Here is a 288,358-nt window from a genome sequence, read left to right as displayed (position 1 = left end):
AATGGAACTAGGACCGTGACCCAAGACCCGACCCCAAACCCGGACTTAAATCTAGGAACCAACTCGTGACTCGACACACGAAATGGAACCCGACCGAGACCCAAGATCAGGATCCACATCTAGACCTAGGGCTTGGACCGAACCCGTAGTCGGTGTTTGGATCTGGGACCCAGCCTCGAACTCGAACCTAGACTGGGACCCGAAACTAGACGCAAACCTCAACCCAGCCCCAAATCGCAACCTGGACCCGAACCCGTACCTTGTGAGCCAAAATTAGAACCGAAACTGGAAGTAGACTGGGACCCGGGAACAGGTTCGGAACCAGGACTTGGACTTGCACTTGGAACCGTAATCAGACCTGGACCAAAACTAGGAACCGTAACCGAACTAGGACCCAAACTCCAACCCAGACCTAGACCCGAACTAATACACGTACCTAGATCCCAACCCAAACCTACACTCAATGTCGAACCTTGACCCGAACTCAGACCCAAACATGGAACCAGACTCGGGACACAAAATTGGGGCCGGGACCTAGAACCGCACCCCAGTCCCGAACTTGATTTGGGACTCAGACCAGGACCCAAACCCGGCCCCTGACCCAAACCTAGGACCCGAGAATAGAGCCTAAACAAGAACCGTAAGACCACGACCATCGAACAAGACTAGGACCGTGACTAGGACGTGGACCCAAACCTAGAACCAAACTCACCCCTAGCCCCAAACCCAAACCGTGACCTAAAGTCGAGCCTTGACACGTCGTGTACCCAGACCAAGACTGACACCCATACCAAAACCCGGACCCAGACCAGGATCGAAACTCGGAAGCTAGATCTGTAACGAGACCCTGACCTAGACCCAGACCTGGAACCGCACCTGGGACACGAACTCGAACCTGGACCTAAACCCAGTCCCAGACCAGGATCCGGACCTAGACCCTGACTCAGACCCAAACTCAAACCAGGAATCAGACCTAAACCCAAACCCAGACCCAAATCGGAACACAGCACTCCGACCCGAACCTGGACACCGGGGCCGAACCCAAGACTCAAGAACCAGACTCAAACCTAGGACCCGAAACCCAGACCAAGACTAAGATTGGGATGCGAACTCGGACCCTAACCAAAACCACGACCTAAACTCGGACCGAACCGGAACACGAACTTGGACCCAGAACGGGACCTAGGACCTGAAAATAGATGGGGGACACAGACCTGGGAATTGGGCCCCTGAACTAGGACCAGAGATTGGTCTAAGAACTTTGATCAGGATCGAGGACCCAACCCTAGACCCAAACCTGGACATAAGACCCACGTCGGGACCTGGGATCCAGGATCAATGCTTGGACCCGACCACTACTCAGTGTCTAGATCAAGGACATAGACCAGAACCCGAACCCAAACTTGAACTCAAACTAAGACCCGAACACATACCAAGACCCAGACCCACACTCGGGAACAAAAACCGAAACATGAATTAGAACGGGACCAAGATCTTTGAACGGGACTGGGACCAGGACCTGGACCCAGACCCAGCCTCGAAGCCTACCTCAGACCGAAACCCGGAACTGAACCTTGCCTCAGACTCAAATCATGACCCGAACCCAGAGTCAGATCCAAACTCGACCAAAACCCGTAGCCCGTGACTTCAAACTGGAATCGAAACTAGAAGCCGATTAGGACCGAAGAATAAACCATGACCAAGACATGAACATAGAGCCAAAACTGTAACACGACCAAGACCCAGACTCGGTCAAAGAGCCACTCTGGGATTGGGTCCAAAATCTAAATCCAAACCCGAACCAGGACTCGAGACCCAAACAAAGACCTAAATTCAGACAAGAACATTGAACATGACTCGGGACCCAGAACTGGGATCCAAACCCAGACTGGACCCCAGTCTCGGTCTTGGACCTAGACCCAAACTAAGACCCTGACTTGGGACAAGAATTGAAACAAGACTAGGACCCGTGATTGGGATGCAGATCTTATCCCGTGATCAGAGAACCGGAGCTTGGACAAGACCCATAGTCGATGTCTTGATTAGGGACTCGGACAAGGACCAGAAGCTGGACAAGGACCTAGACCCAGGCCAAAACCTAGGACCCAAAAGCGAAACTTGAACAAGAAGGTGATCAGGACCATGGAACAGGACCGGGACCGTGACCTGGACCTTGACCCGGACCCAGAACTAGACCGAACCTAGCCCAAGAACTCGGGCTCAGACCTAGTCCTAGACCCAGAATAGGGCTGAGACTTGAACCAGAACATGAACACGAACTCGGGAGTCGAGCCCAGACCTAGACCAAGCCCCTGACCTAAATAGGAATTCAGATGTAGACATGGACACGAACTCATACACGGACCCAAATACCGACCCAAACCTAGACTGGGATTGAAACACGGGACCTAGACCAAGACGCAGACGTAGACCCAGACACGAACTAGGGACACACAACCAAGACCCGAACGTGGACCTTGACTCAGACCTGGATCCAGACCGAGATCTGAAAAACCCGTAAACCAAACTCGAACTAAGACTCGGTACCCTGACTCCAACTTGGACCCAAACACAGACCCCGAACCAAACCCGGACCAAAACCTGGACGGAGACCTTGACAAGGACTGGGACATGAGACCTAAGACTTCAACATGGACTAGGACCAGGACCGGGACCTGTACCTGACCTGGTCCTAAACGCTCACCGGATCCTGAGACTCGCAACACAGACCAGGATCCAGACCCTGACAAGGACCCGAACCTAATCCCAGACAAAGATAGGGATCCAGACCTGGACCTGAACCCGTACCGCGACCTGGACTAAAACCAAGACTCAGGACCAGACTAGGACCGTGACTAGGAAGTTGACCCAAACCTAGAACTGAACTCGGGCCTAGCCCCAGACCCAAACCCTGGCTTGAAGTTGGGCCCTGACACGTCGTGTACCCGAACCAACACTGAGACCCGGACCAAAACTCGTACCCATATCTAGACTTGGGACCCTATCCAAAACCTAAACTCGGACCTACATAGGGATCAAGATATGAACTTAAACTTGAACCGAGGCCTGGACCCAGACCAGGATCGAAACTCGGAACCTAGATTCTAAACGAGACCCTAACCCAGACCCAGACCTGGACCCCCACCCGAGACCCGAACTAGAACTTGGACCTAAACCCAGACCTAAACTGGGATCCGATCCCGGTCCCAGACTCAGACACAGACTCGGACAAGGAATCAGACCTCAACCCAGTCCTAGGCCCAAACTCGAACCCAGACACTGAATCGAAATTGAGCGGGACTATGACCCAAACCGGAACCTAGGACTCAAACTGGATGGGGTATCTGGACCTGGGCCACGGAACCCAGACCCAAATCTAAACACGGTACTCGGACCTGGATGGGGCACCTGGACCTTGGCCCCGGGTCCTCGACTCGGACCAGGACCTAGGACTCGAACTTGGATATGTGACCTGGACCCAGGACACGACCATTAGAACTTGTACCGAGACCTGGGACCCGAAGTGGAACTAGACTTGGAACCAAGACTGTGAACTAGATCTGGACCGGGGGCTTGAACCTAACTCGTAGTTTGTGTTTTGATATGGGACCCATACCCTGACTCTCCAACAAAGACCTTGACCCAGACTCTCCAACCAAGACCTTGACCCGGACTCAGACCCAGAACCTAACCAAGACCCAGACCCGTAACCCAGACCAAGGTCTGAGTCCGAGTCTTGGTTTGAGTCTTGGAACATGAATCTGACTAAGACCCAAACCCAGACCTGAACTGTGACGCAGACCCGAATTAAAACTTGAATTGGGTCTCAGGTTACGAACCCAAATCTAGATTCAAACTTGGACACAGACCTAGACCCAAGACCTGGACCGGGATTAGAGTCTCAGACCTGTACCCAGGACCCAGACCTAGATTGGGCACTCAAACTCAAAATTAAAACTAGAATCGGGACTTTAGACTAGGGTTGGGACCCAAGACACGACACAAGTCTTGGTCTTAGACCAGGACCCAGACACGGACACGGACACAGACAGAGACCCAAGATCCGAAGTGGAACGTGATCGGGACCAAAGATTGGGATCTGGCCCAACCCGTATTCGGCGTCTTAATCTTCGAATCATACCAAGATCCAAATCTAGAACAATTTCTAGATAAAGCATCCAAACCCAAACTCGGACCCGAGACCCAAAATCGGAAGAAGAATCGGAATAAGGACTATGGAACAGGAATTGACCTTGACAAAAAACTGGATCTAGACGTGGAACAAAACACGGACCCGGACCTAGACCGGGATCGATACCCGGACAAAAACCTGAACCCAGACGCAAACCTGCAACCCAGGACCCGTGACTCGGGACCTTGACCTAGAACCACACTCATACCAAAACTCAGACTCGAACCAAAGACTAGGACTCGGACTGAGATTAGGACTGGGACCCAAACCCGGACTACAACCAAGAGTTGAACCTAGACTAAAAACAGAACCCATATTGGAACTGGGACCGGGAGTGGGACCTTGGACCCGATACTCGGACCTAGGACCTGAGAATGGAACCGTGACCAAGGCCGAGACAAGGCCAAGACCCGAGACAAGGACTAGTACCAAACATGGACCCGGACCCGCACTGGGACTGGCACCCTTATCCAGACAAGGACCTAAGACCTTAACCTGAATTGGGGACCCGGACCCATGACCCAGGACCCAAGACCTAAACCTAGACCTAAACCTTGATTTGAGACCCAAACTGCGACCCAAGACATGAGCTAGATCTTGACCAGGATCTGGATTTGGACCTAGGACCCAGGACCCAAGACCAGAGGCTTGGACCGAACCCCATAGTCGGTGTTTAAATTTGGGAATTGGACCATGACCCAAACCCAGACCCAGACCAAAACTCGTACCCGTACTGTAACTAGAACTAGACTCGACATGTGGTGGGGTTTGGATTTGGGACCAAGACTCAGACCTGAACCCGAATACGATCTAGGTCTGGGACCGAGACTTAGTTGCAGTTCTGGGTCTCGATCCCAATTCTGTGTCCCCGAGTCTTGTTCCATGTTTGGGTCTGAGTTCAGGTTTGGGTTCGGGTCTCAAGTCCTAGTTCGAGTTTGGATTAAGGTTTCGAACCCAATCCCAAGGTGGGTCTGTGTCCTCGTCTGGGTCCTCGTCCGGTTACAGTTTTGGGTTCAAGTTCAGGTCCTAGTCCTAGTCCTGCTCCTGGGTCCCGATTTGCTTCTAGTTTCGGTTACAGTTTCAAGTCCCGGGGTATGGGTTCTGGTCGAGTTTGGTTTCGGGTCCTGATTTGGGTTCGAGCCGAGGTTTAGTTCTAGGTTTCAGTCTCGGTTAGGGTCTAAGGTTTTGTCTGGTTCTGGGTTCGGGTCTGGGTGCACCTCTCGGTCTCATTCCAAGATCCCAGTCCGATTCTAATTCAAGTTTCGATTTAGTTCCCGAGTGTGGGTTTGGGTCTTGGTATGCGTCCGAGTCTTGGTTTGAGTTCGAGCTTGGGTCTGGGTTTTGGTGTAAGTCCCAAATCAAGACACCGACAACAGGTTGGGTCCAAGCACCGAGTCTTGGATCTCAGGTCCTGAGGTGAGTTCTAGGTCCAGGTTTGGGTCTAGGGTCGGGTCCCGTATCCCGATCCAAGTTCTGAGGCCCAAGTCTCGGGTTCGCGTCCCCCATCTATGTTCAGGTCCTAGGTACTGGTCCTGGTCCAAGTTCGTGTTTCGGTTCGGGTTCAGGTCTTGAGTCCCGGTCTGTGTCCAGGTCCCAGTTTAGGTTTCGGTCCGAGTTCTTGTCCTAGTCCCAATGTGGGTCCAAGTTTTGGGTCCTAGGTCCGAGTCTGGTTGTTAGGTCTTAGGTCCGACCCCAGTTTTCGGGTTTGGGTCTGGGTATGGGTCCGAGTCCCGGTCTTGGTTTAGGTCGCAAGTCGCAAGTCCAGGTTCGGGTCCAAGTCCCAGTATCGCTTCTGGTCTGAGTTTGGGTTTAGGTTTGGGTGTCATTCCTTTCTCAGGTTTGGGTTCTAGTTGCAGACCTGGTCCGATTCCGATTCCAGGTCTTAGATCGCGGCTGGATCCCAGTCTGGGTCTAGGTCTAGGTCTGGGTATGGATTTGGGTTCGGGTCCTGGTGGTCTTAGTTTGGTTTTTGGTTTGGGTCCTGTTATGGTCCCATGTCTGGGTTTTAGTCCATTTCCGGGTCTGCTTCTAGTTCCGGGTCCGGGATCAGGTCGGACTTTAACATGGGAGACGATCTTAGACCTAGACTCTGACCTAAACATGGATCTGGATACTGACCTAGACTCGAACCCAAACCCATGCCCAGACCGGGATTGAAACTTGGGACCTGGATTCAGACCGAAACCTAGACCCAAACCTAGACTTGTACCCAAGACTTGGAGTTGGAGCTAGACCAAAACCCAGACCCAGACCGGGATCCGGACATGGACCGAGACCCGACCCTGGACTTGGACCAGGACTCAGACCCCGACCCAGACCAGGACCCGAACCTGAACCCAAACACGGAATCGAAATCAGAACTGGACTAGGACCCAAACCCAAACATGGACCCGGACTAAGACCTAGGACCCAAACATGGATGGGGGACCTAGACCTGGGCCTCAGAACCCAGACTCAGATTGAAACCCGAGACTCGGACCCGAACTTGGATCTGGACTCAAACTCGATACTCGAACCCATATCTAAACCCGGACCGGGATCGAAAACTCGAACCCAAACTCGGACTAGGACTTGAACCCCAACCGGGACCTAGGACTCGGACCTAGATGGGGACTTGGACCTGGTACCTGGGCTTTAGAACTGGCATCGAGACCAAAGACGTGACCCTAGACCCGGACCCTGAACTAGGACCCACCAGCACCAGGGACCCGAAGTGGAACTAGATTGGGACCCGAGACCGGGATCCTGATCTGGACCCGTGTCTTGGACCTGACCCATAGTCGATGTTTGGATCTGGGACCCATACCCGGACTTAAACCCTAAGTCGGACTCGAACCTAAACTCGGACCCAGACCTGGACCCGTACCTTGTGAACCGACACCCAAGAACAAGATCAAGGGACAAGGACTCGGTCTCGGTCCTGGAACTGCAATCTGACGAGGACCCAGACCCAGACCCAGACCGGGAGATGGACCCAAATCAAAACTCAGATCAGGACTCTGGACACGAACTCGAACCCAGACACAGACTTGGACCTAGACCCGAACGTAGATTCCAGACCGGGATTGGAGATTCAGACTTGTAGCCAAGTCCCAGACCTAGATTGGTGACCCAAACCCGAAATTAGAACTAGAATCGAGACCCAAGATTGGGACTGGGACCCAAGAACCCACCCAGGTCTCTGTCCCAGACCCAGACTTGGACACGGACACGAACTAGGACCTGGGATCTGAATCGGAACAAGATCTGGACCCAAGATTGGGATCCGGATCTTGACCCACAACCTAAAGCTTGGACACAACCCGTAGTCGGTGTCTCGATCGTTTAATCGTACCAAGACCCGAACATGGAACCATTTCTAGACGTGGACACAAACCCATACTCAAATTCAAGACCTTAAAACAGGAATTGGACCTGGACACACAACTAGATCTAGACACGGAACTGAACACGAACGTGGACCCAGATTGGGATCGATACCCGGACCAAGACCCAAACCTGAACCTAGAATTGCGCCAGGTCCTGCGACCCAGAACATGGAGCCTAGGACCCGGGACCCGGGACCTAGACTAGAACCTAGACCCGGGACCCGGGACCTAGACTAGAACCTAGACCCGTACCAGAACCCGGACCAAGACCCAGACCCAGACCAAGACCAAGACCTAGTCCCAGACCCAAACCGAAACCCGGACCCAAACCCAGACCCAGCCTCATACTAGAATTCGAACTCAAACCTAGGACTCAGACTCAAACCCGAGACTCAAACCCGGATCGAGATCAGGACTGGGACACAGACCTAGACTAGGACCGAGCCCTAAACCTAGACTGGGACTAGAACTTGGATTGGGATCGGGACCTGGGACCCTAGATCGGGACCGAGACCCAGGACCCAAGATTCAGACTTGGGACTTGGGAACCGAACTCTATGACCTAGATGGGGGACCTAGGCCCTAAACCTGAACCTAGACCCAGACTTGGACCAATGATCTAGACCTAGATGGGGGACTTGGACCCAAAACTACGCCCCAAAACTGGGGTTCGAGACCCAAAACTCGACGCCAAACTCGAGACATAGGACCCGACCTTAGACTCGAAACCCAAGACCTGACTACCGGGACACAACCCCAAACTTGAACGCAAACTCAAACTTAGGACTCGGCCCAAGACACAGGACACGAACTTGAATAAGACTGGGATCCAAGACCGAGATCTGAATTTGAACCTGAGGCTTTGACGTGACCCGTAATCAGTCTTTATATCCAAGACACGGACCTAGATTCGTACCCAGACCTAGACTCGAACCGGGATCAAGACTCGATCTTGGACCCACAATCAGAATCGAACCAGGATTGGAACGAGAACCCAGACCTTGGACGGTAACAGGACCCAAACCTAAAACCAAACTCAACCAGAACCCATACCACGATAAGGAGCCGGATCGGGACCTGTGACTTAGGACCTAAACTAAGACCGAGACCTAGACCCAGTCTAGGACCCAGACCCAAACCCAGACCCAAAAATTAGGGTCGGAACCCAGGACCCAAGAACCAAACTCGGACTTGGGACCCCAAACCTGGACCTAAACTGGGACTGGGACTAGAACTCAGACCTGAACCCTAACCGAGACCTGGACTCGGGCTGAGAACCTGAGACCTTTACCCGAACTAGAACACAAACTTGGACCCGAACTAGGACCTAGGACTCGAACATAGATGGGGGACCCGGACCCGGGAAACGGACCCCCAAACTAGGACCAGAACTGGGGCCTTAGGTCCAGGTCCAGTTACAGTTCTAGGTCCAAGTCCTAGTTCCGGTCCTAATCTTGGGTCCTGGTCTACTTCCAGTTTCGGTTCCAATTTTGGGTCACAAGGTATGGGTTTGGGTCTGGGACTGGGTTCAAGTTTGGGTCTGGGACTGGATTCAAGTCTGGGTCAGGGTTTGGGTCCGGACACTGACTACAGGTTCAGTCCATGCCTCGAGTCATGATCCGGATCCCAATCTTGAGTCCCGGTCTTGTTCCATTTCGGGTGCCGGGTCACGAGCTGGGTGCTAGGTTCAAGTCTGGGTCTAGGTTCAGGTAATAGGTCCCGGTCCTAGTTTTGTTGCCTAGGTCCTTATCCTGATTCTTGGTCCAATTGCTAGTTCTGGTTTGGGTTGGGTTCCAGGTCTAGGTTTGGGTTTGAGTCCAAGTCTTGGTTTTGGTTAGGGTCTCGGTCTGGGTTTTAATCTGGGTTCCAGTTCAAGTTTAGGTCCTAGTCCTTATTCTAGTCCTAGTCTGGTTCTAGTTCCAGTTGCGATTCCGAGTTTTAGTATGGGTTTGAGTTCGGGTCACGGTTCGAGTCCTTGTTCGAGTTTGGGTTTGGGTTCGAATTTCGGTCTAGGATTGAATCATGCTCTATGTGTTGGTTCGGGTGCTGGGTCTGGGTCCAAGTTCGGGTCGGTGTTCCAAGTTCCGATCCCGATTAGTGTCTCCAGGTTCAGTTCTGGGTCTAAGTCTTTGGTTCCGATCCCGGTCAAGGTTCAAGTTTGTGTTTGGGTCCAGGTCTAGGTTTGGGTCTGATTCTAGGTTTGGGTTTGAGTTTTGGTCCCAAGTTTGGGTGCAATTTTCGGTTCGTGTTCAAGTTCTAGGTTCCTGTCCTGGTTTGGGTTCGGGGCAGGTTTCGGGTCCGAGTCTGGGTCTGACTTCAGATTCCTGTGTCTAGGTGAGGTCCTAGTTCAGGTTTGAGTCCCTGTTCCGATTTGGGTCTTGTTTCTGGGATCTAGGTCTTCCATCCAAGTTCGATTCCTAGGTCTTGCTCTGGGTCAAGGTTCAGGTTTGTGTCCCGATTCTTGGTTTGAGTCTAGGACTCAGTCTGAGTTCGGGTCCATGTCTCGGTCCCTGTCTTGGTCCTGGTTCGGGTTTGGGCCCCTGTCAGGGTTTTGATCCTGTTTTGGGTCCCAGCAAAGGTTTAGGACCAGGTCAAGTCCAGGTCCCGGTCAAGGTTCAGGTCTTAAGTCTCAGGTCCGAGTCCTAGTCAAGGTCTCAGTCTAGGTTCTAGTCGGAGTTTGGGTTATGGTTTAGGTTAGGTTCATGTCTCAGGTTCAGGTCCTAATATTAGTTCCAGTTCTAATTCTGGGTACGAGTTTGGTTCTAGGTCAGGGTCTGGGTCTAGGTTGGGGTCGAGGTCCGAGTCTTAGTTCGAGTCCTGGTACAAGTTTTTCAGATCCTGGGCTGGGTCCAGGTCTGCATTCAGGTGCTAGGTTCGGGTTTGGGTCTACGTCTAGGTCCGAGTCTAGGTCCCGTGTTTCGATCCTGGTCCAGGTCTAGATCGGTATTCGGTTTTGGGTCTAGGTTCGTGTCCATGTCCATGTCTAAGTCTGAATCCCAGTCTCAAATACGGGCTTGGTCTGGGTCTAGGATCGAGTCCCAAGTTCGGGTTCGGGTTCGGGTTTCATTCTCAGTCCTAGTCATGGTATGGGATCAGGTCCGGGACTGGGTCTGAACTCGAGTTTTGCGGCTTGGTTATTGTTATCCCAATTTTTCCACTCTGACATGGCATCACATGATTGTGACACGTGGAATCAACTTTGAGTATCTTCTTGGAGGGTATAGTCTGAACAGGATGCCTCATAGGCATGCCTGGAACAAAGCGATCAGCAATCCGGGCAGAGCGATCAACACTTAATGAATTCAGCTTTCGTAGCGTGAGTCATGAAAGAAATCCCTTTAACTTGGGGATCAGATCATAGAGATATGGCTAGCTGTCCAAATCCCACGATCAGTGTATTCTGCATTTTTCATGCAATCTTTCAGCTTATATCCATTGTAACAAGAAGGGAAATACTTCCTCTCCAAGTTCATAGCCCTATAAATAGTGATGCATGTTCACTGGGCAAACGTCGAGAGATTTTACCCTAGAGATATTATCTAAGAATTCATATTCAGAGATATTATTGTAAGAGCTATAGGAAAAGGAACGTTTCTCCTTGTTCTTGAGTCAATACAAATAACGAGTATGAGGCTATTACCAAACTGCTCGGGGCCAAACCACTATAAAATTCTTGTGTCTTTACATTACTTTACTATATATCTTTTGCTACAAATCACTTATCGCTTACTAAATAAGACTCACTGTCGTTGGTTAAAGCGAGGTCAACATTTTGCTGCTTTCATTGAGAGATAGAATCAAGAATCGTTCTTCATTCAAAATTTAACCACAAGTACGATGGTGGTACAAACTCGTAGGGGCCTGGTTGATCCAGTCAATCCATAGACGGTGGATCCTGCATTGCAGAACCCAGGAAACGCTAGGGTTCTGCCAGATGTTAATCCTAAACAGCCGGCAAACTTGGGTCACGGTGTAACGACTCCTATAGATGAAATCGCGCCTAGTGTGAAAGAGATTGGGAATAACAGTTCAGCACCCAACCAGGGCATTTATAACACAGTCATTTCGCCTATTACCAACACTCAAACGACCATTAGAGATGACACTGAGTTACAAAACCTCCGTGCTGCTCTTGGGCTCGTTCAGGGTCATGCATATACCCTACATCACGATCAGGAAGATCTCCGCGCTGCGGTAAACCTCGTGTTTGAGGAATAAAGATATATGTTTACTGAGTGGAGAGACAGAGAGATGGAAGCGTTAAGGGCTCATCATACAGAGATTAAAAATCGTAGTCGGTAAGCTACTGTGCTGATACGAAAAGCCTACCAAACTGTGGGTCAGCAACCTCCAAGTGTCCTCCCCCTGGGTGAGATGGACGAAGATCCAACGATGAATACTTCCCAAACAATGAATGGTCAGTCGCCAAATCCCCGGTCACGAGTCCCATTTGTGGGCCGAGCGGTAGGTTGGCAGACCTTGTCTAGTAATTCATCAGGAGAGGTCATACCTGATAGTTCCAACCAGGTTATCGGTGTCATTCCACCTGCCAACCAAGCAAATCAATTGCTAAGACAACTAGGTGCTTCTGTATTCGAAAGGTTGGGGACGACACATGACCTAAGGAATGACCTGAACAGAAGGAGAGGAATAGACGATCAGATTGTCACGATGATCGTGCAGCCCGGAGCCCGTACTCAAATTCCTGCTAAGAAAGATACTGATGTGATTCAAATCGACATGAATGCTGAGTAGGTTAGCCCAACCATACAGGCACAGCTAGACGAACTGAAAAATATGTTTCAAGGCATGGCTGGATAATGAAATAATGATCTCGAGCTGGACCGAGCACGTGTAACTCCTCTCTCTCCCGAGATGAATCTTCTTGCATTGCCCCACAAGTTTAAAATGCCTACATGGAAAATGTACACAGGAAGAGAAGATCCTCTTTCTCACCTCAAGTATTTCAAAATGCAAATGGATTTGCAAGGGGTACAAGGGGACGGGTGTTGCAGAATCTTTCCTGCTACCCTGTCGGAAGCCGCCCAGCAATGGTATTTCTGTTGGAAATATTTTACCAGGATCTAGATTTACTACCACGTATGTTTTATTAACATCCTAATATGAATTCTAAAACAATGAAAATAAACACATAAGAGTTTAAGAAAACCTTACATTGGGTGCAGCGAAATATAATGACTCCTTCCATTCAGATCTCTAGCCCTTGATTCCTTTCTGTAGCAGAGCATAATCAAGATCTGAACCTGGATCTCTTTCTCTCCTTCTTTGATGCTGATTTTCCATAGTCTTACATACTATGATTGAGGTACCACTTGATGTGTGTGGGCACTACTCATTCACTCAAGGGATTTCGAAATTTAGAGAAGAAAAGAGAGAGGGAAGTGGCGCTCAGGAATTCTCTCTGAAAAGAATGAGATGCAATTGTGTGTAGTTTCCTGAAGCCATTACTTTCTATTTATAGAATGCCCTCTAGGTTTAGGTTAGAATTTTGTGTCATCAAAATAATGGAAAAATAAAAATGTAGAAGACTATGCATAGTGGGCGGCCCATATAAGGAAATTGGGCCTCACTTTGCAACTTTCCCATTTTGTTATTTTCCATTCCCATTTTCTCAAAAATGCCAATTTTCCAATTTACCCATTCAAATGCCAATTCTAATTATTTAACAACTTTAAAATAATTATTAAATAATATTTCCATTTAATGTATTTATTAATTTAGACATATAAAGTATCTTAATTAATAAATAAACCTAGAATCTCTTTTCTTTACAATTTCGCCCTTAGTGAAAATTCATAAAGTAGACATAGTCTAACTTTTAGAATTACAATTGATTAATTAAAATCAATTAACTGAGTCTTACAAGAAATATGGTCTCAACTAGTATGGCGACCATGGGTCTATATAACAGAGCTTCCAATAAGTCGAACCGAATTTACCAAGTAAATTCCCTAACTTATTAATTCCTTATTGAATCCACTCTTACAACTTCGAATTGCACTCTCAGTCATATAGAACGCTCTATATGTTCCACGATAGAGATACGTCATTAGTTATCCATTGTTATAATCCTAATTTGATCAATGATCCTCCATATAGGTGATTTACACTTGTAAAGGGAGTAAATTACCGTAACACCCTACAATGTATTTTATCCTTAAAACACTTAACCCTGTATAAATGATATATCAGCTAAGTGAAATGAGTACTCCACCATTTATTTTCTTTTGGTTAAGCTTGAAAGAAATCATCCTTCACTTTCTATTCGCCAGATAGAAGCTATAGATTCCATATTTATGTTAGCGCTCCCACTCAATTGCACTACCGTGTTCCCAAAATGTACGTATCACCCTGACCCAAAAGTAGGCTTAACTAACAAATCAAAGAACACGAATAACACTCTTGAGATTGAACCTAATCATATCAGGATTAAGATCATTTGATCTAGGATCAACAGGTGATATTAAATTGAATAGATATTACGGTAAATTATAATATCTCTAAGCAAAGTTCAATATCGGTCCCTTCCGATGTATACTCCATACATCCGATACTGGTAAACTTTGCCAATGTCCTGGAAAGGACATGACACTTTTCCAAGGTGTAACTATACCTATCGCTGATTATACCATGTCAGTCTAAATCAAGTGACAAATCAGGAAATAAACTTTCGAACATATAATTAAGATTATATTCCACTGTGCTGACAACACTATAATCATTAACAAATTCATTTTTTCTGGACTTAAATGTAATTCATACATTATATATATAATCATGAAATAAATCATGTGAACCATGCAACATAAAATGTTATTTCTGATCTTTATTAATAAGTAAATCTGATTATATTGAAATGGGTTTTATTTAGGGCACGAAACCCAACAAACTCCCACTTGCACTAATATAAAACAAAATGTGCATTTCAAATAATCTCAACACCTTGATATACAAATCAAGTGTAATACTAGTAAACTCCTTGTAATAGGATCTGACAGGTTGAATTAACCAAAACCTTTTCTCCACCATTACTCTTCCTTAATCACCAAATCCTTAATAATGTGAAATTCCTCTCTATATGTCTACTCTCTTGGGATACTGTATTGTATACTTTTGGCAACTACTTCTTGGTTATTCAGGAAGTAACACTAGTAGTTAAGGCAAGTTGGAACGGTGCCACAAATGTATAGAACTTTCCTTAGACTGAATAAGTACCTTTCCTGCAACTTTAACATTCAGTCTCTTTCTGGTAGACTAAGAGACTTCAGATAGGTTTTTACAATTCTCCAAAATCACTATTGCACCCCAGAGTATTCACCATTTTATCAGCAGACTTTCTAGCACAAAGGCAAGTCTGGAAATCTAATGTGGTGTAGTCTAAGAGTTTTAAACACACCCTTATTGACAAACATATAGTTCCTCTTCTTATTCTTAAGATTTACTTTATTGTCTTCCAATGTTCCTCTCCTGGATTAATCTGATACCTACTCATTACTCCCACTCAACAGCAGGTGTCTGGTCTATGGCATACTAAAGCATATCTGAGACCTCTCACTGTTGATTTAAGAAATTCTTTCATGGCTTTATCTTTTCTGGAATAGTTGAGACTTTTCCTTAGATAAATAAAATCTATGTCTAAGAAGTCGTGAAGCTTCTATAGATTGCCATTAAAAAGAAAATGCTTCAGCATCTTACTAAAGTAAGTTGCTTCCATTAGAGTAAGTAATTACCAGGTATACCATAAGCCATCGGTTTAGATAAACTCAAACCTATAATACTAGGAACAGGAAGTTTTGTTAAGTCCATTGAATAGACTTATTAACGAAAATTTCCTTTTATGTCCTTGTAATAGAAAACTTAAGGTTATTCCATGTGAATGGATCAAACCATAGTTCTATTGGCTTCCTTCTTAGTTTCTTATCTTGACAATCCATTACTTGTTTAAACTTACAATGAATTTTAATTACTAGTGTCTTCCAAGTCATAAGAAGGTGAGTTCCTAGAAACTCTCCCACTACGACAAGGTACCGTGGATTATGTCTAAGAAAACTAAATGGTATTGACCTCTTCGGTTGTGTCAAGACAACAGAGGCAGTGGGATTATCATATGTGAAATAAGATGATAGAATACTTTTGCAATCAAGAAAAAAATTATCTCCTTTATTTGCTAATTTATTTTCAAACTTAGTCATTTTCTTAGAAAAGTAGTATTTGTTTAAACAAACACTTTCTTATCTAATGACTATGGGATGGTCCACCCCTAATCACTTAGAATAGCTAACAAACATGCAAACCAGGGTTAGTAGTTCTATCTCTTCTTAAGATTTCGATTAGGTCATCCATGAATCTAGTAATGATTTACATGAAGTATACAACCATTGCATCATTCTGAAATTATATTACCATAGAAGGATTTAGGCAACGACTAGTAACTAATCATCAATGTGCAAAACAAAATTTCTGGGGAGGTAAGTTTGGATATAATTCAAAAATCAAATTAGTGATCTTTGAACTGCATATCTACTAACTATTTCTCCACCACTATCAGTTCGCAAGATCTTTAACCACTTACCATTGCTAGAAATTCATGAAATTTTTAAAACATTTCAAATTTCTTTTGCATAAGGTAAAATCTAGAGTGATCGTTTTAAGAATACAACGAAAACTCATATCCACCCCTGAATGTACATCCATCTGCGAATGAGATGAACTTGCTTTCAGTGGATATAGGCATATTAACTCTTTGTAGAGAATGATCTTGTCAAAACCACTATGAACAAGATACAAATGCAATAGATTTATAAAATATGGTTGTTGTCTTTTGATGACTTAGGTTTAGTTTCATCAAAGAGTTCTTAGAATAGTGCAAGTGGATTCTGGTCACAGAATACTAAACTCATACAGTTTGAATCCATTGATAGAAAATGGTTATCAAACACTTGTGAAAGTGTAACTGTATAATGAGTAATTCTTTCTTGGACCACCACTACTAATTTAACTCTAAATTGATTTTGCCATACAAGTAGGAGATTTCTAAGATTGAGGATTTATATCATTTCGGGATAGAATTTCGGGAATATAATCATATGCGTCATTTAATTTCTTAAGAGAAAATATAGAATGACATGAAATTATTTATAGACTATTCATCCAATAATATGTCATTGAGCTAATTTGAAATGAATAAGCTAAGAAGAATTAGGATAATTTCGTTTTAAATAAGAATCCAATGATGCTCCGATTAGCGAGAGTCAAAGTAATCTTATTTATACAATCCTCTTGTTTTATATTGTAAAATACTAGTCTAAGGTGTCATCAATTGATGAACACCTAGATGTTGCATATACAATATTTATCTTTCGAGATCTAACACTATTATGTTTGTCTAATGGTGAAAATCCATTAGGGATTTATCTCATTATGTTTATCTCAGTCATATAGAACGCTCTATATGTTCCACGATATAGATACACTATTAATTATCCATTGTTATAATCCTAATTTGATCAATGACCCTCTAATAGATGATCTACATTGAATAAGAACTAAATTACTGTTACACATTCAATGTATTTTATTCTTAAAACACTTAGCTCCGTATAAATGATATTTCAGCGAAGTGAAATGAGATCTCCACCATTTATCTCTGTTTAGCCAAGCTCGAAGGATATCATCGTTTCACTTCTAAATTCCTATAGAAGTTATAGACTCCATATTTATGTTAGCACTCCCACTCAGTTATACTATCATGTTCCCAAAATGTACGTATCACCCTGACTCTCAAAAGTAGGCTTAACTAACAAATTAAAGAACATGTATAATACTCTTGAGATCGAACCTAACCATATCAAGATTAAGATCATTTGATCTATGATCAACAGGTGATATTGAATTGAATAGATATTACGGTAAATTTTAATATATCTAATCAAAGTTTAAAATCAGTCCCTTCCGATGTATACTCCATACATCCGATACTGCTAAACTTTGTCAAATCCCTGGAAATGGCACAACACTTATCCAAGGTGTAAGAATACCTATCGCTGATTACCATGCCAGTCTAAATCCAGTGAACTGACAAATCAGGGAATAAACTTTCGAACATATAATTAAGATTATATTCCACTGTGCTGACAACACTATAATCATTAACAAATTCATATGTTCTAAACCTAAATAGAATTCATACATTATATGTATAATCATGAAATAAATCATGTGAACAATGCAACATAAAATGTTATTTTTGATCTTTATTAATAAGTAAATCTGATTATATTGAAATGGGTTTTATTTAGGGCACAAAACCCAACAGTCTTAGTTTGGGTCCTGGGTGTGGGTCCTGGTTTGGGTCTAGTTTAGGATCTCGGTCCGGATCCCTATCTTGGTCCGAGTTTGTGTTTGGAATTGGGTCCTAGATTTAGGTACAGGTTCGGGTCTCGTTCTCGGTTTGGGTACACGACCGTGTCCAAGGCCGAGTTTCGGTCTCGATTTGGGTCTAGGGCTAGGTCCGAGTTTGGTTTTAAGTTTGGGTCCAGGTCCTGGTCACGGTACTAGTCTTGTCCTAGGGTCCTGGTTCAGTAGTTCTTGTTCAGGTATCATTCCAAAATTTGCTAACTACTTTTAAAAAATTAAATGTTATTTTAAAAATAAAAATTAAATAAAAATTAGAAAAGATAAATGAAATATCTTTTCAGATTTTAAATTTAATTTAAATAAATAAAATAACAAAATTTAAAAGTTAGCAAAATATCTTACATCTATTTAAAATTACATGATTATAAATATCTTATTTTAAATTTAAATAAGGTCAAAATATCTAAAAAGATTTAATTTTTTAAAAAAATATCTTAAAAGATAAGATATAATTAAAAATATCTTAAAAGATAAGATATCTTAAAAATATCTTAAAAGATTTTATAAATATCTTATAAAATCTGACCTTAAATTTAAAAATAAGATAAGATATAATCAAATTTAAAAATAAGATAGATTTTTAAGCAAGAAGATAGATACTAATTCTATTCAAATTCAAATTACACTAATATCTGAATTAAATTTAAAAAATATTAAATTAATTAAAAATGATAATTAGAATTGAATTAGGAATAGTAATAGTATAAATACAAAACTATACAAAAAATTGGAAGTTAATTTCATGAAAAAGCATGAAAAATCGAAGAAAAACGAAAAAATTCGAAACTGTACGGACAGATTTGCGATCGCAGGAAAATATCAGCACAGCCCCGATTTTTTCAAATCTTCAAAAAATCATAACTAATTCAAATAAAATCCAAATTAAGTTCTGTAAAAGGCTAACTTGCGTAATTTTTTCCATACTATCTAATAAAAATAATTGCAGAGATAAAATCGCAATTATTTTTCACGAAAATTTCACAAACATTAATCAATCATCAAATAACACTCAATACAACATGATACCATCCAAAGAACATACAAACAATCGTTTTAAAGTCAAAATTTCTTACAAGTAAATCAATTACCATGGCTCTGAGGCCAGTTGTTAGAAATTATTTTACCAGGATCTTAGATCTACTCACAAGTATGTTTATTAACACCCTAAATATGAACTTTCTAAAACGATGAAATAAACACATATAAAGTTTAGGAAACCTTACATTGGGTGCAGCGGAATATAATGACTCCTTCCGTTCAGATATCTAGCCCTTGATTCCTTTACGTAGCGAGCATTATCAATATCTGAACCTGGATCTCTTTCTCTGAATCCTTGATGCTGAAACTCCTTTGCTGATGATCTTTCTTCACGATCTTCCTCACTATGATTGAGGTATTGCTTGATGTGTGTGGGCACTACTCTAATCACTAAGGATTTCGAAATTCAAAGGAAGAATAAAGAAGAAGTGGTAGCTAAAGATAGGGAGAGAGAAGACTCAGTTTTTCTGAATCAGAAGAAGTCTGAAGAAAAGTGTAAATTTCCTAAAGCCTTCACTATCTATTTATAGCATTCCACTAGGGTTAGATTTGAATTATATGGCATTAAAATAATGAAAAAATCAACTTAAAATATACATATAGGTGGCCGGCCATACATAAGTGGATTGGGCCTTGGGTTTTGCAATTTTGCAATTTTACCACCTTTTGTATCTGATTTTCTCAAAAATGCCAATTTCCTAATTCAACCATTTAAATGCCAATTCTAACTATTTAATAACTATAAATAATTATTAAATAATATTGTCATTTATCATATTTATTAATTGAACCATACAAAGTATCATAATTAACAAATATGCCCCTATAAACTCTTTCTTTACAATTTCGCCCTTACTTAGTGAAAATTTCACAAATAGACATAGTCTAATTTGAGAATCATAATTGATTAATCAAAACAAATTACATGAGTCTTACAAGCAATATTATCTCAACTAGTGGGGGGACCATGGGTCTATATAACCGAGCTTCCAATAAGTAGATCAAGAATTTATTACTAAAATTCACTAACTTATTAATTCTTCGTTGAATCCACGCATAGAACTTAGAATTGCACTCTCAGTATATAGAATGTGTCTATATGTTCCACCATATAGACACATCATTAGTTATCCATTGTTATAATCCTAATTTGATCAATGATCCTCTATATGAATGATCTACACTGTAAAGGGATTGGATTACCGTAACACCCTACAATGTATTTATTCCTTAAAACACTTGACCCCGTATAAATGATATTTCAGCTTATGTGAAATGAGTACTCCACCATTTATGTTCGTTTGGTCAAGCTCGAAGGAGATCATCCTTTGCTTACTATTCGCCAGATAGAAGCTATAGATTCCATGTTTATGATAGTGCTCCCACTCAATTGCACTATTGTGTTCCCAAAATGTACGTATCACCCTGACCTAAAAGTAGGCTTAACTAACAAATCAAAGAACACGAATAGCCTTTCAAGATTGAGCCTAATCATAACAGGATTAAGATCATTTGATCTAGGATCAACTTGGCGATATTGACTTGAATAGATATTACGGTAAGTTTAATAAATCTAAGTCAAAGTTCAATATCGGTCCCTTCCGATGCATACTCCATGCATCCAACCTGAGCTTTACTTTAACCAATGCTCTGGAAAGAACATAGCACTTCTCCGAATGCAAGTAAACTCTGTTGTAGATTATCATATCAGTAAAACCCTATGTCTGATAAATCTAGGAAACTTTATTCACATAGTCATGTTTACTTTCCAATGTGTTGACGACACAATAAACAGGATCAAGTATGTGAAAAGGGTTTCAGATGAATTTATACATTATGTACATATAATCATGAAATAAATCATGTGAACCATGCAACATTAAATGTTATTTCTGAACTATATTAATAAGCAAATCTGATTATATTGAAATGAGTTTTATTTAGGGCATAAAACCCAGCATAGTTAGAATTGGCATTTAAATGGTTGAATTAGAAAATTGGCGTTTTTGAGAAAATCAGATGCAGAAAAGATAAAACTGCAAAATTGCAAAAAGTGAGGCCCAAATCTACTTGTATAGGGCCAGCCACTTTTGTAGAAAATTTAAACTGATTTTTTTATTATTTTAATGCCAAATAATTCAAACCTAACCCTAGTGGAATGCTATAAATAGATAGTGAAGGCTTCAGGAAAATGACACACTTAAATTTTCTATTTTTCCTTCAGAGAAAAATCGAGCCTTTCTCTCTCCCTATCTTTAGCTGCCACTTCTTCTTTCTCTTCCCTCTTGAATTTCGAAATCCTTAGTGTATGAGTAGTGCCCACACACAGCAAGTGATACCTCAATCATAGTGAGGAAGATCGTGAAGAAAGACTTTCATCAAGAAGGAGTATCAGCATCAAAGATTCAGAGAAAGAGATCCAGCTTCAAATATTGATAATGCTCTGCTACAGAAAGGAATCAAGGGCTAGATATCTGAACGGAAGGAGTCATTTAATTCCGCTGCAACAAATGTAAGGTTTCCTAAACTTTATATGTGTTAATTTCATCGTTTTAGAAAGTTCATATTTAGGGTGTTAATAAACATACTTCTGAGTAGATCTAAGATACTGGTAAAATAAATTCCAACAATAAGATGGTGATTACTCTGGGGATGGAATAGTGATTTTGGAGAAGTGTAAAAAACCTATCTGAAGTCTCTAGGTCTACCAGAAAGGGACTGAATGTTAAAGTTGCAGGAAAGGTACGTATTCAGTCTAAGGAAAGTTCTATACATCTTTGGCACCATTCCAAATTGCCTTAACTACTAGTGTTACTTCCTGAATAACCAAGAAGTAGTTGCCAAAGGTATAGAATTTAGTATCCCATGAGAGTAGACATATAGAGAGGAATTTCACATTATCAATGATTTTGTGATTAAGGAAGAGTAATGGTGGAGAAAAGGTTGTGTTTAATTCAACCTTTCAGATCCTATTACGAGGAGTTTACTACTACTACACTTGATTTGTATATCAAGGTGTTGAGATTATTTGAAATGCACTTTTTGTTTTATATTAGTGCAAGTGAGAGTTTGTTGGGTTTTATGCCCTAAATAAAACTCATTTCAATATAATCAGATTTACTTATTAATATAGATCAGAAATAACATTTAATGTTGGATGGTTCACATGATTTATTTCATGATTATATGTACATAATGTATAAATTCATCTGAAACCCTTTTCACATACTTGATCCTATTTATTGTGTCGTCAACATATTGGAAAGTAAACATGACTATGTGAATAAAGTTTCCTAGATTTATCAGACATAGGGTTTTACTGATATGATCATCTACAACAGAGTTTACTTGCATTTGGAGAAATGCTATGTTCTTTCCAGAGCATTGGTTAAAGTAAAGCTCAGGTCGGGTGCATGGAGTATGCATCGGAAGGGACCGATATTGAACTTTGACTTAGATTTATTAAACTTACCATAATATCTTTCAAGTCAATATCGCCTAGTTGATCCTAGATCAAATGATCTTAATCCTGTTATGATTAGGCTCATTCTCAAGGGGCTATTGGTGTTCCTTGATTTGTTAGTTAAGCCTACTTTTGGGTCAGGGTGATACGTACATTTTGGGAACACGGTAGTGCAATTGAGTGGGAGCGCTAACATACACATGATAACATCAATCAATCATCAAACAACACTCAAAACAACATGATAACATCCAAAACATCAAACAAATTGTTTTAAGTCCAAATTTCTTGCAAGCAAATCAATTACCATGGCTCTGATACCGGTTGTTGGAAATTATTTTACGAGGATCTTAGCTCTACTTACAAGTATGTTGATTAACATCCTAAATATGAACTTCTAAAACGATTATGAAGTAAACACATATAAAGTATGAGAACTCTTACATTGCGTGCAGCGGAATAAAATGTCTCCTTCCGTTCAGATCTCTAACCCTTGTATCCTTTCTATCGCAGAGTATTATCAAGATCTGAACCCTGATCTCTTTCTCTCCTTCTTTAGTGTTGAAACTCCTTCTTGTTGAATGTCTTCTAGTGGAATTATTTATAGTTATTAAATAGTTAGAATTGGTATTTAAATGGTTGAATTAGAAAATTGGCGTCTTTGAGAAAATCAGATGCAGATTTGAGAAAACTGCAAAATCCAAGTAAGGCCCATCACACTACATGGCCGACCACTTGGAATGATTTTTTAAACTGATATTTTCATAATTTTAATGCCAAATAATTCAAACCTAACCCTAGTGGAATGCTATAAATAGATAGTGAAGGCTTCAGGAAATTTACACTAAAATTTCACACTTTTCAATCAGAAAAAATTGAGCCTCTCTCTCTCCCTATCTTTGGCCAACCACTCCCTCTATCTCTTCTTCCTAAAGATTTCAAAATTCTTAGTGTTAGAGTAGTGCCCACACACAGCAAGTGATACCTCAATCATAGTGAGGAAGATCGTGAAGAAAGACTTTCAGCAAGAAGGAGTTTCAGCACTAAAGAATACGAGAAAGAGATCCAAGTTCAGATATTGATAATCAAGGGCTAGATATCTGAACGGAAGGAGTCATATTATTCCGCTGCACCCAATGTATGGTTTATTAAACTTTATATGTGATTATTTCATTGTTTTAGAAAGTTCATATTTAGGGTGTTAATCAACATACTTGTGAGTAGATCTAAGATCCTGGTAAAATAATTTCCAACAAAATACTACTACTTGGTCTTCCTTGAGTTGGTAAACACAAGGTTCATCTTCATTCTGAAGAAAGCCGTAGGTCTTGATGATTTCATCAAACCTTTTATTCCATTAGCGAGAAGCTTGCTTAAGTCCATAGATATACCTATTTAATTTGCAAACTTTCTTTTCCTGCCCTGGAAGAACATAGCCTTCTTGTTGCTCCATATAGATGGTTTCTTCAAGTACCCCATTAAGGAAGGCAGTCTTGACATCCATTTGCCAGATTTCATAATCGAAAGCAACAACTATGGAGAGAAGAATTCGGATGTATTTGAGCATGGCAACAGGACTAAAAGTTTCCTCATAGTCCACACCTTCTCTTTAGGTATAACCCTTGGCTACAAGTCTAGCTTTAAAAGTTTTGACTTCGCCTCAAGCTCCTCTTTTCTTCTTGTAAACCCACTTACATCCGATTGGACGATAGTCATCGGGTGCGTCTACATATTCCCAAACTTTGTTCTTTTTCATGGAATCCATTTCTGAATCCATGTGCGCTGACCATCGTTTCCGTTGCGGACTAGCTATTGCCTGATTATAGGTTAATGGGTCGTCTTCAATACCGTCACCAACGACCATATTGATTTCACCATCCAAGCCATAACGAGCTGGTTTTGTTGAAACCCTCCCACTAGGACGAGGAGCGGTGATCTTCTGAACAGGAACTTTGGTAGTAGTTTTCTCAGTTGGTTCGACTGAGGGAGTGGGATTGTCCTCTTCTTGAGTGGAAGAGGACAGAACATTGGAAGGAGTTATATCTGAAAGAATTTCCTCTAAAACAACTTTACTTTTCGGTATGTTGTCTTGAATATAGTTTTCTTCAAGGAAAGTAGCATTTGTAGAAACAAACACTTTGTTATCCTTGTGACTATAAAATAGTCCACCCCTAGTCTCTTTAGAATTTCCGACAAACATGCACACTTCAGTTCGTGATTCAAGTTTGCCTTCTTTCTTTCTCAAGACATGATCAGGGCACCCTCAAATTTTGTAGTGGCGTAAACTAGATGTACGACCATTCCAAAGTTCGACGGGTGTCTTAGGGACTGCTTTAGATGGAAAAACATTTAAAATGTCATTAGCCATCTGTATAGCATATCCCCAGAAGGACGTAGACAGAGTTGAATAACTCAGCATAGACCTAACCATTTCCAAAAGAGTGCGATTTCTTCTCTCTACAACTCCATTTTGTTGTGGAGTGCCTGGGTAGTGTATTGAGATTCAATTCCAAGTTCAATTAAATGATCTTTGAACTGCATATCCATATATTCTCCACCCCTATCAGTTCGCAAGATCTTTAATGTTTTACCTAATTGGTTTTGAGCCAAAGCATGAAATTCTTGAAACTTTTCAAACGTTTCAGATTTCTTTTGCACTAGGTAAAGAAAACTATATCTAGAGTAATCGTCAATGAAAGTGACAAAATACTCATAACCACCTCGAGCTTTTACATTCAACGGTCCGGAGACATCGGAATGCACTAACCCTAGGGGTTGTTTGGCACGCTCTCCCTTTGCAGAGAAAGAACGTTTAGTCATTTTTCCTTCCAGGCAGGACTTGCATACTGGCAATTCACCTAAGACGACATTTTTCAATGGACCGTCTTTGGTTAGCCTATTGAGTCTATCAAAGCCTATGTAACCTAAATGTAAATGCCATAGATAAGGGACCCAAACCCCGAATTGGGACCCCAAACTAGGACCAAAACTTGGGCCTCAGAACTTGGATCAGGATAAAGGACCTGACCCAGGCCCAAATCATGACCTAGGACCCACCTCGGGACTTGGGATCCGGGACTCGATGCTTGGACCTGACCCGTAGTCAGTGTCTGGGAATTAGAACAGAATCCTAACCCAAACTCGAACTCAAACTAAGACCCGGACACATACCCAGACCTAGACCCACATTCGGGAACAAAAACTGAAACTTCAACTGGAACCGTACTGGGATCTTTGAAAGGGACCGAAGCTTCGACCCAGATCAGAACCGAAAATCGTACCCAACCTCATACCCTAACCGAGACCGAAATACGGACCTGAACCTCCCCCCGAACCCAAATCAAGACTCGAACCCAGACTCAGACCCAAACTCAACCCGAACTCGTACCCTGTTACTTGAAACTGGAACCGAAACCAGAAGCAGGACCCAAACCCAGACCCTGACAAATATTCAGGACCCGAAACTAGAAACTAAAAAGAACTGCAAGACTAGGACCCGGACCCAAACTTAGAACCAAACTCAGACCTAGCCCCAAACCCAAACCGAGACAAAAACTCAGGCCCAAACACATTCGTGTACCAGAACGGGACCGAGACCTGGACCTGAACCCAGACCAGGACCTAAACCTGGGACCCGATCCCAAACCCAGACTCGGACCTAGATAGGGATCTCGACCCGAACCTGGACTAAAACCCAAACAAGCCCTAGACCGAGATTGAAACTCGAGACCTTGATTCGGACCGAGACCCTAACCCAGACCAATACCAGGACCCGCACCAAGGACCCGAACTTGGACCTAACCTAAACCCACACCCAGACCGGGATCAAGAACTGGACCGAAACCCAGACCTAGACTCGGACCAGGATTCATACCCCAACCCAGACCCAGACCAAAACCCGAACCTAGGCACTGAATCGAAATTGAATCTGGGAGAAGGACCCACACCTGAATGGACCCAGATCAGGACCTAGGACCTAGACTTGGGCCTCGAAACCTAGACCGAGATCGGGACTCGGGACTCGGACCGGAGCCTGGACCGAGAATCAAACCCAGATCTGGATACATATTGAGATCAGGACCCAAACCCAGACTCGGACCAGGACTTGAACCCCGATTGGGTTCCGAACTCAGACCGGGACCTAGGACTTGGACCTTGATGGGGGACCTAGAGTCGTGACAGGGCCATAAAAATTTGGATCGAGACTCGACCTCAGATTCGGACCGTAACCTAGGACCCGGACCTGGACCTGGGACCCAAAGTCGAACTAGACTGGGACCCTGACCTCATGGCTTGGAACTGACCCATAGTCAGTCTTTGGATCTGGGACCCATACCAGGACTCAAACCCAAACCCGGACTCAGACCCTGACAAAAACCCACACCCGTACCCCAGACTTGGGTCCGAGTCGAAGACTGGGTTTGAGTCTAAGAACTAGAATATGACTAGGACCCAGAACTAGAGCCGGACGAGATGCGGACCCGAATTACAACTTGAATCAGGACTCGGGACACGAACCCAAACCCAGACATGGGCTTGGACCAAGACCCGGACCTAGGACCTGGACCTGGATTGGAGACTCAGACCTGGACCCAGGACCCAGACCTAGATTGGGGTCCCAAACTAAAAATTAGAACAAGAATCGAGACCAAGGACTGGGACAGTGACCCAAGCCCCAACCCCGGTCTCGGTCCCAAACCTGGAGCCGGACATGGACACGGACAGGGACCCAAGATCCGAATCAGACCGAATATTGTGATCCAGATCTTGACCCACGACATGGGGTTTGGACCCAACCCCTAGTGGGGGTCTAGATATGGGAATCGTACCAAGACCCGAACCTGGAAACATTTCTAGACTAGGACCCAAACCCAAACTCGGATCCGATACCTGAAATCGGAATAAGAACTGGAATAAGGACCGTGGAACAGGAATTTGACATGGGCCCAAAACCAGATCTAGCCGCAGAACCGAATAATGACTCGAACCCAAGACACCCGAACCCAAGCCCAGACTTGCGCTAGGACCTGCGACCCAGATCCTGTAACCAAAGACCCATTACCCGGGACCAGGTCCAGAACCCAAACCTATACCAGAACCCGGACCCAGACCCAAACCCAGACCAAGACCCGCACCCAGACACGGACTGAAACTTGGACCCAGACTCAGAACCAAACCCAGACTCGTACTCGTACTAGAACACGGACTCAAACCCGGGACCCGGACCTAGACCGATATCAGTTATGCGACCTAGACCCGGACTAGGACAAAGACCTGAACAAGGACTAGGACTGGAACCTAGACTTGGAAGAGGATCGAGACTCAAGAGCTCGGACCGAGATCGAGACCTGGGACCGGGACCGGGACCCGAGACCCGGGAGCCGGGACCCGATACTTAGACCTTAGACCTGGGAACCGAATTGTGACCCAAACCTAGACCAAGCAAAGACCCAAGACAAGGACCAGTACCGAACACGGACCGGGACCTGCACTCGAGCCGGGACCACAACCCGAGGCCAGGATCTTGGACCCTGACTTGAATCGGGGACCTGGACCCATGACTCACGACCCAAGACCCAAACCTAGACGCAAACCTCCACCTGACACTCGAACCATGACCAAAGACATGAGATAGAACTTGACTAGGATCTGGATTTTGGCCCGTGACCCAGGACACAAGACACGAGGCTTGGACCTGACCTATAATCGGTGTGTAAATCAGGGAATCGAACCTGGACCAAGATCCAGACCCGGACCAGAACCCAAATCCGTACCAGAACTCAAACTAGACTAAACATGAGGTGGGTGTTTGGATTTGTGACCAAGACTCGGACCTGAACCCAAACATGGACCTAGACCCAGATAAGGACTCGGACCCAGACCCACTCCCAAACCTTAAATCATACCATGTGACCCAAAATTGAAGCCGAGACTAAACCCAAAACCCTAAACACTAAACACTAAACCCAAAACCCTAAATCCTAAACCCTAACTTGGACACGGGTATAGACCCATACCCATACCGAGATTGGATCTCAGGCCCCAAACCCAGACCCAGATACAGACCCGAACCTAGACCTAAACTGAGGACCTAAACCAAGACCAGAACTTGGTCTGGGACCTAGACTTTGATTAGGACCCAGATCAGGATCTAGACCCGATATTGAAAAGGGACTAGGATTTAGGGTTTAGGGTTTAGGGTTTAGGGTTCAGGGTTCAGGGTTTAGGGTTTAGGGTTTAGGGTTTAGGGTTTAGGGTTTAGGGTTTAGGGTTAGGGTTTAGGGTTTAGGGTTTAGGGTTTAGGGTTTAGGGTTTAGGGTTTAGGGTTTAGGGTTTAGGGTTTAGGGTTTAGGGTTTAGGGTTTAGGACCTCAACTCGGACCCAAACTCGGGATCCAAACCTGAACTTAAACTTGGACATAGACCGTGACCTAGGATCCGGACCTACATGGGGGACCTAGGCCCCAAACTCAAACCTGGACCAAACTTGGACTAAGGATCTGGACCTAGATGGGGGACTTAGACCCGAAACTAGGCCCCAGAACCGGGACCGAGACCCAAAACTCGACCCCATACTCGAGACACGGGACACAACCTTGTACCCGAAGCCGAAGACCTGACTACAGGGACACAACCCAGAACCTGGACACAAACACATTGATAGGACGCAGCCCTAGACCTCAGACATAAACTGGAATAAGATCGAGATCCGAATCTAGACTTTAGGCTTCGACCTAACCCGTAGTAAGTGTTTCAATCCAAGATCCAGATCCAGACCCGGATCCGTATCCAGACCCGGACCTAGACCCAGACCGGGATCCAAACCCGATCTCATAATTAGAATAGGAATCGGACCAGGTCAAAGACTAGAACGCAGGCCTGGGAAGTAGGAGGACCCAAACCTAAACCAAAACTCAGACTAGAACCCATACCGAGACTTGGACCCGGATCGTGACCTGTTACTTAGGACCTAAACAAAGACCGCGACCTGGACCCAGACCGTGACCCAGAGCCAGACCCAGACTCAGACCCAAAAACAGGGGCTGGACCCAAGACCTAAGAACCAGACTCGGACTAGGGATCTGAAACACAGACCCACACTGGGAGTGGGACCCAAACGCAAACCAAGACCTGGACTCAGACCAGGACTCAAGACCCTAACACGAATCGAAAACACAAACTTTGACCAGGATCGACACCTAGGACCTGGACATAGATGGGGGACCCAAACCCCAAAATTGGGACCCCAAACTGGGACCAAAGCTTGGGCCTCGAAACTTGGATCAGGATCCGGGACCGGCCGAGACCCAAATCATGACCTAGGACCCACCTCGGGACTTGGGATCCGGGACTCGATGCTTGGACCTGACCCATAGTCAGTGTTTGGATTTGGGATTCAGACCAGAACCCGAACCCAAACTCGAACTCAAACCAAGACCTGGACACATACCAAGACCCAGACCCACACTCGGGAACCAAAATCGAAACTTGGACTAGAATTGGACTAGGATCTTCGAAAGACACTAGGCCTTCCACCCGGATCGGCACCCAAAACCGGACCCAACCTCAAACCCTAACCGAGACCGAAACACGGACCTAAACCTCGCCCCGAACCCAAATAAAGACTAGAACCCAAACACAGACCGAAAATCGACCCGAACTCGTACCCCGTGACTTGAACTACAACCGAAACCAGAAGGAGATCAGGACCGAGAAACAAGACTAGTACTAGGACCTGAACCCATACACAAAACTGCAACTTGACCAGGACCCGGACTCAGACACAGACCCACCCTATGATTTGGTCCCAAACTTGAATCCAAACCCGAACTGGGACTTGGGACCCAAACCCAGACCTGAACTCAAACCCAAGAATGGAACAGGACTTGGGAACCACAATTAGGATCGAGACCCAAAACTGCACCCAAGTCTCGGTCTCAGAGCTAGACCAAGACCCAGATCGGGACCTGGGACATGAACTGAAACCAGACTAGATCCCGTGAATGGGATCCAGATCTTGTCCCGGGATCTGGGGACCGGGGCTTGGACAATACCCATAGTCGGTTTCTTGATCAGGGACTCAAAGAAGGACCCGAAGCTGGAGCAGGACCTGGACCGAGACCAAAACCTGGGACCCAAAACTGAAACCTGAACCAAAACGTTATCAGGACCTTGGAACATGATCAGGATAGTGACCAGGATCTGGACCAAGACTGGGACCCAAAACTAGACCAGAACCCAGCCCCAAAACTCGTGCTAGAACTCAGTCCCGGACCGAAACTAAAATGGAGACTTCAACCTGAACTCGAACTCGAACTCGGGACTCGATCCTGGACCTAGACCAAGCCCCTAACCTCAACTGGGATTCAGACCAGGACATTGACACGAACCCAGACCCGGACCGGAATACCTACTCAGACCCAGAGCAGGATCAAAACACAGGACCTGGACCACCAGACGCTGACCCTGACCCGAGACACGAACCTCGACTGAAACCGGAATCTGAAAAACCCGTCACCCGTACTCAAACTAAGACTCATACCGCGACCACAACCTGCACCCAGACCCGGACCCAGAACCAAACCCAGACCCGGAATCAAAATTGGAACTATGACTAGAACCCATAGCTGAGAGCCGAACCGAACCCAAACCATAACCCAAATTCAGATAAGAACTTGGACAGAGACCTTGACTAGGACAGGGACCTGAGACCTCGGACCCGAACCTAGACCGGGACCTGCACTCGACCTGGTCCTAAACCCTTGCTGGAACCTGAGACCCATGACCCAGACAAGGATCCAAACCCTGACAAGGACCCAAACCTGAACCAAGACCATGATTGGGACCAAGACCTGGACTCGAACCTAGACCGGGACCTAGACTAAATCCAAGACTCGGGACCCGAACTCGAACCTAGACCCAAACGAAGACCTAGGAACCAGACACAGATGGGGGACATAGACCAGGGACCCAGGCCTCGAAACCTAAACCTAGATCTAAATTCGAGATTCGAACCCGAACCAGGACCTGACTTGGACCCAGGAATTCAAAGTCAGACCCAGACCCAAAACAAAAACCTGCCCCGGACCCAAATCATGACAAGAACCTGGACAGGAATCCATACTAGAATGGAACCCGAACCTAGACCTGAACACAAAATCAAACCCCAACCCGGGACTCGAACTCAGACCAAAACCAAAAATGAGACCCAAACCTAGACCTGCACCAAGACATATACTCGAACCCAGACCAGGATCGGAACCCAGGACCTAGACCCGGAACTAAACCCTGACTTAGATTGAGATCAAAACCTGGGACTCAGACCCGAACTTGGACCCAGACCTAGGACCCTAACCCACAGCAGTAGCCCGATCCGGACCTGAACCCAAACTCGGACCAGCACTCGAACGCCGAACCGAACTCGAACCGCGACCCAAACTCTAACCAAAACTCGAACTCAGAATCGCAACTTGAACAAGAACCAGACAAGGACAAGGACCAGGACCAGGACAAAGACCCAGACCCGAACCCAAACCTAATTAAAAACGTAGACCGAGACCCAAACCCGAATCGTGACTAGGACCCAAACCCGTACCTAGATCGGGACTAAAAACCCGACAAAAACTGGGACCTTGACCTAAAATCAGGATAGGGACTTGGGCAGCGAAACTAGGACCGGGACCCAATACCCGACACTATACCTTGACTTGAACCTAGGACCCAGCTCGTGACCCGGCACCCAAAATGGAATCAGGTCGGGACCCGAGATCGGGATCTGGATCTGGATCTGGAACCGGGGCTTGGACTGAACCTGTAGTTGGTGTCTAGATCTGGGACCAGCCTCAGACCCGAACCCAGACGCGGACTGAAACCTAGCACCATACCAAACCCTGGACCAAAACCCATACCCTGTGACCTAAAATTGGAACCGAAACTGGAAGTAGACCAGGACCTGGGAATGGGACTAGAACCAGGACTTGGATCTGGACTTGGAACCGTAACCAGACCTAGACCATGACCCGGAACTAGACTCGAACCCAGACCTAGACTCGAACTGGGAACCAGCCCCGGCTCCCCACCCAGACCTGGACTCAGGACCCAAACCTGGACCCGAACTCTGACCCAAACATTGAACCAAACTCGTGACACAAAACTTTGGACCTAGATCTTGACCGAGACCCTGACCCTAACCGAGACCTGGACCTCCACTCGGACCTAACCTGAACCTAGACCCAATCTATGATCTAGACTTGGACCCAGAGCCGAACCCAAACTCGGACCAGGACACAGACCCCAAACAAGACCCGGACCGAAAGCCAAACCCAGACACTTAATCAAAATCGAAACGTAGTCTAGTTACACTATCCTAGGTCCTGGTCTGGGTCCTAGTTCACGGTCTGTGTCCAAGGTCAGGTCTTCGGTCTCAGTGCCAGTTCCAAAGCCCGGGTCTCGGGTCCAAGTTCCCCATCCAAGTCCCAGTCCTAGGTCTCAGTCCGTGTCTAGGGCCCATTCGGGGTTCAAGTCCTAGTTCGAGTTTCGGTTCGGTTTTTGATCCCTCTCCAGGTCCAGATCTGGGTTCGAGTCCCAAGTTCGAGTCTATATCCAAGTTGGGGTCTGAGTCTTGAGTTCTGATCTGGGTCGGGGTTTCGAGGCCTGAGTCCAGGTCACCCACTATGTTTGGGTCCATGTTCGGTTTTGGGTCCTATTCCCAGTTCAAATTTCGATTCTGTGTCCGAATTCGGGTTCGGGTCTAGGTCTGGGTCGGGGTTTTGGTCCTTGTCTGAGTCTAGGGTTTGCTTTGGGTCGAAGTCCGGATCACGGCTTGGGTCTAGGTTTGGGTCCAGGTTCGAGTCCAAGTCTTGGGTACGGGTCTAGATTTTGTCTAGGTCTCAGTCAGAATCAAGGTCCCAAGTTTTGATCCCGGTGTAGGTATGGGTCCGAGTCTGGGTTTGGGATTGGTTCCGAAGTTCAAGTTCGACTTGATCTCGAACTTGAACCTGAACACGAACTTGGACTCGGACCAGGACCTAGGACCTGAACTTAGATGGGGGACCCATACCTGGACTAGGACCAGAACTTGGTCTCAGAACTTGGATGAGGATCGACGACCCGACCTAAGACCCAAACCTGGACATAGGACCCACATCGAGACCTGGGATCCGGGGCTCGATGCTTGGACCCGACCAGTACTCGGTGTTTGGATCAAGGACATAGACTAGAACCTAAACCCAAACTCGAACTCAAACTAAGACCCTTACACATATCAAGACAAAGACCCACACTCGTGAACCAAAACCGAAACATGAATTAGAACGGGACCAAGATCTTTGAATGGAACCTGGACTTGGACCCAGACCCAGCCTCGAACCCTACCTGAGATTGAAACCCGGACCTGAACCTTACCTCAGACCCAAATCATAACCCGAACCTAGACTCGGATCCAAACTCGACCGAAACCCGTATCCCGTGACTTGAAACTGGAATCGAAACTAGAAGCGGATCAGGACCCAAGAACAAGACATGACCAGGACATTAACCTAGACCCAAAACTGTAACCGGACCAAGACCCAGACTCGGTCAAAGAGCCACCCTGGGATTCGGTCCAAAATCTAAATCCAAACCCAAACCGGGACTCGGGACCTGAACCCAGACCTGAATTCAGACCAGAAAATTGAACATGACTCAGGACCCAGAACTGGGATGGAGACCCAGAACTGGACCCCAGTCTTGATCTTGGACCTAGACTTAAACCTAGACCCTGACCTGGGACATGAATGAAACAAGATTGGGACCCGTGATTGGGATGCAAATCTTGTCTCGTGATCAGAGAACCGGGGCTTGGACAAGACCCATAGTCGATGTCTTGATCAGGGACTCGGAGAAAGACCCGAAGTTGGACAAGGACCTAGACCCAGGCCCAAACGTGGGACCCAAAACTGAAACTTGAACAAGAACGTGATCAGGACCCTGGAACATGACTGGGAGTGTGACCTGGACCTCGACCCGGAACCAGAACTAGACCGAACCTAGAACAGGAACTCGGGCTCAGACCCAGTTCTAGACCTTGACTAGGACTAAGACTCGAACCAGAACCTAAACACGAACTCGGGACACGATCCCAGACCAAGACAAAGCCCCTGACCTAAAGTGTAATTCGGACCTAGATATGGACACGAACCCATACCCAGACCCAAATACCGACCCAAACCTAGACAGGGATTGAAACACGGGACCTAGACCCAAACGCAGACGTAGACCCAGCCAGACACGAACTTGGGACCCAGAACCAAGACCTGAACCTGAACCTTGACTCAGACCTGGACCCAGACCGAGATCCGAAAAACCCGTACCCAGACTCAAACTAAGACTCGGACCCTGACCCAAACCTTGACCCAGACCCAGACCCGGAACCAAACTGGGACCTGAGACCTAAGACTTGAACCTGGACTAGGACCGGCATCGGGACCTGGACCTGACCTTGTCCTAAACCCTCACGGGATCCTGACACTCGCAACCCAGACCAGGATCTAGACCCTGACAAGGACTCGAACCTAAACCCAGACAAAGATAGGGATCGAGCCCTGGACCTGAACCCAGACCGCGACCTGGACTAAAACCAAGACTCAGGACGTGAACCCGAACTTGGAACCACACTAGGATATAGGAACCGGACTTGGATGGGGCACCTAGACCAAGGACCTAGGCCCCTGAAACCTAGACCTTGATCTAAATTCGGGACTTCAACCTGAACAAGGACCTGACCTAGATCGGGGAATATGAAGTCGGACCAAGACCTGGACATGAAATCTGCCCCGGACCAAAACTATGACAGGATCCTGGACACGAACACATACCAGGACCAAACCTAAAACTGAACCAAAACTCAGACACAGACCCGAATCGGACCCAAACATAGACACGCACCGGACCCGAACTCGAACCCAGACCAGGATCAGAACCCAGGACTTAGACCAAGAACTAAACTCAGACTCAGATCGAGATCAAAACATGGGACTCGGACCAGAACCTTGACCAAGACCCAGGTCCTAACCCACTCCCGGAGCCTGATTCAGACCTAGACCGAGATCTGGACCCAAACACAAACTCAAACTAGGACTCGAACCCTGACCCAAACTCGAACCCAAACTTAAACTCGGAATCGCAACTGGAACTGGAACTGGACTAGGACTAGGACCAGGACCAAGATTAAGACACAGACCAGAGCCCAAACCCGACTGAGACTTAAGCCCGAACCTCGACTAGGACCCAAACCAAAACATAGAATGGGACCCAAATCGGGATCTGGACCCAGAATCGAGATACTGACTTGGGCAACGGAACTAGGACCGGGACCCAAGACCCAAACCCAAACCCGGACTTAATTCTAGGACCCAACTCGTGACTCGACATACGAAATGGAACCAGACCGAGACCCGAGATCGGGATCCAGATCTGGACTTGGGGCTTGGACTGAACCCGTAGTCGGTGTTTGGATCTGGGACTCAGCCCCGAACTCGAACCTAAACCAGGACCCGAAACTAGACATAGACTTGAACCCAGTCCCAAATCACAACCTTGACCCGAACACGTACCTTGTGAGCCAAAGTTAGAACCGAAACTGGAAGTAGACCGGGACCCAGAACGAGGTTAGAAACAAGGACTTGGACGTTGACCTGGACCTGGAAACGTAATCAGACCTGGACGTAGACTCAGAACCGTAACCGGACTAGGACCCGAACTCCATCCCAGACCTAGACCCAAACTGAAACCCGGACCTGGATCCCAACCCAGACATAAACTCGATGCCGAACCTGGACCTGAACTCAGACCCAAACATGGAAGCAGAATCAGGACACACAATTGGGGCCAGGACCTAGAACCGAACCCCAATCTCAGTCCGAAACTAGATTTGGGACTCAGATTAGGACCCAAACCCGACCCCTTACCCAAAACTAGAACCTGAATAAGAACCGCAACACCGGGACCCTTGAACAAGACTAGGACCGTGAGTAGGACGTGGACGCACCCTAGAACCGAACATGAACATATCTCCAGACCCAAACCGTGACCTGAAGTCGGGCCCTGACACATCGTGTACGCAAACCAAGACTGAGACCTGGACCAAAACCCGGATCCAAACAAGGATCGAAACTCGGAACCTAGATCTGGAACGCGACCCTGACCTAAACCCAGACCTGGACCCGCACCCGGGACTCAAACTTGATCCTGGACATAAACCCAGACCCAGATCGGTATCCGGACTTGGACCCAGACTCAGACTCAGACTCGGACCAGGAATCAGACCTCAACCCAGACCCAGACCCAAACTCGAACCCAGACACTGAATCGAAATTGAAACTGGGACTAGGACCCAAATCGCATCAAAGGACTCGGACCTGGATGGGGGACCTGGACCTAAGCCACGGAACCCAGACCAAAATCGGAACACGGTACTCGGACCCAAACTTGGACATCGGGGCCAAACTCAGGACCCAAGAACCAGACTGAGACTTGGGACTCGAGTCCCAAACCTAGAATGGGACTGTGACCCATACTTAGACCCTAACCCAAATCGCGACCTAAACTCGGACCGAACCTGAACTCGAACCTGAACACGAACTTGGATTCAGACCGAAACCTAGGACCTGAACATAGATTGTTAACCAAGACCTGGGAATTGGGCCGCCGAACTAGGACCAGAAATCGGTCTCAGAACTTGGATCGGGATCAAGGACTCCACCCCAGACCCAAACCTGGACATAGGACCCACCTCGGAACCTGGGATCCAGGACTCGATGCTTGGACCCGACCAGTACTCAGTGTTTGGATCAAGGATATAGACCAGAACTCGAACCCAAACTCAAACTCAAACTAAGACCTGGACACATACGAAGACCCTGACCCACACTCAGGAACAAAAATCGAAACATGAATTAGAAAGGGACCAAGATCTTTGAACGGGACCGGGACCTAGGCCCAGACCCAGCCTCGAACCCTACCTGAGACCGAAACCTTAACCTAAACCTTGCCTCATACCCAAATCACAACCCGAACCCAGACTCAGATCCAAACTCGACCAAAACCCGTACCCCGTGACTTAAAACTGGAATCGAAACTAGAAGCAGATCAGGACCCAAGAACAAGACCATTACAAGGACATGAACATAGAGCCAAAACTGTAACCGGACCTAGACCCAAACTCGGTCAAAGACACGAACCTAGACCTGAATTCAGACCAGAACATTGAACATGACTCGGGACCCAGAACTGGACCCCAGTCTCGGTCCTGGACCTAGACCCAAACCTAGACTCTGACCTAGGACATGAATTGAATCAAGACTAGGACCGATGATTGGGATGCAGATCTTGTCAAATGATTAGAGAACCGGGGCTTGGACACGACCCATAGTCGATGTCTTGATCAAGGACTCGGACAAGGACCCGAAGCTGGAAATGGACCTAGACCAAGACCTAAACCTGGGACCCAAAACCGAAACTTGAAAAAGAACGTGATCAGGACCATGGAACAGGACCGGAACCGTGACCTGGACCTTGACCCGGACTCTGAACTAGACCGAACCTAGCCCAGAACTCGGGTTCAGACCCAGTCCTAGACCCAGACAAGCACTGAGACTCGAACCAGAACCTTAACACGAACTCGGGACATGATCCCGGACCCGGACGAAGCCCTTGACCTAAATTGGAATTCGGACCTTGACATGGACACGAACCCATACCCGAACCCAAATACCGACGCAGACCTAGACTGGGATTGAAACACGGGACCTAGGCCCAGACGCAGACGCAGACCCAGACATGAACATGGGACCCAGAACCAAGACCCGAACCTGGACCTTGACTCAGATCTGGACCCAGACCGAGATTCGAAAAACTCGTACTCGGACTCGAACTAAGACTCAGACCCTGACACCAACTTGAACACAGACCCGGACCTTGAACCAAACTCGGACCTCGAATAAAAACTAGAAATTATGACTAGGACCCAGACCTAAGACGATAACCAAACCCAAACCATAACTCAAACGCAGACCAAAACCTGGACCGAGACCTTGACTAGGACTGGGACCTGAGACCTAAGACTTGAACCTGGACTAGGACCGGGACCGGGACCTGGACCTGACCTGGTCCTAAGCCCTCATCGGATCCTGACACTCGCAATCCAGACCAGGATCTAGACCCTTAAAAGGACCCAACCCTAAACCCACACAAAGATAGGGATCGAGACCTGGACCTGAACACGGACCGCGACCAGGACTAGAACCAAGACTAAACCGAAATAGGAACCAGACTAGGACCTACGAACCGGACTTGGATGGGGCACCTAGGCCCCGTAACCCAGACCATGATGTAAATTCTAGAATTGAACCTGAACCAGGACCTGACCTGGACCCGGGAATCTGAAGTCAGATCCAGACCCAGACATGAAACCTGCCCCAGACCTCAACTAGGACAGGAACCTGGACACGAACACATACCAGGACAAAACCCGAACCCGGACCAAAACTCAGACACAGACCAAGAATCAGACCCAAACATAGACCTGAACCAGGACCCAAGCTCGAACCCAGACCAGGATCAGAACACAGGACTTAGACCCAAAACTAACCTCTGACTCAGATTGAGATCAAAACCTAGGAGTCGGACCAGAACCTTGACCAAGACCAAGGACCCCAACCCACACCTAGAGCCTGATTCGGACCTAGACCGAGATCTGGACCCAAACACAAACTCGAACTAGAACTCGAACCCCGACCTGAACTCGAACCCAAACTCGAACTCCGAAACGCAATTGGAACTGGAACTGGACTAGGACTATGACCAGGACCAGGACTAAGACACAGACCCGAACCCAAACAAAAATAAAAACCCAGACCGAGACTCAAACCTGAACCTCGACTAGGACCCATGCGTGAACCTAGAATGGGACCCAAACCGGGACTTAGACCAAGAATCGAGATACGGACTTGGGTAATGGAACTAGGACCGTGACCCAAGACCCGACCCCAAACCCGGACTTAAATCTAGGAACCAACTCGTGACTCGACACACGAAATGGAACCCGACCGAGACCCAAGATCAGGATCCACATCTAGACCTAGGGCTTGGACCGAAACCGTAGTCGGTGTTTGGATCTGGGACCCAGCCTCGAACTCGAACCTAGACTGGGACCCGAAACTAGACGCAAACCTCAACCCAGCCCCAAATCGCAACCTGGACCCGAACCCGTACCTTGTGAGCCAAAATTAGAACCGAAACTGGAAGTAGACTGGGACCCGGGAACAGGTTCGGAACCAGGACTTGGACTTGGACCTGGAACCGTAATCAGACCTGGACCTAAACTAGGAACCGTAACCGAACTAGGACCCAAACTCCAACCCAGACCTAGACCCGAACTAATACCCGTACCTAGATCCCAACCCAAACCTACACTCAATGCCGAACCTTGACCCGAACTCAGACCCAAACATGGAACCAGACTCGGGACACAAAATTGGGGCCGGGACCTAGAACCGCACCCCAGTCCCGAACTTGATTTGGGACTCAGACCAGGACCCAAACCCGGCCCCTAACCCAAACCTAGGACCCGAGAATAGAGCCTAAACAAGAACCGTAAGACCACGACCATCGAACAAGACTAGGACCGTGACTAGGACGTGGACCCAAACCTAGAACCAAACTCACCCCTAGCCCCAAACCCAAACCGTGACCTAAAGTCGAGCCTTGACACGTCGTGTACCCAGACCAAGACTGACACCCATACCAAAACCCGGACCCAGACCAGGATCGAAACTCGGAAGCTAGATCTGTAACGAGACCCTGACCTAGACCCAGACCTGGAACCGCACCTGGGACACGAACTCGAACCTGGACCTAAACCCAGTCCCAGACCAGGATCCGGACCTGGACCCAGACTCAGACCCAAACTCAAACCAGGAATCAGACCTAAACCCAAACCCAGACCCAAATCGGAACACAGCACTCCGACCCGAACCTGGACACCGGGGACGAACCCAAGACTCAATAACAAGACTCAAACCTAGGACCCGAAACCCAGACCAAGACTAAGATTGGGATGTGAACTCGGACCCTAACCAAATCCACGACCTAAACTCGGACCGAACCGGAACACGAACTTGGACCCAGAACGGGACCTAGGACTTGAAAATAGATGGGGGACACAGACCTGGGAATTGGGCCCCTGAACTAGGACCAGAAATTGGTCTCAGAACTTTGATCAAGATCGAGGACCCAACCCTAGACCCAAACCTGGACATAGGACCCACGTCGGGACCTGGGATCCAGGATCAATGCTTGGACCCGACCACTACTCAGTGTCTAGATCAAGGACATAGACCAGAACCCGAACCCAAACTTGAACTCAAACTAAGACCCGAACACATACCAAGACCCAGACCCACACTCGGGAACAAAAACCGAAACATGAATTAGAACGGGACCAAGATCTTTGAACGGGACTGGGACCAGGACCTTGACCCAGACCCAGCCTCGAAGCCTACCTCAGACCGAAACCCGGAACTGAACCTTGCCTCAGACTCAAATCATGACCCGAACCCAGAGTCGGATCCAAACTCGACCAAAACCCGTAGCCCGTGACTTCAAACTGGAATCGAAACTAGAAGCCGATTAGGACCGAAGAATAAACCATGACCAAGACATGAACATAGAGCCAAAACTGTAACACGACCAAGACCCAGACTCGGTCAAAGAGCCACTCTGGGATTGGGTCCAAAATCTAAATCCAAACCCGAACCAGGACTCGAGACCCAAACAAAGACCTAAATTCAGACAAGAGCATTGAACATGACTCGGGACCCAGAACTGGGATCCAAACCCAGACTGGACCCCAGTCTCGGTCTTGGACCTAGACCCAAACTAAGACCCTGGCTTGGGACAAGAATTGAAACAAGACTAGGACCCGTGATTGGGATGCAGATCTTATCCCGTGATCAGAGAACCGGAGCTTGGACAAGACCCATAGTCGATGTCTTGATTAGGGACTCGGACAAGGACCCGAAGCTGGACAAGGACGTAGACCCAGGCCAAAACCTAGGACCCAAAACCGAAACTTGAACAAGAAGGTGATCAGGACCATGGAACAGGACCGGGACCGTGACCTGGACCTTGACCTGGACCCAGAACTAGACCGAACCTAGCCCAAGAACTCGGGCTCAGACCCAGTCCTAGACCCAGAATAGGGCTGAGACTTGAACCAGAACATGAACACGAACTCGGGAGTCGAGCCCAGACCTAGACCAAGCCCCTGACCTAAATAGGAATTCAGATGTAGACATGGACACGAACTCATACACGGACCCAAATACCGACCCAAACCTAGACCGGGATTGAAACACGGGACCTAGACCAAGACGCAGACGCAGACCCAGACACGAACTAGGGACCCACAACCAAGACCCGAACGTGGACCTTGACTCAGACCTAGATCCAGACCGAGATCTGAAAAACCCGTAAACCAAACTCGAACTAAGACTCGGTACCCTGACTCCAACTTGGACCCAAACCCAGACCCCGAACCAAACCCGGACCAAAACCTGGACGGAGACCTTGACAAGGACTGGGACATGAGACCTAAGACTTCAACATGGACTAGGACCAGGACCGGGACCTGTACCTGACCTGGTCCGAAACGCTCACCGAATCCTGAGACTCGCAACACAGACCAGGATCCAGACCCTGACAAGGACCCGAACCTAAACCCAGACAAAGATAGGGATCCAGACCTGGACCTGAACCCGTACCGCGACCTGGACTAAAACCAAGACTCAGGACCAGACTAGGACCGTGACTAGGAAGTTGACCCAAACCTAGAACTGAACTCGGGCCTAGCCCCAGACCCAAACCCTGACTTGAAGTTGGGCCCTGACCCGTCGTGTACCCGAACCAACACTGAGACCCGGACCAAAACTCGTACCCATATCTAGACTTGGGACCCTATCCAAAACCTAAACTCGGACATACATAGGGATCTAGATATGAACTTAAACTTGAACCGAGGCCTGGACCCAGACCAGGATCGAAACTCGGAACCTAGATTCTAAACGAGACCCTAACCCAGACCCAGACCTGGACCCCCACCCGAGACCCGAACTCGAACCTGGACCTAAAGCCAGACCTAAACTGGGATCCGATCCCGGTGCCAGACTCAGACACAGACTCGGACAAGGAATCAGACCTCAACCCAGTCCTAGGCCCAAACTCGAACCCAGACACTGAATCGAAATTGAAACTGGGACTATGACCCAAACCGGAACCTAGGACTCAAACCTGGATGGGGTATCTGGACCTGGGCCACGGAACCCAGACCCAAATCTAAACACGGTACTCGGACCTGGATGGGGCACCTGGACCTTGGCCCTGGGTCCTCGACTCGGACCAGGACCTAGGACTCGAACTTGGATATGTGACCTGGACCCAGGACACGACCATTAGAACTTGTACCGGGACCTGGGACCCGAAGTGGAACTAGACTTGGAACCAAGACTGTGAACTAGATCTGGACCGGGGGCTTGAACCTAACTCGTAGTTCGTGTTTTGATATGGGACCCATACCCTGACTCTCCAACCAAGACCTTGACCCAGACTCTCCAACCAAGACCTTGACCCGGACTCAGACCCAGAACCTAACCAAGACCCAGACCCGTAACCCAGACCAAGGTCTGAGTCCGAGTCTTGGTTTGAGTCTTGGAACATGAATCTGACTAAGACCCAAACCCAGACCTGAACTGTGACGCAGACCCGAATTAAAACTTGAATTGGGTCTCAGGTTACGAACCCAAATCTAGATTCAAACTTGGACACAGACCTAGACCCAAGACCTGGACCGGGATTAGAGTCTCAGACCTGTACCCAGGACCCAGACCTAGATTGGGCACTCAAACTCAAAATTAAAACTAGAATCGGGACTTTAGACTAGGGTTGGGACCCAAGACACGACACAAGTCTTGGTCTTAGACCAGGACCTGGACACGGACACGGACACGGACAGAGACCCAAGATCCGAAGTGGAACGTGATCGGGACCAAAGATTGGGATCTGGCCCAACCCATATTCGGCGTCTTGATCTTCGAATCATACCAAGATCCAAATCTAGAACAATTTCTAGACAAAGCATCCAAACCCAAACTCGGACTCGAGACCCAAAATCGGAAGAAGAATCGGAATAAGGACTATGGAACAAGAATTGACCTTGACAAAAAACTGGATCTAGACGTGGAACAAAACACGGACCCGGACCTAGACCGGGATCGATACCCGGACAAAAACCTGAACCCAGACGCAAACCTGCAACCCATGACCCGTGACTCGGGACCTTGACCTAGAACCACACTCATACCAAAACTCAGACTCGAACCAAAGACTAGGACTCGGACTGAGATTAGGACTGGGACCCAAACCCGGACTACAACCAAGAGTTGAACCTAGACTAAGAACAGAACCCATATTGGAACCAGGACCGGGAGTGGGACCTTGGACCCGATACTCGGACCTAGGACCTGAGAATGGAACCGTGACCAAGGCCGAGACAAGGCCAAGACCCGAGACAAGGACTAGTACCAAACATGGACCGGGACCCGCACTGGGACTGGGACCCTTATCCAGACAAGGACCTAAGACCTTAACCTGAATTGGGGACGCGGACCCATGACCCAGGACCCAAGACCTAAACCTAGACCTAAACCTTGATTTAAGACCCAAACTGCGACCCAAGACATGAGCTAGATCTTGACCAGGATCTGGATTTGGACCTGGGACCCAGGACCCAAGACCAGAGGCTTGGACCCAACCCCATAGTCGGTGTTTAAATTTGGGAATTGGACCATGACCCAAACCCAGACCCAGACCAAAACTCGTACCCGTACTGGAACTAGAACTAGACTCGACATGTGGTGGTGTTTGGATTTGGGACCAAGACTCAGACCTGAACCCGAATACGATCTAGGTCTGGGACCGAGACTTAGTTGCAGTTCTGGGTCTCGATCCCAATTCTGTGTCCCCGAGTCTTGTTCCATGTTTGGGTCTGAGTTCAGGTTTGGGTTCGGGTCTCAAGTCCTAGTTCGAGTTTGGATTAAGGTTTCGAACCCAATCCCAAGGTGGGTCTGTGTCCTCGTCTGGGTCCTCGTCCGGTTACAGTTTTGGGTTTGGGTTCAGGTCCTAGTCCTAGTCCTGCTCCTGGGTCCCGATTTGCTTCTAGTTTCGGTTACAGTTTCAAGTCCCGGGGTATGGGTTCTGGTCGAGTTTGGTTTCGGGTCCTGATTTGGGTTCGAGCCGAGGTTTAGTTCTAGGTTTCAGTCTCGGTTAGGGTCTAAGGTTTGGTCTGGTTCTGGGTTCGGGTCCGGGTGCACCTCTCGGTCTCATTCCAAGATCCCAGTCCGGTTCTAGTTCAAGTTTCGATTTAGTTCCCGAGTGTGGGTTTGGGTCTTGGTATGCGTCCGAGTCTTGGTTTGAGTTCGAGCTTGGGTCTGGGTTTTGGTATAAGTCCCAAATCAAGACACCGACAACAGGTTGGGTCCAAGCACCGAGTCTTCGATCTCAGGTCCTGAGGTGACTTCTAGGTCCAGGTTTGGGTCTAGGGTCGGGTCCCGTATCCCGATCCAAGTTTTGAGGCCCAAGTCCCGGGTTCGCGTCCCCCATCTATGTTCAGGTCCTAGGTACTGGTCCTGGTCCAAGTTCGTGTTTCGGTTCGGGTTCAGGTCTTGAGTCCCGGTCTGTGTCCAGGTCCCAGTTTAGGTTTCGGTCCGAGTTCTGGTCCTAGTCCCAATGTGGGTCCGAGTTTTGGGTCCTAGGTCCGAGTCTGGTTCTTAGGTCTTAGGTCCGACCCCAGTTTTCGGGTTTGGGTCTGGGTATGGGTCCGAGTCCCGGTCTTGGTTTAGGTCGCAAGTCGCAAGTCCAGGTTCGGGACCAAATCCCAGTATCGCTTCTGGTCTGAGTTTGGGTTTATGTTTGGGTATCATTCCTTTCTCAGGTTTGGGTTCTAGTTGCAGACCTGGTCCGATTCCGATTCCAGGTCTTAGATCGCGGCTGGATCCCAGTCTGGGTCTAGGTCTAGGTCTGGTATGGATTTGGGTTCGGGTCCTGGTGGTCTTAGTTTGGTTTTTGGTTTGGGTCCTGTTATGGTCCCATGTCTGGGTTTTAGTCCATTTCCGGGTCTGCTTCTAGTTCCGGGTCCGGGATCAGGTCGGACTTTAACATGGGAGACGATCTTAGACCTAGACTCTGACCTAAACATGGATCTGGATACTGACCTAGACTCGAACCCAAACCCATGCCCAGACCGGGATTGAAACTTGGGACCTGGATTCAGACCGAAACCTAGACCCAAACCTGGACTTGTACCCAAGACTTGGAGTTGGAGCTAAACCAAAACCCAGACCCAGACCGGGATCCGGACATGGACCGAGACCCGATCCTGGACTTGGACCAGGACTCAGACCCCGACCCAGACCAGGACCCGAACCCGAACCCAAACACGGAATCGAAATCAGAACTGGACTAGGACCCAAACCCAAACATGGACCCGGACTAAGACCTAGGACCCAAACATGGATGGGGGACCTAGACCTGGGCCTCAGAACCCAGACTCAGATTGAAACCCGAGACTCGGACCTGAACTTGGATCTGGACTCAAACTCGATACTCGAACCCATATCTAAACCCGGACCGGGATCGAAAACTCGAACCCAAACTCGGACTAGGACTTGAACCCCAACCGGGACCTAGGACTCGGACCTAGATGGGGACTTGGACCTGGTACCTGGGCTTTAGAACTGGCATCGAGACCAAAGACGTGACCCTAGACCCGGACCCTGAACTAGGACCCACCAGCACCTGGGACCCGAAGTGGAACTAGATTGGGACCCGAGACCGGGATCCTGATCTGGACCCGTGTCTTGGACCTGACCCATAGTCGATGTTTGGATCTGGGATCCATACCCGGACTTAAACCCTAAGTCGGACTCGAACCTAAACCCGGACCCAGACCTGGACCCGTACCTTGTGAACCGACACCCAAGAACAAGATCAAGGGACAAGGACTCGGTCTCGGTCCTGGAACTGCAATCTGACGAGGACCCAGACCCAGACCCAGACCGGGAGATGGACCCAAATCAAAACTCAGATCAGGACTCTAGACACGAACTCGAACCCAGACACAGACTTGGACCTAGACCCGAACGTAGATTCCAGACCGGGATTGGAGATTCAGACTTGTAGCCAAGTCCCAGACCTAGATTGGTGACCCAAACCCGAAATTAGAACTAGAATCGAGACCCAAGATTGGGACTGGGACCCAAGACCCCACCCCGGTCTCTGTCCCAGACCCAGACTTGGACACGGACACGAACTAGGACCTGGGATCTGAATCGGAACAAGATCTGGACCCAAGATTGGGATCCGGATCTTGACCCACAACCTAAAGCTTGGACACAACCCGTAGTCGGTGTCTCGATCTTTTAATCGTACCAAGACCCGAACATGGAACCATTTCTAGACGTGGACACAAACCCATACTCAAATTCAAGACCTTAAAACAGGAATTGGACCTGGACACATAACTAGATCTAGACACGGAACTGAACACGAATGTGGACCCAGATTGGGATTGATACCCGGACCAAGACCCAAACCTGAACCTAGAATTGCGCCAGGTCCTGCGACCCAGAACATGGAGCCTAGGACCCGGGACCCGGGACCTAGACTAGAACCTAGACCCGGGACCCGGGACCTAGACTAGAACCTAGACCCGTACCAGAACCCGGACCAAGACCCAGACCCAGACCAAGACCAAGACCTAGTCCCAGACCCAAACCGAAACCCGGACCCAAACCCAAACCCAGCCTCATACTAGAATTCGAACTCGAACCTAGGACTCAGACTCAAACCCGAGACTCAAACCCGGATCGAGATCAGGACTGGGACACAGACCTAGACTAGGACCGAGCCCTAAACCTAGACTGGGACTAGAACTTGGATTGGGATCGGGACCTGGGACCCTAGATCGGGACCGAGACCCAGGACCCAAGATTCAGACTTGGGACTTGGGAACCGAACTCTATGACCTAGATGGGGGACCTAGGCCCTAAACCTGAACCTGGACCCAGACTTGGACCAATAATCTAGACCTAGATGGGGGACTTGGACCCAAAACTACGCCCCAAAACTGGGGTTCGAGACCCAAAACTCGACGCCAAACTCGAGACATAGGACCCGACCTTAGACTCGAAACCCAAGACCTGACTACCGGGACACAACCCCAAACTTGAACGCAAACTCAAACTTAGGACTCGGCCCAAGACCTGGGACACGAACTTGAATAAGACTGGGATCCAAGACCGAGATCTGAATTTGAACCTGAGGCTTTGACGTGACCCGTAATCAGTCTTTATATCCAAGACACGGACCTAGATTCGTACCCAGACCTAGACTCGAACTGGGATCAAGACTCGATCTTGGACCCACAATCAGAATCGAACCAGGATTGGAACGAGAACCCAGACCTTGGACGGTAACAGGACCCAAACCTAAAACCAAACTCAACCAGAACCCATACCACGATAAGGACCCGGATCGAGACCTGTGACTTAGGACCTAAACTAAGACCGAGACCTAGACCCAGTCTAGGACCTAGACCCAAACCCAGACCCAAAAATTAGGGTCGGAACCCAGGACCCAAGAACCAAACTCGGACTTGGGACCCCAAACCTGGACCTAAACTGGGACTGGGACTAGAACTCAGACCTGAACCCTAACCGAGACCTGGACTCGGGCCGAGAACCTGAGACCTTTACCCGAACTAGAACACAAACTTGGACCCGAACTAGGACCTAGGACTCGAACATAGATGGGGGACCCGGACCCGGGAAACGGACCCCCAAACTAGGACCAGAACTGGGGCCTTAGGTCAAGGTCCAGTTACAGTTCTAGGTCCAAGTCCTAGTTCCGGTCCTAATCTTGGGTCCTGGTCTACTTCCAGTTTCGGTTCCAATTTTGGGTCACAAGGTATGGGTTTGGGTCTGGGACTGGGTTCAAGTTTGGGTTTGGGACTGAATTCAAGTCTGGGTCAGGGTTTTGGTCCGGACACTAACTACAGGTTCAGTCCATGCCTCGAGTCATGATCCGGATCCCAATCTTGAGTCCCGGTCTTGTTCCATTTCGGGTGTCGGGTCACGAGCTGGGTGCTAGGTTCAAGTCTAGGTCTAGGTTCAGGTAATAGGTCCCGGTCCTAGTTTTGTTGCCTAGGTCCTTATCCTGATTCTTGGTCCAATTCCTAGTTCTGGTTTGGGTTGGGTTCCAGGTCTAGGTTTGGGTTTGAGTCCAAGTCTTGGTTATGGTTAGGGTCTCGGTCTGGGTTTTAATCTGGGTTCCAGTTCAAGTTTAGGTCCTAGTCCTTATCCTAGTCCTAGTCTGGTTCTAGTTCCAGTTGCGATTCCGAGTTTTAGTATGGGTTTGAGTTCGGGTCACGGTTCGAGTCCTTGTTCGAGTTTGGGTTTGGGTTCGAATTTCGGTCTAGGATTGAATCATGCTCTATGTGTTGGTTCGGGTGCTGGGTCTGGGTCCAAGTTCGGGTCGGTGTTCCAAGTTCCGATCCCGATTAGTGTCCAGGTTCAGTTCTGGGTCTAAGTCTTTGGTTCCGATCCCGGTCAAGGTTCGAGTTTGTGTTTGGGTCCAGGTCAAGGTTTGGGTCTGATTCTAGGTTTGGGTTTGAGTTTTGGTCCCAAGTTCGGGTGCAATTTTCGGTTCGTGTTCAAGTTCGGGTTTGGTCATGGTCCGTGTCTAGGTTCCTGTCCTGGTTTGGGTTCGGGCCAGGTTTCGGGTCCGAGTCTGGGTCTGACTTCAGATTCCTGGGTCTAGGTGAGGTCCTAGTTCAGGTTTGAGTCCCTATTCCGATTTGGGTCTTGTTTCTGGGATCTAGGTCTTCCATCCAAGTTCGATTCCTAGGTCTTGCTCTGGGTCCAGGTTCAGGTTTGTGTCCTGAGTCTTGGTTTGAGTCTAGGACTCAGTCTGAGTTCGGGTCCATGTCTCGGTCCCTGTCTTGGTCCTGGTTCGGGTTTGGGCCCCTGTCAGGGTTTTGATCCTGTTTTGGGTCCCAGCAAAGGTTTAGGACCAGGTCAAGTCCAGGTCCCGGTCAAGGTTCAGGTCTTAAGTCTCAGGTCCGAGTCCTAGTCAAGGTCTCAGTCTAGGTTCTAGTCGGAGTTTGGGTTATGGTTTAGGTTAGGTTCATGTCTCAGGTTCAGGTCCTAATATTAGTTCCAGTTCTAATTCTGGGTCCGAGTTTGGTTCTAGGTCAGGGTCTGGGTCTAGGTTGGGGTCGGGGTCCGAGTCTTAGTTCGAGTCCTGGTACAAGTTTTTCAGATCCTGGGCTGGGTCCAGGTCTGCATTCAGGTGCTAGGTTCGGGTTTGGGTCTACGTCTAGGTCCGAGTCTAGGTCCCGTGTTTCGATCCTGGTCCAGGTCTAGATCGGTATTCGGTTTTGGGTCTGGGTTCGTGTCCATGTCCATGTCTAAGTCCGAATCCCAGTCTCAAATACGGGCTTGGTCTGGGTCTAGGATCGAGTCCCAAGTTCGGGTTCGGGTTCGGGATTCATTCTCAGTCCTAGTCATGGTATGGGATCAGGTCCGGGACTGGGTCTGAACTCGAGTTTTGCGGCTTGGTTATTGTTATCCCAATTTTTCCACTCTGACATGGCATCACATGATTGTGACACGTGGAATCAACTTTGAGTATCTTCTTGGAGGGTATAGTCCGTAAAGGATGCCTCATAGGCATGCCTGGAACAAAGCGATCAGCAATCCGGGCAGAGCGATCAACACTTAATGAATTCAGCTTTCGTAGCGTGAGTCATGAAAGAAATCCCTTTAACTTGGGGATCAAATCATAGAGATATGGCTAGCTGTCCAAATCCCACGATCAGTGTATTCTGCATTTTTCATGCAATCTTTCAGCTTATATCCATTGTAACAAGAAGGGAAATACTTCCTCTCCAAGTTCATAGCCCTATAAATAGTGATGCATGTTCACTGGGCAAAGGTCGAGAGATTTTACCCTAGAGATATTATCTAAGAATTCATATTCAGAGATGTTATTGTAAGAGCTATAGGAAAAGGAACGTTTCTCCTTGTTCTTGAGTCAATACAAATAACGAGTATTAGGCTATTACCAAACTGCTCGGGGCCGAACCTCTATAAAATTCTTGTGTCTTTACATTACTTTACTATATATCTTTTGCTACAAATCACTTATCGCTTACTAAATAAGACTCACTGTCGTTGGTTAAAGCGAGGTCAACATTTTGCTGCTTTCATTGAGAGATAGAATCAAGAATCGTTCTTCATTCAAAATTTAACCACAAGTACGATGGTGGTACAAACTCGTAGGGGCCTGGTTGATCCAGTCAATCCATAGACGGTGGATCCTGCATTGCAGAACCCAGGAAACGCTAGGGTTCTGCCAGATGTTAATCCTAAACAGCCGGCAAACTTGGGTCACGGTGTAACGACTCCTATAGATGAAATCGCGCCTAGTGTGAAAGAGATTGGGAATAACAGTTCAGCACCCAACCAGGGCATTTATAACACAGTCATTTCGCCTATTACCAACACTCAAACGACCATTAGAGATGACACTGAGTTACAAAACCTCCGTGCTGCGGTAAACCTCGTGTTTGAGGAATAAAGATATATGTTTACTGAGTGGAGAGACAGAGAGATGGAAGCGTTAAGGGCTCATCATACAGAGATTAAAAATCGTAGTCGGTAAGCTACTGTGCTGATACGAAAAGCCTACCAAACTGTGGGTCAGCAACCTCCAAGTGTCCTCCCCCTGGGTGAGATGGACGAAGATCCAACGATGAATACTTCCCAAACAATGAATGGTCAGTCGCCAAATCCCCGGTCACGAGTCCCATTTGTGGGCCGAGCGGTAGGTTGGCAGACCTTGTCTAGTAATTCATCAGGAGAGGTCATACCTGATAGTTCCAACCAGGTTATCGGTGTCATTCCACCTGCCAACCAAGCAAATCAATTGCTAAGACAACTAGGTGCTTCTGTATTCGAAAGGTTGGGGACGACACATGACCTAAGGAATGACCTGAACAGAAGGAGAGGAATAGACGATCAGATTGTCACGATGATCGTGCAGCCCGGAGCCCGTACTCAAATTCCTGCTAAGAAAGATACTGATGTGATTCAAATCGACATGAATGCTGAGTAGGTTAGCCCAACCATACAGGCACAGCTAGACGAACTGAAAAATATGTTTCAAGGCATGGCTGGATAATGAAATAATGATCTCGAGCTGGACCGAGCACGTGTAACTCCTCTCTCTCCCGAGATGAATCTCTTGCATTGCCCCACAAGTTTAAAATGCCTACATGGAAAATGTACACAGGAAGAGAAGATCCTCTTTCTCACCTAAAGTATTTCAAAATGCAAATGGATTTGCAAGGGGTACAAGGGGACGGGTGTTGCAGAATCTTTCCTGCTACCCTGTCGGAAGCCTTGACAATGGTATTTCTGTTGGAAATATTTTACCAGGATCTAGATTTACTACCACGTATGTTTTATTAACATCCTAATATGAATTCTAAAACAATGAAAATAAACACATAAGAGTTTAAGAAAACCTTACATTGGGTGCAGCGAAATATAATGACTCCTTCCATTCAGATCTCTAGCCCTTGATTCCTTTCTGTAGCAGAGCATAATCAAGATCTGAACCTGGATCTCTTTCTCTCCTTCTTTGATGCTGATTTTCCATAGTCTTACATACTATGATTGAGGTACCACTTGATGTGTGTGGGCACTACTCATTCACTCAAGGGATTTCGAAATTTAGAGAAGAAAAGAGAGAGGGAAGTGGCGCTCAGGAATTCTCTCTGAAAAGAATGAGATGCAATTGTGTGTAGTTTCCTGAAGCCATTACTTTCTATTTATAGAATGCCCTCTAGGTTTAGGTTAGAATTTTGTGTCATCAAAATAATGGAAAAATAAAATTGTAGAAGCCTATGCATAGTGGGCGGCCCATATAAGGAAATGGGGCCTCACTTTGCAAATTTCCCATTTTGTTATTTTCCATTCCCATTTTCTCAAAAATGCCAATTTTCCAATTTAACCATTCAAATGCCAATTCTAATTATTTAACAACTTTAAAATAATTATTAAATAATATTTCCATTTAATGTATTTATTAATTTAGACATATAAAGTATCTTAATTAATAAATAAACCTAGAATCTCTTTTCTTTACAATTTCGCCCTTAGTGAAAATTCATAAAGTAGACATAGTCTAACTTTTAGAATTACAATTGATTAATTAAAATCAATTAACTGAGTCTTACAAGAAATATGGTCTCAACTAGTATGGCGACCATGGGTCTATATAACAGAGCTTCCAATAAGTCGAACCGAATTTACCAAGTAAATTCCCTAACTTATTAATTCCTTATTGAATCCACTCTTACAACTTCGAATTGCACTCTCAGTCATATAGAACGCTCTATATGTTCCACGATATAGATACGTCATTAGTTATCCATTGTTATAATCCTAATTTGAACAATGATCCTCCATATAGGTGATTTACACTTGTAAAGGGAGTAAATTACCGTAACACCCTACAATGTATTTTATCCTTAAAACACTTAACCCTGTATAAATGATATATCAGCTAAGTGAAATGAGTACTCCACCATTTATTTTCTTTTGGTTAAGCTTGAAAGAAATCATCCTTCACTTTCTATTCGCCAGATAGAAGCTATAGATTCCATATTTATGTTAGCGCTCCCACTCAATTGCATTACCGTGTTCCCAAAATGTACGTATCACCCTGACCCAAAAGTAGGCTTAACTAACAAATCAAAGAACACGAATAACACTCTTGAGATTGAACCTAATCATATCAGGATTAAGATCATTTGATCTAGGATCAACAGGTGATATTAAATTGAATAGATATTACGGTAAATTCTAATATCTCTAAGCAAAGTTCAATATCGGTCCCTTCCGATGTATACTCCATACATCCGATACTGGTAAACTTTGCCAATGTCCTGGAAAGGACATGACACTTTTCCAAGGTGTAACTATACCTATCGCTGATTATACCATGTCAGTCTAAATCAAGTGTTCTGACAAATCAGGAAATAAACTTTCGAACATATAATTAAGATTATATTCCACTGTGCTGACAACACTATAATCATTAACAAATTCATTTTTTCTGGACTTAAATGTAATTCATACATTATATATATAATCATGAAATAAATCATGTGAACCATGCAACATAAAATGTTATTTCTGCTCTTTATTAATAAGTAAATCTGATTATATTGAAATGGGTTTTATTTAGGGCACGAAACCCAACAAACTCCCACTTGCACTAATATAAAACAAAATGTGCATTTCAAATAATCTCAACACCTTGATATACAAATCAAGTGTAATACTAGTAAACTCCTCATAATAGGATCTGACAGGTTGAATTAACCAAAACCTTTTCTCCACCATTAGTCTTCCTTAATCACCAAATCCTTAATAATGTGAAATTCCTCTCTATATGTCTACTCTCTTGGGATACTGGATTGTATACTTTTGGCAACTACTTCTTGGTTATTCAGGAAGTAACACTAGTAGTTAAGGCAAGTTGGAACGGTGCCACAAATGTATAGAACTTTCCTTAGACTGAATAAGTACCTTTCCTGCAACTTTAACATTCAGTCTCTTTCTGGTAGACTAAGAGACTTCAGATAGGTTTTTACAATTCTCCAAAATCACTATTGCACCCCAGAGTATTCACCATTTTATCAGCAGACTTTCTAGCACAAAGGCAAGTCTGGAAATCTAATGTGGTGTAGTCTAAGAGTTTTAAACACACCCTTATTGACAAACATATAGTTCCTCTTCTTATTCTTAAGATTTACTTTATTGTCTTCCAATGTTCCTCTCCTGGATTAATCTGATACCTACTCATTACTCCCACTCAACAGCAGGTGTCTGGTCTATGGCATACTAAAGCATATCTGAGACCTCTCACTGTTGATTTAAGAAATTCTTTCATGGCTTTATCTTTTCTGGAATAGTTGAGACTTTTCCTTAGATAAATAAAATCTATGTCTAAGAAGTCGTGAAGCTTCTATAGATTGCCATTAAAAAGAAAATGCTTCAGCATCTTACTAAAGTAAGTTGCTTCCATTAGAGTAAGTAATTACCAGGTATACCATAAGCCATCGGTTTAGATAAACTGAAACCTATAATACTAGGAACAGGAAGTTTTGTTAAGTCCATTGAATAGACTTATTAACGAAAATTTCCTTTTATGTCCTTGTAATAGAAAACTTAAGGTTATTCCATGTGAATGGATCAAACCATAGTTCTATTGGCTTCCTTCTTAGTTTCTTATCTTGACAATCCATTACTTGTTTAAACTTACGATGAATTTTAATCACTAGTGTCTTCCAAGTCATAAGAAGGTGAGTTCCTAGAAACTCTCCCACTACGACAAGGTACCGTGGATTATGTCTAAGAAAACTAAATGGTATTGACCTCTTCGGTTGTGTCAAGACAACAGAGGCAGTGGGATCATCATATGTGAAATAAGATGATAGAATACTTTTGCAATCAAGAAAAAAATTATCTCCTTTATTTGCTAATTTATTTTCAAACTTAGTCATTTTCTTAGAAAAGTAGTATTTGTTTAAACAAACACTTTCTTATCTATGGGATGGTCCACCCCTAATCACTTAGAATAGCTAACAAACATGCAAACCAGGGTTAGTAGTTCTATCTCTTCTTAAGATTTCGATTAGGTCATCCATGAATCTAGTAATGATTTACATGAAGTATACAACCATTGCATCATTCTGAAATTATATTACCATAGAAGGATTTAGGCAACGACTAGTAACTAATCATCAATGTGCAAAACAAAATTTCTGGGGAGGTAAGTTTGGATATAATTCAAAAATCAAATTAGTGATCTTTGAACTGCATATCTACTAACTATTTCTCCACCACTATCAGTTCGCAAGATCTTTAACCACTTACCATTGCTAGAAATTCATGAAATTTTTTAAACATTTCAAATTTCTTTTGCATAAGGTAAAATCTAGAGTGATCGTTTTAAGAATACAACGAAAACTCATATCCACCCCTGAATGTACATCCATCTGCGAATGAGATGAACTTACTTTCAGTGGATATAGGCATATTAACTCTTTGTAGAGAATGATCTTGTCAAAACCACTATGAACAAGATACAAATGCCATAGATTTATAAAATATGGTTGTTGTCTTTTGATGACTTAGGTTTAGTTTCATCAAAGAGTTCTTAGAATAGTGCAAGTGGATTCTGGTCACAGAATACTAAACTCATACAGTTTGAATCCATTGATAGAAAATGGTTATCAAACACTTGTGAAAGTGTAACTGTATAATGAGTAATTCTTTCTTGGACCACCACTACTAATTTAACTCTAAATTGATTTTGCCATACAAGTAGGAGATTTCTAAGATTGAGGATTTATATCATTTCGGGATAGAATTTCGGGAATATAATAATATGCGTCATTTAATTTCTTAAGAGAAAATATAGAATGACATGAAATTATTTATAGACTATTCATCCAATAATATGTCATTGAGCTAATTTGAAATGAATAAGCTAAGAGGAATTAGGATAATTTCGTTTTAAATAAGAATCCAATGATGCTCCGATTAGCGAGAGTCAAAGTAATCTTATTTATACAATCCTCTTGTTTTATATTGTAAAATACTAGTCTAAGGTGTCATCAATTGATGAACACCTAGATGTTGCATATACAATATTTATCTTTCGAGATCTAACACTATTATGTTTGTCTAATGGTGAAAATCCATTAGGGATTTATCTCATTATGTTTATCTCAGTCATATAGAACGCTCTATATGTTCCACGATATAGATACACTATTAATTATCCATTGTTATAATCCTAATTTGATCAATGACCCTCTAATAGATGATCTACATTGAATAAGAACTAAATTACTGTTACACATTCAATGTATTTTATTCTTAAAACACTTAGCTCCGTATAAATGATATTTCAGCGAAGTGAAATGAGATCTCCACCATTTATCTCTGTTTAGCCAAGCTCGAAGGATATCATCGTTTCACTTCTAAATTCCTATAGAAGTTATAGACTCCATATTTATGTTAGCACTCCCACTCAGTTATACTATCATGTTCCCAAAATGTACGTATCACCCTGACTCTCAAAAGTAGGCTTAACTAACAAATTAAAGAACATGTATAATACTCTTGAGATCGAACCTAACCATATCAAGATTAAGATCATTTGATCTATGATCAACAGGTGATATTGAATTGAATAGATATTACGGTAAATTTTAATATATCTAATCAAAGTTTAAAATCAGTCCCTTCTGATGTATACTCCATACATCCGATACTGCTAAACTTTGTCAAATCCCTGGAAATGGCACAACACTTATCCAAGGTGTAAGAATACCTATCGCTGATTACCATGCCAGTCTAAATCCAGTGAACTGACAAATCAGGGAATAAACTTTCGAACATATAATTAAGATTATATTCCACTGTGCTGACAACACTATAATCATTAACAAATTCATATGTTCTAAACCTAAATAGAATTCATACATTATATGTATAATCATGAAATAAATCATGTGAACAATGCAACATAAAATGTTATCTTTGATCTTTATTAATAAGTAAATCTGATTATATTGAAATGGGTTTTATTTAGGGCACAAAACCCAACAGTCTTAGTTTGGGTCCTGGGTGTGGGTTCTGGTTTGGGTCTAGTTTAGGATCTCGGTCCGGATCCCTATCTTGGTCCGAGTTTGTGTTTGGAATTGGATCCTAGATTTAGGTACAGGTTCGGGTCTCGTTCTCGGTTTGGGTACACGACCGTGTCCAAGGCCGAGTTTTGGTCTCGATTTGGGTCTAGGGCTAGGTCCGAGTTTGGTTTTAAGTTTGGGTCCAGGTCCTGGTCACGGTACTAGTCTTGTCCCAGGGTCCTGGTTCAGTAGTTCTTGTTCAGGTACCAGTTTTGGGTCTCGGGTCTAGGTTTGGGTCTTGGTTTGGGCCCTGGTCTAGGTCCGGGTCCTAGTCTGAGTCCAAGATCCAAACACCGACTACAGGTCTATTCCAAGGTCTGTTTCTCGGATCTCGACTCAAGATTAGATCCCTCTCATGGGTCCGGCCTAGTTCTGGTTCAGGTCGTGGGTCGTAGGTCCGAGTTTGGGTTCGGGATCGAAACTAGGGTCTGGTTTAAATTGCAGCCCTAGTTTTGTGTCCCGAGTCCGGTTCCATGTTTGGGTTTGAGTTCGGGTCTGGGTTCGGGTCCTGAGTCCAGGTCTGGGTTGGGATTCGAGTCTAGGTCCTAGTTCGAGTCTAGGTATGAGTTGGAGTCCAGATCCTGGTTAGGTTATAGTTCTGGGTCTAGGTCCAGGTCTGGTTACAGTTCCATGTCCAAGTCCTAGTTTCGGTCCCGTTCGCAGGTGCCGGTCTACTTGTAATTTTGGTTCTAATTTTGGGTCGCAGGGTACGGTTCTGGTCTAGGTTTGGATCTGGGACTGGGTTTAGGTCCAAGTTTGGGTTCAGGTCCTTGTCTAGGTTTGGGTTTGGGGCCCATATCCAAAGACTGACTATGGGTTCGGTCCAAGACCCCGGTCGAGATCCAGATCCCGATCTCGGGGCCTGGTCTGGTTCCATATTGGGTGTCTAGTCACGAGCTGGGTCCTAGGTTCAAGTCCAGGTTTGGGGTCGGGTACTAAGTCTCGGTCCTAGTTCCATTGCCCAGGTCCCTTTCCCAATTTTTGGTCCAGGTCTCGGTTCTTTTCTAGGTTTAAGGGCATTAGTCAAAGTAAAGCTTGGGTTGGATACATGGAGTATGCATTAGAAGGGATTGATATTGAACTTGGATTAGATATGAGAAATTTACCGTAATATCTATTCAATTTAATATCAACTAGTTTATCCTATATGAAATGATCTTAATCCTAACATGGTTAGGTTCGATATCAAGAGTATTATTTATGTTCTTTGATTTGTTAGTTAAGCCTACTATTTGTTCAGGGTGATACGTACATTTTGAGAATATGGTAGTACAATTGAGTGGGAGCGCTAATCATAGATGTGGAATCTATAGCTTCTATCTAGACAGAGAAGTGAAACGATGATTTCCTTCGAGCTTGGATAAATAGAGATAAATGGTTGGGTACTCATTTCAGAGATTATGTTAGTTCACTGAAAGATCATTTATAGGTGGCTAAGTGTTTTAAGGATAAAATACATTGAAGGGTGTAACGGTAAATTAATCCCTATGCAATGTAAATCATCTATAGAGGATCATTGATTATTGGGATTATAACAATGGAAAATTAATAGCGTATCTATATCGTGGAACATATAGAGCGTTCTATGTAACTGAGAGTGCAATTCCAAGTTCTATGGTGGATGCAATGAGGAATTAATAAGCTAGTGGATTTACTTGGTAAATTCTAGGTATGCTTATTGGAAGCTCGGATAAATAGGCCCATGGTCCCAATACTAGTTGAGATAATACTGCTTGTAAGACTTAGTTAATTGATTTTAATTAATCAATTATAATTCTAAAATTAGACTATGTATAGTTTATCAATATTCACTAAGCTAGGGCTTAATTGTGAAGAAAAGATATTCTAGGGTTTATTTGTTAATTAAGAGACTTTCTAATTAACAAATATATTAAATGGAAATTTTATTTAATAATTAATTGTAATTATTAAATAATTAGTTTTGGCATTTAAGTGGTTAAATTGGAAAAATGGAATTTTTGAGAAATAAGATGAATAGTTGGAAAAATGACAAAATTGCAAAGTGGGGCCCATATCTTTCTCTCCTTCTTTAGTGCTGAAACTCCTTCTTGTTGAATGTCTTTCTTCACGATCTTCCTCACTATGATTGAGGTATCACTTGCTGTGTGTGGGCACTACTCTAATCACTAAGTGGTTTTGAAATTTCAAGGATGAAGAAGCGTAAGAACTGGCGGCTAGGGTTTAGAAAGAGAAGGCTCAGGTTTTTCTCTCAATGAAAGTGTAATTTTCCTGAAGCCTTCACTATCTATTTATAGCATTCTACTAGGGTTAGGTTTGAATTATTTGGCATTAAAATAATAAAAATATCATACGATAAAGCCTATAAAAGTGGTCGGCCTAGGCAATGTGGATTTGGGCCTCACTTTTGCAATTTTGCAGTATTTTCATTTCTACATCTCATTTTCTCAAAAACGCCAAATTTCAAATTCAACCATTTAAATGCCAATTCTAACTATTTCATAACTATAAATAATTATTAAATAATATTGTCATTTATCATATTTATTAATTGAACCATACAAAGTATCATAAATAACAAATATGCCCTAAAAACTCTTTCTTTACAATTTCACCCTTACTTAGTGAAAAATTCACAAATAGACATAGTCTAATTTGAGAATTATAATTGATTAATCAAAACCAATTATATGAGTCTTACAAGCAATATTATCTCAACTAGTTGGGGGACCATGGGTCTATATAACCGAGCTTCCAATAAGCAGATCAAGAATTTATAACCTAAATTCAATGACTTATTAATTCTTCGTTGAATCCACGCATAGAACTTAGAATTGCACTCTCAGTATATAGAATGCTCTATATGTTCCACCATATAGACACATCATTAGTTATCCACTGTTATAATCCTAATTTGATCAATGATCCTCTATATGAATGATCTACATTGTAAAGGGATTAGATTACCGTTACACCCTACAATGTATTTTATCCTTAAAACACTTAACCCCGTATAAATGATATTGCAGCTTATGTGAAATGAGTACTCCACCATTTATTTTCGTTTGGTCAAGCTCGAAGGAGATCATCCTTTACTTACTATTCGCCAGATAGAAGCTATAGATTCCATGTTTATGTTAGCGCTCCCACTCAATTTACCTTTTAGTGTTCCCAAAATGTACGTATCACCCTAACCCAAAAGTCGGCTTAACTAACAAATCAAAGAACACGAATAACCTCTTGAGATTGAGCCTAATCATAACAGGATTAAGATCATTTGATCTAGGATCAACTAGGCAATATTGACTTGAATAGATATTACGGTAAGTTTAATAAATCTAAGTCAAAGTTCAATATCGGTCCCTTCCGATGCATACTCCATGCATCCAACCTGAGCTTTACTTTAACCAATTCTCTGGAAAGAACATAGCATTTTTTCCAAATGCAAGTAAACTCTGTTGTAAATTATCATATCAGTAAAACCCTGGGTCTTATAAATCTAGGAAACTTTATTCACATAGTCATGTTTACTTTCCAATATGTTGACAACACAATAAACAGGATCAAGTATGTGAAAAGGGTTTCAGATGAATTTGTAAATCAAATAGACAAGCAATTGATAAGATGAACCAAAACATACACAAATGAATGAAAAATACTTTTGTTTCTTTATTGATGTTGAATAAACTGGATTACATTGAAATGGAGTTTTATCTAGGGCATAAAACCCAACAAACTCCCACTTGCACTAATATAAAACTAATCAATACATATCAATTAATCCTAAATTCTGACAGTGCTTTTCAAATGCAGTCACGGCCAAGACTTTGGTGAATGGATCAGCTAAGTTGTCTTCTGTGTCCACTTTCTCAACTAGTACATCCCCTCTTGCCACATATTCTCTGATGATGTGATACTTCCTTTCTATGTGTTTTCTTCTCTTATGGCTTCGAGGTTCGTTACTGTTGGCTATTGCTCCATTATTATCACAAAGTAGGACCAGAGGCTTCTCCATTCCAGGCACGACACTGATAGTGGTGAAGAACTTTCTTAGCCAGACAAGCTCTTTAGCAGCTTCTACTGCAGCTATGTATTCAGCTTCCATCGTTGAGTCCGATATCGCGGTTTGTTTTGCACTTCTCCAAACCACTGCTCCACCCCCAAGAGTAAACACCATCCCAGATGTGGATTTCCTGTCTCCAAGACATGCCTGGAAATCTGAATCAGTATAGCCTATGGGATTTAAAGCACCACCCTTGTAGACTAACACAAGATTCCTTGTACTCTTTAAGTATTTCAGAATATACTTAACTGCATTCCAATGTTCCTGTCCTGGATTAGACTGATACTTGCTCACGATTCCAGCTGCATAGCAGATGTCAGGTCTAGTGCATAACATTGCATACATTAGACTTCCAATTGCAGAAGCATAGGGAATTTTCGCCATGTCCTCTATCTCTTGAGGATCAGTAGGAGACTGTTTCTTAGATAGACGTATACCATATCTAGAAGGCATATTCGCCCCATTGGTGTTGTTCATGGAGAATCTCTCTAAATCTTTGTCAATGTAGGTTGTTTGAGAGAGAGCAAGAGATATGTTCTTCCGGTTTCTGATAATCTGAATACCAAGAACATAGGCTGCTTCACCCAAATCTTTCATATCGAATTGAGTGTTAAGCCATTCCTTGATGTGAGTCATTTTCTTGATATTGTTTCCAATAATCAAAATGTCGTCAACATAAAGGAGCAGGAATATGTTGGGTTTTATGCCCTAAATAAAACTCATTTCAATATAATCAGATTTACTTATTAATATAGATAAGAAATAACATTTAATATTGCATGGTTCACATGATTTATTTCATGATTATATGTACATAATGTATAAATTCATCTGAGACCCTTTTCACATACTTGATCTTGTTTATTGTGTCGTCAACATATTGGAAAGTAAACATGACTATGTGAATAAAGTTTCCTAGATTTATCAGACACAGGGTTTTACTGATATGATAATCTACAACAGAATTTACTTGCATTTGGAGAAATGCTATGTTCTTTCCAGAGCATTGGTTAAAGTAAAGATCAGGTTGGATGCATGGAGTATGCATTGGAAGGGACCGATATTGAACTTTGACTTAGATTTATTAAACTTACCGTAATATCTATTCAAGTCAATATCGCCTAGTTGATCCTAGATCAAATGATCTTAATCCTGTTATGATTAGGCTCAATCTCACGAGGCTATTCGTGTTCTTTGATTTGTTAGTTAAGCCTACTTTTGGGTCAGGGTGATACGTACATTTTGGGAACACGGTAGTGCAATTGAGTGGGAGCGCTAACATAAACATGGAATCTATAGCTTCTATCTGGCGAATAGTAAGTAAAGAATGATCTCCTTCGAGCTTGACCAAACGAAAATAAATGGTGGAGATCTCATTTCACATAAGCTGAAATATCATTTATACGGGGTTAGGTGTTTTAAGGATTAAATACATTGTAGGGTGTATCGGTAATCTAATCCCTCTACAGTGTAGATCATTCATATAGAGGATCATTGATCAAATTAGGATTATAACAATGGATAACTAATGATGTGTCTATATGGTGGAGCATATAGAGCATTCTATATACTGAGAGTGCAATTCTAAGTTCTATGCGTGGATTCAACGAATAATTAATAAGTCAGTGAATTTAGGTTATAAATTCTTGATCTGCTTATTGGAAGCTCGGTTATATAGACCCATGGTCCCCCCACTAGTTGAGATAATCTTGATTGTAAGACTCATATAATTGGTTTTGATTAATCAATTATAATTCTCATATTAGACTATGTCTATTTGTCAATTTTTACTAAGTAAGGGCGAAATTGTAAAGAAAGAGTTTTAGGGGCATATTTGTTAATTATGATACTTTGTATGGTACAATTAATAAATATGATAAATGACAATATTATTTAATAATTATTTATATTTATTAAATGGTTAGAATTGGCATTTAAATGGTTGAATTAGAAAATCGTCGTTTTTGAGAAAATCAGATGCAGATTTGAGAAACTGCAAAATCTAAGTAAGGCCCATTACACTACATGGCCGGCCACTTGGAATGATTTTTTAAACTAATATTTTCATTATTTTAATGCCAAATAATTCAAACCTAACCCTAGTGGAATGCTATAAATAGATAGTGAAGGCTTCAGGAAATTTACACTAAAATTTCACACTTTTCATTCAGAAAAAACTGAGCCTCTCTCTCTCCCTATCTTTGGCCGACCACTCCCTCTCTCTCTTCTTCCTAAAGATTTCGAAATTCTTGGTGTTAGAGTAGTGCCCACACATAGCAAGTGATACCTCAATCATAGTGAGGAAGATCGTGAAGAAAGACTTTCAGCAAGAAGGAGTTTCAGCACTAAAGAATCAGAGAAAGAGATCCGGGTTCAGATATTGATAATGCTCTGCTACAAAAAGGAATCCAGGGCTAGATATCTGAACGGAAGGAGTCATATTATTCCGCTGCACCCAATGTAAGGTTTACTAAACTTTATATGTGTTTATTTCATCGTTTTAGAAAGTTCATATTTAGGGTATTAATCAACATACTCGTGAGTAGATCTAAGATCCTGGTAAAATAATTTCCAACAACTGGCCTCAGAGCCATGGTAATTTATTTGCTTGCAAGAAATTTGGACTTTAAAACGATTGTTTGATGTTTTTGGATGGTATCAAGTTGTATTGAGTGTTATTTGATGATTGATTGATGTTTGTGAATTTTCGTAAAAAAATAATTGAATATCTGTTTCTAGAATTATTTTAATTGGGTAGTATGGAAAAAAATTAAGCAATTTACTTTTTTTACAGAAATCAATTTCGATTGAATTTGAATTAGATATGATTTTTTGAAGTTTCAGAAAAAATCAAGAATCGGCCAACCACGCGCGCGCGCGGAAATCATGCAAAATCTCCCCTCCGCCGAGGTTTCACGCCCAAGCACCCTGTTGTGCGCCCATGGACAGTATGCAATGCATACTGTTCGTACAGCTCGCATTTTTTTCGTTTTTCTTCGATTTTTCATGCTTTTTCATGGATTTAACTTCCGATTTTTTTGTGTAGTTCTATATTTATACATTTACTATTCCTAATTCAATTCTAATTATCATAATTAAATTAATTAATATTTTTTAAATTTAATTCATGATATTAGTTTAATTTGTATTTGAAAATAGTAAATATCTATCTTTTTTGGCTTAATTATCTATCTTATTTTTAAATTTGATTATATCTTATCTTATTTTTAAATTTAAGGTCAAATATTAAATTGTAAAGACCGCTTAGTTTAATTTGGAAATTAGCAGTTAATCACGTTTAATTATGAAATTATTTATAGCTATTTAAATAATTATTTATACTGTTATTATTAAATTCAGAGATGCATTTTTATGTCATGTAGTAGTTTTCATAATTTTAAATTCTGGTGCCCGGTATTTTGGAACTCGATGTTTGGCTCAGTAAAATCACAACTTAGTACGTTAGTAGTTTGGGACGGTTTATTAGACGTTGGGAATGTCGGGAATGGCCGGGAATTTAGAATTTCCCAAAAATACCCCTTTAGTGTTATTTATGTTATTTTAGTGTGGAGGGGTAAAATGGTCTTTTTGCCCCAATGATATTTTGTCCTTTAGTGGGCTTTATTTAATTGAATTAAGTGTTATTTGATTTAATTGTTGGCTGAAATAAAGAGTAGGACTTTGCATGTTTTTTTCATTTTATTCAAAAATTCAAAAGTTAGAAAAATAGAATTTTCCAAAGCTCTCTCTTTTCCTCTCTCTCTCTCAGCTGGTTGTGTGTGTGCTAAGGGCTGGATTTCCTTTGATTTTCAACCTGTTTTTGGGTGATTCTAAGCTCTTGGTAAGCCTTGAAACTTGCTCTTTAGTTTTCTTAGTTTTCAAGAAAAAAATGAAAATGGTTGCATGTCCAATTTTGATGTTGTTGCTGCTGTAGTTTTAGGTTGTTTTCTGTGTTTTTCTATGCTTGAATTGAATGGAATTAAGTAGGTTTCATGCATGCTAGTTACTTGATTCAAGTTTGTGAAATTTTGTTCAAAAGCTATGATTTTCAATGAAATGTGTTCAATCTGTTAATTGCTTGTTGTAGATGATTGTTGTTGTTTTCAGAGGTTATTTTATGCTTGATTAAGTAGATTTGACCTAGTTTGGATGCATGATATCTAGGTTTAATCAAGTTTGAGTTTAGAACTCAAAGCTTGAAGCTTTAATGGTGATTTTTGATTATGTGCATTCTGGGTGGATTTGATGCTTTAGAAATGTTCTAGGGGATGTATAGAACAGGTCTAGAAGTTTTGGTTTGGTTTGGGGTTGATTTGAGCATTGTATGAATTTTTGAAGTTCTGCCTGCGAGGAACCAGAATTCTGGTTGTGCATGCGAAATTCCGGATGGGGTTCTGAAATTTCTCAGAAACTAGGAATTCGGTTAGAACTTGGCCAGGTCTCTGGGTTGGGGAAAATTCAGAAACCCTAGTTTCCTCGATTTTTTATGTTTTTGGGGTCTTGCCATGCTTTTTATCGATAGGGAAACTTTTAGGAGCCTGTAATCCGCCGCGCAGATAGTTCCAGTCAGGTTGACCGGCACACCTAAATTCAGAATCCAGGTAAGATTAGTATAACAGTATGCATATGTAGATTACATGTTTAGCGTGCATGTAGGAATAGAGTCAAAGCATCATTTATTGAATAGAGTTGTCAGCTCATCTAAAATAGAAACCATTCTAGCAACCTTTTATTCGATCAAAATAAGAATCCAACGTTGTCCCGGTAGGCGAGAGTCAAGGTTATTCTCATTTCATGAGCCTCTACCATTGTTTCATGTTTCATAAGTTTATCTCTAAGTAGTCACCGTAGGGGAGAGTCTAATAGAGACGAAAACTTACAAAACACTTATCAAATGAAATCTTACGGTGTTAAATGCGTTCAACGAATAACCATCCATAGGGGGACGAAGTCTAGCGTCTCGAGGTTATATTGAAAACATTTAACTTTTGTAAGACCAACAATGGAGATCGAATATCTTAATAATAATCAAGCTCATTATTTAAAAGGAGTTGTATTTTCTTTGATTCTCTTTATTTATTCTATTTATTTTAAATATATATATTTATTTAATTAAAATTTCCAATTTAGAATAAAAAATTGTAAATATAAATTTTAATTTAATATTTATAAATTTTACTTTGATGGGTATGAAAATAACATGAATTATTTCCATCTTAGTAATAATTTCCAATAAATATTTAGAAAAAATATTTAAGTTGTTACAAAATTAATTTAAATTAATTTACAACTCAAATTTAATTTTCTATAAATATATATTGCATTTCGAAAAATTAAAGTATTCAAGGATACAATTTTCGAAAATTCATGTTAAAATAAAAAATAAATCCTGGAAAAATTATTCTAATTTAATGTTGGCCCAAAATTAATTAATAAAATTAATTTACAACAAAAAATATAATTTTCCTATTTAATTAAATTTATAAGAAAAATTTCAAATATTTAAGTATGATGATGAAAATCAACTTAAATATTAATTTTCTATTTAATTAAATACACTAGAAAAATACTTCAAGCAAAAATATCACCTATCTAGATTTTCCTTTGACTAATTAATTCAATTTCTAATAATATACTTTAATTCAATTTATTTTAAATTAATCAATAAATGAAAAAATCATTGATTTAAGTTGATCCAAGAATTAATTAAAATAAATAATTAATTTACAACTTAATCTATTTTTCAAGTAAAATTTGAAATTCCAGCATTTAAGAAATGCAATTTCGAAATTTGATTAATAAAATAAAGAAAAAATATATTTTGAAAATTATTTAAATTTAGTTGAAAAAATAAATTTCAACTAAAAATAATTTTTTATTTAATTAAATGTCATGAAAAAGAAATATTTAAGTATGATGATAAAAATCAACTTAGATATTTAATTTTCAAATTAATTAAATGTATTAAATTCAAGAAATAAATAATTAAGTGTAGAGAACGCTTAATTATTAATCTCTAGTTTAATACTAGGAAAAATATACTTAAAATAAATTGTACCAAAATTAATTAATAAATAATTAATTTCACAATATATAATATTTCCTATTTAATATTAGAAATAATAAGTAGTCTAGAAATAACTATCTAGAAAATATCTTATTTGACTAAGTATCTTTTCCACAAAATTTGAAAAATATCTAATTTAAGTTGTATTAGAAAAAATCTAGAACTTAAATATTTTCAAATTTAAATTTAATTAAATATCAGAAATTAAGTTGTAACCACTTAATCTGAAAATATTCCATTTTAAGTTAATATTCGAAAGATGTCAACTTAAAAAATATCTAAAGAATCTTAATAACCAATGCCTAAAATTCCTCAACTTAATTTTGAAATTTGAAATTCAAAAGATATTCAGATTTAAGTTGGTTAGTTGTAGATAACTAAATTTCAACTTAAATAGGGATATTTAATGAAAAATTTAAATTAAGCTCCAGAAAGAATCTAGATAGTTATAATTCTATATTTAATTAAATACAAGAAAATACATATAGTTTAGCTTAGAATAAAAAATTCTTTAAACTATAATTTTCTTAAATTAATTTCAAAATAAATGAAATTAATTATGTTGCTAATCAATTTTATTAGGTTAAACTAGTGTAATTAACCTAGTACAGTTGTTCAAATCAGGCAAATGGGCCTTCACAATTGGGGTGGTTTGTGTGAGGGGGTGCTGGGTTCAGTATGTCGTACCCACTTCTATGGCTCCCAACTCTCACACAAGGCCCAAAAGAGAGGAATTTAACCTTAATAAGAACAACTGTTATTAATTGAATAAGCCCAATAACTAAATGGGCCTAAATAAAATCTATCAAGAACTATGATATTTTATTTAGCAACAACAACCTATATGCATCTATAATAAAATTAAACACATAGGCTCACACAGGCACACTTTGGATGGGTCCTATCATGTTGCTAGGTCATACACAGATGAAAGAAGATTGTAAATTATACCTGTTACAAATTATTATCTTGACCAAGGGAGCCATCAGATCATTAGATCTGGCAAAAAGTAACCATGGCTATTTGCAATCAAGTAATAATAGGTTTTGAAAACTTACACATAAGCTAAAACACATACTCCTGCAACAAGGTTAGTTGGATAGTTGGATGTAGGATTTATTTAATTTTAAATTAAATTTTTAATTTCGAAATAATTAATTAATTAAAAAATAATTTTTCGAAAATTTAAAAAAAAAAAATTTGAAAATTCGAAATTTAAAAAAAAAAAAAATTTAAAATTAAACCTACAATTTTGAAAAATTAGGTTTCAACCAACCTAAATATCATTTCAAAATTTGCTAACTACTTTTAAAAAATTAAATGTTATTTTAAAAATAAAAATTAAATAAAAATTAGAAAAGATAAATGAAATATCTTTTCAGATTTTAAATTTAATTTAAATAAATAAAATAACAAAATTTAAAAGTTAGCAAAATATCTTACATCTATTTAAAATTACATGATTATAAATATCTTATTTTAAATTTAAATAAGGTCAAAATATCTAAAAAGATTTAATTTTTTAAAAAAATATCTTAAAAGATAAGATATAATTAAAAATATCTTAAAAGATAAGATATCTTAAAAATATCTTAAAAGATTTTATAAATATCTTATAAAATCTGACCTTAAATTTAAAAATAAGATAAGATATAATCAAATTTAAAAATAAGATAGATTTTTAAGCAAGAAGATAGATACTAATTCTATTCAAATTCAAATTACACTAATATCTGAATTAAATTTAAAAAATATTAAATTAATTCAAAATGATAATTAGAATTGAATTAGGAATAGTAATAGTATAAATACAAAACTATACAAAAAATTGGAAGTTAATTTCATGAAAAAGCATGAAAAATCGAAGAAAAACGAAAAAATTCGAAACTGTACGGACAGATTTGCGATCGCAGGAAAATATCAGCACAACCCCGATTTTTTCAAATCTTCAAAAAATCATAACTAATTCAAATAAAATCCAAATTAAGTTCTGTAAAAGGCTAACTTGCATAATTTTTTCCATACTATCCAATAAAAATAATTGCAGAGATAAAATCGCAATTATTTTTCACGAAAATTTCACAAACATTAATCAATCATCAAATAACACTCAATACAACATGATACCATCCAAAGAACATACAAACAATCGTTTTAAAGTCAAAATTTCTTGCAAGTAAATCAATTACCATGGCTCTGAGGCCAGTTTTTAGAAATTATTTTACCAGGATCTTAGATCTACTCACAAGTATGTTTATTAACACCCTAAATATGAACTTTCTAAAACGATGAAATAAACACATATAAAGTTTAGGAAACCTTACATTGGGTGCAGCGGAATATAATGACTCCTTCCGTTCAGATATCTAGCCCTTGATTCCTTTCTGTAGCAGAGCATTATCAATATCTGAACCTGGATCTCTTTCTCTGAATCCTTGATGCTGAAACTCCTTTGCTAATGATCTTTCTTCACGATCTTCCTCACTATGATTGAGGTATTGCTTGATGTGTGTGGGCACTACTCTAATCACTAAGGATTTCGAAATTCAAAGGAAGAAGAAAGAAGAAGTGGTAGCTAAAGATAGGGAGAGAGAAGACTCAGTTTTTCTGAATCAGAAGAAGTCTGAAGAAAAGTGTAAATTTCCTAAAGCCTTCACTATCTATTTATAGCATTCCACTAGGGTTAGATTTGAATTATATGGCATTAAAATAATGAAAAAATCAACTTAAAATATACATATAGGTGGCCGGCCATACATAAGTGGATTGGGCCTTGGGTTTTGCAATTTTGCAATTTTACCACCTTTTGTATCTGATTTTCTCAAAAATGCCAATTTCCTAATTCAACCATTTAAATGCCAATTCTAACTATTTAATAACTATAAATAATTATTAAATAATATTGTCATTTATCATATTTATTAATTGAACCATACAAAGTATCATAATTAACAAATATGCCCCTATAAACTCTTTCTTTACAATTTCGCCCTTACTTAGTGAAAATTTCACAAATAGACATAGTCTAATTTGAGAATCATAATTGATTAATCAAAACAAATTACATGAGTCTTACAAGCAATATTATCTCAACTAGTGGGGGGACCATGGGTCTATATAACCGAGCTTCCAATAAGTAGATCAAGAATTTATTACTAAAATTCACTAACTTATTAATTCTTCGTTGAATCCACGCATAGAACTTAGAATTGCACTCACAGTATATAGAATGTGTCTATATGTTCCACCATATAGACACATCATTAGTTATCCATTGTTATAATCCTAATTTGATCAATGATCCTCTATATGAATGATCTACACTGTAAAGGGATTAGATTACCGTAACACCCTACAATGTATTTATTCCTTAAAACACTTGACCCCGTATAAATGATATTTCAGCTTATGTGAAATGAGTACTCCACCATTTATGTTCGTTTGGTCAAGCTCGAAGGAGATCATCCTTTGCTTACTATTCGCCAGATAGAAGCTATAGATTCCATGTTTATGATAGCGCTCCCACTCAATTGCACTATTGTGTTCCCAAAATGTACGTATCACCCTGACCTAAAAGTAGGCTTAACTAACAAATCAAAGAACACGAATAGCCTTTCAAGATTGAGCCTAATCATAACAGGATTAAGATCATTTGATCTAGGATCAACTTGGCGATATTGACTTGAATAGATATTACGGTAAGTTTAATAAATCTAAGTCAAAGTTCAATATCGGTCCCTTCCGATGCATACTCCATGCATCCAACCTGAGCTTTACTTTAACCAATGCTCTGGAAAGAACATAGCACTTCTCTGAATGCAAGTAAACTCTGTTGTAGATTATCATATCAGTAAAACCCTGTGTCTGATAAATCTAGGAAACTTTATTCACATAGTCATGTTTACTTTCCAATGTGTTGACGACACAATAAACAGGATCAAGTATGTGAAAAGGGTTTCAGATGAATTTATACATTATGTACATATAATCATGAAATAAATCATGTGAACCATGCAACATTAAATGTTATTTCTGATCTATATTAATAAGCAAATCTGATTATATTGAAATGAGTTTTATTTAGGGCATAAAACCCAACATAGTTAGAATTGGCATTTAAATGGTTGAATTAGAAAATTGGCGTTTTTGAGAAAATCAGATGCAGAAAAGATAAAACTGCAAAATTGCAAAAAGTGAGGCCCAAATCTACTTGTATAGGGCCAGCCACTTTTGTAGGAAATTTAAACTGATTTTTTTATTATTTTAATGCCAAATAATTCAAACCTAACCCTAGTGGAATGCTATAAATAGATAGTGAAGGCTTCAGGAAAATGACACACTTAAATTTTCTATTTTTCCTTCAGAGAAAAATCGAGCCTTTCTCTCTCCCTATCTTTAGCTGCCACTTCTTCTTTCTCTTCCCTCTTGAATTTCGAAATCCTTAGTGTATGAGTAGTGCCCACACACAGCAAGTGATACCTCAATCATAGTGAGGAAGATCGTGAAGAAAGACTTTCATCAAGAAGGAGTTTCAGCATCAAAGGTTCAGAGAAAGAGATCCAGCTTCAAATATTGATAATGCTCTGCTACAGAAAGGAATCAAGGGCTAGATATCTGAACGGAAGGAGTCATTTAATTCCGCTGCAACAAATGTAAGGTTTCCTAAACTTTATATGTGTTAATTTCATCGTTTTAGAAAGTTCATATTTAGGGTGTTAATAAACATACTTCTGAGTAGATCTAAGATACTGGTAAAATAAATTCCAACAATAAGATGGTGATTACTCTGGGGATGGAATAGTGATTTTGGAGAAGTGTAAAAAACCTATCTGAAGTCTCTAGGTCTACCAGAAAGGGACTGAATGTTAAAGTTGCAGGAAAGGTACGTATTCAGTCTAAGGAAAGTTCTATACATCTTTGGCACCATTCCAAATTGCCTTAACTACTAGTGTTACTTCCTGAATAACCAAGAAGTAGTTGCCAAAGGTATAGAATTTAGTATCCCATGAGAGTAGACATATAGAGAGGAATTTCACATTATCAATGATTTTGTGATTAAGGAAGAGTAATGGTGGAGAAAAGGTTGTGTTTAATTCAACCTTTCAGATCCTATTACGAGGAGTTTACTACTACTACACTTGATTTGTATATCAAGGTGTTGAGATTATTTGAAATGCACTTTTTGTTTTATATTAGTGCAAGTGAGAGTTTGTTGGGTTTTATGCCCTAAATAAAACTCATTTCAATATAATCAGATTTACTTATTAATATAGATCAGAAATAACATTTAATGTTGGATGGTTCACATGATTTATTTCATGATTATATGTACATAATGTATAAATTCATCTGAAACCCTTTTCACATACTTGATCCTATTTATTGTGTCGTCAACATATTGGAAAGTAAACATGACTATGTGAATAAAGTTTCCTAGATTTATCAGACATAGGGTTTTACTGATATGATCATCTACAACAGAGTTTACTTGCATTTGGAGAAATGCTATGTTCTTTCCAGAGCATTGGTTAAAGTAAAGCTCAGGTCGGGTGCATGGAGTATGCATCGGAAGGGACCGATATTGAACTTTGACTTAGATTTATTAAACTTACCGTAATATCTTTCAAGTCAATATCGCCTAGTTGATCCTAGATCAAATGATCCTAATCCTGTTATGATTAGGCTCAATCTCAAGAGGCTATTGGTGTTCCTTGATTTGTTAGTTAAGCCTACTTTTGGGTCAGGGTGATACGTACATTTTGGGAACACGGTAGTGCAATTGAGTGGGAGCGCTAACATACACATGATAACATCAATCAATCATCAAACAACACTCAAAACAACATGATAACATCCAAAACATCAAACAAATTGTTTTAAGTCCAAATTTCTTTCAAGCAAATCAATTACCATGGCTCTGATACCAGTTGTTGGAAATTATTTTACGAGGATCTTAGCTCTACTTACAAGTATGTTGATTAACATCCTAAATATGAACTTCTAAAACGATTATGAAATAAACACATATAAAGTATGAGAACTCTTACATTGCGTGCAGCGAAATAAAATGTCTCCTTCCGTTCAGATCTCTCACCCTTGTATCCTTTCTATCGCAGAGTATTATCAAGATCTGAACCTGGATCTCTTTCTCTCCTTCTTTAGTGTTGAAACTCCTTCTTGTTGAATGTCTTCTAGTGGAATTATTTATAGTTATTAAATAGTTAGAATTGGTATTTAAATGGTTGAATTAGAAAATTGGCGTTTTTGAGAAAATCAGATGCAGATTTGAGAAAACTGCAAAATCCAAGTAAGGCCCATCACACTACATGGCCGACCACTTGGAATGATTTTTTAAACTGATATTTTCATAATTTTAATGCCAAATAATTCAAACCTAACCCTAGTGGAATGCTATAAATAGATAGTGAAGGCTTCAGGAAATTTACACTAAAATTTCACACTTTTCATTCAGAAAAAATTGAGCCTCTCTCTCTCCCTATCTTTGGCCAACCACTCCCTCTATCTCTTCTTCCTAAAGATTTCAAAATTCTTAGTGTTAGAGTAGTGCCCACACACAGCAAGTGATACCTCAATCATAGTGAGGAAGATCGTGAAGAAAGACTTTCAGCAAGAAGGAGTTTCAGCACTAAAGAATCAGAGAAAGAGATCCAGGTTCAGATATTGATAATCAAGGGCTAGATATCTGAACGGAAGGAGTCATATTATTCCGCTGCACCCAATGTATGGTTTATTAAACTTTATATGTGATTATTTCATTGTTTTAGAAAGTTCATATTTAGGGTGTTAATCAACATACTTGTGAGTAGATCTAAGATCCTGGTAAAATAATTTCCAACAAAATACTACTACTTGGTCTTCCTTGAGTTGGTAAACACAAGGTTCATCTTCATTCTAAAGAAAGCCGTAGGTCTTGATGATTTCATCAAACCTTTTATTCCATTAGCGAGAAGCTTGCTTAAGTCCATAGATATACCTATTTAATTTGCAAACTTTCTTTTCCTGCCCTGGAAGAACATAGCCTTCTTGTTGCTCCATATAGATGGTTTCTTCAAGTACCCCATTAAGGAAGGCAGTCTTGACATCCATTTGCCAGATTTCATAATCGAAAGCAACAACTATGGAGAGAAGAATTCGGATGTATTTGAGCATGGCAACAGGACTAAAAGTTTCCTCATAGTCCACACCTTCTCTTTAGGTATAACCCTTGGCTACAAGTCTAGCTTTAAAAGTTTTGACTTCGCCTCCAGCTCCTCTTTTCTTCTTGTGAACCCACTTACATCCGATTGGACGATAGTCATCGGGTGCGTCTACATATTCCCAAACTTTGTTCTTTTTCATGGAATCCATTTCTGAATCCATGTGCGCTGACCATCGTTTCCGTTGCGGACTAGCTATTGCCTGATTATAGGTTAATGGGTCGTCTTCAATACCGTCACCAACGACCATATTGATTTCACCATCCAAGACATAACGAGCTGGTTTTGTTGAAACCCTCCCACTAGGACGAGGAGCGGTGATCTTCTGAACAGGAACTTTGGTAGTAGTTTTCTCAGTTGGTTCGACTGAGGGAGTGGGATTGTCCTCTTCTTGAGTGGAAGAGGACAGAACATTGGAAGGAGTTATATCTGAAAGAATTTCCTCTAAAACAACTTTACTTTTCGGTATGTTGTCTTGAATATAGTTTTCTTCAAGGAAAGTAGCATTTGTAGAAACAAACACTTTGTTATCCTTGTGACTATAAAATAGTCCACCCCTAGTCTCTTTAAAATTTCCGACAAACATGCACACTTCAGTTCGTGATTCAAGTTTGCCTTCTTTCTTTCTCAAGACATGATCAGGGCACCCTCAAATTTTGTAGTGGCGTAAACTAGATGTACGACCATTCCAAAGTTCGACGGGTGTCTTAGGGACTGCTTTAGATGGAAAAACATTTAAAATGTCATTAGCCATCTGTATAGCATATCCCCAGAAGGAAGTAGACAGAGTTGAATAACTCAGCATAGACCTAACCATTTCCAAAAGAGTGCGATTTCTTATCTCTACAACTCCATTTTGTTGTGGAGTGCCTGGGTAGTGTATTGAGATTCAATTCCAAGTTCAATTAAATGATCTTTGAACTGCATATCCATATATTCTCCACCCCTATCAGTTCGCAAGATCTTTAATGTTTTACCTAATTGGTTTTGAGCCAAAGCATGAAATTCTTGAAACTTTTCAAACGTTTCAGATTTCTTTTGCACTAGGTAAAGAAAACTATATCTAGAGTAATCGTCAATGAAAGTGACAAAATACTCATAACCACCTCGAGCTTTTACATTCAACGGTCCGGAGACATCGGAATGCACTAACCCTAGGGGTTGTTTGGCATGCTCTCCCTTTGCAGAGAAAGAACGTTTAGTCATTTTTCCTTCCAGGCAGGACTTGCATACTGGCAATTCACCTAAGACGACATTTTTCAATGGACCGTCTTTGGTTAGCCTATTGAGTCTATCAAAGCTTATGTAACCTAAACGTAAATGCCATAGATAAGTTTGATCATCATTATTAATCTCTTTTCTTTTGAGGTTTCTAGGTTTAGCTACATTGAAAAGTTCACTGTTTAGTGAGATTTGTGTATTTGATCTTAAAACATAAAGCCCTTGTTCCATGGAAGCAACACATATTTGAAATCCATTACGAGAAATTGTACAATAAGAACTCAAAAAATTCAATATATAAGATTGTGTTTGCAAACATGAGACACTAATCAAGTTTCTACTAAAGTTTGGAATAAATAAAACATTTTCTAAAATTAAAAATATTTGTTGAAACTTGATGCGGGCTTTTCCTCTAGCTTTGACCAACACTAACTCGCCATTACCAACTTTAAGCTTTAATTCTTCTGGAAGCAGATTTTCCCAAGTTTCAAGCAGCTGTAGTGAAGAACATACATGGTTAGTAGACCCAGAATCAACAATCCAAGTGGATTTGTCGTTCTCTAAAACACATGATTCAAAGACAAAAGCATTACCTTCGTTTGAATTGTTTAGAAGCCGGGGACATCGTTCTTCTTGATGTCCCTTTTCATTACAATTCGAACATAGAAGATTATGTCTGATAATTGTACTTGAAGAAGCAGCTTTGCTAGAGCCTTCATGCTTAATCCTTTTCCTCTGATTATGATTTGCAAACCCAGGAGGACCCATTGCAATCAGATTCCGTTCATGGGCTCGTAATTCTGCTTCGAGCTTGTCCATGTCGGAGGAGTTGAAATTGTTGATCATGTAAGAAACAACAAATTCATTATACTTAGAAGGAAGACTATTAAGAATGAATTGGACCCATTGTTCTCTTGATAAATCAATTTCTAGTAGATTTGCCTTTTGGAACTTCAGATTCGTCATCAACAGGGGCAAGTTTATGCAACTACCAGGATGCATTTTCACATTATAGAGTTCTTTTGCTAAGATATTAATTACTAGGAGAGGATCGGGTGAGGGTTATTCATATTGGCACTACAACACATCAATAAAACACAAGTAAGGTTTTGGTTCATAAATTCATACACATGTTCAGAAAATAACCAATAATCACATATGTTATAAGAAATACTAAATCTAACATAGTTTATTTTCCAAGGTTTTCAACAAACTGATACAGTGTCCCGTTTAGGCGAGAGTCAAAGCATCATCCATTGAATAAAGTTGTCAACTCATCTAAAATGATAATCATTCTAGCAACCTTTTATTCGATCAAGATTGGAATTCAGCGTTGTCCCGTTTAGGCGAGAGTCAAGGCAATTCTATCTTATGAGCTTCCACCATTGTTTCATATTTTGTAAGTCAAATATGGTCGCCACCATTAGGGTGATCCATACCCTATAAACACTTACAAAGCTACTTATCTTTCGAGATTAAACGGTGCGAACTTGCTAATGAACGTTCCTCCATTAGGGAGGATTACTCACTAAAACAAACGCTATGTAAAACCAACAATGGAGATCGAATGTCTCTTGATTATAGCTCATTATTTTAAAATATGTATTTTATTTAATCATTTATTCCGTATTATAATAATGAAAAATTACAAATTAAAGTTGGTTTAAATAAAAAATCAACTTTAATTAAATTCCAATTATTATTAAAATTCAAAAAATAATTTCAAAATTTAAAATAGAATAAATTTGAAAAAATATCTTGTTTAAGTTGTTTTAGAAGAATCTAAAAAATCAACTTAAATATCTTTCAAATTAGATTTAATTAAATTTAAAATTAAGTTATAACCACTTAATTTGAAAATATTCCATTTTAGGTTAATATTTGAAAAAAATATCAACTTAAAAAATATCTAAAGAATCTTAATAACCAATTCCTAAAATTCCTCAACTTAATTTTAAAATTTTAAATCCAAAAGATATTCAGATTTAAGCTGATTAGTTATAGATAACTAAATATCAACTTAAAAAGGAATATTTAATGAAAAGTTTAAATTAAGCTTCAGAAAGAATCTAGATGGTTGTAATTCTATATTTAATTACATACAAGAAAATACATATAGTTTAGCTTAGAATAAAATTCTTTAAACTATGGTTTTCTTAAATTAATTTCAAAATAAATGAAATTAATTATGTTGCTAATCAATTTTATTAGGTTAAACTAATTTAATTAACCTAGTACAGTTATTCAAATCAGGCAAATGGGCCTTCACAATTGGGGTAGTTCATGTGAGGGCGGGCTGAGTTCAGTATGTCGTACCCACTACTATGGCTCCCAACTCTCACACAAGGCCCAAAAGAGAGGAATTCAACCTTAAAATGAACAACTGTTACTAATTGAATAGGCCCAAAAACTAAATGGGCCTGAATAAAATCTATCAAAAACTATGATATTTTATTTAGCAACAACAACCTATATGCATCTATAATAAAATTAAACATATAGGCTCATACAGGCACACATTTGGATGGATCCTATCATGTTGCTAGGTCATACACAAATGAAAGAAGATTGTAAATATACCTGTTACAAATTATTTACTTGACCAAGGGAGCCATGAGTTAAAATCAGATCATTGGATCTGTCAACAAGTTAACCATGGCTATTTGCAATAAAGCAATAATAGGTTTTAAAAACTTACAAACAAGCTAAAAACACATACTCCTGCAACAAGGTTAGCTGGATAGTTGGATGTAGGATTTATTTAATTTTAAATAAATAATTTCAGAAAATAATTCCAGAAACAGATATTCAATTATTTTTCACAAAAATTTACAAACATAAATCAATCATCAAACAACACTCAAAACAACATGATAACATCCAAAACATCAAACAAATCGTTTTAAGTCCAAATTTCTTGCAAGCAAATCAATTACCATTGCTCTGATACCAGTTGTTGGAAATTATTTTACCAGGATCTTAGATCTACTTACAAGTATGTTGATTAACATCCTAAATATGAACTTCTAAAACGATTATGAAATAAACACATATAAAGTATGAGATATCTTACATTGGGTGCAGCGGAATAAAATGTCTCCTTCCATTCAAATCTCTAACCCTTGTATCCTTTCTGTCGCAGAGTATTATCAAGATCTGAACCTGGATCTCTTTCTCTCCTTCTTCAGTGCTAAAACTCCTTCTTGTTGAATGTCTTTCTTCACGATCTTCCTCACTATGATTGAGGTATCACTTGCTGTGTGTGGGCACTACTCTAATCACTAAGTGGTTTCGAAATTTCAAGGAAGAAGAAGAGTAAGAACTGGCAGCTAGGGTTTAGAAAGAGAAGGCTCAGGTTTTTCTCTGAATGAAAGTGTAATTTTCTTGAAGCCTTCACTATCTATTTATAGCATTCAACTAGGGTTAGGTTTGAATTATTTGGCATTAAAATAATGAAAATATCAGATGATAAAGCCTATAAAAGTGGCCGGCCTAGGAAATGTGGATTGGGCCCAACTTTTGTAATTTTGCAGTTTTATCATTTCTGCTTCTCATTTTCTCAAAAACGCCAATTTTCAAATTCAACCATTTAAATGCCAATTCTAACTATTTAATTACTATAAATTATTATTAAATAATATTGTCATTTATCATATTTATTAATTGAACCATACAAAGAATCATAATTAACAAATATGCCCTAAAAACTCTTTCTTTACAATTTCGCCCTTACTTAGTGAAAAATTCACAAATAGACATAGTCTAATTTGAGAATTATAATTGATTAATCAAAACCATTTATATGAGTCTTATAAGCAATATTATCTCAACTAGTGGGGGGACCATGGGTCTATATAACCGAGCTTCCAATAAGCACATCAAGATTTTATAACCTAAATTCACTGACTTATTAATTTTTCGTTGAATCCACGCATAGAACTTAGAATTGCACTCTCAGTATATAGAATGCTCTATATGTTCCACCATATAGACACATCATTAGTTATCCATTGTTATAATCCTAATTTGATCAATGATCCTCTATATGAATGATCTACACTGTAAAGGGATTAGATTACCGTTACACCCTACAATGTATTTTATCCTTAAAACACTTAACCCCGTATAAATGATATTTCAGCTTATGTGAAATGAGTACTCCACCATTTATTTTCGTTTGGTCAAGCTCGATGGAGATCATCCTTTACTGACTATTCGCCAGATAGAAGCTATAGATTCCATGTTTATGTTAGCGCTCCCACTCAATTGCACTACCATGTTCCCAATATGTACGTATCACCCTGACCCAAAAGTAGGCTTAACTAACAAATCAAAGAACACGAATAACCTCTTGAGATTGAGCCTAATCATAACAGGATTAATATCATTTGATCTAGGATCAACTAGGCAATATTGACTTGAATAGATATTACGGTAAGTTTAATAAATCTAAGTCAAAGTTCAATATCGGTCCCTTCCGATGCATACTCCATGCATCCAACCTGAGCTTTACTTAACCAATGCTCTCGAAAGAACATAGCATTTCTCCAAATGCAAGTAAACTCTGTTGTAAATTATCATATCAGTAAAACCCTGTGTCTGATAAATCTAGGAAACTTTATTCACATAGTCATGTTTACTTTCCAATATGTTGACAATACAATAAACAGGATCAAGTATGTGAAAAGGGTTTCAGATGAATTTAAAACTCAAATAGACAAGCAATTGATAAGATGAACCAAAACATACACAAATGAATGAAAAATACTTCTGTTTCTTTATTGATGTTGAATAAACTGGATTACATTGAAATGGAGTTTTATCTAGGGCATAAAACCCAACAGCATGGTGGGCCACTTTATCAGAGATTTTCCTCAGGCCAAGAAAGAGGATCCAAAAAAGAATACTACTCTACGAGCAAAAATATGTTAAGACCAATCAAAATCAAAGGGTCGCTCAGACAGATAATAATCAAGATTTACTGCCCCCACCAATAGATGGGCATATACAAGTAAGAAGTTGTCCTGGAGATTCAGGCAAAGCCCGGCAGAGGTATGCCCGAACACTACAACACGAACAAGAGGAAGATGTCTTGGTCATCGAAGAAAGGAAGCCAAAAATACCACGGGCATGGGAGCCCCCCATAATGTTTAATGATGAAGATGCTGTCAAGATTAATTTCCCATACAACGATCCGTTCCAAATAGCCAACAAAATGGTGGCCCGAACTATGATAGATAATGGAGCCTATGCAAATATCTTGTTTTAAACACCATATGAAAAGATGGGGCTCCAACACAAAGACTTAACCCCCTATCTTCAGCCCATGTATGGTTTCTCCGGCCAGAGTGCTGCACCTCTAGGGCAAATTCGCCTACCCCTCACTATTGGGCAAGCTCCGAAGAGCATAACTATAATGGCACAATATTTGATATGGGACGTTCCATCAGCCTTTAATGTCATGTTGGGTCGACCAGCCTTATATGACCTAAAATTTGTCACGTCGATATTTCATTCGTGGCTTAAGTTTCCAACAAAAAATGGGGTTGGGTGCATGAGAGGAAATCAACAGGTTGGCGGGAATGTTACAACCTTGCCCTAACCAAGGCTAAAAAGGAATTATCCTCTAGTTTGAGTTCGGACAAGGGAAAAGACATTGCCAAATAGAGAACCGCCCAAGGCGGGGATGAAGATGCGTATCCCCAACTTGGGGAACCAAATACCAATGTTGGTCAAATGGAAGAATTCGAAGAAATCAGAATCCACCCAAATGTTCCGCCTAGGACACTCAAAATTGGAAAAGGTCTGTTGCTCAAAGTAAAATCAACATTGACAAAATTTCTAGGAGCAAACCTAGACATTTTTGCATGGTCACATAAGGACATGGTCATAATCTACCCTTCTATAATTTCACACGTCCTAAATATTGATCCTAATTTTTGGCCTGTTCAACAAAAAAGAAGATTGTTGAACAAGGAGCGAGCCCTAGCGCTAAAAGAAGTGGTAGAAAAGCTGTGCAAAAATAATTTCATAATCGAAGCTTTCTACCTGGCCTGGGTGGCCAATCCCTTACTAGTGCACCGGGGACAAGGCCGTGAGCAAAATTGGAAATTTTGTTGACGAATATTATATGGTCGAAGGCATGGGCACCATCTATACTCGGTTTCAGCAGATCCCTATATATTACCGTCCACCTTCACACTAGCTCTTAGGGACAGAGCTCAAAGGATTGTTCAGCTGGCGGACGATGCTTAGAATATCACCTTGTTGACCTCATAGGCCAACTTTGTGGAGTATGGGCTTTATCCAGCAGATTTCATTCCTCATCTGTGAAGGAGAAGAAGAGGAAGTCTAGTGCTTTCCGGGCTGAGGGAGCTCATTAAGATAATGAACTCATTCAACTAAAGCGTGAGGCTAAGTTGAAGGGAAGAGCCGGGCCGAATAACATGCTCAAGAATATTCTGAGTAGGAGGGCCAGAGTGCAGGGTACTCGATCTTGTTTTTAATCTTCTCAATTATCATGCCTTCATATTTCTCATGCTTTTTTCTAACCATGTTACTCTCATTTCGTGTAGACATGTCTCAGAAAATGCTTGAGGCTCTGAAAAAGAGAGTGGGAGGAAGTTTAGGCATATCTCCTCTTGCAAAGAGGTCCAAAGGCGGTGAGACAACCCCGTCCAGGGAGAAGACACCAGCTGAAGCGGTCATTGATCTTTCCGAGGAACAAACTGTTGTAGAACCTCCTGTCTCAAAAATGACTAAGTCCAAGGATTCTCGAGGAGGTTGCTCAGATAGGCCAGAGCAATCGAAGGGCGAATTTGAGCTGATCAAGGAACCTACCCCACCTCCGGTAATACACCCCAAGACCAAAAGAGGCAAAGAAATGCTCATTCACTATGTGACTCGGTCGGTCCCTGAGGCGAACAAGCAGCTGGCTGGGGCAGACAATGACCTTTCCCTGGAGTTGGTGATGGGAGGAGCTCTGAAGGAGTTTGCAAGGGTAAGTCTTTCCTGACAGTTTCCTTTTGTCCTTCTTCACTTAGTTCAAATTTTAACATTCTTTCTCTGTACAGACTAGTCTGAAGATAGCTTACGCCTATTCTCGGGCTAAATCAGCTGCCTCTAAGAATGTCGCCATTTCCAACACTATTCGGGCGAAAGTGGACTTGGTCAGGAAGGACGCCAAGGACGCCAGGGTTTAGCTTGGGGCTGTCCGGATAGAGCTGGGGGAGATTAATAAGAAACTTCTTGCTACTGAGAAGAAGGTAGCCGAACTGACCAAAGATCTACAAACCTCCGATTAGCTTGAAACTGCCATTGCCTCCTTGTCCAAAGAAGTGACCAGCCTTCAAGAGGAAAGGGAGGTTCTTCGTGCTGTATACCAAAGGTTGGAAGAAGAGAAGAAGACCCAGGAGGAGGAACTTAGAGCTAAGGTTGAGAAGTATAAGTTAGAGGCCGGGTAGTAGAGATCTGAAGTGGAGAGGCTCGAAGGGAAGGTGAATGCCTTACAGACAGCTGGTCTCGAGATTTTCTATGACCTCTAGAAGGCTAATCCCCAAGAGAATTTTTATTACTTAGGCAATACCAAAGACATGTTTCTCAAGTATTGCACTTCTCAAGTGGCCTATGGAAAGCCCGAGGCGACCGCTTCCACCTCCCCAGCTGACCAAAACATTTCAGTGCCCTCCGTTTAGACAAACAATCCTCCAGCTCTAACTGACCTAGAAGACCCATACAAAGAGCCTGGGCCTCCAGCTGTTTGAATGCTTTCTTTTTCTATCCTTTTCTTATCTTTTCCGGCCATAAGGCCTTTTTTAAGACAAAGTGACCGACCAAGCGGTCTTTAAACTTGGAATTTATTTTTCATTTTACACACAACTAGCTGACCGGGCAGCTTTTAATCGCAGGTTTGCATTCTTTTGTTATCTTTAATGAATTTCATTCTCTGTTAATAATCATCGTGCAATAGTGTTTGTTTTATTTTTTACCAAATGCTTTGTACAGGTATAGGTGCCCCCCAAGTGACCGAGCAGACTAATGACTCTTTGTCACTTCTTATACTTTTTTACAAGTATACGTTCTTGTTTGTTCGGGGTTTGGGGCTCGACCAAACCTTTTGTACGCACTTGATGGTAAATTGATAACATGGTAATAGATTCAACTCAATTTGAATTTTGAAATAAATATCTTTATTCATTTATTGATCGGAATTGTGTCTGATACCGTAGTAACTTACATCAAAGTTATTATACTGATCTAATCTGATCTTTGGCTTAACATGAAATAAAACAAATTTCATAAATTATAAATCGTATTTTCAATGGTGGTGATTCGACCTGAGTACTTGAAGATTTTATCTGAAACTTTTGGCGTGGTCCGCCCAAATGGCCATTCACTTAAGAGTAAATGTTCCTTTGTACTTGATATGGTCATCTGACTAGGTACTTCTATTGGTAGTATTTTCTTAAATTTTCCCCATTCCAATACCTTGGTACCAGAACGAGTTGCACTTTTTCATCATACTTACCTAGTTTGTATGCCCCTAATTCTAAAACTTCGACCACTTGATATGGTCCTTCCAAGTTAGGTCCGAGCACACTTGTCGTACTGTCTTTGGTGTTTAAAAATACTCTTCTTAGGACCATATCCCCCACCAAGAATTTCCGAGCCTTCACTTGTTTGTTGAAATACCGAGCTACTTTTTGCTGATGGGCCATCAATTTTAAGTTTGTTGTGGTTCTCTTCTCTTCAATTTCATCGAGTGATTCGACAAGGAGTACATGATTGGCCTCTTGACTATATGTCAACCTTCTGTCATATGGTGGTTCGAGTTCTACGAGCAGCATAGCTTCATATCCATATGCCATGGCAAATGTAGTCTGTCCAATTGCCATTTTCTCAGTTGTTCGGTGCGACCATAGAACTTCAGGAAGTTCCTCCGGCCTGTTTCCTTTAGCATCCTCAAGTCTTTTCTTTAGTTTATCCTTCAATGTCTTGTTGACTGCCTCAACTTGACCGTTTGCTTAGGGATGTGCCACTGCAGAGAAACAGTTGATAATACCATGGTTTGCACAAAAATCAGTGAAGGACTGGCTGTCAAACTATTTTCCATTGTCCAAAACTATTTTGTACGGCAATCCAAACCGGTAGATTATGTTCTTCACAACAAAGTCTTGCACTTTTTTTGGATGTGATGGTTGTTAATGGCTCATCCACTTGGTGAAGTAATCAACTGCGACCACTGCATATTGCACGCCACCTTTGCCATTGGTAGCTATCCGATCAGGTTAATTCCCCAAATGGCGAAAGGCAAAGGACTTTTCATCTGAGTTAACTCGTTAGGTGGTGCTCGAGGTATCTTCGGATATGTCTGGCATTTGTTATATTTTTTAACGTAGGCCTTGGAATCTTCGATCATTGTTGGCCTGAATTAACCTTGCCTTAGAATTTTCTTAGATAAACTTTGCCCGGCAGCGTGGTTTCTGCAAAATCCATCATGTACCTTAAACATAAGTCGTGTAGCTTCTTCTAGGGTAACACATCTGAGTAAGGCATGGAGAATCCTTGTCTATACATAATTCCCTCTACTATGATGTACCGTGCAGCCTTCCTTCTCATCTTCTGAGCCTCATTTCGATTATTTGGGAGTTCCCCAGTGATAAGGTAGGTTGCGATTGGAGTCATCCAATTTGGGGATGTATCAATCATTTCAATCTCCTCCGTGCCAGTGATGCTAGGTTCTTCGAGAAACTGAATAGGAACCAGATTCGGTTTATCACTTACATTACTACTCGCAAGCCGGGCTCATGCGTCAGCAGTCATGTTTTCTTCCCTTGGAATTTGCCTGAGAGCATAGCTTTTGAACTGTGTGAGCGGGTCGTGTATTTTTCTCACATACGCTATCATCATTTCCCCCCGAGCTTCATATTCTCCAGATACATGATTTACCACCAGTTTTGAATCATTGTAGATCTCAATATGTTCGGCTTTCATTTCCCGGGCTAGCTTTTGACCCGGGATCAAAGCTTCGTATTCAGTCTCATTGAGTCTTTTACAGATGTAATAGACCGGATGTTGTATGTTGTTTTCCTCTCTGATCAGTACGTCACTTACAGCATGCTCCGCGATAGCCAAGTATATCCCAAGTTCTTCTCCGTCCAGAGGTTTTGAGAGTATAGGAGGTTTTACGAGTTGCATTTTTAGCTCTTGAAAAGCTTTTTCACATTCCTCCGTCCACTCAAACTGTTTATGTCCTCGCAGGATGTTGAAGAACAGAACACACTTGTCTATTGATTTTGAAACAAATCTGCTGAGTGCGGCAATCCGACCAGTCAAACTTTGAACTTCCTTGGTTCTTGTTGGCGATTTCATATCCAGGAGGGCTTGATCTTCTCGGATTGGCTTTAATTCCTCGAGTGTTGACGATAAAGCCTAGAAACTTACCCGAGCTGAGTCCAAAGGAGCACTTTAAGGGATTGAGTTTCATGTTGTACTTCCTAAGGACTTTAAAGCATTCTTCCGGGTCATCTATGTGCTGTTGGGTTTTATGCCCTATATAAAACTCATTTCAATATAATCAGATTTACTTATTAATATAGATCACAAATAACATTTAATGTTGCATGGTTCACATGATTTATTTCATGATTATATGTATATAATGTATGAATTCATCTGAAACCCTTTTCACATACTTGATCCTATTTATTGTGTTGTCAACACATTTGAAGGTAAACATGACTATGTGAATAAAGATTCCTAGATTTATCAGACATAGGGTTTTACTGATATGATAATCTACAACAGAGTTTACTTGCATTTGGATAAATGCTATGTTCTTTCCAGAGCATTGGTTAAAGTAAAGCTCAGGTTGGGTGCATGGCATATGCATCGGAAGGGACCGATATTGAACTTTGACTTAGATTTATTAAACTTACCGTAATATCTATTCAAGTCAATATCGCCTAGTTGATCCTAGATCAAATGATCTTAATCCTGTTATGATTAGGCTCAATCTCGAGAGGCTATTCGTGTTCTTTGATTTGTTAGTTAAGCCTACTTTTGGGTCAGGGTGATACGTACATTTTTGGAACACGATAGTGCAATTGAGTGGGAGCGCTAACATAAACATGGAATCTATAGCTTCTATCTGGCGAATAGTAAGTAAAGGATGATCTCCTTCAAGCTTGACCAAACAAAAATAAATGGTGGAGATCTCAGATAAGCTGAAATATCATTTATACGGGGTTAAGTGTTTTTAGGATTAAATACATTGTAGGGTGTAACGGTAATCTAATCCCTTTACAGTGTAGATCATTCATATAGAGGATCATTAATCAAATTAGGATTATAACAATGGATAACTAATGATGTGTCTATATGGTGGAACATATAGAGCATTCTATATACTGAGAGTGCAATTCTAAGTTCTATGCGTGGGTTCAACGAAGAATTAATAAGTTAGTGAATTTAAGCAATAAATTCTTGATCTACTTATTGGAAGCTCGGTTATATAGACCCATGGTCTCACCACTAGTTGAGATAATATTGCTTTGTAAGACTCATATAATTGGTTTTGATTAATCAATTATAATTTTCAAATTAGACTATGTCTATTTGTGAATTTTTTCACAAAGTAAGGGCGAAATTGTAAAGAAAGAGTTTTAGGGGCATATTTGTTAATTATGATACTTTGTATGGTTCAATTAATAAATATGATAAATGAAAATATTATTTAATAATTATTTATAGTTATTAAATAGTTAGAATTGGCTTTTAAGTTGTTGAATTAGAAAATTTGCGTTTTTTGAGAAAATCAGATGCAGAATTGAGAAAACTGCAAAATTCAAGTAAGGCCCATTACTCTACATGGCCGGCCACTTGGAATGATTTTTCAAACTGATATTTTCATTATTTTAATGCCAAATAATTCAAACCTAACCCTAGTGGAATGCTATAAATAGATAGTGAAGGCTTCAGGAAATTTAAACACTAAATTTTCTACTTTTTCCTTCAGAGAAAAACGTTAGCCTTCTCTCTCTATACCTAGCCGCCACCTTCTTCTCTTTCTTCCCTCTTCAGTTACGAAATACTCAGTGATTAGAGTAGTGCCCACACACAGCAAGTGATACCTCAATCATAGTGAGGAAGATCGTGAAGAAAGACTTTCAGCAAGAAGGAGTTTCAGCACTAAAGAATCAGAGAAAGAGATCCAGGTTCAGATATTGATAATGCTCTGCTACAGAGAGGAATCAAGGGCTAGATATCTGAACGGAAGGAGTCATTATATTCCGCTGCACCCAATGTAAGGTTTATTAAAGTTTATATGTGTTTATTTCATCGTTTTAGAAAGTTCATATTTAGGGTGTTAATCAACATACTTGTGAGTAGATCTAAGATCCTGGTAAAATAATTTCCAACAACTTGCCTCAGAGCCATGGTAATTGATTTGCTTGCAAGAAATTTGGACTTTAGAACGATTGTTTGATGTTTTAGATGGTATCATGTTGTATTGAGTGTTATATGATGATTGATTGATGTTTGTGAATTTTCGTGAAAAATAATTGAATATCTGTTTCTTGAATTATTTTTATTGGATAGTATGGAAAAAATTAAGCAAGTTACTTTATTACAGAATTCAATTTCGATTTAATTTGAATTAGTTATGATTTTTTGAAGTTTCGAAAATATCGGGGTGGTGTCGCTGCACCACGCGCGCGCGCGGAAATCATGCAACCTCCCCCTGCGTCGAGTTTTCACGCCCAAACAACCCCCATGCGCGCGTGGACATGTATGCTCAGCATACCGTCCGTACAACTCGCATTTTTTTCGTTTTTCTTCGATTTTTCATGCTTTTTCATAGATTTAACTTCCGATTTTTTGTGTAGTTCTGTATTTATACATTTACTATTCCTAATTCAATTCTAATTATCATAATTAAATTAATTAATATTTTTTAAATTTAATTCATAATATTAGTGTAATTTGAATTTGAAAATAGTAAATATCTATCTTTTTGGCTTAATAATCTATCTTATTTTTAAATTTGATTATATCTTATCTTATTTTTAAATTTAAGGTCAGATATTAAATTTTTTAAATTAATTTTTTTTTACATAATTTGACCTTATTTAAATTTAAAATAAGATAACTATAATCATGTAATTTTAAATAGATGTAAGATATTTTGCTAACTTTTAAATTTTGTTATTTTATTTATTTAAATTAAATTTAATTTATCTTTTTTAATTTTTTATTTAATTTTTATTTATAAAATAACATTAAATTTTTAAAAGTAGTTAGCAAATTTTGAAATAATATTTAGGTTGGTTGAAACCTAATTTTTCAAAATTGTAGGTTTAATTTTAAATATTTTTTTTATTAATTTCGAAATTTTTTTAAAATTTTATTTTATTTTATTATTTTTGAAAATAAATTTTTTTTATTTAATTAATTTTTTGAAATTATTTATTTAAAATTAAATAAATCCTACATCCAACTATCCAGCTAACCTTGTTGTAGGAGTATGTGTTTTAGCTTGTTTGTAAGTTTTTAAAACCTATTATTGCTTGATTGCAAATAGCCATGGTTAACTTGTTGACAGATCCAATGATCTGATTTTAACTCATGGCTCCTTTGGTCAAGTAAATAATTTGTAACAGGTATATTTACAATCTTCTTTCATCTGTGTATGACTTAGCAACATGATAGGATCCATCCAAATTGTGTGACTGTGTGAGCCTATGTGTTTAATTTCATTATAGATGCATATAGGTTGTTGTTGCTAAATAAAATATCATAGTTCTTGTTAGATTTTATTTAGGCCCATTTAGTTTTTGGGCCTCTTTAATTAATAACAGTTGTTCATTTTAAGGTTAAATTCCTCTCTTTTGGGCCTTGTGTGAGAGTTGGGAGCCATAGAAGTGGGTACGACATACTGAACCCAACACCCCCTCACATGAACCACCCCAATTGTGAAGGCCCATTTGCCTGATTTGAATAACTGTACTAGGTTAATTTAATTAGTTTAACCTAATAAAATTGATTAGCAACATAATTAATTTCATTTATTTTGAAATTAATTTAAGAAAACCATATTTTAAAGAATTTTATATTCTAAGCTAAACTATATGTATTTTCTTGTATTTAATTAAATATAGAATTATAACCATCTAGATTCTTTCTGAAGCTTAATTTAAAGTTTTCATTAAATATTCCTATTTAAGTTGAAAATTAGTTATCACTAACTAATCAACTTAAATTTGAATATCTTTTGAATTTCAAATTTCAAAATTAAGTTGAGGAATGTTAGGAATTGGTTATTAAGATTCTTTAGATATTTTTTTAAGTTGATATCTTTTCGAATATTAACTTAAAATGGAATATTTTAAAATTAAGTGGTTACAACTTAATTTTTGATATTTAATTAAATTTAAATTTGAAAATATTTAAGCTCTAGATTTTTTCTAATACAACTTAAATTAGATATTTTTTTTTTTTCAAATTTTGTGGAAAAGATACTTAGTCAAATAAGATATTTTCTAGATAGTTATTTCTAGACTACTTATTATTTCTAATATTAAATAGGAAAATATTATACATTGCGAAATTATTTATTTAAATAATTAATTTTGGTACAATTTGTTTTAAGTATATTTTTTTCTAGTATTAAACTAGAGATCAATAATTAAGCCTTCTCTACACTTAATTATTTATTTCTTGAATTTAATACATTTAATTAAATTGAAAATTAAATATCTAAGTTGATTGTCATCATGATACTTAAATATTTCTTTTTCATGACATTTAATAAAATAGAAAATTATTTTAAGTTGAAATTTAATTTTTCAACTTAAATTTAAATAATTTTCAAAATATATATTTTTTTATTTTATTAATCAAATTTCGAAATTGCATTTCTTAAATGATGGAATTTTGAATTTTATTTGAAAAATATATTAAAGTTGTAAATTATTTATTTTAATTTTGGACCAACTTAAATCAATGATTTTTTCATTTAATGATTAATTAAAATAAATAAAGTAAAATATATTTTATTAGAAATTTAATTAATTAGTCAAAGGAAAATCTTGATAGGTGATATTTTTACTTGAAGTATTTTTCTAGTGTATTTAATTAAATAGAAAATTAATATTTAAGTTGATTTTCGTCATCATACTTAAATATTTGAAATTTTTCTTATATATATTTAATTAAATAGGAAAATTATATTTTTTGTTGTAAATTAATTTTATTAATTAATTTTGGGCCAACATTAAATTAGAATAATTTTTCCAGGATTTATTTTTTATTTTAACATGCATTTTTGAAAATTGTATCCTTGAATACTTTAATTTTTCGAAATGCAATATATATTTATAGAAAATTAAAATTTGAGTTGTAAATTAATTTAAATTAATTTCGTAACAACTTAAATTGAATATTTTTCTAAATATTTATTGGAAATTATTACTAAGATGGAAATAATTCATGTTATTTTCATATCCATTTAAGTAAAATTTATAAATATTAAATTAAAATTTATATTTAGAATTTTTCATTCTAAATTGAAAATTTTAATTAAATAAATATATATATTTAAAATAAATAGATTAAATAAAGAGAATCAAAGAAAATACAACTCTCTTTAAATAATGAGCTTTATTATTAAGATATTCGATCTCCATTGTGTGTTTTACATCGCGTTTGTTTTAGTGAGTATTCCTCCCTAATGGAGGAACGTTCATTAGCAATTTTGCACCGTTTAATCTCGAAAGATAAGTAGTTTGTAAGTGTTTTATATGGTATGGATCACCCTAATGGTGGCGACCATATTTGACTTGCAAATTATGAAACAATGGTGGAAGCTCATAAGATAGAATTGCCTTGACTCTCGCCTAAACAGGACAACGCTGATTTCCAATCTTGATCGATAAAAGGTTGCTAGAATGTTTAACATTATAGATGAGCTGACAACTCTATTCAATGGATGGTAGCTTGACTCTCGCCTAAACGGGACACTGATATCAGTTTGTTGAAAACCTTGGAAATTATTTAGGATTGTATGTTTTAGTATTTTCACTTGTCATTCCTACTTGCTATATGTTTAATAATTTCTGAATTGTGTATGAATTTATATTGAACCATGTTATTTTCTGTTATTAAATTGTAGTTTAATTTCGAATCTTCATTGTTGGTCTAACTAGGTTTGTTTATCTAATGAGATAAATCCCTAATGGATTTTCACCATTAGACATACGTAATAGTGTTAGATCTCGAAATGATAAATATTGTATATGCAACATCTAGTTGTTCATCAATTGATGACACCTTAGATTAGTATTTTTACAATATGAAACAAGAAGATTTTATAAATAAGATTACTTTGACTCTCGCTAATCGAAGCATCGTTGGATTCTTATTTATAAACGAAATTATCCTAATTCCTCTTAGCTTATTCATTTCGAATTAGCTCAATAACATATCATTGGATGAATGGTCTATATATCATTTAATGTCATTATATTTTCTCTTAAGAAATTAAATTACGCATATGATTATAATCTCGAAATTCTATTCCCAATTGATATAAATCCTCAATCTTAGAAATCTCCTACTTGTATGGGCAAATCAGACTTAGAGTTAAATTAGTAGTGGTGGTCCAAGATAGAATTACTCATTATATTTGGTATAAATTTAAGTCTTTGACTTTAATTTTAGATTCCAAACAGAAATTTTCTTATATTTCTAATTCCAAAATACAATACAGTTACACTTTTACAAGTGTTTAATAACCATTTTCTATCATTGGTTTCATACTGTATGGAATATGAGTTTAGTATTCTGTGACCAGGATCCACTTGCACTATTCTAAGAACTCTTTGATGTAACTAAACCTAAGTAGTCAAAAAGACACAACCATATTTTTATTAATCTATGGCATTTGTATCTTGTTCATAGTATTTTTGACAAGATCAATCTCTGCAAAGAGTTAATATGCCTATATCCACTGAAAGTAGTTCATCTCATTCGCAGATGGATGTACATTCAGGGGTGGATATGAGTTTTTTCGTTGTATTCTTAAAACGATAGCTCTAGATTATACCTTATGCAAAGAAATTTGAAATGTTTAAAAATTTCATTAATTTCTAGCAATGGTTAAAACAATTAAGGTAAGTGGTTAAAGATCTTGCGAACTGATAGGGGTGGAGAAATAGTTAGTAGATATGCAGTTCAAAGATCATTAAATTGATTTTTGAATTATATCCAAACTTACCTCCCCAGAATTTTCGATTTGCATATTGATGATTAGTTACTAGTCGTTGCCTAAATCCTTCAATGGTAATACAATTTCAGAATGATGTAATGGTTGTATACTTAATGTAAATCATTACTAGATTCATGGATGATCTAATCAAAATCTTAAGAAAATCTTGAACTGTTAACCATGTTTTGTTAGCTATTCTAAGTGATTAGGGGTGGACCATCCCATAGTCAATAGATAAGAAAGTGTTTGTTCAAACAAATACTACTTTTCTAAGATAATGACTAAGTCTGAAAATAAAGTAGCAAATAAAGGAGATATTTATTTCTTGATTCCAAAAGTGTTCTATCATCTTATATGACATATGATGATCCCACCGGCTCTGTTTTCTTGTCACAACCGAAGAGGTTAATACCATTTAGTTTTCTTAGACATAATTCACGGTACCTTGTCGTAATGGGAGAGTTTCTAGGAACTCACATTCTTATGACTTGGGAGACACTAGTGATTTAAAATCCATTGTGAGTTTAAACAAGTAATGGATTGTCAAGATAAGAAACTAAGAAGAAAAGCCAATAGAGCTATGGTTTAATCCATTCACATGGAGTAACCTAAACTTTCTATTACAAGGACATAAAAGGAAATTTTCTTTAATAAGTCTATTCAATGGACTTAACAAGATTGCTTGTTCCTAGTATTATAGGTTTGAGTTTATCTAAACCTATGGCTTGTGTTATACCTGGTAATAACTTACTCTAATGCAAGCAACTTACTTTAGTAAGATGCTGAAGCATTTTCTTTCTAATGGCAATCTATAGAAGCTTCTCGACTTCTACGCATAGATTTTATTTATCTAAGGAAAAGTCTCAACTATTCCAAAAAAGATAAAGCCATGAAAGAATTTCTTAAATCAACAGTGAGAGGTCTTAGATATGCTTTTGTATGCCTTAGACCAGACACCTGTTGTTGAGTGGGAGTAATGAGTAGGTATCAGATTAATCCAGGACATGGACATAGATGGGGGACCCAAACCCCGAAATTGGGACCCCAAACTAGGACCAAAACTTGGGCCTCAGAACTTGGATCAGGATCAAGGACCCGACCCAGGCCCAAATCATGACCTAGGACCCACCTCGGGACTTGGGATCCGGGACTCGATGCTTGGACCTAACCCGTAGTCAGTGTTTGGATCTGGGAATTAGAACAGAATCCTAACCCAAACTCGAACTCAAACTAAGACCCGGACACATACCCAGACCTAGACCCACATTCGGGAACCAAAACTGAAACTTGAACTGGAACCGTACTGGGATCTTTGAAAGGGACCGGGGCTTCGACCCAGATCAGAACCGAAAACCGTACCCAACCTCATACCCTAACCGAGACCGAAATACGGACCTGAATCTCTCCCCGAACCCAAATCAAGACTCGAACCCAGACTCAGACCCAAACTCGACCCGAACTCGTACCCTGTGACTTGAAACTGGAACCGAAACCAGAAGCAGGACCCAAACCCAGACCCTGACAAATATTCGGGACCCGAAACTAGAAACTGAAAAAGAACTGCAAGACGAAGACCCGGACCCAAACCTAGAACCAAACCTAGACCTAGCCCCAGACCCAAACCGAGACCAAAACTCGGGCCCAAACACATTGTGTACCAGAACGGGACCGAGACCTGGATCCGAACCCAGACCAGGACCTAAACCTGGGACCCGATCCCAAACCCAGACTCGGACCTAGATAGGGATCTGGACACGAACCTGGACTCAAACCCAAACAAGCCCTAGACCGAGATTGAAACTCGAGACCTTGATTCAGACCGAGACCCTAACCCAGACCAAGACCTGGACCCGCACCCAGGACCCGAACTTGGACCTAACCTGAACCCACACCCAGACTGGGATCTAGAACTGGACCCAAACCCACACCTAGACTCGGACCAGGATTCATACCCCAACCCAAACCCAGACCGAAACCCGAACCTAGACACTGAATCGAAATTGAATCTGGGAGAAGGACCCACACCTGAATGGACCCAGGTCAGGACCTAGGATCTGGACCTACATTTGGGACCTAGACGTGGGCCTCGAAACCTAGACCCAGATCGGAACTCGAGACTCGGACCCGAGCCTCGACCGAGAATCAAACCCAGATCTGGATACATATTGAGATCAGAACCCAAACCCAGACTCGGACCAGGACTTGAACCCAGACTGGGTCCCGAACTCAGACCGGGACCTAGGAATTGGACCTGGATGGGGGACCTAGAGCCGTGACACGGGCATAAAAATTGGGACCGAGACCCGACCTCAGATTCGGACCGTAACCTAGGACCCGGACCAGGACCTGGGACCCAAAGTCGAACTAGACTAAGACCCTTACCTCATGGCTTAGAACTGACTCGTAGTCAGTCTTTGGATCTGGGACCCATACCCGGAATCAAACCCAGACCCGGACTCAGACCCTAACCAAAACCTACACCCGTACCCCAGACTTGGGTCCGAGTCCAACACTGGGTTTGAGTCTAGGAACTAGAATCTGACTAGGACCCAGAACTAGAGCCGGACGAGATGCGGACCCGAATTACAACTTGAATCAGGACTCGGGACACGAACCCAAACCCAGACATGGGCTTGGACCAAGACCCGGACCCAGGACCTGGACCTGGATTGGAGACTCAGACCTGGACCCAGGACCCAGACCTAGATTGGGGTCCCAAACTAAAAATTAGAACAAGAATCGAGACCCAGGACTGGGACAGTGACCCAAGCCCCAACCCCGGTCTCGGTCCCAAACCTAGACCCGAACATGGACACGGACAGGGACCCAAGACATGGGATCCAGATCTTGACCCACGACATGGGGCTTGGACCCAACCCCTAGTGGGGGTCTAGATATGGGAATCGTACCAAGACCCGAACCTGGAAAACATTTCTAGACTAGGACCCAAACCCAAACTCGGATCCGAGACCCGAAATCGGAATAAGAACTGGAATAAGGACCGTGGAACAAGAATTGGACATGGGCCAAAAACCAGATCTAGGTGCAGAACCGAATAGTGACTCGAACCCAAAACACCTGAACCCAAGCCCAGACTTGCGCTAGGACCTGCGACCCAAATCCTGTAACCCAGGACCCATTACCCGAGACCAGGTCCAGAACCCAAACCTATACCAGAACCCGGACCCAGACCCAAACCCTGACCAAGACCCGGACCCAGACACGGACTGAAACTTGGACCCAGACTCAGACCCAAACCCAGACTCGTACTCGTACTAGAACACGGACTCGAACCCGGGACCCGGACCTAGACCGATATCAGGTATGGTGCCTAGACCCGGAATAGGACAAAGACCTGAACAAGGACTAGGACTAGAACCTAGACTAGGAAGAGGATCGAGACTCAAGAGCTGGGACCGAGATCGAGAACTGGGACCGGGACCGGGACCGGGACCCGAGACCAGGGAGCCGGGACGCGATACTTAGACCTTAGACCTGAGAACCGAATTGTGACCCAAACCTAGACCAAGCCAAGACCCAAGACAAGGACCAGTACCTAACACGGACCGGGACCTGCACTCAGACTGGGACCCTAACCCAGACTGGGATCTTGGACCCTGACTTGAATCGGGGACCTGGACCCATGACTCACGACACAAGACCCAAACCTAGACGCAAACCTCCACCTGACACTCGAACCATGACCAAAGACATGAGCTAGAACTTGACTAGGATCTGGATTTTGGCCCGTGACCCGGGACACAAGACACGAGGCTTGGACCTGACCCATAATCGGTGTGTAAATCAGGGAATCGAACCTGGACCAAGATCCAGACCCGGACCAGAACCCAAATCCGTACCAGAACTCAAACTAGACTAAACATGAGGTGGGTGTTTGGATTTGTGACCAAGACTCGGACCTGAACCCAAACACAGACCTAGACCCAGATAAGGACTCGGACCCAGACCCACTCCCAAACCTTAAATCATACAATGTGACCCGAAATTGAAGCCGAGACTAAACCCAAAACCCTAAATCCCTAAACACTAAACACAAAACCCTAAATCCTAAACACTAACCTGGACACGGGTATAGACCCATACCCATACCGAGATTGGATCCCACAGGCCCGAAACCCAGACCCAGATACAGACCCAAACCTAGACCTAGACTGAGGACCTAAACCCAGACCAGAACCTGGTCTGGAACCTAGACTTTGATTAGGACCCAGATCAGGATCTAGACCCGATATTGAAAAGGGACTAGGACTCAGACCGGGACCCGGACCCACACTAAAACCTGAACCCATACTAGGACCTCGACTCGGACCCAAACTCGAGATCCAAACCCAAACTTAAACTTGGACATAGACTGTGACCTAGGATCCGGACCTACATGGGGGACCTAGGCCCCAAAGTCAAACCTGGAACCAAACTTGGACTAAGGATGTGGACCTAGATGGGGGACTTAGACCCGAAACTAGGCCCCAGAACTGGGACTGAGACCCAAAACTCGACCCCAGACTCGAGACACGGGACACAACCTTGTACCCGAAGCCCAAGACCTGACTACAGGGACACAACCCCGAACCTGGACACAAACGACCTGGGACATAAACTGGAATAAGATCGAGATCCGAATCTAGACTTGAGGCTTCGACCTAACCCGTAGTAAGTGTTTGAATCCAAGATCCGGACCCGGATCCGTATCCAGACCCCGACCTAGACCCAGACCGGGATCCAAACCCGATCTTAGAATCAGAATAGGAATCGAACCAGGTCAAGGACTAGAACGCAGACATGGGAAGTAGCAGGACCCAAACCTAAACCAAAACTCAGACTAGAACCCATACCGAGACTTGGACCCGGATCAGGACCTGTTACTAGGGACCTAAACAAAGACCAGGACCTGGACCCAGACCGGGACCTGGACCCAAACCGGGACACAGAGCCAGACCCAGACCCAGACCCAAAAATTGGGGCTGGACCCAGGACCTAAGAACCAGACTCGGACCAGGGATCTGAAACTCAGACCCACACTGGGAGTGGGACCCAAACGCAAACCAAGACCTAGACTCAGACCAGGACTCAAGACCCGAACACGAATCGAAACACAAACTTTGACCAGGATCGACACCTAGGACCTGGACATAGATGGGGGACCCAAACCCCGAAATTGGGACCCCAAACTAGGACAAAAACTTGGGCCTCGAAACTTGGATCAGGATCCGTGACCCGGCCGAGACCCAAATCATGACCTAGGACCCACCTCGGGACTTGGGATCCGAGACTCGATGCTTGGACCTGACCCATAGTCAGTGTTTGGATTTGGGAATCAGACCAGAACCCGAACCCAAACTCGAACTCAAACCAAGACCTGGACACATACCCAGACCCAGACCCACACTCGGGAACCAAAATCGAAACTTGGACTAGAACTGGATTAGGATTTTAGAAAGAGACTAGGCCTTCCACCCAGATCGGCATCCAAAACCGGACCCAACCTCAAACCCTAACCGAGACCGAAACACGGACCTAAACCTCGCCCCGAACCCAAATCAAGACTAGAACCCAAACACAGACCCAAAATCGACCCGAACTCGTACCCCGTGACTTGAACTACAACCGAAACCAGAAGGAGATCGGGACTGAGAAACAAGACTAGTACTAGGACCTGAACCCATACACAAAACTGCAACCAGACCAGGACCCGGACTCGGACATAGACCCACCCTATGATTGGGTCCCAAACTTGAATCCAAACCCGAACTGGGACTTGGGACCCAAACCCAGACCTGAACTCAAACCCAAGAATGGAACAGGACTTGGGAACAACAATTAGGATCGAGACCCAAAACTGCACCCAAGTCTCGTGTCTCAGAGCTAGACCAAGACCCAGATCGGGACCTGGGACATGAACTGAAACCAGACTGGATCCCGTGAATGGGATCCAGATCTTGTCCCGGGATCTGGGAACCGGGGCTTGGACAATACCCATAGTCGGTTTCTTGATCGGGGACTCAAAGAAGGACCCGAAGCTGGAGCAGGACCTGGACCCAGACCCAAACCTGGGACCCGAAACCGAAACCTGAACCAAAATGTTATCAGGACCTTGGAACATGATTGGGATCGTGACCAGGATCTTGACCAAGACTTGGACCCAAAACTAGACCAGAACCCAGCCCCAAAACTCGTGCTCGAACTCAGTCCCACGCCCAAACTAAGATTGAGACTTCAACCTGAACTCGAACTCGAACTCGGGACTCGATCCTAGACCTAGACCAAGCCCCTAACCTCAACTGGGATTCAGACCAGGACATTGAAACGAACCCAGACCCGGACGGGAATACCGACTCAGACCCAGACCAGGATCAAAACACAGGACCTGGACCACCAGACGCAGACCTTTACCCGAGACACGAACCTCGACTGAAACCGGAATCTGAAAAACCCGTCACCCGTACTCAAAATAAGACTCAGACCGCGACCACAACCTGGACCCAGACCCGGACCCAGAACCAAACCCAGACCCGGAATCAGAATTGGAACTATGACTAGAACCCATAGCTGAGAGCAGAACCGAACCCAAACCATAACCCAAATTCAGATAAGAACTTGGACAGAGACCTTGACTAGGACAGGGACCTGAGACCTGGGACCCGAACCTAGACCGGGACCTGGACTCGACCTGGTCCTAAACACTTGCTGGAACCTGATACCCATGATCCAGACAAGGATCCAAACCCTGACAAGGACCCAAACCTGAACCCACACCATGATTGGGACCAAGACCTGGACTCGAACCTACACCGGGACCTAGACTAAAACCAAGACTCGGGACCCGAACTCGAACCTAGACCCAAACCAAGACCTAGGAACCAGACACAGATGGGGAACATAGACCAGGGACCCAGGTCTCGAAACCCAAACCTAGATCTAAATTCGAGATTCGAACCCGAACCAGGACCTGATTTGGACCCAGGAATTCAAAGTCAGACCCAGACCCACAACAAAAACCTGCCCTGGACCCAAATCATGAGAAGAACCTGGACAGGAATCCATACTAGAATCGAACCCAAACCTAGACCTGAACACAAAATCAAACCCGAACCCGGGACTCGAACTCAGACCCAAACCCAAAATGAGACCCAAACCTAGACCTGCACCAAGACATATACTCGAACCCAGACCAGGATCGGAACCCAGGACCTAGACCCGGAACTAACCCTGACTTAGATCGAGATCAAAACCTGGGACTCGGACCCGAACTTGGACCCAGACCTAGGACCCTAACCAACAGCCGTAGCCGGATCCGGACCTGAACCCAAACACGGACCAGCACTCGAACGCCGAACCGAACTCGAACCGCGACCTGAACTCTAACCCAAACTCGAACTCGGAATCGCACCTAGAACTAGAACCAGACAAAGACTAGGACCAGGACAGGGACAAAGACCCAGACCCGAACCCAAACCTAATTAAAAACGTAGACCGAGACCCAAACCCAAATCGTGACTAGGACCCAAACCCATACCTAGATCGCGACCAAAAACCCGACAAAAACTGGGACCTTGACCTAAAATCAGGATAGGGACTTGGGCAGCGAAACTAGGACCGGGACCCAATACCCGACCCTAGACCTTGACTTGAACCTAGGACCCAGCTCGTGACCCGGCACCCAAAATGGAATCAGGTCGGGACGCGAGATCAGGATTTGGATCTGGATTTGGAACCGGGGCTTGGACCGAACCCGTAGTTGGTGTCTAGATCTGGGACCAGCCTCAGTTCCAAACCCAAACGCGGACCGAAACCTAGCACCATACCAAACCCTGGACCCAAACCCGTACCCTGTGACCTAAAATTGGAACCGAAACTGGAAGTAGACCAGGACCTGGGAATGGGACTAGAACCAGGACTTGGATCTGGACTTGGAACCGTAACCAGACGTAGACCATGACCAGGAACCGTAGTCGGACAATGACCAAGACTCCAACCTAGACCTAGACTCGAACTGGGAACCAGCCCCGGCTCCCCACCCAGACCTGGACTCAGGACCCAAACCTGGACCCGAACTCTGGCCCAAACATTGAACCAAACTCGGGACACAAAACTTGGGTCGGGACCTAGAACCGCACCCCAATCTCGTTCCCGAAACCAAACTTGGACTTGGGAGCCAAGACCTGAACCAGAACAAGATCGGGACACGTGACAGGGATCTAGATCTGGGACTCAGACCAGGACTCGAACCCAGGCCAAGACCCAAACCTGGACCCTGACCTAGACCCGTGACCCAAAATTGGAACCTGAACAAGAACCGCCAGACGAGGATCCTCGAAAAAGACTAAGACCATGACAAGGACCTAGACCCAGACCTAGAACCGAACTCGGACCTAGCCCCTGGACCTAGACCAGGATCAAAACTCGGGACCTAGATCCAGACCGAGACCCTGACCCTAACCGAGACCTGGACCTGCACTCGGACCTAACCTGAACCTAGACCCAAACTATGATCTAGACTTGGACCCAGAGCCGAACCCCAACTTGGACCAGGACACAGACCCCAAACAAGACCCGGACCCAAACCCAAACCCAGACACGGAATCAAAATCGAAACCTAGTCTAGTTACACTATCCTAGGTCCTGGTCTGGGTCCTAGTTCACGGTCTGGGTCCAAGGTCAGGTCTTCGGTCTCAGTGCCAGTTCCAAAGCCCGGGTCTCGGGTCCAAGTTCCCCATTAAAGTCCCAGTCCTAGGTCTCAGTCCGTGTCTAGGGCCTATTCGGGGTTCAAGTTCTAGTTCGAGTTTCGGTTCGGTTTTTAATCCCTCTCCAGGTTCAGATCTGGGTTCGAGTCCCAAGTTCGAGTCTATATCCAAGTTGGGGTCTGAGTCTTGAGTTCTGATCTGGGTCTGGGTTTTGAGGCCTGAGTCCAGGTCACCCACTATGTTTGGGTCAATGTTTGGTTTCGGGTCGTATTCCCAGTTCAAATTTCGATTCTGTGTCCGAATTCGGGTTCGGGTCTAGGTCTGGGTCGCGGTTTGGGTCCTTGTCTGAGTCTAGGGTTTGCTTTGGGTCGAAGTCCGGATCACGGCTTGGGTCTCGGTTTGGGTCTAGGTTCGAGTCCAAGTCTTGGGTACGGGTCCAGATTTTGTCTAGGTCTCAGTCCAGTTCAAGGTCCCAAGTTTTGATCCCGGTGTAGGTATGGGTCCGAGTCTGGGTTTGGGATCGGTTCCGAAGTTCAAGTTCGACCTGATCCCGAACTCGAACCTGAACACGAACTTGGACTCGGACCAGGACCTAGGACCTGAACTTAGATGGGGGACCCAGACCTGGACTAGGACAAGAACTTGGTCTCAGAACTTGGATGAGGATCGAGGACCCGACCCAAGACCCAAACCTGGAGATAGGACCCACATCGAGACCTGGGATCCAGGACTCGATGCTTGGACCCGACCAGTACTCGGTGTTTGGATCAAGGACATAGACTAGAACCTAAACCCAAACTCGAACTCAAACTAAGACCCTGACACATACCAAGACCAAGACCCACACTCGTGAACCAAAACCGAAACATGAATTAGAACGGGACCAAGATCTTTGAATGGAACCTGGACCTGGACCCAGACCAAGCCTCGAACCCTACCTGAGATTGAAACCCGGACCTGAACCTTGCCTCAGACCCAAATCATGACCCGAACCTAGACTCGGATCCAAACTCGACCCAAACCCGTATCCCGTGACTTGAAACATGAATAAAAAATAGAAGCGGATCAGGACCCAAGAACAAGACATGACAAGGACATTAACCTAGACCCAAAACTGTAACCGGACCAAGACCCAGACTCGGTCAAAGAGCCACCCTGGGATTCGGTCCAAAATCTAAATCCAAACCCGAATCGGGACTCGGGACCTGAACCCAGACCTGAATTCAGACCAAAAAATTGAACATGACTCAGGACCCAGAACTGGGATCGAGACCCAGAACTGGACCCCAATCTTGATCCTGGACCTAGACTTAAACCTAGACCCTGACCTGGGACATGAATGAAACAAGACTGGGACCCGTGATTGGGATGCAAATCTTGTCCCGTGATCAGAGAACCGGGGCTTGGACAAGACCCATAGTCGATGTCTTGATCAGGGACTCGGAGAAAGACCCGAAGTTGGACAAGGACCTAGACCCAGGCCCAAACGTGGGACCCAAAACTGAAACTTGAACAAGAACGTGATCAGGACACTGAAACATGACCGGGAGTGTGACCTGGACTTCGATCCGGACCCAGAACTAGACCGAACCTAGAACCGGAACTCGGGCTCAGACCAAGTCCTAGACCTAAACTAGGACTAAGACTTGAACCAGAACCTGAACACGAACTCGGGACTCGATCCCAGACCAAGACCAAGCCCCTGACCTAAAGTGGAATTCGGACCTAGATATGGACACGAACCCATACCCAGACCCAAACACCGACCCAAGCCTAGACAGGGATTGAAACACGGGACCTAGACCCAGACGTAGACGTAGACCCAGCCAGACACGAACTTGGGACCCAGAACCAAGACCTGAACTGAACCTTGACTCAGACCTGGACCCAGACCGAGATCCGAAAAACCCGTACCCAGACTCAAACTAAGACTCGGACCCTGACCCAAACCTTGACCCAGACCCAGACCCGGAACCAAACTGGGACCTGAGACCTAAGACTTGAACCTGGACTAGGAACGTCATCGGGACCTGGACCTGACCTTGTCCTAAACCCTCACCAGATCCTGACACTCGCAACCTAGACCAGGATGTAGACCCTGACAAGGACTCGAACCTAAACCCAGACAAAGATAGGGAACGAGCCCTGGACCTGAACCCAGACCGCGACCTGGACTAAAACCAAGACTCAGGACCTGAACCCGAACTTGGAACCAGACTAGGACCTAGGAACCGAACTTGGATGGGGCACCTTGACCAAGGACTTAGGCCCCAAAACCCAGACCTTGATCTAAATTTGGGACTTCAACCTGAAGAAGGACCTGACCTGGATCGGGGAATATGAAGCCGGACCAAGACCTGGACATGAAATTTGCCCCGGACCCAAACTAGGACAGGAACCTCGACACGAACACATACCAGGACCAAACCCAAAACTGAACCAAAACTCAGACGGAGACCCAGAATCAGACCCAAACATAGACCTGTACCAGGACCCTAACTCGAACCCAGACCAGGATCAGAACCCAGGACTTAGACCAAGAACTAAACTCAGACTCAAATCGAGATCAAAACCTGGGACTCGGACCAGAACCTTGACCAAGACCCAGGACCCTAACCCACTCCCGGAGCCTGATTCAGACCTGGACCGAGATCTGGACCCAAACACAAACTCAAACTAGGACTCGAACCCTAACCCAAACTCGAACCCAAACTTAAACTCGGAATCGCAACTGGAACTGGAATTGGACTATGACTAGGACCAGGACCAAGATTAAGACACAGACCAGAGCCCAAACCCGACCGAGACTTAAGCCCGAACCTCGACTAGGACCCAAACCCGAACATAGAATAGGACCCAAATCGGGACCTGGACCGAGAATCGAGATACGGACTTGGGCAACAGAACTAGGACCGGGACCCAAGACCCAAACCCAAACCAGGACTTAATTCTAGGACCCAACTCGTGACTCGACATACGAAATGGAACCAGACCGAGACCCGAGATTGGGATCCAGATCTGGACTTGGGGCTTGGACTGAACCCGTAGTCGGTGTTTGGATCTGGGACTCAGCCCCAAACTCGAACCTAGACCAGGACCCGAAACTAGACCCAGACTTGAACCCAGTCCCAAATCGCAACCTTGACCCGAACACGTACCTTGTGAGCCGAAGTTAGAACCGAAACTGGAAGTAGACCGGGACCCGGAACGAGGTTAGAAACCAGGACTTGGACGTGGACCTGGACCTGGAAACGTAATCAGACCTGGACCTAGACTCGAAACCGTAACCGGACTAGGACCCGAACTCCCACCCAGACCTAGACCTGAACCGAAACCCGGACCTGGATCCCAACCCAGACATAAACTCGACGCCGAACCTGGACCTCAACTCAGACCGAAACATTGAAGCAGAATCGGGACTTACAATTAGGGCCGGGACCTAGAACCGAACCCCAATCTCGGTCCGAAACTAGATTTGGGACTCAGACTAGGACCCAAACCCGACCCCTTACCCAAAACTAGAACCTGAACAAGAACCGCAACACCGGGACCCTCGAACAGGACTAGGACCGTGAGTAGGATGTGGACCCACCCTAGAACAGAACTCGAACATATCCCCAGACCCAAACCGTGACCTGAAGTCGGGCCCTGACACATCGTGTACCCAGAACAAGACTGAGACCTGGACCAAAACCCGGATCCAGACCAGGATCGAAACTCGGAACCTAGATCTGGAACGAGACCCTGACCTAGACCCAGACCTTGACCCGCACCCGGGACCCAAACTTGAACCTGGACCTAAACCCAGACCCAGATTGGGATCCGGACCTGGACCAAGACTCAGACCCAGACTCGGACCAGGAATCAGACCTTAGCCCAGACCCAGACCCAAACTCGAACCCAGACACTGAATCGAAATTGAAACTGGGACTAGGACCCAAACCGGATCATAGGACTCGGACCTTGATGGGGGACCTGGACCTAAGCCACGGAACCCAGACCAAAATCGGAACAGGGTACTCGGACCCAAACTTGGACATTGGGGCCAAACTCAGGACCCAAGAACTAGACTGAGACTTGGGACTCGAGGCCCAGACCTAGAATGGGACTGTGACCCATACTCGGACCCTAACCCAAAATCGCGACCTAAACTCGAACCGAACCCGAACCCGAACCTGAACACGAACTTGGATTCAGACCGAAACCTAGGACCTGAACATAGATGGTGGACCAAGACCTGAGAATTGGGCCCCTGAACTACGACCAGAAATTGGTCTCAGAACTTGGATCGGGATCAAGGACTCGACCCCAGACCCAAACCTGGACATAGGACCCACCTCGGAACCTGGGCTCCGGGACTCGATGCTTGGACCCGACCAGTACTCAGTGTCTGGATCAAGGATATAGACTAGAACTCGAACCCAAACTCAAACTCAAACTAAGACCTAGACACATACGAAGACCCTGAGCCACACTCAGGAACAAAAATCAAAACATGAATTAGAAAGGGACCAAGATCTTTGAACGGGACCGAGACCTAGGCCCAGCCCCAGCCTCGAACCCTACCTGAGACCGAAACCTTAACCTAAACCTTGCCTCATACCCAAACCACGACCCGAACCCTGACTCAGATCCAAACTCGACCAAAACTCGACCAAATCAAAACTAGAAGCAGATCAGGACCGAAGAACAAGACCATTACAAGGACATGAACATAGAGCCAAAACTGTAACCGGTCCTGGACCCAGACTCGGTCAAAGACCGACTATGGGATTGGGTCCAAAATCTAAATCCAAACCCGAACTGGGACTCAAGACACAAACCTAGATCTGAATTAAGATCAGAACATTGAACATGACTCGGGACCAAGAACTGGGATCGAAACCCAGACTGGACCCCAGTCTCGGTCCTGGACCTAGACCCAAACCTAGACCCTGACCTAGGACATGAATTGAAACAAGACAAGGACCCGTGATTGGGATGCAGATCTTGTCAAATGATTAGAGAACTGGGGCTTGGACACGACCCATAGTCGATCTCTTGATCAGGGACTCAGACAAGGACCCGAAGCTGGAAAAGGACCTAGACCCAGACCCAAACCTGGGACCCAAAACCGAAACTTGAAAAAGAACGTGATCAGGACCATGGAACAGGACCAGAACCGTGACCTGGATCTTGACCCGAACTTAGAACTAGACCGAACCTAGCCCAGAACTCGGGTTCAGACCCAGTCCTGGACCCAGACTAGCACTGAGACTCGAACCAGAACCTGAACATGAACTCGGGACACGATCCCAGACCCGGACGAAGCCCTTGACCTAAATTGGAATTCAGACCTTGACATGGACACGAACCCATACCCGAACCCAAATACCGACGCAGATCTAGACAGGGATTGAAACACGGGACCTAGGCCCAGACGCAGACGCAGACCCAGACACGAACATGGGACCCAAAACCAAGACCCGAACCTGGACCTTGACTCAGATCTGGACCCACACCGAGATTCGAAAAACTCGTACTCGGACTCGAATTAAGACTCAGACCCTGACAACAACTTGGACACAGACCCGGACCCTAAACCAAACTCAAACCTAGAATAAAAACTTGAAATTATGACTAGGACCCAGACCTAAGACGATAACCAAACCCAAACCATAACTCAAACTCAGACCAAAACCTTGACCGAGACCTTGACTAGGACTGGGCCCTGAGACCTAAGACTTGAACCTGGACTAGGACCGGGACCGGGACCTGGACCTGACCTGGTCCTAAGCCCTCACCGGATCCTGACACTCGCAACCCAGACCAGGATCTAGACCCTTGAAAGGACCCAAACCTAAACCCAGACAAAGATAGGGATCGAGCCCTGGACCTGAACACGGACCGCGACCAGAACTAAAACCAAGACTCAGGACCTGAACCCGAAATTGGAACCAGACTAGGACGTAGGAACCTGACTTGGATGGGGCACCTAGGCCCCGTAACCCAGACCATGATGTAAATTCTAGACTTGAACCTGAACCAGGACCTGACCTGGACCTGGGAATTTGAAGTCAGATCCAGACCCAGACATGAAACCTGCCCCAGGCCTCAACTAGGACAGGAACCTGGACCTGAACACATACCAGGACAAAACCCGAACCCGGATCAAAACTCAGACACAGACCAAGAATCAGACCCAAACATAGACCTGAACCAGGACCCAAACTCGAACCCAGACCAGGATCAGAACACAGGACTTAGACCCAGAACTAACCTCAGACTCAGATTGAGATCAAAACCTAGGACTCAGACCACAACCTTGACCCAGACCAAGGACCCCAACCCACACCCAGAGCCTGATTCGAACTCCGAAACGCAATTGGAACTGGAACTGGACTAGGACTAAGACCAGGACCAAGACTAAGACACAGACCCAAACCCAAACCCAAATAAAAACCCAGACCGAGACTCAAACCTGAATCTCGACTAGGACCCATGCCTGAACCTAGAATGGGACCCAAACCGGGACTTAAACCAAGAATCGAGATACGGACTTGGGCAATGGAACTAGGACCGTGACCCAAGACCCGACCCCAAACCCGGACTTAAATCTAGGAACCAACTCGTGACTCGACACACGAAATGGAACCCGACCGAGACCCGAGATCAGGATCCACATCTAGACCTAGGGCTTGGACCGAACCCGTAGTCGGTGTTTGGATCTGGGACCCAGCCTCGAACTCGAACGTAGACTGGGACCCGAAACTAGACGCAAACCTCAACCCAGCCCCAAATCGCAACCTGGACCCGAACCCGTACCTTGTGAGCCAAAATTAGAACTGAAACTGGAAGTAGACTGGGACCCGGGAACAGGTTCGGAACCAGGACTTGGACTTGGACCTGGAACCGTAATCAGACCTGGACCTAAACTTGGAACCGTAACCGAACTAGGACCCAAACTCCAACCCAGACCTAGACCTGAACAGAAACCCGTACCTAGATCCCAACCCAAACCTACACTCGATGCCGAACCTTGACCCGAACTCAGACCCAAACATGGAACCAGACTCGGGACACAAAATTTGGGCTGGGACCTAGAACCGCACCCCAGTCCCGAACTTGATTTGGGACTCAGACCAGGACCCAAACTCGGCCCCTGACCCAAAACTAGGACCCGAGAATAGAGCCTAAACAAGAACCGTAAGACCAAGACCATCGAACAAGACTAGGACCGTGACTAGGACGTGGACCCAAACCTAGAACCAAACTCAGACCTAGCCCCAAACCCAAACCGTGACCTAAAGTCGGGCCTTGACACGTCGTGTACCCAGACCAAGATTGACACCCGGACCAAAACCCGGACCCAGACAAGGATCGAAACTCAGAAGCTAGATCTGTAACGAGACCCTGACCTAGACCCAGACCTGGAACCGCACCTTGGACCCGAACTCGAACCTGGACCTAAACCCAGACCCAGACGAGGATCCGGACCTGGACCCAGACTCAGACCCAGACTCAGACCAGGAATCAGACCTAAACCCATACCCAGACCCAAATCGGAACACAACACTCCGACCCGAACGTGGACACCGGGGCCGAACCCAAGACTCAAGAACCAGACTCAAACCTGGGACCCAAAACTCTGACCAAGACTATGATTGGGATGCGAACTCGAACCCTAACCAAAACCACGACCTAAACTCGGACCGAACCCGAACACGAACTTGGACCCAGAACGGGACCTAGGATCTGAACATAGATGGGGGACACAGACCTGGGAATTGGGCCCCTGAACTAGTACCAGAAATTGGTCTCAGAACTTTGATCGGGATCGAGGACCCAACCCTAGACCCAAACCTGGACATAGGACCCACTCGGGACCTGGGATCCGGGATCGATGCTTGGACCCGACCACTACTCAGTGTCTAGATCAATGACATAGACCAGAACCCAAACCCAAACTCGAACTCAAACTAAGACCCGAACACATACCAAGACCCAGACCCACACTCGGGAACAAAAACCTAAACATGAATTAGAACGGGACCAAGATCTTTGAACGGGACTGGGACCAGGACTTGGACCCAGACCCAGCCTCGAAGCCTACCTCAGACCGAAACCCAGAACTGAACCTTTCCTCAGACTCAAATCATGACCCGAACCCAGAGTCGGCTCAAAACTCGACCAAAACCCGTAGCCCGTGACTTGAAACTGGAATCGAAACTAGAAGCGGATTAGGACTGAAAAATAAACCATGACCAAGACATGAACATAGAGCCAAAACTGTAACCGGACCAAGACCCAGACTCGGTCAAAGAGCCACTCTGGGATTGGGTCCAAAATCTAAATCCAAACCCGAACCAGGACTCGAGACCCGAACAAAGACCTAAATTTAGACCAGAACATTGAACATGACTCGCGACCCAGAACTGGGATCGAAACCCAGACTGGACCCCAGTCTCGGTCTTGGACCTAGACCCAAACCAAGACCCTGACTTGGGATAAGAATTGAAACAAGACTAGGACCCGTGATTGGGATGCAGATCTTATCCCGTGATCAGAGAACCGGAGCTTGGACAAGACCCATAGTCGATGTCTTGATTAGGGACTTGGACAAGGACCCGAAGCTGGACAAGGACCTAGACCCAGGCCAAAACCTAGGACCCAAAACCGAAACTTGAACAAGAAGGTGATCAGCACCATGGAACAGGACCGGGACCGTGACCTGGACCTTGACCCGGACCCAGAACTAGACCGAACCTAGCCCCAGAACTCGGGCTCAGACTCAGTCCCAGACCCAGACTAGGACTGAGACTTGAACCAGAACCTGAACACGAACTCGGGAGTCGAGCCCAGACCCAGACCAAGCCCCTGACCTAAATTGGAATTCAGATGTAGACATGGACACGAACTCATACACGGACCCAAATACCGACCCAAACCTAGACCGGGATTGAAACACGGGACCTAGACCCAGACGCAGACGCAGACGCAGACCCAGACACGAACTAGGGACCCACAACCAAGACCCGAACGTGGACCTTGACTCAGACTTGGATCCAGAGTGAGATCTAAAAAACCCGTAAGCAAACTCGAACTAAGACTCGGTACCCTGAGTCCAACTTGGACCCAGACCCAGACCTTGAACCAAACCCGGACCAAATCCTGGACGGAGACCTTGACTAGGACTGGGACATGAGACCTAAGACTTGAACATGGACTAGGACCAGGACCGGGACCTGTACCTGACCTGATCCTAAAGGCTCACCGGATCCTGAGACTCGCACCACAGACCAGGATCCAGACCCTGACAAGGACCCGAACCTAAACCCAGACAAAGATAGGGATCGAGACCTGGACCTGAACCCGTACCGCGACCTGGACTAAAACCAAGACTCAGGACCAGACTAGGACCGTGACTAGGAAGTTGACCCAAACCTAGAACTGAACTCGGGCCTAGCCCCAGACCCAAACCGTGACTTGAAGTTGGGCCCTGACACGTCGTGTACCCAGACCAACACTGAGACCCGGACCAAAACTCGGACCCATACCTAGACTTGGGACCCTATCCAAAACCTAAACTCGGACCTAGATAGGGATCTAGATATGAACTTAAACTTGAACCGAGGCCTGGACCCAGACCAGGATCGAAACTCGGAACATAGATTCTAAACTAGACCCTGACCCAGACCCAGACCTAGACCCGCACCCGGTCCCAGACTCAGACACAGACTCGGACAAGGAATCAGACCTCAACCCAGACCTAGGCCCAAACTCGAACCCAGACACTGAATCGAAATCGAAACTGGGACTAGGACCCAAACCGGAACCTAGGACTCAAACCTGGATGGGGTATTTGGACCTGGGCCACGGAACCCAGACCCAAATCTAAACAAGGTACTCGGACCTAGATGGGGCACCTGGACATTGGCCCCGGGTCCTGGACTCGGACCGGGACCTAGGACTCGAACTTGGATATGGGACCTGGACCCAGGCCACGACCATTAGAACTGGGATTGAAAACTAGGATCCGACCCAGGACCCGGACCCTGACCTAGAATTTGTACCGGGACCTGGGACCCGAAGTGGAACTAGACTTGGACCCAAGACTGTGAACTAGATGTGGACCGGGGGCTTGAACCTAAATCGTAGTTCGTGTTTTGATATGGGACCCATACCCGGACTCTCCAACCAAGACCTTGACCCAGACTCTCCAACCAAGACCTTGACCCGGACTCAGACCCAGAGCCTACCCAAGACCCAGACCCGTAACCCAGACCTGGGTCTGAGTCCGAGTCTTGGTTTGAGTCTTGGAACATGAATCTGACTAAGACCCAAACCCAGACCTGAACTGTGACGCAGACCCGAATCAAAACTTGGATTGGGTCTCAGGTTACGAACCCAAACCCAGATACAAACTTGGACACAGACCTAGACCCAAGACCTGGACCGGGATTAGAGTCTCAGACCTGTACCCAGGACCCAAACCTAGATTGGGCACTCAAACTCAAAATTAAAACTAGAATCAGGACTTTAGATTGGGGTTGGGACCCAAGACCCGACACAAGTCTTGGTCTTAGACCAGGACCCGGACACGGACACGGACCGAGACCCAAGATCCGAAGTTGAACGTGATCGGGACAAAAGATTGGGATCTGGATCTTGACCCATGACCCGAGGCTTGGACCCAACCCGTATTCGGCGTCTGGATCTTCGAATCATACCAAGACCCATATCTAGAAAATTTCTAGACAAAGCATCCAAACCAAAACTCGGACCCGAGACCCAAAATCAGAAGAAGAATCGGAATAAGGACTATGGAACAGGAATTTACCTTGATAAAAAACTTGATCTAGACGTGGAACAGATCATGGACCCGGACCTAGACCGGGATCGATACCCGGACCAAAACCCGAACCCAGATGCAAACTTGCACCAGGACCTACGACCCAGAACCTGGAACCTAGGACCCGTGACTCATGACCTGGACCTAGAACAACACTTATACCAAAACTTTGACTCGAACCAAAGACTAGGACTCGGACTGAGATTAGGACTGGGACCCAAACCCGGACTACAACCGAGAGCTGAACCTAGACTAAGAACAGAACCCATATTGGAACCGGGACAGGGAGTGGGACCTTGGACCCGATACTCGGACCTAGGACCTGAGAATGGAACCGTGACCAAGGCCGAGACCAGGCCAAGACCCGAGACAAGGACCAGTACCAAACATGGACCGGGACCTGCACTGGGACAGGGACCCTTATCCAGACAAGGACCTAAGACCTTAACCTGAATTGGGGACCCGGACCCATGACCCAGGACCCAAGACCTAAACCTAGACCTAAACCTTGATTTGAGACCCGAACTGCGACCCAAGACATGAGCTAGATCTTGACCAGGATCTGGATTTGGACCTGGGACCCAGGACCCAAGACCAGAGGCTTGGACCCGACCCCATAGTCGGTGTTTAAATTTGGGAATTGGACCTTGAACCAAACCCAGACCCAGACCAAAACTCGTACCCGTACTGGAACTCGAACTAGACTCGACATGTCGTGGTGTTTGGATTTGGGACCAAGACTCAGACCTGAACCCAAATACGGACCTAGACCCAGACAAGGAGTCAAACCCAGACCCACACCTGAACCTTAAATCGTACCCTGTGACCCGAAATTGGAATTGGAACTGGAAGCGAACCCTTAAACCGTAAACCCTAAACCTTAAACCTTAACTCCTAAACTCTTTACACTTACCCCTAAACCCTAAGCCCTAAATCCATAAATACTAAACCCAAATCCCTAAACCCTAACCTAGACACGGGCCTAGACTCATACCCATACCGAGATCAGAACCTAGAAGCCAGACCGAGACCCGAATTGAGACCCGAACCTAGACCCAAACTCAGGACCTGAACCCGGACCCAAACCCAGACCAGAACCTGGTCTTGGACCTAGACCTTAACTAGGACCCGGATCGGGACCCCGACTCGAACCCGAATAGGGACCTGGACTTCGACCAACACCCGGACCAAGACTCAAACCCGAACTCGTACTAGGACCTAGACTCGCACCAAAACTCGAGATCCAAACCCGAATCTAAATTTGGACCTAGACCGAGACCAAGGATCCGAACCTAGATGGGGGACCTGGGCCCCAGACCTGAACCTGGACCCAGACTTGTACTAAGGATCCAGAGCCAGATGAGGGACTTGGACCCAAAACTGAGCCCCGGAACTGGGACCGAGACCTAAAACTCAACCAGAGTCTCGAGACACGAGACCCGACACTATACCTAGAACCCAGGACCTGACTACTGGGACACAACCACAAACTCGGACCTAAATCCAAACTTAGGACGCGGCCCAAGACCCGGGACCTGAACTGGACCCAGACCCAGACCGGGACCTGGACCTAGACCGGGACCCGAACCGAAACCCAAACCCTGACCCAAAAACTAGGCTCGGCCCCACGACATAAGAACCAGACTTAGACCTGGGACCCGAAACTCAGGCCCACACTGGGACATGGACCCAAACTCGGACCTAAGCCCAAACTGTAACTAGGACTCACACTAAGACTCGAGACGCGAACCTGAACAGGAAAAAAAATTTTGACCCAGACAGGGACCTAAGACCTGAACATAGATGGGGGACCCAACCCCGGGAATTGGGCCCCCAAACTGGGAGCAAAACTTGGGCCTCAAAACTTAAATCGGGAATCGAGACTAGACCCCAGACAAAAACTTGGACCTAGGACCCACCCCAGGACTTGGGATCTGGGACTCGATGCTTGGACCCAACCCGTAGTCGGTATCAGGATTTGGGACATAGACTAGAACCCGAACCCAAACTCGAAATCAAACCAGGACTCGGACACCTACCCAGACCCTAACCCACACTCGCCAACTAAAACCAAAACTTGAATTGGAACCAGACTAGGATCTTGGAATGGGACTGGGACCTTGACCCAGACCCGAACTTGGAAACAGACCAAACCTAGGACCCTCACCGAGATCGAAACCCACCTCCCTCGAAACCCAAATTAAGACCTGAACCCAAACTCAGACTGAAACTCGACCCGAACCCGTACCCCGTGACTTGAAACTAGAATCGAAACCAGAAGCAGATCAGGACTCAGGAGCAGGACCAGGACAAGGACCAGGACCTGGACCCAGACCCAAAATTGTAACCGGACTAGTACCCGGACTCGGACACAGACCCACCCACGGATTGGGTCCCATAATTGAATAAAAACCTGAACTAGGACTCGAGACACGAACCCAGACTTGAACTCAGACCCGAACATGGAACAAGACTAGGGACTCAGAATTGGGATTGAGACCCGGAATTGCACCCAAGTCTTAGTCCCGGAACTAGACCGAGACCTAGACCGGGACCTGAAACATGAACCGAAACTAGATTGGGACCCGTGATTGGGATCCAGATCTTGTCTCGGGATCTAAAAATTGGGGCTTGGACAAGACCCATAGTCGGTGTCTTGATCTAGGACTCAGAGAAGGACCCGAAGCAGGACTAGGACCTGGACCAAGACCCAGACCTAGGTCACGAAACAGAAACTTGTACTAGAACGTGGCCAAGACCCTAATAGGACTGGGGTCGTGGCCAAGACCTAGACCTAGACCGGGACCTGAAACTAGACCAGAACCCAGCCCCGAAACTCAGGCTCGGACCTAGACCCAGACCTATACCTAGACCCGGTCCCGAACCCAGACTAGGATTGGGACTCTAACTTGAACCCGAACCCAAACTCAAGACTTGATCCCAGACGCAAAAAAATCCCCTAACCTAAATTTTGATTCATACCATGACATGGACACGAACCTAGACTTGGACCGAAATACCGACCCAGACCCAGATCCTGATCGGGATCGAAACACGGGACCTGGACCCTGTCCTAGCCGCAGATCCAGACCTGAACCTAGGACCTAGACCCGAACCTGGGACCCAGACCCAGGACCCGAACCTGGACCCAGATCGGGATTCGAAAAACCCATACCCAGACTCAGACTAAGACTCGGACCCCAACCGCAACCTCGACCAAGACCCAGACCTAGAACCAAACCGAAACCCGGAATTAGAACTGGAACTGTGACTAGGACCCATACCTGAGACCAACCGAACCCAAACCATAACCCAAACTCATACCAGAACCTTGGTCGAGACCTTGACTACGACTGGGACTTGAGACTTGGGACACAAACCTAGACTAGCACCCGAACCGTGACCTTGACCTGACATGGTCGTAAACCCGCACTGAGACCTTAGACCCGCGACCCAGACCAGGATCCAGACCCTGACAAGGACCCAAACCTTAAAACGAACCAAGACTAGGACCGAGACCTGGACGGGAACCCAGACTGGGATCTGGACTAAAACCAAGACTCAGTAACCGAACCCGAACCTAGGCCCAGACTAGGACCTACGAACTCGACTTGGATGGGGGACCTAGACCAGGGACCTAGGCCCTAGAACCCAGACCCAGATCTAAATCTGGGACTCGAACCATAACCATGACCTAACCTAGACCCGAAATCTGAAGTTGGACCCAACCCCGTACCCGAAACCTGCACAGGATCCAGACCAGGACAGGAACCTAGAAGCGAACCCATAAAAAGACAAAATCAAAACCCAGACCCGAACCTGGGACCCAGACCCAGGACCCGAACTTGGACCCAGATTGGGATTCGAAAAACCCATACCCAGACTCAGACTAAGAACCGCAACCTGGACCCAGACCCAAACCTAGAACCAAACCAAAACACAGAATTAGAACTGGAACTGTGACTAGGACCCATACCTGAGACCAACCGAACCCAAACCATAACCCAAACTCATACCAGAACCTTGGTCGAGACCTTGACTACGACTGGGACTTGACACTTGGGACACGAACCTAGACTAGCACCCGAACCGTGACCTTGACCTGACATGGTCCTAAACTCGCACTGAGACCTTAGACCTGCGACCCAGACCAGGATCCAGACCCTGACAAGGATCCAAACCTGAACCCGAACCAAGACTAGGACTGAGACCTGGACCGGAACCCAGACTGGGATCTGGACTAAAACCAAGACTCAATAACCGAACCCGAAGCTAGGCCCAGACTAGGACCTACGAACCCGACTTGGATGGGGGACTTAGACCAGGGACCTAGGCCCTAGAACCCAGACCCAGATCTAAATCTGGGACTCGAACCATAACCAGGACCTAACCTAGACCCGAAATCTGAAGTTGGACCCAACCCCGTACCCGAAACCTGCACAGGATCCAGACCAGGACAGGAACCTAGAAACGAACCCATACCAAGACAAAACCAAAACCCAGACCAAAACACGGGGCCCAAACTAAGACCCAGACCCAGAATAAGACCCAAACCTAGTCCTGCACCAAGACCCAAACTCGAACACAGACCGGGATCAGAATCAGGACTTAGACTCGAAACTAAACCCGAACTCAAATCGAGATAAAAACCTGGGACTCAGATCTGAACCTGGACCCAGACCCAGCCCCCTAACCAACACCCAGAGCTCGATCCGGACCTAGACCGAGATTCGGACCCGAACCCAAACTCGGACCAAGACTCCAACACTGACCTAACATCGAACCCAAACTCGAACTCGAAATCAGAATTGGAACTGGAACCGGAATAAGAATAGGACAACGACAACGACAAGGACCCAAACCTGAACCCAAACCCAAATGAAAACCCAGACAGAGACCCAAACTCGAACCGCAACGAGGACCCAAATCGTAACCTAGACTTGGACCCAAACCCAAACCAGAACTGGGAGCTAGATCCAAAATCAGGATAGGGACCTCGGCAACGGAACTAGGACCGGGACCCAAGACCCGACACAAGACTCGGACATGAACCTAGGTACCAACTCGTGACTCGGCACCCAAAATGGAACCAGATCGGGACCCGAGATCAGGATCTGAATTTGAACCCGAGGCTTGGACCGAACCCGCAGTCGGTGTCTGAATTTGAGACCCAGCCCCAGACCTTACCCAAACTTGGAACCGAACCCGTACCCTATGACCCGAAATTGGAAACGAAACCGGACGTAGATCGGGACCAAGGAACAGGACCGAACCAGGACTTGGACCGGGACCTGGAAGCGTAACCAGACCTCGACCTAGACCTAGAACCATAACCTGACTAGGACTCGGACTCAAACCCTGACCTAGACCGGAACTGGGACCCAGACCCAGATCCCAACCCAGACCTATACTCGAGACCCAAACCTAGACCCGAACTCAGACCCAAAAATGGAACCAGACTCGAGACACAGAACTGGGGCCGCGACCCAAAACCGCACCCTAGTCTCGGTCTCGAACCCAACTCGGACCTGGGACACGAGACGTTAACAATAGACTGAGACACGTGAAAGGGATCCAAATCTGGGACTTAAACCAGGATCCGAACACAGACCAGGACCTAAACCGAGACCTTGACCCAAATTCGGGACCCAAAACTGGAAATTGAAAAAGAACTGCCAGACCAGGACCCGGACCCAAACCTAGAACCAAACTCAGACCTAGCCCCAGACCCAAACCGAAACCAAAACTCAGGCCAAAACACGTTCGTATACCCAGACAGCCACCGAGACCAGGACCCGAACCCAGAGAAGGACCTAGATCTGGGAACCGATCCATGACCCAGACTCAGACCTAGATAGGGATTCGGATACGAAGTTGGAGTCAAACCCAAACTAGACCTAGACCGAGATTGAAACTTGAGACCTAGATTCAGACCGAGACCCTGACCCAGACCCAGACCTAGACCCGCACCCAGGACCTCAACTCGAACCGAACCCGAACCCAAACCTAGACCAGGATCTGGAATTGGACCCAAACCCAGACCTAGACTCAGACCAGGATTCAGACCCCGACCCAGACCCAGACCCAAACCCGAACAAAAAAACTGAATTGAAATTTTAAATTGGGACAAGGACCCAAACCTGAATGTACCCAGATCGGGACCTAGGACCTGGACCTACATTGGGGACCTAGACTTGGGCCTCGAAACCTAGACCCAGATCGGAACTGGGTACACGGACCCGAGCCTGGACCTAGACTCGAACCCAAATTTGGACCCAAACCGAGATCGGAACCCAAACCCAAACTCGGACTAGGACTTGACCCACGACCGGGTACTGGACTTGGACTGGGACCTAGGACTCGGGCTTGGATGAGGGACCTAGACCCGGGACATGGCCATAAAAATTAGGACCGAGACCCGACCTCAAACTCGGACCATAACCTAGGACCCAGACAAGGACCGGGTACCCAAAGTGGAACTAGACTAGGACCCTGACCCCTGACTCATTGCTTGGAACTAACCCGTAGTCAGTGTTTGGATCTAGGACGCATACCCGGACCCAAACCCAGACCCGGACTTGGACCCTGACAAAAACCCACACCCGTACCCCAGACTTGGGTCCGAGTCCGACACTGGGTTTGAGTCTAGGAACTAGAATCTGACTAAGACCCAGAACTAGACCCCTACCGGGATGCAGACCTGAATTAAAACTCGAATTGGGACTCGTGACACGAGCCCAAACCCAAACATGGACTTTGACCAGGACCCGAACCCAGGACCTGGCTCGGGATTGGAGACTCAGACCTTGACTCAAGACCCAGACCTAGATTGGGGTCCCAAACTAAAAATTAGAACCAGAATCGGGACCCAGGACTGGGACTGTGACCCAAGCCCCGACCCCGGTCTCGATCCCAAACCTGGACCCGGACACGGACTGGGACCCAAGATCCGAATCGGAACGAGACTGGGACCTAAGATTGGATAAGGATCTTGACCCACGACCCAGGGCTTGGACCGAACCCCTAGTGGGCGTCTAGATCTTGGAATCGTACCAAGACCCGAACTTGGAACCACTTCCAAACTAGGACCCAAACCCAAACTTGGATCCGAGAATCGAAATAAGAATAAGAACTGGAATAAGGATCGTGGAACTGGAATAAGACCTGGACCCAAACCAGACCTAGACGCAGAACCAAACAATAAGCCGGACCCAAGCTGGGATCAATACCCAGACCCAGACCCGAACCCAAACCCAGACTTGCGCCAGGACCTGCGACCCAGATTCCGTAACCCAAGACCCTTGACCCAGGACTGGGGCCAGAATCGAGACCTGTACCAAAACCCAAATGCAGAGCCAAACCTAGACCCAGACTAAGACCCGGACCCAGACACGGACTGAAACTTGGACCCAGACCCAGACTCGGACTCGTACAAGAACTCAGACTCGAACCCGGGACGGAGACCTAGACCGATATCAAGTATGGGACCTAAACCCGAACTAGGACCAAGACATGAACCAGGACTAGGACTAGAACCCGGATTGGGAATGGGATTGAGACTCGGGACCTGGGAACAAGATAGAGACCTGGGACAGAGACTGAGACCGGGACATGGGACCGGGATGGCGACCCGGGACCCGATACTCGAACCTAGGACGTTAGAACTGAACCATGACCCAAACCTAGACAAACCCAAGACCCAAGACAAGGACCAGTACTGAACACGGACCGGGACCTAAGATCCTGCCCTAAATTTGGGACCTGGATCCATGACTCAGGACCCAAGACCCAAACCTAGACGTAAACATCCACCTGACACCCAAACCATGACCCAAGACATGAGCTAGAACTAGACAAGGATCTGCATTTGGAGTTGGGACCCAGGACCCAAGACCCGAGGCTTAGACCCAACCCATAATTGGTGTCTAAATCAAGGAATCGGACCTGGACCAAGACCCAGACCCAGACCAGAACCCGAATCCATACAAGAAGTAAAACTAGACTAAACATGAGGTTGGAGTTTGGATTTGTGACCAAGACTCGTACCTGAACCCAAACACGGACCTAGACCCAGATAAGTACTTGGACCAGACCAACACCCAAACCTTAAATCATACCATGTGACCCGAAATTGAAGCCGAGACTTGAACCGGTCCCTTAAACCCTAAACCCTAAACCTTAAACCCTAAATCCTTAAATTTTTACACATACCCCTAAATCCCTAAACACTAAACCCAAAACCCTAAATCCTAAACCCTAACCTTGACACGGGTACAAAAAAATACCCATAACGAGATTGGATCCCAGGCCCAAAACCCAGACCCGGATACAGACCCGAACCTACACCTAGACTCAGGACCTAAACTCGGACCGGAACCCGTACCAGAACCTCCTCTGGGACCTAGAATTTGATTAGAACCCAGAGCACAATCCAGACTCAAACTCGAGAAGGGACTCGGACTCAGACCAGGAGCTGGAACCAGACTAAAACCTGAACCCATACAGTGACCTAGACTTGGACCCAAACTCGGGATCCAAACCCAAACCTAAACTTGGACGTAGACCGGGACCTAGGATCTGAACATAGAAGGGGGACCTAGGCCCCAAACTCGATCCTGGAACCAAACTTGGACTAAGGATCCGGACCTAGATGGGGGACTTTAACCCGAAACTGTGCCTCAAAACCGGGATCGAGATCCAAAACTCGACCCCAGACTCGAGACACAGGACACAACCTTGGACCCGAAACGCAAGACCTAAGTACCGGGACACAACCCCAAACCTGGACCTAAATACTTTCATATGACGCGGCCCAAGACCTTGGACCTAAACTGGAATAGGACCGAGATCCGAATCTAGACTTGAGGTTTCGGCCTAACCCATAGTAAGTGTTTGAATCCAAGACCCAGACCCAGATCTGTACCCAGACCCGGACCTGGACCCAGACTGGCATCCAAACACGATCTCGAACCCGGAATAGGAATCACACCAGGTTTAGGACTAGAACCCAGACCTAGGAAGTTGCAGGACCCAAACCTAAACCCAAACTCAGACTAGAACCCATACCGAGACTAGGACTTGGATCGGGACCTGTGACTTTGGACCTAAACAAAGACCGGGACCCGGAGCGAGACTCAGACCCAGACCAAAAAACTGAGGCTGGACGCAGGACCTAAGAACTTGACTCGGACCTGGGGTCTGAAACTCGGACCCACACTAGGAGTGGGACCCAAACGCAAACTGGGACCTTAACTCAGACCACGACTCAAGACCATAACCCGAACCGAAATACAAACTTGGACCCGGATCGGGACCTAGGACCTGGACATAGATGGGGGACCCAAACCCAAAATTGGGACCCCAAACTGGGACCAAAACTTGGGCCTCAGAACTTGGATAAGGATTAAGGACCCGACCCAGGCCCAAATCATGACCTAGGACCCACCTCGGGACTTGGGATCCGGGACTCGATGCTTGGACTTGACCCGTAGTCAGTGTTTGGATCTGGGAATTATAACAGAACCCGAACCCAAACTCGAACTCAAACCAAGACCCGGACACATACCCAGACCCAGACCTACACTCGGGAACCAAAACTGAAACTTGAACTGGAACCGGACTGGGATCTTTCAAAGGGATCGGGGCTTCGACCCAGATCAGAACCGAATACCGTACCCAACCTTAGACCCTAACCGAGACCGAGATACGGACCTGAACCTCCCCCCGAACCCAAATCAAGACTTGAACCCAGACTCAGACCCAAACTCGAACCGAACTCGTACCCTGTGACTTGAAACTGGAACCGAACTAGAAGCAGGACCCAAAGCCAGACCCTGAGCAAAATTCGGGACCCGAAACTAGAAACTGAAAAGAACTGCAAGACCAGGACCCGGACCCAAACCTAGAATAAAACTCAGACCTAGCCCCAGACCCAAACCGAGACCAAAACTCGGGCCCAAATACATTCGTGTCCCAGAACGGGACCGCGACCTGGACCAGAACCCAGACCAGGACCTAAACCTGGGACCCGATCCCAAACCCAGACTCGGACCTAGATAGGGATCTGGACACGAACCTGGACTCAAACCCAAACAAGCCCTAGACCGAGATTGAAACTCGAGACCTTGATTCGGACGGAGACCCTGACCCAGACCAAAATTTCATATCTTAACAAAATCAAGTAATCACCAGCCCTATCATGCTTTAATCAACATTTTAAATAATAAATAAACCTCTGATATCAACATCAAAACACAGCAGCAAGAACAACTCAAACTAAGCATGCAAACTATTTCTTTTTCATCAAAAATCAAGAAACTTAAAGAAAAGAAGCTAGAATAAGGAGTACCTCTACTAGAATTACTATGAACTTGCTGAAAATCACATGAATCAAACAAAGAAACCCAGCCCTAGCAGCTCCCAAGCTTGGCTGAAAAGAGAGAGAGAGAGAAAGAGCTCTTGAAAATTCTATTTTTTTCTAACTTTTTTACTTTCAATGAAAAATGAGAGAACATGCAAAATAAACCTTTTGTTTCAGCCAAAATAAATCAAATAACATTTAAATTATATAATTTCATCACAAAATGTCCACTAAAGGACAAAACATGAATGGGGCAAAATGACCATTTTGCCCCTTCACACTAAAATAGCATAAAGAGCACTGAAGGGGTATATTTGGGAAATTCTAAATTCCCGGCCAATCCCGACATTCCAATGTCTAAGTAACCGTCCCAAAATACTAACGTACTAAGTTGTGATTGTACTGAGCCAAACACCGAGATCCATGTTACCGGGCACCGGAAATGCAAAATTATGAAAATCACTAAATGACATAAAATGCATTTCAGAATTCAACAATAACAGCATAAATAATTATTTAAATATCTATAAATAATTTTCCATAATTAAACATAATTAACTGCTAATTTCCAAATTAAACTAAGCGGTCTTTACAATACCTATCGCTGATTATCATGCCTGTCAAAATCCAGTGAACTGAAAAATCAAGGAATTAAACTTTTTGAACATAAAATAGAATTTATAATCATGAAATAAATCATGTGAACCATGCAACATAAAATGTGATTTCTGATCTTTATTAATTAGTAAATATTATTATATTGAAATGGGTTTTATTTAGGGCACAAAGGACAAAATTGTTCTCGTGTCCTCGTCTACTTCTGGTTTTAGTTCAAATTTTAAGTCACAATGTACGGGTTTGGGTCCAAGTTCTGGTTTGGAACTGGGTTCGAGTTTGGGTCTGGGTTCGAGTCCGGGTTTGGGTTCAGGTCCTAGTTTGGGTTTGGGTCTGGGGCTGGGTCCCATATCCAAACACTGACTACGGGTTCGGTCCAAGCACAAAATCCAGATCCAGATCCTGATCTCGGGTCCTTGTTTTGTTCCATTTCGGGTGCTGGGTCACGAGCTGGGTACTAGGTTCAAGTTTGGGACAAGGTCGGGTCTTAGGTCCCAGTCCTAGTTCCGTTGCACACGTCCCTATCCCATTTCTGGGTCCAGGTCCTAGGTCTGGTTTGGTTTTGGGTCCCAGTCTTTGTTTTGGTTTTTGTCCTAGTCACGGTTTGGGTTTTGGTCGTGGTCTGGGTTTTTATTTGGGTTTGGGTTCAGGTCTTGGTCTTGGTTCTTGTCCTAGTCCTAGTCCTAGTCTTAATTTGGGTTCGGGTCTGAATCTAAGTCTAGCTCCGGATCTTGCTCCGGGTGTGGGTTAGGGTCTTGGGTCTGGGTCCGGGTTAAGGTCCGAGTCCCAAGTTTCGATCTCGATCTAAGTCTGCGTTTAGTTTCAAGTCTATGTCCTGGGTTCCATCCCATTCTGGGTTCGAGTTTGGGTCCGGGTGCAGCTCTAGGTTTGGGTCTGATTCTGGGCTTGGGTCTGAGTTCGGGTCCAGGTTCAGGTTTGGTCCTAGTATGGGTTCGTGTCTAGGTTCCTGTGTTGGTTTGGGTCTGGGGAAAGTTTTGGGTCTGGGTCTGGGTCCGACATTTGATTCACGAGTCCAGTTCAGGTCCTAGTTTGGATTCGACTCCTGGATTTAGACCTTGCTCTAGGTTCCGGGGACTAGGTCCCTGGTCTAGGTCCCCCATCCATGTCCCGTTCTTAGGTCCTGCTCTGGGTCCATGTCCGGGTTTGGGTCCCGAGTCTTCGTTTTAGTCCAGCTCTCGGTCTGGATTTAGGTCCAGGTTTTAGTCCCTATTTTGGTCTGGGTTCAGGTTTGGGTCCTTGTCAAGGTCTGGATCCTGGTCTGAGTCGCGGGTCTCAGGTCCCAGCGAGGGTTTAGGACCAAGTCACGTCCAAATCCTGGTCTAGGTTTGGGTCCAAGGTCTCAAGTCCCAGTCTTTATCAAGGTCTCAGTCCAGGTTCTGGTCCGAGTTTGGGTTATGGTTTTGGTTCGGTTCTGGTCTCAGGTCCGAGTGCTAGTCATAGTTCCAGTTCTGATCTAGGTCTTGGTTTTGTTCTGGGTCTGGGTTGGGTTCCAAGTCCAAGTCCTGGTTGAAGACCCATTCTCGGATCCCAGTCTACTTCCTGTTTCGGTTGTAATTTCAGGTCATAGGGTACTAGTTTTGGTATAGGTTTGGGTCTTAGACTGGGTTCGGGTTTGGGTCTGGGGCAAAGTCCCAAATCCACACACCAACTACGAGTTCGGTCCAAGCCTCAAGTCTAGATCTGGATTCCGGTCTTGGGTCCCGGTCTGGTTCTATTTGAGGTGACTTGTCACGAGTTGGGTCCTAGGTTCAAGTATGGGTCAGGGTTGCTTCTTGGGTCCCGGTCTTAGTTCCGTTGCCTAGGTCCCTATCCCGATTCTGGGTTCAGGTCTCAGTTCTGGCCTAGGTTTGGGTCCCGGTCTAGGTTCGGGTTTAGGGTTTGGGTCTAAATCCTAGTCCTAGTCATAGTCCGGTTCCAGTTCTAGTTGTGATTCCAAGTTTGAGTTTGGGTTCGAGTTCGGGTCGGGGTTTGAGTCCTAGTCCGAGTTTGGGTTTGGGTCTGGATCGCGGTCTAGTTTGGATCGGGCTCCAGGTGTTTGTTCGAGTGCCGGTTTTAGATCTGGTTCTGGGTTCCGCGGCCTAGGTCTCTGGTCTAGGTCCCCCATCCAAGTCCGGTTCCTAGGTCCAGTCTGGGTTCGGTTCTAGGTCTCGGTCCCTTTCTTGGTCTAGGTTCAGGTTCGGGTCCTGGTCAAGGTCTAGATCCTGGTCTAGGTCGCGTGTCTCAGGTCCCGGCAAGGGTTTAAGACCAGGTTTGGTCCAGGTCCCAGTCCTGGTCGTGGTCCAGGTTCGGGACCTAGGTCTCAAGTTCGAGTCCTTGTTAAGGTTCTGGTCTGCGTTTGGGTTCAGTTCTAGTCTCAAGTCTAGGTCCTAGTCAAAGTTTCAGTTCTGATTCTATGTATGGGTTGGTTCCAAGTTCGGGTCTGGGTCCACGTTGGGGTTGGGGTCGGGGTCATAGTCTAGGTACAGGTTTTTTAGATCCCGTTCTAGTCCAGGTCTGAGTCTGGGTCCAAGTTCGAGTCTTAGGTCTGGGTCCCAAGTTCGGGTCTTGGTCTGCGCCTGGGTTTGGGTCAAGGTCCCGTGTTTCGATCCCGACCTGGGCCTAGGTAAGTATTCAGGTTCGGGTCTAGGTTCGTGTCAATGTCCATGTCCAAGTCTAAATCCCAGTTTGGTGAGGTGCTTGGTCTGGGTCTGAGATTGAGTCCCGAGTTCATGTTTGGGTTCAGGTTTGAGTCTCAGTCTTAGTCTTGGTTTGGGACCGGGTTCGAGACTAGGTCTGAGCTAAAGTGTCGGGGCTAGGTTCTTCTCTAGTTCGAGGTCCCAATCTAGGTCCAGGTCCTGGTCAGGGTCACGGTCGTGGTCCTATTCCAGGGTCTTGGTCACGTCTTGGTTCAAGTTTCCATTTTGGGTCCCAGGTCTGGGTCTTGTTCCAGGTCCTAGTCCATCTTCGGGTCCTTCTCTCAGTCCCAGATTAAGACATTAACTATGGGTCTTTTCTAAGCCCGGTTCCTAGATCCCGATACAAGATCTGGATCCCAATCATGGATCCTGGTGTGGCTTCGGTTCATGTCCCAAGTTTCGGTCTAGGTCTGGGACCGAGACTTAGTTGCAGTTCTGGGTCTCGATCCCAATTCTGTGTCCCCGAGTCTTGTTCCATGTTTGGGTCTGAGTTCAGGTTTGGGTTCGGGTCTCAAGTCCTCGTTCGGGTTTGGATTAAGGTTTCGAACGCAATCCCAAGGTGGGTCTGTGTCCTCGTCCGGTTACAGTTTTGGGTCTGGGTTCAGGTCCTAGTCCTAGTCCTGCTCCTGGGTCCAGATTTGCTTCTAGTTTCGGTTACAGTTTCAAGTCCCGGGGTATGGGTTCTGGTCGAGTTTGGGTTCGGGTCCTTATTTGGGTCCGAGCCGAGGTTTATTTCTAGGTTTTAGTCTCGGTTAGGGTCTAAGGTTTGGTCTGGTTCTGAGTTCGGGTCCGGGTGCACCTCTCGGTCTCGTTCCAAGATCCCAGTCCGGTTCTAGTTCAAGTTTCGATTTAGTTCCCGAGTGTGGGTCTGGGTCTTGGTATGTGTCCGAGTCTTGGTTTGAGTTCGAGCTTGCGTCAGGGTTTTGGTGTAAGTCCCAAATCAAGACACCGACAACAGGTTGGGTCAGGGTCTTGGATCTCAGGTCCTGAGGTGACTTCTAGGTCCAGGTTTGGGTCTGGGGTCAGGTCCCGTATCCCGATCCAAGTTCTGAGGCCCAAGTCCCGGGTTTGGGTCCCCCATCTATGTTCAGGTCCTAGGTATTGGTCCCGGTCCAAGTTCGTGTTTCGGTTCGGGTTCAGGTCTTGAGTCCCGGTCTGAGTCCAGGTCCCAGTTTAGGTTTAGGTCCGAGTTCTGGTCCTAGTCCCAATGTGGGTCCGAGTTTCAGGTCCTAGGTCCGAGTCTGGTTCTTAGGTCTTAGGTCCGAACCCAGTTTTTGGGTTTGGGTCTATGTCTGGGTCCGAGTCCCGGTCTTGGTTTAGGTCGCAAGTCACAAGTCCAGGTTCGGGTCGAAGTCCCAGTATCGCTTCTGGTCTGAGTTTGGGTTTAGGTTTGGGTGTTATTCCTTTCTCAGGTCTGGGTTCTAGTTGCAGACCTTGTCCGATTCCGATTCCTGGTCTTAGATCGCGTCTGGATCCCAGTTTGGCTCTAGGTCTAGGTCTGGGTACGGATTTGGGTTCGGGTCCTGGTGGTCTTAGTTTGGTTTTTGGTTTGGGTCCTGTTATGGTCCCATGTCTGGGTTCTAGTCCATGTCTGGATCTGATTCTAGTTCCGGGTCCGGGATCAGGTCGGACTTTAACATGGGAGACGAGCTTAGACCCAGACTCTGACCTAGACGTGGATCTGGATACTGACCTAGACTCGAACCCAAACCCATGCCAGACCGGGATTGAAACTTGGGACCTGGATTCAGACCGAAACCTAGACCCAAACCTTGACTTGTACCCAAGACTTGGACTTGGAGCTAGACCAAAACCCAGACCCAGACCGGGATCCAGACTTGGACAGAGACCTGACCCTTGACTTGGACCAGGACTCAGACCCCGACCTCGACCAGGACCCGAACCCGAACCCAAACACGGAATCGAAATAAGAACTGGACTAGGACCCAAACCCAAACATGGACCCGGACTAAGACCTAGGACCCAAACTTGGATGGGGGACCTGGACTTGGGCCTCAGAACCCAGACCCGGATCGAAACACGAGACTCTGACCCGAACTTGGATCTGGACTCAAACTCGTACTCGAACCCAGATCTGGACCCGGACCGGGATCGAAAACTCGAACCCAAACTCGGACTAGGACTTGAACCCCAACCGTGACCTAGGACTCAGACTTAGATGGGGACTTGGACCTGGGACCTGGGCTTTAGAACTGGCATCGAGACCAAAGACGTGACCCTAGACCCAGACCCTGAACTAGGACCCGCACCAGCACCTCGGACACGAAGTGGAACTAGATTGGGACCCGAGACCGGGATCCTGATCTTGACTCGTGTCTTGGACCTGACCCATAGTTGATGTTTGGATCTGGGACCCATACCCGGACTTAAACCCTAACTCGGACTCGAAACTAAACCCGGACCCAGACCTGGACCCGTACTTTGTGAACCGACACCCAAGAACAAGATCAGGGGACAAGGACTCGGTCTCGGTCCTGAGCCCTGGAATCTGACGAGGACCCAGACCCAAACCCAGACCGGGAGATGGACCCAAATCAAAACTCAGATCAGGACTCTGGACACGAACTCGAACCCAGACACAGACTTGGAGCTAGACGCGAACGTAGATTCCAGACCGGGATTGGAGATTCAGACTTGTACCCAAGTCCCACACCTAGATTGGTGACCCAAACCCGAAATTAGAACTAGAATCGAGACCCAAGATTTGGACTGGGACCCAAGACCCGACCCCCGTCTCGGTCCCAGACCCAGACTTGGACACGGACACGAACTAGGACCTAGGATCTGAATCGGAACAAGATCTGGACCCAAGATTGGGATGCGGATCTTGACCCACAACCTAAAGCTTGGACACAACCCGTAGTCGGTGTCTCGATCTTTTAATCGTACCAAGACCCGAACATGGAACCATTTCTAGACGTGGACCCAAACCCATGCTCAAATTCAGGACCTTAAAACAGGAATTGGACCTGGACACATAACTAGATCTAGACATGGAACCGAACACGAACGTGGACCCAGATTGGGATCGATACCCGGACCAAGACCCAAACCTGAACCTAGAATTGCGCTAGGACCTGCGACCCTGAACATGGAGCCTAGGACCCGGGACTCGGGACCTAGACTACAACCTAGACCCGTACCAAAACCCGGACCCAGACCCAGACCCAGACCAAGACCAAGACCTAGTCCAAGACCAAAACCAAAACCCGGACCCAAACCCAAACCCAGACTCACACTAGAATTCGAACTCAAACCTAGGACTTAGACTCAAACCCGAGACTCAGACCCGGATCGAGATCAGGGCTGGGACACAGACCTAGACTAGGACCGAGCCCTAAACCTAGACTGGGACTAGAACTTGGATTGGGATCGGGACCGAGACCCAGGACCCAAGATTCAGACTTGGGACCTGGGAACCGAACTCTATGACCTAGATGGGGGAGCTAGGCCCTAAACATGAACCTGGACCCAGACTTGGACCAATGATCTGGACCTAGATGGGGGACTTGGACCCAAAACTACGCCCAAAACTGGGGTTCGAGACCCAAAACTCGACGCCAAACTCGAGACATAGGACCCGACCTTAGACCTGAAACCCAAGACCTGACTACCGGGACACAACCCAAAACTCGATCCCAAACTCAAACTTAGGACTCGGCCCAAGACCTGGGACACGAACTTGAATAATACTGGGATCCAAGACCGAGATCTGAATTTGAACCTGAGGCTTTGACTTGACCCGTAATCAGTCTTTAAATCGAAGACACAGACCTAGATTCGTACCCAGACCTAGACTCGAACCGGGATCAAGACTCGATCTTGGACCCACAATCAGAATCGAACTAGGATTGGAACGAGAACCCAGACCTGGGACTGTAACAGGACCCAAACCTAAACCCAAACTCAACCAGAACCCATACCGCGACAAGGACCCGGATTGGGACCTGTGACTTAGGACCTAAACTAAGACCGAGACCTAGACCCAGTCTTGGACCCGGACCCAAACCCAGACCAAAAAATTAGGGCCGGAACCCAGGACCCAAGAACCAAACTCGGACTTGGGACCCAAAACCTGGACCTAAACTGGGACTGGGACTAGAACTCAGACCTAAACCCTAACCGAGACCTAGACTCGGGCCGAGAACCCGAGACCTTTACCCGAACTAGAACACAAACTTGGACCCGAACTAGGACCTTGGACTCGAACATAGATGGGGGACCCAGACCCGGGAAACGGGCCCCCAAACTAGGACCAGAACTGGGGCCTTAGGTCCAGGTCCAGTTACAGTTCTAGGTCCAAGTCCTAGTTCCGGTCCTAATCTTGGGTCCCGGTCTACTTCCAGTTTCGGTTCCAATTTTGGGTCACAAGGTATGGGTTTGGGTCTGGGATTGGGTTCATGTTTGGGTCTGGGACTGGATTCAAGTTTGGGTCTGGGTTTGGGTCCGGAGCTGTGTCCTAGATCCAGACACTGACTACAGGTTCAGTCCATGCATCGAGTCTAGATCCGGATCCCAATCTTGATTCCCGGTCTTGTTCCATTTCGGGTGCCGGGTCACGAGCTGGGTGCTAGGTTCAAGTCTGGGTCTAGGTTCAGGTTGTAGTTCTGATTCTGGGTCCAGGTTTGGTTCCAGGTTAGGGTCTTGGTCAAAGTTGGGGTCGGGGTTCGAGTCTTAGTTTGAGTTTGGGTACGGGTTTTTTAGATCCATGGCTGGGTCCAGGTCTGAGTTCAGGTCCCAGGTTCAGGTCTTCGTCTGCATCTGGGTCTGAGTCTAGGTCTCGTGTTTCGTTCTTGCATTAGGTCTAGCTCGGTATTTTGTTTTTGGTCTGGGTTCGTATCCATCTCTAGAACTGAATCCCAGTCTCGGTCAGGGGCTTTGTTTGAGTCTTCGATCGAGTCCAGAGCTCGGGTTTGGGTTAGGGTTCGAGTCTCAGTCCTAGTCTGGATACAAGTCCGAGTTTGGGACTGGGTCCGACCTCGAGTTTTGCAGATTGGTTATGGTCTAGTTCTAGGTGCCAGTCTAGGTCCAGGTCCTGTTCTAGGGTGCTGGTGACGTTCTGGTTCAAGTTTAAGTTTCGGGTCCCATGTTTGGGTCTGGGTCTAGGTCCTGGTCTTGCTTTGGGTACTTGTCCTAGTCCTAGATCAACACACCAACTATGGGTCTTGTCCAAGCCCTAGTTCCCGAATCCCAAGACAAGATTTGGATCCCAATCACGGTTCCCAGTCTTGTTTCAGTTCATGTCCCAACTCCCGGTTAGGGTCTCAGTCTAGGTCTGAGATCGAGACTAGGGTACAGTTCTAGGTCTCGATCCCAATTCTAGGTCTCGAGTCCTGTTCCATGTTTGGGTCTAAGTTGCGGTCTAGGTTTGGGTCTTGACTCCCGGTTCAGGTTTGGATTTAGGTTTGGGACCCAATCCGAGGGTGGATCTGTGTCCGAGTCCAGATCCGAGTTTGGGTTCGGGTCCTGATTTGGGTCCGGGGGTGAGGTTCAGGTCCAGGTTTCGATCTCGATTAGGCTATGAGGTTGGGTCCAGGTCCTGGTCTCGGGTTTGGGTCCAGGTCTAGGTCTCGGTCACATTTCAAGTTCGGGATCAGGTCTCGAGTCTCGATTTGAGTCTACGTCTCGATTTTTGTTCGTGTCTGAGTTCCGGTCCCATTCCCTGTCCCAGTGTGGGTCCAAGTTTTGAATTTCAGGTCTGAGTATGGTTTAGGTCCCAAGTCACAGGTCCTGGTCCGTGTCTAAGTCCCGGTATGGGTTCTGGTCTGAGTTTGGGTTTACGTTTGGGTCCTGTTACTGTCCCAAGTGTGGGTTCTTGTCCCTATCTTAGTTTGATTTCGATTCTGGGTCCGGGATCGGGTTTGAGTCCAAGTCTGGGTCTGGGTACAGATCCGAGTCTGGGTCCTGGATTAAAACACTGACTACGGGTCAGGTCAAATCCTCAGGTCTAGATTCGGATCTCGGTCTTGGATCTCTGTCTTGTTCCAGTTTGGGTCCCGGCTCTTGGGCCGTGTCCTATGTTTGGGTTTGGGTTCGGGTTCAAAGTTGTGTCCCAGTAGTCAGGTCCTGGGTTGCGGGTCAGGGTCGGGTCCCGTGTCTCATGTTTGGGGTCGATTTTTGGGTCTCGTTCCCGGTTTTAGGGCCCTGTTTCGGGTCTAAGTCCCCCATCTAGGTCTGGATCCTTCGTCCAGGACTAGGTGTTGGTTTGGGTTTGGGGCCCAGGTCCCCAATCTAGGTCTGAATCCTAGGTCCCAGTCTGGGTCCCGGTGCCGGTCTGAGTCCAGGTCCCTGCTTGAGTCTGGGTCGGGGTCTCGATCCGAGTCCCAGTAATCGCCTAGGTTCGCGACCAAGTTTTGGTCTAGGTTTTTGTCTGAGTTAAAGTCTTAAGTTTGGGTCAAGGTTCGGGTCTGGATTCGGGTCCGGGTCTGGGTCCTGGGTTCCGATGTTTGTATTAGTATGGGTCCAGGCCCGTGTCTAGGTTAGGGTTTAGGGTTTTGTGTTTAGTGTTAAGAGATTTAGGGTTTAGGGTTTAGTGGTAAGTGTAAAGAGTTTAGGATTTAGGATTTAGGGTTTAAGGGTCTGCTTCCAGTTTCGGTTCCAATTTTGGGTCATAAGGTACAAGTTAAGGTTCGGCTATGGGTTTGGGTGCGAGTCCTGGTCTGGGTTTCGGTTTTTGTTTGGGTTCAGGTCTGAGTCTTGGTCCCAAATCAAAACACCAACCACATGTCGACTCTAGTTCAAGTTCCTAGTACGGGTTCAGGTTCTTGTCTGGGTCTGGGTCAGGGTCGAGGTCCAATTCCAAAATTTGGACACCTACTGTGTGTGGGGTCCAAGGCTCGAGTCTTGGGTCCTGGGTCCCGGGTCCAAATCCAGATCCTAGTGGAATTCTAGCTCATCTCTTGGGTCCAGGTTCGGGTCTTAGGTCCAAGTTTTTGTCTAGGTTTGGGTCTTGGGTTCTAAGTCATGGGTCCGGAACACCAATTTAGGTCAAGGTCCTAGGTCTGGGTCTGGGTTAGGGTCCCAGTCCGAGTGTAGGTCTCGATCTGTGTTTGGTACTGGTCCTTGTCTCGGGTCTTGGCCTGGTCTATCTCTAGGTCATAAATCAGTTCTCAGGTCCAGGGTTTGAGCATCGGGTCCCGGGTCTCGGTCGCGGTCCCAGTCCTAGTCTATTTTCTAGTCCCAGTCCTGGTTTTGGTCTCGGTCGTAGTTTGGGTCTGGGTCATAGTTTTGATCTTAATCCGAGTTCGAGTCCCGGGTTCGAGTTCGAGTTCTGGTATGAGTCCAAGTCTGGGACCGGGTCTTCGTCTAGGTCTGGGTATAGGTCTGGGTTTCAGTCCATGTGTAGGTTTGGGTCTTCGTCTGGATTTGGGTCTGGGTGTGGGTCCGGGTTCTGGTACGGGTCTTGGTTCTGGTCCATGTCCCGAGTCACGGGTCATTGGTTCCGAGTTTTTGGTCGCATGTCCTGGCGCAAGTTAAGGTCTGGGTTCAGGTCTGGATCTACGTATCGATCTCGCTCTGGGTTCGAGTCTGTGTTCGGTTCTGCATCTAGATATTGTTTTGGGTCCTTGTCCGATTCAAGTTCTAGGGTCCTGATTCCGGTTCTCGTTCTAATTTTGGGTCTCGAGTCTAAGTCTGGGTTTGGGTCCTGGTCTAGAAATTGTTCCAGGTTCATGTTTTGGTACCATTCCAAGATCTAAACGCCGACTACGGGTTGGGTCGAAGCCCCGAGTTGTGGGTAAAGATCCGGCTCCCAATATGGGGTCATAGTCTCATTCCAATTAGGATCCGGGGTTCCAGTCCGTGTCCGTGTCTGGGTCCGGGTCTGGGACCGAGACCGAGGTTGGGTCTTTGCTCCAGTCCCATTCATGGCTCCAAATTCTGGTTTTAATTTTTTTTTGGGTCCCCAATCTATGTCTGGGTCCTAGGTCCAGGTTTGAGTCTCCAATCCCAGTACGAGTCCTTGGTCCGGGTCTTGCCTCAAGTCTGTGTCTGGGTTGTGTGTTTAGTCCCAAGTTCAGTTTTTATTTGGGTTCGTGTCCCGGTCTGGGTCTGGGTGTTGGTCCTAGTTAGATTCCAGTTCCCGGACTCAAATCCAAACTCAGACTCGGACCTAGGTTTGGGTACGAGTCTAGGTCTGGGTCAGGGTATGGGTCCGACTCTGGGTCTGGGTTCGTGTCCGCGTATGGGTCCCAAATCAAAACACTGGCTACGGGTCAGGTCCAAGCCCCGTGTCCAGATTTTATAACGGTCTCGGGTCGCAGTCTTGTTCCACTTCGGGTCCCAAGTCCCAGTCCGGGTCCTAGGTGAGGGTCAGTGTTTGGGTCTGGGACCTGGTCCGAGTCTAGGACACGGTCGGGGTTCAAGTCCTAGTTTGAGTTTTGGTTTGGGTTTCAATCTCGGTCAGGCTCTGAATCTGGGATCGAGTCTAAGTCCAGGTTTAGGTCCGAGTCTCGAGTTCCGATATGCGTCAGGGTTAGAGGCCCAAGTCTGGGTCCCCAATCTGGGTCTGAGTTCTAGGTCCCAATCTTGGTCCTAGTCCCAGTTTCTATTTCGATTCATTGTTTGGGTTTGGGTCCGGGTCTTGTTCGGGTTCGATCCTAGTATGGATTCGTGTCCAGGTTCTTGTCATGATTTGGGTCCAGGGCAGGTTTTTGTTCTGGGTCTGGGTCTGACTTTGAATTCTTGGGTCCAAGTCAGGTCCTCGTTCGGGTTCGAATCTCGGATTTAGATCTAGGTTTGGGTTTCGAGGCCTGGTCCCTAGTCTATGTCCCCCATCTATGTCTGGTTCCTAGGTCTTGGTTTTGGTCTAGGTTCGAGTTCGGGTCCCGAGTCTTGGTTTTTGTGTAGGTCCCGGTCTGGGTTCGAGTCTAGGTCTTGGTCCCAATCATGGTCTGGGTTCAGGTTCGGGTCCTTGTCAGGGTTTGGATCCTGGTCTCGGTCGTGGGTCTCAGGTTCCAGCGAGGGTTTAGAACCAGGTCGAGTCCAGGTCCCGGTCTAGGTTCGGGTCCCAGGTCTCAGGTCCCTGTCCTAGTCAAGGTCTCTGTCCAAGTTCTTATCTGAATTTGGGTTATGGTTTGGGTTCGGTTCTGCTCTCAGCTATGGGTTCTGGGTCTGGATTTGGTTCTGGGTCCGGGTCTAGGTCCAGGTTGTTGTCGCGGTGTGAGTCTTAGTTTGAGTCCGTGTGACCGGTTTTTCAGATTTAGGTTTCGGTCGAGGTTCGTGTCTCGAGTCAGGGTCTGCGTCTGGTGGTCCAGGTCCTGTGTTTTGATCCTTGTGTAGGTCTGAGTCGGTATTCCGGTCCGGGTCGAGGTTCGTGTCAATTTCCTTGTTTCAATCCCAGTTGAGGTTAGGGGCTTGGTCTAGGTGCAGGATCGAGTCCCGAGTTCGAGTTCGAGTTCAAGTTCAAGTCTCAATCATAGTCTGGGTCCGGGACTGAGTTCGAGCATGTGTTTCGGGGCTGGGTTTTGGTGTAGTTTTGGGTCCCTGTCTTGGTCCAGATCCTTGTCCCGATCATGTTCCAAGGTCTTGATAACGTTTTGGTTCAGGTTTCGGTTTTGGGTCCTAGGTTTGGGTCTGGGTCCAGGTCATGCTTGAGCTTTGGGTCCTTCTTTAAGTCCCCGATCAAGATACCGACTATGGGTATTGTCCAAGCCCCGGTTCCCAGATCGCGAGACAAGATCTGGATCCCATTCACGGGATCCAGTTTGGTTTCGGTTCATGTCCCAGGTCCCGATCTGGGTCTTGGTCTAGCTCTGAGACCGAGACTTTGGTGCAGTTTTGGGTCTCGATCCCAATTGTGGTTCCCAAGTCCTGTTCCATGCTTGGGTTTGAGTTCAGGTCTGGGTTTGGGTCCCAAGTCCCAGTTCGGGTTTGGATTCAAGTTTGGGACCCAATCATAGTGTGGGTTTGTGTCCGAGTCCGGGTCCTGGTCTGGTTACAGTTTTGTGTATGCGTTCAGGTCCTAGTACTAGTCCTGTTTCTCGGTCCCGATCTCCTTTTTGTTTCGGTTGTAGTTTCAAGTCACGGGGTACGAGTTCGGGTCGAGTTTGGGTCTATGTTTGGGTTCTAGTCTTGATTTGGGTTCGGGGCGAGGTTTAGGTCCGTGTTTCGGTCTCAGTTAGGGTTTGAGGTTGGGTCCGGTTTTGGGTGCCGATCCAGGTGGAAGACCCAGTCTCTTTCTAAGATCCTAGTCCAGTTCTAGTTCAAGTTTCAGTTTTGGTTCCCGAGTGTGGGTCCGGGTCTGGGTATGTGTCCAGGTCTTGGTTTGAGTTCGAGTTTGGGTTCGGGTTCTGGTCTGATTCCCAAATCCAAACACTGACTATGGCTCAGGTCCAAGCATCGAGTCCCGGATCCCAAGTCCCGAGGTGGGTCCTAGGTCATGATTTGGGTCTCGACCGGGTGCCGGATCCTGATCCAAGTTTCGAGGCCCAAATTTTGGTCCCAGTTTGGGGTTTCAATTTCGGGGTTTGGGTCCCCCATCTATGTCCAGGTCCTAGGTGTCGATCCGGGTTCAAGTTTGTGTTTTGATTCGTGTTCGGATCTTGAGTCCTGGTCTGAGTCCAAGTCTTGGTTTGCGTTTGGGTCCCACTCCCAGTGTGGGTCTGAGTCTCAGATCCCAGGTCCGAGTTTGGTTCTTAGGTCCTGGGTCCAGCCATAGTTTTTGGGTCTGGGACTGGGTTTGGCTCTCGGTCCCGGTCTGGGTCCAGGTCGTGATCTTTGTTTAGGTCCCATGTCACAGGTCCCAATCCGGGTCCAAGTCTCGGTATGGGTTCTAGTTTGAGTTTTGGTTTAGGTTTGGGTCCTGCTACTTCCAAGGTCTGCATTCTAGTCCTTGACCTTGTCCGCTTCCTATTCTGATTCTGAGATCGGGTTTGGATCCCGGTCTGGGTCTAGGTCCGGGTCTGGGTATGGATCCGAGTCCGGATCGTGGATTCAAACACTTACTACAGGTAAGGTCGAAGCCTCAAGTCTAGATTCGGATCTCGATCTTATTCCAGTTTATGTCCAAGGACTTGGGCTGCGTCCTATGAATGTGTTTGGGTCCAGGTTCGGGGTTGTGTCCCTGTAGTCAGGTCTTGGGCTTCGAGTACAAGGTTGTGTCCCGTGTCTCGAGTCTGGGGTCGAGTTTTTGGTCTCGGTCCCGGTTCTGGGGCCCAGTTTCGGGTCTAAGTCCCCCATCTAGGTCCAGATCCTTAGTCCAAGTTTGGTTCCAGGTTCGAGTTTGGGGCCTAGGTCCCCCATGTATGTCCGGATCCTAGGTCACAGTCTATGTCCAAGTTTAAGTTCGGGTTTGGATCTCGAGTTTGGGTCCGAGTCGAGGTCCTAGTATGGGTTCAGGTTTTAGTCTGGGTCCGGGTCCCGGTCTGAGTCCTAGTCCCTTTTCAATATCGAGTCTGGATCCTGATCTAGGTCCTAATCAAAGTCTAGGTCCCAGACCAGGTTCTGGTCTAGGTTTAGGTCCTTCTTCTAGGTCTAGGTTCGGGTCTGTATCTGGGTCTGGGTTTGGGGCCTGGAATCCAATCTCGGAATGAGTATGGGTCTATACCCGTGTCTAGGTTAGGGTGTAGGATTTAGGGTTTTGGGTTTAGTGTTTAGGGATTTAGGGTTTAGGGTTTAGGGGTACATGTAAAAATTTTAGGATTTAGGGTTTACGATTTAGGGTTTAGGTTTTAAGGGACTGCTTCAAGTCTCGGCTTCAATTTCGGGTCACATGATATGATTTCAGGCTTGGGAGTGGGTCTGGGTCCGAGTCCTTATCTGGGTCTAGGTCCGTGTTTGGGTTCAGGTCTGAGTCCTGGTCACAAATCCAAAAACCCACCTCATGTTTAGTCTAGTTTGAGTTCTGGTATGGATTTGGGTTTTCGTCCGGGTTTGGGTCTTGGTCCAGGTTCGATTCCCTGATTTAGACACCTATTAAGGGTCAGGTCCAAGCCTCGTTTCTTGCGTCCTGGGTCACTGGCAAAAATCAAGATCCTAGTCCATTTCTAGCTCATGTCTTGGGTCATGGTTCGAGTGTCAGGTGGAGGTTTGCGTCTAGGTTTGGGTCTTGTGTCGTGAGTCATGGGTCCAGGTCCCCGATTCAAGTCAGGGTCCAAGGTCCCAGTCTGGGTTAGGGTCCCAGTCTGAGTGCAGGTTCCGGTTCGTGTTCGGTACTAGTCCTTGTCTTGGGTCTTGGCTTGGTCTAGGTTTGGGTCACAATTAGGTTGTCAGGTCTAATGTCTAAGTATCGGGTCCTGGGTCCCGGATCCCGGTCCCGGTCTCGGTCCTTGTCCCGGTCCCAGGTCCCGGTCTCGGTCTCGGTCCCGGTCCCAGGTCTCGATCTCGGTCCCAGCTCTTGAGTCTCGATCCTATTCCTAGTCCAGTTTCTAGTCCTAGTTCTGGTTCAGGTCTTTGTCCTAGTCCGGGTCTAGGTCCCATACCTGATATCGGTCTAGGTTCGGGTTTGGGGTTGAGTCCCAGTTCTAGTACGAGTACGAGTCTGGGTTTGGGTCTAATTCTGGGTCCAAGTTTCAGTCCGTGTCTGGGTCCGGGTCTTGGTCTGGGTTTGGGTCTGGGTCCGGGTTCTGGTATAGGTCTAGGTTCAGGACCTGGTCCCGGGTAATGGGTCCTGGGTTACGGGATCTGGGTCGCAGGTCCTGGCGCAAGTCTGGGCTTGGGTTCGGGTCTCTTGGGTTCGAGTCATTATTCGGTTCTGCGCCTAGATCTGGTTTTGGGGCCATGTCCAATTCCTGTTCCACGGTCCTTATTCCAGTTCTTATTCCGATTTTGGGTCTCGGATCTGAGTTTGGGTTTGGGTCCTAGTCTAGAAATGTTTCCAGGTTCGGGTCTTGGTACGATTCCCATATCTAGACCCCCACTAGGGGTTGGGTCCAAGCCCCATGTCGTGGGTCAAGATCTGGATCCCAATATTCGGTCCGATTCGGATCTTGGGTCCCTGTCCGTGTCCATTTCCTGGTCAAGGTTTGGGACCGAGAACGGGGTTGGGGCTTGGGTCACTCTCCCAGTCCTAGGTCTCGATTCTTGTTCTAATTTTTAGTTTAGGACCCCAATCTAGGTCTGGGTCCTGGGTCCAGGTCTGGGTCTCCAATCCATGTCCAGGTCCTGGGTCCAGGTCTTGGTCCAAGCCCATGTCTGGGTTTGGGTTCGTGTCCCGACTCCTAATTCAAGTTGTAATTCGGGTCCGCATCTCGTCCGGCTCTAGTTCTGGGTCCTAGTTAGATTCTAGTTCCTAGAATCAAACCAAGTCTTGGACTCGGAGCCAAGTCTGGGGTACGGGTGTGGGTTTTGGTCAGGGTCTGAGTCCGGGTCTTGGTTTGAGTCCGGGTATGGGTCCCAAATCCAAAGACTTACTACAAGTCAGTTCCAAGCCATGAGGTCAAGGTCTCAGTCTAGTTTGACTTTGGGTCCCACGTCCTGGTCCGGGTCCTAGGTTAGAGTCCGAATCTGAGGTCGGGTCTCGGTCCCAATTTTTATGCCCGGTCCCCCATCCAGGTCCGAGTCCTACGTCCCGGTTCGAGTTCGGGATCGAGTCGGGGTTCAAGTCCTGGTTCCAGTCTTGGTTTGGGTTCCGATCTCGGTATGTATCCAGATCTGGGTTTGATTCTCGGTATAGGCTCGGGTCTGAGTCCCAAGTTCTGATTTGGGTCTAGGTTTCGAGGCCCAAGTCTAGGTCCCAAATGTAGGTCCAGGTCCTAGGTCCTGATCTGGGGCCATTCAGGTGTGGGTCCTTCTCCCAGTTCCAATTTCGATTCAGTGTCTAGGTTCGGGTTTCGGTCTGGGTCTGAGTTGGGGTATGAATCCTTGTCCAAGTCTAGGTCTAGGTTTGGGTCCAGTTCTAGATCTCGGTCTAGGTCTTGGTTCAGGTTAGGTCCAAGTTGAGGTCCTGGGTGCGGGTCTAGGTCTTGGTCTGGGTCAGGATCTCGGTCCGAATCAAGGTCTCGAGTTTTAATCTCGGTCTAGGGCTTGTTTGGGTTTGAGTGCAGGTTCGTGTCCAGATCCCTATCTAGGTCCGAGTCTGGGTTTGGGATCGGGTCCCAGGTTTAGGTCCTGGTGTTGGTTTGGGTCTAGGTCTCGGTCCCGTTCTGGGTACACGAATGTGTTTGGGCCCGATTTCGGTCTCGGTTTGGGTCTGGGGCTACGTCTGAGTTTGGTTCTAGGTTTGGGTCTGGGTCTTGGTCTTGCAGTTCTTTTTCAGTTTCTAGTTTCGGGTCTCGAATTTCGGTCATGGTCTGGGTGTGGGTCCTGCTTCTGGTTTCGGTTCCAGTTTCAAGTCACAGGGTACGAGTTCGGGTCGATTTTGGGTCTGAGTTTGGGTTCGAGTCTTGATTTGGGTTCGGGGGAGGCTAAGGTCTGTATTTCGGTCTCATTTAGAGTCTGAGGTTGGGTATGTGTCTGAGTCTTGGTTTGAGTTCGAGTTATGGTTCGGGTTCTGTTCTAATTCCCAGATCGAAACACTGACTACGGGTCAGGTCCAAGCATTGAGTCCCAGATCCCAAGTCCTGAGGTGGGTCCTAGGTCATGATTTGGGCCTGGGTCGGGTCCTTGATCCTGATCCAAGTTCTGAGGCCCAAGTTTTGGTCCCAGTTTGGGGTCCCAATTTCGGGGTTTGGGTCCCCCATCTATGTCCAGGTCCTAGGTCCCGATCCGAGTCCAAGTTTGTGTTTCGGTTCGAGTTATGGTCTTGAGTCCTGGTTTGAGTTCAGGTCCCAGTTTTCGTTTGGGTCCCACTCCTAGTGTGGGTCCGAGTTTCAGATCCCAAGTCCGAGTCTAGTTCTTAGGTCCTGCGTCCAGCCCCAGTTTTTGGGTCTGGGTCTGAGTCTCGCTTCGGGTCCGGGTCTTTGTTTAGGTCAAAAGTCACAGGTGTCGATCCAAGTCCTAGTCTCGGTATGGGTTCTAGTCTGAGTTTGGGTTTAGGTTTGGGTCCTGCTACTTCCCAGGTGTGGGTTCTAGTCCTAGACCTTGTTTGATTCCTATTCCGGGTCCCAGATCGTGTTTGGATCCCAATCTGGGTCCAGGTCTGGGTCTGGGTACAGATCCGGGTTCGGGTTTTGGATTCAAACACTTACTACGGGTTAGGCTGAAACCTCAAGTCTAGATTCAGATCTCGGTCTTTTTCTAGTTTAGGTCCAAGGTGTTGGGCCCCGTCATATGAATGTATTTAGGTCCAGGTTTGGGGTTGTGTCCTGGTACTTAGGTCTTGCGTTTCGGGTCCAAGGTTGTGTCCCGTGTCTCGAGTCTGGGGTCGAGTTTTGGATCTCGGTCCCGGTTTTGGGGCCCAGTTTCGGGTCAAAGTCCCCCATCTAGGTCCGGATCCTTAGTCCAAGTTTGGGGCCTAGGTCCCCCTTCTAGGTTCGGATCCTAGTTCCCGGTCTAGGTCCAAGTTTAGGTTCGGGGTTGGATCGCGAGTTTGGGTCCAAGTCTAGGTCACTGTATGGGTTCAGGTTTTAGTCTGGTTCCAGGTCCTGGTCTGAGTCCTCGTCCCTTCTCGAGTTCGAGTTTGGATTGTGCTCTGGGTTCTAATCAAATTCTAGGTCCCAGAGGAGGTTCTGGTGTGGGTTCCGGTCCGAGTTTAGGTCCTGAGTCTAGGTCTAGGTTAGGGTCTGTATCCGGGTCTGTGTTTGGGGACTGTGATCCAATCTCGTTATGGGTATTTTTTTGTACCCGTGTTATGGTTAGGGTTTAGGATTTAGGGTTTTGGGTTTAGTGTTTAGGGATTTAGGGGTATGTGTAAAAATTTTAGGATTTAAGGTTTAAGGTTTCGGGTTTAGGGTTTAAGGGACCGCTTCAAGTCTCGGCTTCAATTTCGGGTCACATGGTATGATTTAAGGTTTGGGTGTTGGTCTGGTCGAGTCCTTGTCTGGGTCTAGGTCCGTGTTTGGGTTCAGGTCCGAGTCTTGGTCACAAATCCAAACTCCAACCTCATGTTTAGTCTAGTTCGACTACTTGTATGGATTCGGGTTCTGGTCTGGGTCAGGGTATTGGTCCAGGTCCGATTCCTTGATTTAGACACCGATTATGGGTTGGGTCTAAGCCTCGGGTCTTGGGTCCTGGGTCCCAGGTCCAAATCCAGATCCTTGTCTAGTTCTAGCTCATGTCTTGGGTCATGGTTCGGGTGTCAGGTGGATGTTTGCATCTAGGTTTGGGTCTTCGGTCCTGAGTCATGGGTCCAGCTCCAAGATTTAGGGCAGGATCCTAGGTCCCGGTCTGTGTTCGGTCTTGGTCTAGGTTTCGGTCATGGTTCAGTTCTAAGGTCCTAGGTTCGAGGTATCGGGTCCCGGGTCGGAGTCCCGGTCCCATGTCCCGGTCCCGGTCTCGGTCTCGGTCACAGGTCTCGATCTTTGTCCCAGGTCCCGAGTCTCAATCCCATTCCAAATTAGGGTTCTAGACCTAGTCCTGGTTCAGGTCTTGGTCCTAGTTCAGGTCTAGGTCCCATACCTGATATCGGTCTAGGTCCACGTCCCGGGTTCGAGTCTGAGTTCTTGTACGAGTTCGAGTTCTTGTACGAGTCTGAGTCTGGGTCTGGGTCCAAGTTTCAGTCTGTGTTTGGGTCCGGGTCTTACTCTGGGTCTAGGTTTGGGTCTGCGTCTGAGTTCTGGTACAGGTCTCGGTTCTAGACCTAGTCCTGGGTCACGGGTCTTTGGTTACGGGATCTGGGTCGCAGGTCCTGGCGCAATTCTGGGTTTGGGTTCGGGTCTGGGTCTGGGTATTGATCCCACTTTGGGTCGGGCTCATTGTTCAGTTCTGGGTCTAGATCTAGTTTGGGTCCAGATCTAATTCCGGTTCCACGATCCTTATTCCAGTTCTTATTCTTATTTCGATTCTCGGATCCAAGTTTGGGTTTGGGTCCTAGTTTGGAAGTGGTTCCAAGTTCGGGTCTTGGTACGATTCCAAGATCTAGACGCCCACTAGGGGTTGGGTCCAAGCCCTGGGTCGTGGGTCAAGATCCGTATCCCAATCTCAGGTCCCGGTCTCGTTCCGATTCGGATCTTGGGTCCCAGTCCGTGTCTGGGTCCAGGTCTGGGACCGAGACCGAGGTCGGGGCTTGGGTCACATACCCAGTCCTAGGTCCCGATTCTGGTTCTAATTTTTAGTTTGGGACCCTAATCTTGGTCTAGGTCTTGAGTCAAGGTCTGAGTCTCCAATCCCGAGCCAGGTTCTGGGTCCGGGTCTTGGTCCAAGTCCATGTTTGGGTTTGGGCTCGTGTCCCGAGTCCCGATTCGAGTTTTAATTCGGGTTTGCATCCTGGTAGGGGTCTAGTTCTTGGTCTTAGTCAGATTCTAGTTCCTAGACTCAAACCCAGTGTCGAACTCGGACCCAAGTCTGTGGTACGGGTGTGGGTTTTTGTCAGGGTCCGAGTCCGGGTCTGGGTTTGAGTCCGGGTATGGGTCCCAGATCCAAACACTGACTACGGGTCAGTTCCAAGCAATGAGTCAGGGGTCAAGGTCCTAGTCTAGTTCCACTTTGGGTCCCCGGTCCTTGCCTGGGTCCTAGGTTAGGGTCCGGGTTTGAGGTCGGGTCTCGGTCCTAATTTTTATGGCCATGTCCCGGGTCTAGGTCCCTCATCCAAGTCTGAGTCCTAGGTCCCAGTCCAAGTCCAGGACCCGGTCGTGGGTCAAGTCCTAGTCCGAGTTTGGGTTTTGGTTCCGATCTCGGTTTGGGTCCAAATTTGGGTTCGATTCTAGGTCCAGGCTCGGGTCCTTGTCCCGAGTTCCAATCTGGGTCTAGGTTCCAGGGCCCAAGTCTAGGTCCCCAATGTAGGTCCAGGTCCTAAGTCCCGATCTGGGTCAATTTAGGTTTGGGTCCTTGTCCCAGTTTATATTTTGATTCAGTTTTTGGGTTCGGGTTTGGGTCTGGGTCTTGGTCGGGGTCTGAATCCTGGTCCAAGTCTAGGTCTGGGTTTGGGTCCAGTTCCAGATCCTGGTTTGGGTTTTGGTTCGGGTTCGGTCCGAGTTCAGGTCTTGGGTGCGGGTCTAGGTTTGGGTCTGGGTCAGGGTCTCAGTCTAAATCTAGCTCTCAAGTTTCAATCTCGGTCTAGGTGTAGTTTGGGTTTGACTCCAAGTTCGTATTCGAATCCCTATCTAGGTCTGAGTCTTGGTCTGGGATCGGGTCCCAGATCTATGTCCTTCTCCGGGTTCGGGTCTAGGTCTCGGTCACGGTCTGGGTATACGAACGTGTTTGGGCCTGAGTTTTGGTTTCGGTTTGGGTCTGGGGCTAGGTCCGAGTTTGGTTCTAGGTTTGGGTCCAGGTCCTACTCTGGCAGTTCTAGTTCAGTTTCTAGTTTTGGGTCCCGAATTTGGGTCAAGGTCTCGGTTTGGGTACTGGTCTGGGTTCGGATCCTGGTTTGAGTCCCAGATTTGGATCCCTTTCACGTGTCTCAGTCTAGTGTTAACGTCTCGTGTCCCAGGTTCGAGTTGGGTACGAGACCGAGACGAGGGTGCGATTTTGGGTCCCGGTCCCAATTCTTTATCTCGAGTCTGGTTCCATTTTTGGGTCTGAGTTCGGGTCTAGGTTTGGATCTCGAGTCTAGGTCTTGGTTTGGATCTGGGTCTGGGTCCCAGTTTGGGTCTAGGTCAGGGTTTGAGTTCGAGTCCTAGTCAGGTTACGGTTCTTGGTCTAGGTCGAGGTCTGCTTACGCTTCCAGTTCTAGGTCCAAGTCCTGGTTCGGTCCTGTTCCTGGGTCCCGATCTACGTCTGGTTTCGGTTCCAATTTCGGGTCATAGGGTACGGGTTCGGTTCCAAGTTTGGGTTAGGGACTAGGTTCGGTCCTGGTCTGGGTTCGGGTCAGGGTCCTGGTCTAGGTTCAGGTCTGGGGCTGGGTCTCAAATCCAAATACCGACTGCGGGTTCGGTCCAAGCCTCGGGTTCAAATTCGGATCCTGATCTCGGGTCCCGATCTGGTTCCATTTTGGGTGCCGAATCACGAGCTGGTACCTAGGTTCATGTCCGAGTCTTGTATTGGGTCTTGGGTCCCGGTCCTAGTTCCGTTGCCGATCATGGTCCGACTACGGTTCCGAGTCATGGTCCAGGTCTGGTTACGGTTCCAAGTCCAGATCCAAGTCCTGGTTCTAGTCCCATTCCCAGGTCCTTGTCTACTTCCAGTTTCGGTTCTAATTTTAGGTCAGAGGGTACGGGTTTGTGTCCAGGTTTTGGTATGGTGCTGGGTTTCGGTCCGCATCTGGGTTCGGGTCCGAGGCTGGTCCCAGATCTAGACACCAACTACGGGTTCGGTCCAAGCCCCTGTTGCAGATCTAGATCCCGATCTCGGGTCCCGACCTGATTCCATTTTGGCTGCCGGGTCACGAGCTGGTCCTAGGTTCAAGTCAAGGTCTAGGGTCGGGTATTGGGTCCCGGTCCTAGTTTCGCTGCCCAAGTCCCTATCCTTATTTAAGGTCAAGGTCCCAGTTTTTGTCGGGTTTTTGGTCCCGATCTAGGTGCGGGTTTGGGTCCTAGTCAATATTCGGGTTTGGGTCTCGGTCTATGTTTTTAATTAGGTTTGGGTTCAGGTCCGGGTCTTTGTCCTTGTCCTGCTCCTAGTCCTTGTCCGGTTCTAGTTCTAGTTGCGATTCCAAGTTCAAGTTTGGGTTAGAGTTTGGGTCGTGGTTCAAGTTCGGGTCAGCGTTCGAGTGCTGGTCCAAGTTTGGGTTCAGGTTCGAATCGGGCTACGGCTGTGGGTTAGGGTCCTAGGTCTGGGTCCAAGTTCGGGTCCGAGTCCCAGGTTTTGATCTCGATCTAAGTCAGGGTTCAGTTCCGGGTCTAGGTCCTGGGTTCCGATCCCGGTCTGGGTTCGAGTATAGGTCTTGGTGCAGGTCTAGGTTTGGGTCTAATTTTGGGTTTGGGTCTGAGTTCGAGTCCCGGGTTCGGGTTTGATTTTGTGTTCAGGTCTAGGTTCGGGTTTGATCCTAGTATGGATTCGTGTCCAGGTTCTTGTCATGATTTGGGTCCAGGGCAGGTTTTTGTTCTAGGTCTGGGTGTGACTTTGAATTCCTGGGTCCAAGTCAGGTCCTGGTTCGGGTTCGAATCTCGGATTTAGATCTAGGTTTGAGTTTCGAGGCCTGGGTCCCTGGTCTATGTCCCCCATCTATGTCTGGTTCCTAGGTCTTGGTTTGGGTCTGGGTTCGAGTCCAGGTCTTGGTCCCAATCATGGTCTGGGTTCAGGTTCAAGTCCTTGTCAGGGTTTGGATCCTGGTCTGGGTCGTGGGTCTCAGGTTCCAGCGAGGGTTTAGGGCCAGGTCGAGTCTAGGTCCCGGTCTAGCTTCGGGTCCCAAGTCTCAGGTCCCTGTCCTATTCAAGGTCTCTTTCCAAGTTCTTATCTGAATATGGGTTATGGTTTGGGTTCGGTTCTGCTCTCAACTATGGGTTCTAGTCATAGTTCCAATTCAGTTTCCGGGTCTGGGTTTGGTTCTGGGTCCGTGTCTGGGTCGAGGTTGTGGTCGCGGTCTGAGTCTTAGTTTGAGTCCGGGTGACGGGTTTTTCAGATTCCGATTTCGGTCGAGGTTCGTCTCTCTGGTCAGGGTCTGCGTCTGGTGGACCAGGTCCTGTGTTTTGATCCTGGTTTGGGTCTGAGTCGGTACTTCGGTCCGGGTCTGGGTTCGTGTCAATGTCCTGGTCTGAATCCCAATTGAGGTTAGGGGCTTGGTCTAGGTCCAGGATCGAGTCCCGAGTTCGAGTTCGAGTTCATGTTCAAGTCTCAATCTTAGTCTGGGTCAGGGACTGAGTTCGAGCACGAGTTTCGGGGCTGGGTTTTTGTCTAGTTTTGGTTCCCAGTCTTGGTCCAGATCCTGGTCAATATCTCGATCATGTTGCAAGGTCCTGATAACGTTTTGGTTCAGTTTTCGGTTTTGGGTCCCAGGTTAGGGTTTGGGTCCAGGTCCTGCTCCAGCTTCGGGTCCTTCTTTGAGTCCCCGATCAAGACACCGACTATGGGTATTGTCCAAGCCCCGGTTCCCAGATCCCAGGACAAGATCTGGATCCCATTCACGAGATCCAGTCTGGTTTCGGTTCATGTCCCAGGTCCCGATCTGGGTCTTGGTCTAGCTCTGAGACCGAGACTTGGGTGCAGTTTTGGGTCTCGATCCTAATTGTGGTTCCCAAGTCCTGTTCCATGCTTGGGTTTGAGTTAAGGTCTAGGTTTGGGTCCCAAGTCCCAGTTCGGGTTTGGATTCAAGTTTGGGACCCAATCATACGATGGGTCTGTGTCCGAGTCCGGGTCCTGGTCTGGTTACAGTTTTGTGTATGGGTTCAGGTCCTAGTACTAGTCCTGTTTCTCGGTCCCGATCTCCTTCTGGTTTCGGTTGTAGTTTCAAGTCACGGGGTACGAGTTCGGGTCGAGTTTGGGTCTATGTTTGGGTTCTAGTCTTGATTTGGGTTCGGGGCGAGGTTTAGGTCCGTGTTTCGGTCTCGGTTAGGGTTTGAGGTTGGGTCCGGTTTTGGGTGCCGATCCGGGTGGAAGACCCAGTCTCTTTCTAAGATCCTAGTCCAGTTCTAGTTCAAGTTTTGGTTTTGGTTCCCGAGTGTGGGTTTGGGTCTGGGTATGTGTCCAGGTCTTGGTTTGAGTTCGAGTTTGGGTTCGGGTTCTGGTCTGATTCCCAAATCTAAACAATGACTATGGGTCAGGTCCAAGCATCGAGTCCCGGATCCCAAGTCCCGAGGTGGGTCCTAGGTCATGATTTGGGTCTCGGCCGGGCCCCGGATCCTGATCCAAGTTTCGAGGCCCAAGTTTAGGTCACAGTTCGGGGTCCCAATTTCGGGGTTTGGGTCCGCCATCTATGTCCAGGTCCTAGGTGTCGATCCGGGTCCAAGTTTGTGTTTTGATTCGTGTTCGGGTCTTGAGTCCTGGTCTGAGTCCTAGTGTGGGTTTGAGTTTCAGATCCCATGTCCAAGTCTGGTTCTTAGGTCCGGGGTCCAGCCCCAGTTTTTGGGTCTGGGTCTGGGTCTGGCTCTGGGTCCCGGTCTTTGTTTAGGTCCCAAGTCACAGGTCCCGATCCGGGTCCAAGTCTCGGTATGGGTTCTAGTCTGAGTTTTGGTTTAGGTTTGGGTCCTGCTACTTCCCAGGTCTGCGTTCTAGTCCTTGACATGGTCTGATTCTTATTCTGATTCTGAGATCGGGTTTGGATCCCGGTCTGGGTCTAGGTCCGTGTCTGGGTACGGATCCGGGTCCGGATCCTGGATTCAAACACTTACTACGGGTTAGGTCGAAGCATCAAGTCTAGATTCGGATCTCGATCTTATTCCAGTTTATGTCCCAGGTCTTGGGCTGCGTCCTATGAATGTGTTTGGGTCCAGGTTCGGGGTTGTGTCCCTATAGTCATGTCTTGGGCTTCGAGTACAAGGTTGTGTCCCGTGTCTCGAGTCTTGGGTCGAGTTTTGGGTCTCGGTCCCGGTTCTGGGGCGCAGTTTCGGGTCTAAGTCCCCCATCTAGGTCCAGATCCTTAGTCCAAGTTTGGTTCCAGTTTCGAGTTTGGGGCCTAGGTCCCCCATGTAGGTCCGGATCCTAGGTCACGGTCTATGTCCAAATTTAAGTTCGGGTTTGGATCCCGAGTTTGGGTCCGAGTCAAGGTCCTAGTATGGGTTCAGATTCTAGTCTGGGTCCGGGTCCCGGTCTGAGTCCTAGTCCCTTTTCAATATCGGGTCTAGATCCTGATCTTGGTCCTAATCAAAGTGTAGGTCCTAGACCAAGTTCTGTTCTGGGTTTAGGTCCTGAGTCTAGGTCTAGGTTCGGGTCTGTATCTGGGTCTGGGTTTGGGGCCTGGGATCCAATCTCAGTATGGGTATGGGTCTACACCCGTGTCCGGGTTAGGGTTTAGGATTTAGGGTTTTGGGTTTAGTGTCTAGGGAATTTAGGGTTTAGGTTTTAGGGGTACGTGTAAAATTTTAGGATTCAGGGTTTAAGGTTTAGGGTTTAGGGTTTAAGGGACCGCTTCAAGTCTCAGCTTCAATTTCGGGTCACATGGTATAATTTAAGGTTTGGGAGTGGGTCTGGGTCCGAGTCCTTATCTGGGTCTAGGTCCGTGTTTGGGTTCAGGTCCGAGTCTTGGTCACAAATCAAAACACCCACCTCATGTTTAGTCTAGTTTGAGTTCTGGTACGGATTTGGGTTCTAGTCCGTGTCTGGGTCTTGGTCCAGGTTCGATTCCCTAATTTAGACACCGATTATGGGTCAGGTCCAAGCCTCGTGTCTTGGGTCCTGGGTGACGGGCCAAAATCCAGATCCTTGTCCAGTTCTAGCTCATGTCTTGGGTCATGGTTCGAATGTCAGGTGGAGGTTTGCGTCTAGGTTTGGGTCTTGGGTCGTGAGTCATGGGTCAAGGTCCCCGATTCAAGTCAGGGTCCAAGGTCCCAGTTTGGGTTAGGGTCCCAGTCTGAGTGCAGGTCTGTTAGGTTTTATGCCCTAAATAAAACTCCATTTCAATGTAATCTATTTTATTCAACATCAATAAAGAAACAGAAGTATTTTTCATTCATTTGTGTATGTTTTGGCTCACTTTATCAATTGCTTGTCTAATTGATTTATAAATTCATCTCAAACCCTTTTCACATACTTGATCATGTTTATTGTGCTGTCATCACATTGGAAAGTAAACATGAGTATGTGAATAAAGTTTCCTAGATTTATCAGACACAGGGTTTTACTGATATGATAATCTACAACAAGAGTTCACTTGTATTTGGAGAAATACTATGTTCTTTCCAGAACATTGGTTAAAGTAAAGCTCAGGTTGGATGCATGGAGTATGCATCGGAAGGGACCGATATTGAACTTTGACTTAGATTTAATTAAACTTACCGTAAAATCTATTCAAGTCAATATCGCCAAGTTGATCCTAGATCAAATGATCTTAATCCTGTTATGATTAGGCTCAATCTTGAAAGGCTATTCGTGTTCCTTTGAATTGTTAGTTAAGCCTACTTTTAGGTCAGGGTGATACATACTTTTTGGGAACACGGTAGTGCAATTGAGTGGGAGCGCTAGCATAAACATGGAATCTATAGCTTCTATCTGGCAAATAGTAAGCAAAGGATGATTTCCTTCGAGCTTGACCAAACGAAAATAAATGGTGGAGATCTCATTTCACATAAGCTGAAATATCATTTATACGGGGTCAAGTGTTTTAAGGATAAAATACATAGTAGGGTGTTACGGTAATTTAATCCCTTTACTGTGTAGATCATTCATATAGAGGATCATTGATCACATTAGGATTATAACAATGGATAACTAATGATGTGTCTATATGGTGGAACATATGAACATTCTATATACTGAGAGTGCAATTCTAAGTTCTATGCGTGGATTCAACGAAGAATTAATAAGTTAGTGAATTTTAGTGCTAAATTCTAGATCTACTTATTGGAAGCTCGGTTATATAGACCCATGGTCCCCCCACTAGTTGAGATAATATTGCTTGTAAGACTCATGTAATTAGTTTTGATTCATCAATTATAATTCACGAATTAGACTATGTCTATTTGTGAAATTTTCACTAAGTAAGGGCGAAATTGTAAAGAAAGAGTTAACAGGGGCATATTTGTTAATTATGATACTTTGTATGGTTCAATTAATAAATATGATAAATGACAATATTATTTAATAATTATTTATAGTTATTAAATAGTTAGAATTGGCATTTAAATGATTGAATTAGGAAATTGGCATTTTTGAGAAAATCAGATACAAAAGGTGTTAAAATTGCAAAATTGCAAAAATCAAGGCCCAGTCCACCTAGCCAGGGCTGGCCACCTATTTTATCTTTTTTAAATGATTTTTTCATTATTTTAATGCCATATAATTCAAATCTAACCCTAGTGGAATGCTATAAATAGATAGTGAAGGCTTCAGGAAAATTACATTTTCTGAATCAGAAAAACCTGAGCCTCCACTCTCTTCTTTAGCCGCCACTCTCTCTCTCTATTCTTCCTTTATATTTCGAACCTCTCTTAGTGATTAGAGTAGTGCCCACACACATCAAGCAATACCTCAATCATAGTGAGGAAGATCGTGAAGAAAGATCATCAGCAAAGGAGATTTAGCATCAAGGATTCAGAGAAGAAGATCCAGGTTCAGATCTTGATAATACTCTGCTACAGAAAGGAATCAAGGGTTAGAGATCTGAACGGAAGGAGTCATTATAATTCCGCTGCACCCAATGTAAGGTTTCTTAAACTTTATATGTGTTTAATTTATCGTTTTAGAAAGTTCATATTTAGGATGTTAATAAACATACTTGTGAGTAGATCTAAGATCCTGGTAAAATAATATCCAACAACTGGCCTCAGAGCCAGGTTAATTGATTTACTTACATGAAATTTGGACTTTAAAACGATTGTTTGTATGTTCTTTGGATGGTATCATGTTGTATTGAGTGTTATTTGATGAATGATTGATGTTTGTGAAATTTTCGTGAAAAATAATTGTGATTTCGATTCTGGAATTATTTTTATTGGATAGTATGGAAAAAATTAAGCAAGTTAGCCTTTTACAGAACTCAATTTGGATTTTATTTGAATAAGTTATGATTTTTTGAAGATTTGACAAAATCGGGGCTGTGCTGATATTTTTCTGCCATCGCAGAACTGTCCGTACAGTTTCGGATTTTTTGCTTTTTCTTCAATTTTTCATACCTTTTCATGGAATTAACTTCCAATTTTTTGTATGGTTTTGTATATATACTATTACTATTCCTAATTCAATTCTAATTATCATTTTGAATTAATTTAATTTTTTTTAAATTAATTCAAGATATTAGTGTAATTTGAATTTGAATAGAATTAGTATTTATCTTTTTGCTTAAAAATCTATCTTATTTTTAAATTTGATTATATTTTTTTTAAATTTAAGGTCAGATTTTTTAGATATTTATAATATCTTTTAAGATATTTTAAAAATATCTCTTAAGATATTTATAAAATCTTTTAAGATATTTTAAAATATCTTATCTTTTAAGATATTTAAAAATATCTTATCTTTTAAGATTTTTTTTTAAAAATCTTTTTTTAGATATTTTGACCTTATTTAAATTTAAAATAAGATATTTATAATCATGTAATTTTAAATAGATATAAGATAAAAGTAGGTTTAATTTTAATTTTTTTTTATTTTTCGAAATTTAAATTATTTTTCGAATATTAAAATATTTTTTATTTAATTATTTATTCGAAATTATTTATTTAAAATTAAATAAATCCTACTTCCAACTATCCACCTAACCCTGTTGCAGGAGTATGTGTTTTAACTTATGTGTAAGTTTTCAAAACGTATTATTACTTGATTGCAAATAGCCATGGTTACCTTTTGCCAGATCTAATGATCTGATGGCTCCCTTGGTCAAGATAATAATTTGTAACAGGTATAATTTACAATCTTCTTTCATCTGTGTATGACCTAGCAACATGATAGGACCCATCCAAAGTGTGCCTGTGTGAGTCTATGTGTTTAATTTTATTATAGATGCATATAGGTTAATGTTGCTAAAATAAATTATCATAGTTCTTGATAGGATTTATTTAGGCCCATTTAGTTTTTGGGCCTATTCAATTAATAACAGTTGTTCTTATTAAGGTTAAATTCCTCTCTTTTGGGCCTTGTGTGAGAGTTGGGAGCCATAGAAGTGGGTACGACATACTGAACCCAGCACCCCCTCACACAAACTACCCCAATTGTGAAGGCCCATTTGCCTGATTTGAATGACTGTACTAGGTTAATTACACTAGTTTAACCTAATTAAAATTGAATTAGCAACATAATTAATTTCATTTATTTTTGAAATTAATTTAGAAAATCATAGTTTAAAGAATTTATATTCTAAGCTAAACTATATGTATTTTCTTGTATTTAATTAAATATAGAATTATAACCATCTAGATTCTTTCTGGAACTTATTTTAAATTTTTCATTAAATATTCCTATTTAAGTTGATATTTAGTTATCCATAACTAACCAACTTAAATCTAAATATCTTTTGAATTTAAAATTTCAAAATAAAGTTGAGGAATTTTAGGAATTGGTTATTAGATTCTTTAGATATTTTTTTTAAGTTGATAATTTTCAAATATTAACTTAAAATGGAATATCTTAGATATTTTTAGGTTAATATCTTTTTTGAATATTAACTTAAAATATCTATAAAATTAAGTGGTTACAACTTTATTTTGAATTTAATTAAATCTGATTTGAAAGATATTTAAGTTGATTTTTTAGATTCTTTCTAAAACAACTTAGACAAGATATTTTCAAATTTGTTCCATTTAAAATTCAAATTTTATTTTTTGAATTTAATTAATAATTGAAAATTAATTAAAGTCGATTTTTTATTTAAATCAATTTTGATTTTTAATTTTTCATTATTATATTATGGAACTTATTCGATATTTATTTGAATTTATTTTTCAAATTTAAATAATAATTGAAAATTAATTAAAGTTGATTTTATTTAAACCAACTTTAGTTTGTAATTTTTCATTATTATAATATCGAATTTAAATGATTATACAAAATACATATATTATTTAAATAATGAGCTTTTAATCAAGAGACATTCGATCTCCATTGTGGGTTTTACACCGCGTTTGTTTTAGTGAGTAATCCTCCCTAATGGAGGAACGTTCATTAGCAATTTCGCACCGTTTAACCTGGCATGATAAGTAGTTTGTAAGTGTTTTGTATGGTATAGATCACCCTAATGGTGGCGACCATACTTGACTTGCAAGTTATGAAACAATGGTGGAAGCTCATAAGATAGAATTGCCTTGACTCTCGCCTAAACGGGACAACGCTGAATTCCAATCTTGATCGAATAAAAGGTTGCTAGAATGTTTATCATTTTAGATGAGCTGACAACTCTATTCAATGAATGATGCTTTCACTCTCGCCTAAACGGGACACTGTAATAGTTTGTTGAAATACCTTGGAAAATAAACTATGTTAGATTTAGTATTTCTATAACATATGTCATTACTTGTTATTTTCTAAATTGTTTATGAATTTATGAGCCAAAACCTTACTTCTGTTTTATTGTGTGTTGTAGTGTCATTATGAATAACCCACCCCCCGATCCTCTCTTAGTTACTATCTTAGCAAAAGAACTCTATAGTGTGAAAATGCATCCTGGTAGTTGCATTGACTCGCACCTGTTGATGATGAATCTGAAGTTCCAAAAGGCAAATCTACTGGGAATTGATTTATTAAGAGAACAATGGGTCCAACTTATCCTCAATAGTCTTCCTCCGGAGTATAATGAATTTGTTATCTCTTACATGATCAACAATTCTAACTCCTCCGACATGGACAAGCTCGAAACAGAATTACGAGCCCATGAACGAAACTTGATTGCAATGGGTCCCCCTGGGTTTGCAATCAATAATCGAAGGAAAAGGACTAGGTATGAAGGATCTAGCAAAACTGCTTCTTCAAGTACAATTATCAGACATAATCTTCTATGTTCGAATGGTAATGGAAAGGGTCATCATGAAGAACGATGTCCCAAGCTTCTAAACAATTCAAACGAAGGTAATGCTTTTGTCTTTGAATCATGTGTTTTAGAGAACGACAAATCCATCTGGATTGTTGATTCTGGGTCTACTAACCATGTATGTTCTTCGCTGCAGTTGCTTGAAACTTGGGAAAATCTGCTTCCAGGAGAGTTACAGCTTAAAGTTGGCAATGGCGAATTAGTATCAGTCAAAGCTAGAGGAAAAGCCCGCATCAAGTTTCAACAAAGATTTTTAATTTTAGAAAATGTTTTATTTATTCCAAACTTTAGTAGAAACTTGATTAGTCTCTCATGTTTGCAAACACAATCTTATATATTGAATTTTTCGAGTACAAATTGTTCAATTTCTCGTAATAGATTTCAAATATGTGTTGCTATAATGGAACAAGGGCTTTATGTTTTAAGACCGAGTACTCAAATCTCACTAAATAGTGAACTTTTCAGTGTAGCTAGACCTAGAAACCTAAAAAGAAAAGAGATTGATAATGATGATCAAACTTATCTATGGCATTTACGTTTAGGTCATATAGGCTTTGATAGACTCAATAGGCTCACCAAAGACGGTCCATTGAAAAATGTCGTCCTAGGTGAACTGCCAGTATGCGAGTCCTGCCTAGAAGGAAAAATGACTAAACGTTCTTTCTCTGCAAAGGGAGAGCGTGCCAAAATCCCTCAGGGTTAGTGCATTAGATGTCTGCGGACCTTTGAATGTCAAAGCCCGAGGTGGTTATGAGTATTTTGTCACTTTCATTGACGATTTCTCTAGATATAGTTTTCTTTACCTAATGCAAAAGAAATCTGAAACGTTTGAAAAGTTTCAAGAATTTCATGCTTTGGCCCAAAACCAATTAGGTAAATCATTAAAGATCTTGCGAACTGATAGGGGTGGAGAATATATGGATATGCAGTTCAAAGATCATTTAATTGAACTTGGAATTGAATCCCAATACACTGCCCCAGGAACTCCACAACAAAATGGAGTTGCAGAAAGAAGAAATCGCACTCTTTTGGAAATGGTTAGGTCTATGCTGAGTTATTCAACTCTGTCTACGTCCTTCTGGGGATATGCTATACAGATGGCAAATGACATTCTAAATGTTGTTCCATCTAAAGCAGTCCCTAAGACACCCGTCGAACTTTGGAATGGTCGAACACCTAGTTTACGCCATTACAGAATTTGGGGGTGCCCTGCTCATGTCTTAAGAAAGAAAGAAGGCAAACTTGAATCACGTACCGAAGTATGCATGTTTGTTGGAAATTCTAAAGAGACTAGGGGTGGACTATTTTATAGTCACAAGGATAATAAAGTGTTTGTTTCTACAAATGCTACTTTCCTTGAAGAGAACTATATTAAAGACTACAAACCGAAAAGTAAAGTTGTTCTAGAGGAATTGCTATCAGAAATAAGTCCTTCCAATGTTCCGTCCTCTTCCACTCGTGAAGAAGACGATCCCACTCCCTCGCCTGAACAAACCGAGAAATCTACTACTAAAGTTTACGTTCGAAGACAACCGTACCTCGTCGTAGTGGGAGGGTTTCAACAAAACCTGCTCGTTATGGCTTGGATGGTGAAATCAATATGGTCGTAGGTGACGGTATTGATGACGATCCATTAACCTGTAAACAGGCAATGGCTAGTCCGCAACGGAAACGATGGTCGGCGGCATGGATTCGAAATGGATTCCATGAAAAAGAACAAAGTCTGGGTATATGTAGACGCACCTGACGACTATCACCCGATAGGATGCAAGTGGGTTTACAAGAAGAAAAGAGGAGCTGGAGGCGAAGTCGAAACTTTTAAAGCTAGACTTGTAGCCAAGGGTGATACCCAAAGAGAAGGCGTGGACTATGAGGAAACTTTTAGTCCTGTTGCCATGCTCAAATCCATCCGAATTCTTCTCTCCATAACTGCTGCTTTCGATTATGAAATCTGGCAAATGGATGTCAAGACTGCCTTCCTTAATGGGGTACTTGAAGAAACCATCTATATGGAGAAACCAGAAGGTTATGTTCTTCCTGGGCAAGAAAAGAAAGTTTGCAAGTTAAACAGGTCTATTTATGGACTTAAGCAAGCTTCTCGCTCATGGAACAAAAGGTTTGATGAAATCATCAAGACCTACGGCTTTCTTCAGAATGAAGATGAACCTTGTGTTTACAAACTCAAGGAAGACCAAATAGTAGTATTCCTGGTCCTTTATGTTGATGACATTTTGATCATTGGAAACAATATCAAGAAAATGACTCACATTAAGGAATGGCTCAACACTCAATTCGAAATGAAAGATTTGGGTGAAGCAGCCTATGTTCTTGGTATTCAGATTATCAGAAACCGGAAGAACAGATCTCTTGCTCTCTCTCAAACAGCCTACATAGACAAAGTCTTAGAGAGATTCTTCATGAACAATGCCAATGGGGCAAACATGCCCTCTAGATTTGGTATTCGTCTATCTAAGGAACGATCACCGACCGATCCTCGAGATAGAGGACATGGCAAATATTCCCTATGCCTCTGCAGTTGGAAGTCTAATGTATGCAATGTTGTGCACTAGACACGACATACGTTATGCCGTTGGAATTGTGAGCGAGGTATCGGTCTAATCCGGGACTAGAACATTGGAATGCGATTAAGTATATTACGAAATACTTAAAGAGTACAAGGAATTTTGTGTTAGTCTACAAGGGTGGTGCTTTAAATCCCATAGGCTACACTGATTCAGATTTCCAGGCAAGTCTTGAAGACAGGAAATCAACATCTGGGATGGTGTTTACTCTTGGGGGTGGAGCGGTGGAAGCTGAATACATAGCAGCAGCCGAAGCTGCTAAAGAACTTGTCTGGCTAAGAAAGTTCTTCACCAGCATAGGAGTTGTTCCTGGAATGGAAAAGCCTCTGGTACTACTCTGTGATAACAATGGAGCAATAGCAAACAGCAAAGAACCTCGAAGCCACAAGAGAAGCAAACACATTGAAAGGAAGTATCACATTATCAGAGAATACGTGGCAAGAGGGGATGTACTAGTTGAGAAAGTCGACACAGAGGACAACCTGGCTGATCCATTTACCAAAGTCTTGGCCGTGACAGCCTTTGAAAAGCACCGTCAGAATTTAGGATTAATTGATATGTACTAATTAGTTTTATATTAGTGCAAGTGGGACTTTGTTAGGTTTTATGCCCTAAATAAAACTCCATTTCAATGTAATCTATTTTATTCAACATCAATAAAGAAACAGAAGTATTTTTCATTAATTTGTGTATGTTTTGGCTCACTTTATCAATTGCTTGTCTAATTGATTTATAAATTCATCTTAAACCCTTTTCACATACTTGATCATGTTTATTGTGCTGTCATCACATTGGAAAGTAAACATGACTATGTGAATAAAGTTTCCTAGATTTATCAGACACAGGGTTTTACTGATATGATAATCTACAACAAGAGTTTACTTGTATTTGGAGAAATACTATGTTCTTTCCAGAACATTGGTTAAAGTAAAGCTCAGGTTGGATGCATGGAGTATGCATCGGAAGGGACCGATATTGAACTTTGACTTAGATTTAATTAAACTTACCGTAAAATCTATTCAAGTCAATATCGCCAAGTTGATCCTAGATCAAATGATCTTAATCCTGTTATGATTAGGCTCAATCTTGAAAGGCTATTCATGTTCCTTTGAATTGTTAGTTAAGCCTACTTTTAGGTCAGGGTGATACATACTTTTTGGGAACACAGTAGTGCAATTAAGTGGGAGCGCTAGCATAAACATGGAATCTATAGCTTCTATCTGGAAAATAGTAAGCAAAGGATGATTTCCTTCGAGCTTGACCAAACGAAAAAAAATTGTGGAGATCTCATTTCACATAAGCTGAAATATCATTTATACGGGGTCAAGTGTTTTAAGGATAAAATACATAGTAGGGTGTTACGATAATTTAATCCCTTTACTGTGTAGATCATTCATATAGAGGATCATTGATCACATTAGGATTATAACAATGGATAACTAATGATGTGTCTATATGGTGGAACATATAGAACATTCTATATACTGAGAGTGCTATTCTAAGTTCTATGCGTGTATTCAACGAAGAATTAATAAGTTAGTGAATTTTAGTGCTAAATTCTAGATCTACTTATTGGAAGCTCGGTTAAATAGACCCATGGTCCCCCCACTAGTTGAGATAATATTGCTTGTAAGACTCATGTAATTGGTTTTGATTAATCAATTATAATTCATGAATTAGACTATGTCTATTTGTGAAATTTTCACTAAGTAAGGGTGAAATTGTAAAGAAAGATTTAACAGGGGCATATTTGTTAATTATGATACTTTGTATGGTTCAATTAATAAATATGATAAATGACAATATTATTTAATAATAATTTATAGTTATTAAATAGTTAGAATTGGCATTTAAATGATTGAATTAGGAAATTGGCATTTTTGAGAAAATCAGATACAAAAGGTGTTAAAATTGCAAAATTGCAAAAATTAAGGCCCAGTCCACCTAGCCAGGGCCAGCCACCTATTTTATCTTTTTTAAATGATTTTTTCATTATTTTAATGCCATATAATTCAAATCTAACCCTAGTGGAATGCTATAAATAGATAGTGAAGGCTTCAGGAAAATTACATTTTCTGAATCAGAAAAACCTGAGCCTCCACTCTCTTCTCTAGCCGCCACTCTCTCTCTCTATTCTTCCTTTATATTTCGAACCTCTCTTAGTGATTAGAGTAGTGCCCACACACATCAAGTAATACCTCAATCATAGTGAGGAAGATCGTGAAGAAAGATCATCAGCAAAGGAGATTCAGCATCAAGGATTCAGAGAAGAAGATCCAGGTTCAGATCTTGATAATACTCTGCTACAGAAAGGAATCAAGGGTTAGAGATCTGAACGGAAGGAGTCATTATAATTCCGCTGCACCCAATGTAAGGTTTCTTAAACTTTATATGTGTTTAATTTATCGTTTTAGAAAGTTCATATTTAGGATGTTAATAAACATCTTGTGAGTAGATCTAAGATCCTGGTAAAATAATATCCAACAAGGTCCCGGTCCATGTTCGGTATTGGTCCTTGTCTTGGGTCTTGGCGTGGTCTAGGTTTGGGTCACAATTCGGTTCTAAGGTCTAAGGTCTAAGTATCGGGTCCCAGGTCCCGGGTCCCGGTCCCGGTCTCGGTCCCGGTCCCGGTCCCGGTCTCGATCCCGGTCCCAGTCCCAGCTCCCGGTCCCGGTCTCGGTCCCGGTCCAAGGTCTCGATCTCGGTCCCAGCTCTTGAGTCTCGATCCTATTCCTAGTCAAGTTTTTAGTCCTAGTCGGGGTTCAGGTCTTTGTCCTAGTCCGGGTCTATGTCCCATACCTGATATCGGTCTAGGTCCGGGTCCTGGGTTCGAGTCTGAGTTCTAGACAAGTACGAGTCTGGGTTTGGGTCTGAGTCTGGGTCCAAGTTTCAGTCCGTGTCTGGGTCTGGGTCTTGGTCTGGGTTTGGGTCTGGGTCCGAGTTCTGGTATAGGTCTGGGTTAAGGACCTGGTCTCGGGTAATGGGTCCTGGGTTACGCGATCTGGGTCGCAGGTCCTGGTGCAAGTCTGGGCTTGGGTTCGCGTCTCTTGGGTTCGAGTCATTATTCGGTTCTAGGCCTAGATCTGGTTTTCGGCCCATGTCCAATTCCTGTTCCACTGTCCTTATTCCAGTTCTTATTCCGATTTCGGATCTCGGTTTCAAGTTTTGGTTTGGGTCATAGTCTAGAAATGTTTCCAGGTTCGGGTCTTTGTACGATTCCCATATCTAGACCCCCACTAGGGGTTGGGTCCAAGCCCCATGTCGTGGGTCAAGATCTGGATCCCAATATTCGGTCTGATTCGGATCTAGGGTCCCTGTCCGTGTCCATGTCCGGGTCCAGGTTTGGGACCGAGGCCGGGGTTGGGGCTTTGGTCACTGTCCCAGTCCTGGGTCTCGATTCTTGCTCTAATTTTTAGTTTGGGACCCCAATCTAGGTCTGGGTCATGGGTCCAGGTTTGAGTCTCCAATCCAGGTTCAGGTCCTGGGTCCGGGTCTTGGTCCAAGCCCATGTCTAGGTTTGGGTTCGTGTCCCGAGTCCTGATTCAAGTTGTAATTCAGATCCGCATCTCGTCCGGCTCTAGTTCTGGGTCCTAGTCAAATTCTAGTTCCTAGACTCAAACCCAGTCTTCGACTCGGACCCAGGTCTCTGGTACGGGTGTGGGTTTTGGTCAGGGTGTGCGTCCGGGTCTGGGTTTGAGTCCGGGTATGGGTCCCAGATCCAAAGACTGACTACGGGTGAGTTCCAAGCCATGAGGTCAGGGTCCCAGTCTAGTTCGACTTTGGGTCCCAGGTCCTGGTGCGGGTCCTAGGTTAGGGTCCGAATCTGAGGTCGGGTCTCGCTCCCAATTTTTATGCCCGTGTCACAGGTCTAGGTCCCCCATCCAGGTCCGAGTCCTAGGTTCCGGTCCGAGTTTGGGACCCAGTCGAGGTTCAAGTCCTAGTCCGAGTCTGGGTTTGGGTTCCGATCTCAGTATGTATCCAGATCTGGGTTTGATTCTCAGTCCAGGCTCGGGTCTGAGTCCCGAGTTCCGATCTGGGTCTAGGTTTCGAGGCCCAAGTCTAGGTCCCAAATGTAGGTCCAGGTCCTAGGTCCTGATCTGGGTCCATTCAGGTGTGGTTCCTTCTCCCAGTTTCAATTTCGATTCAGTATCTAGGTTCGGGTTTCGGTCTGGGTCTGGGTTGGGGTATGAATCCTGGTCCGAGTCTAGGTCTGGGTTTGGGTCTAGTTCTAGATCCCGGTCTGGGTCTGGGTTCAGGTTAGGTCCAAGTTCGGGTCTTGGGTGCGAGTCCAGGTCTTCGTCTGCGTCAGGGTCTCGGTCCGAATCAAGGTCTCAAGTTTCAATCTCGGTCTAGGGCTTGTTTGGGTTTGAGTCCAGGTTCGTGTCCAGATCCCTATCTAGGTCCGAGTATGGGTTTGGGATCGGGTCCCAGGTTTAGGTCCTGGTCTGGGTTCGGGTCTAGGTCTCGGTCCGGTTCTAGGTACACGAATGTGTTTGGGCCCGAGTTTTGGTCTGGGTTTGGGTCTGGGGCTAGGTCTGAGTTTTGTTCTAGGTTTGGGTCCGGGTCCTGGTCTTGCAGTTCTTTTTCAGTTTCTAGTTTCGGGTCCCGATTTTTGGTCAGGGTCTGGGTTTGGGTCCTGCTTCTAGTTCAGTTCCAGTTTCAAGTCACAGGGTACAAGTTCGGTTCGAGTTTGGGTCTAATTCTGGGTTCGAGTCTTGATTTGGGTTCGGGGGGAGGTTCAGGTCCGTATTTCACTCTCGGTTAGGGTCTGAGGTTGGGTACGGTTTTCGATTCTGATCTGGGTCGAAGCCCCGGTCCCTTTCAAAGATCCCAGTCCGGTTCTAGTTCAAGTTTCAATTTTGGTTCCCGAGTGTGGGTCTGGGTCTGGGTATGTGTTCGGGTCTTGGTTTGAGTTCGAGTTTGGGTTCGGGTTCTGTTCTAATTCCCAGATCCAAACACTGACTACGGGTCAGGTCCAATCATCGAGTCTTGGATCCCAAGTCCTCAGGTGGGTCCTAGGTCATGATTTGGGCCTGGGTCAGGTTCTTGATCCTGATCCAAGTTTTGAGGCCCAAGTTTTGGTCCCAGTTTGGGGTCCCAATTTCGGGTTTGGGTCCCCCATGTATGTCCAGGTCCTAGGTCCCGATCCGGGTCCAAGTTTGTGTTTCGGTTCGGGTTATGGTCTTGAGTCTTGGTCTGAGTTCAGGTCCTAGTTTGCGTTTGGGTCCCACTCCTAGTGTGGGTCCGAGTTTCAGATCCCAAGTCCGAGTCTAGTTCTTAGGTCCTGCGTCCAGCCCCAATTTTTGGGTCTGGGTCAGAGTCTCGCTCCAGGTCCCAGTCTTTGTTTAGGTCCAAAGTCACAGGTCCCGATCCAAGTCCTAGTCTCAGTATGGGTTCTAGTCTGAGTTTGGGTTTAGGTTTGGGTCCTGCTACTTCCCAGGTCTGGGTTCTAGTCCTAGACCTTATCTGATTCCTATTCCAGGTCCGAGATCGTGTTTGGATGCCAGTCTCGGTCCAGGTCCGTGTCTGGGTACAGACCTGGGTTCGGGTCTTGGATTCAAACACTTACTACGGGTTAGGCCGAAACCTCAAGTCTAGATTCGGATCTCGGTGTTATTCAAGTTTAGGTCCAAGGTCTTGGGCCGCGTCATATGAATGTATTTAGGTCCAGGTTTGGGGTTGTGTCCCGGTAGTTAGGTCTTGCGTTTCGGGTCCAAGGTTATGTCCCGTGTCTCGAGTCTGGGGTCAAGTTTTGGATCTCGGTCTTGGTTTTGGGGCCCAGTTTCTGCTGAAAGTCCCCCATCTAGGTCCGGATCCTTAGTCCAAGTTTGGTTCCAGGATCGAGTTTGGGGCCTAGGTCCCCCTTCTAGGTTCGGATCCTAGGTCCCGGTCTAGGTCCAAGTTTAGGTTCGGGTTTGGATCCCGAGTTTGGGTCCAAGTCTAGGTCACAGTATGGGTTCAGGTTTTAGTCTGGTTTCAGGTCCTGGTCTGAGTCCTAGTCCCTTTTCGAGTTCGAGTCTGGATCGTGATTTGGGTTCTAATCAAATTCTGAGTCCCAGACGAGGTTCTGGTGTGGGTTCTAATCTGAGTTTAGGTCTTGAGTCTAGGTCTAGGTTCGAGTCTTTATCCGAGTCTGGGTTTGGGGCCTGGGATCCAATCTCGTTGTGGGTATTTGTTTGTACCCGTGTCAAGGTTAGGGTTTAGGATTTAGGGTTTTGGGTTTAGTGTTTAGGGATTTAGGGGTATGTGTAAAAATTTTAGGGTTTAGGGTTTAAGGGACCGCTTCAAGTCTCGGCTTCAATTTTGGGTCACATGGTATGATTTAAGGTTTGGGTGTTGGTCTGGTCCGAGTCCTTGTCTGGGTCTAGGTCCGTGTTTGGGTTCAGGTCCGAGTCTGGGTCACAAATCCAAACTCCAACCTCAAGTTTAGTCTAGTTCGACTTCTTGTATGGATTCGGGTTCTGGTCCGGGTCAGGGTCTTGGTCCAGGTCCAAGTTCTTGTACGAGTCCGAGTGTGGGTCTGGGTCCAAGTTTCAGTCTGTGTCTAAGTCTGGGTCTTAGTCTGGGTCTGCGTTTGGGTTCTAGTACAGGTCTCGATTCTGGACACAGTCCTGGGTCACGGGTCTTGGGTTACGGGATCTGGATCGCAGGTCCTAGCGCAAGTCTGGGTTTGGGTTCGGGTCTGGGTCTGTGTATTGATCCCAGCTTGGGTCCGGCTCATTGTTCGGTTCGTGGGTGGGGTCTTGGTATTGATCCGAGTGTGGGTCTGGGTCCAAGCCCTGGGTCGTGGGTAAGGATCTGTATCCAATCTTAGGTCCCGATCTTGTTCCGATTCGGATCTTGGGTCCTAGTCCGTGTCTGGGTCCAGGTCTTGGACCGAGACCGGGGTCGGGGCTTGGGTCACATTCCCAGTCCTAGGTCCCGATTCTGGTTCTAATTTTTAGTTTGGGACCCCAATCTAGGTCTGGGTCTTGAGTCAAGGTCTGAGTCTCCAATCCCGAGCCAGGTCCTAGGTCTGGGTCTTGGTCCAAGTCCATGTTTTGGTTTGGGCTCGTGTCCCGAGTCCCGATTCGAGTTTTAATTCGGGTCTGCATCCCGGTAGGGGTCTAGTTCTGGGTCTTAGTCAGATTCTAGTTCCTACACTCAAACCCAGTGTCGGACTCGGACCCAAGTCTGGGGTACGGGTGTGGGTTTTTGTCAGGGTCCGGGTCCGGGTCTGGGTTTGGGTCCGGGTATGGGTCCCAGATCCAAATACTGACTACGGGACAGTTCCAAGCAATGAGTCAGGGGTCAGGGTCCTAGTCTAGTTCCACTTTGGGTCCCTGGTCCTGGTCTGGGTCCTAGGTTACGGTCAGGGTTGAGGTCGGGTCTCAGTCCTAATTTTTATGGCCATGTCCCGGATCTAGGTCCCTCATCCAAGCCCGAGTCCTAGGTCCGAGTCCAAGTCCAAGACCCGGTCGTGGGTAAAGTCCTAGTCCGAGTCTGGGTTTTGGTTCCGATCTCGGTTTGGGTCCAAATTTGGGTTTGAGTCTAGATCCAGGCTCGGGTCCGTGTCCCGAGTTCCGATCTGGGTCTAGGTTCCGGGGCCCAAGTCTAGGTCCCCAATATAGGTCCAGGTCCTAGGTCCTGATATGGGTCCATTTAGGTTTGGGTCCTTGTCCCAGTTTAAATTTCGATTCAGTTTTTGGGTTCGGGTTTGGGTCTGGATCTGGGTCGGGGTCTGAATCTTTGTCCGAGTCTAGGTCTGGGTTTGGGTCCAATTCCAGATCCTTGTATGGGTTTGGGTTCGGGTTCGGTCCGAGTTCAGGTCCTGGGTGCGGGTCTATGTCTGGGTCTGGGTCAGGGTCTCGGTCTGAATCTAGTTCTCAAGTTTCAATCTCGGTCTAGGTCTAGTTTGGGTTTGACTCCAAGTTCGTATCCGAATCCCTATCTAGGTCTGAGTCTGGGTCGTTAATCGGGTCCCAGATCTAGGTCCTTCTCCGGGTTCGGGTCCAGGTCTCGGTGACGGTCTGGGTATACGAACGTGTTTGGGCCAGAGTTTTGGTTTCGGTTTGGGTCTGGGGCTAGGTCCGAGTTTGGTTCTAGGTTTGGGTCTGGCAGTTCTTGTTCAATTTCTAGTTTTGGGTCCCGAATTTGGGTCAAGGTCTCGGTTTGGGTCCTGGTCTGGGTTCGGATCCTTCTTTGAGTCCCATATTTGGATCTCTTTCACGTGTCTCAGTCTAGTGTTAACGTCTCGTGTCCGAGGTCCGAGTTGGGTTCGACACCGAGACTAGGGTGCGGTTTTGGGTCGCGGCCCCAGTTCTGTGTCTCGAGTCTAGTTCCATTTTTGGGTCTGAGTTCGGGTCTAGGTTTGGGTCTCGAGTCTAGGTCTGGGTTGGGATTTGGGTTTGGGTCCCAGTTCGAGTCTAGGTCAGGGTTTGAGTCCGAGTCCTAGTCAGGTTATGGTTCTAGGTCTAGGTCGAGGTCTGGTTATGCTTCTAGGTCCAGGTCCAAGTCCTAGTTCGGTCCTGTTCCTGGTGCCGATCTACGTCCGGTTTCGGTTCCAATTTCGGGTCATAGGGTACGTGTTCGGTTCCAAGTTTGGGTCAGGGACTAGGTTCGGTCCTGGTCTGTGTTCTAGACAGGGTCCTTGTCTAGGTTCAGGTCTGGGGAAGGGTCTCAAATTCAGACACCGACTGCGGGTTCGGTCCAAGCCTCGGGTTCAAATTCGGATCCTGATCTCGGGTCCCGATCTGGTTCCATTTTGGGTGCCGAGTCACGAGCTGGTACCTAGGTTCATGTCCGAGTCTTGTATCGTGTCTTGGGTCCCGGTCCTAGTTCCGTTGCCGAAGTTCCTATCCTGATTTTGGGTCCAGCTCCCAGTTCTGGTTTGGGTTTGGGTCCCAGTCTAGGTTTCGGTTTGGGTCCTCGTTGCGGTTCGAGTTTGGGTCTCTGTCTGGGTTTTCATTTGGGTTTGGGTTCAGGTTTGGGTCCTTGTCGGGGTCGTTGTCCTATTCTTAGTCCGGTTCCAGTTCCAATTGCGATTTCCAGTTCGAGTTTGGGTTCGATGTTTGGTCTGGGTTGGAGTCTTGGTCCGAGTTTGGGTTCGGGTCCGAATCTGGATCTAGGTCCGGATCGAGCTCTGGGTGTTGGTTTGGGGGCTGGGTCTGGGTCCAGGTTCGGGTCCGAGTCCCAGGTTTTTATCTCGATTTGAGTTCGGGTTTAGTTTCGGGTCTAAGTCTTGATTCTGATCCCGGTCTGTGTTCGAGTTTTGGTCTTGGTGCAGCACTAGGTTTTGGTCTTATTCTAGGTCCTGGTTATGGTTCGAGTCCCGTATTTAGATCTGGGTCTGGGTTCTAGGACCTAGGTCCCTGGTCTAGGTCCCTCATCCATGTCGGGTTCGTAGGTCCTAGTCTGGGCCTAGGTTCGGGTTCGGTTATTGAGTCTTGGTTTTAGTCCAGATCCCAGTCTGGGTTCCGGTCCAGGTCTCGGTCCTAGTCTTGGTTCGGGTTCAGGTTTGGGTCCTTGTCAGGGTCTGGATCCTGGTCTGGGTCGTGGGTCTAAGGTCTCAGTGCGGGTTTAGGACCATGTCAGGTCAAGGTCACGGTTCGGGTGCTAGTCTAGGTTCGTGTCCCAAGTCTCAAGTCCTAGTCGTAGTCAAGGTCTCGGCCAAGGTTCTTGTATGAGTTTGGGTTATGGTTTGGGTTCGGTTGGTCTGAGGTATGGGTCCTAGTCACAGTTCCAGTTCTAATTCCGGGTTTTGGTTTGGTTCTAGGTCTAGGTCTTGGTCCAGGTTGCGGTTGGGGTCTGAGTCTTAGTCTGAGTCTGGGTATGGGTTTTTCGAATCCCGATCTGGGTCCAAGTTCGGGTCCTGGGTCTGGGTCCCAGGTTCGGGTCTGGGTTTTAATTTTGTCTTGGTATGGGTTCGTTTCTAGGTTCCTGTCCTTGTCTGGATCCTGTGCAGTTTTCGGGTACGGGGTTGGGTCCAACTTCAGATTTCGGGTCTAGGTTAGGTCATGGTTATGGTTCGAGTCCCGGATTTAGATCTGGGTCTGGGTTCTAAGGCCTAGGTCCCTGGTCTAGGTCCCCCATCCAAGTCGGGTTCGTAGGTCCTAGTCTGGGCCTAGGTTCGGGTTCGGTTATTGAGTCTTGGTTTTAGTCCAGATCCCAGTCTGGGTTTCGGTCCAGGTCTCGGTCCTAGTATTGGTTTGGGTTCAGGTTTGGGTCCTTCTCAGGGTCTGGATCCTGGTCTGGGTCGCGGGTCTAAGGTCTCAGTGCGGGTTTAGGACCATGTCAGGTCAAGGTCACGGTTCGGGTGCTAGTCTAGGTTCGTGTCCCAAGTCTCAAGTCCTAGTCGTAGTCAAGGTCTCGGCCAAGGTTCTTGTATGAGTTTGGGTTATGGTTTGGGTTCGGTTGGTCTGAGGTATGGGTCCTAGTCACAGTTCCAGTTCTAATTCTGGGTTTTGGTTTGGTTTTGGGTCTGGGTCTGGGTCCAGGTTGCGGTTGGGGTCCGAGTCTTAGTCTGAGTATGGGTATGGGTTTTTCGAATCCCGATATGGGTCCAGGTTCGGGTCCTGGGTCTGGGTCCTAGGTTCGGGTCTGGGTCCTAGGTTTTGGTCTGGATCTGCGGCTGGGACAGGGTCTAGGTCCCGTGTTTCGATCCCGGTCTGGATCTGGGTCTGGGTCGGTATTGGGGTCCAAGTCTAGGTTCGTGTCCATGTCATGGTCTGAATCAAAATTTAGGTTAGGGGATTTTTTTGGGTCTGGGATCAAGTCTCGAGTTCGGGTTCGGGTTCAAGTTCGAGTCGCAATCCTAGTCTGGTTTCGGGACCGGGTCTAGGTATAGGTCTGGGTCTGGGTCCGATCCCGAGTTTCGGGGCTGGGTTCTAGTCTAGTTTCAGGTCCCGATCTAGGTCTAGGTCTTTGCCACGACCCCAGTCCTATTAGGGTCTTTGCCACGTTCTAGTACAAGTTTCGATTTCGTGTCCTAGGTCAGGGTCTGGGTCAAGGTCCTAGTCCTGCTTCGGGTCCTTCTCTGAGTCCTAGATCAAGACACTGACTATTGGTTTTGTCCAAGCCCCAATTTCCAGATCCCGAGACAAGATCTGGATCCCAATCACGGGTCCCAATCTGGTTTCGGTTCATGTTCCAGGTCCCGATCTAGGTCTCGGTCTAGTTCCGGGACTGAGACTTGGGTGCAATTCCAGGTCTCAATCCCAATTCTGGGTCCCTAGTCTTGTTCCATGTTCGGGTCTAAGTTCAAGTCTGGGTTCGTGTCTCGAGCCCTACTTCAGGTTTTTATTCAATTTTGGGAGCCAATATGTGGGTGGGTCTGTGTCTGAGTCTGGGTACTAGTCCGGTTACAATTTTGGGTGTGGGTCCAGGTCCTGCTCCTGCTCTTGAGTCCCAACCGCTTCTGGTTTTGATTCTAGTTTCAAGTCACGGGGTACGGGTTCGGGTCGAGTTTCAGTCCGAGTTTGGGTTCAGGTCTTGATTTGGGTTTCGAGGGTGGTGGGTTTCGGTCTCGGTGAGGGTCCTAGGTTTGGTCTGTTTCCAGGTTTGGGTCCGGGTCAAGGTCCCAGTCCCATTCCAAGATCCTAGTCTTGTTCCAATTCAAGTTTTGGTTTTAGTTGGCGAGTGTGGGTCAGGGTCTGGGTATGTGTCCGAGTCCTGGTTTGATTTCGAGTTTGGGTTTGAGTTCTAGTCTATGTCCCAAATCCTGACACCGACTACGGGTTGGATCCAAGCATCGAGTCCCGGATCCCAGGTCCTGAGGTGGGTTCTAGTCTCGATTCCCGATTTAAGTTTTGAGGCCCAAGTTTTGCTCCCAGTTTGGGGGCCCAATTCCCGGGTCTGGGTCCCCCATCGATGTTCAGGTCTTAGGTCCCTGTCTGGGTCAAAATTTGTTTTCCTGTTCGGGTTCCGTCTCGAGTCCTAGTCTGAGGCCTGGTTCTAGTTTGGGCTTAGGTCTGATTTCGGGTCCATGTCCCAGTGTTGGCCTGAGTTTCGGGTCCCAGGTCTGAGTCTGGTTCTTATGTCGTGGGGCCGGGCCTAGTTTTTGGGTCAGGGTTTGGGTTTCGGTTCGGGTCCCGGTCTGGGTCCAGGTCCCGGTCTTTGTTTAGGTCCCAAGTCATAGGTCCCGATCTGGGTCCAATTCCCAGTATGGGTTCTAGTTTGAGTTTGGGTTTTGGTTTGGATCCTGTTACTGTCCCAGGTCTGGTCCGATTCAGATTTTGGGTCCCGTCCTAGATTCAAACACTGACTACGGGTCAAGTCCAAGCCTCAGGTCAAGATTCAGATATCGGTCTAGGATCTCGTTCTTGTTCCAGTTCCGCTCTCGGGTCTTGGGCCGCGTCCTAAGTTTTGATTTAGGTCCGAGTTTGGGGTTGTGTCCCAGTAGTCAGGTCCTAGGTTCTAGGTATAGGGTCGGGTCTCGTGTCTCAAGACTGTGGTCGAGTTTTAGATCTCGGTCCCAGTTCCAGGGCTCAGTTTCGGGTCCAACTCCCTCATCTAGCTCTGGATCCTTTGTACAAGTCTGGGTCAAGGTTCAAGTCTGGGGCCCAGGTCCCCCATCTAGGTTCGGATCCTTGGTCTCGGTCTAGGTCCAAATTTAGATTCGGGTTTGGATCTCGAGTTTTGGTGCAAGTCTAGGTCCTTGTACGAGTTCGGGTTTGAGTCTGGGTCCGGGTGTTGGTCGAAGTCCAGGTCCTTGTTCGGGTCCGGGTCGGGGTCCCGATTCGGTTCCTATTCAAGGTCTAGGTCCAAGACCAGGTTCTGGTCTGGGATTGGGTCCGGGTTCAGGTCCTGAGTTTTGGTCTAGGTTCGGGTCTCTATTCGGGTCTTGGTCTGGCTTCTCAGTTCTGATCTCGGTATGGTTAGGGTTTAGGGATTTGGGTTTAGTGTTTATGGATTTAGGGCTTAGGGTTTAGGGGTAAGTGTAAAGAGTTTAGGATTTAAGGTTTAAGGTTTAGGGTTTAGGGTTTAAGGGTTCGCTTCCAGTTCCGATTCCGATTTCGGGTCACAGGGTATGATTTAAGGTTCAGGTGTGGGTCTGGGTTTGAGTCCTGGTCTGGGTCTCGGTCCGTATTCGGGTTCAGGCCTGAGTCTTTGTCCCAAATCCACCACATGTCGAGTCTAGTTCTAGTTCTAGTACAGGTACGAGTTTGGTCTGGGTCTGGGTTTGGGTCAAGGTCCAATTCCCAAATTTAAACACCGACTATGGGGTCAGGTCCAAGCCTTTGGTCTTGGGTACTGGGTCCAAGGTCCAAATCCAGATCCTGGTCAAGATCTAGCTAATGTCTTGGGTCCTAGTTTGGGTCTCAAATCAAGGTTTAGGTCTAGGTTTAGGTCTTGGGTCCTGGGTCATGGGTCCCGGTCCATGTTTGGTACTGGTCCTTGTCTCGGGTCTTGGCCTTGTCTCGGCCTTGGTCACGGTTCCATTCTTAGGTCCTAGGTCCGAGTATCGGGTCCAATGTCCCACTCCCGGTCCCGATTCCAATATGGGTTTGGGGCGCGGTTCGAGGTCCCGGCCCCAATTTTGTGTCCCAAGTCTGGTTCCATGTTTGGGTCTGAGTTCGGGTCCAGGTTCGTCATCGAGTGTAGGTCTGGGTTGGGATCTAGGTACGGGTTTCGGTTCGGGTCTAGGTCTGGGTTGGAGTTTGGTTCCTAGTTCGGTTACGGTTCCAAGTCTAGGTCCAGGTCTGATTACGGTTCCAGGTCCAAGTCCAAGTCCTCGTTTCGAACCTGTTCTTGGGTCCCAGTCTACTTCCAGTTTCGGTTCTAATTTGGCTCACAGGGTACGGGTTCAGGTCCAGGTTGCGATTTGGGGCTAGGTTGAGGTTTGCGTCTAGTTTCGGGTCCCAGTCTAGGTTCGAGTTCGAGGCTGGGTCCCAGATCCAAACACCGACTACGGGTTCGTTCCAAGCCCTAAGTCTAGATCGGGATCCTAATCTCGGGTCTCGGTCGGGTTCCATTTCGTGTGTCGAGTCACGAGTTGGTTCGTAGATTTAAGTCCGGGTTTGGGGTCGGGTCTTGGGCCCCTGTCCTAGTTCCGTTGCCCAAGTCCGTATCTTGATTCTTGGTCTAAGTCCCGGTTTGGGTCCCATTCTAGGTTCAGGCATGGGTCCTAGTCGAGGTTCAGGTTTGAGTCTCGGTCTGGGTTTTTATTTGGGTTTGGGTTCGGGTCTGTGTCTTAGTCCTTGTCCTGGTCCTAGTCCTAGTCCAGTTCCAATTGCAATTGCGTTTCGGAGTTCGAGTTTGGGTTCGAGTTCGGGTCGGGGTTTGAGTTCTAGTTCGAGTTTGTGTTTGGGTCCAGATCTCGGTCTAGGTCCGAATCAGGCTCTGGGTGTGGGTTGGGATCCTTGGTCTGGGTCAAGGTTCTGGTCCGAGTCCTAGGTTTTTATCTCAATCTGAGTCTGAGGTTAGTTCTGGGTCTAAGTCCTGGGTTCTGATCCTGGTCTGGGTTCGAGTTTGGGTCCTGGTTCAGGTCTATTTTTGGGTCTCATTCTTGGTCTGTGTCTGAGTTTTGGTCTGGGTTCGGGTTTTGTCCTGGTATGTGTTCGTGTCCAGGTTCCTGTCCTAGTTGAGGTCTGGGGCAGGTTTCATGTCTGGGTCTGGGTCTGACTTCAGATTCCCGGGTCCAGGTCAGGTCCTGGTTCAGGTTCAAGTCTAGAATTTACATCATGGTCTGGGTTCCGGGGCCTAGGTCCCCGGTCGAGGTGCCCCATCCAAGTCCGGTTCCTATGCCCTAGTCTGGTTCAAAGTTCGGGTTCACGTCCTGAATCTTGGTTTTAGTCCAGGTCGAGGTCTGGGTTTAGGTCCAGGTCTCGATCCCTATCTTTGTCTGGGTTTAGGTTCGGGTCCTTTTAAGGGTCTAGATCCTTGTCTGGGTTGCGAGTGTCAGTATCTGGTGAGGGCTTAGGACCAGGTCAGGTCCAGGTCCCGGTCCCGGTCCTCGTCCAGGTTCAAGTCTTAGGTCTCACGTCCCAGTCCTAGTCAAGGTCTCGGTCCAGGTTTTGGTCTGAGTTTGATTTTATGGTTTGGGTTTGGTTATCGTCATAGGTCTGGGTCCTAGTCATAATTTCCAATTTTTATTCTGGGTCCGAGTTTGGTTCCGGGTCCGGGTCTGTGTCCAAGTTGGTGTCAGGGTCTGAGTCTTAGTTCGAGTCCGAGTACGGGTTTTTCGAATCTCGGCCTGGGTCCAGATCTGAGTCAAGGTCCAGGTTCAGGTCTTGGTTCTGGGTCCCATGTTCGTGTCTGGGTCTGTGTCTGCATCTGGGCCTAGGTCCCGTGTTTCAATCCCGATCTAGGTTTGCGTCGGTATTTGGGTTCGGGTATGGGTTCGTGTCCATGTCAAGGTCTGAATTCCAATTTACGTAACGGGCTTCGTCCGGGTCTGGGATCGTGTACCGACTTCGTGTTCAGGTTCTGGTTCGAGTCTGAGTGCTAGTCTGGGTCCAGGACTGGGTCTGAACCCGAGTTCTGGGCTAGGTTCGGTCTAGTTCTGAGTCCGGGTCAAGGTCCACGTTACGGTCCCGGTCCTGTTCCATGGTCCTGATCACGTTCTTTTTCAAGTTTAGGTTTTGGGTCCTAGGTTTGGGTCTGGGTCTAGGTCCTTTTCCAGCTTTGGGTCCTTGTTTGAGTCCATGATCAACACATCGACTATGGGTCGTGTCCAAGCCCCGGTTCTCTAATCATTGGACAAGATCTGCATCCCAATCACGGGTCCTAGTCTTATTTCAATTCATGTCCTAGGTCAGGGTCTAGGTTTGGGTCTAGCTCCAGGATCGAGACTGGGGTCCAGTTCTGGGTCCCGAGTCATGTTCAATGTTTTGGTCTGAATTCAAGTCTAGGTTCGTGTCTTGAGTCCCAGTTTGGGTTTGGATTTAGATTTTGGACCCAATCCCAGAGTCGGTCTTTGACCGAGTCTGAGTCCAGGTCCGGTTACAGTTTTGGCTCTATGTTCATGTCCTTGTCATGGTCTTGTTCTTGGGTCCTGATCTGCTTCTAGTTTCGATTCCAGTTTTAAGTCACGGTGTACGGGTTTTTGTCGAGTTTGGATCTGAGTTTGGGTTCGGGTCGTGATTTGGGTCTGAGGCAAGGTTTAGGTTAAGGTTTCGGTCTCAGGTAGGGTTCGAGGCTGGGTCTGCGCCCAGGTCCCGGTCTCGTTCAAAGATCTTGGTCCCTTTCTCATTCATGTTTCAATTTTTGTTCCTGAGTGTGGGTCAGGGTCTTCGTATGTGTCCTGGTCTTAGTTTGAGTTTGAGTTTGGGTTCGAGTTCTAGTCTATATCCTTGATCCATACACTGAGGACTGGTCGGGTCTAAGCATCGAGTCCTGGATCCCAGGTTCCGAGGTGGGTCCTATGTCCAGGTTTGGGTCTGGGGTCGAGTCCTTGATCCCGATACAAGTTCTTGGACCAATTTCTGGTCCTAGTTTTGGGGCCCAATTCCCAGGTCTGGGTCCCCCATCTATGTTCAGGTCCTAGGTTTCCGTCCGAATCCAAGTTCAGGTTCGGGTTCGGTCCGAGTTTAGGTCACGATTTGGGTTAGGGTCCGAGTATGGGTCACAGTCCCATTCTTGGTCTAGGCTCCGAGTCCCAAGTATCAGTCTGGTTCTTGGGTCCTTAGTTTGGCCCCGTTGTCCAGGTTCGGGTCCGAGTACCGTGTTCCGATTTTGGTCTGGGTTCCGTGGCTTAAGTCCAGGTCCCCCATCCAGGTTTGAGTCCTAGGATCCGGTTTGGGTCCTAGTCCCAGTTTCAATTTCGATTCAGTGTCTGGGTTCGAGTTTGGGTCTGGGTCAGGGTTGAGGTCTGATTCCTGGTCCGAGTCTGAGTCTAAGTCTGGGTCCAGGTTCGGATCTCGATCTGGGTCTGGGTTTAGGTCCAGGTTCATGTCCGGGTCCCGGGTGCGGGTGTAGGTCTGGGTCTAGGTCAGGGTCTCGTTCCAGATCTACGTTCCGAGTTTCGATCCATGTCTGGATCCGGGTTTTGGTCCAGGTCTCAGTCTTGGTCTGGGTACACGATGTGTCAAGGCCCGACTTCAGGTCACGGTTTGGGTCTGGGGATATGTTCGAGTTCGGTTCTAGGGTGGGTCAACGTCCTACTCACGATCCTAGTCTTGTTCGAGGGTCCCTGTGTTGCGGTTCTTATTCCGGTTCTAGTTTTGGGTCAGGGGTCGGGTTTGGGTCATGGTTTGAGTCCCAAATCTAGTTCCGGACCGAGATTGGGGTTCGGTTCTAGGTCTCGGCCCCAATTGTGTGTCCCGATTCTGCTTCCATGTTTGGGTCTGAGTTCGGGTCCAGGTTCGGCATCGAGTCTATGTCTGGGTTGGGATCCAGGTTTGGGTTTCGGTTTGGGTCTAGGTCTAGGTTGGAGTTCGGGTCGTAGTCCGGTTACGGTTCCAAGTCTAGGTCCAGGTCTGATTACGTTTCCAGGTCCAGGTCCACGTCCAAGTCCTGGTTTCTAACCTCGTTCTGGGTCCCGGTCTACTTCCAGTTTCGGTTCTAATTTCGGCTCACAAGGTACGTGTTCGGGTCTTGGTTACGATTTGGGACTGGGTTCAAGTCTGGGTCTAGTTTCGGGTCCTGGTCTAGGTTCGAGTTCGGGGCTAGGCCCCAAATCCAAACACCGACTACGGATTATGTCCAAGCCCCCAGTCGAGATCTGGATCCCGATCTCGGGTCTCGGTCTGGTTCCATTTTGTATGTCGAGTAACGAGTTGGGTCCTAGAATTAAGTCTGGGTTTGGGTTCGGGTCTTGGGTCTCGGTCCTAGTTCCGTTGCCCAAGTCCGTATCTCGATTCTGGGTCCAGGTCCCGATTTGGGTCCCATTCTATGTTCGGGTTTGGGTCCTAGTCGAGGTTTGGGCTTAAGTCTCGGTCGGGTTTGGGCTCTGGTTTGTGTCTTAATCTTGGTCCTGGTCCTAGTCCTAGTCCAGTTCCAGTTCTAGTTGCGATTCCGAGTTTGAGTTTGGGTTCGAGTTTGGGTCAGTGTTCGAGTCCTAGTTTGAGTTTGTGTTTCGGTCCAGATCTCGGTCTATGTCTGAATCAGGCTCCGGGAGTGGGTTAGGGTCATGGGTCTGGGTCAAGGTTCTGGTCCGAGTCCTAGGTTTTGATCTCGATCTGAATCTGAGTTTAGTTCTTGGTCTATGTCCTGGGTCCTGATCCTGGTCTGGGTTCGAGTTCGGGTCCTGGTGCAGGTCTATGTTTGGGTCTGATTCTGGGTCTGTGTCTGAGTTTTGGTTCGGTTTCGGGTTTGGTCCTGGTATGCGTTCGTGTCTAGGTTCCTGTCCTAGTTTGGGTCCGGGGCAGATTTCATGTCCAGGTCTTGGTCCGACTTCATATTCCCCGGTCCAGGTGAGGTCCCAGTTGAGGTTGAAGTCCCGAATTTAGATCAAGGTCTGGGTTTCGAGGCCTAGGTCCTTGGTCTAGGTGCCCCATCCAAGTCCGGTTCCTATGCCCTAGTCTGGTTCGAAGTTCGGGTTCACGTCCTGAATCTTGGTTTTAGTCCAGGTCGAGGTCTGGGTTTAGGTCCAGGGCTCGATCCATATCTTTGTCTGGGTTTAGGTTCGGGTCCTTGTCAGGGTCTAGATCCTGGTCTGGGTTGCGAGTGTCAGGATTCAGTGAGGGTTTAGGACAAGGTCAGGTCCAGGTCCCGATGCCGGTACTAGTTCAGGTTCAAGTCTTAGGTCTCAGGTCCCAGTTTGGTTCCGGATCTGGGTCTGGGTCAAGGTTTGGGTCAGGGTCCGAGTCTTAGTTTGAGTCTGGGTACGAGTTTTTTCGGAACTCGGTCTGGGTCCAGGTCTGAGTCAAGGTTCAGGTTCAGGTCTTGGTTCTGGGTCCCAAGTTCGTGTCTGGCTGGGTCTACGTCTGCGTCTGGGTCTAGGTCCCGTGTTTCAATCCCTGTCTAGGTTTGGGTCGGTATTTGGGTCTTGGTATGGGTTCGTGTCCATGTCTAGGTCCGAATTCCACTTTAGGTCAGGGGCTTGGTCTTGGTCTGGGATCGAGTCCCGAGTTTGTGTTCAAGTTCTGGTTCGAGTCTTAGTCCTAGTCTAGGTCTAGGACTTGGTCTGAGCCCGAGTTCCGGTTCTAGGTTCGGTCTAGTTCTGGGTCCGGGTCGAGGTCCAGGTCACACTCCCGATCATGTTCCAGGGTCCTGATCACCTTCTTGTTCAAGTTTTTGTTTTTGGTCCCACGTTTGGTCCTGGGTCTAGGTCCTTGTCCAACTTCGGGTCCTTCTCCGAGTCCCTGATCAAGACATCGACTATGGGTCTTGTCCAAGCCCCGGTTCTCTGATCACGGGACAAGATTTGAATCCCAATCACGGGTCCCAGTCTTGTTTCAATTCATGTCCGAGGTCAGGGTCTAGGTTTAGGTCTAGGTCCAGGATCAAGATTGGGGTCCAGTTCTGGGTCTCGATCCCAGTTCTGGGTCTCGAGTCATGTTCAATTTTCTGGTCTGAATTCAGGTCTAGGTTAAGGTCCCGAGTCCCGGTTCGAGTTTGGATTTAGATTTTTGACCGAATCCCAGGGTGGGTCTTTGACCGAGTCTGGGTCTTCGTCCGGTTACAGTTTTAGGTCTAGGTTAATGTCCTGGTCGTCTTGTTCTTGGGTCCTGATCTGCTTCTAGTTTCGATTTCAGTTTCAAGTCACGGGATACGGGTTTGGGTCGAGTTAGGATCTGAGTCTGGGTTCGGGTCATGATTTGGGTCTGAAGCAAGGTTCAGGTCCGGGTTTTAGTCTCAGGTAGGGTTCGAGGCTGGGTCTGGGTCCAGGTCCCTGTCCCATTCAAAGATCTTGGTCCCGTTCTAATTCATGTTTCGGTTTTTGTTCACGAGTGTGGGTCTTGGTCTTGGTATGTGTCATGGTCTTAGTTTGAGTTCGAGTTTGGGTGTTTACGTTCTAGTCTATGTCCTTGATCCAAACACCGAGTACTGGTTGGGTCGAAGCATCGTGTCCCGGATCCAAGTTCTCGATGTGGGTCCTATGTCCAGGTTTGGGTCTTGGGTCGGGTCCTCGATCCTCATCCAAGTTCTGAGACCAAGTTCTGGTCCTAGTCAAGGTCTGGGTCCCCCATCTAAGTTCAGGTCCTAGGTCCTGGTCCGGGTCCAAGTTCGTGTTCAGGTTCGAGTTCGGGATCAGGTCGAACTTGAACTTTGGAACCGATCCCAAACCCAGACTTGGACCCATACCTACACCGGGATCAAAACTTGGGACCTTGATCTGGACTGAGACCTAGACAAAATCTGGACCCGTACCCAAGACTTGGACTCGAACCTGGACCCAAACCAAGACCGAAGCCGTTATCTGGACTTTGACCAAAAGCCAACCCTAGACTCAGACCAGGACCCAAACCCCGACCCAGACCTAGACCCGAACCCGAATTCGAACACATAATCAAAATTTGAACTGGGAATAGGACCCGAAACCGAAGATGGTCCTGAACATAGTAATTGACCTGGACTCAGGCCTCGGAACCCAGACCCAGATCAGAACTCAAGACTCAGACTCCAACTTGGATATAGACTCGAACTTGGGACTCAAACCCAGATCTGGACCTGGAGAGGGATCAAAAACTGAACCTATACTCGAACTAGGACTTGAACCCCGAATGGGCCCTAGACACGGACTGAGACCTAGGACTGGGACTTGGATGGGGAACTTGGACCCGAGACCCCGGCTTTGGAACTGGCACTGAGACCCTAGACCTGACCTTGGACCCAGACCGTGAACTAGGACCCAAACCAGGACCTAGGATAGTGTAACTAGACTAGGTTTCGATTTTGATTCAGTGGCTGGGTTTGGGTTTGGGTCCGGGTCTTGTTTGAGGTCTGTGTCCTGGTCCGAGTTTGGGTTCGGCTCTGGGTCCAAGTCTAGATCCCAGTTTGGGTCTAGGTTCAGGTTAGGTCTGAGTGCAGGTCCAGGTCTCTGTTAGGGTTAGGGTCTCGGTCTGGATCTAGGTCCCGAGTTTTGATCCCGGTCTAGGTCCAGGGGCTAGGTTCGAGTTCGGTTCTAGGTCTGGGTCTAGGTCCTTGTCATGGTCTTAGTCTTTTTCGAGGATCCTCGTCTGGCGGTTCTTGTTCAGGTTCCAATTTTGGGTCACGGGTCTAGGTCAGGGTCCAGGTTTGGGTCCTGGCCTCGGTTCGAATCCTGGTCTGAGTCCCAGATCTAGATCCCTGTAACGTGTCCTGGTCTGAGTCCCAGATCTAGATCCCTGTAACGTGTCCTGATCTTGTTTTGGCTCAGGTCTTTGTTCCCAAGTCAAAGTTTGGTTTCGGGACCGAGATTTGGGTGCGGTTCTATGTCCCGACCCAAGTTTTGTGTCCCGAGTTTGGTTCAATGTTTGGGTCAGAGTTCGGGTCCAGGTTTGGGTCCTGAGTCTATGTTTGGGTGGGGAGCCGGGGCTGGTTCCTAGTTCGAGTCTAGGTCTGGGTTGGATTCTTGGTCATGGTCCGACTACGGTTCCGGGTCATGGTCCAAGTCTGGTTACGGTTCCAAGTCCAGATCCAAGTCCTGGTTCTAGTCCCATTCCCAGGTCCTGGTCTACTTCAAGTTTCGGTTCCAATTTTAGGTCACAGGGTACGGGTTTGGGTCCAGGTTTTGGTATGGTGCTGGGTTTCGGTCCGCGTCTGGGTTCGGGTCCGAGGTTGGTCCCAAATCTAGACACCAACTACGCGTTAGGTCCAAGGCCCAGTCCCAGATCCAGATCCCGATCTCGGGTCCTGACCTGATTCCATTTTCGGTGCCGGGTCACGAGCTGGATCCTAGGTTCAAGTCAAGGTCTAGGGTTGGGTATTGGGTCCCGGTCCAAGTTTCGCTACCCAAGTCCCTATCCTGATTTTAGGTCAAGGTCCCAGTTTTTGTCAGGTTTTTTGTCCCGATCTAGGAGCGGGTTTGGGTCCTAGTCACGATTCGGGTTTGGGTCTCGGTCTACATTTTTAATTAGGTTTGGGTTCGGGTCTGGGTCTTTGTCCTGGTCCTGGTACTAGTCCTTGTCTGGTTCTAGTTCTAGTTGCGATTCCGAGTTCGAGTTTGGGTTAGAGTTTGGTTCGTGGTTCGAGTTCGGTTCGGCGTTCGAGTGCTGGTCCGAGTTTGGGTTCAGGTCCGGATCGGGCTACAGCTGTGGGTTAGGGTCCTAGGTTTGGGTCCAAGTTCGGGTCCGAGTCGCAAGTTTTGATCTCGATCTAAGTCAGGGTTTAGTTCCCGGTCTAGGTCCTGGGTTTCGATCCCGGTCTGGGTTTGAGTATAGGTCTTGGTGCAGGTCTAGGTTTGGGTCTCATTTTGGGTTTGGGTCTGAGTTCGAGTCCCGGGTTTGGGTTTGATTTTGTGTTCAGGTCTAGGTTCGGGTTCGATCCTAGTATGGATTCGTGTCCAGGTTCTTGTCATGATTTGGGTCCAGGGCAGGTTTTTGTTTTGGGTCTGGGTCTGACTTTGAATTCCTGGGTCCAAGCCAGGTCTTGGTTCGGGTTCGAATCTCGGATTTAGATCTAGGTTTGGGTTTCGAGGCCTGGGTCCCTGGTCTATGTCCCCCATCTGTGTGTGATTCCTAGGTCTTGGTTTGGGTCTAGGTTCGAGTTCGGTTCTCGAGTCTTGGTTTTAGTCTAGGTTCGGGTTCAGGTTTGGGTCCTTTTCAGGGTTTGGATCTTTGTCTGGGTCATGGGTCTCAGGTTCCAGCAAGGGTTTAGGACCAGGTCGAGTCCAGGTCCCGGTCTAGGTTCGGGTCCCAAGTCTCAGGTCCGTGTCCTAGTGAAGGTCTCTGTCCAAGTTCTTATCTGAATTTGGGTTATGGTTTGGGTTCGGTTCTGCTCTGAGCTATGGGTTCTAGTCATAGTTCCAATTCTAATTCTGGGTCTGGGTTTGGTTCTGGGTCCGGGTTTGGGTCCAGGTTGTGGTCGCGGTCTGAGTCTTAGTTTTAGTCCGGGTGACGGGTTTTTCAGATTCCGGTTTTGGTCGAGGTTCGTGTCTCGGGTCAGGGTTTGCGTCTGGTGGTCCAGGTCCTGTGTTTTGATCCTGGTCTGGGTTTGAGTTGGTATTCCGGTCCGGGTCTGGGTTCGTGTCAATGTCCTGGTCTGAATCCCTGTTGAGGTTAGGGGCTTGGTCTAGGTCCAGGATCGAGTCCCGAGTTCGAGTTCGAGTTCAGGTTCAAGTCTCAATCTTAGTCTGGGTCCGGACTGAGTTGGAGCACGAGTTTTGGGGCTGGGTTTGTTGGGTTTTATGCCCTAAATAAAACTCATTTCATATAATCAGATTTACTTATTAATAAAGATCAGAAATAACATTTTATGTTGCATAGTTCACATGATTTATTTCATGATTATATGTATATAATGTATGAATTCTTTTTAAGTCCAGAACATATGAGTTGGTTAAAGATTATAGTGTTGTCAGCACAGTGGAAGATAATCTTTATTATATGTTCAAAAGTTTATTCCCTGATTTGTCAGAACACTGGATTTAGACTGACATGGTATAATCAGCGATAGGTATTCTAACACCTTGGAAAAGTGTTATGTCCTTTCCAGGACATTGGCAAAGTTTACCAGTATCGGATGCATGGAGTATGCATTGGAATGGACCGATATTGAACTTTGAATTAGATTTTGAAACTTACCGTAAACATCTATTCAATTCAATATCATAAGTTGATCCTAGATCACATGATCGAAATCCTGATATGGTTAGGCTCAATTTCAAGAGTATTATTCGTGTTCTTTGATTTGTTAGTTAAGCCTAATCTTTAGTCTGGGCAATACGTACATTTTGGGAACACGGTAGTGCAATTGAGTGGGGGAGCGCTAACATAAATATGGAATCTATAGCTTCTATTTGGCAAATAGAAGTAAAGGATGATTTCCTTCGAGCTTAACCAAACGAAGATAAATGGTGGAGATCTCATTTCACTTAGGTGAAATATCATTTATACAGGGTTAAGTGTTTTAAGGATAAAATACATTGTAGGGTGTTACGGTAATTTAATCCCTGTACAGTGTAAATCATCTATATAGAGGATCATTGATCACATTAGGGTTATAAGAATGGACAACTAATGACGTGTCTATATCGTGGAACATATAGAGCGTTTCTATATGACTGAGAGTGCAATTCCAAGTTCTAAGTGTGGATTCAATGAGGAATTAATAAGTTATGGAATTTACTTGGTAAATTCGGTTCGACTTATTGGAAGCTCGGTTATATAGACCCATGATCCCCATACTAGTTGAGGCCATACTGCTTGTAAGACTCAGTTAATTGATTTTAATTAATCAATTATAATTCTAAAAGTTAGACTATGTCTACTTTATGAATTCTCACAGTTTAAGGATGAAATCGTAAATAAAAGGGTTTCTAGGTTTAATTATTAATTAAGAGACTTTGTATGTCTAATTAATAATTATTTTAAATGACAATATTATTTAATAATCTATTTTAGTTATTAAATAATTAGTTTTGCCATTTAAATGATTAGAATTGGAAAAATGGCATTTTTGGAGAAATTGAAATAAAATTGAGGAAACTGCAAAATCCAAGTGAGGCCCATATTCCCTCTATGGCCGAGCACTCCCTTTGTGTTTCCCAATTATTATTTTATTTTTTAATTGTCATGTAATTGCTAATCAAAGCCTAGCTATAATAGGAAAGTGGTGGATCACACTAAATAAGGCAGTTAATCAATTACACAGTAAAAGAGGAAACTGTTTTATTTGGAAAGTTGTGCTGTCCCTTCTCCCTATATAAAGCAACCTTTGTGTCTCTTCTCTTGCATGCTATCAGCCACGAAATTAAGAGAGAAAAGAGAGAGAATTTTCGAAATCCTTGTGAGATGAGTAGTGCCCACACACATCAAGTGGTATCTCAATCATTGTATGGAAGACTATGGAATTTCTGCATCAAAGAAGGAGAAAAGAAGATCTAGGTTCAGATCTTGGTGATGCTCTGCTACAGAAAGGAATCAAGGGCTAGAGATCTGAACGGAAGGAGTCATATTATTCCGCTGCACCCACTGTAAGGTTTTCTAACTTTATATGTGTTTATTTTCATTGTTTTAGAATTCATATTAGGTTGTTAATCCAACATACTTGTTAGTAAATCTAGATCCTGGTAAAATAATTTCCAACAACTGGCACCAGAGCCATGGTAATGATTTACTTTCATGTAATATGAATTAAAACGATGATTGATATGTTCTGTGTTGATTTGGATGGTTTCATGTGGTTTATGTGTTAGTTGATGAATGTATATGTTGTACAGTTTCGTTTTCCATGAAATATATTTTTTCAATTTTTGAAAATATTTTATTTGGATTCCTTGTGAAAAATTAAGCAATTTTATTTTTTGCGGAACTCGATTCCGATAAAAATTAAAAAAGTTATGAATTTTGGAAAATCGGGATTTCGGTTATGCATGGATGCTCAATCGCATGCATCACACGCGCGCGAGCGCCCTTCTGTCTACCCGTGAAAATCCTGCCAGCGCCCATGTTTCACGCACAAGCACCCTGCAACGCCGAGAAACCTCGGCTGGGTGCATCACCTCCGCGCGCGTAGGAGGCTCCGTGCAGCCTTCCTGGGCTGCACGTGCAGCCTCCTGGGCAGTTTCCCAAAAAGTTGTGATTTTTGGGGTTTTTCCCCAAAAATCTAATTTTTTCATGGGATTGTTTCCCAAAATTCATTTTTCTAATTTTAAATATTTCTAAATTGAAATGTTTCCAATTTTAAATATTTTCAATTTGGAATTTTTCCAATTTTAAATATTTCTATTTTGGATTGTTTCCAATTTTTAAATATTTCCTATTATGGTCAGATTTAAAAATTTGTTAAGTTCTTTAATATTTATTTATTATTTAATTATAAGATTAGATATTTTGATATTTAAGATATTTTAAATTAAAAGATAACTTTGTCTTTTTATTTAAAATATTATATTAAAATTATCTGATATGGCAAATTAAATAATTAATAAATTTAAAATTAACATAGATATTATTATAGCTATACTTACCATAATGTTTTTCAAATTCAAAAATTTGTTATTTTGTTAAATATTTAATTATTTATAAATTATAAGTATAAAAATGATATTTTTTTCTATATATATCATTTTTTCCTTATTAGAAATTTATAAATCATATCTTAAATATTTAAATAACATAGATATTTTTGTAGAGATTTGAATATTGCTTAATTTGAGATATTTTGACATATAATTATGGTAATTATTATTTAACCAAATCTATTTTAAAATTGGTTTATTTTATTAAATTATAAGATCTGAAAGTGATATTGGAGATTCTTTCCTTTCAAATCATTGATCTTATTAGATATTTAATTTAATTTGATTCAAATAAACCTAGATATTTTAAAATTAGTTTCCTTTATTTGGTTAGTTTAAGAATAATAATTTAATTATATTAATATCTTGATTCACATCTGTTACATGGACAATGTTTGTTTATTTATATTGTTTATTCAAAACTTTTTAACAAACCTATTATTTATCTGATCTAAATTGCTATGATTAACTTGTTGACAGATCATGATCCAATGATCTGATTTTAATCATAGTCCAATTGACGATAGATCTTATAAATAATTTGTAACAGGTAAATTTTGTACTTCTTTCATCTGTGTAAACCTAGTGACATGATAGGGCCCATCCAAATCATTTGACCTGTGTGAGCCTATATGTTTGCTTTTGGGCTTAGATACATATAGGGAGCCCATCTAAGTTTTTACTAAGTAAATGGACTAGGTTGCTAAAATAAATTTTGACATAAGGAAATTTATTTAGGCCCAATTAGATTTGGGCTTATTCAATGAATAACAATTGTTTATTTTAAGGTTAAATTCCTCTCTTTTGGGCCTTGTGTGAGAGTTGGGGGCCATAGAAGTGGGTACGACATACTGAACCCAGCTCCCCCTCACATGAACTACCCCAATTGTGAAGGCCCATTTGCCTTATTTAAATAATTGTATTAGGTTAATTATATTAGTCTAACCTAATTAAAATTGAATTAGCAACATAATTAACTTTTAAAATATATGAAATTTATTTTTCATTGTAATATTTTAAAGTTAATTTTAGAAAAACACTTAGTCAATGATATATTCTAGATAGTTATTTCTAGTACTAGTTATTATTTCTAATATTAAATAGGAAAATATCATTGATTGTGAAATTAATTGTCTCTTAATTAATTTTGGTACAATCTAAGTTTAGTATATTTTCCTAGTATTAAACTAGAATTAATAATTAAGTTTCCTCTTTACTTAATTATTTATTTCTTGAATTTAATACATTTAATTAAATTGAAAATTTCCATATCTAAGTTGATTTTCATCATGATACTTAAATATTGTTATTTTCATGTTATTTAATTAAAGTTGAAAATTATTTTAAGTTTGGAATCTTATTTCAGAATAACTTAAGTTTGAATAATTTTCAGAATATATTTTATTTTATTTTATTAATCCATTCCCAAAATTTCGAAATTACATTTCTTTAATGTAGAAATTTCGAATTTTATTTGAAAAATAGATTAAAGTTGAAAATTATTTATTTAATTTTGGACCAACTTAAATCAGTGACTTTTTCATTTGATGGTTAATTAAAATAAATGAACTAAAATATATTATAATTAGAAATTGGATTAATTAGTCTATGAAAGTCTAGATAGATATTATCTGTTTTGCTTGAAGTATTTTTCTAGTGTATTTAATTAAATAGAAAATTAATATTTAAGTTGATTTTTTAATCATGATACTTAAATATTTGAAATTTTTCTTAGATATTTAATTAAATAGGGAAATTATATTTTTGTTGAAAATTAATTTTTATTAATTCTGGGCCAACATAAAATTAAGGTAATTTTCCAGGATTTATTTTTATTTTATTTTAAAGCATTTTTGAAATGCAATATATATTTATAGAAAATTAAATTTGAGTTGTAAATTAATTTAAATTAATTTTGAAACAACTTAAATTGAATAATTTTCTAAATATTTATGGAAATTATTACTATGATGGAAATAATTCACGTTATTCATATCCATCTAAGTATAATTTATAAATATTAAATTAAAATTTATATTTAGAATTTTTCATTCTAAATTGAAAATTTTAATTAAATAAATATATATTTAAAATAAATGGATTAAAATAAATATTAGAAGAAAATACAACCCTTCATTAAATAATGAGCTTTATTATAAGGATATTCGATCTCCATTGTTGGTTTTACATAGCTATTGTTTTAGTGAGTAATCCTCCCTAATGGAGGAACGTTCATTAGCAAGTTAGCACCGTTTAATCTCGAAAGATAAGTAATCTTGTAAGTTTTTTTATATAGTTTATGATCACCCTAATGGTGGCGACTATATAAGACTTGCAAGAATATGAAATAATGGTAGAAGCTCATAAGATAGAATAGCCTTGACTCTCGCCTAAACGGGACAACGCGGATTCACATCTTGATTGAATAAAAGGTTGCTAGAATGTTTGACATTTTAGATGAGCTGACAACTCTATTCAATGGATGATAGCTTTGACTCTCGCCTAAACGGGACACTGATATCAGTTTGTTGAAAACCTTGGAAATTATTTAGGATTGTATGTTTTAGTATTTTCACTTGTCATTCCTACTTGCTATGTGCTTTATAATTTCAGAATTGTGTATGAATTTGTATTGAACCATTTTATTTTCTGTTATTAAATTGTAGTTTAATTTCGAATCTTCATTGTTGGTCTAACTTGATATGTTTTTCTAATGAGATAAATCCCTAATGGATTTTCACCATTAGACTAACATAATAATGTTAGATCTCAAAAGATAAATATTGTATATGCAACATCTAGCTGTTCATCAATTGATGACACCTGTAAAGCCCGCTTAGTTAATTTGGAAATTATCAGTTGTTTATGATTGATTATGAGATTATTTATAGCTATTTAAATAATTTATTATACTGTTATTTATGTTATTCAGTATCTTGCATATTTTGCATTTCCGGTGTCCGGTATTTTGGAACTCGGCGTTTGGCTCAGTAGAAATCACAACTTAGTATGTTAGTAGTTTGGGGACGGGTTTTAGACATTGGGAATGTCGGGAATGGCCGGGAATTTAGAATGTCCCAAAAATACCCCTTTAGTATGATTTATGTGATTTTATGGTGGAGGGGCAAAATGGTCTTTTTGCCCCATTAGTGTTTTGTCTTATGTGAATTTGTTAAATGAAAATTAAATATTTATTTATGTTTACTTGGCTGAAATGAAATATGATAAGTAGGTTTATATTATTTCTTTCATTTTTGCAAAAAACACTTAGAAAAGAAAATAGAATTTTCCAAAAACTCTCTCTTTTCCTCTCCATTTTCGGCTGGGTATTTGGGGTGCAAAGGCTGGGTTTTTCTCCAATTTTCAAAGCTAGATTCAACCTAATTGTGAACTCTTGGTTGTGGTATGTAATCTCTAACTTTCTCTCTTTAATTTATTGGAAAAAAATGATGAAAAGGGTGATGCATGCATGATTTTTGGTTGCTGTGGCTGCTGTGATTTTGTTGTTAAATTATGTGGTTTAAAGCATGTTAATTGAAGTTAAATGAGCTGTTTTGAAAGCATGTTAGTTAGGTTGTTCAAAGCTTTGAATTTTCTATGCAAATATGTGATTTTTTGAGAGAAAAGGTTCTATTTTATTGCTGTGATGTTGAGGATGTTTGCTTGAGTTTCCAGAGGTTATTTTGAGCTTGATTATGTAGAATTAAGTTGGTTTGATTGCTTGTTAGGTGGATTTGCTCAAGTTTGAGTTTAGAACTCAAAGCTTGAGCTCCAATGGTGATTTTTGATTCTGTGGTTTCTGGGTTAGTTTGAGGCCTTAGAAATGTTCTAGGGAAGGTATAGAACAGGTCTGGAAAGTTTGGAACCATTTGGGGTTGAATTGGTCGAGTTATGAAAAATTTGGTTTGCTGCCTGCGAGGAACCGGAATTCCGGTTGTGCATCCGGAATTCCGGATGAGGGTTCTGAATTTTCCAGAACCGGAATTCCGGTTGGGCAACCGGTCTACCGGTTGGGGAAAATTCAGGGACCCTAGTTTTCCTCGTTTTTATGTTTTAGGGGGTATTGCCATGCTTTTTATCGATAGGGAAACTTTTAGTTCCTAGTTTTAGTCCCCGGGAAGTGATTTAGCGTGTCACTTATAGCGTTGTGATTTTTATGGTTTAGGAGCCGATGCAATCCGCCGCTCGGCTTCGGTTCCGGTCGGGTTGACCGGCACACGTGAAATCGAATCCGTGTAAGATTAGTATAACGGTATGCATATGTAGATTACATGTTTAGCGAGCATGTAGGAAGCCTATTAGATTACATTAATTGTATGTTGGCTTCGAACCATCCAACCCCGTCACGTCGGTACGAGTGCCGGAGTATGACCAAGCCGGAGTATGACCGGTTTGACCGATCAGCCGACACTTGGTTGGTGGTTCCGTGCTATTGACGTATCCCGTCGGTACAGGCCGGAGTATGACCAGCAATCGGAGTATGACCGGTTCGACCGATCGGAGGATATAGTAACACGTCGGTACAGGCCGGAGTATGACCGGCGGCGGAGTATGACCGGTTCGACCGATCGGGTTGTTACGTGTCAATAGTACCGTCCCTATGAACGTTCGTAACTCGGCACCATGTTGGACATGGCAGTAGTGGCTCAGTACCATGTTGGACATGGCAGTAGCGGGACTCAGTATCGTGTTGGACACGGCAGTTAGAATTATGTATGATATTATTATGCTTTTCTTACTGGGTCTGTCGACTCACGCTTATGTTCATGTGTAGGTAAAGGCAAGGCTATAGCTGATGGACCGTGAGCGAGCTTATGAGATTGTACATGTCGGGGCGGTTAGGCCTGGAGCGTACGATCCTCGGGACAGCAAGGCTGAATTTTTGTAACTGGTCGTTAGACGACTTTTATTTTTATGTAATGATTAAACAGTTAAACCTTTTTGTAAATGATTTTATAATCGGGATCCCGAGTCTTTTGTAATATGGTTTATAAGTTTAATTAAAAAGCAAAATTTTAATTAATCACGTTTTTCCATAAACCTCGTTGATTAGCAACGAGCTGCACAGTACGTTTGAAAATCACGTAATACGCCTAAGTTAGTTAGGGTGTTACAATTTGGTATCAGAGCCGCCAGGTTGTCTTCCGAAGATCGTCACGACATGTACAATCATCATCAGCAGTTAGCTCGGTTCACGGTTCAGTAAGCCTTTATTGCTTTAGTAGTTTATTTTATTCAGTTTGAAAAAAAAAAAGAAGAAAAGCCTGTTAGGAAGCATGTTAGTAGCCTGATAGTAGAATAGGCGCATGTTTCGTTTTTAATTTCCAAATTAAGCGGCATTAGTAAGCTCTCCTTGAATACGACCTGATATGCCAACTCTTGGTTTCCCAGGCGGTTCTAACTAGATGGACGCCAGGCGAACTACCAGGAGTCAGGGCAACTCCGTAGGGTCGAATCAAGGACAGGGAGCTCAGTTTCCCCCACCTGCTAGGGGCCGAGGTAGAGGTCCCCGAGGCAGGGCTCGTGGCCGGGGTGATGAGAACCCGCCACAGGCTGCCCAGGCTCCCCCAGCCGATCAGGGAGCCCCGAATTGGGAGTTGCGGTTTGCGGAGATGCAAGCCCGGATCGAAGAGAAAGACCTCGAGATTCAGAGGTTGAGACAGCAGGGTGCTCCTGCAGTTCCAGTGCCTGTAGTTCCAGTGGCACCTGCCCCTGCTGCCCAGGCCGAGATAGTGGTGGCGGCCCATAGATTGGAACCATTGTATGAGCGGTTCCGGAAGCAAGCACCTCCGGTTTTCCTGGGAGGTCCGGACGTGATGAAAGCCGAACAGTGGCTGACGGTGATCACCAAGATACTGAATTTTATGGGTGTCACCGGTAACGACAGAGTGGTGTGCGCCACGTTTCAGTTCCAGGAGGACGCCCTGGTATGGTGGGACATGGTGTCTCAGATTCATGATGTCACCACCATGACCTGGGAAAGGTTCCAGGAACTCTTTAATGCGAAATACTACAACGAGGAGGTTAGAAGCGCCAAGAGGAAAGAGTTCGTTCACCTGACCCAGCGGGAGAACATGAGCGTCACTGAGTATACTACTCAGTTTGATCGGTTGGCGAGGTTAGCCTCGGGAATTGTGTCGACCGACTTGAGCAAGAAGGAGAAGTACCTGGACGGGTTGAATCCCAAGATCAGGCATGATCTGATGATTACCACAGACGACAGCACAACCTATGCTCAGATGGTGGAGAAGGCACTGCGAGCTGAGGGCGCAGTGGGGTGTATGTCAGAATCAGCCAGTACTCCGGTTGGTGGCGGGGCTCCTACCCCTCCTGCATCAGGCTATAGCAGGGGGAGTAGTGGTTCGGCCATTGATCAGAGGAAGAGAGCACCCACTGCTTCCGGTGGCTCGAGTCAGAACAAGAGGTTCCGGGGGAACCAGAACAGAGGGAGTCGTCCTGGTGGTACTGAGACCCGATTCTCCTATCCCGAGTGCCCTAGCTGCAAGAGGCACCATCGGGGTGAGTGCAAAGGTCAGGGATGCTTTCATTGTGGCATGCCCGGACACTTCAAGAGGGATTGTCCCCAGCTCCGACCAGAGGCACCGAGAGCTCCAGCGATACCCACTCCAGCTAGGGTGTTCGCTATCACGCAGTGCCGATGCGGATGCCGGCCCATCGCAGTCACAGGTCAGCTTTCTATTAACAACTCGCTATATTCAGTGCTGTTTGATTCTGGGGCTACACATTCTTATGTGGCGGCCAGAGTCTTTAGTAAATTGGGTAGACCCTTTGATAGATATGAATCAGGGTTTGGAACCCTGTTACCTGGCGGAGAATTGGTTATCTCCAATAGGTGGATTAGGTCTATGCCGATCAGGATAGATGGTAGAGAGTTAAGCGCTGATCTGATAGAGATGAGTTTAGTCGAATTCGATATTATTTTAGGAATGGATTTCCTATCTAAATATTCGGCGAGCATTGATTGTAAAAGGAAGATGGTGGTCTTCCAACCGGAAAGTGAAGAACCATTTGTATTTGTTGGTTCAGTTCAGGGATCTCGGATCCCGGTGATCTCGGCTATGTCAGCGAGAGAATTGTTGCACGGCGGGTGCTTAGGGTTTCTGGCCGTGGTGGTGGACACCACTCGGCCAGACACCATTCGGCCAGAGGACATCAGGGTGGTTCGGGAATTTTTGGACGTTTTTCCCGAAGAACTTCCAGGGTTACCACCTCAGCGGGAGATTGATTTCGTGATTGACTTGGCACCAGGGGTGCAACCGGTTTCCAAAGCCCCGTATAGAATGGCTCCAGCTGAACTTAAGGAATTAAAGATTCAGCTCCAAGGGTTGCTTGACATAGGGTTTATTCGGCCCAGTGTGTCACCCTGGCAAGCCCCGGTTTTGTTCGTCAAGAAGAAGGATGGATCTATGAGGATGTGCATCGACTACAGGGAGTTAAACAAGCTGACAGTGAAGAATAGATATCCATTACCTAGGATCGATGACTTGTTCGATCAGCTTCAGGGAAAGACGGTCTTTTCTAAGATTGATCTCCGTTCGGGTTATCATCAGTTGAGAATCCGAGAGGAGGACATTCCAAAGACGGCTTTCCGCACTAGGTATGGACATTACGAGTTTCTGGTTATGTCATTCGGACTAACCAATGCTCCTGCAGCATTCATGGACCTGATGAATAGAGTATTCAAGGATTTCCTCGATATCTGTGTGATTGTGTTTATCGACGACATCCTCGTGTACTCTCAATCAGAAGAGGAACATGAGTTACATCTTCAGATGGTACTGCAACGACTTCGAGAACATAAGCTTTACGCCAAGTTCAAGAAATGTGAGTTCTGGTTGTCCCAGGTGTCCTTCCTAGGGCACATTGTGAGTAAAGATGGGATCAAGGTGGATCCCGGGAAGATTGAATCCGTCAGGGATTGGCCGAGACCGAAGACAGTGACAGAGATCAGAAGCTTCTTAGGTTTAGCTGGGTACTACCGTAGGTTCGTGGAGGGGTTCTCCAAAATCTCAATGCCCCTAACCGAGCTTACAAAGAAGAATCAGCGGTTTATTTGGTCAGATAAGTGCGAAGCTAGCTTTCAGGAGCTGAAGCAGAGGTTGATTACTGCTCCGGTGCTAGCTTTGCCTTCGGACAAGGAAAAGTTCGTAGTCTATTGTGACGCATCCAAACAGGGTTTGGGGTGTGTATTGATGCAAGCCGAACGGGTCATCGCTTATGTCTCCCGTCAGTTAAAGGATTATGAACAGCGATACCCGACTCATGATCTAGAATTGGCCGCAGTGGTTTTTGCACTGAAGATTTGACGGCATTACCTTTACGGGGAGAAGTGTGAGATCTATACCGACCATAAAAGTCTCAAGTATTTCTTTACTCAGAAAGATTTGAACATGAGACAAAGGCGTTGGTTGGAATTAGTGAAGGATTACGATTGTGAGATCCTCTATCATCCCGGAAAAGCCAATGTAGTGGCCGATGCCCTGAGCAGGAAGGGTCCCGGGCAAGTAGCTAGTATGGTTCAGATCTCACCTCAGCTAGCAGAGGATATGGTTAGATCCAGCATTGAGTTTGTGGTAGGTCAGCTTCACAACTTGACGGTGCAATCTGATCTGTTGGAAAGAATAAAAGTCGCTCAGATGACAGATCCGGAGTTAATAAAGATCCGAGATGAGGTATTGGCTGGTCAAGCCAAGGACTTTTCAGTGTCAGATAATGGGATGCTTTTGTATAAAGCCAGGGTTTGTGTACCGAACAGTGTGGAACTTAGAAATGAGATCTTTGAGGAGGCTCATTCTACCCCATATTCTCTGCATCCCAGCACCACCAAGATGTACCAAGATTTGAAACCGTACTTCTGGTGGAGCGGTATGAAGAAGAATTTTGTAGAATTCGTATCGAGATGCCTCACGTGTCAGCAGATTAAGGCTGAACATCAGAGACCAGCAGGGTTGTTGCAGCCTCTAACCCTACCAGAATGAAATGGGAGGATATTACGATGGATTTTGTGGTCGGGTTACCTAGGACCACGGGTTTATTTGATTCCATCTGGGTAGTGGTGGATCGATTTACGAAATCTGCTCATTTTCTGCCGGTTAGAACAACATTTACAGTGGATCAGTTGGCAGAGTTATATGTCAGAGAGGTAGTGAGACTTCACGGGGTACCGAAGTCAATAGTTTCGGACAGGGATCCGAAGTTTACCTCCAAATTTTGGCAAAGTTTGCAACGGGCAATGGGTACAAAGCTAAAATTCAGTACAGCATTCCATCCTCAGACAGATGGTCAGTCCGAAAGGACAATTCAGATATTGGAGGACATGTTGAGAGCCTGTGTTATGGACTTTGAAGGCTCATGGAGTAAATATCTACCGTTGATAGAATTTTCGTACAACAATAGTTATCAGAGTACGATAGGGATGGCTCCCTATGAACTGTTGTATGGTAGGAAATGTAGATCCCCTATCCACTGGGATGAGACAGGGGAGAGGAAATACCTAGGTCCAGAGTCAGTACAGCGGACCAATGAGGCAATAGAGAAGATAAAAGCTAGAATGCTTGCCTCACAGAGCAGACAGAAGAGTTACGCAGATCCGAAACGTAGAGATGTTGAGTTCTGAGTAGGGGACCATGTGTTTTTACGAGTATCTCCGATGAAGGGGATTAAACGTTTCGGGAAAAGAGGCAAGTTATGCCCTAGATTTACTGGACCTTTCGAGATTCTCGAGAAGATAGGTCAAGTGGCATATCGGTTAGCATTGCCTCCAGCCTTATCAGCAGTTCATAACGTATTCCATGTCTCGATGTTGAGAAAATACGTTTCAGACCCCTCTCATATACTCAGTTATGAGAGCCTTCAGCTACAGCCAGACATGACTTATGAGGAACAGCCAGTGCAGATCCTGGATAGAAAGGATAAAGTCCTTCGGAATAAGACCATAACATTGGTCAAGGTTCTCTGGAGAAACAGTAAGGTGGAAGAAGCCACCTGGGAGCTAGAGTCAGATATGAGAGCTCAATATCCAGAGTTATTCAGGTTAGATTTCGGGGACGAAATCCTTTTAAGGGGGGGATAGTTGTAAAGCCCGCTTAGTTAATTTGGAAATTATCAGTTGTTTATGATTGATTATGAGATTATTTATAGCTATTTAAATAATTTATTATACTGTTATTTATGTTATTCAGTATCTTGCATATTTTGCATTTCCGGTGTCCGGTATTTTGGAACTCGGCGTTTGGCTCAGTAGAAATCACAACTTAGTATGTTAGTAGTTTGGGGACGGGTTTTAGACATTGGGAATGTCGGGAATGGCCGGGAATTTAGAATGTCCCAAAAATACCCCTTTAGTATGATTTATGTGATTTTATGGTGGAGGGGCAAAATGGTCTTTTTGCCCCATTAGTGTTTTGTCTTATGTGAATTTGTTAAATGAAAATTAAATATTTATTTATGTTTTCTTGGCTGAAATGAAATATGATAAGTGGGTTTATTTTATTATTATTATTTCTTTCATTTTTACAAAAAAACACTTAGAAAAGAAAATAGAACTTTCCAAAAACTCTCTCTTTTCCTCTCCATTTTTCAGCTGGGTATTTGGGGTGCAAAGGCTGGGTTTTTCTCCAATTTTTAAAGCTAGATTCAACCTAATTGTGAACTCTTGGTTGTGGTATGTAATCTCTAACTTTCTCTCTTTAATTTATTGGAAAAAAATGATGAAAAGGGTGATGCATGCATGATTTTTGGTTGCTGTGGCTGCTGTGATTTTGTTGTTAAATTATGTGGTTTAAAGCATGTTAATTGAAGTTAAATGAGATGTTTTGAAAGCATGTTAGTTAGGTTGTTCAAAGCTTTGAATTTTCTATGCAAATATGTGATTTTTTGAGAGAAAAGGTTCTATTTTATTACTATGATGTTGAGGATGTTTGCTTGAGTTTCCAGAGGTTATTTTGAGCTTGATTATGTAGAATTAAGTTGGTTTGATTGCTTGTTAGGTGGATTTGGTCAAGTTTGAGTTTAGAACTCAAAGCTTGAGCTCCAATGGTGATTTTTGATTCTGTGGTTTCTGGGTTAGTTTGAGGCCTTAGAAATGTTCTAGGGAAGGTATAGAACAGGTCTGGAAAGTTTGGAACCATTTGGGGTTGAATTGGTCGAGTTATGAAAAATTTGGTTTGCGCTCGCGAGGAACCGGAATTCCGGTTGTGCATCCGGAATTCCGGATGAGGGTTCTGAATTTTCCAGAACCGGAATTCCGGTTGGGCAACCGGTCTACCGGTTGGGGAAAATTCAGGGACCCTAGTTTTCCTCGTTTTTATGTTTTAGGGGGTATTGCCATGCTTTTTATCGATAGGGAAACTTTTAGTTCCTAGTTTTAGTCCCCGGGAAGTGATTTAGCGTGTCACTTATAGCGTTGTGATTTTTATGGTTTAGGAGCCAGTAATCCGCCGCTCAGCTTCAGTTCCAGTGAGGTTGACCGGCACACCTGAAATCGGACTCCAGGTAAGATTAGTATAACAGTATGCATATGTAGATTACATGTTTAGCGAGCATGTAGGAAGCCTATTAGATTACATTAGTTGTATGTTGGCTTCGAACCATCCAACCCTGTCACGTCGGTACAGGCTGGAGTATGACCAGCAGCCGGAGTATGACCGGTTTGACCGATCAGGCTGACACTTGGTTGGTGGTTCCGTGCTATTGACGTATCCCGTCGGTACAGGCTGGAGTATGACCAGCAGCCGGAGTATGACCGGTTCGACCGATCAGGAGGATATAGTAACACGTCGGTACAGGCTGGAGTATGACCAGCAGCCGGAGTATGACCGGTTCGACCGATCAGGTTGTTACGTGTCAATAGTACCGTCCCTATGAACGTTCAGAACTCAGTACCATGTTGGACATGGCAGTAGTGGCTCAGTACCATGTTGGACATGGCAGTAGCGGGACTCAGTATCGTGTTGGACACGGCAGTTAGAATTATGTATGATATTATTATGCTTTTCTTACTGAGTCTGTCGACTCACAGTTTATGTTCATGTGTAGGTAAAGGCAAGGCTATAGCTGATGGACCGTGAGCGAGCTTATGAGATTGTACATGTCGGGGCGGTTAGGCCTGGAGCGTACGATCCTCGGGACAGCAAGGCTGAATTTTTGTAACTGGTCGTTAGACGACTTTTATTTTTATGTAATGATTAAACAGTTAAACCTTTTTGTAAATGATTTTATAATCGGGATCCCGAGTCTTTTGTAATATGGTTTATAAGTTTAATTAAAAAGCAAAATTTTAATTAATCACGTTTTTCCATAAACCTCGTTGATTAGCAACGAGCTGCACAGTACGTTTGAAAATCACGTAATATGCCTAAGTTAGTTAGGGTGTTACAACACCTTAGACTAGTGTTTTACAAAATGAAACAAGAAGATTATATAAATAAGATTACTTTGACTCTCGCTAATCGGAGCATCGTTGGATTCTTATTTAAAACGAAATTATCCTTATTCCTCTTAGCTTATTCATTTCGAATTAGCTTAAAGATATATCATTGGATGAATGGTCTATAAATCATATAAAGTCTTAATTTCTCTTAAGAAATTACATGACGCATATGATTATATTCCCGGAATTCTATCCCAAAATGATATAAATCCTCAATCTTAGATATCTCCTACTTGTATAGGCAAATCATAGAGTTAGATTAGTAGTGGTGATCCAAGAAAGAGTTACTAATTATACAGTTACACTTTCACAAGTGTTTCATAACCATTTTCTTTCAATGGATTTAAACTGTATGAGTTTAGTATTCTGTGACCAGAATCCACTTGCACTATTCTAAGAACTCTTTGATGTAACTAACCTAAGTCATCAAAAGATACAACCACATATTTTATAAATCTAAGGCATTTGTATTTTGTTCATAGTGGTTTTGACAAGATCATTCTCTGCAAAGAGTTAATATGCCTATATCCACTGAAAGTAATTTCATCGCATTCGCAGATGGATGTACATTCAGGGGTGGATATGAGTTTTCGTTGTATTCTTAAAACGATCACTCTAGATTTTACCTTACGCAAAAGAAATTTGAAATGTTTGAAAAATTTCATGAATTTCTAGCAATGATAAGTGGTTAAAGATCTTGCGAACTGATAGGGGTGGAGAAAAAGGTAGTAGATATGCAGTTCAAAGATCATTAATTTGATTTTGGAATTATATCCAAACTTACCTCCCCAGAAATTCGAGTTGCATATTGATGATTAGTTACTAGTCGTTGCCTAAATCCTTCTATGGTAATAAAATTTCAGAATGATGCAATGGTTGTATACTTAATGTAAATCATTACTAGATTCATGGATGACCTAATCGAAACTTAAGAAAAGCTAGAACTGCTAACCTTGGTTTGCATGTTTGTTAGCTATTCTAAGTGATTAGGGGTGGAGCATCCCATAGTCATTAGATAAGAAAGTGTTTGTTTAAACAAATACTGCTTTTCTAAGAAAATGACTAAGTCTGAAAATAAAGTAGCAAATAAAGGAGATATTTTTTCTTGATTCCATAAGGGTTCTATCATCCTATTCATTACATATGATGATCCCACTGCCTCTGTTGTCTTGTCACAACCGAAGAGGTCAATACCATTTAGTTTTGGTTGTAGTTCAAGTCACGGGGTACGAGTTCGGTTCGATTTTGGGTCTGTGTTTGGGTTCTAGTCTTGATTTGGGTTCGGGGCGAGGTTTAGGTCCGTGTTTCGGTCTCGGTTAGGGTTTGAGGTTTGGTCCGGTTTTGGGTGCCGATCCGGGTTGAAGGCCCAGTCTCTTTCTAAGATCCTAGTCCAATTCTAGTTCAAGTTTTGATTTTGGTTCCCGAGTGTGGGTTTGGGTTTGGGTATGTGTCCAGGTCTTGGTTTGAGTTTGAGTTTGGGTTCAGGTTCTGGTCTGATTCCCAAATCCAAACACTGACTATGGGTCAGGTCCAAGCATCGAGTCCCGGATCCCATGTCCCGAGGTGGGTCCTAGGTCATGATTTGGGTCTCGCCCGGGTCCCGGATCCTGATCCAAGTTTCGAGGCCCAAGTTTTGGTCCCAGTTTGGGGTCCCAATTTTGGGGTTTGGGTCCCCCATCTATGTCCAGGTCCTAGGTGTCGATCCGGGTCCAAGTTTGTGTTTCGATTCGCGTTCGGTTCTTGAGTCCTGGTCTGAGTCCAGGTCTTGGTTTGCGTTTGGGTCCCACTCCCAGTGTGGGTCTGAGTTTCAGATCCCTGATCCGAGTCTGGTTCTTAGGTCCTGGGTCCAGCCCCAGTTTCGGGGTCTGGGTCTGGCTCTTGCTCTGGGTCCCGGTCTTTGTTTAGGTCCCAAGTCACAGGTCCCGATCCGTGTCCAAGTCTCGGTATGGATTCTAGTCTGAGTTTTTGTTTAGGTTTGGGTGCTGCTACTTCCCAGGTCTGCGTTCTAGTCCTTGACCTGGTCCGATTCCTATTCTGTTTCTGAGATCGGGTTTGGATCCCGGTCTGGGTCTAGGTCCGGGTCTGGATATGGATCCGGGTCCGGATCCTGGATTCAAACACTTACTACGGGTTAGGTCGAAGCCTCAAGTCTAGATTCGGATCTCGATCTTATTCCAGTTTATGTCCCAGGTCTTGGGCTGCGTCCTATGAATGTGTTTGTGTCTAGGTTCAGGATTGTGTCCCTGTAGTCAGGTCTTGGGCTTCAGGTACAAGGTTGTGTCCCGTGTCTCGAGTATGGGTTCGAGTTTTGGGTCTCGGTCCCGGTTCTGGGGCCCAATTTCTGGTCTTAGTCCCCCATCTAGGTCCAGATCCTTAGTCCGAGTTTTGTTCCAAGTTCGAGTTTGGGGCCTAGGTCCCCCATGTAGGTCTGGATCCTAGTTCACGGTCTATGTCCAAGTTTAAGTTCGGGTTTGGATCCCGAGTTTGGGTCCGAGTCGAGGTCCTAGTATGGGTTCAGGTTTTAGTAAGGGTCCGGGTCCCGGTCTGATGAGTCCTAGTCCGTTTTCAATATCAGGTCTAGATCCTGATCTTGGTCCTAATCAAAGTCTAGGTCCCAGACCAGGTTCTAATCTGGGTTTAGGTCCTCAGTCTAGGTCTAGGTTCGGGTCTGTATCTGGGTCTGGGTTTGGGGCCTGGGATCCAATCTCAGTAACATTAAATGTAGCACTAACATTATATTCACCTGGCAAATCAAGTTTGTAGGCATTGTCATTGATCCGTTCAAATACTTGAAATGGACCATCTCCGCGAGGCAGCAATTTAGAACGCCTTTTTGTTGGAAATCTCTCTTTCCTCATGATTAACCATACCCAATCACCTCGTTCAAAAACATGCTTGTGACGACCCTTGTTAGCCTGCTTAAGGTATTGTTCAGTCCTCCTTTCTATGTTGAGTCGGGCCCTCTCATGGAATTTCTTCACAAATTCTGCCTTCTTCTCGCCATCTAAATTCAAATGCTCAGAAACAGGTAAAGGTGATAAATCCAAAGGAGTTAGAGGATTAAAACCATACACAATTTCAAATGGTGAAAATTTAGTAGCAGAATGCATTGCACAATTATAGGGAAACTCAACATGTGGCAAACAATCTTCCCAAGTCTTAATGTTTTTACTTATGATTGCCCTTAACAAGGTGGATAGGGTCCTATTAACTGTTTGAGGGTGACAAGTAGTAGAAAATAACAATTTTGTCCCAAGTTTTCCCCACAATGTTTTCCAAAAATAACTTAGGAACTTAGCATCCCTATCTGATACAATTGTTCTAGGCATACCATGTAATCTCACAATTTCCCTAAAGAACAAATTTGCAACATTAGATGCATCATCAGTTTTATGACAAGGGATAAAATGAGCCATTTTAGAAAATCGGTCTACTACCACAAAGATTGAATCCCTCCCACGCTTACTTCTTGGTAGACCTAACACAAAATCCATAGAAATGTCAACCCATGGTGAACTAGGGATAGGTAGGGGTGTGTAAAGGCCATTTGGCTGCACTCTTGATTTAGCTTGCCTACAAGTGACACACCTACCACAAATTCGCTCAACGTCCCGTTTCATATGGGGCAAAAAGAAATGCTCTTGCAACATAGCTAGAGTTTTAGCAACACCAAAATGTCTCATCAACCCTCCCCCGTGGACTCTCTAACAAGCAAATCTCTCACAGAACAATTAGGCACACACAATCTATGTTCCCTAAATAGAAAATCCTCATGCCTATAAAACTTTCCTTCAGCAGTCTTTTCACAAAGAGAATAAATTTCCCCAAAATCATGGTCAGCAGAATACAACTCTTTTATATGTTCAAACCCAAGCAATTTAGCATCAAGAGTAGAGATTAGAGCATACCTGCGAGAAAGGGCATCAGCAACCACATTTTCCTTACCTTGTTTATACCGAATGACATAAGGAAAGGTCTCAATGAACTCAACCCATCGTGCATGTCTCTTGTTGAGTTTGTGTTGGCTTTTCAAATGTTTCAAGGATTCATGATCCGTGCGAATCACAAACTCCTTTGGCCACAAATAGTGCTGCCATGTTTCTAAGGCACGCACTAGTGCATACAATTCTTTGTCATAAGTGGGGTAATTGAGGGCAGCCCCACTTAGCTTTTCACTAAAGTATGCAAGCGGTCTCCCATCCTGCATAAGAACAGCGCCACTACAAAGCCCAGAAGCATCACATTCAATTTCAAAAGTGTTAGAAAAGTTAGGCAAAGCAAGTAAAGGAGCATGCGTAAGCTTGTATTTCAGCAGCTGAAATGCCTCCTCTTGAGCTTCACCCCATTTGAATGAGACATTTTTTTTTATTACTTCTGTAAGTGGAGCGGCAATTGTGCTAAAATTTTGCACAAACCTCCTGTAGAAGCTAGCAAGTCCATGAAAACTTCTAACATTACCTATCGATGTAGGGGTCGGCCACTCTTGGATGGCTTTGATCTTTTCCTCATCCACCTGAATACCTGTAGCACTTACAACAAAACCTAGGAATACAAGCCTATCGGTGCAGAATGTACACTTGCTAAGGTTAGCGTATAAACTTTGTTTCCTAAGGACTTCCAAAACAGATTGCAAATGCAACACATGGTCATGCAAATTCTTACTGTAAATAAGAATATCATCAAAATACACAACCACAAATTTGCCAATGAAAGCACGCAATACATGATTCATTAAGCGCATGAAAGTACTAGGTGCATTAGTTAATCCAAAAGGCATGACTAACCACTCATACAAACCATGTTTAGTTTTAAAAGCAGTTTTCCATTCATCCCCTTCTTTCATACGTATCTGATGATACCCACTTTTGAGATCAATTTTTGAAAACACACAAGAACCATGCAATTCATCTAGCATGTCATCTAAACGAGGAATGGGATGTCGATACTTTACCGTTATATTGTTGATGGCTCGACAGTCAACACACATCCTCCATGTTCCATCCTTCTTTGGAACTAGAATCACTGGAATAGCGCAAGGACTCATGCTTTCTCTCACATGTCCTTTCTCCATCAATTCTTCAATTTGCCTTTGCAATTCCTTTGTTTCATCAGGATTGCTTCTGTAGGCTGGTCGGTTTGGGATGGAAGCACCTGGAACAAAATCTATTTGATGTTCTATTCCTCTAATAGGTGGTAACCCATGTGGTACCTGCTCAGGAAATACATCATCGATTTCCTGCAAAAGAGACACAATGGTACTTGGCAGCGAAGAATCAAGTTGGTTAGCATTTAAAAGAGCCTCCTTATACACTAGTAAAATCATGGGCTGTTTTGTGCACAATGCTCTCTTAATCTCACTTTTGTTTGCATAAAAGTGTTGTTTTCTCTCACTTGATTCCACACTTTTCTCTCTTTTTCTCTCATTCTGTTTCCTCTCACTCATCTTTCCACTCTCTTTTTTCTCACTCAGTTTCTTTTTGTCACTAAATTTTTGCAACCTCGCTTGATCTTCATACACTTGTTTTGGTGTCAAAGGCGCTAGAGTGATTGCCCGCTGACGGAAAGTAAATGAGTACTTGTTGCTGAAGCCATCATGTTGTACTCGTCGATCAAATTGCCAAGGCCTTCCTAGAAGGAGGTGTCCAGCTTGCATTGGAACGACGTCACACAAAACCTCATCTTCATACTTGCCAATGCGAAATGAAACAACTACTTGTTTTGTAACCTTCACTTCACCACTATCATTCAACCATTGCAACTTGTATGGACAAGGATGCTTAAGCGTTGTAAGCCCAAGCTTGTCAACCATAGAAGCACTTGCAACGTTAGCACAACTACCTCCATCAATAATGACACTACATAACTTGTCCCTCACATGACATCGAGTGTGAAAGATGTTCTCCCGCTGCACTTCTTCTGCCTCTTCTTTTGCTTGCAAATTCAGGACTCGCCTTGTAACTAGTGCAAGCATCTCTCCAGATTCTGGGCCATATTCATTGTCAGAAGCATCTTCCAATGGTGGCATGTCAGCAAGATCATCTTCATCTTCTGAATCTATTTCTCCACTTTCCCGAATCACCATAACTCTTTGGTTTGGACACTGGCTGGCTATATGTCCCCGCCCCTGGCATTTGAAACACCTTATCTCACTAGAATGAGACTTAGTTTGAGTTGTTTTACCTTGAGGTGGCGTGGTTGTAGTGGATGGTTTTGGTGTAGATGATGAACTGGGTTTGTCATCCTTCTTTGGATAGTTCGGCCTCCAAGGTGTTGTACTTGGCTTGTGTGTGCTCGGCCTTGATCTCGAACTTGAACTACCCTTCTTGAGCTGTCTCTCAACTTGGATTGCCATGTGAACCAAATCGTCTAACTCCACATAATGGTGTAGCTCGATTGGGTCAGCAATCTCTCGGTTCAACCCATTTAAAAACCTCGCCATTGTTGCCTCCCGATCCTCTTCAACATTGGCTCTAATCATAGCCATCTCCATCTCCTTGTGATACTCATCAACACTTCTGTAGCCTTGACGAAGGCCTTGCAACTTAAGATAGAGATCACGATAATAATGAGGTGGTACAAACCGTCGCCTCATTACCCTCTTCATTGCCTCCCATGTTTCAATAGGGCGATCTCCACTCCGTCTCCTGTTAGTGCACAACTGATCCCACCAAACAATAGCATAATCAGTAAACTCAATGGCAGCAAGTTTTACCTTCTTCATGTCTGAATAGCTTTGACAATCAAAGACTAACTCCATTTTCTTCTCCCACTCTAGGTATGCTTCAGGATCACTCTTCCCTTGAAAGGCTGGGATTCTCATCTTTATATTCCCCAAATAATTGTCTACTTGGTTCCTATCTGCTCTATTCCCACCATACCTCCTATTGGTACCCGTCGACATCCTATCAACCTCTTCATCAGAAACTACTCCTTCGAAATCTCCTTCATTTTCATTCCCCCTTTGGTGTACTCTTCTCCCCCTTGGTCTCCGTTGTGCTCCTTCTTCCACCCTATCCAACCGCTCATGTATTTGCTCACACTCCTCCCTCAACAATCTCCTCATCTACCCCATAATGGCTTGAAGTTATAGATTTGGATCTGTAGGTTGTGGATTGTTATCACCCGTGTTTTGTGACATGATTAAAAAAATTCTGCAAAACAATAAAGTTAGACAAGTATAGAAAGGACCTCACTACACTCCCTCACGTGTTCCACTCAAAGAAAAGTGGTCACTCAAAGTCACTCGTGTTTCACTCAATGATGGCTTTTACCCTCAAATAAGCTCACACCTCTTCCTTTTTCCACTCTTTATCTTCTTTAAGCTCTTTGAAAACTAGTGAAATGGAGGTTCAAGCAGTCAATTCTACCCAATAAAGCAAACGAAAACCGATGAAAAAGTGGCGAAAAGTGGTGATTTTTTTTTGGTGATTTTGGAACACTAGAGTGGGGGCAAAAGGGCCTTTAGACTATAAGGAACAAGAATATAACAAAAAAAAATTTAAGATGGGTTTCCTGACTCTTGGAACCCTTTCCTCTTCCTTCCTTTTTCCTTTACCTTTCCTTTGATTTTTTTTTTTTTGAATACCAAAAGCCAACCTGAATTCAAGTACGAATTAATACCAAAACGCTTCAATAACAATGCTTCCAAAACTCTTTGACACTAGAGTAAACAATGGGAACAAGGGAAAACAAATGAGTTGAAATGAAGACAGATTAGGACTTAGCAATATCAAACATATTCGAATTTCAAGGAATTTCACAAGGACAAGAAAAAGAAATAAGGAAAAGATTGAACAAGGAAACGAGTGTGACAAAGAAATTAACAACAATGGTTACGGATTTTAAGAAAGAGAACAAGAACAAGACTAACAACAAAAAAAATAATAAAGAACACGAATAGAGTTTTTTTTTTGGAAATATGAAGACACTAAAAGAATAAAAAGGATAAGCCAAACCGGATGAATCTTTGCTCTGATACCAACTGATACGAACCACACCAACTTGTGATGAAACCCGACACCAAATATGGAACAGCCACCAAGAACAAACGATGTTGGAATGGAACCTCGACCCAATGCTTAGCGAAGCATGAACCTTGGTATAAGGAAGACGCCACAAACGGGGATGGAAATCCGTTTGATAAGTCAAGTTGAACGCCACAAGGATACCTCCTTGATAAGTTCACAAGTTTCTTCAAGAACTCTAGAAGATAAAAACTCACAATTTGCATATATCATAATCTGATTTTTACAATGGAAAGGTAGTCCCTTTTATAGGACGAAAATGATACCTACAAGACCTTTGGACTTCAACATTAACACACCTAAGACCTTTGGTCGTTCCAATAAAAGCATACTAAATAAGACTCTTGGTCTTCATAATGAAAGCTCCATAATGAAGACCTTTTGACTCCACTCTTGTAACTCCCACACAAAAGAACTTGACACATATAAATGTGACAACTACGACCATATGATAAAAACGTGACACATAAAATTAAATAAAACGTGACACATATAATGAAGCTTCAAAATTCAGTCCACTTTGATGAGTATGACTAATCTTTGTTCTCCTTCCGTGTTGACAACGGTCTCTTCTTGATTTAAGACTTTGTGTACTAGGCTGTTAAGCTCTTCCTTGAATCTCTTAGCTCGTGCCCTAGTCACTGGACCCACTGGAATTGGACTTGATACTTGGTCCTTGATGTCCTCATCAGAATTTCAACTAAGTACCCGTAGCTCGATGTAGACTCTCCTAGAATCTTGATGTGAATTTCGGATCTCTTTCTGAAACAATGGACTTTGGGACTCCAAGAAGACGAACAATTTCTCTAACATATAACTCAGCATACTAATCAATGGAGAAGTTCATCCGAACAGGTAAAAAGTGCACTAATTTTGTAAACCTTTCAACTATGACCCACATAGAGTCATATTGTCCCGTGATCCTAGGCAATCCAACCACAAAGTCCATGGCAATATCTTCCCATTTCCACTCCGGGATATTCAGTGGCTATAGTAACCCTGCAGGCCTCTAATATTCAGCCTTCACTTGCTGATAAATAAGACACTTAGCAACATACTCAGCAATATCATTCTTCATGCCCGGCCACTAGAACATGGCCTTGAGGCCTTGATACATTTTTGTTGACCCAGAACTGAATAAGGATTTGTATGAGACTCATTCATGATCTCTCTTTTAATGTCATCGTACATAGGCACACAAACATGATTCATAAATTGTAGCATTCCCATATCATCTACTGTAAAGTCACTTATCTTCCCAGCTGAAACCCTATCTCGGGTTTTCACTAATTTTGGATCTTACAACTGTGCTTCATTGATTCACTCCAAAAGAGTAGATTACAGGGTAATATTAGCCAATTGCCCCACAACAAACTCAATTCCAGCTCGGGTCATTTCATGTGCTAACTGTTGGGAGATTTGCTTCACTGTTATTTATCAGACTCTAACCTTTTCTACTCAGGGCATCGACAACAACGTTTGCCTTCCCAGGGTGATAATGGATTTCACAATTATAATCATTCACCGACTCTAGCCAACGTCTCTGTCTCATGTTTAGGTCTCTCTGGGTGAAGAAGTATTTCATACTTTTATGAACAGTGTATATCTCACATTTCACGCCATATAAGTAATGCTGCCAAATCTTTAGTGCAAATACTAGTGCTGCGAGTTCTAAGTCGTGAGTAGGAAACCTTTACTTATCTGACGGAAGAGTGAACAATGGAGCGGTAATGAGGCGCTGCTTTAACTGTAGACAACTTTTCTCACACCGATCAGTCCAAACAAATTTTAGGTTCTTTCGGGTCAGCTCCGTTAAGGGTACTACAATCTTTGAGATACCCTCAATGAACTGACGATAATACCCAGCTAAACCTAAAAAGCTTCAAACTTCAGTAGCTAATTTTGGTGTTTGCCAATCCCAAACAGGTTCAATCTTGGTCGGATCAACCATGATCCCATCTTTTCTACTATGTGCCCTAAGAAAGAGACACAAGATAACCAGAGTTCACACTTTTTGAACTTAGTGTACAGCTTGTGATCTCTTAACCGTTGCAATACTGATCTGAATTGCAACTCATATTCCTCTTCTGATTCAGAATCAACCAAGATGTCATCAATAAACACAATTACACACCTATCCAGGTAATCTTTGAACACCCGATTCATAAGATACATGAATACCGCCAATGCATTGGTGAGTCCAAAAGACATCACAAGAAATTCATAATGTCCATAACGAGTACGGAATGCAGTTTTCGGGATATCTTCCTCTCGAATTCTCAGTTGATGATAGCCTGAGCGAAGATCGATCTTGGAGAAGATTGTCTTCCCCTTCAGTTGATCAAAAAGATCATCAATTTGAGGTAAAGATATTTGTTCTTGATGGTAAGCTTGTTCAACTCCCGGTAATCAATACACATTCGCAGTGACCCGTCTTTCTTCATTACAAACTGTTGACCTCGGTTTTAGCCAACGACAATGAGTCTTAATTGTAAGCGATAAGTGATATAATATAGGTGTAATATAAATAATGGAGACAGAGTTTTTAAAGAGGTTTGGCCTCGAGCAGTTCGGTAATAGCCTACTCCCCTTGATTTGTATTGACTTAAGAACGAAGAATGCAGTGATTCTTCTCTTAAAGCTTTTACAATGGTATCTCTGATAATACTCTCTTAGATTATTCTTTGGACCCTTTGCCCAATGAAAATAGATAACTATTTATGGGGCTATAAGCTTGAGGGAAAGTTTCCCTTCTGTTTACAATGTTTATAATTGGTAAGATTATACATTAAATACAGAATACATGATGAAGGGATTTGGACAGCTTGCCATATCTCTGTCATATGATCCCAGAGTTATAGGGTTGCTTCTGTGATTCACGATGCAAGTGTTGAAATTTTTAAGTGTTGGCATCTTGTTTGGCCTGTCCACTGCTCAGCTAGGAAAGCTTCCTCCACGCAGATATGTGTGGTGTTCTGTTCGGCATATCTCTTTCGAGCAGATATGTGAAGTCAATTCCACGTGTCACCACCATGCGATGCCACGTTAGAGTGCTCAAATTGGGATAACATTTTCCCCCCAAGTCTGTACGGGACTTCTAAAGTTGCGTGTAGACTGCATCCGAGCTGCCTTTGCATTTGAATGGGTGACACGTGTTAGGCACGTCTATTCGTGATTTGATGTGAGGCTGACCAGGCATCTCTTCGGTTTTCGGCTAATTAATGCTCTACTTAATTAGTGCCTCGAAACCCAGTTTTCTCCTCACGCTTTGACTGTTACACTTGATTAGTTTTGATTTCCCAATATTTGCTTTGTGGGAGGAAATTGAAGCGTTTGAGGAATTTCGAAATGATTACCCCTTTTCACCAAATTGCCTATAAATAAGGCTAGCATTTCCTCATACTTTACTTTTACTGATTTCTCTACTAAACAAACTCAGAGCAAAAAATGATTTTTACTTCAAGTCTGTCATGAGATTCCCACAAAAGGTATCCGAACAACTTCGTCTGTACTTCATGTAGGCTTCAAGCAGTGAGTAAGTTTTTAATCTCCTCCTCTTTTAACTCTGCAAGTTTAATTTCAGGGTTTCCATTGTAGAAAATGTATGCATTCTTGACTTGTTGTAGAAGATAGAGAAAAAATCTAGGTTCGAAGCTTTGTGGTTGTCTCTGTAATAGTCCGTACGACTTCATAGTTTATGGCATTTGCCTTTAATCTCACATTGTTTGTCTTTCACCTCGTTCCTTCTAAGCTTCGTGAAATTTAACCCTAAACCCAAAAATTTTAAACTTCTGGGGTTTGACATGATTGTTGTACATTTTTCATCCTTTTAATCTGTTGAGTAATATTGGTCGCCATATTTTCCTATTTATTGTTCAATATCCCAGCCAACCACTCATCTCGTGGTTGTCTTTTGTAGATGAACCCTGGTGAGTTTTGGGGGAGGCGAACACCGATTTGACCAAGACTTGCTTCAACTTCTGTACAAGGGATCAGCCTAGTCTTCACGCCAGCCCGTCCTCTTCGAGTGACGAACTTTCTAACTCGAGCTTTGAAGATTGGGAGGTGAGTAGTGATCGTTCTTCTACCCCAAAACCCGTAGTGCAGCACCATTATTACTCTGAGCAGATCGCTTGAGAGGGGTACAACCGCTTCATTTGGGAAGTGAAAAAAGGTTGGAGGCGCTATCTTCCGTCCAACTGCACATACATCGTTCGGCCAGGTGTTGTTGATACTCTTCCTGTTGGTCGTCTAAGTTAGGGTCACTTTGGCATCCCAATTGATCTCCCTACTGTTACGGTTGCACGCCATACACATATACATCCGTCCAGGAGGAGGATGATGGCCCCCACAAAGCCGACAATGCAGAAGGTCAACGCATCTGATCCTCATGTGGCCCAGCTCGCCACATTGCCAAGTCCCGAACAAGATCTGCCTGCAATGGAGAAGGGAGATCATGAGGGGGACATTGAAGTCCAGGAGATTGAGGAGCAGGACGACGTCCGTCCTGCCAGCCCTTCCGAGGCTGAGGAGGAAGGAGTGGCTGGGCCTCCAAACTTTGGAGGGTATAATGAGGTCAAGAAGTCGGTGTCTGCGGAGGGTGAAGTCTTGGTCGAAGGGGAGGGCTACGTCACTGAGGAGCTTATTGAAACAGTTCCTCACAAGAGGCAAGGTGCCTTAGGTGCCATATGGGTGAGCACTCCTCCGTCCAAAATAAGTGAGGCACGCATGAAGGCCTTGGATAAGGCTGGATATTTGGGCAGACTAGAGTGTTACATTCCTTCCCCGAATCACCGGGCAACGAACCCGTAGAAAGGGATGTGTGCTTGGTCGGGTGCTCACACTATGCAAGGGGCAATGGTGCCTTTGCACCCGTACTTCAAGAGGATGGCAGACTATTTCTGCCTTTGTCCGACCTAGTTCACTCCCAAGGGCATTAAGTACCTGTCTGCCCTCTTTGTCCCCTACGACATTCAAGGATGGGGTGTGTCGTCTCCACACGAGGTCAATTTGTTCTTTGACTTGAAGTCTACCCCCAAGCAAAGCAAGTCAGGGTACTTCTACTTCTCTCAGCCAGACTTCAAGTGGCTAACGGGCACCGTGGACAGGGATGTTAGTAAGATTAGGGGTTTGGTTGACGTGTACTATTTTGTGGAAGGCATGGATTCCACTTATACTCAGTTTCAACAGACCGCGATATATTACCGTCCACCCCTCACATTGGCACTTAGAGACAGGGCTCAAAGGATTGTCCATCTACTGGATGGTGCTCGGAATATCACTTTGTTTACATCGGAGGCCAACTCTGTACAAACTTTATCCGACAGACTTTATACTCGAGCCTATGAAGGGGAGAGAGAAGAAGTCCAGTGCTTGCCTAGATGACGGAGCTGAGCAAGAGAAGGAGCTCATTCAACTTAATTGTGAGGCTAAGTTGAAGGGTGATGCATGAGCCAAGCAGTATGCTGAGGAATATTCTAAGCATGGGAAGGAGGCTCAGGAATATTTAGAGCAAGAGAGGCCGCTCGGGAAGAAGGAAACCCTCCCGACCAAGCAGAGGCCCATTGAACATACTATCCGAATCAGAGAGCCTGATCTACCTGCTCGGCCATCCACCCCTGTAGAAGGAAAGGGGAAATCCATCCTGGAAGAGCAAGAAGATTCTTCGGATGATGATGCTTCGTCCGTGCTTGTTCGGGCAAATGCTCTTGCCAGCGTGCAGAGTACTACATCTTGCATTTCTTGATTTTAATGCCTTCATATATTTTATACTTTCTTCTGACTATATTGTTTTTATTCTGTGCATAAATGTCTCAGAAAATGATTGAGGCTTTGAGAAAGAGAGTGGAGGGAAGCTCGAACTTGTCCCCTCCGGCGAAGAAATCCAAAGGCGGTGAGACTCCGTAAAAAGAGAAGGCACCAACTAGAGAGGTCATTGATCTTTTTGAGGAACGACCTGTCGTGGACCTTCCTATCCCGAAAATTACTATATCTAAAGGTTCTTGAGGAGGGAGTTCGGAGAATTTGAGCAAGCAAAGGGAGGATCCGAGCTGATCAGAAGTGGGTCTAAACAAGTTAAGGCTCCTACCCCACCTCTAATATTGCCCCAGGAGACGAAAAGAGGCAGAGATATGATCACCCACTATGTGAGTTGGTCGGTCCCTAAGGTGAACGAACAGTTGGCTGGGGCGGACAATGACTTGTCCTTTGAGCTGGTCATGGGAGGAGTTTTGAAAGAGCTTTCACGGGTAAGTCTTTTCTAACATTTCCTTTTCACTTCTCTCTAACTAGTTTGGATTGTAATGTCTTCTTTTTGCACAGACTGGTTAGAAGATGGCTTATGCCTATTCCCAAGCTAAGTCGGTTGCTACTAAGAACCTTGCCATTTCCAACACAATGCGAACGAAAGTGGACTTGGCCAAGAAGGATGCCAAGGATGCCCGGGTTCAACATGGAGCTGTGCGGATAGAGCTGGGAGAAGTCAACTAGAAACTCCTAGCAGCTGAGATCAAAGTTGTCGAGATGACCAAGGAGCTGTAGGATATGCCATCAACCAAACAGCTTGAGGCTAATATTGCTTCTTTATCTCAGGAAGTGACCAGTCTCCAAGACGAAAGAGAGGATCTCCGGACCCTTCTTCGCAGGCTGGAGGTTGAAAAGAAGGCCATGGAGGAGGAACTCAAAGCTGAGGTTAATAACCAGAAGTCCGAGGTGGTAAGGCTTGGGGAGAAGGTGAATGCGTTAGAGACAGCTGGTCTCGAGATATTTTATGACTTTTGGAAGGCCAATCCCAAAGCAAACTTTGACTATCTGGGCGCTTCCAAAGACATGTTTCTCGACTACTGCGCTGCTCAGGCGGCCTATGGGGAGCACGAGGCATGCACTTCCACTTCTCCTACCGATCAGAATGTTGAGGCTCCTTCCACTTAGAATGATGATCCCCTAGCTCCTTCAAATCCAGCTGACCCGTACAAGGAGCCTAGGACTCCTACTGTTTAAGGGCCTTCTTTTATATCTATTCGGCCAATAGGCCTTCTTTTAAGACAAGGTCACTGGCCAAGCGGTCTTTAAACTTGGAATATATTTTGCATTTTTTGAACAACTGGTTGGCAAGGCAGCCTTTAATCCCAGACCTGAATGCTTTGTAATTAAATGAATTTTGTTCCTTGTTTATAATTATCGCACAATTGTGTTTGTTTTGTTTTTTTACCTAATCCTTTGTACACGTATAGGTGCCCCCCAAGTGACTGAGCAGACTTATGACTCTTGGTCACTTTTTTTTTACAAGTATGCTTTTTTTGTCTGTTCGGGGTTTTGGGTACGACCAAACCTTTTGTACGCATTGGATGGTAAATTAATAACATGCTGATGAACTCGACTCAATTTGAATTTAAATAAACATCTTTATTCATTTGTTGGTTGGAAATATGTCTCTTATCGTAGTAACTTACATCAAAGCTATTATGCTGATCTGATACGATCTTTAGTTAACGTAAACAAAACAAATTGCAGAAAAAAAAAATTGTACTTTCAAAGGTGGTTATCCGACTTGAGTACTTGAAAATTTTATCCGAACCTTTGGGTGTGGTCTGCCTAGAAGGCCATTAATGTGACACTCAGTAGTCCCATGATCCGTAAGGGGAAATACCGGGTAAGCTGTCCAATCCCATATCGCCTGGAAAAGGTCAAGTGGGTTGATTCTGAGACTGTGTAAGTATGGGACTACACAATTGAAGAGGGCTTTAATGGATTGATTGGTACTACCTATATCAACAAGGTGCACCTTGTTTTTTGGTAGCCAATCTCGAAATAACTCCACAATTAAGCGTGCTTGGCCTGAAGCAATTTTAGGATGGGGGACCTCCTGGGAAGTTTTCCAAAGAAGCGTGCAAGTGAGGACAAAGCATGCTGGAAACACTCCTGTTTGTCTGTAGGGCCAGTCGTAAGTCCATGAAGCAGCCAGAGTGACGTACTCTTGTATAAGAGCCATTATTCCGTGGGTGTAAAGGCCCAATGGAGGCTTGAAGCGGGGACGTTACAATTCACTTAAGAGCAAATGTTCTTTTATTACCTGAAAAAGCTCTTTCGCATTCCTCCGTCCATTAAAATTGCTTATTTCCTCGCAAGATGTTTAAGAATGGGACCCACTTGTCTATTGATTTGGAAACAAATTTGCTGAGTGCGGTAATCCGACTAGTCAAACTTTGAACTTCCTTAGTTTTTGTTGGCGATTTCATATCCTGGAGGGCTTGAATCTTCTTTGGATTGGCTTCAATTCCTCGGGCATTGACGATAAAGCCTAGATACTTACCAGAGCTGACTCTAAAGGAGCACTTTAGGGGATTGAGTTTCATGTTGTATTTCTTGAGGACTTTGAAGCACTCGTCCAAGTAACCTATATGCCCCCCAACCTTCTTGGATTTGACGAGCATGTCATCCACGTACACTTCCATATTTTGTTCGATCTGGTCTTTGAACATCTTGTTTACTAATCTTTGGTATGTAGCTTCGTCATTCTTGAGGCCAAATGGCATAACCTTATAGTAGTACAAACCCATATCTGTTCGGAAACTTGTATGTTCTTGGTCCGGTGGATGCATCTTGATTTTATTATACACCAAATAGGCATCCATGAAGCTTAATATTTCGCGTCCTGCCGTTGTGTCCACAAGTTGATCTATTCATGGAAGTGGAAAGCAGTCTTTTTGGCACGCCTTTTTGAGGTCGATGAAGTTAATACATACTCGCCATTTTTCTTCAGCTTGGGCACTAGTAAGGGATTGGCCACCCAGGCCAGGTAGAAAGCTTCGATTATGAAGTTATTTTTGCGCAGCTTTTCTACCACTTCTTTTAGCGCTAGGGCTCGCTCCTTGTACAACAATCTTCTTTTTTGTTGAACAGGCTGAAAATTAGGATCAATATTTAGGACGTGTGAAATTATAGAAGGGTAGATTATGACCATGCAAAAATGTCTAGGTTTGCTCCTAGAAATTTTGTCAATGCTGATTTTACTTTGAGCAGCAGACCTTTTCCAATTTTGAGTTTCCTAGGCAGAACATTTGGGTGGATTCCAATTTCTTTGAATTCTTCCATTTGACCAACATTGGTATTTGGTTCCCCAAGTTGGGGATACACATCTTCATCCCCTCCTTGGGCGGTTCTCTATTTGGCAATGTCTTTTCCCTTATCTGAACTCTAACTAGAGGATACTTCCTTTTTAGCCTTGTTTAGGGCAAGGTTGTAACATTCCCGTCAACCTATTGATTTCGTCTCATGCACCCAACCCCATTTTTTGTTGGAAACTTAAGCCAAGAATGAAATATCGACGTGACAAATTTTAGGTCATATAAGGCTGGTCGACCCAACATGACATTAAAGGCTGATGGAACGTCCCATATCAAATATTGTGCCATTATAGTTATGCGCTTCGGAGCTTGCCCAATAGTGAGGGGTAGGTGAATTTGCCCTAGAGGTGCAGCACTCTGGCCGGAGAAACCATACATGGGCTGAAGACAAGGGTTAAGTCTTTGATTTGGAGCCCCATCTTTTCATATGGTGTTTAAAACAAGATATTTGCATAGGCTCCATTATCTATCATAGTTCGGGCCACCATTTTGTTGGCTATTTGGAACAGATCGTTGTATGGGAAATTAATCTTGACAGCATCTTCATCATTAAACATTATGGGGGGCTCCCATTCCTGTGGTATTTTATGCTTCCTTTCTTCGATGACCAAGACATCTTCCTCTTGCTCGTGCTGTAGTGTTCGGGCATACCTCTCCCGGGCTTTGCCTGAATCTCCAGGACAACTTCTTACTTGTACATGCCCATCCACCGGTGGCGGCAGTAAATCTTGATTATTATCTGTCTGAGCGACCCTCTGATTTTGATTGGTCTTAACATATTTTTGCACGTGTGCGTTATTCTTTCTAATTAAAAATTCGATTTCCTGCTTCAAATTGTTGCATTTGTTGGTGTCATGGCCATAATCTCCATGAAAACGACAAAACTTTGTCATGTCTCTCTTACTTACGTCCTTTTCATGGGAGCGGGTTTCTTGTACGGAGCTAATGACTGAGTAGCCATGTAAATGGTTTCCAAATCCTCAGTTAAGATAGAGAAAGTAGTGAACTTGGAAAAATTGTCTCTAGGCGCTTGTTCGGTTTTGCTAACAAACTTTCCCTTTTTCCCATTACCTTGTCTATTGTTGTTGTTAGACTGTTTACCGCTCGAGCTTGAATTGCTTGGGTACTAAGGGAGCTAGACAGATGTTCCACCAGAGGGAGCTTTCAGATGGCCAGACTTAAGCTCAACTTCTGCTCGCTCAATGGCCTCTTCAAGCTTGATGAAGTGATCTGCACGATCAAGGAAGTCACTCATGGAATATACTGGTCTGTCTCTTTTGATATCCTTCCAAGTTCTCCGAGAACTTCAATGCCCTCCAGTATCACGGTCAATTTCCCTTCTTCAGTCAACCATACAACCTTCGTTGCCTCTATCATGAATCTGCTGATATAAGCTTGGAGAGGTTCTCCTGGCCTTTGCTTCACTTCGACCAGGTCTTCCAAATGCAATGGGAGTTTGCAAGAATAAGAGAATTGCGCATGAAATTCTGAGGAGAAAGCCTTCCAAGAGTTGAATCTTCCAGGTGTCAACTTGAAATACTATTGTTGGGCGGGTTCTGAGATGGTGGCAAGAAAAACTCTGTCACATACATCTCCTCATACTCGTTGTAGGTCCATTTGCATTTCAAAATACTTAACATGTGATAAGGGATCTTCCTTCCCAGTATACATCTTCCAGGTTGGCATCATGAACTTGTGAGGCAACTCTAGGACATTGATCTCTGGGGAGAAAGGGGTTCCACGTGCTCGGTCCAACTCGAGGTCATTGTTCTTCTGACTGGCCAGACCTTGGAACATATTTTTTAGTTCATCCAACTGTGCCTGCACAGATGGATTTACTTCTTCAGTCTCTTGGCCGACCAGAGTCACGTCAGAATCTCTTTGAGCGGGATTTTGAACACGAGCCCTAGGTGTAGTGGCTGGTGCGACATACTGCTCGTCTAACCCTCTCCTTCTGTTCAGATCGTCTCAGAGATCATGAGCTGTTCCCAATCTACTAAATATAAATACTCACGGTTGTCTCAGTGACTTGTTGGTTTGACTGATCACCTGGCCAAAACCATTAACCTCGGTGGAGTTATTAGGTATAACCTCTCCTGACGAATTACTAGATAAGGTCTGGCCGCCTACCACTGGGCCCACAGGTGGAACTTGTGACTGGGGATTGGACGCTGACCATTTAGAGTATGAGAGGTGTTCCCAGCTCGATCTTTATCTGACTCGCCCAGCAGGATAATGGTTGTAGGTTACTGATTGGTAGCCTGATAGGCTCTTCATATTAGCACGGTGGCCTGTCTTGTTCGGTTGTCAATGGCTGCATGTTGAGCCCTCAACGTTTCCACCTCTTTATCCCTCCATTCAGCGAACAGATGCCTTTGCTCTTCAAATGCAAGGTTCACCGCAGCACGGAGCTTCTCCTGGTCATGATGCAAGGTATTACTATGACCTTGCATGAGTCCAAGAGCTGCACGGAGGTTCTAGATCTCGGTTTCATCTCCCACGGTTGTTCGAACATTTATTGTTGGCGAAACTCTAGTATTGGGAATACCCTGATTGGCTGCTGAACTGGTATTTCCAGTCTCTTGCACACTAGGTGCGATTTCACTCAAAGGAGTCGTCACACCTTAACCTACGGTTGGCAGTTGTTTAGGATTTCTGGCTAGTGGAACCCTTGCATTTTTCTGGATTCTACAGTGCGGGATCCACTGCCAGTGGATTTGTTGGATCGACCACACCTCTACGAGTCGGTACCACCATTGTGTTTATGACTAAATTTGAAGTAAAGAGCCAGTTTGCGACCCTTACTCTCAATGAAAGTACCAAAATGTTGACCTCACTATTAGCCAACGACAATGAGTCTTAATTGTAAGCGATAAGTGATATAATAAATGTGTAATATCGTAAAATAAATAAAGGACATAGAGTTTTGAAAGAGGTTCGGCCTCGAGCAGTTCAGTAATAGCCTACTCCCCTTCATTTGTATTGACTTAAGAACAAAGAATGCAGTGATTCTTCTCTTAAAGCTTTTACAATGGTGTCTATGAGAATACTCTCTTAGATTATTCTTTCGACCCTTTGCCCAGTAAGAATAGATAACTATTTATAAGGCTATAAGCTTGAGGGAAAGTTTCCCTTCTGTTTACAATGTCTATAATTGGTAAGATTACACATTAAATACAGAATACACTGATTAAGGGATTTGGATAGCTTGCCATATCTCTGTGATATGATCCTAGAGTTATAGGGATTGCTTCTGTGATTCATGATGGAAGTGTTGAAATTGCTAAGTGTTGGCATCTTGTTTGGGTTGTCCACTACTCAACTAGGAAAGCTTCCTCTGTGTAGATATGTGCGGTATTCTATTTGGCATATCTCTTTGTGAAGTTGATTCCACGTGTCACCAGCATGCGATGCCACGTCAGAGTGCCAAAATTGGGATAACACAAATAATACTAGAGCACCCCAAGGAGAGTAGCTCGGTCTAATGAATCCCACATTCAGTAACTCTTGCAACTGGATCTTTAATTCCTTCAATTCTACAGTAGCCATTTGATATGGTGCTTTTGATACTGGTTCCGCTCCCGGAACTAACTCAATAATAAATTTAATCCCTCGGGTAAGTGGGAATCTCGATATATCTTCTAGAAAGACGTCAAAGAACTCGCATACCAATCTTGTACTCTCAGGTCCAGATGTCACAGGTTGGCTGGTATCCACTGCAGTAACTATGAATCCCAAACAACCTCTTCTCACCAAATCTTTTGTTTTCAGAAGTGTTATTCTTGGTATGCGTGTCCCCGAACTTTACCCACAAACACTACCGGGTTGGCACTATCGGGCTCAAACACCACCATCTTCTACTTGCAGTCGATCGTTGCCTGATACTTAGACAGAAAATCCATTCCCATGATTAAATCAAAATAAGACAGTTGAAGCTCTATTAGATTGGAAGTTAATTCACAACTGTCAATCCAAAAAGACGAAGATCGAATCCACCTTGTGGATACTATAACGTCTCCTAAAGATAACAGGGTACCAAACCCCGAAGCATATCCATCACATGGATTATGAAAATTTCAATTCTCCTAATGGACATGTAGGAATGAGTAGCTCCCGAGTCAAACAATACAGTATAAGAACAACCATTTATAGATAATTGACCTGTCACCACTGATGGACTAGCATCAGCGTCAACCAGAGTCATGGTAAAAAGTCGCCCCGGGTTCTGAGTAGTATTCTTTTTTGTATCATCTTTCTTGGCCTGAGGAAAATCTCTGATAAAGTGGCCCACCATGCTGTTGGGTTTTATGCCCTAGATAAAACTCCATTTCAATGTAATCTAGTTTATTCAACATCAATAAAGAAACAGAAGTATTTTTCATTCATTTGTGTATGTTTTGGTTCATCTTATCAATTGCTTGTCTATTTGATTTATAAATTCATCTGAAACCCTTTTCACATACTTGATCCTGTTTATTGTGTTGTCAACATATTGGAAAGTAAACATGACTATGTGAATAAAGTTTCCTAGATTTATCAGACACAGGGTTTTACTGATATGATAATCTACAACAGAGTTTACTTGCATTTGGAGAAATGCTATGTTCTTTCCAGAGCATTGGTTAAAGTAAAGCTCAGGTTGGATGCATGGAGTATGCATCGGAAGGGATCGATATTGAACTTTGACTTAGATTTATTAAACTTACCGTAATATCTATTCAAGTCAATATCGCCTAGTTGATCCTAGATCAAATGATCTTAATCCTGTTATGATTAGGCTCAATCTCAAGAGGTTATTCGTGTTCTTTGATTTGTTAGTTAAGCCTACTTTTGGGTCAGGGTGATACTTACATTTTGGGAACACGGTAGTGCAATTGAGTGGCAGCGCTAACATAAACATGGAATCTATAGCTTCTATCTGGCGAATAGTAAGTAAAGGATGATCTCCTTCGAGCTTGACCAAACGAAAATTAATGGTGGAGTACTCATTTCACATAAGCTGAAATATCATTCATATAGAGGATCATTGATCAAATTAGGATTATAACAATGGATAACTAATGATGTGTCTATATGGTGGAACATATAGAGCATTCTATATACTGAGAGTGCAATTCTAAGTTCTATGCGTGGATTCAACGAAGAATTAATAAGTTTGTGAATTTAGGTTATAAATTCTTGATATGCTTATTGGAAGCTCGGTTATATAGACCCATGCTCCCCCCACTAGTTGAGATAATATTGCTTGTAAGACTCATATAATTGGTTTTGATTAATCAATTATAATTCTCAAATTAGACTATGTCTATTTGTGAATTTTTCACTAAGTAAGGGCGAAATTGTACAAAAAGAGTTTTTAGGGCATATTTGTTAATTATGATACTTTGTATGGTTCAATTAATAAATATGATAAATGACAATATTATTTAATAATTATTTATAGTAATTAAATAGTTAGAATTGGCATTTAAGTGATTGAATTTAAAAATTGGCGTTTTTGAGAAAATGAGATGCAGAAATGATAAAACTGCAAAATTGCAAAAGTGAGGCCCAAATCCACATCTGCTAGGCCGGCCACTTTTATAGGCTTTATTATCTGATATTTTCATCATTTTAATGTCAAATAATTCAAACCTAACCCTAGTGGAATGCTATAAATAGATAGTGAAGGCTTCAGGAAAATTACACTTTCATTCAGAGAAAAACCTGAGCCTTCTCTTTCTAAACCCTAGCTGCCAGTTCTTACTCTTCTTCTTCCTTGAAATTTCGAGACCACTTAGTTATTAGAGTAGTGCCCACACACAGCAAGTGATACCTCAATCTTAGTGAGGAAGATCGTGAAGAAAGACATTCAACAAGAAGGAGTTTCAGCACTAAAGAAGGAGAGAAAGAGATCCAGTTCAGATCTTGATAATACTCTGCGACAGAAACGATACAAGGGTTAGAGATCTGAACGGAATGAGACATTTTATTCCGCTGCACCCAATGTAAGATTTCTCATACTTTATATGTGTTTATTTCATAATCGTTTTAGAAGTTCATATTTAGGATGTTAATCAACATACTTGTAAGTAGATCTAAGATCCTGGTGAAATAATTTCCAACAACTGGTATCAGAGCCATGGTAATTGATTTGCTTGCAAGAAATTTGGACTTAAAACAATTTGTTTGATGTTTTGGATGTTATCATGTTGTTTTGAGTGTTGTTTGATGATTGATTGATGTTTGTAAATTTTCGTCAAAAATAATTTAATATCTGTTTTTGGAATTATTTTTCGAAATTATTTATTTAAAATTAAATAAATCCTACATCCAACTATCTAGCTAACCTTGTTGGAGGAGTATGTGTTTTTAGCTTGTTTGTAAGTTTTTAAAACCTATTATTGCTTGATTGCAAATAGCCATGGTTAACTTGTTGACAGATCCAATGATCTGATTTTAACTCATGGCGCCCTTGGTCAAGTAAATAATTTGTAACAGGTATATTTACAATCTTCTTTCATCTGTGTATGACCTAGCCACATGATAGGATCCATCCAAATGTGTGCCTGTATGAGCCTATATGTTTAATTTTATTATAGATGCATATAGGTTGTTGTTGCTAAATAAAATATCATAGTTTTTGATAGATTTTATTCAGGCCCATTTAGTTTTTGGGTCTATTCAATTAATAACAGTTGTTCATTTTAAGGTTAAATTCCTCTCTTTTGGGCCTTGTGTGAGAGTTGGGAGCCATAGTAGTGGGTATGACATACTGAACTCAGGCCCCCTCACATGAACTACCCAAATTATGAAGGCCCATTTGCCTGATTTGAATAACTGTACTAGGTTAATTAAATTAGTTTAACCTAATAAAATTGATTAGAAACATAATTAATTTCATTTATTTTGAAATTAATTTAAGAAAACCATAGTTTAAAGAATTTTATTATAAGCTAAACTATATGTATTTTCTTGTATTTAATTAAATATAGAATTATAACCATCTACATTCTTTCTGAAGCTTAATTTAAATTATTCATTAAATATTCCTTTTTAAGTTGGTATTTAGTTATCTATAACTAATCAGCTTAAATCTGAATATCTTTTGGATTTAAAATTTTAAAATTATGGCGAGGAATTTTAGGAATTGGTTATTAAGATTCTTTAGATATTTTTTAAGTTCATATTTTTCAAATATTAACTTAAAATGGAATATTTTCAAATTAAGTGGTTATAAGTTAATTTTAAATTTAATTAAATCTAATTTGAAAGATATTTAAGTTGATTTTTTAGATTCTTCTAAAACAACTTAAACAAGATATTTTTTCAAATTTATTCTATTTTAAATTTCGAATTTTAATAATAATTGAAATTTAATTAAAGTTGATTTTTTATTTAAACCAACTTTAATTTGTAATTTTTCATTATTATAATACGGAATAAATGATTAAATAAAATACATATTTTAAAATAATGAGCTTTAATCAAGAGACATTCGATCTCGATTAATGGTTTTACATAGCGTTTGTTTTAGTGAGTAATCCTCCCTAATGGAGGAACGTTCATTAGCAAGTTCGCAACGTTTAATCTCGAAAGATAAGTAGCTTTGTAAATGTTTTATATGGTATAGATCACCCTAAAGGTGGCGACCATATTTGACTTACAAAATATGAAACAATGGTGGAAGCTCATAAGATAGAATTGCCTTGACTCTCGCCTAAACGGGACAACGCTGAATTCCAATCTTGATCGAATAAAAGGTTGCTAGAATGATTATCATTTTAGATGAGTTGACAACTTTATTCAATGGATGATGCTTTGACTCTCGCCTAAACGGGACACTGTATCAGTTTGTTGAAAACCTTGGAAAATAAACTATGTTAGATTTAGTATTTTTATAACATATGGGATTATTTGTTATTTTCTGAACATGTGTATGAATTTATGAACCAAAACCTTACTTCTGTTTTATTGATGTGTTGTAGTCCCATTATGAATAACCCTCACCCCGATCCTCTCTTAGTAATTAATATCTTAGCAAAAGAACTCTAGAGTGTGAAAATGCATCCTGGTAGTTGCATAAACTCGCACCTGTTGATGATGAATCTGAAGTTCCAAAAGGCAAATCTATTAGGAATTGATTTATCAAGAGAACAATGGGTCCAATTCATTCTTAATAGTCTTCCTCCGGAGTATAATGAATTTGTTGTTTCTTACATGATGAACAATTTCAACTCCTCTGACATGGACAAGCTCGAAGCAGACTTACGAGCCCATGAACGGAATCTGATTGCAATGGGTCCTACTGGGTTTGCAAATCTTAATCAGAGGAAAATGATTAAGCATGAAGGCTCTAGCAAAGCTGCTTCTTCAAGTACAATTATTAGACATAATCTTCTATGTTCGAATTGTAATGAAAAGGGACATCAAGAAGAACGATGTCCCCGACTTCTAAACAATTCAAACGAAGGTAATGCTTTTGTCTTTGAATCATGTGTTTTAGAGAACGACAAATCCACTTGGATTGTTGATTCTGGGTCTACTAACCATGTATGTTCTTCACTGCAGCTGCTTGAAACTTGGGAAAATCTGCTTCCAGAAGAGTTAAAGCTTAAAGTTGGTAATGGCGAGTTAGTGTCAGTCAAAGCTAGAGGAAAAGCCCGCATCAAGTTTCAACAAAGATTTTTAATTTTAGAAAATGTTTTATTTATTCCAAACTTTAGTAGAAACTTGATTAGTGTCTCATGTTTGAAAACACAATCTTATATATTGAATTTTTTGAGTTCTTATTGTACAATTTCTCGTAATGGATTTCAAATATGTGTTGCTTCCATGGAACAAGGGCTTTATGTTTTAAGATCAAATACACAAATCTCACTAAACAGTGAACTTTTCAATGTAGCTAAACCTATAAACCTCAAAAGAAAAGAGATTGATAATGATGATCAAACTTATCTATGGCATTTACGTTTAGGTCATATAGGCTTTGATAGACTCAATAGGCTAACCAAAGACGGTCCATTGAAAGATTTCGTCTTAGGTGAATTGCCAGTATGCAAGTCCTGCCTGGAAGGAAAAATGACTAAACGTTCTTGTTGACCGAGATTTTCGGCAACTAATAAAATATTATAAAATTATTGAGCTGTAAGAAAGTGAGAGAAGGATTTTTACGTGGTTGGGGCGTTAATGAGCCTTAGTCCACGAGTCTTTGTTATTTATGGATGTATTTAATACAGAGATTATACTTGGGAGAATTTCACCCTTATAAATACATAGAATGTTCTTGGTGAGTATTTACTCTACTTGCTCATATGCAGCCCAAGATTCTCGATCCCATTTAATGAGCTTTGAAGGGGTATTTATAGTGTTTTTGGTGGGGTAATCCCTAGAATTGTCCTTACAAGTGAATCTGTAAGTATCCATAAAGTTGGGTATTCCCAATGAATATACCATGGGTAATGCATGGTCAAATCCCTAGGTGTTGTAGGGGTTTTATGTGGAATGTCCTTATTGCCTTTTGATTGACGTGACTCTTCACAGTGTAGCCGTCGCTAGACTTAAATGATCATTACTGTGGCGCTGCTGGTTGGAGGTTGTGCCGTGAGACTTTATTGCGTGTAGCAGTCCCAACACGCTTCCCCTCCCATGCGGCATTTAATGCGACTTGATTGCTCAGGAGAAACCTGACACCTCACGGAGACGCCTTAGCGTTATATGAGCTTCTGGGAGCATGTTGAGTTCCACATGCCTTCTCCGGGACCTACGTCCGGGACGTTACATTATGGCATAAAGACTTAGAAAATATTGTGAATTGCTTGATCCACGTGTCTCTGTCTGATTGGTCCACGTATATTGGCCAAAATTAGGGGCAACATTTACCCCCCAAGCCTTGTTTATTTGAAAAATGAAACAAGGCTTGTTCAAGTGCCTCCGGTTGACTCCTCGGTTTCCTGGCACGAGCTTTGAGCGCGTGAGAGTGTATTTAATGATGGCTTTTAATGCAGCGATTCACTTTTTGCAGGGGTCGATTCGTTTCACGCCCATTGATTGATACGGTGCATTAATGGTGTCAGACGGATACTCAAGCGTTTCCACCGCCTTTATTGTAAATCAATCTGGTCAGTTGATCTTTGAGCATTTGAATCGTGCGCTTCCCTCACCGTTAGATTGGTAGGTGAGGACGCCTGCTCCTCATGCATTTTTGCCTATAAAAGCCACCACCTTTTCTTCATTTCGGTTACTTCCCATTTCTTGCCAACTTTGCTCAAATTTCCTAGAGAGAAAATTCTCAGACCTAGAACAAGGCCTTCAAACACTTTGCGATTTTCCCAGTTCTTCTTCGCTCGTTGCTACCAGTCCTTCTTGTCTTTACTCGACTTGCAGCAGGACTGCCAGTTCAACACTTCATCGTAAGTTTTTTGCATCCTTTGCTTTATTATTGAATGGCATGCTATTACTTATCTGTTTGTTCTTTTCTATGTTTGCATTCGAAATTTCAGGGCACGCAAGTGTTTAAATCCTTCATGTAGTCTGTTTGAATTTACCGCTCTAGTGATAGGATTGCCATTGTCACGCCTCTGTTGCTATTGTGTATTTTCTTTGTAGAAAGCCATACGTTCTTCGTATAATGGTTGCTTAGGGCATAGGACAGACTCTTTTCTTTCTGTTTTCTTTATCACGTAAAGCCGTCTTCTGTGAATTTACTGCACCCGACACTTGTCCAGGGAATCCTTCTAGGGTTTCCTGTGTGACACGTGTCTGGAGGGGGCCTCTTTCCAGCGGTTAGGGGACCCTCATTCACTTTTTCTTATTTTAGGGTTTTGTATGGGGCCTAACTGCTGGAATCTTACTCTTTTTACAGAATAGCGAAATGTCTGCTTCTGCCTCAAAGTCATCAAAGAAAAGTGGTAAGCGCATGGCTACCCTTGAAGAGGTCTCCCTGGGACCCGTTGCCCAGGAGGGGTATAAGTCCCGGGCGACCGGATGGCAAGCGGCTGAGCTTTATTCCACCTTGACCTGTCCCCACCAATTGGAGAACATTGTGGAGGTCGCTGGAATCAAGCCTTCCACCTCAGGAACCTACCATCGGCCACCTTGCGACGCGGAGACGCCCAACCACAACTACGGCGGCTTCGGGGCCTGGAGCCAGACGCAACTGATGGCTGGGGCCATGCTTCCTCTTCAGGATTACTTTGTTAATTTTCTAGTTTTTGTCGACCTTGCGCCATACCAACTTATTCCCCAAGCATACCGCCTGCTTTCAGACTTATTTTTTTTTTACGCCGCCCGAGGATGGGGATCTCCCCGCCCGGCGGAAATTTTGTATTTTTATGAACTTGTTTCCGTCCCCAAGAAGGGGGACAAACTTAAGGACGGTTTTTATGGGTTCCGGGCCCACCCTGCTAACGAAGGGGTGGTCCCGTATAACAGGCAGACTCACGTTAAGGAGTATCGCCATCGCTTTTTCTTCTCCTCCGGATTTAGGGCAGTGGACCATCCGGAGCTCCTTACTGAGTGGGTGAGGATCCCTCCATATGAACGGACTGCACCTACTCAGGCCTTTCTTCGGAGAGCCCAGGCCTTTGCCTCTTACGACCGGGCCGATCTTGACGTCGGGGGTCTGGTCACTACGGAGAACTGCAGGAAGGCCAAACTTATCCTCCCGCATCAATCCGTGGAGGACTCAAACCTTTCCCGGGTCATCTGTCCCAATGTGAGGGCGCCGGTCGCGGAGAAGACCTTCCGGGACGAGATCATCGCCACGGCAGAGAAGAAATACCAGGAGTATCTCTACCGGAAGGCCCAGGAGAAGGCGTACTCTAAGGCCCAGGCGGCTTCCGGGAGGACGCTCCGTGTGGGGAGCCCGGTGGAGAGAAGGAGTCAGGCGATTGCCGGGAAGCCCCTTCACATTGGGGATTCAACGGAGAGAAGGGCTCCCAGGCCACAGCCTTTGGTTCCAGAGCCGAACACTGGGGCTCCTGGTGCCAGCACTTCCGGCGCCGGCGGTAAGTCTCCTTTGGTAATTCATTATGTTCCTTCTGTTGGCGAGTATGCCAGTCGTAGGCCCGTAGGGTTCGACGAGTGTCTGTATAGGTTTAGGATGCCCTCGACCCGGTGGGGAGATCATTTGAAGGAATTTTATTTTTCAAACTTAGGAGATTTCCTAGGTCGGTCCCGGATGGGTTCTGGTCCTCCGGAGCCCGTTCCCTTAGGTCCTTCAGCTTACATTACATCCAGCTGGTTCCGGCCTTCGGACAGCTATCTCGGAGATGATGCAGCCAGCATAAAAATTCGGAACTTCCCTAGGGACGAATTAGGAAGTCCGGGTAGGACTAGCTTATTTGCCATATCTTGTGTTGGTGGTTTCCCACGGATGTTCTAACACTTGCTTACTTTTGTTGTAGCAGGTATCTCCATGGACGCCATCTTGGATCAGCTTGCTGGGGTTCACACTCCTGAGGCTCCTCCTGCCTTTACTTCTTCCCCAATGGCCCCTGCTCTAAAGATTTCTTCCAGCGCTCCCCCCGACACTATTGATTTAGTGGATGACGAGGAGGTGCTGCCGGGAGAAGGTCAAGAAAAGCAATGGGGCTTTTCTGAGGAAGTTGAAGAAGGTGCAGGAGGGCTCCGGGCTCTTCCTGAGGAAGTTGAAAAAAGTGAAGAAGAGCAAGAAATTGCTCTGATTCGCAAGCGTAAGGGCAAAATGATTGCCCAGGAAGAGCCCAAGCGGCCTCGGAGAGCTGACACTCCGGCCCACGGTCTTGATGGTGGGGTCTCTCCCATGGAAGAGCATACTGCCCCTCCCAACATTGTGCTGACTCCGGTTCCTGGAGACGAGGCGAGGCAGGAGCTCCGGATAGCCAAGCATAACTATGCCATGGATGAATACTCCCGGGGGTTTGCCGAGGTGGAAGCCCTTAGGAGGGTTCTGCGGGTTGAGGTGCAAGAAACCATCAACAACCCGGACTACCAAGACCCGTGGGACCTAAACTTGGACCCCCTATCGGACTGGTTCTGTCGCTTCCTTGGGCCCACCTTGGCTCCCTTCGCCGCGGAGATGACTGGCGAGTTTGCGTCTCAACTTACCCGGTGCGCGCCTAAGCGGTTCGCTACTTGTGCCTCCCTGAACTCCATCTTCCAGGTCCAGGACCTCAGCCACTCCCTCACTGTGGTAAGTGCTTTGTAATTTTGCTTTTCCCCTTATTTTTCTTTTTTGGAGATTCTTTCTTACACTTGCATTGTTGTTTAGCTTGCTGCTGAAGCTGGCCGCCTCTCCAAGAACATAATCAACCATGGCTTTGTTATGTCTGACTTTGGGGACATCAACGAAGTCAGGAAGGTCCTTCAAGATCTTACTGTGGAGAGGCAGCTTTATCAGGAGGCTGCTGAGCGCCGGGAGGCTGCTGCCAAGGCCAATGAGGAGGAGGCCAAGCGGAGGGAAGCCCAGGCGGAGGCCATGATCCGGGATGAGGCCCAGCGGAGGGACAGGCTGGAGGCCAAGCACCAAGAGGAGCTGAGGGCGGAAGGTGAGGCCGCTGCAAAGGCCAAGCGGGAGCTCCGGGAGGCCAGGGAAGCCTTGGACGAGATGGTTGCCAAGGTGAGATCCTTAGAGGAAACTCACCAAGCAAACTTAGAGTCCAGGGCCGCTCTAGCCGCGGAGCTGAAGGAGCTCAGGGACTTCAAGGAACAAGCCTCCAAGAAGGCAAAAAGAGCAGAGCTTCTGTCTCCTGTTTCCTGCGGCAGGTGCCCTAAGCGCTTCGATGAGGAGTCTTCATGGCTTGGTCTACCAACAACCAAAATATCAAGCTTACCTTCTACCCCAAACCTGAGGAAATGATTGCCAAATTTCGGGAGAAGAAGAAGAAGCTTGATGCCATGGTAGAGGCGCGTATCGGACCTCGCCTTCCTCCGCGCATTGACTGAGCCGCTCGAGATTAGCCCAGTACAACCAGGATTCCACCCACTTCTTTTATATATTTTTTCTTTTTATATATATGTATTTACATACAGCTACTTTTAGACAATACATTTATGTAGCTGTTTTTTATTTAAAGGGGAGACAATTTTTAAGGCCTGTCCTCGGGCCATTTGTATATATTTTGACCTGCCCTTTAGGCTAGGATGTTTATATGTGATCTCTTTTGCCACACATATTTCTCTTTTTTGACCTGTCCTTTGGATCGGGATTTTTATACTTATGCCTTTTATTTTTGTGCATACTTTTTTTTCACCTGCCCTTTGGGTCAGGATATTTTACTTAGTTTGTTTTCTGTCTGTCCGTGCGATATACCCTAGTACCCCCCTGAGTGGCATAGAAACTTTGTTTTTAAGGCACTCAGTTTTTTTTAAACATGTGGAGGAGGTATACATTTGGACGGTACAAACTCTTTAAACAAAGTCTAAGTTACACTTTTGGCTACCGGGACCATCGCTTCACAACCGTACGCCATTGAAAAAGGCGAGTGACCGGTCGTGGTTCTGGGGGTCGTCCGTAGGCCCATAACACTCTTGGCAACTCTTCAGGCCATTTGTTTTTGCAGGCCAGTAGCTTTTTCTTCAAGGTGACCTTTAGGATTTTATTGACTGCTTCCGCTTGACCGTTTGTTTGTGGTCTGGCCACCGCGGAGAAGCTTTTCACTACTCCCTGTTGGTTGCAGAAGTCAGTAAATTCCTCACAATCGAATTGCTTTCCATTGTCAGAGACTATTTTGTGAGGCAAGCCATATCGACACACTATGTTTTTAATAACAAAGTCCAGTGCTTTTTTAGCAGTTATCGTCTTCATAGGCTCAGCCTCCGTCCATTTGGTGAATGCTACTATTGCATACTTTAATCCTCCTTTTCCTGTTGGCAGGGACCCAATAAGATCTATTCCCCATACCGCGAAGGGCCAGGGACTAGTCATCAGGGTGATTTCATTTGGAGGAGCTCTTGGTATGTTCGCGTACCTTTGGCACGAATCACACTTTTGGACATAGTCTATGCAATCTTTTTTCATTGTTGGCCAGAAGTACCCTTGTCTCAATATTTTCTTTGAGAGACTGGGTCCTCCCGTATGATCTCCACAGAACCCTTCATGGACCTCTAGCATGATTTGTCTAGCCTCAGGGTCCGATACACACATTAAATAAGGCATGCTGAGTCCTCTTCGGTAGAGAATTTGATCCATCATTACATAACGATGAGCCTGATACTGAATCTTCCGAGACAGTGCCCTTTCTTGTGGCAACTCACCTTTTGTTATGCATTTTATGATGGGGACCATCCAGCTGGGTTCTTGCCCAACCGTTAGCGTGGTCTCTTTTATTTTGATGCTTGGCCCTGCCAAGCGTTCCACTGGTACTACCCCCAGCTCTTCGATTTCGCTATCCGAGGCTAACTTAGCCAGACAGTCCGCGTGAGCATTCTTTTCCCAGGGGATTCTTTCTATTTTGTAGTCCGTGAACTCGTGGAGCAGCTCTCGGACTATTGTTACGTACGTGGCCATTCGCTCGCCGCGTGTTTGATATTCTCTGGATACCTGGTTTACGACCAGTTGGGAATCACTATAGACTTCCACTCTTTCAGCCCTGCTATGAGGGCTTCATATTCGGCCTCATTGTTTGAAGCTGCGAAGTCAAACTGTAGGGCCGCCTGGAGTCGTAGTCCGGTTGGTGATATCATAGCCACTCCGGCTCCAGAACCGTTTTCATTAGAGGCTCCGTCTACAAATACTCTCCATGTGGGGATTGGCGGTACCGGCGTATTCGCGGTTGCCTCGGCTTCGTTGCATTCAGTAATGAAGTCCGCCAAGGCTTGGCCTTTTATAGAAATTCGGGGCATGTAGGGCAAGTCGAATTGACTTAGCTCCATTGCCCACTGAGGAGTCTTCCGGACGCTTCAGGTTTTTGGAGGACTTGTCGGAGCGGGTGATTGGTCAGAATTTTGATCGGATGTGCTTGGAAGTATGGCCTCAACTTCCTTGACGCCATCAGGAGGCAAAACACCAGTTTTTCAATGACTAGGTATCTTGTTTCGGCCCCTATCATGCGCTTGCTGACATAGTACACGTGATGCTGAGTTTTCTCTTCTTCCCAGACTAGGGCAGCGATGACCGCGTGTTCGGAGACAGCCAAATAAAGAAATAGGTCTTCTCCGAGGACGGGTTTTGATAAGATAGGAGGCTTGGCCATGTGCTCTTTTAGCTTTTTGAATGCCTCCTCGCACTCGTCCGACCATTCGAACTTTTGGCGCTTCTTTAGCACGTTGAAGAAGGGTATGCACTTGTCCGTGGACCGTGAGATGAAGCGGCTTAAAGCAGCTACCTTTCCGGTCAGGCTCTGCACATCTTTATGTTTTTTGGGGGATGGCATGCTCAGGAGAGCCTGGATTTTTTCTGGATTTGCCTCAATCCCCCTTTGACTGACGATGAAGCCCAGGAACTTTCCTGATTTGACCCCAAAGGTGCATTTCTTTGGGTTGAGCTTCATACCGTATCTCCGGACCACTTCGAAGCATTCTTCTAAGTCGCTTGCATGGCTGTTGCATGCTTTGGATTTGACGAGCATGTCGTCTACGTAAACCTCAATGTTTCGCCCCACGAGGCCTTTAAACATTCGGTTAACCATTCTTTGATAGGTTGCTCTGGCATTTTTCAGTCTGAAGGGCATAACTAAGTAACAGTATACCCCCTTATCGGTCCTGAAGCTAGTGCACTCCTGGTCTGTCGTATGCATTTTTATTTGACTGTACCCAGCATAGGCGTCCATGAAGGATAGCAGTTTGAATCCAGAAGTGGCATCTACCATCTGGTCGATCCTGGGCAGCGGGAAGCAGTCCTTTGGACAAGCTTTGTTTAGATCAGTGAAATCTATACAAACTCGCCAAGTTCTTTTCGGCTTGGGCACCAGGACCGGATTGGCCAGCCACTCCGGATAGTATACGTCGCGGATCATGCCGTTAGTCAAAAGTTTTTCCACCTCTTTCTCTAGAGCTTCGGCTTTCACCAAGTCGAGCGGGCGTCGCTTTTGCTGGACGGGGGGCATGTTCGGATTGAGGTGTAGTACGTGGGTGATGACATGAGGGCTTATGCCAGTCATGTCATCTTGGCGCCATGCAAAGATGTCGATTGCACCCTTCAGTGTTTTTATTATTTTTTCTTTTTCCTCGAGATCTAGGTTCTTCCCTAGCCGGAGTACTTTGGTGGAGTCGAGGTCGCACACTGATACTTCCTCGATGTCCTCCATTGGTTCCACAATTCTTTCAGACCCCACACGGGGGTCCAACTCATCCTCTTCAGCCACTTCTGGCTCAGCTGACTCCCGGACCATCAGCATGGCCAGGTGGGTTGCGACATTGTAACATTGTCTTGCTTCCCCCTGGTTTCCCCTCACAGTTCCGATTCCGGCCTCCCGGGTTGGGAACTTTAGGCACAGGTGCTGAATCGATGTGACTGCGCCAAAGTCCACCAAGGCCGGTCGGCCGAGGATCGCGTTGTAGGCTGTCAGACAGTCCACCACTACGAAGGTGCACTATTTGAATGTGCTCTGGGGGGTGTCCGGGCACAAGGTGACTGGGAGCCTTACTTATCCCATTGGGATAAGTGTCGTCCCGTTAAACCCTGTGAGCTGGGACCCACTGGGTGAGAGGTCCCGGTCCGTCAAGCCTATCGCGGTGAAGGCTTCTTTTAAGAGTAGGTTCACGGAACTCCCGTCGTCAATTAAGACTCTGGCCACCACTTTATTCGCGATGGGGGTCTCTATGACCAATGGGTCATGATGAGGGAAGCGCACCGTCTTGGCATCTTCTTTCGTGAACGTGATGGGTTGGTCCATCAACAGGGGCCTTTGAGCTGGGAGTTGAGTAACTTCCGACACCTCATTGTGTTTCGCGGCCCCTGCGTATCGCTTAAGCTCCTTGCGAGTAGTTCCTCCGATATGGGGACCTCCGGAGATCATGGCTACCCTCCCATTAGGCCGGGGCGGCAGACCGGGGATATGCTGGGCGTCGCCCGTGGGAGCAGCTGGAGCCAATGACCCTGCTCTACCCCCCAGTGTTCCCTGAGGCATACCCACAGTCGCCTGACCCGGATTGAGGTGGGGCAACCTATTTTTGATCCACTCGTAGAGGTGGCCTAATCGGATTAGATTTTCGATCTCGTCCTTGAGATTCTTACATTCATTGGTGCTATGACCGATGTCGTTGTGGTACTCGCATCTCTTGCTCGGATCTCTCCGGGAGCTATCTTTGTACAACGGTTGTGGTCTCCAGTAGTGTGTATTTTGCCTCGTAGCAAAGTACACACGCTCTTGGGAGTCCGACAACTCTGTGTATTGAGTATACTGGGGGGTGCACCCCCTTTTTTGGCGCTTTTCTCCCGTCCAGGTGCTGCCCTTGGAGGATCTTTTACTCCTCGAACCCTGGGAAGGGCCTGCCAGGCTAGCAGCCGGAGCAGAGTGTGAAGGAGCTTGTCCATTCACTCCGGACGGGTTGCCAAAATGGGATGATGCTGGTGCCAAGGCTTGGCCCTGGCTATATCCGGGGGTAGTAGAGAATTGTATGCCACTTGCTTGTGGAGTTGCGATCGGGGTAGTACCCGAGGGCGATACTCCGGGCATGTACCCTGTTATTCCGGTGGGATAGTATCCTCCGTAAGCCACGATTTGGGCTTCTTCGAGGTTGATATATTTTTGGACTCTCTTTTGGAAGTCCTGAAGGCTAGCAGCTCCTTCTTGCTGCAGTTCGTTCCAGAAAGGAGTCCCAGTACGGATGCCTGCTTGGAGAAGTGCAAGTTGTTGTCCGTCGTCAACTTTCTTGGTTTTCGAGGCTTCCTCTCGGAACCTCTTTATATAATTCTTCAAGGTCTCGGTGGGGAGTTGCTTGATATTAGTCAAGGCACTGACCTCCAGATTCACCTTTCTTGCGGCGACAAACTGTCTCTGGAAGTTGGTCTGTAGTTTGTTCCAACAGCCCACGGATCCTGGTTCCAGTTTTTTGAACCATTCCTCCGCGGACCCACTTAGGGTAAGTGGGAAGCACAGACATTTGGCGTCATTGCTGACCCTCATGACCGTCATGACACGGTTGAACCGCGACAAATGGTCGCTAGGGTCGGAGTTCCCGGTATAAGCTGCCATTTCGGGCATCTTGAAGTTCTTAGGGAGCTCCGCCTCTAAGATGTGCTTAGCACAGGGCTCTCGATCCTCGCTGTCTGAGTCGGAGTCATCTCCTTTCTGTCTCTGGGAGACTCGGGCAATGTCTTTTCGAAGTATGGCGAGTTCCGCCATAATTCCTTCATTTAACGTACCCGTGGAGACCACGGGTCCGTATCTTTTTTGGTCAAGGTGATCTCCGAGATCACCTTGGTTCCCATTGATTTGATTTCTCAGATCAACGGGAGGACACTTCTGTCCTCTTCTCCCTCTACCCCCGGGTTCTTGGTGCACGAAAACGCTTTTTCGGTCCCCTCGATCCTGAGGGCCAAAGCTCCCTTTTTGGGGCTTGCCCCTCTGCGGACCTTTCCCTTTAGGGAAATCTGAGCGGACCTTTCGCGGATCCTGCGCCTTTTTCTTTCGCCCTGGTGTAGAAGTAGGGTTCTTTGTTTGATTCCCTTCAGCAGGGTATCTTATAGGGCTAGGCTCCCTAGATTTCTACTGTTGGGAACTAGGCGAAGACGTCGCTGGCTCCTTGTCAAGTCCAGCAGTCATTGCCTTGGGGTGCACGTGAATGCTAGCTGCCTCCATGGCTTTTTGCATGGCCAGCATCACTTCTTGCATTTTCTGGTTTTGCGCTTTCTAAGCTTCGATCTCGGCTTCGTGATCGACAGCTTTTTGTCTGAGAAGCACCAGTTCTGAGTAACTACCTTCGTCATAGGCCTACTCGTCGAGGTTTCCCTCGTAGTCATCATCGGGGATTGTTTCTTCTTCCTCAGACTCCTGTGCTGCTCTTGAGGCTACATCTTCCTCATTCGGGTCTTGAGCGTCTTCAAGAGGGTGAGGCTGACGAGTACTTCTAGTCTCCACCATGTTTGTGAAGTCAAGTGTTTGTTTACAGTGGCTTTCTTCAGCTCTCACTGAAAGCACCAAAATGTTGACCGAGATTTTCGGCAACTAATAAAATATTATAAAATTATTGAGCTGTAAGAAAGTGAGAGAAGGATTTTTACGTGGTTGGGGCGTTAATGAGCCTTAGTCCACGACTCTTTGTGATTTATGGATGTATTTAATACAGAGATTATACTTGGGAGAATTTCACCCTTATAAATACAGAGAATGTTCTTGGGGAGTATTTACTCTACTTGCTCATATGCAGCCCAAGATTCTCGATCCCATTTAATGAGCTTTGAAGGGGTATTTATAGTGTTTTTGGTGGGGTAATCCCTAGAATTGTCCTTACAAGTGTATCTGTAAGTATCCATAAAGTTGGGTATTCCCAATGAATATACCATGGGTAATGCATGGTCAAATCCCTAGGTGCTGTAGGGTTTTTATGTGGAATGTCCTTATTGCCTTTTGATTGACGTGACTCTTCACAGTGTAGCCGTCGCTAGACTTAAATGATCATTACTGTGGCGCTGCAGGTTGGAGGTTGTGCCGTCAGACTTTATTGCGTGTAGCAGTCCCAACACGCTTCCTCCCATGCGGCATTTAATGCGACTTGATTGCTCAGGAGAAACCTGACACCTCGCGGAGACGCCTTAGCGTTATATGAGCTTCCGGGAGCATGTTGAGTTCCACATGCCTTCTCCGGGACCTACGTCCGGGACGTTACATTATGGCATAAAGACTTAGCAAATATTGTGAATTGCTTGATCCACGTGTCTTTGTCTGATTGGTCCACGTATATTGGGCAAAATTAGGGGCAACAGTTCTTTCTCTGCAAAGGGAGAGCGTGCCAAACAACCCCTAGGGTTAGTGCATTCCGATGTCTGCGGACCTTTGAATGTAAAAGCCCGAGGTGGTTATGAGTATTTTGTCACTTTCATTGACGATTACTCTAGATATAGTTTTCTTTACCTAATGCAAAAGAAATCTGAAACGTTTGAAAAGTTTCAAGAATTTCATGCTTTGGCTCAAAACCAATTAGGTAAAACATTAAAGATCTTGCGAACTGATAGGGGTGGAGAATATATGGATATGCAGTTCAAAGATCATTTAATTGAACTTGGAATTGAATCCCAATACACTGCCCAGGCACTCCACAACAAAATTGGAGTTGTAGAAAGAAGAAATCGCACTCTTTTGGAAATGGTTAGGTCTATGCTGAGTTATTCAACTTTGTCTACTTCCTTCTAGGGATATGCTATACAGATGGCTAATGACGTTTTAAATTTTTTTCCATGTAAAGCACTCCCTAAGACACCCGTCGAACTTTGGAATGGTCGTACACCTAGTTTACGCCACTACAGAATTTGGGGGTGCCCTGCTCATGTCTTGAGAAAGAAAGAAGGCAAACTTGAATCATGAACTGAAGTGTGCATGTTTGTCGGAAATTCTAAAGAGACTAGGGGTGGACTATTTTATAGTCACAAGGATAACAAAGTGTTTGTTTCTACAAATGCTACTTTCCTTTAAGAAAACTATATTAAAGACAACAAACCGAAAAGTAAAGTTGTTTTAGAGGAAATGCTTTCAAATATAACTCCTTCCAATGTTCCGTCCTCTTCCACTCAAGAAGAGGACAATCCCACTCCCTCAGTCGAACCAACTGAGAAAACTACTACCAAAGTTCCTGTTCAGAAGATCACCGCTCCTCGTCGTAGTGGGACGGTTTCAACAAAACCAGCTCGTTATGGCTTGGATGGTGAAATCAATATGGTCGTTGGTGACGGTATTGAAGACGACCCATTAACCTATAAACAGGCAATGGCTAGTCCGCAACGGAAATGATGGTCAGCCGGCATGGATTCCGAAATGGATTCCATGAAAAAGAACAAAGTCTGGGAATATGTAGACGCACCCGATGACTATCGTCCAATCGGATGTAAGTGGGTTTACAAGAAGAAAAGAGGAGCTGGAGGCGAAGTCGAAACTTTTAAAGCTAGACTTGTAGCCAAGGGTTATATCCAAAGAGAAGGTGTGTACTATGAGGAAACTTTTAGTCCTGTTGCCATGCTCAAATCCATCTGAATTCTTCTCTCCATAGCTGCTGCTTTCGATTATGAAATCTGGCAAATGGATGTCAAGACTGCCTTCCTTAATGGGGTACTTGAAGAAACCATCTATATGGAGCAACCAGAAGGCTATGTTCTTCCAGGGCAAGAAAAGAAAGTTTGCAAATTAAATAGGTCTATCTATGGACTTAAGCAAGCTTCTCGCTCATTGAATAAAAGGTTTGATGAAATCATCAAGACCTACAGCTTTCTTCAGAATGAAGATGAACCTTGTGTTTACCAACTCAAGGAAGACCAAGTAGTAGTATTTTGTTGGAAATTATTTTACCAGGATCTTAGATCTACTCACAAGTATGTTGATTAACACCCTAAATATGAACTTTCTAAAACGATGAAATAAACACATATAAAGTTTAGTAAACCTTAAATTGGGCGCAGCGGAATAATATGACTCCTTCCGTTCAGATATCTAGCCCTTGATTCCTTTCTGTAGAAGAGCATTATCAATATCTGAACCTGGATCTCTTTCTCTGATTCTTTAGTGCTGAAACTCCTTCTTGCTGAAAGTCTTTCTTCACGATCTTCCTCACTATGATTGAGGTATCACTTGCTGTGTGTGGGCACTACTCTAAGACTAAGAATTTCGAAATATTTAGGAAGAAGAGGGAGAGGGAGTGGTCGGCCAAAGATAGGGAGAGAGAGTGGCTCAGTTTTTTCTGAATGAAAAGTGTGAAATTTTAGTGTAATGAAAATATCAGTTTAAAATAATGAATTATTTGGCATTAAAATAATGAAAATATCAGTTTAAAAAATCATTCCAAGTGGCCGGCCATGTAGTGTAATGGGCCTTACTTGGATTTTGCAGTTTTCTCAAATCTGCATCTGATTTTCTCAAAAACGCCAATTTTTTAATTCAACCATTTAAATGCCAATTCTAACTATTTAATAACTATAAATAATTATTAAATAATATTGTCACTTATCATATTTATTAATTGAACCATACAAAGTATCATAATTAACAAATATGCCCCTAAAACTCTTTCTTTACAATTTCGCCCTTACTTAGTGAAAAATTCACAAATAGACATAGTCTAATTTGAGAATTATAATTGATTAATATAAACCAATTATATGTGTTTTACAAGCAATATTCTCTCAACTAGTGGGGGGACCATGGGTCTATATAACCGAGCTTCCAATAAGCAGATCAAGAATTTACAACCTAAATTCACTGACTTATTAATTCTTCGTTGAATCCAGGCATAGAACGTAGAATTGTACTCTCAGTATATAGAATGCTCTATATGTTCCACCATATAGACACATCATTAGTTATCCATTGTTATAATCCTTATTTGATCAATGATCCTCTATATGAATGATCTACACTGTAAAGGGATTAGATTACCATTACACCCTACAATGTTAAATGAGATCTCCAGCATTTATTTTCGTTTGGTCAAGCTCGAAGGAGATCATCCTTTACTTACTATTTGTTAGATAGAAGCTATAGATTCCATGTTTATGTTAGCGCTCCCACTCAATTGCACTACTGTGTTCCAAAAATGTATGTATCACACTGACCCAAAAGTAGGCTTAACTAACAAATCAAAGAAAAGGAATAGCCTCTTGAGATTGAGCCTAATCATAACAGGATTAAGATCATTTGATCTAGGATCAACTAGGCGATATTGACTTGAATAGATATTACGGTAAGTTTAATAAATCTAAGTCAAAGTTCAATATTGGTCCCTTCCGATGCATACTCCATGCATCCAACCTGAGCTTTACTGTAACCAATGCTCTAGAAAGAACATAGCATTTCTCCAATTGCAAGTAAACTCTGTTGTAGATTATCATATCAGTAAAACCCTGTGTCTGATAAATCTAGGAAACTTTATTCACATAGTCATGTTTACTTTCCAATATGTTGACGACACAATAAACAGGATCAAGTATGTGAAAAGGGTTTCAGATGAATTTATACATTATGTACATATAATCATGAAATAAATCATGTGAACTGTAACGCCCTGTCCAACAGGGACGCCACGTGTGTGCACTTTATTTAAAATACCAATAATTATATAAGATGTAATTATACTAAAAGTGTGGGTAATTAAATTTTTGATAGTTAAAACTCAACCTTTAAATTGTTTAACAAAAGATAAGTAACATGATTTATGGGGTCCCCCTGTTTTCAAAATATTTACAAACTGGTTTCAAAGTATTTTACAACATAAGCTTTATATTTTCCAAAATACAATCAAAATAGAGCATCCTGTAAACTGGGCTGCCTACGGCTGGTATGTACATTGCTGCTGCGACCATAAAGTCATGGTTGCTCGACTTTAGCCTTTCCTTTACCTGCACCATAAAGCACCAGTGAGTCACAGAGACTCAGCAAGAAAGTGATCAAAACAATAATTGAAAGAAAATGATTATCAACTTAAACTCATGCCATTATGCTTACTCACTATTTGATAATAATAAACATTCCCTTAAACATCTCACATTCCTGGTACTTAATAAAGTACCACTTTTTACCACTCGTTACATACGAGCTGAATATGTCACTATCGTTGCCCGATAAAGCAAACGATAAGTAAGAAACCTAACCGCGGTTTCAAGAGTAATTACTCATAACGGTAATAACCGTTTCCAACCCTAGGTCATAACCTAGGCTTAATAAGCTTTAATCAACATCATGATAATAATTAAGGTCACCTCCATTCATTCATTGATTTTTAACCACATACGGTGCTTACCACTTTTCTTACCTTAATTCAGGAGTCAAGAATATGGCCGACCTGGGTGGAAAAACAAGCTAGGCAATCCCGGTCCTATGTCACGACAATTGAAACACAATAAATACCTTAACATAATATTCCGGATTAAAACCCTAATTTAAAACCGATTAGACTAAGCCTTCACCATCTATATAATAATTCAAATAACTCAAAATTATTCAAAGGCAGGTACTAGGTTCAACCCCGAGCTAAACACGGTTCAGAGAAAACCCGAGAAATTTTTCCCCTGCTGTAACCGGTCGACCGGTTCTGATACAGCAGAACCAACCGGTCGACCGGTTCTCGCCGAACCAGAAAAATACTGGTTTTTCTCCTCCAGCTCGAACCAAAACCATTTAAGACCTAATTTGCACTTCCAGAACAGTTCAATATACCAAATACAACATATCCAACACATCATTCAATCTCAGTTCACCACTTAACTCAAAATCACCATCTCACATGAAATTCAAGCTCAAATTACTTAATCAATTGCATTCAAACTAAACAGCCATTAAAATCACATGATACTAACTTCAACACACCCAAAAAGAGACCTAAAAACACCATCACAACCCAGACTAAACATACAGCCACGAAATCCTACAACCCTCATCCAAAACCAACCTAAATTAGTGAAATCTTCAATCCTCAAGGAAAAGAACTTACCTTCAAAGCTTCTAGGATGATCTTGGGTATCCAACTTGCTCAAAAGCTGAGAGAAATCCAAATGAATCCCCTGGTTTTGGCTAGCTCTAGGTCACGAAAGAGAGAAGAGAAGGAGAAGGAGAAGGAGTGAAGCTTCCTTGCCTTGGAAGGTTTCTTTCTAACTTAAGTGAAGTGTTTGTTTTTTTTTTTAAAATTTCCTTCCTTAAATAAACAATAGGCAGCAGAAAATAAAAGAAGAAAAGTCAAAAAAAATTCCTTTGAATTTCCTAATTTACCCCTCTCACAATATATTTTTTTTAAAAAAAAACCCTAGGGGCATTTTGGTAATTTTACTAATTCCCAAATCCGACATTCTACTAAAATTCTAATTTAATCCGGGATATTCTCAAAATAATTCTTTCATTTAATGTCGTGACATTGCTAACCAAATAGCTAAATTTCCACAATTACCGGGCCCAAAATAACGTATTTCATTAATTAATTGCTCAACAATTACCTAAGTAAGATCATAATCCTACTTCATTTCCCAAGTAATTACATATTTAATAAAATATGTCCATTTAAATATTATTTATTTTCTGGGATATTACAACTATCCCCCACTTATAGGAATTTCGTCCTCGAAATTTACCTGAAAAGCTCGGGATATAGCTCCCGCATCTGCGACTCTAATTCCCAAGTCGCTTCTTCAACTTTGCTGTTCCGCCACAACACTTTGACTAGTGGAATAGTCTTGTTTCGCAACACCTTTTCTTTCCTGTCTAAGATCTGTACTGGTTGTTCTTCATACGACAGGTCGGTTTGAAGCTCAATGTCTTCATAACTTAAGATATGAGTTGTATCAGATACATATTTCCGAAGCATCGAGACATGAAACACGTTATGAACTCCAGATAAAGCAGGAGGTAGAGCCAACCGATAAGCTACCTGACCTACTTTCTCAAGAATCTCAAATGGACCAATAAATCTGGGACTCAACTTTCCCTTCTTCCCGAACCTTCGAATTCCCTTCATTGGGGACACCCGAAGAAAAACAAAATCCCCAACTTGGAATTCAACATCTCTACGCTTTGGATCTGCGTAGCTTTTCTGTCTACTTTGGGAAGCAAGCATACGAGCTCGAATCTTTTCAATAGCCTCGCTCGTTCTTTGGACAGCTTCTGGTCCAAGATATCTACGTTCACCAGCCTCATCCCAGTGAATAGGTGATCGACATTTCCTTCCATAAAGTATCTCATACGGAGCCATGCCAATGGTACTCTAATAACTATTGTTATAAGAAAACTCAATCAGAGGTAGGTACTTGTTCCAAGAACCTTCAAAGTCCATTACACATGCTCTCAACATATCCTCAAGTATCTGGATAGTCCTTTCAGATTGACCATCGGTTTGAGGATGAAAAGCTGTACTGAATTTCAACTTAGTACCCATTGCTTGCTGTAAACTTTCCCAGAATTTGGATGTAAATTTTGGATCTCGATCTGAAACTATCGACTTTGGGGCACCATGAAGTCGAACTATCTCCTTAATATACAAATCAGCATATTGATCCACTGTATACGTTGTCCTCACCGGGAGAAAGTGAGCAGACTTCGTATATCGATCCACTATCACCCAAATAGAATCATAATACCCTACTGTTCTGGGCAATCCTACCACAAAATCCATGGTGATGTCTTCCCATTTCCATTCAGGAATCTTTAGAGGTTGCAGTAAACCTGCCGGCCTTTGGTGTTCTGCTTTAATTTGTTGACAGGTTAAGCATTTTGACACATATTCAACAATATCCCTCTTCATACCCGGCCACCAGTATAAAGCTTTCACATCATGATACATCTTGGTTGTTCCCGGGTGTAAGGAGTACGGTGTAGTATGAGATTCATCAAGAATCTCTTGTCTGATTTCTTTATCAACCGGTACACAGATTCTGTTTTTGTATCGCAACAACCCATCAGATAAGCACGAAAAGTCTCTTGCCAATCTAGCCTCTAACTTCTCCTTATGTCCCTGTAGCTCAAGGTCACCTTGTTGGGCTACTCTAATTCTTTCCAATAGGTTAGACTGTATGGTGATATTAGCAAGTTTTCCAATTACAAATTCAATTCCCGCTCTCGTCATATCCTCAGCCAACTTTGCTGAGATTTCCTTTAGTTCACAAACTTGCCCTGGTCCTTTCCGACTTAGAGCATCCGCTACCACATTTGCTTTACCAGGGTGGTAGAGAATCTCGCAGTCATAATCTTTGACCAGTTCTAACCATCGTCGTTGCCTCATATTTAAATCCTTCTGAGTGAAAAAGTACTTGAGGCTTTTGTGATCTGTATAAATTTCACACTTCTCACCGTATAGATAGTGACGCCAAACTTTTAGTGCAAAGACAACCGCTGCTAATTCAATATCATGGGTAGGATATCGTTGTTCATACTCCTTCAATTGTCTGGATGCATAAGCAATCACTTTCCCTGACTGCATAAGAACACAACCTAACCCTTGTTTGGATGCATCACAATAAATCACAAACTTTTCATCACCTTTTGGTAAGGTTAGCACCGGAGCGGTAATCAACCTTTGCTTCAATTCCTGGAAACTACCTTCACACTTGTCAGTCAAACAAACTTACAATTCTTTCGGGTCAACTCGCTTAAAGGCGTAGAAATCTTTGCAAAGCCCTCAACAAATCTTCGGTAATACCACCCGCTAACCCCGAAACTTCTAACTTCGATTCCGACTTAGGTCGAGGCTACCACGCACTGCTTCAATCTTTACTGGATCCACTAAAATACCATCTTTACTCACCACATGCCCCAAGAAACTCACCTGAGGTAACCAGAATTCACATTTCTTAAACTTGGCATACAACTTATGCTCCCTCAGACGTTGTAATACCATTCGAAGATGTCTTTCGTGAGTCTCTTCCGAGTCTGAATAAATTAGAATATCATCGATAAAGACAATAACAAAATCATCCAGAAAATCTTTGAACACTCGGTTCATCAAGTCCATAAATCTTTGTAGGGGCATTTGTTAATCCGAAGGACATTACCAGGAATTCATAATGACCATACAGGGTCCGAAAAGCTGTCTTGGGAATATCCTCCTCTCGAATCCTCAGTTGGTGATAACCAGATCGAAGATCAATTTTAGAAAAGACAGTTTTACCTTGCAACTGATCAAATAAATCATCTATTCTTGGCAGAGGGTACTTGTTCTTCACTGTTAATTTGTTTAACTCCCGATAATCTATACACATTCTTAATGTTCCATCTTTCTTTTTCACAAACAAAACCGGTGCACCCCAAGGTGAAGTACTAGGTCTAGTAAATTTTAAATCCATCATCCCCTGTAATTGAACTTTTAACTCTTTCGGCTACGCAGTGCCATCTGTAGGGAGCTTTCGATAACGGCTCGGCTCCCCGGTATTAAATCAATCTCAAAATCAATTTCACGTTTTGGTGGCAACCCTGGTAACTCTTCTGGGAACACATCCAGAAATTCTCGAACCACTAGGACATGCTCCGGTCCCGCTAGTGGTTCCCTGGAAATATCCACAACACTTGCCAAGAAACCAATGCACCTCTCACACAACAAATCCCTTGCCTTGAGGGCTGAAATTAAGGGAATCCGAGATCCTTGCATCTTACCCACAAATACAAAGGGGTCCTCGCCCTCAGGCTGAAAAGTTACCATCTTTCGTTTACAATCAATGGTGGCGTTGTATTTAGCAAGCCAATCCATCCCCAAAATAACATCAAAATCCTCCAGATTTAATTCTATCAGATCAACTGATAACTCTCTTCCTTCCACAAACACTGGAAGGGATCGAACCCACCTGCTGGAGATAACCAACTCCCCAGTAGGCAACAAGGTTCCAAAACCTCTAGAAAGCACATCACTAGGTTTATTCGGTACTCAATTATTCTACTTGAAATATAAGAATGGGTCGCACCGAATCAATTAACACAATCAATAAAGTACCAAAGAACGTAAAGCCGACCGATCACGGTAGAAGGACCAGCATCAGCCTCAGCTTGAGTCAGGGCAAACACTCGGGCAGGAGCGGGTGTATCATCCTTCTTTTGCTCTAACCGTAGCAATTGTGGGCAATTTCTCTTCATATGACCCACCATTCCACAGTGGAAACAGGCCCTAGCCTGACACTCGTCCAGGTGATGCTTTTTACACCTCGGACATTCAGGAAAAGTCCGCCAGTTTTCATTCCCACTACGACGGAAACCTTGGTTACCCTGGAATCTTTTGTTTGGGCCTGCCGCTGATGATTCACTAGGTCTTTTCCTGCGGTCACCAAAATCAGTACCTCTACCCGAACCAGCACCTGCTGTTTGCTTCCATGAATCTCTTCTGGCAATATTTTTCTTTCGTATCTGAGCCTCTGCACCCTCAGAAACTAAAGCCAACTCAACTATCTGAGCATAAGTTCGGGCAACCCCGGTTGTTTAGAAGCAACAATCACATCCCGGGTGATGTGTTCATCCAGCCGAATAAACTTTGCTTTTCTAGCAGCTTCAGTAGCCACCTCATCTGAGGCAAACTTTGCCAGTCGATCAAACTTAGTAGCATACTCTGTCACGGTCATACTACCCTGAGTTAACCGTATAAACTCTTACTGCCTTTCTTTGCCTTAATAGACTCATTATAATACTTCTCATAAAATAAGGCCCGAAAAGTTTCCCAGGTCATATTATTCAGATCATGGCCCTGAGATACAATCTCCCACCAAATACGGGCATCATCTCGTAGCATATAGGTAGCACACCTGACCCGGTCATTATCTTCAACTCGCATAAAATCGAAAATGGATGTTATCATACTCATCCATTGCTCCGCTTTGAGTGGATCAGCACCACCCTCAAACACTGGCGGATTCTGCTTCCTGAACCGTTCATACAATGGTTCCAAACGATTCCCTGCATCCGGTGGCACTACAAGAGGTGCGGAGGATCGGGATTAAGATTTAGAGCGGTGAGCTCGCTGCTCTCTTAATTCTCTGATTTGCTCACCCTGCTGCCGAATAGTTTCTTGCATAGCAGCATATAACTGTTCCCAATTAGGTGGTGGTAAAGGGTTCTCACCCTCACCGGCAGCCCCGAGCCCAGCTAGCTCGCGGGTACCCCTACCAGTCCGCCTTGGGTGCATAACTATACACCTGCGATCACATTCCAAGTAATAACAATGCTGATAAGTATTTCCATATATTATAATTCTTTCCACAACATTCTAATATCCAAATAATTCAAATAATCAGGTAATCAGAAAATTAACAAGCTATCTTTTAACTTAAAGCTTACTAAACCATGAGTCAATCAGGTCCTTGCAGCCAATGTACATATCAAACCAGTCTTCAGGATCTAAAAACCTTGGCGCTCTGATACCATGTTGTAACGCCCTGTCCAACAGGGACGCCACGTGTGTGCACTTTATTTAAAATACCAATAATTATATAAGATGTAATTATACTAAAAGTGTGGGTAATTAAATTTTTGATAGTTAAAACTCAACCTTTAAATTGTTTAACAAAAGATAAGTAACATGATTTATGGGGTCCCCCTGTTTTCAAAATATTTACAAACTGGTTTCAAAGTATTTTACAACATAAGCTTTATATTTTCCAAAATACAATCAAAATAGAGCATCTTGTAAATCGGGCTGCCTACGGTGGTATGTACATTCTTCTTTGCGACCATAAACTCATGGTTGCTCGACTTTAGCCTTTCCTTTACCTGCACCATAAAGCACCAGTGAGTCACAGAGACTCAGCAAGAAAGTGATCAAAACAATAATTGAAAGAAAATGATTATCAACTTAATTTCATGCCATTATGTTTACTCACTATTTGATAATAATAAACATTCCCTTAAACATCTCACATTCCTGGTACTTAATAAAGTACCACTTTTTACCACTCGTTACATACGAAATTTGAATATGTCACTATCGTTGCCCGATAAAGCAAACGATAAGTAAGAAACCTAACCGCGGTTTCAAGAGTAATTACTCATAACGGTAATAACCGTTTCCAACCCTAGGTCATAACCTAGGCTTAATAAGCTTTAATCAACATCATGATAATAATTAAGGTCACCTCCATTCATTCATTGATTTTTAACCACATACGGTGCTTACCACTTTTCTTACCTTAATTCAGGAGTCAAGAATATGGCCGACCTGGGTGGAAAAACAAGCTAGGCAATCCCGGTCCTATGTCACGACAATTGAAACACAATAAATACCTTAACATAATATTCCGGATTAAAACCCTAATTTAAAACCGATTAGACTAAGCCTTCACCATCTATATAATAATTCAAATAACTCAAAATTATTCAAAGGCAGGTACTAGGTTCAACCCCGAGCTAAACACGGTTCAGAGAAAACCCGAGAAATTTTTCCCCTGCTGTAACCGGTCGACCGGTTCTGATACAGCAGAACCAACCGGTCGACCGGTTGCTGCAGAAAAATTCTGGTTTTTCTCCTCCAAACTCGAACCAAAACCATTTCGTACCTAATTTGCACTTCCGAAGCAGTTCAATATACCAAATACAACATATCCAACACATCATTCAATCTCAATTCACCACTTACCTCAAAATCACCATCTCACATGAAAATCAAGCTCAAATTACTTAATCAATTGCATTCAAACTAAACAGCCATTAAAATCACATGATACTAACTTCAACACACCCAAAAAGAGACCTAAAAAAACCAAAACAACCCAGACTAAACATACAGCCACGAAATCCTACAACCCTCATCCAAAACCAACCTAAATTAGTGAAATCTTCAATCCTCAAGGAAAAGAACTTACCTTCAAAGCTTCTAGGATGATCTTGGGTATCCAACTTGCTCAAAAGCTGAGAGAAATCCAAATGAATCCCCTGGTTTTGGCTAGCTCTAGGTCACGAAAGAGAGAAGAGAAGGAGAAGGAGAAGGAGTGAAGCTTCTTTGCCTTGGAAGGTTTCTTTCTAACTTAAGTGAAGTGTTTGTTTTTTTTTTTTTAAAATTTCCTTCCTTAAATAAACAATAGGCAGCAGAAAATAAAAGAAGAAAAGTCAAAAAAAATTCCTTTGAATTTCCTAATTTACCCCTCTCACAATATATTTTTTTTTAAAAAAAAAACCCTAGGGGCATTTTGGTAATTTTACTAATTCCCCAATCCGACATTCTACTAAAATTCTAACTTAATCCGGGATATTCTCAAAATAATTCTTTCATTTAATGTCGTGACATTGCTAACCACATAGCTAAATTTCCACAATTACCGGGCCCAAAATAACGTATTTCATTAATTAATTGCTCAACAATTACCTAAGTAAGATCATAATCCTACTTCATTTCCCAAGTAATTACATATTTAATAAAATATGTCCATTTAAATATTATTTATTTTCTGGGATATTACAACTATCCCCCACTTATAGGAATTTCGTCCTCGAAATTTACCTGAAAAGCTCGGGATATAGCTCCCGCATCTGCGACTCTAATTTCCAAGTCGCTTCTTCAACTTTGCTGTTCCGCCACAACACTTTGACTAGTGGAATTGTCTTGTTTCGCAACACCTTTTCTTTCCTGTCTAAGATCTGTACTGGTTGTTCTTCATACGACAGGTCGGTTTGAAGCTCAATGTCTTCATAACTTAAGATATGAGTTGTATCAGATACATATTTCCGAAGCATCGAGACATGAAACACGTTATGAACTCCAGATAAAGCAGGAGGTAGAGCCAACCGATAAGCTACCTGACCTACTTTCTCAAGAATCTCAAATGGACCAATAAATCTGGGACTCAACTTTCCCTTCTTCCCGAACCTTCGAATTCCCTTCATTGGGGACACCCGAAGAAAAACAAAATCCCCAACTTGGAATTCAACATCTCTACGCTTTGGATCTGCGTAGCTTTTCTGTCTACTTTGGGAAGCAAGCATACGAGCTCGAATCTTTTCAATAGCCTCGCTCGTTCTTTGGATAGCTTCTGGTCCAAGATATCTACGTTCACCAGCCTCATCCCAGTGAATAGGTGATCGACATTTCCTTCCATAAAGCATCTCATACGGAGCCATGCCAATGGTACTCTGATAACTATTGTTATAAGAAAACTCAATAAGAGGTAGGTACTTGTTCCAAGAACCTTCAAAGTCCATTACACATGCTCTCAACATATCCTCAAGTATCTGGATAGTCCTTTCAGATTGACCATCGGTTTGAGGATGAAAAGCTGTACTGAATTTCAACTTAGTACCCATTGCTTGCTGTAAACTTTCCCAGAATTTGGATGTAAATTTTGGATCTCGATCTGAAACTATCGACTTTGGGGCACCATGAAGTCGAACTATCTCCTTAATATACAAATCAGCATATTGATCCACTGTATACGTTGTCCTCACCGGGAGAAAGTGAGCAGACTTCGTATATCGATCCACTATCACCCAAATAGAATCATAATACCCTACTGTTCTGGGCAATCCTACCACAAAATCCATGGTGATGTCTTCCCATTTCCATTCAGGAATCGTTAGAGGTTGCAGTAAACCTGCCAGCCTTTGGTGTTCTGCTTTAATTTGTTGACAGGTTAAGCATTTTGACACATATTCAACAATATCCCTCTTCATACCCGGACACCAGTATAAAGCTTTCACATCATGATACATCTTGGTTGTTCCCGGGTGTAAGGAGTACGGTGTAGTATGAGATTCATCAAGAATCTCTTGTCTGATTTCTTTATCAACCTAGCATACGTATTCGTTTTTGTATCGCAACAACCCATCAGATAAGCACGAAAAGTCTCTTGCCAATCCAGCCTCTAACTTCTCCTTATGTCCCTGTAGCTCAAGGTCACCTTGTTGGGCTACTCTAATTCTTTCCAATAGGTTAGACTGTATGGTGATATTAGCAAGTTTTCCAATTACAAATTCAATTCCCGCTCTCGTCATATCCTCAGCCAACTTTGCTGAGATTTCCTTTAGTTCACAAACTTGCCCTGGTCCTTTCCGACTTAGAGCATCCGCTACCACATTTGCTTTACCAGGGTGGTAGAGAATCTCGCAGTCATAATCTTTGACCAGTTCTAACCATCGTCGTTGCCTCATATTTAAATCCTTCTGAGTGAAAAAGTACTTGAGGCTTTTGTGATCTGTATAAATTTCACACTTCTCACCGTATAGATAGTGACGCCAAACTTTTAGTGCAAAGACAACAGCTGCTAATTCAATATCATGGGTAGGATATCGTTGTTCATACTCCTTCAATTGCCTGGATGCATAAGCAATCACTTTCCCTGACTGCATAAGAACACAACCTAACCCTTGTTTGGATGCATCACAATAAATCACAAACTTTTCATCACCTTTTGGTAAGGTTAGCACCGAAGCGGTAATCAACCTTTGCTTCAATTCCTGAAAACTACCTTCACACTTGTCAGTCCAAACAAACTTACAATTCTTTCGGGTCAACTCAGTTAAAGGCGTAGAAATCTTTGCAAAGCCCTCAACAAATCTTCGGTAATACCCTGCTAACCCCAGGAAACTTCTAACTTCAGTTGCTGACTTAGGTCGAGGCCAGTCACGCAGTGCTTCAATCTTTACTGGATCCACTAAAATACCATCTTTACTCACCACATGCCCCAAGAAACTCACCTGAGGTAACCAGAATTCACATTTCTTAAACTTGGCATACAACTTATGCTCCCTCAGACGTTGTAATACCATTCGAAGATGTCTTTCGTGAGTCTCTTCCGAGTCTGAATAAATTAGAATATCATCGATAAAGACAATAACAAAATCATCCAGAAAATCTTTGAACACTCGGTTCATCAAGTCCATAAATGCTGCCGGGGCATTTGTTAATCCGAAGGACATTACCAGGAATTCATAATGACCATACCGGGTCCGAAAAGCTGTCTTGGGAATATCCTCCTCTCGAATCCTCAGTTGGTGATAACCAGATCGAAGATCAATTTTAGAAAAGACAGTTTTACCCTGCAACTGATCAAATAAATCATCTATTCTTGGCAGAGGGTACTTGTTCTTCACTGTTAATTTGTTTAACTCCCGATAATCTATACACATTCTTAATGTTCCATCTTTCTTTTTCACAAACAAAACCGGTGCACCCCAAGGTGAAGTACTAGGTCTAGTAAATTTTAAATCCATCATCCCCTGTAATTGAACTTTTAACTCTTTCAGCTCTGCAGGTGCCATCCTGTAGGGAGCTTTCGATACCGGCTCAGCTCCTGGTATTAAATCAATCTCAAAATCAATTTCACGTTTTGGTGGCAACCCTGGTAACTCTTCTGGGAACACATCCAGAAATTCTCGAACCACTGGGACATGCTCCGGTCCCGCTAGTGGTTCCCTGGAAATATCCACAACACTTCTCACACAACAAATCCCTTGCCTTGAGGGCTGAAATTAAGGGAATACGAGATCCTTGCATCTTACCCACAAATACAAAGGGGTCCTCGCCCTCAGGCTGAAAAGTTACCATCTTTCGTTTACAGTCAATGGTGGCGTTGTATTTAGCAAGCCAATCCATCCCCAAAATAACATCAAAATCCTCCAGATTTAATTCTATCAGATCAACTGATAACTCTCTTCCTTCCACAAACACTGGAAGGGATCGAACCCACCTGCTGGAGATAACCAACTCCCCAGTAGGCAACAAGGTTCCAAAACCTCTAGAAAGCACATCACTAGGTTTATTCAGCTGCTCAATTATTCTACTTGAAATATAAGAATGCGTCGCACCAGAATCAATTAACACAGTCAATAAAGTACCAGCAACAGAAAGCTGACCTGTCACAGTAGAAGGACCAGCATCAGCCTCAGCTTGAGTCAGGGTAAACACTCGGGCAGGAGCGGGTGTATCATCCTTCTTTTGCTCTAACCGTAGCAATTGTGGGCAATTTCTCTTCATATGACCCACCATTCCACAGTGGAAACAGGCCCTAGCCTGACACTCGTCCAGGTGATGCTTTTTACACCTCGGACATTCAGGAAAAGTCCGCCAGTTTTCATTCCCACTACGACGGAAACCTTGGTTACCCTGGAATCTTTTGTTTGGGCCTGCTGCTGATGATTCACTAGGTCTTTTCCTGCGGTCACCAAAATCAGTACCTCTACCCGAACCAGCACCTGCTGTTTGCTTCCATGAATCTCTTCTGGCAATATTTTTCTTTCGTATCTGAGCCTCTGCACCCTCAGAAACTAAAGCCAACTCAACTATCTGAGCATAAGTTCGGGCAACCCCCGGTTGTTTAGAAGCAACAATCACATCCCGGGCGATGTGTTCATCCAGCCCCCGAATAAACTTTGCTTTTCTAGCAGCTTCAGTAGCCACCTCATCTGAGGCAAACTTTGCCAGTCGATCAAACTTAGTAGCATACTCTGTCACAGTCATACTACCCTGAGTTAACCGTATAAACTCTTCTGCCTTTGCTGCCTTAATAGACTCATTATAATACTTCTCATAAAATAAGGCCCGAAAAGTTTCCCAGGTCATATTATTCAGATCATGGCCCTGAGATACAATCTCCCACCAAATACGGGCATCATCTCGTAGCATATAGGTAGCACACCTGACCCGGTCATTATCTTCAACTCGCATAAAATCGAAAATGGATGTTATCATACTCATCCATTGCTCCGCTTTGAGTGGATCAGCACCACCCTCAAACACTGGCGGATTCTGCTTCCTGAACCGTTCATACAATGGTTCCAAACGATTCCCTGCATCCGGTGGCACTACAAGAGGTGCCGGAGGATCAGGATTAAGATTTAGAGCAGGCTGAGCTCGCTGCTCTCTTAATTCTCTGATTTGCTCACCTTGCTGCCGAATAGTTTCTTGCATAGCAGCATATAACTGTTCCCAATTAGGTGGTGGTAAAGGGTTCTCACCCTCACCGGCAGCCCCGAGCCCAGCTAGCTCGCGGGTACCCCTACCAGTCCGCCTTGGGTGCATAACTATACACCTGCGATCACATTCCAAGTAATAACAATGCTGATAAGTATTTCCATATATTATAATTCTTTCCACAACATTCTAATATCCACATAATTCAAATAATCAGGTAATCAGAAAATTAACAAGCTATCTTTTAACTTAAAGCTTACTAAACCATGAGTCAATCAGGTCCTTGCAGCCAATGTACATATCAAACCAGTCTTCAGGATCTAAAAACCTTGGCGCTCTGATACCATGTTGTAACGCCCTGTCCAACAGGGACGCCACGTGTGTGCACTTTATTTAAAATACCAATAATTATATAAGATGTAATTATACTAAAAGTGTGGGTAATTAAATTTTTGATAGTTAAAACTCAACCTTTAAATTGTTTAACAAAAGATAAGTAACATGATTTATGGGGTCCCCCTGTTTTCAAAATATTTACAAACTGGTTTCAAAGTATTTTACAACATAAGCTTTATATTTTCCAAAATACAATCAAAATAGAGCATCCTGTAAACTGGGCTGCCTACGGCTGGTATGTACATTGCTGCTGCGACCATAAACTCATGGTTGCTCGACTTTAGCCTTTCCTTTACTGCACCATAAAGCACCGGTGAGTCACGGAGACTCGAAGAAAGTGATCAAAACAATAATTGAAAGAAAATGATTATCAACTTAATTTCATGCCATTATGCTTACTCACTATTTGATAATAATAAACATTCCCTTAAACATCTCACATTCCTGGTACTTAATAAAGTACCACTTTTTACCACTCGTTACATACGAGCTGAATATGTCACTATTGTTGCCCGATAAAGCAAACGATAAGTAAGAAACCTAACCGCGGTTTCAAGAGTAATTACTCATAACGGTAATAACCGTTTCCAACCCTAGGTCATAACCTAGGCTTAATAAGCTTTAATCAACATCATGATAATAATTAAGGTCACCTCCATTCATTCATTGATTTTTAACCACATACGGTGCTTACCACTTTTCTTACCTTAATTCAGGAGTCAAGAATATGGCCGACCTGGGTGGAAAAACAAGCTAGGCAATCCCGGTCCTATGTCACGACAATTGAAACACAATAAATACCTTAACATAATATTCCGATTAAAACCCTAATTTAAAACCGATTAGACTAAGCCTTCACCATCTATATAATAATTCAAATAACTCAAAATTATTCAAAGGCAGGTACTAGGTTCAACCCCGAGCTAAACACGGTTCAGAGAAAACCCGAGAAATTTTTCCCCGTCAGAATCGGTCGACCGGTTCTGATACAGCAGAACCAACCGGTCGACCAGTTGCTGCCAGACCAGAAAAATTCTGGTTTTTCTCCTCCAGCTCGAACCAAAACCATTTCAGACCTAATTTGCACTTCCAGAACAGTTCAATATACCAAATACAACATATCCAACACATCATTCAATCTCAATTCACCACTTACCTCAAAATCACCATCTCACATGAAAATCAAGCTCAAATTACTTAATCAATTGCATTCAAACTAAACAGCCATTAAAATCACATGATACTAACTTCAACACACCCAAAAAGAGACCTAAAAACACCATCACAACCCAGACTAAACATACAGCCACGAAATCCTACAACCCTCATCCAAAACCAACCTAAATTAGTGAAATCTTCAATCCTCAAGGAAAAGAACTTACCTTCAAAGCTTCTAGGATGATCTTGGGTATCCAACTTGCTCAAAAGCTGAGAGAAATCCAAATGAATCCCCTGGTTTTGGCTAGCTCTAGGTCACGAAAGAGAGAAGAGAAGGAGAAGGAGAAGGAGTGAAGCTTCTTTGCCTTGGAAGGTTTCTTTCTAACTTAAGTGAAGTGTTTGTTTTTTTTTTTTTAAAATTTCCTTCCTTAAATAAACAATAGGCAGCAGAAAATAAAAGAAGAAAAGTCAAAAAAAATTCCTTTGAATTTCCTAAATTACCCCTCTCACAATATATTTTTTTTTAAAAAAAAAACCCTAGGGGCATTTTGGTAATTTTACTAATTCCCCAATCCGACATTCTACTAAAATTCTAACTTAATCCGGGATATTCTCAAAATAATTCTTTCATTTAATGTCGTGACATTGCTAACCACATAGCTAAATTTCCACAATTACCGGGCCCAAAATAACGTATTTCATTAATTAATTGCTCAACAATTACCTAAGTAAGATCATAATCCTACTTCATTTCCCAAGTAATTACATATTTAATAAAATATGTCCATTTAAATATTATTTATTTTCTGGGATATTACAACTATCCCCCACTTATAGGAATTTTGTCCTCGAAATTTACCTGAAAAGCTCGGGATATAGCTCCCGCATCTGCGACTCTAATTCCCAAGTCGCTTCTTCAACTTTGCTGTTCCGCCACAACACTTTGACTAGTGGAATAGTCTTGTTTCGCAACACCTTTTCTTTCCTGTCTAAGATCTGTACTGGTTGTTCTTCATACGACAGGTCGGTTTGAAGCTCAATCTCTTCATAACTTAAGATATGAGTTGTATCAGATACATATTTCCGAAGCATCGAGACATGAAACACGTTATGAACTCCAGATAAAGCAGGAGGTAGAGCCAACCGATAAGCTACCTGACCTACTTTCTCAAGAATCTCAAATGGACCAATAAATCTAGGACTCAACTTTCCCTTCTTCCCGAACATTCGAATTCCCTTCATTGGGGACACCCGAAGAAAAACAAAATCCCCAACTTGGAATTCAACATCTCTACGCTTTGGATCTGCGTAGCTTTTCTGTCTACTTTGGGAAGCAAGCATACGAGCTCGAATCTTTTCAATAGCCTCGCTCGTTCTTTGGACAGCTTCTGGTCCAAGATATCTACGTTCACCAGCCTCATCCCAGTGAATAGGTGATCGACATTTCCTCCCATAAAGCATCTCATACGGAGCCATGCCAATGGTACTCTGATAACTATTGTTATAAGAAAACTCAATCAGAGGTAGGTACTTGTTCCAAGAACCTTCAAAGTCCATTACACATGCTCTCAACATATCCTCAAGTATCTGGATAGTCCTTTTAGATTGACCATCGGTTTGAGGATGAAAAGCTGTACTGAATTTCAACTTAGTACCCATTGCTTGCTGTAAACTTTCCCAGAATTTGGATGTAAATTTTGGATCTCGATCTGAAACTATCGACTTTGGGGCACCATGAAGTCGAACTATCTCCTTAATATACAAATCAGCATATTGATCCACTATATACGTTGTCCTCACCGGGAGAAAGTGAGCAGACTTCGTATATCGATCCACTATCACCCAAATAGAATCATAATACCCTACTGTTCTGGGCAATCCTACCACAAAATCCATGGTGATGTCTTCCCATTTCCATTCAGGAATCTTTAGAGGTTGCAGTAAACCTGCCGGCCTTTGGTGTTCTGCTTTAATTTGTTGACAGGTTAAGCATTTTGACACATATTCATCAATATCCCTCTTCATACCCGCCACCAATTATAAAGCTTTCACATCATGATACATCTTGGTTGTTCCCGGGTGTAAGGAGTACGGTGTAGTATGAGATTCATCAAGAATCTCTTGTACCGATTTCTTTATCAACCTAAGTATTACGTATTCGTTTTTGTATCGCAACAACCCATCAGATAAGCACGAAAAGTCTCTTGCCAATCCAGCCTCTAACTTCTCCTTATGTCCCTGTAGCTCAAGGTCACCTTGTTGGGCTACTCTAATTCTTTCCAATAGGTTAGACTGTATGGTGATATTAGCAAGTTTTCCAATTACAAATTCAATTCCCGCTCTCGTCATATCCTCAGCAAACTTTGCTGAGATTTCCTTTAGTTCACAAACTTGCCCTAGTCCTTTCCGACTTAGAGCATCCGCTACCACATTTGCTTTACCAGGGTGGTAGAGAATCTCGCAGTCATAATCTTTGACCAGTTCTAACCATCGTCGTTGCCTCATATTTAAATCCTTCTGAGTGAAAAAGTACTTGAGGCTTTTGTGATCTGTATAAATTTCAAACTTCTCACCGTATAGATAGTGACGCCAAACTTTTAGTGCAAAGACAACCGCTGCTAATTCAATATCATGGGTAGGATATCGTTGTTCATACTCCTTCAATTTCCTGGATGCATAAGCAATCACTTTCCCTGACTGCATAAGAACACAACCTAACCCTTGTTTGGATGCATCACAATAAATCACAAACTTTTCATCACCTTTTGGTAAGGTTAGCACCGGAGAGGTAATCAACCTTTGCTTCAATTCCTGAAAACTACCTTCACACTTAACAGTCCAAACAAACTTACAATTCTTTCGGGTCAACTCAGTTAAAGGCGTAGAAATCTTTGCAAAGCCCTCAACAAATCTTCGGTAATACCCTGCTAACCCCAGGAAACTTCTAACTTCAGTTGCTGACTTAGGTCGAGGCCAGTCACGCAGTGCTTCAATCTTTACTGGATCCACTAAAATACCATCTTTACTCACCACATGCCCCAAGAAACTCACCTGAGGTAACCAGAATTCACATTTCTTAAACTTGGCATACAACTTATGCTCCCTCAGACGTTGTAATACCATTCGAAGATGTCTTTCGTGAGTCTCTTCCGAGTCTGAATAAATTAGAATATCATCGATAAAGACAATAACAAAATCATCCAGAAAATCTTTGAACACTCGGTTCATCAAGTCCGTAAATGCTGCCGGGGCATTTGTTAATCCGAAGGACATTACCAGGAATTCATAATGACCATACCGGGTCCGAAAAGCTGTCTTGGGAATATCCTCCTCTCGAATCCTCAGTTGGTGATAACCAGATCGAAGATCAATTTTAGAAAAGACAGTTTTACCTTGCAACTGATCAAATAAATCATCTATTCTTGGCAGAGGGTACTTGTTCTTCACTGTTAATTTGTTTAACTCCCGATAATCTATACACATTCTTAATGTTCCATCTTTCTTTTTCACAAACAAAACCGGTGCACCCCAAGGTGAAGTACTAGGTCTAGTAAATTTTAAATCCATCATCCCCTGTAATTGAACTTTTAACTCTTTCAGCTCTGCAGGTGCCATCCTGTAGGGAGCTTTCGATACCGGCTCAGCTCCTGGTATTAAATCAATCTCAAAATCAATTTCACGTTTTGGTGGCAACCCTGGTAACTCTTCTGGGAACACATCCAGAAATTCTCGAACCACTGGGACATGCTCCGGTCCCGCTAGTGGTTCCCTGGAAATATCCACAACACTTGCCAAGAAACCAATGCACCTCTCACACAACAAATCCCTTGCCTTGAGGGCTGAAATTAAGGGAATCCGAGATCCTTGCATCTTACCCACAAATACAAAGGGGTCCTCGCCCTCAGGCTGAAAAGTTACCATCTTTCGTTTACAGTCAATGGTGGCGTTGTATTTAGCAAGCCAATCCATCCCCAAAATAACATCAAAATCCTCCAGATTTAATTCTATCAGATCAACTGATAACTCTCTTCCTTCCACAAACACTGGAAGGGATCGAACCCACCTGCTGGAGATAACCAACTCCCCAGTAGGCAACAAGGTTCCAAAACCTCTAGAAAGCACATCACTAGGTTTATTCAGCTGCTCAATTATTCTACTTGAAATATAAGAATGGGTCGCACCAGAATCAATTAACACAGTCAATAAAGTACCAGCAACAGAAAGCTGACCTGTCACAGTAGAAGGACCAGCATCAGCCTCAGCTTGAGTCAGGGCAAACACTCGGGCAGGAGCGGGTGTATCATCCTTCTTTTGCTCTAACCGTAGCAATTGTGGGCAATTTCTCTTCATATGACCCACCATTCCACAGTGGAAACAGGCCCTAGCCTGACACTCGCCTGTGTGTTGCTTTTTACACCTCGGACATTTAGGAAAAGTCCGCAAGTTTTCATTCCCACTACGCCGGAAACCTTGGTTACCCTGGAATCTTTTGTTTGGGCCTCGCCGCCGATGATTCACTAGGTCTTTTCCCCGCGGTCACCAAAATCGGTACCTCTACCCGAACCAAGACTCGCCGTTTGCTTCCATGAATCTCTTCTGGCAATATTTTTCTTTCGTATCTGAGCCTCTGCACCCTCAGAAACTAAAGCCAACTCAACTATCTGAGCATAAGTTCGGGCAACCCCCGGTTGTTTAGAAGCAACAATCACATCCCGGGCGATGTGTTCATCCAGCCCCCGAATGAACTTTGCTTTTCTAGCAGCTTCAGTAGCCACCTCATCTGAGGCAAACTTTGCCAGTCGATCAAACTTAGTAGCATACTCTGTCACAGTCATACTACCCTGAGTTAACCGTATAAACTCTTCTGCCTTTGCTGCCTTAATAGACTCATTATAATACTTCTCATAAAATAAGGCCCGAAAAGTTTCCCAGGTCATATTATTCAGATCATGGCCCTGAGATACAATCTCCCACCAAATACGGGCATCATCTCGTAGCATATAGGTAGCACACCTGACCCGGTCATTATCTTCAACTCGCATAAAATCGAAAATGGATGTTATCATACTCATCCATTGCTCCGCTTTGAGTGGATCAGCACCACCCTCAAACAACGGCGGATTCGCTTCCGAACCGTTCATACAATGGTTCCAAACGATTCCTCGCATCCGGTGGCACTACAAGAGGTGCGGAGGATCGGGATTAAGATTTAGAGCGAGGCCGAGCTCGTCGCTCTCTTAATTCTCTCGATTTGCTCACCCCCGCTGCCGAATAGTTTCTTGCATAGCAGCATATAACTGTTCCCAATTAGGTGGTGGTAAAGGGTTCTCACCCTCACCGGCAGCCCCGAGCCCAGCTAGCTCGCGGGTACCCCTACCAGTCCGCCTTGGGTGCATAACTATACACCTGCGATCACATTCCAAGTAATAACAATGCTGATAAGTATTTCCATATATTATAATTCTTTCCACAACATTCTGATATCCACATAATTCAAATAATCAGGTAATCAGAAAATTAACAAGCTATCTTTTAACTTAAAGCTTACTAAACCATGAGTCGATCGAGTCCTTGCGGCCAATGTACATATCAAACCGCCTTCGGGATCTAAAAACCTTGGCGCTCTGATACCATGTTGTAACGCCCTGTCCAACAGGGACGCCACGTGTGTGCACTTTATTTAAAATACCAATAATTATATAAGATGTAATTATACTAAAAGTGTGGGTAATTAAATTTTTGATGGTTAAAACTCAACCTTTAAATTGTTTAACAAAAGATAAGTAACATGATTTATGGGGTCCCCCTGTTTTCAAAATATTTACAAACTGGTTTCAAAGTATTTTACAACATAAGCTTTATATTTTCCAAAATACAATCAAAATAGAGCATCCCGTAAACTCGTCGCCTACGGCTGGTATGTACATTGCTGCTGCGACCATAAACTCATGGTTGCTCGACTTTAGCCTTTCCTTTACCTGCACCATAAAGCACCAGTGAGTCACAGAGACTCAGCAAGAAAGTGATCAAAACAATAATTGAAAGAAAATGATTATCAACTTAATTTCATGCCATTATGCTTACTCACTATTTGATAATAATAAACATTCCCTTAAACATCTCACATTCCTGGTACTTAATAAAGTACCACTTTTTACCACTCGTTACATACGAGCTGAATATGTCACTATCGTTGCCCGATAAAGCAAACGATAAGTAAGAAACCTAACCGCGGTTTCAAGAGTAATTACTCATAACGGTAATAACCGTTTCCAACCCTAGGTCATAACCTAGGCTTAATAAGCTTTAATCAACATCATGATAATAATTAAGGTCACCTCCATTCATTCATTGATTTTTAACCACATACGGTGCTTACCACTTTTCTTACCTTAATTCAGGAGTCAAGAATATGGCCGACCTGGGTGGAAAAACAAGCTAGGCAATCCCGGTCCTATGTCACGACAATTGAAACACAATAAATACCTTAACATAATATTCCGGATTAAAACCCTAATTTAAAACCGATTAGACTAAGCCTTCACCATCTATATAATAATTCAAATAACTCAAAATTATTCAAAGGCAGGTACTAGGTTCAACCCCGAGCTAAACACGGTTCAGAGAAAACCCGAGAAATTTTTCCCCTGCTGTAACCGGTCGACCGGTTCTGATACAGCAGAACCAACCGGTCGACCGGTTGCTGCCAGACCAGAAAAATTCTGGTTTTTCTCCTCCAGCTCGAACCAAAACCATTTCAGACCTAATTTGCACTTCCAGAACAGTTCAATATACCAAATACAACATATCCAACACATCATTCAATCTCAATTCACCACTTACCTCAAAATCACCATCTCACATGAAAATCAAGCTCAAATTACTTAATCAATTGCATTCAAACTAAACAGCCATTAAAATCACATGATACTAACTTCAACACACCCAAAAAGAGACCTAAAAACACCATCACAACCCAGACTAAACATACAGCCACGAAATCCTACAACCCTCATCCAAAACCAACCTAAATTAGTGAAATCTTCAATCCTCAAGGAAAAGAACTTACCTTCAAAGCTTCTAGGATGATCTTGGGTATCCAACTTGCTCAAAAGCTGAGAGAAATCCAAATGAATCCCCTGGTTTTGGCTAGCTCTAGGTCACGAAAGAGAGAAGAGAAGGAGAAGGAGAAGGAGTGAAGCTTCTTTGCCTTGGAAGGTTTCTTTCTAACTTAAGTGAAGTGTTTGTTTTTTTTTTTTTAAAATTTCCTTCCTTAAATAAACAATAGGCAGCAGAAAATAAAAGAAGAAAAGTCAAAAAAAATTCCTTTGAATTTCCTAAATTACCCCTCTCACAATATATTTTTTTAAAAAAAAAAAACCCTAGGGGCATTTTGGTAATTTTACTAATTCCCCAATCCGACATTCTACTAAAATTCTAACTTAATCCGGGATATTCTCAAAATAATTCTTTCATTTAATGTCGTGACATTGCTAACCACATAGCTAAATTTCCACAATTACCGGGCCCAAAATAACGTATTTCATTAATTAATTGCTCAACAATTACCTAAGTAAGATCATAATCCTACTTCATTTCCCAAGTAATTACATATTTAATAAAATATGTCCATTTAAATATTATTTATTTTCTGGGATATTACAACTATCCCCCACTTATAGGAATTTTGTCCTCGAAATTTACCTGAAAAGCTCGGGATATAGCTCCCGCATCTGCGACTCTAATTCCCAAGTCGCTTCTTCAACTTTGCTGTTCCGCCACAACACTTTGACTAGTGGAATAGTCTTGTTTCGCAACACCTTTTCTTTCCTGTCTAAGATCTGTACTGGTTGTTCTTCATACGACAGGTCGGTTTGAAGCTCAATGTCTTCATAACTTAAGATATGAGTTGTATCAGATACATATTTCCGAAGCATCGAGACATGAAACACGTTATGAACTCCAGATAAAGCAGGAGGTAGAGCCAACCGATAAGCTACCTGACCTACTTTCTCAAGAATCTCAAATGGACCAATAAATCTAGGACTCAACTTTCCCTTCTTCCCGAACATTCGAATTCCCTTCATTGGGGACACCCGAAGAAAAACAAAATCCCCAACTTGGAATTCAACATCTCTACGCTTTGGATCTGCGTAGCTTTTCTGTCTACTTTGGGAAGCAAGCATACGAGCTCGAATCTTTTCAATAGCCTCGCTCGTTCTTTGGACAGCTTCTGGTCCAAGATATCTACGTTCACCAGCCTCATCCCAGTGAATAGGTGATCGACATTTCCTCCCATAAAGCATCTCATACGGAGCCATGCCAATGGTACTCTGATAACTATTGTTATAAGAAAACTCAATCAGAGGTAGGTACTTGTTCCAAGAACCTTGAAAGTCCATTACACATGCTCTCAACATATCCTCAAGTATCTGGATAGTCCTTTTAGATTGACCATCGGTTTGAGGATGAAAAGCTGTACTGAATTTCAACTTAGTACCCATTGCTTGCTGTAAACTTTCCCAGAATTTGGATGTAAATTTTGGATCTCGATCTGAAACTATCGACTTTGGGGCACCATGAAGTCGAACTATCTCCTTAATATACAAATCAGCATATTGATCCACTGTATACGTTGTCCTCACCGGGAGAAAGTGAGCAGACTTAGTATATCGATCCACTATCACCCAAATAGAATCATAATACCCTACTGTTCTGGGCAATCCTACCACAAAATCCATGGTGATGTCTTCCCATTTCCATTCAGGAATCTTTAGAGGTTGCAGTAAACCTGCCGGCCTTTGGTGTTCTGCTTTAATTTGTTGACAGGTTAAGCATTTTGACACATATTCATCAATATCCCTCTTCATACCCGGCCACCAGTATAAAGCTTTCACATCATGATACATCTTGGTTGTTCCCGGGTGTAAGGAGTACGGTGTAGTATGAGATTCATCAAGAATCTCTTGTCTGATTTCTTTATCAACCTGCATACGTATTCTGTTTTTGTATCGCAACAACCCATCAGATAAGCACGAAAAGTCTCTTGCCAATCCAGCCTCTAACTTCTCCTTATGTCCCTGTAGCTCAAGGTCACCTTGTTGGGCTACTCTAATTCTTTCCAATAGGTTAGACTGTATGGTGATATTAGCAAGTTTTCCAATTACAAATTCAATTCCCGCTCTCGTCATATCCTCAGCCAACTTTGCTGAGATTTCCTTTAGTTCACAAACTTGCCCTAGTCCTTTCCGACTTAGAGCATCCGCTACCACATTTGCTTTACCAGGGTGGTAGAGAATCTCGCAGTCATAATCTTTGACCAGTTCTAACCATCGTCGTTGCCTCATATTTAAATCCTTCTGAGTGAAAAAGTACTTGAGGCTTTTGTGATTTGTATAAATTTCAAACTTCTCACCGTATAGATAGTGACGCCAAACTTTTAGTGCAAAGACAACCGCTGCTAATTGAAAATCATGGGTAGGATATCGTTGTTCATACTCCTTCAATTTCCTGGATGCATAAGCAATCACTTTCCCTGACTGCATAAGAACACAACCTAACCCTTGTTTGGATGCATCACAATAAATCACAAACTTTTCATCACCTTTTGGTAAGGTTAGCACCGGAGCGGTAATCAACCTTTGCTTCAATTCCTGAAAACTACCTTCACACTTGTCAGTCCAAACAAACTTACAATTCTTTCGGGTCAACTCAGTTAAAGGCGTAGAAATCTTTGCAAAGCCCTCAACAAATCTTCGGTAATACCCTGCTAACCCCAGGAAACTTCTAACTTCAGTTGCTGACTTAGGTCGAGGCCAGTCACGCAGTGCTTCAATCTTTACTGGATCCACTAAAATACCATCTTTACTCACCACATGCCCCAAGAAACTCACCTGAGGTAACCAGAATTCACATTTCTTAAACTTGGCATACAACTTATGCTCCCTCAGACGTTGTAATACCATTCGAAGATGTCTTTCGTGAGTCTCTTCCGAGTCTGAATAAATTAGAATATCATCGATAAAGACAATAACAAAATCATCCAGAAAATCTTTGAACACTCGGTTCATCAAGTCCATAAATGCCTGGGCATTTGTTAATCCGAAGGACATTACCAGGAATTCATAATGACCATACCGGGTCCGAAAAGCTGTCTTGGGAATATCCTCCTCTCGAATCCTCAGTTGGTGATAACCAGATCGAAGATCAATTTTAGAAAAGACAGTTTTACCTTGCAACTGATCAAATAAATCATCTATTCTTGGCAGAGGGTACTTGTTCTTCACTGTTAATTTGTTTAACTCCCGATAATCTATACACATTCTTAATGTTCCATCTTTCTTTTTCACAAACAAAACCGGTGCACCCCAAGGTGAAGTACTAGGTCTAGTAAATTTTAAATCCATCATCCCCTGTAATTGAACTTTTAACTCTTTCGGCCTCCGCAGTGCCATCCCGTAGGAGCTTTCGATACCGGCTCGCCTCCCGGTATTAAATCAATCTCAAAATCAATTTCACGTTTTGGTGGCAACCCTGGTAACTCTTCTGGGAACACATCCAGAAATTCTCGAACCACTAGGACATGCTCCGGTCCCGCTAGTGGTTCCCTGGAAATATCCACAACACTTGCCAAGAAACCAATGCACCTCTCACACAACAAATCCCTTGCCTTGAGGGCTGAAATTAAGGGAATCCGAGATCCTTGCATCTTACCCACAAATACAAAGGGGTCCTCGCCCTCAGGCTGAAAAGTTACCATCTTTCGTTTACAGTCAATGGTGGCGTTGTATTTAGCAAGCCAATCCATCCCCAAAATAACATCAAAATCCTCCAGATTTAATTCTATCAGATCAACTGATAACTCTCTTCCTTCCACAAACACTGGAAGGGATCGAACCCACCTGCTGGAGATAACCAACTCCCCAAAGAGGGCAACAAGGTTCCAAAACCTCTAGAAAGCACATCACTAGGTTTATTCACCGCTCAATTATTCTACTTGAAATATAAGAATGGGTCGCACCGTAATCAATTAACACAGTCAATAAAGTACCGGCAACGTAAAGCCGACTCCGTCACAAGAGAAGGACCGGCATCGGCCTCGCCTTGAGTCGTGGCAACAATGGGCAGAGCGGGTGTATCATCCTTCTTTTGCTCTAACCGTAGCAATTGTGGGCAATTTCTCTTCATATGACCCACCATTCCAAAGTGGAAACAGGCCCTAGCCTGACACTCGCCCAGGTGTTGCTTTTTACACCTCGGACATTTAGGAAAAGTCCGCAAGTTTTCATTCCCACTACGACGGAAACCTTGGTTACCCTGGAATCTTTTGTTTGGGCCTGCTGCTGATGATTCACTAGGTCTTTTCCTGCGGTCACCAAAATCAGTACCTCTACCCGAACCAGCACCTGCTGTTTGCTTCCATGAATCTCTTCTGGCAATATTTTTCTTTCGTATCTGAGCCTCTGCACCCTCAGAAACTAAAGCCAACTCAACTATCTGAGCATAAGTTCGGGCAACCCCCGATTGTTTAGAAGCAACAATCACATCCCGGGCGATGTGTTCATCCAGCCCCCGAATGAACTTTGCTTTTCTAGCAGCTTCAGTAGCCACCTCATCTGAGGCAAACTTTGCCAGTCGATCAAACTTAGTAGCATACTCTGTCACAGTCATACTACCCTGAGTTAACCGTATAAACTCTTCTGCCTTTGCTGCCTTAATAGACTCATTATAATACTTCTCATAAAATAAGGCCCGAAAAGTTTCCCAGGTCATATTATTCAGATCATGGCCCTGAGATACAATCTCCCACCAAATACGGGCATCATCTCGTAGCATATAGGTAGCACACCTGACCCGGTCATTATCTTCAACTCGCATAAAATCGAAAATGGATGTTATCATACTCATCCATTGCTCCGCTTTGAGTGGATCAGCACCACCCTCAAACACTGGCGGATTCTGCTTCCTGAACCGTTCATACAATGGTTCCAAACGATTCCCTGCATCCGGTGGCACTACAAGAGGTGCCGGAGGATCAGGATTAAGATTTAGAGCAGGCTGAGCTCGCTGCTCTCTTAATTCTCTGATTTGCTCACCCTGCTGCCGAATAGTTTCTTGCATAGCAGCATATAACTGTTCCCAATTAGGTGGTGGTAAAGGGTTCTCACCCTCACCGGCAGCCCCGAGCCCAGCTAGCTCGCGGGTACCCCTACCAGTCCGCCTTGGGTGCATAACTATACACCTGCGATCACATTCCAAGTAATAACAATGCTGATAAGTATTTCCATATATTATAATTCTTTCCACAACATTCTGATATCCACATAATTCAAATAATCAGGTAATCAGAAAATTAACAAGCTATCTTTTAACTTAAAGCTTACTAAACCATGAGTCAATCAGGTCCTTGCAGCCAATGTACATATCAAACCAGTCTTCAGGATCTAAAAACCTTGGCGCTCTGATACCATGTTGTAACGCCCTGTCCAACAGGGACGCCACGTGTGTGCACTTTATTTAAAATACCAATAATTATATAAGATGTAATTATACTAAAAGTGTGGGTAATTAAATTTTTGATAGTTAAAACTCAACCTTTAAATTGTTTAACAAAAGATAAGTAACATGATTTATGGGGTCCCCCTGTTTTCAAAATATTTACAAACTGGTTTCAAAGTATTTTACAACATAAGCTTTATATTTTCCAAAATACAATCAAAATAGAGCATCCTGTAAACTGGGCTGCCTACGGCTGGTATGTACATTGCTGCTGCGACCATAAACTCATGGTTGCTCGACTTTAGCCTTTCCTTTACCTGCACCATAAAGCACCAGTGAGTCACAGAGACTCAGCAAGAAAGTGATCAAAACAATAATTGAAAGAAAATGATTATCAACTTAATTTCATGCCATTATGCTTACTCACTATTTGATAATAATAAACATTCCCTTAAACATCTCACATTCCTGGTACTTAATAAAGTACCACTTTTTACCACTCGTTACATACGAGCTGAATATGTCACTATCGTTGCCCGATAAAGCAAACGATAAGTAAGAAACCTAACCGCGGTTTCAAGAGTAATTACTCATAACGGTAATAACCGTTTCCAACCCTAGGTCATAACCTAGGCTTAATAAGCTTTAATCAACATCATGATAATAATTAAGGTCACCTCCATTCATTCATTGATTTTTAACCACATACGGTGCTTACCACTTTTCTTACCTTAATTCAGGAGTCAAGAATATGGCCGACCTGGGTGGAAAAACAAGCTAGGCAATCCCGGTCCTATGTCACGACAATTGAAACACAATAAATACCTTAACATAATATTCCGGATTAAAACCCTAATTTAAAACCGATTAGACTAAGCCTTCACCATCTATATAATAATTCAAATAACTCAAAATTATTCAAAGGCAGGTACTAGGTTCAACCCCGAGCTAAACACGGTTCAGAGAAAACCCGAGAAATTTTTCCCCTGCTGTAACCGGTCGACCGGTTCTGATACAGCAGAACCAACCGGTCGACCGGTTGCTGCCAGACCAGAAAAATTCTGGTTTTTCTCCTCCAGCTCGAACCAAAACCATTTCAGACCTAATTTGCACTTCCAGAACAGTTCAATATACCAAATACAACATATCCAACACATCATTCAATCTCAATTCACCACTTACCTCAAAATCACCATCTCACATGAAAATCAAGCTCAAATTACTTAATCAATTGCATTCAAACTAAACAGCCATTAAAATCACATGATACTAACTTCAACACACCCAAAAAGAGACCTAAAAACACCATCACAACCCAGACTAAACATACAGCCACGAAATCCTACAACCCTCATCCAAAACCAACCTAAATTAGTGAAATCTTCAATCCTCAAGGAAAAGAACTTACCTTCAAAGCTTCTAGGATGATCTTGGGTATCCAACTTGCTCAAAAGCTGAGAGAAATCCAAATGAATCCCCTGGTTTTGGCTAGCTCTAGGTCACGAAAGAGAGAAGAGAAGGAGAAGGAGAAGGAGTGAAGCTTCCTTGCCTTGGAAGGTTTCTTTCTAACTTAAGTGAAGTGTTTGTTTTTTTTTTTTTAAAATTTCCTTCCTTAAATAAACAATAGGCAGCAGAAAATAAAAGAAGAAAAGTCAAAAAAAATTCCTTTGAATTTCCTAATTTACCCCTCTCACAATATATTTTTTTTTTAAAAAAAACCCTAGGGGCATTTTGGTAATTTTACTAATTCCCCAATCCGACATTCTACTAAAATTCTAACTTAATCCGGGATATTCTCAAAATAATTCTTTCATTTAATGTCGTGACATTGCTAACCACATAGCTAAATTTCCACAATTACCGGGCCCAAAATAACGTATTTCATTAATTAATTGCTCAACAATTACCTAAGTAAGATCATAATCCTACTTCATTTCCCAAGTAATTACATATTTAATAAAATATGTCCATTTAAATATTATTTATTTTCTAGGATATTACAACTGAACCATTCAACATTAAATGTTATTTATGATCTATATTAATAAGTAAATCTAATTATATTGAAATGAGTTTTATTTAGGGCATAAAACCCAACATATTCCTGGTCCTTTATGTTGACGACATTTTGATTATTGGAAACAATATCAAGAAAATGACTCACATCAAGGAATGGCTTAACACTCAATTCGATATGAAAGATTTGGGTGAAGCAGCCTATGTTCTTGGTATTCAGATTATCAGAAACCGGAGGAACAGATCTCTTGCTCTCTCTCAAACAACCTACATTGATAAAGTTTTAGAGAGATTCTCCATGAACAACACCAATGGGGCGAATATGCCTTCTAGATATGGTATCCGTCTATCTAAGGAATAGTCTCCTACTGATCCTCAAGAGATAGAGGACATGGCGAAAATTCCCTATGCTTCTGCAATTGGAAGACTAATGTATGCAATGTTATGCACTAGACCTGACATCTGCTATGCAGCTGGAATCGTGAGCAGGTATCAGTCTAATCCAGGACAGGAACATTGGAATGCAGTTAAGTATATTCTGAAATACTTAAAGAGTACAAGGAATCTTGTGTTAGTCTACAAGGGTGGTGCTTTAAATCCCATAGGCTATACTGATTCAGATTTCCAGGCATGTCTTGAAGACAAGAAATCTACATCTGGGATGGTGTTTACTCTTTGGGGTGGAGCAGTGGTTTGGAGAAGTGCAAAACAAACCGCGATATCGGACTCAACGATGGAAGCTGAATACATAGCTGCAGCAGAAGCTGCTAAAGAGCTTGTGTGGCTAAGAAAGTTCTTCACCAGTATCGGTGTCGTGCCTGGAATGGAAAAGCCTGTGGTCCTACTTTGTGATAATAATGGAGCAATAGCCAACAGTAAGGAACCTCGAAGCCACAAGAGAAGCAAACACATAGAAAGGAAGTATCACATCATCAGAGAATATGTGGCAAGAGGGGATGTACTAGTTGAGAAAGTGGACACAGAAGACAACTTAGCTGATCCATTCACCAAAGTCTTGGCCGTGACTGCATTTGAAAAGCACTGTCAGAATTTAGGATTAATTGATATGTACTGATTAGTTTTATACTAGTGCAAGTTGGAGTTTGTTGGGTTTTATGCCCTAGATAAAACTCCATTTCAATGTAATCCAGTTTATTCAACATCAATAAAGAAACAGAAGTATTTTTCATTTATTTGTGTATGTTTTGGTTCATCTTATCAATTGCTTGTCTATATGATTTATAAATTCATCTGAAACCCTTTTCACATACTTGATCCTGTTTATTGTGTTGTCAACATATTGGAAAGTAAACATGACTATGTGAATAAAGTTTCTAGATTTATCAGACACAGGGTTTTACTGATATGATAATCTACAACAGAGTTTACTTGTATTTGGAGAAATGCTATGTTCTTTCCAGAGCATTGGTTAAAGTAAAGCTCAGGTTGGATGCATGGAGTATGCATCGGAACGGACCGATATTGAACTTTGACTTAGATTTATTAAACTTACCGTAATATCTATTCAAGTCAATATCGCCTAGTTGATACTAGATAAAATGATCTTAATCCTGTTATGATTAGGCTCAATCTCAAGAGGTTATTCGTGTTCTTTGATTTGTTAGTTAAGCCTACTTTTGGGTCAGGGTGATACGTACATTTTGGGAACACGGTAGTGCAATTGAGTGGGAGCGCTAACATAAACATGGAATCTATATCTTCTATCTGGCGAATAGTAAGTGAAGGATAATCTCCTTCGAGCTTGACCAAACGAAAATAAATGGTGGAGTACAAATTTCACATAAGCTGAAATATCATTTATACCAGGTTAAGTGTTTTAAGGATAAAATACATTGTAGGGTGTAACAGTAATCTAATCCCTTTACAGTGTAGATCATTCATATAGAGGATCATTGATCAAATTAGGATTATAACAATGGATAACTAATGATGTGTCTATATGGGGGAACATATAGAGCATTCTATATACTAAGAGTGCAATTCTAAGTTCTATGCGTGGATTCAACGAAGAATTAATAAGTCAGTGAATTTAGGTTATAAATTTTTGTTCTGCTTATTGGAAGCTCGATTATATAGACCCATGGTCCCCCACTAGTTGGGATAAGATTGCTTGTAAGACTCATATATTTGGTTTTGATTAACCAATTATAACTCTCAAATTAGACTATGTCTATTTGTGAATTTTTCACTAAGTAAGGGCGAAATTGTAAAGAAAGAGTTTTTAGGGCATATTTGTTAATTATGATACTTTGTATGGTTCAATTAATAAATATGATAAATGACAATATTATTTAATAATTATTTATAGTGATTAAATAGTTAGAATTCGCATTTAAATGGTTGAATTTGAAAATTGGCGTTTTTGAGAAAATGAGATGCAGAAATGATGAAACTGCAAAATTGCAAAAGTAAGGCCCAAATCCACATTGCCTAGGCTGGCCACTTTTATAGGCTTTATCATCTGATATTTTCATTATTTTAATGCCAAGTAATTCAAACCTAACCCTAGTTGAATGCTATAAAAAGATAGAGAAAGCTTCAGGAAAATTACACTTTCATTCAGAGAAAAACCTGAGCCTTCTCTTTCTAAACCCTAGCTGCCAGTTCTTACTCTTCTTCTTCCTTGAAGTTTCGAAACCACTTAGTGATTAGAGTAGTGCCCACACACAGCAAGTGATACCTCAATCATAGTGAGGTAGATCGTGAAGAAAGACATTCAACAAGAAGCAGTTTCAGCACTAAAGAAGGAGAGAAAGAGATCCAGGTTCAGATCTTGATAATACTCTGCGACAGAAAGGATAGAAGGGTTAAAGATCTGAACGGAAGGAGACATTTTATTCTGCTGCACCCAATGTAAGATTTCTCATACTTTATATGTGTTTATTTCATAATCGTTTTAGAAGTTCATATTTAGGATGTTATTCAACATACATGTAAGTAGATCTAAGATCCTGGTAAAAAAATTTCCAACACATGCCACACTGGAAACAAGTCTTGGCCTGACATACACCCTGATGGTGTTTCTTACATTTTGGACACTCAGGATAAGATCGGAATGAAGATCCGCGGCCTTGACGGCCACCTCTGTTTCCCCAAAACTTTCTATTATTCCCTGATATTCTGGAAGCATTAGCCTTCCCTTTGTGATCATGGTTACCACCATTGGTCCCCTTATTGATATTACCACTAGCAGGAGGATTTGATGTCGTGGTGCATCCTTTGCTATCTACTCCTTTGTTACATGCTGCTTAGCCTCCTTGGCAATTAAGGCTAGCTCTACCACTTTCTTATACAAAGTGTCATGAGTAGTGGTAATCTTCAAGTCCTAACTGATTGTGGCATTAAGTCCTCTAACATATTTCTTTTTTTTTTTGGTGAAATCTGTAGCCACCAGATCACCAGCAAATTTGGACAGCCGATCAAACTCCAGAGTGTATTCGGCCACAGACATTTTCCCTTGAGTCAATTTCACAAAGTCCTCCCTATGTGCAGTCCTCACAGCGATGTTATAAGGTTTTCCTCAAACAAACTCTTGAACTCTTCCCAAGTCATCACACTAACATCACGAGTCTGCCCCACTATATCCCACCAGATGCGTACATGATCTTGTAACATGAAAGTTGCACAATTTACTCTCTCTATTCTCGTCACCCGCATATTATCAAAGATACGGGTGATTGTACTCATCCACTACTCAACATTAATTAAGTCAGTACCTCCCAGAAAAGTTGGAGGTTGCAGCTTCACAAACCACTCAAACACCGAGTCTCTATGCGGCAACATAAACCCCTAGTTACCTACCACAGGCATAGGTGCTGGTGGTAACACTTGCTCAACAAGGGCAACTGGCACTGATTTCCTTAACTGATGAAACTATTCCTCTTGACGAAGTATGATACCTCGCATTTCTTGAAACATCTGTTGCCAGTCAACAGGCAGATTATCATTGCCGACCCCCGCATTATCCCCTGAATTCTACGGAGGTGCAAGCGGTGCCGGTGGATTGGTCTGGTTTCCACCAGGCTCTACACGCTCACCATGTGGTCTAGATGAATACAGAGGGTCCATTTTTACAAATAACCCTGTAATCAACAACCCCGACAACTTAAGCACCAATAACACACTTATGCACTCATTGCCTTAAACCCTAACTCAACTATTCATTCCAATTAAATTAACATTTATCATATAACATTCAAAGCATGGCATCATAAATCACATAATACTCTAGATGCTGGCATACTGCCTAAAATGGAAAGCTGTAAATAAATGATCATACAAGCAGTAAAGCATTTACTCTCAGCACTTACTGCACAATGGGTTGAGCTTGTCTCTGACGATCATTGTACATGTTCGATCGGTCTATAAGAAGTTTAAAAACCTTGGCGCTCTGATACCATACTGTAGGGCTGAGCATCAGTCGGTTTGTTCAGTTTTTTTACAAATAAAAATTCAAATTTCAGTTTTCAGTTCGGATTGGTTCAATCCGAAAACCAACTGACCAATCCAAAAACATCTTTAAAACCGACCAATGTGAATCGCGGTTTGGTCGGTTAAAATCGACAAAACTTTTTTTTTTGTAAAATATAATAAAATTTATTTTATAAGCACATTAATACAAACTCTAAACACAGCATTCTACATTTTATAAGTCCAACCATACAAATTATAATGTCTAGTTAAAAGTCCAAACTCTAAAACACAACATAATACAACACAAATCAAATATAATTTATAAGTCCAAAAAAATATTATTCCAAAACCACACAAGCATTAAAACAATATAGAAATTGGAGTCCAAATCCCTCAAGCAACCATGATCCCAATTCGCATCTCCCACTAGCTCATTCATTGCACTGTATCACACAAAACAAAACAAAAAGTATATTGAGGATATCACTTATCAATATCACTATGCAATATTCTATCTAATGAATAAAGTTCACTTGAAGTAGTAGATACTATTATTTTTAAACTACGTAAAAAGTAACATTTAATTAAGCAACTAAATATAAGAATAGGACAATTCTAGAAAATGCTTATAGGTGGAACTATAAACCTAGTGGAATATTATTTGATATATGTGTCATTACGTATGCAAGGCACCACACCATATTAGTTAGTCATTGAGCGCGTATTGAACATTCGCCTGCCTTTATCAAAACTTTTATATGGACTACTTCCTACGGCAGCGGATTGATTTTGGTGGACACTTAGATTTATATATTTTATTTTTCATGGAGCTTATTAAAGTTGTTAGATAGATACCCCCCGCCCCATTAATTAAGCAACTAAATTTACATAATGCCAAAATTTACTAATAAAGTTCTCCTCAATTTTCAAACCCTTCCCATTGCAATTCCAGCCAAACAAATATTTAATTCATATCATATAAGAATACTTACAATAGCATTGTATTTTTTATCCAAACAAAATATAAAACTTATACAAGCATTAAAATATGATATATAAAGCTTTGAAAATAAAACTTGAAAGTAAGAATTCAATTTTTTGTTAATTACCTTGAGATTTTAGTTGATTTTTTCTGTCCCACTTCCACTTCCAGAAGCATTGTCAAGATTCTCAACATTAGTAATACATGATCCATCACCTAAAAAAATTTTAACATAAAATTTAACATCTATAAAATAATTTCAATTAATAATTAATATATAATGGTTGAGTAATTTGTTACCTAGAATAACTTGGTCACATGTCTCTAAACCTTAAATTTCATCCATGTATTATCGAAGTACAATAGGTTCCTCATACTGACAAGTATACCAACTCTTAGAACAAATCAAAGCCTCCACCATCCTCGGAGATAAAGAACTCTTAAATGCATCTAGGATTCTTCCACATGTAGAAAAGGCTGATTCAGATGCTACTGTAGACATTTGAACAGTCAAGACTTCCTTTGCCATACGAGCAACAACTGGATATTTGAATCCATTCTGCTTCCACCACTGGAGAATATCAAATGTATTGTGGAACTTTGTTTGAACTTTGAAGCCTTAAACTATGGCTATGGCAGAAAGAAAGTGAGAAGAAGGTGAGTGTGGTCAGAGATTGAGTCACGAGAGAAATAAAGATTTCGGAGAGAGAGAGAGAGTCAAGTCAATCACTTTATTAAAGGTATACTTTGAAATTTTAATATTTATATAATAATAATATATTATATATTATCATTTATCACTTATCAATATACATAAGTAAACATTTAAAAATTTATATATGTGTAAGGTGTTTTGGTCGGTTTTGGTTTTATTGGTCGGTTTACGATCCAAAAAAAAACTGACCGACTATTGGCGGTTTAAACCGTTGGCAATTATTCCGGTTTTTGGTTCCAGCGGTTTTGGTTCCAGCGGTGTTTGGTAGGTCGGTTTGAACAGTTTTTTCGGTTCTCTAGATTTTATGCTCAGCCCTATCATACTCTAATGTCCTAACAAATAGGCACACTACCAAAGGTGATTAAGAATCCCTAATCTCCTAAATAGGATTACTAGAAACATAAGCTCAGGCAAAATTAGAGTTTCAAAAGTTCATCACTGGTAGACCCCAACCCGCTTGGTCTAGTGTGACCCGAACATCTACATACATCGCCCAACTCTCACACTCATGGTTGATCAGAGACAGATTTACCCTTTCCTGCACAATAGAGCACCCGTGAGCCAAGCCCAGCAAGACAGTATAAAGTATAAATAATCATAATTATCACATCACATAAACATCAATCCCATTTAACATTTGTCTGTATGACACAGACCCGCGTGGTACGCTCACACGCCTATTTATGTCTATGTGGCATAGACCTACGTGTTACGCTCACACGTCTAAATACAAAAGGCCTTAGAACAGTTCATATCTATTTTATTCATCGAGTCCAGCCTCATTATGCCTTAAACACATCACCCTAAATCTCAATATACACTTACATATAACATGGCATAGCACATTCACATTAATAATGACTAGGGTAAAAACCCTAGACCATTAACCGCTCATGTTAGGGTGATAACCCTAGTCTTTGTTCCCAAATACTCACATATATAATTTTCCATATAAGCCCCACCACGCATACTCTATGTACTAACTACTATTTTACCTAATGTCCCGCAAACGTGGAGATTCCAAATCCTCGGGTGCTCCTGACCAAGTGTCGGTAATCTTAGTCACAATTTTTGGGATTCACAAGTAAAGGGTTAATCACTAAATCCAATTTCACATAATATAAAATTGGCATTCAAAATATAGATAAACATATGAAGCTCGAAATGAGCTTTCGAACGATATGAAGAACGTCCCAAACGGAGTCCCGAGTCAAAAGTTATGAACAAAACAAGTTCAACATGCAATTTGTCCACGCAAGCAAGCCGCGTCACCCAAAAGCTGGGTTGCGACGCCTGGGTTCAAAACTCAGAGACTCCATTCCAACAGCTCGAAAAATGCATCAAAACTCACCAAAACTCACCCCAAACTCACCCAAAACATGCATATATCTCAAAATCATTTCCCACACAATATAATTAACATAACAGAGAGCTAATACACACATTTAAAGCTCAAAATCAAAGCACACATGCATCAAAATAAGATTTAAACAATATACAATATAGGCTCAAAACTTGAGCAAAATATCAACAAATTCAAGCTCAAACTAACTACGGGTCAGGTCAAAGCCTCAGGTCTAGATTCGGATCTCGGTCTTGGATCCCGATCTTATTCTAGTTTGGGTCCTGGGTCTCGGGCTGAGTCCTAACTTTGGGTTTGGGTCCGGGTTCAGGGTTGTGTCCCTATAGTCAGGTCCTAGGTTCTGGGTTGAAGGTCAGTCATGAGTCTCGAGTTTGGGGTCGAGTTTATGTTCTCGGTCCCGGTTTTGGGGCCCAGTTTTGGGTCCAAGTCCCCCATCTAGGTCTGGATCCTTGGTCCATGTTTGCGTACAGGTTCGGGTTTGGGGACTAGGTCCCCCATCTAGGTCACGGTTCAGTTTTCAGGTCCTTGGTCCGAGTCTCAGGTCCCGGGTCCCGATCCCAGTCTCGGATCCCAGTCCAAATCCGAGTTCTACTCCTAGTCCAGGTTCAAGGCTCGGTCCTTGTCTGGGTTTGGATCCTAGTCCTGATCTCAGTCCAATCCGAGTCCTAAGTTTAAGTCTGAGTCTTCGGTTCGTGTCTGAGTTCTAGTAAGAGTCTAGCTCTAGGTTTCGGTCTTGGTCTGGGTTTGGGTTTCGATCCGCGTATGGGTCCAGGTCTTGGTCTAGGTCTGGGTCTGGGTCAGTGTTTGAGTCTGAATTCTAGTACGGGTATGGATTCTAGTGCAGGCCACGGGTCATGGGTCCTGGGCTCCAGGTTCTAGGTCGCAGGTCCTGGCGCAAGGCTGGGTCCGGGTATCGATCCCAGTCTGGGTCTGAGTCCGTGTACGGTTCTGCGTCTAGATTTGGTTCTGGGTCCAGGTCCAATTCCTATTCCAAGTACATGATTCCGATTCTTGTTCTGATTTTGGGTCCCGGGTCCGAGTCTGGGTTTTGGTCCTGGTATGGAAATTATTCTAGTTTTGGGTCTTGGGCAAGTTTTTGAGCTCTATCCCTAAGAGCAAGAGTGAGGGGAGGACGGTGAGATGTTGGAATCGGCTGAAACTGAGTTCGGGTGATGCTCAGATCCTTCACCATGAAGTACTCATCAACAAAATGCCCTATTTTGCTGATGGCCTTGTCATCCGTGCCGCTCAACCACTTGAAGCCCTTCTGAGAGAAGTAGAAGTACCCCGACCTGCCTTTCTTGGGGGTAGACTTTAGGTCGAAGAACCAGGCGACCTCGTGGGGGCAAGGAGCATCCTATCCTTGGGAAGCGTAGAGGACGAAGAGAGCGGACAAATACTTAATGCCCTTTGGAGTAATTTGGGCTGGACAGAGACCAACGAAGTCTGCCACATCGCTGAAGTACTTGTGCAAGGGCATCAGCACCCCTTGCTTGCCATGAGCCCCCGACCAGGCGCACATTCCCTTATCAGTATTTGTGATTGTCGTGGGCTGGAATATAGCAGTCCAGCTCGCTTAGGTACCCGTCCTGGTCAAGAGTTCGAAGGTGTGCTTCCGAAATCTTTGACGGGGGACTTACCCACCTGGCACCCAAGGCACCCTGCCTCTTGTGAGGAACCGCCTCAGTAAGCTCCTCACTAATGTAGTCCATGCCCTCAACAAGGTTGTCTCCGTCAACATCGACTGGCTGCCCAGCCTCGTTGTACTCCCCAAAGTTAGGGGGTTCAACCTCTTCCTCTCCCTCCGCCTCGGAAGGACTGCCCGGATGCACCTCGTCCAGCTCCTCAACCTCCTGGACCTCAGCGTCCCCCTCACGGTCCTCCTCTATCAGGACGGCCAAATCCTGTTCCGTGTCGGGCAGAGTGGCAAGCCGAGCCACTTGATTATCAGAAGCATCGCCCAGATGCGTGGTTTTCTTTGTACGAGCCATTATCTTATGGCTAGGTACAAGATCAGAAGAGTTTCCTTCGCTAGAAGGAGGACTAGCACGAAGACGAGGATGAACCTCGTGCAGAAGTTGAAGCAAATCCTAGTCGATCGGATGCCCGAGTTCCCAAGACTCACCTGGGTTCATCTACAAAAGACAACACACAAGATGAGTGTTGGACAGAGTATCAAACAAGAAACAAGCAACTATGCCGACCAGGAGTACTCAATAGATTAAAGAACGACTATGTCTAAAGAAAAAACTCAAGAACTCAGAAAGTTTTCTTGAGTTAGGGAAAAAAAGTTCATGAAGCTTAGAATAAGCAAGATGGACGACAGACACAATGCGGTTCAAAAACAAGCTCTACGACTGTAAGCTAACATGAAGACATGGTAAAGAAGAGTCGCAGAAGTTTCTAACCCTAGGGTTTCCTAAGCATTCTTTCTACACCATAGTTGAATTCAAAGTGTAAACATGCAAAGAAAAGCATAAAGGGAATAGAAACTTACTCAAAGATTCAAATGTCTGAGTTCAAGCAAGCCAGCAATCGTCTGAAGGCACTTCGGCAACTTTGAAGCCAGAAAACTCTCTTTTCGCTCTGGAGTTTACTTAACAACGAAGGGTGATAAAATGGGTTATGTGCCAATGCTATGGGTATTGATAGGCAAAAGGGTAACTGTATCAAAAAGAACCTCGGACGCCTCGGCTTCCCGCCTCAAAAGCGAATATGGGAAATCAAAAGTAATCGAGTGCAACCGTCAGCCGTGGAGAGACAAAATCTGATTTCAAAATATTAATTGTCAAAGCATTAATTAGCTGAAAACTGAAGGGACGCCCAATCAGCTTCACATCGAGTCTCGAACGGTCATGCTCGACACGTGTCCCCATTCAAAGGCAGAGCCAGCTCAGAATAAGTCTACACACAACCTCAGAGGTCCCGTACAGACTTGCTGGGCAAATGTTATCCCAAAGTTTGCACTCTGACGTGGCATCACAAGAATGGTGACACGTGGAGTCCACTTGGAGTATCTGCTTGGAATGATAGACCGAGCAGGACGCCTCGCTGACACATCCAGAATGAGATATTCAACGAGCCATGCAGGGCAATCAACACTTAGCAAATTTAGCTTTCACACCATGATGTCATCAGCGCAATCCCTACAACTCAGGGATTAACTTACGTGGATATGGCATACACACGATCCCACTATCAGTGTATTCAGCCTCAATCCCACGGTCCTTGCATTCAACATTGATCACACGATTTTTCTGTTTACGTGCATTGTAACGAGAGAGGAAACTCTTCCTCCTCAAGTTTCCCACCCTTATAAATATTGAGGAATGTTCACTGGGCAAAGGACCGAGAAATGATAAGCCGATACGCAGCTAAGCTAAGGCTATACTAATATCTAAGAATTATATATTCAGAGATACTGTTGTAAGAGCTATAAGAAAATGAATCTTCTTCCTTGTTCTTAAGTCAATACAAATAACGAGGATTAGGCTATTACTGGATTGCTCGCGGCTGAACCTCTATAAAATTCCTGTGTCTTATTATTGCTTTCATATATATTCTCATTATGACATATCGTTTATCGCTTATAAAAAAGACTCATTGTCGTTGGCTGAAAGCGAAGTCAACATGATGGATGGCTAGTTTGATCACATGGGTAAGTTAAGAACCTTATTTCTTAGTGGGAATATTTTAGAGAAAATAAAATATCGAGATTAAGCGGGGTTATGGAATTTGACCATTTTACCCCTAGCTTTAGAAGTACCCTAATGTTAAGTCAAAGGACAATTTAGTCACTTTGTAAAGTGGGGGTTGAGGTGGCTGCCTAGTCTTGTCACACCTAGCAAAATAAGTTTCAGCCAAGGTTTAAATGAATAAACCTTTATTTCATTTAGAAAGAAAAACAAAAAATAAGCTAAAAATCAAAAGATTGAAGGAAACCTCTCTTCCCTTCCTCTCTCTCTTCGAACAAGCCAAAGCAAAGGGAATTGGTTGCTGATTATTAGTGCTTTCAGCAAGGAATTCAAGGGGAAATCAAGCCAAGGTAAGCCCTAGCATCTCTTTACCTTAGTTCTTGAATTTAAGTTTAGGTTGAGTTTATGATTTTAGGGATTAGGAGCTGTTAGGGATTAACTTTTGTGTAATTCGAATTATAGGGTTCATTTGAGTTGGTATTAGCTTTTTGTAGCTGGTTTAGATGGTTGGATTAGGTTTTTTGCAAGTTTGAGCTTTGAGTTCAATGGTTTGATCTGTAATGGCATAATTTGTTTCATTGAGTTATTCTGTGAATTACTGGCTGGAATATGTTGTTTATGCATTGATTAGGTACTCTGGAAAGTTTGGTGGCATTTGGTGGAAAATTGAGCAAAGAATGAAATGTTTGGGGTGGACTGGTGCAAACCGGTTATTCCGTTTTACCAGACCCCTAAAACCGGCGGGCAGGATCCCCAAACACTTCATTTTCTCAATTTTTGTCCATTTTAGTGTCGTGGTTGGGTGTTTCCCTAATTCCAGAGTTTAAGTAACCTCTAGGGAGTATAACAAAACCTAGGGTTATGGATTTGGGTTTCCCGGGATTAGGGTTTTGATAGTATAACTTACCCAGTTTCATAATGTGATTAGGACATCCACCTAGCATGAGACTTTCCGTTCAAGTCGGCCAGCACACTTGAATCTAGAAAGAAGGTAAGAACTGTATATAATGTATGATATCAATATCTGAGTGTATGTATACGTTATGTGTATATGCATGCTTAAAGTGTTAGTTGCACTACCAACACTTGTACACTTAAAGTATAAAGTGTATTGGTATAGTGAATGTTAGTTGAGAGTACATTGCAGTGATACCAGCACAAGTACGGGAAGTACTGGGTGTGTGTGGTATATCAGTCAGTGGTACTCAGGGTATGAAACAAACCCTACCAACACTTGTAGAGTGAGGTACGTAGTGTATGTGGTATAGTGGCTAGATACCCTTGTATGAAACGTTCTTACTCATTTGTTGAGCCTTGTAAATAGGTGTATGGGTGCCTAAATACAAGTCGAATATTATATGATATGTTATATGCTTTTCTTACTGAGTCTGTTGACTCACAGTTCTGCTTCCATGTGTCGGTAAAGGAAAGGCGAGAGCTAAACAGGAGTGAACCTGATCTTGGATGAGGTTGTACATGTCGAAGCAGCGCGACCTGGAGTTTTTGGTCTCGGGACATCTCGAGTTGTATTTTATAGTCGTTGTGCGACATGAATATTATGTATTTTGAAGTATTATGTTAAAAAGTTTGAAAACGGGATCGCGGAACTTGTAAATTGTTTTGTATATTATAAAGTTATCTAAATAATATAAAAGTTTTAATTTGACACGTTGTTCAAGAAAATTCTTTACTTAGCAAAGACAACTCTATAATTGAAAAAGCACTATAGCGTGCCTTAACATTAGGGCGCTACAATTTTGGTATCAGAGCCGCCAGGTTTGTCTACTGAAGCTTGCTAAGACATTTACAATCTTCATCAGAGAAAGCTCGGTTCACGGTTCAGTAAGCCCGTACTTGTTTAGTATTTTAAATGAATATTAACGTATGATAGGAAGCATATTAGATTATAATTATTTATTTTAAGTGTGCTGCCTTTAAGTCCATAAGAGCGGTATTAAGTTTTATGATCGCTGTCTCACCTGCCTGGCTTATGGGTTCGCAGGCTAAGTCCTATAAAATGGACGCCCAGCAAAATACAAGAAGTTAGGGTAACATGGTTGAGACCGAAGGCGGTCAGGGAAATCAAAATCCCTAGAATCCCTGTGGAAGCGGCCGTGGTCGTGGTAGACCTCAAGGTGGTCGTCCTGTAAATCCACCACAAGCTCCTCCAGATTGGGAGTAGAGGTTTGCAGAAATGCAAGATCGAATCCGCAAGCAGGATGAAGAAATTCAGAAGTTAAGGCAGCAGGGTCCTCCTGTCGTGCTCCTCAGCGAGTTGCTCAGGTCGTTGCAGTTCCAGTGGTGCCAGCAGAACAACCTGTTGCTGGCAACCGTATGGAGCCATTGTACGTAAGGTTCCGTAAGCAGGCCTCCGTGTTTCTGGGAGGTCCCAATGTGGTGAAGGCTGAGCAGTGGCTCAAGTGATTGAACGAATTCTAAATTTTATGCGAGTGGTTGGTAGTGATCGGGTCACCTGCGCCACTTTCCAGTTCCATGAAGATGCTCTCGTGTGGTGGGAGTTGATAAACCTCACTCGGGACGTCACAGTTATGACCTGGGAAGATTTTAGGGAGCTGTTTAACTCCAAATATTATAATGAAGTCGTCCGCAATGCTAAGCGGAAAGAGTTCATTGAGGTTGTGCAAACCGAGGGGATGTCGTTATTGAGTATACTACAAAGTTTGACCATCTGGCAAAGCTCGCCGTGGATATCGTGCCCACTAACTTTAGCAAGAAAGAGAAGTATTTGGCCAGTATGAATGTGAAGATTAGGCATTATCTAGTGATCACTACTAATGAAGCAACCACATATGCTGAAATGGTTAAGAAAGCCCTACGGGCTGAGGGTGTTGTGAAATTCCTTCAGGAGCCCCAAGTGACCCCGAATGTTGGTGGAACCCCCACTTTTCCTACTCCTATTTATGGTAGGGATGGTGGTGACTCCTCCACTGATCAGAAAAGGAAGGTTACCTCGACATCTGGTGGTTCGTGGCAAAGCAAGCGGTTCCAAGGGAACCAAGGTAGTGCCCATGTTTGCAAGAAACATCATCCGGGAGAGTGTAACTGGAAGACATGCTTTCTGTCTGGCATGGTGGGGCATTTTAAGAAAGATTGCCCTCAGGAAAAGAAGGAAGAACCGAAAGCAGAGGTAAAACCTGTTCCTGCTCGGGTGTTTGCTATCACCCAAGCTGATGTTGCAGCCAGTCCTTCTGTCATGACAGGTCAGCTTCCCGTCAAAAATGCCTTATTTATAGTATTATTTGATTCGGGAGCTACACGCTCATATGTGGCTAAGCGAATAATTGATCTTTTGGGTAGGCCTTGTGCTATCCTAGAAAGAGGGTTTGGAACCCTAATGCCTAGAGAGGAGTTGGTTATCTCTAATAGGCGCATTAGGTCGATGCCAGTTAGGATCGAGGATAGGGAGTTGAGTGCTGACCTTATAGAATTGGAATTAACTGAGTATGACATCATACTTGGGATGGATTTTCTGTCCAAGTTTTCGGCCAGTATAGACTATAAGCGGAAAATAGTGACTTTTCAGCCAGAAGGTGAGGATCCATTTGTTTATGGTTGATCAGTTCAGGGGTCTCAGATCCCGGTTATTTCTGTATTAAGGGCTAGGGATCTACTACACAGTGGATGTGTAGGAAACTCCAGCAAACCTGAAACATTTTGGCCTGAGGGAGTCAGGGTGGTTAAAGAATTTCTCGACGTGTTTCTCGAGGAGTTCCTGGGATTACCGCCGCAATGAGAAATTGACTTTGTGATTGATCTAGCACCTGGAGCCGAACCTGTTTGTGAAGCTCCATATAGAATGGCTCCAGCAGAACTCAAGGAGCTTAAGTTACAACTTCACGGGATGCTTGATATTGGGTTTACCCAACCCAGTGTATCGCCCTGGGGAGCTCTAGTTCTGTTTGTGAAAAGAAAGATGGTTCCCTCAGAATGTGTATTGATTATCGAGAGCTAAACAAGTTGACAATTAAGAACAAGTACCCGTTACCCAGAACCGATGATTTGTTCGATCAACTTCAGGGAAAGACAGTGTTTTCGAAGATTGATCTACGATCTAGATATCATCAACTCAGAATTCGGGAAGAGGACATACCAAAGACTGCTTTTCGAATCAGATATGGGCACTACGAGTTTCTGGTAATGTCATTCAAATTGACTAATACTCCTGGAACCTTAATGGATCTCATGAATTGGGTATTCAAGGATTTGCTCGATAACTGCGTTATAGTGTTTATCGATGACATCCTTGTATACTCTCAATGAGAAAGAAGCATGAGCATCATCTTCGAATGGTATTGCAGCGACTTAGAGATCATAAGTTGTATGCAAAGTTTAAAAAGTGCAAATTCTAGTTGTCTGAGGTATCTTTTCTCAGGCATATTGTTGGGAAGAATGGGATTATGGTTGATCCAAGTAAGATTGAGTCAGTGAAGAATTGGCCGAGGCCAAAATATTCGGAACAAGACCATTGCTTTGGTAAAAGTGCTTTGGAGGAACAGTATGGTGGAAGAAGCCACCTGGGAGTTAAAGTTTGACATGAGGATTCAGCATCCAGAGCCATTCAGGATAGATTTCGAGGACGAAATCCTTTTAACGGGGGGATAATTGTAATGACCGCTTTAGTAATTGGGATTAGTAAAGGCAATTAGCACTAATTTCTGTTATTTTTATAATTATTTATGAATTTTATTATTTTTGGACCCCAATATTAGAAATGGGTACTAGAGTTATAATTTCTCAATTCCGGAGATTTTATTAAACTCTAGGGTTATTATTTGACTTATATGTGAAATACGTTATTTTTGTAATTTTTGCTCGGCGACAACGGAAAATGCGATGGATGGCTAGTTTGATCACATGGGTAAGTTTAGAACCTTATTTCTTAGTGGGAAATATTTTAGAGAAAATAAAATATTTAGAGAAAATATTTTAGAATTACCATAATTTTAACTCAAAGGGAAATTTAGTCATTTTGTAAAGTGGGGGTTGAGGTGGCTGCCTAGTCTTGTGACACCTAGCAAAATAATTTTTAGCAAAGGTTTAATTGAATAATCCTTTATTTCATTTAGAAAGAAAAAGAGAAAATCTAAAAATCAAAAGATTGAAGGAAACCTCTCTTCCCTTCTTCTCTCTCTTCGAACCAGCCAAAGCAAGGGGAATTAGTTGCTGATTCTTAGTGTTTTCAGCAAGGAATTCAAGGGAAAATCAAGCCAAGGTAAGCCCTAGCATCTCTTTCCCTTAGTTCTTGAATTTATGTTTAGGTTGAGTTTATGATTTCAGGGATTAGGGGCTGTTATGGTTTAACTTTTGTGTAATTCGAATTATAGGGTTCATTTGAGTTGGTATTAGCTTTTTGTAGCTTGTTTTGATGGTTGGATTAGGTTTTGTGCAAGTTTGAGCTTTGAGTTCAAAGCTTTGATCTCTAATGGCATAATTTGTTTCATTGAGTTTTTCTGTGAATTACTGGCTGGAATATGTTGTTTATGCATTGATTACGTACTCTGGAAAGTTTGGTGGCATTTGGTGCAAAATTGAGAAAAGAATGAAATATTTGGGGTGGGCTGGTGCAAACTTGCTAATCCGTTTTACCAAACCCTTGGCAGGATCCCCATACACTTTATTTTCTCAATTTTTTGTCCATTTCAATGCGGTGGTTGGGTATTTCCCTAATTCAAAAGTTTGAGTAACCTCTACGGAGTATAACAAAACCTAGGGTTATGGATTCGGGTTTCCCAGGATTAGGGTTTTGATCGTGTAACTTACCGAGTTTCATAATGTTATTAGGGCATCCATCTAGCTTGAGACTTTCCGTTCAGGTCGACCAGCACACTTGAATCTGGAAAGAAGGTAAGAACTACATATAATGTATGATATCAATATCTGAGTGTATGTATACGTTATGTGTATATGCATGCTTAAAGTGTTAGTTGCACTACCAACACTTGTACATTTAAAGTATAGAGTGTATCTGTATAGTGAATGTTAGTTGAGAGTACATTACAGTGATACCAGCATAAGTAAAGGAAGTACTGGGTGTGTGTGGTATATCACTCAGTGGTACTTAGGATATGAAACAAACCCAACCAACACTCGTACAGTGAGGTACGTAGTGTATGTGGTATAGTGGCTATACCCTAGTATGAAACGTTCTTACTCATCTGTTGAGCCTTGTAAATAGGTGTATGGGTGCCTAAATACAAGTCGAATATTATATGATATGTTATATGGTTTTCTTACTGAGTGTGTCAAGTCACAGTTCTGCTTCCATGTGTCGGTAAAGGAAAGGCGAGAGCTAAACAGGAGTGAACCTGATCTTGGATGAGGTTGTACATGTCGAAGCAGCGCGACCTAGAGTTTTTGGTCTCGGGACATCTCGAGTTGTATTTTATAGTCGTTGTGCGACATGAATATTATGTATTTTGAAGTATTATGTTAAAAAGTTTGAAAACGGGATCCCGGAACTTGTAAATGGTTTGGTATATTATAAAGTTTATTAAATAATATAAAAGTTTTAATTTGACACGTTTCTCAAGAAAATTCTTTGATTAGCAAAGACATCACCTTAATTCAAAAAGCATTGTAGCGTGCCTTAGCATTTACACCCAAACTCGTACCCAGACCCTGACCAAGACCAAGACTAGTAACCAAGATCTATGTCCGTGTTCGAGTCTAGGTTTGAGTCTAGGAATTGGAATCTGACTAGGACCCAGACCCATACCCGGACCAGCACGCGCACCCGAATCAAAACTCGGATCGAGAATCGGGACATGAAAACAAAACTAGACACGGACTTGGACCCAGACTCGAATGTAGCACCTAGACCGGGATTGAAGACTCAGACCTAGACCCTGGTGCTAGACCTTGATTCGGGACACAAACTCAAAATAAGAACCAGAATTGGGATCCAGGAATGGGACTGGAACCCAAGACTCGACCCCGGTCTCGGTCCCAAACTCAGACTAGAACCCGAACCCGTACCCGATCCTGAACCCGAACCCGTACCAGACCAGGACTCGGACGCAGACCAACACCCGAACCTTAAATCGTACCCTGTGACCCAAAATTTGGACTAGAACTTGAAGCGGACCCTTAAACCCTAAACCCTAAACATTAAACCCTAAATCGTAAGTTCTATACACGTACCCCTAAACCCTAAGCCCTAAACCCTAAACCCTCAATCCCTAAACACTAAACCCAAAACCCTAAACCCTAAACACTAACATGGACACGAGCCCAGACCCATACCCATACCGAGATCGAAACCCAAGACCTAGACCCGGACCCTGATCCAGACCCAAACGTAGACCCAAACCTAGGACCTGAACCCGGACCCAAACCCAAACCAAAAACTGGTCCGGGTCCTAGACTTTGACTGGGACCCAAATCGGAACCCCAACTTAGACTCGAACGGGGACTTGGACTCAAACTGGCACCTGGAGGAAGACTCAAACATTAACCAGTCTTGGGACCTAGACTTGGACCCAAACTCGGGATCCAAACCCCAAACCTAAACTTCGACCTAGACCGGGACCTAGGATTCGGATCTATCGAACCCAGATCTGGACCCAGACCGAGATAAGAACATGATTTCAGAACGAACTAGGACTTGAACCCCGACTAGGTCCTAGACTCGGACTAGGACCTAGGACTCGGACCAGGATGGGGAACCTTGACCCTAGACATGGGCATCAGAACTAGGACCGAGACCCAGGACCCGACCACAGACCGAGAGCCTGGCCTAGGACCCTGATCAGGACTTCAGACCCAAAGCGGAACTAGACTGGGACTCGATACCATGATCCAAATCAGGACACGTGGCTTGGACCTGTCCTGTAGTCAGTGTTTCGATGTTGGACCCATACCCGGACACAAACCCAGACCCGGACTCAGACTCAGACCCGTACCCAAGATCTGGGTCTAAGTCCGAGTATGGGTTAGAGTTCGGGAATTGGAATTTGACTAGGACCTAGACCTAGACCCTGATTGGGACGCGAACCCGAACCAAAACTCGGATTGGGACTCAGGGCACGAAATCGAACCCAAACACAGACATGGACCCATACCCGGACCCAAGACTAGGACCAGGATTGGAGACTCAGACCTGGACCCAGGACCCAAACCTAGATTCGCGACCCAAATTCAAAATTAGAACCAGAATTGTGATCCAGGAATGGAACTGGGACCCAAGACACGACCCCGGTCTCGGTCCCAAACCCAGACCCGAACAAGCATACAGACTGGAACCTAGGATCTGAATCAGAACGAGACCGGGACCAAAGATTGGGATCCGATTGTTGACCCACGACCCGAGGCTTGGACATAACCCGCAGTCGGTCTCTAGATCTTTGAATCGTACCAAGACCGGAACTTGGAACGATTTCCAGACCAGGACCCAATCCCAGACTCGAACCCTCGGCCGTAAATCGGTACAAGAACTGGAATCAAGACCCTGGAACATGAATTGGACCTGGACCCAAAACTGGATCTAGACGAAGAACCGAACACGGACCTAGACCCAGACCCAGATCGGGATCGATACCCGGACCCAGACCCGTACCTAGACCCGGACTTGCGCCAGAACCTACGACCTAGAACCTTTAACTCAGGATCCGTGACCCGAGACCTATACTAGAATCCAAACCCATACAAAAACCCGTACCAAGACCCAGACCCAAACCAAGACCCAAACCCAGACACGGACCCAAACCCAGACTCGTACCAAAACTCGAACTCGAACCAGGGACTCGGACTCAGACCAAGATCAGGACATGGACCCAGACCTAGACTAGGATCGAGACCGGAACCTTGATAGGGACTAGAACTAGGACTGGGACAGAGACTGGGACCCAAGATCGGGATTGGGACCCTGGACCCGATACTTGGACCTAGGACCTGAGAATCGAACCGTGACCCAGACCCAGACATGGCCAAGACCCAAGAGAAGGACCAGTACCGAACATGGACCGTGACCTGCACTCAGACTGGGACCCTAACCCACACCGGGACCTAGGACCCTAACCTGAATCGAGGACCGGGACCAATGACTCAGGACCCAAGACCCGAACCTATACCCAAACTTGGACCAGAGACCTGAACCAAGACCCAAGGCATGATCTAGAACTAGACCAGGATCTAGATTTGGACCCGGGATCCAGGACCCAAGACTCGAGGCTTGGGCCCGAACCATAGTCGGTGTTTAAATTTGGGAATTGGACTTGGACCCGGACCCAGACCCGGACAAAAAACCAAACCTGTATAAGAACTTTAACTTGACTCAATATGTTGTTGGTGTTTTGATTTGGGACCAAGAGATAAACTTAAATCCAAACACAGACCTAGACCTAGATAAGGACTCGGACCCAAAACCAAACCCGAACCTTAAATCGTACCTACCCTGTGACCCAAAATTTGAACCGGAATTGGAAGCGAACCCTTAAACCCTAAACCCTAAATATTAAACTCTTTACACTTACCCCTAAACCCTAAGCCCTAAACCCTAAACCCTAAATCCCTAAACACTAAACCCAAAACCCTAAACCCTAACTTGGACACGAGCCCAGACCCATACCCATACCGAGATCGGAACCCAAGACCCAGACCCGGACCCTGATCCAGACCCGAACCTAGACCCAAACTCAGGACCTGAACTCAGACCCAAATCTAAACAAAAAACTTGTCTGGGACCTAGACCTTGATTGGGACCGAGATCAGAACCCTGACCTAGACTCGAATAGGGACTTGGACTTAGACTGGGACCTGGACCAAGACACAAAAATTAACCAGTATTGGGACCTAGACTCGGACCCAAACTCGAGATCCAAACCCAAACCTGAACTTGGACCTAGACCGGGACCTAAGATTCGTATCTATCGGACACAGATCTTTGACCCAAACCGAGATAAGAACACGAACTCGGACTCGAACTAGGACTTGAACCCCGACTAGGTCCTAGACTTAGACTGGAACCTAGGACTCAGACCTGGATGGGGAACCTAGACCAGGGACATGGGCATCAGAACTTGGACTGAGACCTAGGACCCGACCACGGACCCTGACTTAGGACCCAGATCGGGACTTGGGACCCAACGTGGAACTAGACTGGGACCCAATACCGTGATCCAGATCTAGACACATCGCTTGAACGTAACCCGTAGTCAGTGTTTGGATGTTGAACCCATACCCGGACACTAACCCAAACCCTGACCCAGACCTAGACCCGTAACCCTGACCTGGGTCCGAGTCCGAGTCTGGGTTTGAGTTCCGGAATTTGAATTTGACAATTAGCTACACCTAGACCCTGACCAGGACCCGAATCAAAACTCAAATTGGGACTTGGGACAGGAACTTGAACCCAAACATGGACATGGACCCATACCCTGACCCAGGACTAGGATCGGGATTGGAGACTCAGACCTAGTCCTAGGACCCAGACCTAGATTCGGGACCCAAACTCAAAATTAGAACTAGAATTGTGATCCAGGAATGGGACTGGGATCCAAGACACGACCCCGATCTCGGTCCCAAACACAGACCCAGATAAGGATACGGACTGGAACTTAAGATTT

The 288,358-nt window shown here is 43.7% G+C and overlaps 2 protein-coding genes and 1 pseudogene across 2 annotated transcripts; all 3 read right to left on the bottom strand.

Moving 5' to 3' along the window:
* Positions 1–83,536: 83,536 nt before the first annotated feature.
* Positions 83,537–203,034, bottom strand: LOC133033403 (uncharacterized; annotated as a pseudogene).
* A 10,520-nt stretch (positions 203,035–213,554) lies between these two features.
* LOC133033402 (uncharacterized) lies at positions 213,555–214,375 on the bottom strand. The gene is made up of 2 exons (XM_061108116.1): positions 214,273–214,375; positions 213,555–214,069 (listed from the first exon to the last, which is right to left on the bottom strand). Exons 1-2 carry the CDS (start codon positions 214,373–214,375, stop codon positions 213,555–213,557), a joined length of 618 nt encoding a protein of 205 aa, XP_060964099.1.
* On the bottom strand, positions 214,372–270,058 carry LOC133033401 (uncharacterized). Its single transcript, XM_061108115.1, has 10 exons — positions 269,938–270,058; positions 249,108–249,491; positions 248,816–249,058; positions 247,694–248,587; positions 246,788–246,916; positions 216,790–216,845; positions 215,406–215,537; positions 215,135–215,277; positions 214,723–215,074; positions 214,372–214,620 (listed from the first exon to the last, which is right to left on the bottom strand). Exons 1-10 carry the CDS (start codon positions 270,056–270,058, stop codon positions 214,372–214,374), a joined length of 2,703 nt encoding a protein of 900 aa, XP_060964098.1.
* Between the last annotated feature and the right edge of the window lie 18,300 nt (positions 270,059–288,358).

This window comes from Cannabis sativa, unplaced genomic scaffold (assembly GCF_029168945.1).
Source record: "Cannabis sativa cultivar Pink pepper isolate KNU-18-1 unplaced genomic scaffold, ASM2916894v1 Contig7, whole genome shotgun sequence".
Lineage (NCBI taxonomy): Eukaryota > Viridiplantae > Streptophyta > Magnoliopsida > Rosales > Cannabaceae > Cannabis > Cannabis sativa.
This window is presented reverse-complemented; position numbering and strand designations above follow the sequence as displayed.

Coding starts and splice junctions, on each gene's coding strand:
- LOC133033402 (XM_061108116.1), bottom strand. CDS start 214,375: ATGAGTGACTTCCTTGATCGTGCAGATCACTTCATCAAGCTTGAAGAG. Junction 214,070..214,272: donor CCATCTGAAAGCTCCCTCTG/GTGGAACATCTG, acceptor ATGGCTACTCAG/TCATTAGCTCCGTACAAGAA.
- LOC133033401 (XM_061108115.1), bottom strand. CDS start 270,058: ATGTCTGTGGCCGAATACACTCTGGAGTTTGATCGGCTGTCCAAATTT. Junction 215,278..215,405: donor ACCGAACAAGACAGGCCACC/GTGCTAATATGA, acceptor TCCAATCCCCAG/TCACAAGTTCCACCTGTGGG. Junction 215,075..215,134: donor AACAAGTCACTGAGACAACC/GTGAGTATTTAT, acceptor CGATCTGAACAG/AAGGAGAGGGTTAGACGAGC.